Here is a 288,358-nt window from a genome sequence, read left to right as displayed (position 1 = left end):
TATTTATTTGATATGCTTAATATATTTTTCAGTTCAAAGTGATGAATGATATTAGATACAACAGAAAAAATACATTGAAACATTCAAGACGGGATGGACGCATGGGGGATATAAACTAAACTGACCCCTCAATCCTAACGGACCTCAGGAGGGGGACAAGGACCACATTCACATAATCCATTTTAAAGCACTATGATACTACATTAATCAGTCATGGCTTCCACCAAAGATGTTTGGGAGCTTTAGTTTATTACAGTTGCTGTAGCACTCACAGAGAAACAATTCCCTGAGAGGAGGGATTGATTGTTAACCCACTCTGGGAACTACAGTTCTTCTGGGTTAGAGGGGACTCCTACCAAATTTTAGCACCCTTAAACTACAGCTCCCAGGATTCTTTGGGGGAAGGCATAACTGTTTAAAGTGGTATCATATGGTTTGGTGTGAATATGGCCAAGGAGCTAGTAACAGAAATGAGATTCATGGCAAAATGCGGAGGGAGACACTGGTTGCCTAAAAAGGCATATTTGTGCTTGAAAATCCTCCATCCCTGAATTCTTCCTTCAGTGGAACTGTTGTTCTTTGGAGCTTTGATGTGTTCTCAAAAAAGCTGGCGCTTTTGGTAAAGTGTAACTTTCAGTTAGCACAACAGTCACTGCTTTGGAAACATTCCCTCTGAATTATATCAAAAAGAATTCCAGTTTCTTTAATCTAACTCATCCGTATCATCAGCACCAATAAACTAAGCTACTTCAGACTCCAGACTCCTGTCTTGCCAAGAGCTGGCATTATGCTTGGCGCCAAGTAACTTATTATAAACAATGAGTAGTTCAGGCCTACATGTGTGCATATTCTTAGGAAGGCAGCATGTGAATGCGTGGAGTTGGCACTGGCATTTTAGATCCTGCTGTTACATTTTGCATGAGGAACTAAGAAAGATGCCCTATGAAATAACATAATAATGTGTTTATTAGTACCTTGGCAAGGCATGAATTATTGGAGAAAGTTCTAAATTGGTTTCTGAACTTCAAGGATATGGAAAGCTCGACTTGCCTCAGTACAACTTGTGGCACCAGCGTGGAGCTTTAGAGAACCATCCTCACTTCATTGCACTTCTAACAATCCCCGTTTAAGAATAATGGTGTGAAGATCTTAGTTGTGGCTTGGAGTCATTTTAGAATCTTGGAAGGCTGCCATGTGGCGAGAAGCCAAAGGTTATGCACACAAGGCCTATAAATTCTACCTGCGTATAGGGTAGTTTATAATAAGCACTAGTTAGTTTATTCAATATTTTCCATAACAGAAGCTTACCCTTATTGATGGGCGAGACCCCCTGGCTCACTTTGGATTGGTTCAATCTTTCTCAGCTTTCTTGGCAAAACCTCAGGTTTTCCCCCAGGGGCTCTTGTCTGGCTTCCAATGCAAATCTGGGGGAGTTCCCCACCAGTTCGTCATTTGGCTAAAGCTTTGGAGCAGCACCAACTGCCACAAAAACAAAAGCAAAACCCCCACACCGTGGGGAAGCTCTTGGATAATTTTATCTCTCACTGGAAAATATTTGAAGACTAGGGGGCTTTGCCCCTGCTACTTTTGCTCCCATCCCCAGCCTCCTAGAGCATACCTTCCAACATTTCTGTGATGAAAATAGGGACATCTCATTCCATAATGATATTTTATTTATTTATTCCACACATATCTTACTGGGTTGCCCCAGTCACTCTGGGTGGCTTCCAACATATATAAAAACATAATAAAACATTAAACATTAAAAAAACAACCCTCCCCTATACAGAATTGCCTTCAGATGACTCGGGGGTTGGATAACTCCATACCCTCCAACATTTCTCCAATGAAAATAGGGACATCCTAAGGAAAAGTGGGACATTCTGGGGTCAAATCAGAAACTGGGACAGCTTCTTTAAATCAAGGATGTCCCTGGAAAATAGGGACACTTGGAGGGTCTGCTAGAGCTTCTCCTTCCTACACCATGCAACTACTCAGCTTGCTTTTGACCCTCCCACCCCCACTTCTGAAGCTACTTCCATCTTCTGTTAGTCTTCAGTTGCTTTCAAGCTCCTGCTTTCGTCCTCAACCCCATTTCCATGACTCTCTCCCGTTTTGCATCCCACTTCGCACTCCTAGTTTCATCTGGACTCCCTTTTCCCCTCCCTCTTCTCCTTATTTTTCTCAACTCTGCTTTTCACATGGATCACCATTTCCATGCCTTGCTCTCTCTCTCTCCTGTTGTGCAGCCCACTCTGCACCCACCCACCCCATTATCACCTCCACTCCCCTTTTCCTACCTCCTCCTTCCTACTTTTTAGAACTTTTCCTTGCAGATAGGAAGATGTCTAAGTTCACTCAGCCAAGGATGCTGAAATGCCCTTTGCACTTTTGCACTGAGCTCACAGCGAGAAGGCAGCTTTCGTCCTCCCACATTTAAGCCCGTTTGCTTTTGCTTGAATACCCAAATGCATGGGTATGGCATGTCCCATTTCACTGCTGGAAGTTAAACAGGAAGTGCTGCCCTGTCCCACCCTGCCATTGTATCACCCCTTAGCTAAGTGGTGCGGCAAGAAGTGGCAAACATTTGCAAGATAGGCAAGTTCTGGCGAGATCTCGCCAAAATCTCATATCTTGCGTGCTCTGCGAGATCTTGCTGGCACAGATGCAGTTGCCACTTCCCTGCCAGTAGCAGAGGCAGAAAGTTTGCATGGATGATAGTGAGATATGGATCATATAGACACTGGAATAAATCTGTATTGGTTGGATGTGAGTGTGTATTAGGGCTTGTTGCCATGAAACCATGCAGATGATCATCTGGCAATGCTGTAGACACTCCTGACGTTGATGCCTTTGATGGCTGTTGGGTGAAGCAGTTTTTTTTTATTTAAAAAATACAGTGTATGGGTTATGCCCGGAATACTGCTATTCCCTCCTCACAGGTTCTTGCTTGTATAGTATTACTTAAAGGAAATTCTTTCAAAAATGTGTTCATTTCCTTTACTTAAGCCCAGGGACCTCCTGGGAAGTCACTATAGGCATTACAAGCAGACTCCAGAATAGTTCTGCAGTAAAATCTGAGCCTTTAGCGCACTAGTCTGATTGATTGAGGATAGATTAATCTAACTTTAATAAACATGTTGTTAAGGAAACCTGAACAGCCTGCAGCTTAATGTGGAACAATAGCTTACAGAACTGCTCCATAGAGATAGGAACTGTTAGGATGGGTACAATGTTAACCTATTTGCTAACTGTAACCTAATTGCATTTGTTTAGATCCGGAGAGACGACTCAAAAAAATAAAATCTATGGGACACCTCTCGGTATCTAAACAAATCAATAATTCAATCCTTTTTGGCCTTCTCATTGGTTTGAGTCCAGTGATTGAAACACATAGTATCAAAATAAATAAATTTTAACAGTGCTTCACTTTCCTGGCCAGATCACGTCCATAGTGTTTTTATCTTGTCTGTTTCCTTTCCTTCTTACAAAGTTGAAATAGTTTACTGGCTTGCTTTAAGTGATTTAATTGAACCCACAACTGTTCATAACAGCATGCATTAGACAAATGTTTTGTTGCTTAGAAAACCATAATTCTGAACTTTATTCCACTGTGTTTAGGAGTAGGAAGAAAGGAAAGGATTTTCGTCCAAGCTTGGGATAGTGACAGTCTCATTTCCTGCCTGATTTTAAGCTTCTGTGTCCCATTATCTGAAAGCAAAATCTCCTGCCCATTATTGCAGTATGTCCATCTGAAACATGTGTCAGGAAGAAGCGAGATTCTGTACAATGACCGACATTTTCCCCCACACCCCCCAGTTTCAGGCAAGACAAATTTCAAAGTAAATGGGAGGCAAAAAGAACCAAAACAAAAACTGCTTTCAATGAAATGAATGACGTATTATTCTACTATGACTGTAGAAACCAGGAAACATTTGGATTTAATTCTCATTTGGATGCAGTCCACTAAAGTTCAGCTGAATGCAAGTCCTCAAGCAAATGAAACTCATTTCCTATCCACTGGCCTGGCAAAATGGACTGCAGGTTTTCAAAAGTTCTTCAGTTTTGCATCTTCTACAGACATGTTTAGCTTTCCCTTTCAGAGGATTTTTATACTTTGCAGTTTCAATGTGCGGATGTAAATTAAATTACAAATTATACCTTATTTGGGTATCACTATGATGAATGAAGCATGAATGAGTGACTCTTCCAAGATACTCCTTAACGTCAAATTGAACCCAAGTTCCTGAGCCAAGCTGAGAGCTTGTAAGTTGCTACCTCTGCCCCATCCGACCCCCAAAATAATTATTGCCACCTCACCTTTCAAACATACCCCTTCCTTTTATAGAGGAGCAGCATCAGAGCAACAACATGGCAACTGCAAAAGCGACCCCCCGTCTCTTCTATCATCACCCAGAGTGCAGTGGGCTTTTGGGGGGGGGGGGATAGTTTGTTTAAGGGTTCCTCTTAAGGGTCATTCATTCAAAAGCTTCCCTGGAGTGGGAAGAGTAGGCAAGACAAGTGCTCATTTCTATGCAGCACCTAAAAGACAAGCACCAATATGTTCTTTCTTCTGGAGACAACTTTGTCTCATCCTCCCCTTTGCTGAATCTACATGCTGAATCTACGCACCTCTTTATCCTGACTTTTGACACTTGGGAGGCAGATTTCCAGGACCCACTTTATTTCTTTGATAGTAAATTGTTTTAAACTCTTTTTTAATAGTTGTAACTGACCATGGGAGCTTAGGGTATTCTTACGTCACTACTTAGTACTCTGTATACTGTCCATGTCACGAAATTAAAAGACTCCTGCTTCTTGGGAGAAAAGCAATGACAAACCTAGACAACATCTTAAAAAGCAGAGACATCACCTTGCCGACCAAGGTCCATATAGTTAAAGCTATGGTTTTCCCCGTAGTGATGTATGGAAGTGAGAGCTGGACCATAAAGAAGGCTGATCGCCGAAGAATTGATGCTTTTGAATTATGGTGCTGGAGGAGACTCTTGAGTGTCCCATGGACTGCAAGAAGATAAAACCTATCCATTCTAAAGGAAATCAGCCCTGAGTGCTCACTGGAAGGACAGATCCTGAAGCTGTGGCTCCAATACTTTGGCAACCTCGTGAGAAGAGAAGACTCCCTGGAAAAGACCCTGATGTTGGGAAAGATTGAGGGCACTAGGAGAAGGGGACGACAGAGGACAAGATGGTTGGACAGTGTTCTCGAAGCTACGAACATGAGTTTGACCAAACTGCGGGAGGCAGTGGAAGATAGGAGTGCCTGGCGTGCTATGGTCCATGGGGTCACGAAGAGTCGGACACGACTAAACGACTAAACACCATCAGGCCAAACAACATATGTTAAATCCATGAATGAAACTTGCATGTCCCCCCAATATATTGGATCCGGAGTGGTGTTCTCCAGTCAGAACCATGACTTGGATGTTATGCTGATCTAGAGAGGTAAGGCTACAGTTGTTTGGCATGCAAAATTAGCAGTGTGAGTGTTCCTCCAAAAATAAAGTGTGTGAGTAATTTCAGGAGAAGCAAGGAGAGTTTCAGGAAGACTGTATGAAGGGGGTTTCACACATTCCTAATTCCTATAATGTACTTTACTGTGCTCACTTCTGGTTAGTTGACATACTTGTCTGCTTTTCATTCCCTTTGCCCTCACTGTTATATGCTCTTAATGCATGCTTGAAAAGTTTGCTCGTTCTTACCTTATATACATGCTACTAAAAACTAACTTTTCCTAGCCAACTTCTATTTCTAGATTTCATTACGATGGGAAAGTGCAAAGATAGATGCACCAGAGTATATTTATGCATGAATATGGTCTTCTTAGCTAAATAGAGGGTCTTTTCATGCAAAAAAAAAAATTAGATTGCAGACTTTTGGATCGACGTTTACAAAGTTTTCCAAAAACACATTATTAGCTCAATGTGCTACAAAGCAACATTGTTATACTCTATGGTGAACTGACTTTCAATTTCTGAAGAAGTGTGCATGCACACGAAAGCTTATATCCAGAACAAACTTAGTTGGTCTCTAAGGTGCTACTGGACAATGTATATGTATGTATGTATATATATATATATATATATGTATATATATATGTGTATATATATATATATATATATATATATATATATATATATATACACACACACATATACATATATATATATATAGAGAGAGAGAGAGACTTTCAATATGTTTATAAAATGTATGATTGTTGACACATCTTGCAAATGTTAGGTTATATCAGTGAGTTTTAATTATTTCCCTTTTATCTACCTGTATGTTCCCAGAAACTACACCTTTGTACTAGAAGGGGGTCCAGAAACTTTTTGGACCCAAAGACACCTTTGCAAATCTATCAGGATACCTGTACAATCACACCTCATGTTACATTTCTTCAGGATGCGTCTTTTCAGGATATGGATGCGCCAAACCCGGAAGTCCCGTAACGGGTTATTTCCAGGTCCAGCATGTCTGTGACCTGCGCACATGCGCAGAAACGCTAAATTGCGCTTTGTGCATGCACAGAAGCGACGAATTACGTCACGCGCCTGTGCAGACGCGACGCTCAGGATGCGACCTTTTCAGGGTGTGAACTGGCCTCCGGAACGGATCCCGTTTGCAACCAAAGGTACCACTGTATAAGATACTGGCCTAGATATATCCTTGATCAGGACCACCAAGCTACACCTGATATTCATAGGTATTTCTATTAATGTGATAAATATTTTAGAAAAGCAAACATTTCAGACTATTTCAGGCTTCCCCAACCCGTTCTGCCCGGGGCTGATGGGAATTGTAGTCCAAAGGATCTGTAAGGCACCAAGGTTGCAGAAGGCTGGTCTATTTCACTGAATGTACTAAAAGAAAATCTACCAGGCTGTTAGTGTGTCTTCTGGAATACTTTCAAATTCCATATATATGTTCTGAGCCCACATTACAGACAAGTGCAATATCATTTAAAAATATGTTTTTCAGCAACAGGAGAAGAAAATATATATTTTCCAGTCCCAGAACTTGTTTGCCAAGTTTCAGCCCAGAGCAAATTTTTATGGTTGAGTTACAAACCTCTGAAAATAGGGGTTTATAATGGAAACACTGAGACGACATTAACTATAGTGGCACAAGCAGGGCAGCTATAATATACACTAGGAATAGAAAATAAGATTAGATATGACATTTTGGACACGGGGCCTTCTCCAGGGTGTGGGAAAAATAGCTTGTGTTCTATCCCCCCCCCCAAAGCCTGAACAAGGCCCTCTGGACCAAGTGTCACCTCTAATCTCATTTTCCATTTCTACCATGTATTTAATTATCCTCTTTTTATTATTTAGTTTTTAAAAATTACTTTTAGGGACAACCTTATAGCTTCCCCTATTTGAGGCCTTTGAAACTGGGGGAGTCATATCCAAAGGAAAGTTCACCCTCATTGGTAAAGGCTGTGTAAAGCAGTGATGGGGATGCTGCGGTTATCAAGATCTCGTGGGATTCCCAGTCCCATCAGCCCCACCCAGCATGGCCAATGAAGACCAGGGATCAAGAAAGCGGTAGTCCAACAATATCTGAAGTTCAGCACATCAGGAGGTTCACCATGTGCTGTGCTGCTTTATTGTCTTCAATGCTTTTGCCATGTTTCTGCTTCATACTCTTTCACAAGCCATTCTTGAGCATGCAGAACAGTTTCCCTTTACCTCATACCTTTCATAAATGAATAAAAGAAAGAAATGGATACAATCTGTTTCCTGCCCCCCCTCCACCCTTAGAGCTCATATTTGGTTGCCCAAATAGGGCGGTTGTTTATGCATTACCAGAAGAGGAAACACATCACCAGGAACAGAAAACAAAAGAGGACAGTAATTTGTCTAAAATTTAAATATGCTAATTTATATGTATAAATGCAAATTTGGAGCTAATTACTTTAATTTAAATAGAAATATATTTTGGAGGAGACTGGCCTCTGTGCCTGTTCTCTCAGAGTGCTTTAGGCTCTCCTCCTTCTCATGGCCATCCCTAAACTGGACCTGAAACAGAGAAGAAGAAGAAGAGGAGGAGGAGGAGGAGGAGGAGGAGGAGTTTGGATTTGATATCCCGCTTTATCACTACCCTAAGGAGTCTCAAAGCGGCTAACAATTTCCTTTTCCCTTTCTCCCCCACAACAAACACTCTGTGAGGTGAGTGGGGCTGAGAGACTTCAGAGAAGTGTGACTAGCCCAAGGTCACCCAGCAGCTGCATGTGGAGGAGGGGGGACACGAACCCGGTTCACCAGATTAAGAGTCCACCACTCTTAACCACTACACCACACTGGTTCTCCAATCAAACAAAAAGACTCCAATTAAACAGAAAGAAGACTGTCCTCTTCAGTATGCTGATGACAACGTAGTGTGCGCACGCTCAGAGGATGACCTCCTAACCACCCTAAATATCTTTGCAGAAGCTCACGAAAAGCTTGGCCTATCACTCAACATCCAAAAAAAAACAAAGTGCTGCACCAACAAGTACAAAATAACCCCTCTGCAGCACCACAAATCCAACTCAGTGGTGTAACGTTGGAAAATGTTGATCACTTCTCCTACCTAGGCAGTTACCTTTCCACAAGGACCAACATTGATGCCGAAATCCAGCATCTCCTGAGCTCTGCAAGTGCAGCTTTCTCCCAATTGAAATGCAGAGGACCGGGACATTTGCAGGAAAACCAAAGTGCTTGTTTACAAAGCTATTGTACTACCAACCTTACTATATGTTTGTGAAACATGGAACACTTATAAACGCCATCTCCAATTCCTCGAAAGATTCCATCAATGGTGTCTCCGAAAATTTTTACACATCACTTGGGAAGACAGGCGAACTAATATCAGTGTACTGGAAGAAGCAAAGATCACCAGTGTTGAAGCAATGATTCTTCAACATCAACTTTGTTGGACTGGTCATGTTGTGCGGATGCCTGATGATCATAGCTGCCAAGTTCTCCCCTTTTTTAAGGGAAATTCCATTATGCTGAATAGGCTTTCTCACGAGAAAAGGGAAAACTTGGCAGCTATGCTGATGATCGTCTTCAAAGCAACAACTCTATTCCGAACTTAAAAATGGAAAGCGTAATGCTGGTGGTCAACAAAAGAGGTTTAAAGACTCTCAAGGCAAATCTCTAAAAAAAATGTAGTATAAACACTGACAACTGGGAAACACTGGCCTGCGAGTGCTCCAGTTGGAGAACAGCCTTTACCCAAGGTGTCATGGGCTTTGAAGAAACTCGAACTCAGGACGCAAGGGAGAAATGTGCTAAGAGGAAGGCATGCTTGGCAAATCCATACCGTGATCAACTCCCGCCTGGAAACCAATGTCCCCACTGTGGAAGGACGTGTGGATCCAGAATTGGCCTCCACAGTCACTTATGGACCCATTGTTAAAACCGTGTTTATGGAAGACAATCTTACTCAGCTATGAGTGATCGCCAAAGAAGAAGAATGTGCTCACAGTGTGTCTTGGGTGCTGGAACTAAACATTCCAATGCAGTTCAAGCTTCCAAATTGATGTGCATTTTGGTTTTTTTTTACTAGTACAATTGCCCTTTCATTCAGTTGTCATTTAAGTGTTTGACAAATAATGAAATATATTGTGAATCTGAAAGAGGGGGAAATAATTTCCTTCTCTCTTTAGTTGATACCCAGTGGTACTTGCATAACAAGCTCTTGAGAATTTTTTCCCCTTTTGTTTATTCTGAACTTGGGGTACTGTGGCAGCTACCCTGACTTTGTGTTGGGATATTGCTTTTGTCAGTGAAGAGGAGATTAAATAGCAGCTCTCCAGAGACAAGAGAAACTACTTAGACCTATTTGCAGTACAGCGATGCAGTACTGAGATTTTAAGTTGTTTGGACTGGTCATTAATTATAATGGGATAAAATGTACTATGAAGAGGACACTTGAGCTAACTAATGTATGACCTTTCATTAATAGAGTGCTATAATAACTGAACATACAAAATCAGAAAGCATAAAAATGCACAGGAAATATTTCTGGGTATTTACACAGCAAGGGCAGGGAAATCCGATGCCAAAAGAGAGGGATGGTGCTAACAAATCCAAAATACCTTCAAACCATTTCTTCATTTTTAATTGTACTGGTCAGAAACAACTGGTGGATTTTTAATCAGAAAACAGCACTGATATATCAGAAATCTGAACACATGATATACATATGCGGCGAGAAAGGGTCACGTTAACTTTATAACGTGCCATGTATGTAACTTAAAAAGCAAATGATGTAGTTAAACGTAATATGTAAAACTTTGATAACTGCAAGCAAAGCAGGGTCAAAAGAATTATTTGATTGTGCAAACTAGGTTGTCTCTGAAGATCATTTTACTTATTGGGTTTTTATCTAATGCTGAAAAAGGTTCGGAAAAGTGTAACCAGAATTATTGATGGGATGGAGCAACTCCCCAATGAAGAAAGTATGCAGCGCTTAGAGAAAAGGAGAGTAAGAGTATATACTTGATAGACGTATATATAATTATGTATCGCATTGAGAAAGTGGATAGAGAATTTTCTCTCTCTAATAACACTAGACCTTCTGGATAGCCAGTGAAGCCAAATCTTGGAAGATTCAGTACAGATAAAAGAACTTCTTCATACAATGTGTAGTTAAACTATGGAACTCACTCCCACATGAGTCTGTGATGTCCACCAACCTAGATGGCTTTAAAAGATGATTAGACAAGTTCATGGAGGAGAGGGCTATTGATGGCTACTAGGCATGATGGCTATACTCTGCCTCCACAGACAAGGGCAGCAATTCTTCTGAATACCTGTTGCTGGAAACCACAAGGGGAGAAAGTCCTCTTGTGCTTGATTCCTGCTTGCAGGTTTCCTACACATATCTGAATGGCCACTGTGGGCACAGGATGCTGGGCTAGCTGGGCCTAATCCAGCAGCCTCTTCTTGTGTTCTTTTGGCTAGCAGAGCCTTGGAACCACTACATGAAAAGTACCCTGGCTATAGTTGCATATGTTATACTGCAAACCTCTGCGAATGTCTGACATTGTATATAAATGTTTTTGCATTATAAAAATTACTTTGGGGAAGAGGGGAAAAAAGAGGATTACACAGCTGGTCGCTGTAAAAGTTGCCCAGTTTCATGAGACCTCTTCACAGCATGCCTTTTAGGAAGGTCAGAGTTATAGCAATTGCACATTTCCTGCATTATGTGAAGATCAAGTTGCAGTTGTTAACAAGTTTTTAAAGAATTCAGTCAGGAGGAATGTGGGCAGACAAGGGTGTGTTGTTTTGCATGTGAGCACATTCACTGTAGAATTGTTTCCTTGTTTTGGGGGATTAGGAGCTGTGGTTAAATGAAGCTTCTTACAGCAATATCCCCAAATCATTTTTGAATGTTTTAAAAGGTCTGTGCATCTGACATGTGATGGTGTTCTGCTATCGCATCAATAGCCTTTGAAAATGGAATACAGGAACTGAGCGCAGTTAAAAAAACAAAAACAGAAAAACCCCGGACAATTTGTGTAGGGCTTGTTCCAGGTTCAAAGGGGCCCTCAGTTATGTTTCCTCTATGAATGTTCTCCTAGGCTGGTGCCCTCCTTTCTGCTGGCAGCCCGACAGCAGTGCCAAATAACTATGAGTCATCACATTAAATTCCCCACATTGCCCTGGAGAGCCTGATGTAACATTGCTGCAAAGCATTGTGGGAAGTGTGTAAAATGACAGCCCACAGGGCAGGCGGCAAAAGTTGCCCATGCCAGGGCATTGGGGGGGGGGGAATCAGTAAGTATAATAAGTCAATATGCCCCATACATGAACTGTATTATTTATTCATTTCAGAGATTTCTACACATGTAGAATGTGTAGGCAATGCTGAATCTGACTTGGAGCAAGACACGTTCTTCTGTTCCTGATGCATTGCTGTTGCCATAGCTTGTATAATATGAGATACTGAAGTGCTTCCTTCTTCCTGTTTTTATTTTTGCATTGAATGTTTTTGATGAATGAGAGGAGTTTAACATTGTTTTGTGAGGTGCCTGTCCTAAAAAGTGGTATAGAAATCTTTTAAATGAATATATTTTCCACTGCCATTCTGCAAAAGTACAGGCAGCCACACTGCCTCACAAAAAGGCACAGCAATAGTTACCCTGCCATATATTATCTCGAACATCCCCTGAAGCTTTCCAGGGACCCTAGTCCTATTCTCTTAGTGGTACAGGACTTTCTGTGTTGCCCATTATAATCAGAAAGTACAATCATATTCTGATGAGCAAATCACACAGTGGAAAGTGAATCATACAAACATGAAGAGCTGCTCAACATTATACCGGTAGCAAAACTTTGAATGAAGATGTGTTTTGACATCTAGAGAACTGGGACACTGATAGAAACTGATAGAGCCAATATCAGGAAGTCGCTAGCTGCAGGAGGACACCCAGCAAATTAATGAGCTGTTTGTAACAGACCCACTTCCCCTAAAGGCAAAAGCCATAAACTAAAGACTGGTGCAAAGATATATAAAAAAACTTTTTATTTTTTCATAATGACAACAGTTTAACAGCTTTGAAAAAACAAGAACCCTTCTTTTTAAATAAGATGCAAAGAGAGGCTCTGCAGGCAGATGTTGCCTATAGAGGCATTTATTTTCAGATTGCAGGATTATTATCCAGTGTCGATCATAAGATATTTTTTGCCCAGACAGGTTATCTCCCATTTATGTATCAAAACAAAGCCCCAAATGTAAAACAATGAAGTAAAACATGACGTGAGCAACAAAAGCTTGTGGTATTTTCCGAGCACTTCTGGTGAGATGGTTTTAAAGATGAGATCAGCTGTGGCTGTTCTATCACCATTCCATTTATTCCCAATATTCAGATACATGGGGCCTCTAGGGAATTGATCATAGAGATACCCCACTGTCATGGAAATTCCTGTCCTTGGAAATTTGCCAAAGGCTTAAGGACCAGTGTAATATTGCAGCCCCATGTGGAGGGATCCGAGCAACATATCCTCACACTTCTAGTGACTAGTGATGGAGCAGAACTGCTAAACCTAAGTGTTTCTTTCGTAACATTACACTCAGCAGGTGAAGCACCACTGCTACAGAGCATGACAAACTTCCTAAATGTGAAGGAACGATATCCATGGAGGGAATTCATCCATGTCCCAACTGGCTGCCACAAAATCTCACCTCTATTTATCTTAAGGAGCCTTTGTAAGACATTCTTATAAGATCTGAAAGTACCTGTCTCACAGAGAAACACATTATTTTGTGTTTTAATTTAATTTTTTTTACGAGGATTTAATCCCCCCTGGTTTCCCAGCATTTTTTATATCTGCATAAAGAAAACCCTTTCCCACCACAATCTGAATCATAGTACTGATTATGACTGGAATATATATTTTTTAATTATACAACCAACTCTGATTATTAACTCAGTAATCTTAAAGACTAACACCTTTATATTGGCATAAGCTTTCGTATACTTCATCAGATGCACAAAGGATTATGATTTTCATGCATTCGTTCATTATCAAGGATTGCCCAAGTCTCTCTCTCTCTCTCTCTCTCTCTCTCTCTCTCTCTCTCTCTCTCTCACACACACACACACACACACACACACACACACACACACATTCTTTAGGTTAGTTAGGTTAGAGGGAAGTGAATTGCAGTGATAATGATGTCACTCACAAAACAGTTGTCAGCACAGACATCCTGGCGATGGTAAGCCAATCATCAGATAGTTACTAAAATCTTTTCTCTCAGTTCAGCCGGATGAATGAAAGCACTTAACATCTTGGATGAATTGCAATGCGGGTTCACCATCATGGTGAGCACGATTGCGGTGGGGGCTTAAAAAACCACTCATGAGTCCAAAGGTGGGGGCATGAGTGGTCACTCCTCTGTTGCTGGGCAAATTTCGATGTTGTGATTTTGAGGGTCAGCCCCCTGGGTTTAAAAGCCAAGGAAAGAGGTTTCTCTTTCTCTTTGGCTGCGTTTCGGATCCCCACCCTCCCTCCGCTGTTTTTAGGCCTCTGTGTTGACATTTCTGTGCCTCTTAAGGGGTTGCCTGTATTCAGGGGCCTGGTAGGAATTTTTCCATTTGGCTGATTGGCTGGTGCCATCTGGTTTTTGCCTACTGCATAGCAAATAAGTCACAACTTGTAAGGTTGGCGGTTAGGCATTGGTTATTGGTTGTATATGGGGTCTGTTGACTGTGTTGGCCCCTTGTGTTAATGCCTGAGTTAGGGGAAATTCCGGTCAGGAATACAGGGGCTCTATGCAGTGTCCATATCCCCGGTAGGGGACCAGCAACACGCATGAGCCCCTGGGAGCCTGAGGGGAGAGCCTATTGGACCCGACTCCCTGTCTCTCCCTGTAGGGTTTCCCCTTGTTGACGAGGCGAGTTTATTTGTGTCCTTAGGTGACAGTTGGAGAACCAATGCCAATACAACCACTCACTGGTTTGATTTGTATTCAGTAAAGTTGTGGCCAAATTCATGCCAAAAACCATTAAACAAAAATTCTGTCTCTGGTGTGAGTTATTTGAGGGGTGGTTTTGGGGACCTCCACACGCAATTTGGTGGTTTTATACTGCAATCCCCATTTGATGTTCCTTTACTCTAATATGGCCACCTGTAAGTCATGATACCATTTCATGTGTCTGATGAACTGGACCATAATCTGCAAACGCTTATGTCATATTAAATGTGCTAGTGTTTGAAGTGCCACATGGCGCTTTGTTGTTGTTGTTGTTTTTCTGCAACAGACTCTGAGAGCAACCCTTCTGGAAATCTCTTTGTGGTCTATGTCAGTTCAGGGCTAAACAAATGTTCTCCATTCAGTTTGATTCCTTCTTGTTACATAAGCTTTCTCTGCCCTGTGTTCTGGTGCTCCTGAAAGCTCTCTTAAATAAGTCCCAGACTAAATACAATGAGTGGGAGCTCCCCTCATATGCAAATGGCAGGTGTGGATAGAAGCTCCAAGTTGAACTTGGAGTCTACCTAACACCCCACCTTGCCTAGCTATTTTTTGAAAGGAAATAAAATATTGCACTCCAGGGAAAACCACATGGCCCTAAGAGAATTTCTAAATGATTTCTGGAATGAAAGCATGCCCAATTTGCTGAAAAAGTCTGGATGTGCATGTATGCATGTGTGGGGTAGCGAGCGGGATGTGACGAATGAACTGAAAAACTGCTACAGCCAAACTGCACTCAAGTTTTGATTTTGATTTTTAAAAATGAAATGTCCTGATTGAGGATGTGTCTGGGCAGTTCAGAACTCCAACTTCCAGAGAGAAAAATGAATGAAAAATGTCAGACGCGTCTTTTGTTTTAAAGTGCAATTCACAAAGCTGTTCTGATGCAACCAGCTGTGACCCAACATTGGTGCAGAGTCAAGCCTGTGAACTGGGTACTAAGCCAAGCCTTTCTGTCTGGGTTTATTTTTGCAATTGGTTTTGCAATCTTGAAAGCTCCCAGCCAGAAATGAGACAACTCCCATTAAGGATTGCACCCTTTGCCTTCTTATTTACTACAATTTAATTTTTTTTACATAGTGGAACAGTAGGGCTAGATACTGTGGTATGTTAATTATTCATTAAATGTGTTTTAATTATCTACATGTGCCCAGAGGCCCTTGGTTACAGGGTGCCTTTTAAAAAACATAAATAATCAGATCGCTATCAAATTAGCAGGGCTTCTGAAAAAGTAACTAGGAGATATTTCTCAAATGCAATTGGGGGGATGAGTTCTGGCACCGTGTTGCTATAAAATCCACACAATGGCTCAAAGCACTGCATAAGGATGGGTGGTCCTGAGCATCAAACTTTATACCTTTTTGCTTCTTTTATAATACAGCCGTACCTTGGTTTTTGAACAGCTAAGTTCTTGAATGTTTTGGCTCCCGAACGCCACAAACCGGAAGTGACTGTTCCAGTTTCTGAACTAATTTTGGAAGCTGAATGTCCAGCAGGGCTTCTGCAGCTTTCGATTGGCTGCAGGAGCTTCCTGCAGTCAATCAGAAGCCGCACTTTGGTTTCCGAATGTTTTGGAAGTCGAACAGACTTCCGGAATAGATTCCGTCCGACTTCCAAGGTATAGGAGAAACGAAACCCACAGCCTTGCATATTTGTGGAGAAATTGCAGGTGGGGGTAAGAAGGTAAAGGTAAAGGACCCCTGACAGTTAAGTCCAGTCACGAACGACTCTGGGGTTGCGGCACTCATCTCGCTTTACTGGCCGAGGGAGCTGGCGTTTGTCCGCAGACAGTTTTTCCGGGTCATGTGGCCAGCATGACAGCCGCTTCTGGAGAAACCAGAGCAACGCACGGAAACGCCGTTTACCTCCCCGCCGGAGCAGTACCTATTTATCTACTTGCATTTTGACGTGCTTTCGAACTGCTAGGCTGGCAGGAGCTGGGACTGAGCAATGGGAGCTCATCCCATCGCGGGGATTCGAACCGCCAACTTTCCAATCGGCAAGCCCTAGGCTCAGTGGTTTAGACCACAGCACCACCCTATAGAATAATAATATAGGAGTCCCCTATCAGGGCTGCTGAGAAATGCCACTGAGGACTGGCAAGGAGAGTACTCCAGAAGGTTGATTTATTAATTAAATGGATATACCAATCTTTCTCCCAAAGGAGCCCAGGGCAGGAAACACACAAACCTTAAAACATCTAAAAACATTTCCAATACAGATGCAGGCTGGGAAAGTTTTATCTTAGTATTCCTGCTGTAATGATTTGTTGCCTTCTCTCAAATCCTTCTGCAGCTTTCTTTCTTCCCCTTTCCCCTGGCACACTTGCAATGTGTGCATATAACAGGCCTTTCATGAAAGTGTAGGTAGGTGTTTAGGTAGAATGCAGGGATTCCTTCATGCCTCACAAGATGCACAATCCTTCACAGTGATTGCGTTACAATCTGCCCTCATCAGTTTGGAGCCTGCCAGACTTTCCGGACTGCAGCTCACATCCCATCAGCCCCAGCCAGCAGGGCCAATGGTAGAGGCTGGTGGGAGTTGTAGTCCAGCAACTTCTACAGGGCACCAGGTTGCAGAAGGTTGCCTTACACTGGTATCAGTTAGAACTTTAGGAAGAGGAAATATCCTAAATTAGCCAGTCCAGAGCACAAATAAATGCTGGGGAGTAGGGGGAGGGAGTCAAACTCTTTTCTCATCTATCTGTCTATCTAATCTACCATCCATCTATTTGAGATATATGTGTGATACACACCCACACCCACACAGTGACACTTTAAAATCACACTACAGATTCTGAATTCTGTAGAGCACTGGAAATCGAAGCTCTTTGGGCACCACTATCACATTCACTGTGAATTTCTCATTTGTGCAGTGCAACATTATTCATGTTCTTATGGAGCCTTTCACTGAGTGACAGGATTTAATAGGTAAGCAGTTGGTAATAGGGCCATGGCTTCAGGCTGATCATAGCTTTTCTAAATAATGGTGCCCTGGCACTGACTTTATTAAGGTTCAGATGCTTTTCTCCACCAAGAGAATTGTAGAATTTACTTTTCTCCCTCGAGGACTTCTGAATTACAGCCGGACTGAAACTGGTTGAAATCCCCAATACTTACAAATGGGTTATTTTAACAACTTATAATGGAAAAACAACAACACACAAAACGTTATTGGTGCGATTCAGCAGGTGCGATGCTTACAAAGGGGCTCCATTGAGCAAACAGAATCCCTTGCATGTAAACTGGCTTATCAGTTCCACAAACTGCGTGCAATGCAGTAGCCACCAGTGGGGTGGGGCGGAGCCGCGATGCCTGAGAATTCTAACAAAACCAGAAACAGGAGTGGAAAATGCCTGTTTTCACTAATTCGTCCCATATCCAGAATAGAAATCAATCAAGCCAACACTATCAGTTTGGGCTGTTGCTGCTACTTTCAGTCCACAAACGACACATGATTGATTACTCCCCCCCCCCAATAAATTCCATTGCTTTTCCTTTTCCTTTGCATTGGAATATATGGCTGAAATAATGAATGACAACCTAATATGATTTATGTGACTTACATAATTTTTTAATGTAAATTACTCAAATTACATAATTTCAGCACAGTGGACAGCGAGACAAATCACATAGGTTTTGGCGGAAGAAGAACTGCAGTGGAACAGAAACAGCGCCGCATGCTGCAAATACAGGGTGGGATGGGAAAAGATGCCTTCTTACATCCATTGGAGCTGCTCACCTGACACCAGCATCACTGCTGCTTAACTAGATGGGGCTGGGTGGCAGTGAGGTCAGGGCCATGTGGTTGCACTGGTGGGAGTGCTGGCACCAGGTTGTGCCAGCACATGTCCCTACCCTCACCACAGATGTACCCAGTTCCAGCCTTACCCAGGTAAGCAGCACCCATGCCTCTGTCTGATATGTGGCTCCATGGCTCTGTCCCATCATGTCCACTGCTAACGGTGCAATGTGTGCTCCTAGTTGTGCATGCTGAGCATTTTCTGACATAGAAAAATAGGACAGGACCTGTGTATGCTGAGATCCAGCTTTAGATTGAGCTCATGATTTGTCCCCTGTTTAGAAAAATAAATATACATATATTCTGCTTCTCTGAATATTTTCCTTTCCCTACCCTAAATCTGCCACTACTGGCATCTTTCCAGGAATATCAGGTTGATAAGTGCATTCTCTGAACATAAACAATTGATTGTGATCAACATTAATGCATCTGCCTCCTTGAACATTGCTGATGATTACATAATGGGACTCATTTCCTCCCTGTAATGATTCCAAATATCAGCAGTATGGTTTTTTTTTTTTATTTGTCCGTTACTATTTTGTGTCTTTGCAACTTCCTCTTAAAACAGCATGCTCTGCTCTTATGGAGTTTTATGCTTCTCTGAGCACCCACTTCACCAATGAAGAGGAGATTGATATAGGAACAATATGTCCACTTTTAATCTGCAACACCATTTCTTACTGAGCAAGTCAATCAGGGATTTGTTTGTAAAAAGTATAGGATTTTACTTTAAAAAGCCAAAAAACCCACCCTTTACTCGGTTATTTTAATTAGCAATCAAAACTTCCTGGCTCTTTGCTTCTACTTCATTAATAATTAGAGCAGCCAGCTGATTAAATAATCTTAGTTCATTAGCCACCTGCATTTAGAGTCAGACTGCATTTTTTTGCACATTTGCTCAGCAGTGACAGAGCAATCCTGACTGTGGAAAGGCAGGGTAAGTTACGCCAACTTACGTCAAGCCGGTGTAAAGTGTGCTGGATCCAAACCCCATTCTAGAGGAACTGGGAGGGGGTCCCATCCTGGCAGAGAGAAAAGAAGCCACCAAAACAGAGAGAGCCAGCTCTGCTGGTGTCGTAGCAGGAAATCTGAGCACCTGTTGAAACACAGGAGAGCATTCACATGTGCCCTTACCAGGTGTGTACAAACTGCAAGACCACTCAGAGGTAGCTCATGGGAAGTGGCTTGAAAATGGCAGCACAGGGTTGCAGGTGAATGGGAGAGAGGAGTGCACACAGCCAGACTCAGTGCATGCCATATGCCCCAGGCATGCCCACAACGCCACCATCTTTGAGGTGGTGACCCTCTGCCAGAAACACCCTGCTTCATGGTGTCCATCCGTTACTTGAGTTCACAGCCCTGCCACACTCCAGGGGAGGGACCGAGGAGGGAGGGACCCCGGGCATGTGGTCAGATGAGCTTCCTGTTATCCAAATTTGCCTCAAATGTCATCTTCATTGCCCTATTCATTGCCATCATATTTTCACCTATACCTCTGAGTAAAAATGTTTGAGATTGTGCTGCATGGCTGCTCCTAGAATAGCCACACTTGACTGGGAGCAAGATTGATGGAGCACAGTGGGACTTACTTCTGGGTAAACAATGTAGCGTATAGGATTGTGCTGCAATTTAGATCAAAGTTCCATTAATGTGTTTGAAACACACACACACACACACACACACACACACTAAATATAGGTGCCTTTTGGAGACGTTGGTGGAAGTAAAAGATAACATGAGCCTTTGATGGTTGGTATGATCCACTGAAGATCTGTTTCTCTATGCACTGCTAATGCATATGTAGTCCACCTTCCCCAAATTATATTTATCTCATCCCTGAACAAATGGCTATATTTCTTGAAAGATCTTCATTGGCTCCCAGTACGTTTCTGAGCACAATTCAAAGTGTTGGTGCTTACCTTTAAGGCCCTAAATGGCCTCGGTCCAGTATACCTGAAGGAGCGTCTCCACCTCCATCATTCTGGCCGGACACTGAGGTCCAGCACCGAGGGCCTTCTGGCGGTTCCCTCGTTGCAAGAAGCCAAGTTGCAGGGAACTAGGCAGAGGGCCTTCTCGGTGGTGGCGCCTGCCCTGTGGAACGCCCGCCCAACAGATGTCAAAGAGGAAAACAACTACCAGACTTTTAGAAGACATCTGAAGGCAGCCCTGTTCAGGGAGGCTTTTAATGTTTAATAGATTATTGTGTTTTATTTTTCTGTTGGAAGCCGCCCAGAGTGGCTGGGGAAACCCAGCCAGATGGGCGGGGTATAAATAATAAATTATTATTATTATATTATTATATATAAATATAAGGAGTTTTTGGTGGTACACACAGCTAAACTGTACTGATCAAAGAGCTATGCAGAGGACGCCAGATTCCCACCCTCACCCCCATTCCACGGACTAAGATGCAATAAATGTAAGGAATAGGCAGTGTTGAGCATTTCATCTCAATGGCCCCTTACAATTCTGTGGCAGAGTCCTCTCCTACACACCACATTATCATCAAGTGTTGGGAAAGGTATCACTTGTGCAGTGATCTGGAAGCTTGGAATCTAGGTTAGTAGCAGACATTTTCCATTCATCTGCACAGGCAGTAGAACTGGGAGCATGAGGAGAAGAAGCTAATCGTTTTCTTACTATAATCTCCAGGTTGCTAGCGATGCCTTCATTCATTCATTCATTCATTCATTCATTCATTCATTCATTCATTTAAGAGAATGCTCACAGATTGCTTTACATTTAATACCGCATTCCATCAAAATCAAATAACAAAAATGTGAGACAATTTACTTCCTTCCTGTTCTACTTCTGCTTTGTTCCATTCTGGAATTTCCTGGGGGAGAGGGGTTCTAATAAGGGGGGAATTTGAAACCCGAGGAAAGCCACAAGGGAGTTTTGTTTTTGGAGGAACACCTCTAATGAGCATGTAGGCAGCATCCCTTGTAATGATGGCTGGAAAATTCTGCACAGGCAATAAACATAAAAAGCACAATAAATTTGTTTCCCTAGTTCTACTATATTTCTGAATCTTGTTGCATTTTCCTGCTGTGTACTTGCAACCCCAGATCCATTAATGCTGCTTTATATCCAAACTGTGCTTTAGACCATGAAACCTGGAATACGTTGCTTTTGTTTTTGCTGGAAGAGAATTAAAAAAAGAGAGATATGACCTTCCACCTGTCACGGCATGAAGGGCATTCCTCTATCTTTTTGTTCATCAGCGGCAGGGATGGAGAAAACCCTCCCTTTCTGCTGCACTAAGCGAGCTCAGGTGGAGAGATGCTAACGAAAACTTAGACCAGGGAGTGGCTAAGGAACAAGGATTCCCCAGCAACCACAGGCTGATGGGGATGCTGCATAATCACCAAACATTTGAATTCTGGAGCGTACTCCATCTCTCTGCTTCTATGCATGCAAAGCTGCTACTGCTATTACTGCTGCAGCTGCAGTGAGAGGATTTTGCTGAAGTAAGCAGGGAGACCTACTGATTAAAAAAAGAAGGGGAAAAAAAGAACCTTGCTTCCAAGAAAGAAAGAAAGAAAGAAAGAAAGAAAGAAAGAAAGAAAGAAAGAAAGAAAGAAAGAAAGAAAGAAAGAAAGAGAGAGAGAGAGGCAATTATATGTCTGAAGGCAAAGAACTGGTCTTGTTTGTTCTGCTTGGAACTACAGGATGAAGGAATGCCCTATGCAAGTTGAACTCCTGAGGAAGGAAGGCTGTATGTGCCCCAACATAAAGTAACAAAAGCAGAGGGCTTTTTAAAATAATAATAATAATAATCTTTGCAGGTCTCTGGAAAATTCACAGTGGTGCACAATAGCCTAATTCTGGCCAAGTGATTTTATATATTTACAACTTTTTAACACAGTGGTATTTAAAAGCATGTATGCCCATTTGTCTCACATTTAGATAAATTTAAATTATGTATGTTGTTAAGAGTGATTGCTATTTGTCTCCTCTTCTTACAGCCTATAGTAAGTGATGCCTTGTTCATCTAGTGTTTCAAGGAATTCCTGTTTGAAATGGATATTTTCTTTCCATAACAGGGAGGCTAAAGTGATTTCTGTGGCATGTGTAAGATTAGAATGTAAGAGGATGAGAACAGCCTTCTGGATCAGGCCAGTGGCCCATCTGGTCCAGCGTCCTGTTCTCACAGTAGCCAGTCAGATGCCTGTGAGAAGCCTGCAAGCAGAACATTCTTCAGGAAGCCGGGGGGGGGGGGAATAGGGAGAGACATGGTCTAAGCAAAGTACGGTTTTGTTACAACAACATTGGCATCAAATGGAGTTTTGTATGAATGTTCACTTAAGATTCCCAACCCTATTTGTGGACAGAGAAGTGGTTGTGTGTGTGTGTGTGTGTGTGTGTAAGAGAGAATTTCAATCAGGGCTTTTTTCAGCCGGAACTCACCAGAACTCAGTTCCAGCACATTTCAGGTGGGCACCATTGCCATTATAAGAGAACAAGGAAGGCGTTTATGGCAAGTTCCGGCACCTCTTTTTCTAGGAAAACAGCACTGATTTCAATGAATTTCTCAGTGGGGAGAAAAAGAGAAAAATCTCCAGCCATTTCTTTGGGGTTTGGGCTCACAACCAGCACTAGTAACCAGCAGTTTCCTTCTTTTTGTTACCTGAGTTTTTGCAAGCGGATTGCAGAATGAAAGACACAGACTCCCCTCAGTGAAAGTAAGGGAAGCACATCAAGAACAGTGCACCCCACCCATGAGAGTTGAAGTGAATTTTTCTTCTGCCTTTGAATGCAGTTCCTTGTCTTATTAACTGGTTGTTGTTTTTTTAAAAAAGAGCAGGAGCCGCTCAGCACAGGACTTGCACAGCTACTGCCACTGTACAAAACTGGGCTCAGTAGAGCAGTAGACTCACTTGGTACAAATGGCACAGCCCTAATCCTCATGGATGACAAATTTCATCTTATGCCCAGTGTGCTGTAAATGGTTACATTGGCACCATACACTATGATACCACTTTAACAGTAATGGAGAACCCTGGGAACTGTAGTTTCCTAAGGTGCCAACCTCACAGAGCTACAATGCCCAGGACCCTTAACAAACTCTCATAACATGCAATGAAGCTGAATGTTGGAACGTTCAGGACAGATAATTCCGCTCCACTTAACCGTGGGGATCCTGGCCATGTCACTGGCTAGCCAGCCAATCGGCTGGCTGGGGGGCGTGGCCAGGACACATTTAAGCAGAGGCACGAGCCGGAGGACTTCCTCTTGGCTCTCTTCCTGTGAAGTATTGGTTGCAGTTGTGAGGGTAGTTGGAGGAGAGCCTTTGGCTCTTGTGGTGGTTAGGCATTGGGTGACCTCATGATGGGGGAGGGGAGGCCAAAATTTGCCCCAAAACATTAACCTTATATTCTGTGTCCTGGTGTTTTATTTCCTTGAGGGGGTGGTGCCGGGGTCTCGACATGCAACTGAGAAACAGAGAAGCATAGAATGGTAGATTTGGAGGGGACTGTGGGGGGGTCATCTAGTCGAAGCCCCTGCAATGCAGGAACCTTTTTGGCCCAGCGTGGGGCTCGAACCCACAATGAACCCACAATCCCGAGATCTCATGCTCTACCGACTGCGATAAAAGAAAGGACTTCTTCATGCAGCACAAAGTTAAACTGTCTAACTCGCTCCCATGGGAGCGTGTGGTGGGCAACAACTAGGATGTCTTTAAAAGAGGACGGGACGAATTCAGGGAGGATAAAGTTACTAGGCATGATGGCTATGCTCTGCCTCCATGATTGGTGGGAGCAGTTGCTGGACACCACAGAAGGGGAGAGTGTTCTTGTGCTCAGGTCCAGCTTGCGGTTTCCCAACAGGCATCTGGCTGGCCACTGTGAAAATAGGATGCTGGATTAGATGGGCCCTTGGCCTCATCCAAACAGTGTCTTCCAACATGTTTCTTCATCTTTCAGTTCCCAGGAATCTTCATGCCTGTCAAAGTGGTGTAATAATGTGCTGGTGGGATCATGCCTTTCCCATGCTCCAGCTTGGGTGCCCCAGAGACCCAGAAAAACACACACATGGAAGGAACACGGCTGCCTGGTTTTGCACATAAGGAGAAAACTGCAAGGGTGCTATTTCTGATTTGCCTTTCACAGGGCGAAAATAATATGAGACTTCTGCTTTAATCGGTCGCAATGCTATGCAATCTGGAAATCCTTTAAAGCCAAAAACTAAAAGAAGAAAAGGACCGCCAGCCCCTCCCTAACTCCTAAGTTTTAGTGTATAGCTGCCTGCCTGAAATATTTCCTTAGGGAAGCATTCAATTCAGACAATGTCCTGGAGGGTTAAACAAACAGGAACCCAGAGTTTTATTGGGTTGTTGTTATGTGTGTTGCCAAGGGAACCAATAGCTGGAATGTTGAAATGTGTTCTTTCTCCCCAAACCCATAGGAAGGCAGCTTGAGTGCCCTAGTGTGCTTTAATCTTTGCAATTAGATGCTGTTTGGTGGGGCTCATGTGAGGCTGCATTGGACTAGATGCCTCTCAATGGTGCTGGGTAACATTCTCAACGTTCTGGTCCAGTTTATTTCATGTAGCGCAGTACAGGTGTTCTGAAAATGTTGCGTTTCTGTCAAAAGGGATTCTCTGACACTACATTTATAAGGAAAGCAATGAAAGGACCTTTGGATATTGTCAGATAAGTCTGAAACTGGCTCCTTAAAAGAGGCTGTTAATTACAATTTCATGCATGGTGAAGTAATTTCTTATTTATTTATTTTTTAAAAAGAATACTTCGATGATCACGTTTAGGCAATCATAACCCAAAAACCTACACTGTTTGGCAAAGAGCAACTGTATTGGAATGGCAAAAATTAGCCCAGATGAGGGATGATGTGCTACAATGGGCTATGGGTGATCTGTTTATTCCAGTTCCATACTGGTCTGTGTTCACAGGTCCTGTAAGCTTTCTTCCACTGATCTTCCCAACACAAGACATGAGCTGTCTCTCTCTCACACACAGATTTACACACATGTTGTAATGTGTGACATCGAATCTGTGCATGGATAACATGGACTGGACACATTTATCTAATATTTCTCTGCCTTACTGTTATTTTTTAAAGGATTGCCGATATTTTGTATGCCACTTTGAGTATGTTAACAGAAATGTGGCTTAAAATTTATTTGCTTATTATGACATACATGTGTAAGCTCAGTTCTCACGAGGTTTACACCCCCCCTCCCCCAAAGTGGACAGGTTGTCAGAATCGAACCTTTATGTGAGCACTGAATTGCTGAGTCCTTACTTTGCACATCACCTTGCCGACAAAGGTCCGTATAGTTAAAGCTATGGTTTTCCCAGTAGTGATGTATGGAAGTGAGAGCTGGACCGTAAAGAAGGCTGATCGCCGAAGAATTGATGCTTTTGACGAAGAGTCGGACATGACTAAACGACTAAACAACAACACTTTGCACATGAAAGGTTTCAGATTCAATGCTTGGCATTTGCAGGGGCTGGGTTGGGAAAGACATCTGAAGGCACTTCAGGCTAGTAGTAAACAGTAGTATACATCAGGCAGCTTCCTTTGTTCCTCAGTTTGAACAGGAGCAGTTTCAGAATACAGTAATTTGGCACACACTTCCTATCTGTCCTTTACTGTTAATCACACACACACACACACAATGTTGTGCTTGATATCAGTTTGGTACAGATTTTGGGTTTTGCAGCTATTGCGTCTCGTCAAATTTGGGATTTTGCAAGACATAATAATAATAATAATAATAATAATAATAATACATTATTTATACCCCGCCCATCTGGCTGCGTTTCCCCTGCCACTCTGGGCGGCTTACAATAGAAAAATGAAATAAAATAATCGATTAAACATTAAAAGCCTCCCTAAACAGGGCTGCCTTCAGATGTCTTCTGAAAATCTGGTAGCTGTTTTTCTCTTTGACATCTGATGGGAGGGCGTTCCACAGGGCGGGCGCCACTACCGAGAAGGCCCTCTGCCTAGTTCCTTGCAACTTGGCTTCTCGCAACGAGGGAACCGCCAGAAGGCCCTCGGCACTGGACCTCAGTGTCCGGGCAGAACGATGGGGGTGGAAGGTTTGATTACCATCAAAGTGCTCCTTGCAATAATGTTACCTTGGTTATTTCTGTTTCTTCCAGCTGCCTTGCTTAAGAGACAGCAAATATTCACATGATGTAAGTGGGGTAGGGAGAATTTCTACCCCACCAAAATTGCATGTTTGTATCTTAAAACCAAAGCTGGAGAATATTTTATGCAGTTCATCTGTACCAGATGAATTTTGTTTACACTTTGCTGTACTGCAGTTTTCCTTTGTTTCCTATCAGTTTTCCCAAACTGATAATCGGTATTTTTAAAAAAGAAAAGAATTAATACATTTTGTGTTTAAGATGCTGAATTGATAATATCAACCTTTTTTGAAGTTTAGTTACTCTCTCTATGTTTGTTGACATTGTCAAGGGTCCCCTCAAAGCAAGAGAAGGGCTACTCATGAAGACTGCCAAAATAAGTTAGCATGGCTTCGTCTGAATGCCCATTTCTATGGATCATAAAATTATTGCACAATTTGGTTTGACTGGCAGTTTCAGCTTGTGAGCAGCCAAGTCCCAGAAAACCCAGAGTTTGCTTGTATGATAAAACTGAGTTGTTTTCTCAAGGGTTGAATGCAACTGCTCACAGTGCAGCTAGCTTAGACCAACCCTTCATCATTGAAATTATTTGTTAAAAAAAAAGTTTGAGAGAATCACAGTTTTGTCTGGGGATTGCCTGGTGGGTGGATAATTTGCTACCTAAACTGATGACTTCAATTGGAACGGTGGGTGGACTGAGTTCAAACTGAGGTCCTGAACGGAACTTGCTTAACCTTCCAGGTGTCACATTCGAATGGTGCGTAGGCCAAAAAGGTGGGGTAAAATAGGGCTTTTTTTGGGGGGGGGAAATGCTATCCCTCCATTGTCACAAACACACATGCACTGGTGGACAACAGTCCTTGCAGTTGAAATTACATTGTGCAAGGGAATGTATCCAAAGTGGACTTGTAAAGGTGTTCTACGTGTCAGGAAAAGAGATTCCTGCAGAGCTGTTGTCAAAAGTTGTTAACAGGGAACAATGATGCATATGTACAGAGGTTGCAGTTGTGCTGAAAATTGCAGCAGCGGCGTATATGGAATGGGGGAGGATGTTGGGATTCCAATCCCCCGCTGTGCAGATGTGTAGGATTGTATCATCAGATGTCTGTGTTTACATTCCAACATCGTTGGAGTCATGGGAGCGGAAGTTATTTTACACTGTTCCGTTCTGCTGTGATTTGTATTCTCTTCTCTCCGAGGAAGAAGAGAGAGAGGAGACATGTTTTTCTTTGTCCTGTTATGTATATAATAAAGTAGCTTAGTACTCACACCTTGAGTCTGGCTTTCGCTGTTGTATAGACTCTGCTAAGTCAATGTGTGCTCATGTCTTCGGACATGAGTCGCAAGAGCACATCGGGGCAGAAGATTGGTGGATCTCCGAAGCGTCGCTCAAAAGGGAGTAACGGGCCGTGGCACATATGCAGTATGTGTAGCCCCACTCCCGACACATAGCACTGCCAAATACACATGTGTAGGTGCGCGCGCACACACACACATGCATGCAATCAACATTTTCAGTTGTCTCCACTCCAGCGCTGGGGTGGGAGTGGCTGAAAGATCTCTGCCTGCTCTTTAGAAAGGAACTCTAAAGGGCAGGCACAGGGATTCTATCTTCCCGTTTTAGTGCAAAGCTCCATACTGCTAAGACTGAAGATAAACCCTCTGGCTGCTCCATAGTAGATGTGAATGACAGCATTCCACACACCCTAGAGCTGGAGTGGAGGTGAGAAATAGATGCTGCCTTTTGCTGTCAAAGAGGCTTATCTCTCCTCTTAGTGCTGTGGTGATCTGGGCATTCACAACCTCTGGATCATATAGACCAAATCAGCAAGTCAACATTAATTGCCCTTCAAGTTATCAAACAGGAATGGATAAATGTATATTCCTGCGTATAAGACTACTTTTTAACGCAGGAAAATCTTCTCAAAAGTTGGGGGTCGTCTTATATGCCGGGTCATATTTCTTATATGGTGAGTATATCCTAAACTCTATATTTTAATTGGAAAAGTTGGGGGTCGTCTTATACGCCCAGTCGTCTTATACGCCAGAATATACGGTATGTCAGTTTTTCATCTTTCCAGTTCAGAAACTTACACACCAGTTTTTGATTTTTGTGTGTGAAAATTCTTCCTGAGAATGTGGTGTGCATTTCTCCTAATTTTTGGCAGTGTTCCTTAATATAATGCATTTCATGATGCTTTTACAAAATACCCTATTTTATTATATATTTAGATGTAATTTAATTATTTTGTGTGTGTGTGTGTGTGTGTGTGTGTGTGTGTGTGTGTGTAATTTATATACCACTTTTCTCCCAGGTTGGGATTGATGCTGTTTCCTCTGACATATTTAATTTTGTACATGTTTAGTGGTTGGGGACCGGCACCATAAAATTTGAGAACATGCACATTTCAAAGGCTATTTGATTTTTCAGCTTGCGTATTGTTTTGGGACTTGTGATTTAGGTAGGAATCGAACTGAATTTCCCTCCCATCCCTATTATCAAATACCTCAAATCACTTTAACACCCACCCTTAAAATAAGAGTAATTTGCATATGTCCTATCACTACACATAAGTATCAGGTACTAAAACGTTATTGAAAAATTGTGATGTGAGAGGAAGGGTGTGGATTTTTTATGGATTTTAAATATATTTCTTTGAAGGAGAAGAAAAACCCTCATACCCAGATTTTAACCTTCACAAATGAGCTTCTCAGAGAAACATACAAATATAAAGCAAAGCTAACAACAGTAATCCAATGATTAAAATACAAGTTATCAACCTGAAACCCTTAGCAAAGGAATAACAGCAGGAAGAGCAGCATTCACAATCAATATATTTTCAGCAGCAACGGAACCCAAAGCGTGTTCAAAAAAGCAATGTTTTCAATTGCCAGCAAAGCACTAATAAAGAGGGAGGCCAGATTCTTTGCTTTTAGTGATCACCATGGACAATATTTCATAAACAGTCTGTATGGAGAAGCCCTTCTTTCTCCTGTTTAAAGATGCACACACACGTTTTTAACTTTTAATTTGTCATTCTAAAAATTAGTGCATGAACACATGAGAAAATTGCCATAGAATCTATACTCTCTGAAGATGTGCAGATGTTCCTTTAGGTCTTCCAACAAATAGTTCCAGGAAAGAAATAATGACATGCATATGGACATCTAATGTTAGTTCTCGTGTTTCTGCCCCCCCCCCAAAGTATATGTGATAAGTGATGAACCAGAAGTTCAATGCTCACAAACCTGCTCTCAAAATTGTAAAGTTAAGTTAATCTTTGCTTACATTCTATTTATTTATTTATTTGCTTATATTACAAATTGCTTCCCATAAAGTATCTTAATGTGATTTCACAGTTTTAGGAAATCAGCAATAACAACAACAGCAACAACAATAAATTACACAATTTCATGTATAAATGCAGTTATGAGTACTACAAACACTTTCATATATAAAAACAATTACAAATACTTTCATTTGTAAAAACAGTTTCTAATCCAATACACATGCAGGCTGGGACAAATATCTCCACTTAAAAGGACTTGTTCAAAAAGGAAGTTCTTCAAGTTTAGGTGCCACTATGCTAAAGACCTGGTTCCTGTATCATATGGAATGGTCCTCTAGATGTTCAGAAGGCCCTCTCCCACAGAGCACATTGATCAGTTGGGTATGTAAGGGGAAGAGATGATTTCTAGGTATCCTAAATAAAACCTATAAACAAAACATGATCAGAACTTGAAGTAGAATATTAACATTAAGACTAATACAAGGTGTGACTGGAAAGTTCGATGAATGGTCACAGAAATCGGACAGCGAGAAATATTTGAACATACATACCTTAAAGGTAAAGGTACCCCTGACCATTAGATGCAGATGACTCTAGGGTTGCAGCGCTCATCTCACTCTATAGGCTGAGGAGCTAGCATTTGTCCACAGACAGCTTCTGGGTCATGTGGCCAGCATTGATTAAGCCACTTCTGGCAAACTAGAGCAGTGCACGGAAACACCGTTTACCTTCCCTCCGGAGCGGTACCTATTTATCTACTTGCACTTTGACATGCTTTCGAACTGCTAGGTTGGCAGGAGCAAGGACCGAACAACGGGAGCTCACCCCATCAGGGGGATTTGAACCGCCGACCTTCTGATCAGCAAGCCCTAGGCTCTGTGGTTTAGACCATAGCACCACCCGAGTACATACCTTTCAGGCCTTCAAAGTAGGCCTCCTCTGATACAATGCACCATTGACAAAGTTTGTAGAACTGTTGGAAACTTCTGGAGAAGTTCTCTTTTCGTACTGCTTTCAGTTCCCTCGCCACAGCAGCTTGGACGTGTGAAATGTTGTAAAATCTGTGCCCTTTTAGTGCAGATTTCAGTTCTGGGAAAACTGGTGGAGCCAGATCAGAAGAATATGGAGGGTGGGACAACTCAGTAACCTCAGTAATGATTTCATGCGGAATATGCAATTCTTCCACCATCTTCCACCATCATTCAAACGGACAAACGCCGACCCCACATCAATAAGTCATGAACATGTCGACATTTGCCACTGCTCTGCCAGACCAAGCGTCATCTCTGATGGTTTGCCGCCCTTCACGGAAATGCTTAAACCACTCATACACTGTCTTTTGAGTTACAGCTTCATTTCCATTCACAGTTATGAACATTTCATGGGTTTCAAATGCCGATTTACCCAATTTGAAACAGAATTTCATATTGAGTCGCTGCTCCATTTTCAACCACAATGCACTGCATTATTAACAGCTAGTAAATGCTACTGCATGAACGTAGGCCTGTCAACAAATGCTGAGCCATGTGCGCATGGTAGCTGAGATACGGACGAACGCCTCCCATGTGTCTCCGCGAATCCAGCAGTTCCCATTATTGCACACAGGGGTGATTCACCTTACTTTCTGGTCACACCTTGTAGATTCATAGAACTGAAAGGACCTCAAAACATCACCTATTCCAATTCTCCTGGATCACCAGTACTGGTGGCCTCCCAGCCTCTGCTTAACAACGACTAATGAAGGAGAGACAACCTTTTTCCAAAGCCATCAGTCCCACTGTCAAACAGCATGTGCGATCAGGAAGTCCTTCTTAATGTTATGTCTAAAGCCATTTTCTTGCAATTTGAGGTCAATAGCTTGGTCCTACTCTCTGGAGAGACAGAAAATCAATGTAACCCTTATCAGTATGAATAATAGTCCTTATTAGTTCTTTATATCTGCCAACCCTTTCCAAGATTTGAAAACGGCCTCTGTCACATCACCTCTTAGGGAGTAATCCCGTACATAGGAAGGTGGTATAAAGCAGTGTTTCTCAACCAGTGTGCCTCCAGATGTTTTGGGACTACAACTCCCATCATCCCTAGCTAGCAAGACCAGTGGTCAGGAATGATGGGAGTTGTAGTCCCAAAACATCTGGAGGCACACTGGTTGAGAAACACTGGTATAAAGCAAGCCAATGTAAATTAAGCCGGCTTTAAGTTACACCGGATCTAAACTCCGTTCAGCAGCACCCTTTTTGCTGGCTTAACTTATGTAGAGTTGCTAGGTGACATGGACAAGTTGAACGGATTTAGGATCCAGCCTAAGTGTCATCTCTCTGGCCCCACCCTTAGAACACTGACTTACATTGCGCTTACATTGCCTTAAGATCCACTAGACTCAACTCAGATGGCTCTGTACCAGCTTAGCTGGGATGGGGGAAGCTATACTGGTATATCACCCACTGAGCTGCAGTGAGGATAAGAGAGTTAAGCTGGACCCTAACCCTAGCCCAGTTGCGTCAGGAACCTTCCGGCCCAGCCAGAGAGCCACTGGATCCTAACCTGTTCATCCCAGTGGATCTTGCTGGGCTGGAGAATCATCTAACGATGCAGTATTTATATAGTTGTCAGAACCTGTTAATACTGACAAGTTTGCAGCAACCTAAATCTCTTGATGCAGCTTGCAATGCTACATGGCGAAGCATATTCAGAAAAATATTCGAGAACTGTTGAAACCCCTTACTGTTGCAAAGATACATGACTTTTTTTTTAGCTGCTTTAAAAATTCCTATGCCTAAATGAAAACCATCATATCCACCCATCTCAATGACTTAGGAAATACTTCTGAAGCAGCAGGTCTCCCACATAAATAGTATTTCACTATATGCACAATTAATAACATTCCCCCCCCTCCCTGCCACCTCAATTTTGCTCCATCCTTTTTTTATATATAAAGCAATTATAAGCCTTGAATGACGATGCCTTTGCCATCCCTACAATTAATAACATTCCCCCCTGCTAGATTCAATTCAATGGAAATATGCCCTGACAGCCATCAGCGGAGTGAATGAAACCAGATCGCAAATTCTATAGGGGGGGCGTACACTTTTTCCCTTTTCTTTTTTGGTACCAAGGTTGAGGCTATGTAGAAAGATGGTGACAACAGAAACAAAACCCCGTAGCCTTTGATTAGTTTAGCCGACATCAAATGGCAAATCGGGTATTCAGAGTCAACACTATAGGAGGCCTCGCACAGGGAGAGCGGGGAGGGCTGATCCTTCAAACCACTTGCACACACAGCCCGCCGACGAGTTTCAGACAATGCCATTTAAACTACCTTTAGAAGACCCCTTGTCCATTTTTACGCACAGCCTGCCCACCCCCAAACAACACTTTGCAAGGTTTTCCTCCTCCATGTACCTCAGAAGCCTTTCAAATGGGAAATTTTGCTCTCTGCTGAAATAGTTGGTGTTGCAAGGAAACAGCGAGGTCTGGTATTCAGACTGCCATTAAACCTGAACACTGTGCCCTCCCTCCAAGGCAAGGGTGTTGTTTTTATCACGGCCCTCTCTCTTGGCCTCTCCTTGACTGTTATTAGGTGCTGGGCTTTCCCCCTCCCCTTGCGCAATGACCATCGACAGGGCATGGTTAAAGAGTGGAGCTGGCAAACCCATTATATACCGTATTGGCCTGAATATAAGCCTCAACCCCCCCCCCAATTCCAACCGTGAGAAGTGTGGCTTATATTCACGACCTAACTGTATGCAGCCTGGAGCGCAGGGCAAACAGCGCCAGGAGCGTGGCAAAGCCGCCCCCGCCCCACATGTGGTTCCCCGTCCTCTCCCCCAAGGTAGAGAGTGAGGAAGGGGAAAGGCTGTCGGCAACGCAGCGTGGCTCTCCCCTCCCTGGCCAGTAGGCAGCCAGGAGTAGCGAGGAAGGGAGCGGCTTGTTGTTGTTGTTTAGTCGTTTAGTCGTGTCCGACTCTTCGTGACCCCATGGACCAGAGCACGCCAGGCACTCCTGTCTTGCACTGCCTCCCGCAGTTTGGTCAAACTCATGTTCGTAGCTTCGAGAACACTGTCCAACCATCTCGTCCTCTGTCATCCCCTTCTCCTAGTGCCCTCAATCTTTCCCAACATCAGGGTCTTTTCCAAGGATTGTTCTCTTCTCATGAGGTGGCCAAAGTATTGGAGCCTCAGCTTCACGATCTGTCCTTCCAGTGAGCACTCAGGGCTGATTTCCTTAAGAATGGATAGGTTTGATCTTCTTGCAGTCCATGGGACTCTCAAGATCAATGGATCAATGCCTTGTCATGGCGAAGGGGCTTGAATAACTCAGAGAAGCTATGAGCTATGCCATGCAGGGCCACCCAAGATGGACAGGTCATAGTGGAGAGTTTTGACTAAACGTGATCCACCTGGAGAAGGAACTGGCAAGCCACTCCAGTATCCCTGCCAAGAAAACTCCATGGGAGCGGCTTATATTCGGGTATTTTTCCTCTCCCCCCCCCTCCAATTTTAAAGGTGCGGCTTATATTCGGGTGCAGCTTATATTTAGGCCAATACGGTAACATGGAGCTGTGGTTATTGTTTTGGTTGCAAGGCACTGTGTTGGCCGAAGTGGCCCCTTTGGCTTAAGTTCCTTGAGTTCAGTGAGGTCATTTTTCTCATCTTCTCCTGTTTTCTGTATTTTCCACAGGCATGCAAGCCTCAAACAACACCCTCTTTCTTCATATTAGAAATGGAAACACGTCCTCTGCAGGAATTTTCCACTTAATAGCTTGTGCTTTCCTACCGGGGGCCTCAGTGCACCACCACTGCAATGCTGTATTTCTTTCCCCTGCAGTTTGACATTTTGCAGCCAGCACAATAAGCTCTATTCACTCATTGCAGATTTTTTTTTAAAACAACAACAACAACAACCACACACACACACACCCCACACACATCTATTGCCACATCGACGCGGAAGATGTAACGGCAAGCACTGTCTCTGCCATCGCAGATATTTGAGCAAGATTTTGTGGATGGCATTGTCAAATAGTAATGTTTTTCAATAGCACTTTCCCGAGCTCCTATGCTTTCAGAGGCACAAATACGGAAGCAAGCCCTCTGTTTTGCGGCTTGCATTCCTCGGCGTGCTTTTAAAAAAAGGCAATCCGGGTGTTTGTTCCGTAGCCGGTGATAATTGTTTCCCTTTGTAAATTATACCCTTTGCGTAGCATGTGCAAACTGTACGTCAGTGTCCTGACACTGTGATAAGAGGGGACACAGATTGCTTACAATCTCAGCAGTAAACAAGAAGCCCTCTTGAAAATGTGCTGAGCGACCTGCCTGGGTTTGCCAGGCTGTTGTCTCTCTCTTGCAACATCACCACCCAAAATGAAATCTAAAAGGACCGGCGCAGCGGAAGCTCGACATTGTTATATGGCGAGGAGTGCTGGAAATGCAATGGTAATAACAATGTAAATAAAAGAGCAGCATTGACATTAATTCCCCCCCCATGTCATTAAAGCCTCATTTATATCAGGCACATTCTCCTGAATTCGGCGAAGATCGCCTCTGCCATTCCGCAAAGCCAGACCAGAGAGTCGCAGTGATTGCTGCTGTGTTTATTGAGGGACCAGTGGGTTCCCCTGTCTGCCCACAGTGGTAAAGGCTTCAGACAGCACCAGGTGGCAGTAGGTCAAACTTCCTTGCATGTTGAATTTGTGTGTTATCAAATGGAATCAGGGTTTAGAGAGATAGGTGGGGGGAAGGAGGGAGAAGGAGAGAGAGGTAGTGCTAGCGAACAGGCAGGGAGGGTGGGCCAGCTGGGGGAGAAAAAGTGATTGATGGTTTGCAGGACACCTAGGGTATTTCTTTCAGGGGGTATTACTTCCACTGTTAGCCAGGAACAAGAGCAGGGAGGAGGGGGAAGCGACAGGAGCTGACAGCCTGGTGTTGATCAAAGGGACATAGCACTGAATGCCTTCCTAGCTATTTATTAGAAAGACCAGGGAGGGGGGCGCTTTGCCATTCTAAGAGGGAAAGAGGGATTAAAGATTTTTTAAAAAGAGGGGAAGGGGCCTGTGTGGCTCTTTTGTTTATAAAATATACTTTAAAAAGAGAGAGAGAGAGAGCGCTTCCACTAAAAGAAGAAGGGGAAAGCAACACCCTAACCCTTTCTCCCACCTGAAGTCCTTCCCTTCTATATCCAGTGGTCAGAATTTATGATTATGAACCACCATGCCAGCATTTTCTTTTTGTCTTTAAATGCAGAGATTTTGTCCCCCCTGGGAAAACCCAGCTATTTGGGAAACTGTCTTTTAGCTTGATTAACCTAGGAAATAAAGTTTTAAAAGCACTGCTGGGATTCTATTAGGATCATCCATTCACACACTCAACAAGGAGGAGTGTTCAAAATGCTTTTGGCCAGATCTCCTACTGTCAGAATGATGGGCTGATGCAGGAAAGGGGAAGGGTCATCCCGCCAGCTCGGTTTTGGCATCTCTTGGGCAAGCTACATATTACACTGCGGTCATGTGGCACAACCTCAATGGCCCTGTCGTCTCTCTTGCAAAATGTCTGTGAGAGGGGGTGCTCTAAAGCAAGAAGGAACAGAAGAGAAGGAAGAAGGTTACTGATCATTCCCTTGCCAACTCATTTCCCCCAGAAACCCCCAAAGATGAGCTACCTTTTCCATCAAAAGCTGCATTACCTCAGGGGATAACCTGTCACAGGCTGCATGCTGGCTGTGTTTGGGATAGCTCGGTTGGTAGAGTTTCAGACTCTTAATCTCAGGGTTGTGGGTTCAAGATTCCTGCCTTGCAGAGGGTTGGACTAGATGACCCTCGATGTTCCATTCCAACTTTACAGTTCTATGATTCTAAATTGTGCCAGAGATAATGATGAGTGAAGCCAGAGGCATAAAAAGATAAGAAGAGTGTGCTGAATGACCCATCTAGTCCAGAATCCTGTTCTTACAGCGGCCAACCAGATCCATGTTGGAAGGGATTCAAACACACAAGAACTGCTCCTGTCATCTCACCTTGAATGAATATACATGGATTACAAACAACTCAGCAGGGCTCTCATCACCTGCTAAAAATTGGTTGCGTATTAGACCACTGTCAGAGGCACAGTTACGATGGCTAGAGAAAAAGATGACAGCACTTCTAACGAAGATGTGCGGGGGGGGGGGGGAGTTAGACAATTACAAAAACCACACACAACAGAGAGCAAATGATAGACAACGAAGCAAGACGGTAACAAGACCCCTGGATCTCAAAGTGACTCCATTATGACAAATGGTCAAGAATGTTCCACTACCTTGCATTTGTCCACCCATCGCTGAGCAGGCCTTAAGTACATTTCATTGCTTTGGAGTCAGATTTCATGGCAAAGTATCTGTGCTGCTCATTTCGTAGATGCTACAACTAATTGAAACTGCTTAGGGTTACAGACCTGGAGTAAGGCAGTCAGGGCATCCTGGCTGAAATCCTTACCAGTAGGGGGAAAAGAACGCCCAAAGTCTTCCTTTGTTCCCTCTTCAAATGAACGAACTTGAGAAAAGTGCTAGCTAACTATGTCTCCCTATGTATGCCACATTCTTGCTTCCCTCGCTTCCCTTTTTTGTTCTAATTTCCTTGTTTAGAAATCAAAGGAGATTCCCGTAGACTGCATAATTAGCGGTAATATGCAGCCTTGCCTTGTTGAGGTGTATACACTTTCTGCATGAGCAGAAGTTTCCCATTGAATATCTAGCAATCACCTGTGGATAGGCTGGTTAATTAACAGAGTTAGAACCCCATTTCATCCCATTTCATACCACAGTAATTTGGACAAAGGTAATCATCCGCTGCAGTACGCATTCATTTAGGACCCCTTTTCAAGGTTATTTTAGGAATTATAATGCCAGAGAACATGTTGGTGAGCACTTTTGCTATTTCCTACCCTGCTTGATTTTCCTGAACTTTCCCAGCCTGTGGCTCATCTTATAATTAAACTATCACTACTTAGGCCTTCCTTGAGCACCACACAGGGCTGCAAAAATAGTGGAGCATCACCATTCTCAACCTGCAAACAACACATGATTGTAGCAGACTCATGTGCTACTCAAGGGCTCAGTCTTGCTGCTATATTAAACCTAATAAAATAGAATGAAAGGTAAAGGACCCCTGGATGGTTCAGACCAGTCAAAAGCGACTATGAAGCGACTCATCTCGCTTTCAGGCTGAGGGAGCCGGCGTTTGTCCATCAACAGCTTTCCGGGTCATGTGGCCAGCATAACTAAACCGCTTCTGGCACAATGGAACACCAAGACAGAAGGCAGAGTGCATGGATACGCCATTTACCTTCCCGCCACAGCAGTACCTACTTATCTACTTGCACTGGCGTGCTTTTGAACTGCTAGGTGTTGGGATTTTTGTACACGGCGAGCTACTCAGGCAGCAAGGCTGGTGTGGTGTGTGTCTGTGTTCCCAGGAAAAAGGAATGTATCTTATCAACCTTTCTCCCCATGTGATGTTTTTCACTGTACTTTATTTTCTGTTCTGGCTCAAGCAATGCCGGACCATAGCTGCCAAGTTCCTCTCTGAAAAATAAGGGACCGGACCGGAAGTAGCATACCGGAAGTAGCGCTGCCGTCATTTTGGAACTGGGCAGAGCAGCATCAAAAGTCGCTTCTGAGCATGCTCCTCCCAGTTCCAAAATGGCCGCCACACCAGAATAAACCGGGGGAAAACAAAAAAATCCATTTTTTTCGACTGAGGACAGCTGGAAAAATGGGGGTTTCCCAGGGAATACGGGAGACTTGGCAGCTATGTGCCGGACGCATTTTACATGCAGCTCTAGTTGTCTGAGCTGTGCAAGCAAAGACACACTCTGCATCTTGCCACAATAAAGTAGTTTAGCTCTACTTTATGGTTTTGTGTGTGTTGTTCTTTTAGGCTGGGAACAATCACATATCTCCCATGCCACCGGGACTCATCTTGTAGCCGGGAATGAGCACACAGGCTTTGTCCTAGCCTCGGGGCTTGTCTCACAACTGGCCCCGGGCCCTCTGGCCCTCAACAGCTTTCCGGGTCATGTGGCCAGCATAACTAAACCACTTCTGGCACAACGGAACACCATGACAGAAGGCAGAACGCATGGATACACCATTTACCTTCCCGCCACAGCAGTACCTACTTATCTACTTGCACTGGCATGCTTTCAAACTGCTAGGTTGGCAGGAATTGGGACAGAGCAATGGGAGCTGACTCCCTCGCAGGGATTCAAACCACCTACCTTCCAATCAGCAAGCCCAAGAGGCTTAGTGGTTTAGACCACAGCGCCACCCATGTCCCATTAAACCTAATGCTAGTACCTTGACTCTAAGAAACCCCATTAAGTCTGGGAAAGTGAGTTGAGACTAAGGGTGTGTTCACATTACTACCTTATTGCTCGGGGAAGTTGTGTGGGGCTTCTTGTCTCTGTGTTTCACAGCTCTTTCCTTCCTAGCTGTTCACAACACCATAGCTTCAATTCATTTCTGTTTGTGGACTCACCAAGAGGTGCACACACCGAGAGGTGTGCAAAGGTGTTCACATCTTTGCTAGAGATGCAGCCTGTACTACACAGGATGCTTCACCTGAGATGTAGCAATTTGGCAATGACCTGTTCCATTGTTAGCAGCGGCAGGAACAAGTGAGCGGTAATCTCATAGGTGTGGATCTTCCATAGTCTACAAGGGGTTTGCAGCCATTGATTACATTGAAGCTGGGTGGACCTCAAGCATGTGGGATCTGCTGTGTTTTCTTCTGGGAGCTCTGAAGTCCACCAACGGGATCCAGATGCAAAATAGTGGCTCAGAAAGAAACAGGAGCTGTGCAAATGTTCAAAAGTAGGGTGGTTTGTTTGTTTTTCTGAAGAGGGTTCAGAAAAAAAGGCAACTAAAATTATCCACTTGATATGGTAGAAGTGTATAAAATTATTCATGGCACAGGGAAATTGGATAGAGAAAAGCCCCCCCCCCCCGCAATAACACTAGGACTTGTGTGACACGGAATCAGAATAGACAAAATAAGGCATTTCTTCACACAGCACGTAGTTGAAAATATGGAATTTGCTCCCACAGGAAAGCAGTGATGGCCACCAGCCTGGATGGCTTTAAAAAAGGATTATAGCCAAATTCCTCCAGATTTTGGAGGATAAGGTTGTCCATGAGTTCTAGCTCTGATGGCTGTTTCCATGGCCAAAGGCTGTATGTTTCTGAATTCCACATGCTGGAAACCACAGGAGGGGAAGAATACACTTGTTTGTTGTTGTTTTTTTAAAAAGAATTTATTGAGATTTTCAGAAAAGGGAAATACATTAAAACACTAACAAAAAAAAGGAAAAAAGGACAAAAAACAAAAAGAAAAAAGCAAAATATACAAAAAAAGAGAAAAAAGGACAACAATCTTATTCATATTTACTTGATTATAACTTCCCGACTTCCCCGTCCCACCCTTTCCGAATCTACTCTAAACCCCATTCAGACAGCTTTCATAATATGCAAAAAAGAAACAGGCCTCATCTAATATTACAAATCTATATCTTAAATTCTATAATATCACATTACAATCTTTTTTTAAAAAAATCATGCATGCACATATCTAGCTCTAATTAATCCCCTTTTAGCCTCTAAATTTTCCCCAAAAGTACCCCACTGTATTCCACCTCTAACACTCTAAAAAAATTAAAATAAAATACAATCCCATCTAGGTCCCCCCTCCCTCCCCCGGAAAACATTTCCCTAGGTGTCCCGACCAGCCGCTTAATACAATCCAGTTCAGACCTTTTTAATCCATCCATCAATTAAAAAAATCAATACATCTTTCATCCTACACCACCTCTTGTCCACTCCAACCCATGCTGCTCTCCCACCCTCCCATTCTGTTGTACAAAGTCTTTAACGCATTCCCCGCGCCAATTCTCATTTTTTGCACTTTCCAATCCCACAACTTGTCCACTGCATGGATTGCGCTCCCCTTCTCCCACTAGAGGAGCACATCTCCATACCCCTTCTACCTCTTTTGCCCAAGCACCATGGTCTCTGTTTGGGACATGCTCTCCCTCGGGAAGAATACACTTGTCTTGCTTGTGGACTTCCCAGAGGCATATGGTTGACCACTGTGACAACGGGATGATGGACTAGTTGAGCCATGGCTTGATCCACCAGGCTCTTCTTCTGCAGGTGCATATCAGCATAGGAATTTGTTTTCTGTACCAAAATTGAGGCCACAGTCATTTCATGAAAAAAATCCATTCCTAGTTTCCCTTCAGGCTCTCTTTGTTTTAGCAACTTAATGTGGGTGGGTACAGTGGGTGGGTGGGGGGCAATGAGTTGTGGCTATCAGAGATCTTGGCAATCTCCTGTAACTCTACTGGTGCTGTACCAGTGGATTCTGATCTACCTTCTGCCCGACTCGGGTTTACATATTGAATCGCCATATACACTGTTTATCATTGTGTTACTTACTCTGCAACTCACTGAGAAAATGCTTCATAAGAGCCACTCCCAGTAAGTGTTTGGCCACGACAAGCAACCAAGCCTAGCTTAGTATTTATCAATGCATTGCAAACATATTACGTAATAGAGGCTTCATTAAATAATCCCGAACACATTGGCTCATTCATTGCATCATTTGGAACAATCTGCAGTAGAGAGATGCTTGATCCAAGGATGGGTTCGCCTAGAATAATTTATACACAAGTTATCCCTGCGGGCCTTACAAAGTAATGAGTCCTGTCAAATGCTGGCAAGCTTGCTTACTTTGTAAGTGAAAACAAAGAAAAGAAAACAGAAAATTGTGAGCAGTGCCTTTTAATTCTTTTGTGGAAGAGAGAATCATAAAAAAGAGCCTAGCTGGATCAGAGTGGAGGCCCATCTAGTCCAGATTCCTGGTCTTAATGTTTCCAACCAAGATGCCTGTTGGAAGCCAGTAAGCAGGATCCAAGCATAACAGCACTCCTCTCATTTGTGGTTCCTGCTAACTGATATTCAGACTTTTCAGAGGTGCACTTTTATTATTTCCCAGGAAAACAACATCAACCCGCCCATCGTCCCTAAAGGATCAAATGCTTGCCCCCAAACACCCATCCCTTAGCATAACTCATCATAGCTGTGATGGGTGTGGGAGAAATTCCGTTTAATTTACATTTTTTATGTGAACCTAGCTAATTCATACTTCCTGAGACAATGCACAAACTGAAGCACTGTTGACCTTCAGAACTTTCGTTTCTCAGAATTTTGCTATTGAGTCTTGCAACCAAAGAGTGTGTACAAAACTGCGTATATTGGGGGGAAAGTGTCCATGAAAATGCATACGTTTGTGAAAACAACATACCCAAATTTGTAAAATGGCATACAAAAATGTGTCCCCCAAAACTTGTAAGGGCTTTTCTTTCTTTCTTTCTTTCTTTCTTTCTTTCTTTCTTTCTTTCTTTCTTTCTTTCTTTCTTTCTTTCTTTCTCTCTCTCTCTCTCTCTCTCTCTCTCTCTCTCTCTCTCTCTTTTTAAAAAATGTAAACATGGGGATGTGAGAAACTGAATGAAGACCTGAAATGTCAGATTTATCCATCCCTGGCGAAAGGTGCAGAACTAATTCACTAAAAGAAAGAGAGAAAGGTAGTGTGACATAGTGGTTAGAGTGTTGGGCTACGACAGAGGGGACCCAGGATCGAATTATCCCCTCAGCTGTGAAGATCCCTGAGTCGTTGTAGCTCATTCACTTTCTTACAGCTTAAAGGATAAAGTTGGAGGCAGGGAAGAACAATGTACTGTGCATTGTTTTGAGTTACTTGGGGGGGGGGAGGCGGGATAGAGTGGTAACAAAACAATCAATTTAGTGGCACTTTTTGAACGTCAGATTTGCCTTGGCTCCTTACCATCACTTGTATGAATTCCTGTTGGTACTGACTATGGAAACAAACAAAGCTATTTACTCAGATTTAGATCCTGCCCACTTGGCTTCCCAAAGCCCTCTGGGTGGAGTAAATAATCCTGTGCATGCCAGCAAGTTAGCCAGCTTTGCCACAGGCTGGAAACAATTAAGATTCAATACAGGTAAGCTTTTCCCTGAAGCCAACATGCAGTGAGGTGACTGTGAGACTAAAGCATGAATGCCAGAAATACACTCAAGTGCTGCTAAGCCTCTGTTTGCAGACCAATCTCCAGTGTAGATATGGTGTACTATAGTGGTTAGAGTGTCAGATCTGAACCTGGGAGACCAGGGTTCAAATCCCCACTTGGCCATGAAATTCACTGGGTGACCATGGGCCAGTCACTGAGGAAGAGGCAAAAGTGATAGGCAGAATTAAGAATCCCCTCACATACCCTCCAACATTTCTCTGATGACAATAGGGACATCCTGTATAACAACAACAATTTTATAACAATTGTTGTTATAACAATTCCTGTATAACAACAACAATCTTACTATTTATACCCCACCCATCAGACTGGGCTGCCCCAGTCACTCTGGTCAGCTTCCAACATTTATAAAAACATAGAACAGGCATCCCCAAACTTTGGCCCTCCAGATGTTTTGGACTACAATTCCCATCATCCCTGACCACTGGTCCTGTTAGCTAGGGATCATGGGAGTTGTAGGCCAAAACATCTGGAGGGCCGCAGTTTGGGGATGCCTGACATAGAAGAACAATAAATTATTATTTTTAAAAGAAACCTTCCCTTCAGATGGCTCTGGGGTCGGATAACCAATATTACTCTGATGAAAATAGGGACATCCTACCATATACCCTTCGATATTTCTCCAATGAAAATAGGGGCGTCCTAAGGAAAAGTGGGACATTCCAGGATCTAATCAGAAACTGGGATGGCTTCTGTAAATCTGGACTGCCCCTGGGAAATAGGAACACTTGGAGGGTCTGCCTTTCCTCATCTCTTGCCTTGTCTCCAGTAGGGCTATGGGTGCTTCTCTGTGAAATATCTCTCAGATTCTTGTCCATCTCTCTCTCTCTCTCTCTCTCTCTCTCTCTCTCTCTCACACACACACACACACACACACACACACACACACACACACAGAGAGAGAGAGAGAGAGAGAGAGAGAGAGAGAGAGAGAGAGAGAGAGACTTGCTCTGCAAGGGTTTCTGCAACACTAATGGTAAGAGACAAATACGCATCCATGCTATTCACATTCTCTTGTGAATGCATGAGTAGCTCATCTCTGATGACTGAGGCAGGAAATGAGACCCAGTTGCCTGTCTGAAACAACAGCAAGAAGAAGAACCACCACCCTGGAATCTCTTTGGGCTTCTCCTCCCCGTTTTTTCCTACCCTGGGTGACTTCATTATGTGCAATCCCACCCTTCTCACATGCTCAATTAGCACATGCTTTTACAATAATAAAAAGAGAGCCCCCTTCCTCCACCTTCCCCAGCTGCAGATTCCCACCCAGGCTTACATGGTGAGTCATGGCAAATACATTCATTTAAAATAATACAAGTATCTCTTTCTCCTCTCCTTCACCTTGCTACACATTCCCACCCATAACTTCCTCCTCAGCCTGACTGCAGTGAAAATATTCTCTCATGCTCCCCCCCCCCAGCATTGTACATCTCTCTTTCGCAGCAAATCTCTCCCGCTGCTTCCAGAGCAGGACATGACCATAGAGACCTCCACACAGCAATGTCAGGGATTGCTGCCACACTCATTTAAAGTAATCAGGCAAAACAGACACAAAAGGGCAAGGCAAGCTGCATGCAGGCTTTGTGGGCGAACAGAGGAGCAAAGTCCAGGCTTGCTGCTTCTTGGCGAGTTTACAGGGCTTTGCGTGCCAGAGGTTAAATCTCTTACGGACACCTCATTGCAAAGAGATCTCGCTGTGAAGGTTAGATTTGTCAGGAAACAGCAATGCATAAACAAAAAGAAACGACAAACTTGCATATATATCACAGGTTATTTCAGTCTCAACTTTTCCAGATAAGACTAAACTCTGCCCTGTGGTTGAGTCCATGCGAGATTTGAATTAAAAATGACAGCCTTTCGATAGGTTTACTGAAGCATTTAATGGCCACTAAAGGAAAACAGTAGCTTTTTAAAAAAAATAAAAACACACACACCAACAAACCAAAAAAACCCCCCCAACCCTCTGAGAGTTAAAGTTATTCAAAAGAATGCATTTGCAATTGTAAAGCAATCTCCTGATTTCAAGTTATGGGATCTTATTAGTTTGGTTGTTGAGTTAGAAGACTTGGAGATAGCCAAGGGCATTTTCTGGAGGTAGGGGCTGGTAGTGCTCTCTGTTTTTAAATGTACCTGTCATGCTAAATCCTTATCCCAGGATTTCTTTAATGCCCAATTTCACAAGCCTGGGTGACAAGCTTGGTTGTTACTTGGAAAAAGAAATGCTATCGCACCCACATGTTGCCTTTTTGGTGCCAAACGGGAAAGCTTTTCCGTGTTCACCTTTGACAGGATGATTCACAGCTTTCTCTTCAGGATTCATTAAGAATCTCCGTAAATTTGCAAAGTGATGTGCAGGCTCGGTCCCTTTATTTGATAAGTCATCATCCTAATTGTTAAAATCCAGAGCTCCAAATATGCATGTGGTATACTGGCAGGGCCACCTTTAGCAATAATAATAATAATAATAATAATAATAATAATAATAATAATAATAATATTTATACTCCGCCCATCTGGCTGGGTTTCCCCAGCCACTCTGGGCGGCTTCCAGCAGAATATTAAAATACAAGAATCTATTAAACATTAAAAGCATCCCTAAACATGCGCCGCCGGGGTGCTAAGATCCACCCAGCACCCCCATTTAGTTTAGCCCCCAAATTAACTTTTATAATGCTTATGTCAGACACCACGCTTACACCTTATCTCTTGTTTACGAAAGGAGAAAAAAGAAACAAACTTTTTTATTGGCTCCCAGTACGTTTCTGAGGACAATTGTGTTGGTGCTGACCTTTAAAGCCCTAAATGGCCTCGGTCCTGTATACCTGAAGGTGCGTCTCCACCCCCATCGTTCAGCTCGGACACTGAGATCCAGCGCCGAGGGCCTTCTGGTGGTTCCCTCACTGCGAGAAGCAAAGCTGCAGGGAACCAGGCAGAGGACCTTTTCAGTAGTGGCACCCGCCCTGTGGAACACTCTCCCATCAGAGGTCAGAGAGATAAACAACTACTTGACATTTAGAAAACACCTAAAAGCAGCCCGGTTTAGGGAAGTTTTTAGTCTGTGATATTTTAATGTATTTTGATGTGTGTTGGAAGCTGCCCAGAGTGGCGGGGGAGACCCGGCCAGATGGGCGGGGTATAAATAATAAATTATTATTATTATTTGCTCATTTATTTATAATACAGTTATACTCACCGCTGCTGGCGCAGCGCGTCTTTGGTAAATGTCACAGTGGCCGGAGTGGACTACTTCAGAGTAACGACGCTACGCAGCTCTGCATTTTATTCTTTTATTGGTGCTGCGTATTTACAGTGCTAAAGTCATTGCTATTTACACGGAGTGATGTGATCAGTCGGTTTCAGAACCTCCTAATGGCTTTTGGCGCGTCTTTCTCCAACACAAAAGCTTTGGCAGACCCATCCTCTTTCCCCTCCTCTTTCTGCGTAATTCCGGAGTTGGGGGGATGGGTCTCCCCCCCTTATTCGCCCCTTCCTGTCCCACCTGGGACCCTGGCTCCTCTACCTTGCCTGAGCCTCGGCCCCGACTTCCTGCTTCCCCACTGGCATCGGAACTCTCTCTGCTTTCCCCTGTGCTCGGGGATGGGCTTGAACTCAGGAGGGGAGGGACTTCGCGATATCCCCTGTCCCTCACATCCACCCCCCTCCCAAGCTCTCCCTCACCCCTCCCCAGGTCCCCCCCAGGTGTCGGTGACGACTGGAAGCCTAAGAACTCAGTACCTTCCGAGCCCGTTGGTGTGAACACCTCCCCCCAGTCCTGCAAGCCCCCCCCCTTCCGCCTGGGAGGATGGGAATCCCAAAAAGTCCGCGGCGTCAGAGCTGGTGGGGGTAAAAATGTTCTGCCAATCTGCTCCTTCCTCTGACTGGGTGGATCTCGGTGACACCCATACCTCATCCTCTGGTTCCTCAAACTCCGCTTCCCAGCGCCATGGTGAACTGCTCTCCCGTGCTTCCTCCCCCTCCCCCTCCCTTTCCATGTGCCAGGGTTTGGGTCTATGGGGAAAGAGGGCGTGAAATTCTTCTACCAGGAATTCCTCCTGTATCTGAGTGGCTGGGACCCATTCATTCTGGGACGGTGGAGCATCCTCCCATGCCATGAGGTACTCCAGTCCCCCCACCCCCCACCTTGAATCCAGGATGGCCGTGGCCTCATTGAGTTGCTCCCTGCCTTCCCTCTCCCCCCCTCCCTCAGGGGTTTGTTCGCTGTCTCGGAGCCTGCTGCTTTCCCTGTACGGCGACAGCAGCGATCTATGAAACACAGGGTGCACCCTCATGTCCTCTGGCAGTGCCAGCCTGTATGCCACCGGGTTGACCTGTTGCGTGACCGTGAAGGGGCCCAACCTTCTGGGCGCCAGCTTTTTGCATCGCCCTCTGATGGGAAGGCCCTCCGAGGACAACCAAACTTTGTCCCCCACCCTAATGACCTCCCCCGGTCGCCTGTGGCGATCTGCCCCCTTCTTGTACGCTTCCTTGGCTCTCTCCAAGTGTTCTCTGAGCTGCTGGTGCACCGTCTCCAGTTCCTCTGCCCAATCCTCAGCCTGTGGGCCCTCCTCCTCCTCCTCCCCCTCCCTCTCTGGGAAAGATCTGAGGTCACACCCGTAATTGGCCTTAAAGGGCGACACCCCTGTGGAGACGTGCACCGCATTGTTGTAGGCAAATTCTGCCAGTGGCAGGCGATCCACCCAGTCCGTTTGCCGCTGGCTGACGTAGCATCTCAGGTACTGCTGCAGAATGGCGTTGACCCTCTCCGCCTGTCCATTGGTCTGCGGGTGTCTAGCCGTCGACAAGCTGACCTCCACCTGCAGGAGGTTCATGAGCCGCCGCCAGAACCTGGAAACAAATTGGCGGCCACGATCCGAAATAACCCTTAAAGGTAATCCATGCAGTCTGAATACGTGATCCACAAACAGTTTGGCTGTCTCTTCTGCAGAGACCGCCCTGGCACACGGTATAAAGTGGCACATTTTGGACATGAGGTCCACCACCACCAACACTGCGGTCTTGCCCCTGGACGACGGCAGGTCTGTGATGAAGTCCATGGACACTACTTCCCACGGCCTGTGCGGTGTGGCTAAGGGCTCCAGCAAACCTGCTGGTGGCGCTCTGACCACCTTTGCCCGCTGGCAGGTGTCACAGCCCCTTACATAATCCCTCACATCCTCCCGCACCCCTGGCCACCAGAAGTGTCTCATGACTAGGTGAGCGGTTTTGTCCCTCCCAAAATGACCCGCCGTTGGGTTGTCGTGCATCTGCTTGAGGACCGTACGTCTAAGCTGGGTGGTGGGCAGGTACAGTGCACCCTTGTAGAAAAGCAGCCCCCTGCGTTCTGCAAAGTCTTTTGCCTGCTCCCCCCCCTTCTCAGTTCTCTGAAGATGCGGTTGGCAAATTCATCCGCTGCCGTCAGTGCTGTGAGTTCCGCCTCGCTCACCACTGCTGCTCCGCAGGACCATGCTGACGGGGGGGAAATGTGCCTGGGTGCCGGTGGCGCCTCCTCCTCCATGTACTCTGGCTTGCGGGAGAGGGCATCCGCCCTGACATTCTGCTCTCCCGGGATGTAGTGTATGGAGAAGTTGAAGTTCGAGAAGAACTCTGCCCACCGTATCTGCCGCTGGTTGAGCACCCTGGCAGTTCTCCAGAACTCCAGGTTCTTGTGGTCTGTGCACACCTGGATGGGGTGCTTGGCGCCCACCAGGAAGTGTCTCCAGTGCTGGAACGCAGCGTGGATCGCAAGAAGTTCCCGATCAAACACCGTGTAGTTTCGCTCTGGCTGGGTCAACTTCCTGGAGAAGAAGGCACAGGGTCTCCACTCTCTGTTGGCGTCCAGTTGCAACAAAATGGCGCCCACAGCTTTATCAGAAGCATCTGTCTCCACGCGTAGGGGCGCGTCCTGAACCACGTGGAACAGGTTCTGGTCTGAGGCGAACACCCTCTTGAGGCTTTCAAACGCCGCTTGCGCCTCTGGTGTCCACCTGAACTTCTGCTTGCCTCTCAGGCAGTCAGTGATGGGAGCCGTAACGCGAGAGAAGTTCTTGATGAACTTCCTGTAGAAGTTGGCGAAGCCTAGTAGGCGTTGGGCATCTTTGCGCGTCCTGGGGCTGTGCCAGTCCAGGATGGCCTGCACCTTGTCCTTGTCCATCGCCAGCCCCTTGTCTGACAGCTTGTAGCCTAGGAAGTCCACCTCCTTGGTGTGAAACTTGCACTTCTCCAGCTTCACATACAGGTGGTTCTCCTTCAGGCGCTGCAACACCTTCCTGACATCTTTCACATGCTGCACTGGGTCATCGGAATAGATAAGGATGTCATCCAGGAAGACCAAGCATTTCCTGAAGAGGAGGGACCCCAGGACGTGGTGCATGAAGGCCTGGAAGCATGCTGAGCCCCCTTGCAACCCGAAGGGCATCACCAGATATTCAAAAGAGCCCAGAGGCGTGAACATCGTGGTTTTCCATTCATCGCCTTCCCGGATCCTGATCAAGTTGTACGCCCCCCTCAGGTCTAGCTTGGTGAAAATCTTGCCCCTGCGTGCCGCTGTCAGGAGATCATCCACTCTGGGCATGGGGAAAGCCACTGGCTCTGTTACTGAATTCAGCCGTCTAAAATCCACCACAAGACGGCGCTGTTGCGTGTCTTTCTTGTCCACCCAGAAGACTGGGCTGCCCCCTGCTGCCTTGCTTTCTCTGATGAACCCGCGCTTGAGGTTCTTGTCGATGAAAGCGCGCAGATCCTCCAGTTCCTGGTCTGACATGGCGTACAGCTTGGCTGGGGGTATAGTTGCCCCTGGCACCAGGTTGATCTGGCAGTCAAAAGGCCTGTGTGGGGGTAGGTGGTCGGACTCCGCTTCGCTGAAGACCTCCTGCAGGTCCCAGTACGGCTTGGGTATCGCCTCACCCCCTTTGACGTGCATGGTGGCCACCGTGGCTATCGGAGGCCCCTCCCCTGGTTGGTGCTGCATGCAATGTTCCAGGCAAAAGTCCGATCCAAAAGTGATGCATCTCTGGTGCCAACTGATGGAGGGGTCGTGGCGCGCCAGCCAGCTCATGCCCAAGACGATGGGGGGGTCTGAGATGGTTGTGACGTTGAATGCCAGTGTCTCTGAGTGCCTTCCCACCGTCATTCTCATGGGGGGGGGTTTGATGAGTGATGGCCCCTCCCAGCAGCTCTCTGCCGTCAATGGTTGCCACGTGCAGGGGAAAATCCAGCTGCAGAAGCTGGATCTGGTGCTCTTCTGCAAAGTTTCTCGAGAAGAAGTTGGCTGAGGCACCACTGTCAATTAGGGCGAGGACCGTCAGGGGATAGCCATTTGGGAGCGTGAGCGTCACTTCTAGAACCACTCCTGCTCTGGGAGGGGTGGGCTGGCTCTGCTCCTCTCTGTGCGGGTGGGCGGGCTGGGGCTGTTGTCTGCTGACTGTGCCTGGCTGCTGCCCCTTGTCTCCTGCAGCCAGGCTTTCCCGTTTCCCTGCTGTGGTGCTGCGTCAGTGGGGGAGGGCACAACCGTTCCCGCCTTTCCTTGCCACTCCCTGCGATGTGGGCAGTCTCTGACGAGATGCTGGGGGGAGTTGCAGAGAAAGCAATTCCACCCCTTCCCTCCTTGCGTCTTGGCGCCGCTGGGGTTTGAAAAGCCCCCGCGCGCGCGCTATCAATCTGCATGGGTTCCTGGTCCTGACTGGCCCCAGGCGTGGCTTGAAAGGGTTGTTGGGGGAGTGGCTTCTCCTGCGACCGTGGGAACCAAGCCCGCTTTGCGCGCGTTGCTTGCTTGTCGCTCCACCGGGATTCCTGTCTCACCCCCACCGCCAGAGCCGCTTTGCTCAGCTGATCCATATTACTGGGCTTTGGACCTCTCGAGAGCTCATCCTTCACCTCCTCATGCAACCCCAAGTAGAACGCCACTTGCATTGGGGGTGACTCTAGTTCCCACCCCAATCTGTGCACCAGCATGGTGAATTTCGCCCAATACGCGCGAACTGTCATATTTCCTTGGCGTAAATTATGAAGTTCCTCCTTAGTCTGGTCCATATGACTATCGGACGAATACATCGTTTTCAAACCTTCTAGAAATAGTTTGACATTCTTCATGCAAGGATTCTTTGTTGCGATTAACGGTCTTAGCCACTCCCTGGCTGCCCCGGTAAGGTGCTCCACAATAAACGCTACCCTGTGCTCATCATCAGGGAACTCAGCATGGTGCAGCTCAAGAGCATACACAATCTCAGTCTCAAAGCCCTGATATTCCCTCGGGTCTCCATTGAACTTGCTTACTAGCGTCCCGGCTCTCCTTCCTGGCAGCACTTGGACTTGGGGTGCCCCTCCCGCCTTGTTTTTCTCTGCATCCAGCTTGTTTTGGAGGTCTACCGCCACCGCCCTTAATTCCTGCTCTCTTTCCTGTAGCGCTCTCACCTGTTCCGCAAGTTGTAGCCGGTCGTCCTGGACCTTCTTAGTCTCTTCTTTAGCTGCCTTCAATTCCCCCTGCGCCTGCAGCGACAGCTGCTGCAGTTCTTGCTGGGCTTGCTCCGCGATCTGCCGCCATCTCTCCGCCTCTGACACGCTCATCCCGGCAACTCCAAAGTAGCCCAAAAAGGATTAGGAGGTTGCTGTCACAGTGGCCGGAGTGGACTACTTCAGAGTAACGACGCTACGCAGCTCTGCATTTTATTCTTTTATTGGTGCTGCGTATTTACAGTGCTAAAGTCATTGCTATTTACACGGAGTGATGTGATCAGTCGGTTTCAGAACCTCCTAATGGCTTTTGGCGCGTCTTTCTCCAACACAAAAGCTTTGGCAGACCCATCCTCTTTCCCCTCCTCTTTCTGCGTAATTCCGGAGTTGGGGGGATGGGTCTCCCCCCCTTATTCGCCCCTTCCTGTCCCACCTGGGACCCTGGCTCCTCTACCTTGCCTGAGCCTCGGCCCCGACTTCCTGCTTCCCCACTGGCATCGGAACTCTCTCTGCTTTCCCCTGTGCTCGGGGATGGGCTTGAACTCAGGAGGGGAGGGACTTCGCGATATCCCCTGTCCCTCACAGTAAATGAGCACACAAAGTCAAAAGACCTTTAGTGAAACAGTAGGTATTCAGTAATACCTAGGTATATATGTATTTTTGTTTTTCTAGCTTGATTAAAATTCTTTTTTATTTCATAACAGGTAGATAGTTAAGAGCTTAGGCGGCTTCAGCGGTGGGTACCTAGCACCGCCCAGAATTTGGCGCCTGGGTGCCCCACACCCCTTACACCCCCGGGTAAAGACGGCCTTGTATGTTGGCAATGACCCATAACTGGCAAAGAGGAAGCTTTGCAAGAAAATTTAGGAAATCACCAGATTCAGCCTGTTCTGTCATGGTGACTGCAATCCTATGCATACTTCTCTTGGAGTAAAATTCCACTCTTGTGTTACTTGTGTATAGCACATAAATATGCACACTGTGCCTGTGCTTTGAGCCCTTCCCCCCAACATGGCATATTCTACTTTTAAAAAATGCATAGGGACCGGGGGGGGGGGGATTCAGTTCAGTTTGCACTTAATATATGAGCCTTCACAATGTGAACTCTGAATTTTGCACCTGGTCCTCCAGACAAGTAAAGTGTACAAAAATGCATCTCTTAGTGAAAATAGCACACCAAGGATGCATTATATTAGGGGAAATTCCATTGTGAAAAATTGTAAATTAGGAGAAAATCCATATGGATGTATACATTAAGAGAAATTTGCATTAAAATTCTGATGAACTTTTATGAGGAGTTATTTTGTTTTGTTTTGCAAACTGATGTGGAAATGTGGAGAACTGAACTTAATGCTGAAATAAAAAGAGTGAAACTGTGAGAAGTATTTACTCCTCAACCCTGGTAGTGCACCAACAAAACCATCTCGTGCCTGAAAGATAATACCAAATGCTTTCGCAGTTTCCTGAAAATCCCTGCAGCGTATTGATAGGACACAGATCTGAAGGGAGAGAATTCCAAAGCCTGTTTCCTTGTGGTCACCCACATCACCAGCCTAGGAGATGGATGTACACCAAAGATAGTCTCTGTCGTGATCTCAGTGCGCAGACAGGTAGAGAGGTAAGAAAGCAACAATTTCCATTCTAACTTGCCTTTGTCACAATCAGCCTTGTTTCCATTCTCCTGCAGTGCAATTTCCACTATGTTATTTTTCCTCAATACCTGCTATTTAAGGTAATTTACATAATTAGTTATGCAATTAGTTATGCACCATTCATTTCAGTGTAAAGGAATGGTGAAACAATGTAAAAGAAGGAAGTCATCAGCTGATTGCAGGCTAAAAAAACCCCCAACAACCAAGAATGTTGTGTGTAAACACCTATGGTATTTGCTGAACTGATATCAATTGTATTTGTATTTTTGATTTCTGTTCCAGAGCTGCGGGGAAAACACAAACAGTGGCAATTTCCCTTTTTGCTTCGGTTTCAACAGATTCTCCAGCACCCCAACAGACAGGAGTATATGGCTGCAGGTGGTCCAGTAGATAACTCAGTCCGAAACCACTGAACGCTTTAAAGGATGAAAAACTCACATGATAAATTGGGCCCAGATTGTTCCTAATGGGACTCTGGCAGAACCAATGGAAGTCTCCAAACTATCTTCAAAGACAGCCCCATATAGACCGTATTATGCTAGTCTAATTTGGACGTGACCAGGGCATGGATCCATGTGGCAAGGTCAGACCTTTCCACATAGGGCTGAAGATAGAAATAAATCATCGTCCTAAATAATACTCTTACTCCCTCCCCCTGCGAAAGCTAACATTCTCCGTAGGCCCCTCTAATATTTGGAGCAACTTTCCACAGATTACCTCAGCTCCCACACATGCAATATGTAGTCAACAAGACATGAACGCCAGTCTATGGCTTTATTTAATGAATCTCGTTTCTGAGTTCTTTTTCTGTGGTAGCTATAAGCAAACATATAAACAAAAGGCTCCGAGCTATACACTGGTTCTGAGGCTAGTTGCAAGCAGCACTTACAACAGCTGCCTCAGCAAGCTACTTTGGGCTTGTGATATGTGCCAACAATAAAAAGGTCAGGCTGGAGACATAGAAAGCAAAGGTCACTCGCAGTGCCCAATGCAAACAGGTTGCAATATTAGTCCTTTGGCTCCCCTAGCAGTTTGAATCCTGGGATTTCTGCCTAGGTCAAAAAGAGCAGCAATGCAGCATTTAGTCATTACCACTGAACTGGATCTCGTTGCTGTTTATACATATACATTTTTCTGAGGCCACGTTCACCCAATTCTTAAAGCACTATGATGCCACTTAAACCAGGCATGGCTTCCCCCGAGATAATTCTGGCAGCTGTTGTTTGTTGAGGTATTGAGAGTTGTTAGGGGCTCCCTATCCCCCTCCCCAAAAAATAATCTCCAGAGTGGTTCAACCATTGCTCTCTCTTCACGGGGAACTCTGGAAATTGTAGTTCCTAACAACTCTCAGCACCTTTCATAAATGACAACTCCCAGAATTCCTTGGCTCCAGGATCACCCAGTTATGGCTTTCCCCAATGGAATCATTCTTTGGATATATCCTGTGTTATATTCCTTAGTAACAACTCTCAGGATACAAGGATCTCATTAGTGTTATTTACATAATTACAAAGTAATTATTAGAAGGGAGGAACCTTGGTTTGGTGCTAGTTCAGTTAGAATATTTCCTACTGAGAGTTCTCTTCTGCGGCAGGGATGGGAAGTCTGTTGTCTTCTAGATGATGCTGGAAAACAACTCTTCATCTCTGACAAACGGCCATATTGGCTGGGAGTTGGAATCCTACAATAATATTGGAAAGGCCACAGATTCCCCACTCCTGCTATATGAATGATAGTCCTGATATATCTTACAGATATATTCAACCTGTACCACCTAGCTGGACTCTTCCCAGCCTTTAAAGGGAACTCCAACATTGTGAAAGTGTATCCGATTCTGGGCTAACGTTTCAAAGATTTCATCACTTGACATCTCAAGGGCCTCCTAGATTGGTATGCCAAATACACCCTTTCCTGGACTGGGACCACTTGGCCATTGTGATTCATGTGTTGGTGACCTCACAACTGGACTACTGTAACATGCAGTTTGTGGGGCTTCCCTTGAGACTGGTTCACTGTGCCCAGGTTGTTGAGCAGAGCACCTTGGTGCACACATATTACACACCTATGCTGAGGGAACTGCATTAGCTACTGATTAGCTGCTGGGCTGTATTCAAAGTCATGTCACTAACAAATAAAGCCCCAAACAACTCAGGACCAGGTTACCTGAATGACCACCTGTCCCTGTACAGACCTGTAGCCTAATATCACTTGGATCATTGGTGGGAATTTTTCTCATGACACCCTACACCAGGGGTGCCAAACTTTTTTCAAAGAGGGCCAGATTTGATGACGTGAACATGCATTGCTGAGCTTTCTTTAGGATTGAAGTTGCTGAGCTTTTTTTAAAGGATTTTACCCCAGGACATATACTGCCACGGGGCCTGGATTAAATCAACCAGTGGGCCGGATTAGGCCCCCGAAACATGCCTGGCCTACACCATGTTGTTGTTTAGTCATTTAGCTCTTCGTGACCCTACACCATAGGGTGCTGAAACTAAAAGATGAATTTTCTGCTGTTTTCCCTACTTCTCTGGAATGCCCTTCCTTCTGCTATCCAAGAAGTATCTTCCATCAGTTGTTTCAGGTGCCTTCTAACATGGGTAGGCAACCTAAGGCCCGTGGGCCGGATGCGGCCCAATCGCCTTCTAAATCCAGCCCGCAGACGGTACTGGAATCAGCATGTTTTTACATGAGTAGAATGTGTGCTTTTATTTAAAATGCATCTCTGCGTTATTTGTGGGCCATAGGAATTCGTTCATCCCCCCCCCCCAAAAAAATAGTCTGGCCCACCACATGCTCTGAGGGACAGTGGACCAGCCCACGGCTGAAAAAGTTTGCTGACCCCTGCCTTGTAAGGACGCATCATTATGTCTAGGCGTTTCCTGACCTACAAGACTGGGTTGTTTTTTTTAATCTCTGCTTTTATGACATTTTCCTAAGCTGACTTTCTGTTCATTTGTTCTGTTTGCACACCAGTAAGAAGCTCCCAAATAGTAAGTAATTTTGAGCTACTTTTAAGGAAATAAATCCTTGTCATGTGTATGTAGACCACCCCCATTTGGGACTTCCTAAGCTTCCTGTGTTAGCTTTTTCTGACTTCCTGGGACTGCAGAAGGGGAGCAGAAGTCAATCACCCAACCAGTCATGAAACATAGTGGGTGAGCTGCATTTACATGTTGCACAAATGTGAATTAGGTGTCACCCCTCCTCCTTGAACATTAATATTTCCACTGCTGCTTCTGTTTCTTTTTCTTTGAACATTATTTCCCAACCTCTTCACATCACATGTGCTTCACTGGCACAATATCAAATACGAAGTGGTGCTTAATGTTTGAGCTTTAGAAGCTAGATTAGTAGCATGTTACAACGTACTACCTTTCTCGCCCCCTTTATTCTGAGATGCAGGAAGTTTACTAATGCAATGCTAGTAAACCCAGGAAAGCATGCTGGGTTAATCCTAATGTCTTGGTATAATAGCTTTATGTATTGAGAAGCCTACATCTCTTAAATCTGAAATGCAGTAATCCACATATCTACTTTTATAGTGGGTTTACTTATGAATTTTCCAGAATGTGGTTTGCATTTCCGGGCACTTTATATTGCGGTACTCAGAGCCAAATTAGAACATGCATTAAATGCACAAGTGGTTTTAATAGGTCTGGGTTTTGTTTTGTTTTTTTAAAAAAGCTAGAAGGTACCCAGTCAGGACCAGGACCTTGGTGTGTGGCTGCTTTCTCCCTCTTCCCCATCTGATGTGGTCCTGATCCTGACACCATGCCTGCTTTAAAAAAAAAGACATATTAAATGAATTCACTTACTGACCTGATTGCTATATTGTTTTTACTGTCTTATTGTCATTGAGTTATATCCAATGTTAATAATTCTCAAAGTAGACTTATTGAAATCAATCAACTTAAGTCCATTGGTTGCTATAGGTCTACTCTGAGTATGACTTAGCTAAATAATTATTATATTTAATGCCCTTTTTATTACTGTATGTGTTTTATCGTTAGCCACCTTGGGAGTTTTATAAGGAACTAGAGCAGGGGTCCCCCAACTTAGGCCCAATTGCCTTCTCAATGTGGCCCGCAGACAGTCCGGGAATCAGCATGTTTTTACATGAGTAGAATGTGTCCTTTTGTTTAAAATGCATCTCTGGGTTATTTGTGGGGCATAGGAATTTGTTCATTTCCCCCCCTTCAAAATATAGTCCGGCCCCCCACAGGGTCTGAGGGACAGTGGACTGGCCCCCTGCTGAAAAAGTTTGCTGACCCCTGAACTAGGTAAAGGTAAAGGGACCCCTGACCATTAGGTCCAGTCGTGACCGACTCTGGGGTTGCGCGCTCATCTCGCATTATTGGCCGAGGGAGCCGGCGTATAGCTTCCAGGTCATGTGGCCAGCATGACAAAGCCACTTCTGGCAAACCAGAGCAGCACATAGAAACGCCGTTTACCTTCCCACTGTAGCGGTTCCTATTTATCTACTTGCATTTTGACGTGCTTTCGAACTGCTAGGTTGGCAGGAGCTGGGACCGAGCAACGGGAGCTCACCCCGTCACAGGGATTCGAACCGCTGACCTTCTGATCAGCAAGCCCTAGGCTCAGTGGTTTAACCACAGCGCCACCTGGGTCCCTTGACCCCTGAACTAGAGTGTATAAATTGAACAAAGTAACACACAGGACTCATCCACGTTTGACTTTTGCCCTGCATTTTCTACACACAGGTAGGCGCTTTAAAGCACCGTGAAAAACCCAATTTGCCATTTGTTCCAATCAAGGCTCCCCCCCCAGCTGGAACTCACCAGAACTCAGTTCCGGCACCTCTCAGGTGGGCGCCATTGCCATTATAAGAGAACAAGGGAGGCGTTCATGGTGAGTTCTGGCACCTCTTTTTCTAGATAAATAGAATGGTTCCAATTCAGCGGGTTTCTGTGGGGAAAGTGCCAGGGCAAAAACCACTTGGACATGACGCTTTAAAGTGCAGACCTATGTCTAGAAATGTAGCATAAAAGGAAGTCTGGATGAGACCACACACATACACACACTATATCATTGGGGTCCCTACCAACTCTACAATTCTGTGAGTCTATGATTTAGCTTGGACCTTGGTATGCGAAGGCTTTTGAATAGCTGCTTCAGCCTTAAAAAAGATCCAGCCATTGTTAAGCATCAATCTGATTCACAATCTGGTTAAACTAAGTACTAGGATTTAAGATGAGTGAATTAGCTTTGTTCCAAGTACATAGATTTAGCTGGGTCTGGGCTAAGGCTGCATTCTTACTTTGTGATGAACTAGTCTGCTGCTTGACAGTAGAATCCATCACAGATGTATGCGTTTTAAAAGGTAACACCGGAATAATTTGTATTTACAGCAGCGTGCTTTTAAAGCGCTGTTATTTAAATGTGCTTGTCCTCCCTTAGCTATATGTAAATAAGCCCCAGGAGAATATACAAGCAGGCAAATAGGTACTTTATTTTGTGGAACTGCTGCATCATATGCTGTGGCTAACGCCTCTTTGCTTCAGTTTGTGAACACTCCTGCCAGCTCACTTCATGCATCCTCTCCACAGCTTCCGACTGACAAGGAGAATATTTGCAATTATGGAAACAATTCAGCAACAAGCCCTGCTGGGGGAAAAAAAGTGTTCACTTGGTTCACTACTGATAGGGTATTTGGATTTTACAAAAAAACATTGAGTGCCGTGTTTCGAGCCGAAAAACAAACTAGGCCACTGACCTTTCCCATGACCTTGACACAAATTCCGACTCACATTGACCAGCAGAAGGTAAACATGAATGGGACCTGTCCTTTCCTTTTTTTCACCATGCCTCACTCATTTCAAAGTGACAGAAGCAGAACAGAAAACCATAAGTTAGGACTGAAAGGCCTTTTCTTAATGACAAAATCCCCTCAGGGCCTCACGTTCCTTTCTTTCTGATTTAAGGAAGCTGAGTCATTTTGTTCAAATGCTGATTTTTAACACTGAGTGTTGGTGGTGGTTTTAATAAATGGTGCAACCCACAAACAATACACTTAAGCAGGATCAATTTAAGGAATAAATGGTCTTTAAAAAAAACTTTTAAAGATATAAAGAATGCAAACAGTTGGTTTCATAAAACAATTTTTTTGCTGGCGTGTAAGATTTCCTTGTATTACAGCAATGAGCTGTTTGGGATTTTGCAGGTTTTTGCTGTCACAAAAGAGGTTTGTTGCCTTACATACCACACACCTGAAGGTGTTTCCAGATGAGTGTTTATTGTGGGGTTTGTGCTCCTCATTAGGAGAATATGCTAATTTCAGTTTCTCTCAGGTTCTCATTTTTCCAGTCTTGAATTCAGTTCTCCACATTTCCTCATCACTTAATACCTTATTTACTTTTTAAATAAGTCTTCAGGAAGATTCATCAGCATTTTGTACAAATTTGTAGTGGAAGACAAATTTTTCGTTTGCAATTTTGCCTAATATGTGGCGGGAAGGTAAACAGAATTTCTATGTGCTCTGGCTTCCATCACAGTGTTCTGTTGTGCCACAAGCTGTTTAGTCATGTTGGCCAAATGACTTTGGAAATCTGTCTGTGGACAAACGCCGGCTACCTCAGCCTGAAAGCAAGATGAGCGCCGCAACCCCAGAGTCACCTTTGACTGGACTTAACAGTCCAGGGGTCCTTAACCTTTACCTTTTATTATTTTGGAAAGTGAAAGTTAGAAAAGTTTGCATGCAAGCTACCAACAGCAGCCATGTGATAAGAATGCAGAACATACCACCCCTGCCTCCAATACAGTGGGACCTTGGTTTGCAGCACCACGTCAAACCCGGAAGTGCAGCTTTTTTTTTGGATTACAACACATTTTTTTGGGGGGGGGAAGACTCCATTAGCGAAAGTGCGCCTTGGGTTACGACCTGTTTTGGTTTACAACCAGACCTCCAGAACGGATTATGGTTGTAAACCAAGGTACCGCTGTAATCTGGAATTACCCTTTTCTGTGAAAACCAGAGAAATTAAAAATACTTTGTTGCTGGCAACCCATTTGAAATATCTTAACGACTCATTTGCAATATCAAGGCCCTGGTGTGGAAGCACCCAGGAGACTGCTTCTACTTCTGTGTCTTGTTACGGTCTCTGAAGATTCACTGAACTGCAAAATACTGCATGCTTCTGTACTCAGGGCAAGTGTGTCTAGGATTGTAGCCTAAGAGCAAGATGGGAGAAATGAAGTATGGTTCCAACTGTAGGGAAATGTCTGCTGCTGTTGTATGGAAGTGGCATATTTTGCAGCCAGTGCCGGATTTATGTATAAGCTAAACAAGCTATAGCTTAGGGCCCCATTCTCTTGGGGCCCGCAAAAAAATTTAAAGGAAAAAACAACCTGGATGTGCATTTCCAAAATAAGATAAGTTCAACAATTACTTTGATAAAATACATATTGTTATGTGCAAATGGCTTCAGATACCTATTAGGTCCATAAATTACCATATAGCATATATTCAACACAAAAAAACAGTGACAATTTGTTGTTGACAAAGGACCGCTGGACATATAAAGGGCCCCATTACCTTCAGTAGCTTAGGGCCTCATCAAACCGAAATCCGGCCCTGTTTACAGCCTCTGTCTGACTGCATGTATGCGCCAGCTCATGCATGTTAGGGTTGGGAGAGGGACACAAGTAGCTTAATTGCTCAGGGACTCTGAAAGGAACCCCAAAGTCTATTTTTAATGCATTACCTGTTTGTGATTCTTTTTTAAAAATATTTTTATTAGGTTTTAAATAATTTTATACAAATAAAGCATAACCTTTTCAAACATTCAAATACAAGGTTCTTTTGAACCTTTAGACCTCCTTCCCTCCCTCCATGGATTCCATATTAAAATTTAAGTTTGCTGCATCTTTTACCATTATCTATCTACGCGGGTGGCGCTGTGGGTTAAACCACAGAGCCTAGGGCTTGCCAATCAGAAGGTCAGCAGTTCGAATCCCCACAATGGGGTGAGCTCCCGTTGCTCGGTCCCAGCTCCTGCCAACCTAGCAGTTTGAAAGCACGTCAAAGTGCAAGTAGATAAATAGGTACCGCTACAGCGGGAAGGTAAACGGCATTTCTGTGTGCTGTTCTGGTTCGCCAGAAGCGGCTTTGTCATGCTGGCCACATGACGTGGAAGCTGTACGCCGGCTCCCTCGGCCAATAGAGCAAGCTGAGTGCCGTAACCCCAGAGTCGGTCATGACTGGACCTAATGGTCAGGGGTCCCTTTACCTTTACCTTTACCTATTAATTAACCTATTAATTTACCTTTACCTATTAATTAACCATAATTATCACAAACTATAATTATCACAGATCGTGAAGCTGAGGCTCCAATACTTTGGCCACCTCATGAGAAGAGAAGACTCCCTGGAAAAGACCCTGATGTTGGGAAAGATGGAGGGCACTAGGAAAAGGGGACGACAGAAGACGAGATGGTTGGACAGTGTTCTCGAAGCTATGAACATGAGTTTGACCAAACTGCAGGAGGCAGTGGAAGACAGGAGTGCCTGGCGTGCTCTCATCCATGGGGTCACGAAGAGTCGGACACGACTAAACGACTAAACAACAACAACAACAACATCAATCACAAACAATTCCACATTACAAGTGTCCTTACATCCCTGCCAAAGATTTTAACTGTTTACAGTGGTCTTTTAAGTAAACTACAAATTTACTCCAATCTTTAGCAAATACTTGATCTTCTTGGTTTCGGATCTTCTCCGTCAATTTCGCCATTTCTGCATACTCCATCAGATTCATCTGCCATTCTTCTTTTTTTAGTACTTCTCCTTCCTTCCATCTTTGGGCTAGTAGCATTCTCGCTGCCGTTGTTGCGTACATAAAATTGTTTTATCTTCTCTTGGTAACTCTTCACCTGTTATATCTGGTTTTTTAACAAATGTATTTTTAAACATTTCCTTTATTTCATTATATATCATTTCCCAGAAAGCCTTTACCAATGTACATGTCCACCACATATGGTAAAAAGTACCCTCCTTCTCTTTACATTTCCAACACAATTTTGAACTTGTTTTGTACATTTTAGCAATTTCACTCTGTGTTAGATACCAATGGCACATCACTTTATACAATTTTCTTTCAACAAACAGCATGCGGTAAACTCCATTTCTTCTTTCCAAAACTTTTCCCAAGATAAGAGTTGGATATTATACCCAAAATCTCTAGCCAAATGTATCACCACTGCCTTAACTTCTTCATCTTTTGTATGCCATTCTAAAAGTAGTTTGTACATTTTTGATAACACATGTTATTCTCCAACAGATCTATTTCAAACCTCAATCTCATTGTATCAAAACTTTTTTTTACTAATCTTAAATACCGGTACATTATTTAATTGGTGATACAGTACTGAAGCCAACCCGTTAACAGTTCTCTAATGTCTTCAATTTTTTTCTAGTTATAATTAGTCTCCTGCCTCTTTTAATAAATCTTTATAGGTGTCCCACTCACCTCTCATATTTACTTTTAACTGAAATTGCTTCCAATGGAGAGAGCCACCATGGTGTTCTCCATTCTAATAGATTCTTATACCAATCCCATACCTCATATATTGATTTTATTATCAAATGGTTCAGGAATCCTTTATGTACTTTTGTTTCTGTTGCTTCAGGTGCGTATCCTAATCTTCTGGTATAAATGCATTAGTCATCTGTAGTGCTACCCAAGTTAATTGCACCACATTACTATTGCACTTGTTCGAGCAAGAAATTCCTAAGTTTGGTGTCTCCAAGTTCACATTTGTCAAAACAAATGTCAGCGACTTGCTTATAGAGTTCACTGACTGGTCTGCTTCAACTGTTTCCAGCCCACTATATCATACTTGCTTGGTAAACATTTTCAATCATCTCTAAAGTCATAAAAACCTGAAGCTTTCTAGTAACAAAATACTTGTTTGTCTCCTTAAGTGCTTGTCTGTAATTCAGTTTAATGATGCCACACTTCCTCATGGTCTCTCCTGGCCTAGAGGGTAGTTTGTATTGATTTAGTCATTGTGTTAGTCTCAGTAACAAAGTACCACATAAAACAGAGACTGGGGAAAGTGGAAAGTTTCCTCAGATGGAAAAAGCACATTTGTCAGTGAAAGAAACTTTGTATTCAATGGACTTTTTTCTTTTCTTTTTGGGAAAGGGGGGGCGGAATCTTAACACTTCATGAGGGAATATACACCAGTATATATTTACTTACAGGACCTCCCTACACACCCAAAATGAACACATTTTTTAAAACTAAAAACATAAGAAATAGCTGAAATTAAGTTTCACCTCATGCATTCAAATTGCTTATTTCTTAATTGAACCCAGAATTTCTTCACAGATCATGCCTCAGATGCAATACCTCATGATATCTCTTTAGGGTAATGTGCCATAGAAAGAGATTCTGTTATAAGTGGCTGTTTCTTAGCATTGTTTCTCTCACTATATTTTTTGTTTGGTACAAAGATAACTCAAATTTAAGTGCATGCACACTTCTTCAGATACCAAGTGTGCATGCACACAAAAGCGCATACCAATGACAAACTTAGTTGGTCTCTAAGGTGCTACTGGAAGGACTTTTTTTATTTTGTTTCGACTATGGCAGACCAACCTGTAATCAGATTTTAGTAGTGTGTGAATTGCCAGTTCCCCCTTTAAAATGCTTGGAAACATCTACCTAGCACAGAACCTAATTCCATGTATTTTAAAGGACAAAGACTCAATTTATACATGAGGGAATCCTTCAAGGCACGACTGAATTCCCATCAACACCACCTCTAACCATTGGATATGCTGGCTGGGATGATGGGAGTTGAAGTCCAGTAACATCTGGAAGGCCACTGGCTTCTCAAGCCAGTTGTAAAGGTAAAGGTAAAGGTACTCCTGACCCACCAGTTGTAGCCAGCACAATTGACAACAAAATGTGCCTGACACAAAATTGCTCAGGTAGAGATATTGTGACCAGAAAAGGAAATTGTGTCATGGGAAACTTCCCCAGACCCCTTTTTAGGATAGCCAACCTCCCCCCTCCTTTCTTCGTAAAAGTCAGTGGGTGATATCTGGAAATCTGAAATCAATGCAGCTATCTTAAATCCATTCATTTCAATGGGCTTTTTCCGAATATGTCACCAGAACACCACCCAGCATCTTTCAAAATAACTAAGATACAAGAAACCACCTCAGTTTTCAGATACAGAATATTGCAATACTCTGCCTGTCTGTCTGTCTCTATCTGTACTGTGGCCAAAATAATAGTAAAGAATTCCGGTTTGAATGCTAGTATTTTCTTACATGGAGTGAGTTGATAAACTGGTGGTTGTTGTTTTTTTTTAAAAAAATGTGCTTTTACGTTGGTGCATATAAAAAAATACAACATTAGCGTCAACAAAGGATTATCTATGATGCTTTCCTTTTAAAAAAGAAATATAAAATCCTGATGTACCTTACTGTAGTAGATGGTTGCATGTTTTCATAATAAATCATATTGTAAACATACTGTGGCCCCTTTTCACACAGCCCCTGAACAATTTGCAGGGTGGGGAGTGAGAGCACCATGCCTGTTGTCTGTGCTGCCTGACTTTCATGCATTCAGGTGAAGGTGTGAATAGAGCCTCTTTCAACAGGTTATATGCACACAGGCTCTCTCCACATGGTCAGAAACTGGGCATTCAGTTTTGTCTACCCATGCAAGTGTACATGCAGTGGAGTGTGTGTGTGTGTGTGTGTGTGTGTGTGTGTTGGGGGGGGTACTAACCCTTCAGGATTTTGGCTGAACACATGGATGTTGTGGGCAGAGACTGTAGAAAGAATCCTGCTGTCCTCCTTGATACATCCAGAGAATGTGAATATGTCATCTGAATAGGCTATGGTGATGTTGCTTGAGAATAAGATAAAACTTACATATGGAAGTAGCAGGAACAACTGAAGTGAGGTGGCTCTGGCAGTGAGTGAGGCACTTCTATTTGCTGCTGCAGCAACAGACTTAGCAACAGCCACTATCGTAATGGTGTCTTGCTGAGTGACACTCATGCCCAACAAGACATTTGGTGGTCATTTTCACATTTGTTTGAGAATACAGGCCTGTCTTATTTGAAGGGTTACGTGATATTGGTTGGACTGTAGCTGTTCAACTTCCCTGTAAAACCTCTGCCACATTCAACGGATTCTAAAAGTTCACTGCAGGAACCCTGCACAGTCCGCCATAGAGCAGAAAGTCAGCATATTGCTTCTTCACACTTTCCAGCAAGTTAATTGTTCCTGTAGCAGAGATAACTTTATGGTAACAATTTGTGCTAAACACCGATGAACAGCAATGATTCTTATTGTAAAACAATATATGTAGGGTTCGATGAATTTAATGCACTGAGATTATGGCTTTGTTTTCAGGACCAAATCCTTGTTAAGTTTTTTTTATTCTGATTATCAATATAAATTCTTAAAATTTATGTTGAAACAGTCTAGTTACTCTACAGCGTCCAGCGCATGGCTATCACTGTCTCATTCATCTTCACCAATTTTAGGAATGTTATTGTGCAGCTTGACATTTAACACAAGCAAAAAGTACAGGAGAGACCTGCTGTTCTGCAAGAACTTTATTGTGTTTCCCATTTCATTTTGCAGTTTCAATGGATTGCTTTCAGAAGATTCTCTGGTGCTGGAAATCACAGTCATTAGTTCACAAGCTCTCTCTTTAAGCTTCCAGCCCATTCATCTGGTAGCAAAGTGCATATTTAAAGTCCAATTATCTGCAAAAAGCACTTTTCAAGCTATGAAACTGAAGAGCTGCTGGAATCCATAGGAAACTCTCTGACTAAGCAAATGAAGCTGCAGTTGCTAGTTTGATCCTGAAATCCCGTCGCAAGAATTCTTATTGTAGAATTTCAAAAGGGGCTGGAAAACATCATTAGAGCTGTGTTGTTGGGTTTTTTAAAAAAACTTTAGACAGTGATGCACAGTGCTTTCTTTGGAATTATATACCATTCTTCCCTGCATAGGAAACGCTTAAAGCAGTGATGGGAAACCTGTAGCCCCCTAGATATTATAGGACTACAATTCCCATCACCCTTGACCTATGCTGTCTGGAACTGAGAGATTTGGAGTTCTACAACATCTAGAGAGCTACAGATTCCACATCCCTGGCTTAATGCCTGGGACTGCTTAGAAAGGGAACCTCTTAAGTCTAACTCTTCAACTCGTATAACCTAGTGTGAATGATTTATTTGATTTCTACTCCAGCCTTTCCAAAGCTCACATTTTCATTAGCATCACCCTGTGTTCTGCTCTTGCAAATGGCTGAACATATAATCAGCGGAACTCTTCAAAATCTCCTGCCACATTTTATGACCTGCGGGGAGGAAAATCGTTGTGTGAATGTACTCCGAGACCAAAAAAATCCCATAGATTCAAAGCATTTCGAAGACTAATCGAGCTTGTGGACAATAATGCAAGTGATAATGCACTGTAACCAAAATAGAGGACAGAAAGCAGACAGAGACATACAGTGGTACCTGTAGTTACAAACGCAATCCATTTTGGGGTGCCATTTGCACCCCGAAAAGTCCGTAAGTAGAGAGCTGCTACTGTGCGTGCACAAAGTGTGATAGAGAGCTTCTGCGTGTGTGCATGCGGCAAACCCAGAAGTAAACACTTCTGGGTTTGCCGCGTCCATAACTTGAAAAGCTGCAACGTGAAGCCAACATATCACTGTATCTTTGATAAAGGTGGGCTCCCCCGGTCCACCTACACTTAAAATGTTAAAAATATGTGTGAAAACTGCTGAAATTCTGTTAAAACAGTTAGGGCTTGTCCACACTTCCATGCCCAGAAAGCATGGGTCTGAGCAGTTTCCCCCTTGCCTCTCTCATTTCCTATAGAAAACTTGCTCTTTAGCTTTAAATTGTAACAAACAGCAGTCCACAGAAAACCTAACTGCTGTTTGTTCCGACTGAGCGCTAAAGATTAGTTCCCCCTGGAGGCAGGGAGAAACAATGGCAGTAGAGGTGGCAGGGAGAAACAGTGGCAGAAGCCCTTAGTTTCTCTAGTTCAGTCTTTCCCAACTTGGCACCACAACTTTCATCAGTCCAGCCATCATGCATAGCCATGCAGGTTGGGGTTGATGGAAGTTTTAGTTCAAAGCATCTGGAGGGAACCATGTTGGGGAAAATTGAGCTAGTTTTCCTCCACCCACCCAGAAATAAAAAGCTTTACAAGGCAGTCCTATGCATGTCTTTTTAAAAGTACCGTAAGCTCCGTTGAATCCAGTGGGGCCCTACCCAGAGGAATGTAGGCTTAGGATTGCAGCCTTAAAGGCTTTAAAATAAAGATCAAAGTTTGTTACATTTTACTAATTTTAGATGAATTTTACTAATGGCCAAATTCTGCAAGAAATGTGTTATTGGATTTCCTGATGCCTATTTTCTTCCAACAATGGTGCAGGGGAAGAGAGTTAGATTTTTTTTCAGATTCTGGTCCAGATCAAAGCCAGATCTCTGCCCCCCACCCTGCCCACCAGTTGCTGTTAGCTTTGCAGATAACTAAGATAAAATAAAATACTTGGGGGAAAGGCTGGGTAAATGGTGTGTGTCAGAAAGGGTTAATATTCCTTCTCCCTAGCACCAGAAACTGGCAACCCCCATACAGTTGATTTTTTTTTAAAAAAAGAGTTTCAATCACAAATTTCAGCAAAATATGAAGATTGGCCCTAAGCCCAGGCACTTGGATTTAAACTGATATCGCCCCTTTGGCTTTAATGAAACTAAACTGGCTTTAATCCATTTGACTCTAGTTTAACTAATTTGTGGATCGGGTGGCTTGTATTCTTGTAATTCATTTATGGATGCTTGCATTAATATTTAACAAACAAACAAAAAATGTATCAAGCCTTCACTTAGAATAAATCATGGCAAAATAAAAAGCTGCTTTCCTCAAAAGTCCAAATTCTCAGAATTATTGCTTCCATTTCAACTCCCAGGCATAAATAAAATATTTATATAAAATTACATGCAACATTAAAAGCAGAGCGCTAGTAAAAAGTACTTGAAATAATTTATGGTAGATAAACAGCGCTGCCGGCATTTTCTTTGGCAATTTATAATCGGCCATATTAGAGAAGACGTACAAAAATCCCTTTCATTGTAAAATATTCAAGGCTCTGCTGAGTTAGGAAGACACACTTTGTCATTTGTCAGCTCCAATCCCAGGGCACCTCTTGATGTTTCCATGAATCAAATTCATGGAGGATTGGGCTGTTGATGGCTACTGTCCATGATCGTTGTGCTCTGCCTTCACAGTCGGAGGCAGCCATGCTTCTGAATACCAGTTGCCAGAAGCCACAGGAGGGCAGAGGCATCTTTTGCTTGGGTCCTGCCAGCCGATTTCCCACAGGCTTCTGGTTGGATTAGAATCATAGAATTGTAGAGTTGTAAAGAGTCGTCTAGTCCAACCGCCTGCAATGGAGGCATCTCAGCAATAGCATCCATGACAGATGGCTACCCAACCAACCTCTGCTTAAAAACATGCAAGGAGGGTCTACTTACCTAGGAGTAAGTTCAGTTGAACTCAGTAGGACTTCTGAGTAGTCACTGATAGGATTTTACTTTAACATCTTGAATATTAAATAGTATTAGTAGTTGTTGTTGTTTTTTAAATCTACCAAAATACTTATTTCAAAAAAGCTGCTATTTTGTTTGCTTGTTTATGGCAGTGTAATGGCTGACTACCAAATTATTTTATTGAGGAGAATGCTTGCAAACAGCCCTGAATGGTAAATGGGTGTCTCTTTATGGGAGCCAATATTAGCAGATTGTTTCTGGAAACTTCTCTGTAGTGTTTTGAGTGAGAGAGGCATCGGAGCGTGGAGAAGATTAGGTGACTTCCTTCTCCTTGAGGGAACAGCTTGAATGTTGCGGGAGACCTGGCACCAGTGGTTAGGGTTATAAAATTTATATATCACTTTGCACACATGCACATATACAGTCCTGAAGCAAATTACAAAAGATTTTCTCTTCTCCAGATATCTCCATTACGTTATGGGCATGAGTCAGGTGCAAAGTTCCCAGCTGCTTGGGGGCACACCCCCACACACTTTCTTCTTATTGCCATCATCAGAGCTGGATCAGAAGCAAAATAAGCAAGAGAAGCAGGATAGTAGCAGGAGGGGTGTTAGGGACTTGTGAGTCAATAGCTCCAGTGCTTTTTTCTGGGGGTACTTAGGGGTACGCATACCCCTAAACATTTTGTGAATCTAACGGGAGAAGAAACTATTTTTTATTTTTTATTAGTTTCTTCTCTAGCACAGTGAACTGTCAGTTTTGTTGAATAGCATGGTGAATCATCAGTTCCATTGCTACCTCATTTCCTCATTTCCTGTCACGGTGTTTGCTGGGTCTCAGACGGAAGCGAGCGTTTAATGTGTGAAGCAGTGTGGAATGTGGATGTGTGGTGTTTTACTGATGAAATTTTGGTTTCATTGAGGGGCAGTATTGGAATATGAGAATTGTGTGTTCTTTGTACTTTTGTCCATTTGCTGTATTTATTTTTCCTGATTTGAATTATAAAATGGTGATTTTCTTGAGTCAAAATGAGAGTACCCCTAGACCCCTAGTGCTTTTTTAAAAAGAAAAAAGCACTGGATAGCTTAGTAGTTGGGTGAAGTGGCATCGAGAGCCTGTTGCAGGTGGGTATGTGCACATTTACAAGCAAAAGGAGGTGCATATGCTAATCTGTGTGGTGTGTAATGCTTTTCTCCCAATGGAGGTGGGCATTACGAACCATCAAAAATCACAAACTAGGTCTGGGCCATACAAATTTTGGCAGCTGCTCCTTCTAAATTTCCCAAGTGTTTTCATCAGGCTTAGGATTCAAGTTAAATCATGGTGAAACCTTTTCTGAATTTGCAATTCCTCTACAATGTGCAGTTGCACAGAAGCATTTAGGAAATTGCTTCTCATCACCCACAGAATTATTGCACTTGGAGAAAATGAAACCATTCGTCAATTACCAGATTGGCTGTATTTTCCCCTAGATGCAGTAAACTGTGTTCTCTAGCATCCTTTCTTCAATGCTGGATAATATCGTTATGCCACCAGGGTAAGGATGTTTGCAAACCCTGCTGTTTCAGCAATCTCTCTTTCCCATTTTTATGTGTCATGATTATTGGCAACTTTGTTTGCATTTGAGCAGATGTTGGGGTAGAGACATGATTCAAATAAGGCCTAAAAATAGTTGTGTACAGGTTAGCTACTGTTAAAGCACTTAATACTAAGGTGGTACTGAAAACTCTGTAAGCGACAAATTTCTAACAACATAATCAAGGGATTTTTTACAGTACACACTAGATAATATTTTTATCTTATTACTTCATTATGGGAGGAATAAGCTACAGCTAAATTTGTGACACTGCATCTGTATAACTTAAATAATCAAATCACCCTCTACTAAGTGACCCAGCTCCTATCAGACATGGGCTGAGTTACTTACTTAGTAATGAATTTAGTCTCACTTCATTTTCAGCCAAGATTTCAAGCTATGATTGGCCGAGTGCAAAGTTAGACCCGAACTAAACACAATTCCTCACAAACATTTTTTATCTCTGCCTGACAGGATATTACTTTTCAACATTTTTTTTTGACATTTTGTGTGTGGAAACGTCCACCCATTTATTTGCTTTCTGCATTGCATCTTTCGGTAATATCATACAGCCAGGTCTGATTTGCTCTGCAGTAGGAGTGTGTGCAGATCCCAAAATTCACCTTATATCTGTGCATTTTCAAAAATTCAAATTTGCTTCTGAGTCACTCTGTGCACTCCCCACTTCAATCTGCAATTTGTTTCCTTGAGCCACTCTTATTCACTATGCTGGGGTCAATAAAAATGGCTATAACTTTGTTCCACTTTGGCAAAGTAGAAACAGAAAGACACTTCCTGCTGCTACATGAAGTCACACTGAGATTAAGCTCAATTAAAAGAGAGAGGAAAAACAGAAGAGAGAACTTAATCTCTCCTGCCTCTCACCTTGATCAATAACTGATAGCTCATCTTCAGAACCATTCTGCTGATTTCAGCAGATGCTTTAAAATATGAACTTCTGGCCTCCACCAGAGACTCTAATTTGGCTGGAAAGGATTAATTTATTTATAGCATACATCTCTTTGAACTGGTCACACAGAGTGCAGCCTCCTTGCAGAGCCAGAGCTCCTATTTTAAGCCATGATGATAAAGGGTCCTGAGGTTCCTTAGAGGCATGAGTTTTCAGTAAGCTGCTCTAGGACACCCTTGGCTGCAGTCCTGAACATGTTTAGGTTGCAGGGTTTTTGTTTTTGTTTTGCATTGCTCAGTATATAAAGCCTCCGGTTCAGTCTCCAGCACCTCCAGTTAAAACAGAGGTGGGGAACCTGTGCCTCTTTGCACGGTGTTGGACAAGAACTCCAATCATCCCTGACAACTGGCCATGGGATCTCCATCCCAGGTAGCAGGGGTTATAAAGACCTCTGCCTGAGACTCTGGAGGGTAACTGCCAGTTAAATACAGTACCGTACTAGGCTGCTATGCCAACAGTCTTTATAAGTATAAAGCAGTTCCACACACAATACTGCATTGTAGTAAATAGCACACAGGTGGAGGTGCTTTGGGGTTTATAAACACGTATTGAGTTGGTGCATGACGGGGGGGGGGGAGCTTGTGGTCCTCCATATATTGCTGGACCACAACTCCCATTATTCCTGAACACTGGACATGCCACCTGGGGATGATGGAGACCAAACAACATCTGTAAACCCTTGGACTCTTCTTCCATGGAGGTTTTCCATGGAGCAGAGATTGGATGGCCATCTGCCATAGATGCTTTAGTTGAGTTTCCTACATTGCAGGTGGTTGGACTAGTTGGACCCCTCAGGGTCCCTTATACATCTACAATTCTATGATTAGCACTTATTTCATTATTTCCCCCTCTTCTTGGTTTCTGACTCTTGTTTTCCCCTTCATTGCCTCACAGTTCCCATCCCCCAAATCTGAATTTCCCAAAGCACATTTATTCAAAATAACACACTTTGGACAGTCTAGTAGTTTAAACACTGTGTGTTTCCCCATGGACGTGGTCAAGATGAAATGTTTCTGTGACTTAGGTTCGTATAACATCTTTAAAGATTATCAACCTCCTTCTCAAGGTGCTGCATTTGTGCAGCTGGACCATTTGAATTAAAATGGTTTACACTAGTGAAATAGAAGGGGCCGCTTTCTTTCATAAAAGGGAATCCAGGGAAACCACTGCCATTTTTTTACTTTAAAAAACCACCAGGATGTTTTCCACATTGAACATTAGGCGGAAATTACATTATTTTCTTCCATTTCACAGTCCTTTTTTGGGGATAGTGATTTATTCTTTTTCTTTTCTTAAAGAGGCAAGTAAACAAATAAATGCTGTTCAGCATTTGTACGAAACTCTTGATGGAGGACCTATTGTTACAAACAAGTTAATAAGATAATTATAGAAGTTCAGATTGGTTTCCTTAGATACATAACAGTACCCAAACATTTTGGTTGCAATTCTGTGGCAGTGGCCTCAGAGTTATATTTGATTAAAATGCAGGGCTGCTTCAAGCTGGGAGTGCCTGATATCACTGAAAACTCCTTAGAAGTGCTTCAATGTACAATTACAACATACCCTATTTAAAGGTATATTTTTAGTCTTTGGTGCCAAATATAAACATAGTTCCATACATCACTTGTAATGTCTCTGATGAGCTGGTCAGAAAAAAATCCCTCACCCAGCATCAATCAAAGGTCAGCAATTTGGTGTCTGAAGCAAGCAAGCAAAGCAAAGCATTAAGTTCTTTATGTGAATTCTCTGCTGGAATTACACTGGCTGATGGCCTTTAGGATTTGGGGGAAGCCAACCACAGAGTCTAGGGCTTGCCAATCAGAAGGTCGGCGGTTCGAATCCCCGCGACAGGGTGAGCTCCCGTTGCTCGGTCCTAGCTCCTGCCCACCTAGCAGTTCGAAAGCACGTCAAAGTGCAAGTAGATAAATAGGTACCACTACAACGGGAAGGTAAACGACATTTCTGTGTGCTGCTCTGGTTTGCCAGAAGCAGCTTTGTCATGCTGGCCACATGACCTGGAAGCTGGAAGCTGGACGCTGGCTCCCTCGGCCAATAACGCAAGATGAGCGTCGCAACCCCAGTCGGTCACGACTGGACCTAATGGTCAGGGGTCCCTTTACTTTTACCTTACACAACAGCCAGCCGTGGTGTGTAAGCAGGGGAACAACAGGAATGGTACAATTTACAGTAGTGTAGTGGCAAAATTCAGACGTGCAAGGTCTCTTCATGATAGTCACAGCCATGCACCCTCACAGCCATGGCCTCTTCTAAGATTGTGGAATAATATTATAATTGAACAATAATAATACTCGGGGACAGTGCTTTTTTCTGGGGCTACTGGCACCTTTTTTCTTCTAGAAGAAAAGCACTGCTTAGGGATGCATTGCAATGATCAGTGCAGATCTCCATGTGTTTCTTTTTCAGTGAGTTCTGCTATTTTCTGTGCACATACATGAGCAAATGATTTGGAGTGCTGCATATCTTCTTTCGGAGTGGCTTAAGTTGTGCTTTCCTTGATGTTCCATTGTATGTAACAGAACTTGCACACCATTCTCTTGAAGCGGAAGCTCTTTGCATTTTCAGTATTCCGAAATAATTCGCTTTGGAGCATACAGAATAACTGCCGCTTTGTGTTCGTCCCATGCATCTTCTCCAGAGTGACCCTAGGAGCCGATTCCCAGTGCCTGACTCACCACTTTCCACTCTGATTGGCTCTAATCAGCACAAAGGGTGAGGAGGCTTATTCTCAGTGGATGAAATCTCCCCTTTCATGCAAATAGGATGCTGGTGATAGAGACTCTGCTGAAGAAATAGCAGGCCTACTGTCTACCCCCGCAACCCTGAACCACTACTTCTCTGCCTTTCTGGTAGCTGTGATATGGGGGGTGGGGTTCTCTCTCATTTCCTGCCATTTTTGTAATTTCTAGTAGTATGTTTTCCCCAACCTCACTGGGCAGTCTTTGAATCCTACAATTCTATTATTCCTCTGGCATGGCAGTAGCATATCTATGATCTTAGCATAATGTCTGTATAGAATTGCTTGCTTAGAATCATAGAATCATATAATTGTAGTGTTGGAAAGGACACCAGTGGTCATTTATTCCAACCCCATGCAATGCAGGAATCTAAACTAGATCATACATGATAGATGGCCATCCAACCTCTGCTTAAAAACTTCCAAGGAAGGAGAATCCACTACCTCTTGTGGGAGTCTGTCCCACTGTCGAACAACTCTTACTGTCAGAAAGTTACAGGTAGGTAGCCGTGTTGGTCTGGGTCGAAGTAAAATAAAAAAATTCCTTCAGAAGCACCTTAAAGACCAACTAAGTTTTTATTTTGGTATGAGCTTTCGTGTGCATGCACACTTCTTCAGATACAGTGAAATAGAAGTCCCCAGGCACTTATGTAGAGAAGGGGTGGGGAGGGGTGGGGATGGGGAGGGGAGGGGGGATCACTCAGAAGGGTGGTGGAAGTGGGTGATTGACTGGGTGATTGTCAGAAAGTTCTTCCTTATGTTTAGTCGAAGTCTCATTTCTTGTAACTTGAAGCCATTCGGAGCAAGAACAAACAAGCTTGCTCAATCCTCCATGTGCCAGTCCTTTAGAAACTTGAAGTTGCCTATCATATCTCCTTTTTTCCAGGTTAAACATTCCCAGCTCCCTCAAGCCACCAAAATTCCCCAGTTACTCTTTAAAAAACAAAGCTTGTGAAGTTGAAATGTGACACTCTCCAAAACCAACTAGGTTTCAAATTAAAGAATCTTGCCGACGCCCTTTCAAATTATGTTTTTAGAATTTGTTTGGCCTTTTGCAGTTCCCATTTCATTGATGCCTGATGGATTTTGCCATATTTCATAAATCCCTGATACGATGAATGATGATACTATGATACTATGAATGATGAAAATGATCAGAAAGCAATAACAGCTTGATGTCTTCCCCTGGCCTTCACAAATCTGCAGAAAACCATTTTGTTTAGTAGGAAGGAATGGGATTTGCATAGCTACCGGTATTTCCCAAGTGGCCTTTTGTGTGCATGAGAACATATGTATTTAATTCATCATGGGATATAACCCAGCTTTTTAAAAACTGCATTATTAGTTTAACAGTAGTTCATCCTATGCTCCAGACAAAAGTTCCATCTATTATTTAGAGGTGAAAAATCTATTGGCAGATGACTGGAAACTTATCATCAAATATATCACCTACCCCACAGCAAAGACAGCACCTGGAAAGTGTTCATTAAAGCCTGCCTCCATAAGATATTTTGGGATGTGACTCACAATAATTACTAATAGAAAATGACATTATTGCTCAATCTGCTTTGGCACTGATGCACATTTTATCATTGGTTCTACAAAAAGCAGAACAATTTAGCAACATGTTCACATACAGATCCCGTTCACATGATTGGTTCTATAGCTGTTGAAAATGTAGACCATTGTGATATTTTGATAATACGTTTCAGGATGTTTTCTTCTTTTTTGAGGCATTTCTTGCAATGGGAATTCCAGGTGAGCCATCTAGAGGCCAAAGCAGAGTTATTATTATTATTATTTAAAAAATAAGGTCACAGTAATCACAAATGCATTAATGTTGAAGCAAATCCCATTAGTTTTAGTGGAATGTCCTCCTAAATACCCAATCTGACCGCAATGAAGAATATAACTTTTCTGAAATAAATCCTCCTAAAATATTTTTAGCACATGTGGGTACCAAGGCCATTCATAAAGCTCCTCAATACTTCACATTTTCTTTATACTTCTTTATACTTCTACCTTTCATGTGAATTGCAAGCAGGTTTCAGGCTGCTTTCATTTTAGAATGGAGAAGAAGAATTTTGGCTGTGTATCTCCGGGTTGGGAAAACCTCCAGCCCATGAGGCAAGTTAGGCCCACCAGCATGGCCCACAGTTTCAATTCTGTTTGGTTTTTGTTTTTGTTAAAAAGGTGTGCTTAATATAACATGTAATCTGGCCCTAAACAATTTCAAGATAAGAGGTGCCTTGATAAAATACTACAAGCAATGAAAATGATGGCAACAGCCAAAGCCTGTTAACAGAGCATCTGCTTTTCATGCAGGAAGTTCCAGAATCCATCACTGGACTCTGCAGGTAGGCTTGGGAGAGACTCCTGTCTGAAGCCTTGGAGAGCCTCTACCAGTCACTGTAGGACATACTGAGCTAGATGGATCAGTAATATTGCTCTGCATAAGGCAGATTTCCAGTGCTAACTTTGTCACAACAAAGAGACTATGAGAGAAGGAAGCAGGCTATTATTATTATACTGGTGAAATTTCTAAGGGACTTCTGCACACCCATAAGCTTTCACCAATTTTTCTTAAAGTGACATTATGAAACAAATGTGGAAGTTCCTGTTTGGGGGAAATGTCTACTTTGAGGAAGGAAGGAAGGAAGGAAAGAAAGAGGAATTCTGACTAATATGTATCTCACCAAACAGCAAGGAAAATTTTTATAATGGGAACTACATAGTAAACACATTCATAACTGTGACGAATTTTTTTTTAATGTGGAACTCAAACCCATTTTGCAAGCTGCTCATTGGCATAGATATACCACAGCTGAATAATGGCCAGGATTCAGAGCTCTTCTTCCACATGCTCTTCTTCCACAGAAACAATATCCTACACCATGCAGAGCAGCCATTTTTTTCTGTTTCATGAAGCTCAGGTAAAACAAAACAAAATGCACACTATTTTTGTGTGAAGGTAATCATACTTGTCCTCACCCATGGTTGTTTCTCTGACTGAGAAGAAGGGATGCAGCTTAGTGGTAGAGCACAGGAGGCCCCAGGTTCAATCCAGGCAGGACTAAGAAAGCATGTATCCTGTCTGAAACCCTGGACAGCAGCTGCTAATCAGTATAGACAATACTGAGGAATATCTGAGTGGTTTACACTGAGTTGCCTAACTCATTATAAGGCAGCTTCCTATGTTAGAGGAGAACGAAAGGTGGTTTCCAATGGACAAACAGCTTCAGAGAATGAGAAAGACCCTCAGCCAGAGAAAGCATCCAGTTCTGCATCCCAAATAGCCTGTTTTACACAGCTAACTGTGCTCATATCTAGAAATTGCTTACACATCTGTGTATGGAACGGGCTGGGAAGCATTTCTACCCCCCCCCCCCCCGTACTGCTCATAGTCCTCTGGATCACAGCCAATTCCCAATACAGTACATAGAAAGTTCACCATTTCCTTCTAGCGGGGAATCAGTACTGCTTTCATTTTTATATGGGTCTTTGCTGGTGGTCAAAAGTGAAAGGCAGAAATATTTATTTCCCCTGCTCATTCCATGTGAAACACACCTGCTTGTGCTGGGACCAGCAAACCAAATGCAGCCCACCACCTGTGCATTGTGGGCTTTCAGGTGCTTGAGAACTGTTCTTGTAGGCAGGCAGCAAAATCATTCAGTTGTGGACGCCTCCCATTCCCGGTGTAGTGCCTATGTACACCTAGTTGCATGTCCCCTGCTGTTGGAGGATAGCCAGACCATCTGAAATGGAACGGTGTGCAATTCCACCGCCATATTTCTCGGCAGACAAATGGAGGGGCCATTCCAGTTATTTTTCTCCCAGAGGAAAATAAGTTGTCCATCAGTTTCTCAGGGCTGGGCTTCACCGTTAACATTGGGGCTGCATTAAGTTTATTCTGTTTCTCTGAGATTTCCCGAACTGTTAATTTCTGAGTAACATTTGAGTTTTCACCCATCTTGCAAATTAGGTGTTTGAAAGAATATCATCCTAGTGGGTGACAGTCTAAACTGGTCATACTTTGCTTGCTCCCTGCCTTAAATTATGTCATCATTATCTTATCAGATGTTGAGCAGACTTTCCTTGGCAACTTGATTTACAAGGTGTGAGGAATTAGAATATTTCCTGAATGCCTTCCAGGAGATGATGCTGGAATCAGACTTGTACCAAGGTCACTAGAGTTCATAATGAGGTTTCTATTGCCATATTAAGGTAATACCAACCTTTTATGTATGCCATGATCTACATTAATAAACCATATACAGTAATAAATTCAGATTGACACACACACACACACACACACACACACACACACACGCACACACACCTATTCATAACAGCAGCCCCTAAATTGAGGTTCTTCCTGCCCATAGAAATGTGTCAAGGATCTACATAGTACAGGTTTTGCCATACACTGAAGCGGCAGCTCTTTACCTTGACAGGTAAGGTATTTTGTTTCAAAGAACCCACCTCTTTCGCTGAATATATATTGTTCTGTTCCTTGTGAAATGGTTTTGCATGTTTTATAATTGTAATTGTTTCAGCTGTTTTTATTAGTGTGTATTCTAATGTTGTTACCAGGGGCGTAGCCAGGATCAAAACTAGGGGGGGGGGGGCAAGCCATGGTTGTTCAGGGGCGGGGCCAAGGCACAGAAGGGGAGGGGCCACAAAGTGGGCGGGGCTAAAGGGCCAACGGGCCTGATGACATCGTGGCGGTGGCAGCAGCGGCCACCTTGTGCTTCTGGGGCTGGTAGCGTTGGCGGCTACCCTGCTTGGCTGGAGAGGACGGGAGGGTCGGGCAGGCGAGAGGGGGTGGCAGGGCGGGCGAGGGCGAGGCAAGACACGGCCGCAGCCACGACGGCTCCGAGGCGTTGCTGCATATCAGCATAATATTTCAACCATGGTTCAAGCCCCACCTTAGGAAAAAAATCCTGCATTGCAGGGGGTTGGACTAGATGACCCTTGTGGTCCCTTCCGACTACAATTCTACGATTCTATTGATATATTACCATACCATATGCATCGTTCTGCTTTCTTGAATTGTCCTACTCCTAGGCATAGCAGCCAACTCCTAGAGGTCTAGGTGCCTCCGCCCCCCAATTACTGGTAAATACCGTATTTGAAAGAGTCATCCGCCTATGTTGATGGGCTTTCTATGTGGGGCTTATCTGCCCCCCCCGTATTTTATTAAGGATGGAAGAGGGAGGGAAGGAAGGAAGAAATAGAGAGAGGGATAACTCATATTTGTGGGTGCCTCTGGGTGACGCTGTGATGCTGGAACTCTGCATGTACAGGAGCCTTGTAAGCAGCTTTCTCTCTGCTTGATTTACAGCAGGCACGTCCAACAGGTAGATTGTGATCTACCAGTAGATCACTGGATGTCTGTGGTAGATCACTGGTAGGTCACTGACACCCCTAAAAAAAGCTCACCCAAAATTTTCCTCCTCCCTCAAAAAAATTGAACTATGACCTGAAGCCCTAAACAAAAATGGGCCTCCCACCCTCCTAAAAGAAGCTCAACAAGTTTGACCTAAACCCCAAAAAACAGGGCTTCCCTTCCTTTAAAAAAAACTCAACAGCTTTGACCTGAACCCCCCAAAAGGGGGTAGATCACCCCCAGTTTTAAACTCTGAGTAGATCAGAGTCTCTTGGGAGGTGGCCACCCCTGATTTACAGTATACAGATGCAGGAGGAGGGGCAGACTGGAACACCAATGCTTTTTATAAACATCACTGTGTCTGTCAAAGCTACAGCCCCCCCTTTCTTATTCACTTCCTTTTAGCCTTGCAGAGCCACCTTAGTCAAATTGAATCCTCCGAGTCTGCACCCTCATTAAATCGCCAATAGAACTCTTAATGCTCCTGAATGCTCATTAACAAGTCCCACTTAAGAACAATAGGGTGAAATGGTCAGCTATCAAATCTTGCCTGGGGATATATGCTCCATTGTCTTAACTGCTTAACTACTGGTAGCCACTTTGCTTTATTTATTTGATGTGTTTTTGTTACTGCTGTGCCCCCCCCCCAGCAAGCGGAGACTTAGCTGCTCTTGCTAAAGCAAAGCCTTTTCCACTTCAGTTTTTGGAGGGGAAAAGTGCTGGTTATGGTCTGTAAAATACATTAATTTTTTTGCTTCTGGGGGGGGGGCAGCTGCCCCCTCCTGCCCCCCCTGCCTACGCCCATGGTTGTTACCCACCCTGGGACCTCGTGCTGGAGGGCAGGTAAGAAATCTTATACCGGTAAATATATGCTCATAATAATTTGAAATGCAAGGATTTGGAAATGAGTTGACCTGGCTGCTCTCGTGTCATGATTCCTGGCAGAATTTCTTGCACTCAATCAACACCACACTAAACTTCAGCTGCAATAGAGGCGGGGCAAACCAAACCATGTTCTACCCAGAAGTAAATCCTATTGAATTCAACAAGACTTACTGCCAGGTAAGTGGGGTGCTAGTTTACAGCCTTATAAGTCTGGAAATAGGCCTCACGGAAATCAACGTGTCTTTTTGTTGAGTAGACATATTAGCCACTTGCTATGTTGTTGTTGTTGTTGTTGTTTAGTCGTTTAGTCGTGTCCGACTCTTCGTGACCCCATGGACCATAGCATGCCAGGCACTCCTGTCCTCCACCGCCTCCCGCAGTTTGGTCAAACTCATGCTCGTAGCTTCGAGAACACTGTCCAACCATCTCGTCCTCTGTCGTCCCCTTCTCCTAGTGCCCTCCATCTTTCCCAACATCAAGGTCTTTTCCAAGGATTCTTCTCTTCTCATGAGGTGGCCAAAGTATTGGAGCCTCAGCTTCACGATCTGTCCTTCCAGTGAGCACTCAGGGCTGATTTCCTTAAGAATGGATAGGTTTGATCTTCTTGCAGTCCATGGGACTCTCAAGAGTCTCCTCCAGCACCATAATTCAAAAGCATCAATTCTTCGACGATCAGCCTTCTTTATGGTCCAGCTCTCACTTCCATACATCACTACTGCGAAAACCATAGCTTTAACTATACGGACCTTTGTAGGCAAGGTGATGTCTCTGCTTTTTAAGATTTTTAAGGTTTGTCATTGCTTTTCTCCCAAGAAGCAGGCGTCTTTTAATTTCGTGACTGCTGTCACCATCTGCAGTGATCAAGGAGCCCAAGAAAGTAAAATCTCTCACTTGCTATGTTAGACTCTTTAAAAATACACCTGGACTGTTGGAAATACATTGTGCTTACACATGGATGGGGCTAGTTCATTGCTGTGCTGTATTATCACCAACATAGAAACAGCAATGTGCTAACAACTGGCAACACAGTAAAGAAACCAGCTCTCTGATCATGAAAACAAGCTTTGAAATTGGCACTTTGCTGCCTTTGGTCACATTCCAGGCATCTAAAACTGGGCAATAACATCCCTTTCGCTTTAGGACCATCTGTGATCATGCTGGCAGGTAAAATGAAGATGGAAATAGCTGGAGTTACCACCACAGAGGGACAGGGATAGAAAGTCAATCAATATATTTACTTGCCTATTATTGCAGAGTTGGCTACAGCTGAACAGTTGGCCTGGTCTAGCCCCGAGGAAACATAACAGGTATCCTAAACTTAAAGGCTGTCCAAGCATTAAAAAGACTAGATTATGAACAGCTCATTTCCCTTTGCCATTTGAATATAGAGGACTATAATTTAGCATCCTTATACTTTCAAGGCACCTTTTCTTCTTGTGGGGGGGGGGGGGTAGGGGGATGTTTGGCAACGTGCTATGATGACATTTCTGGCTCCACTAACATGGCTTAATATCACTGTTATTTCCAGCTCTCGACAATATTAGCACAACGTGGATCATTCATTTGAAACAGGTTTGATGATACGGCTCTTGTGTTTCACGGCTTGCCTCATCGTTCATTATGAGGAGCTAATACCCATATTCCTATACCTTCAGAACACTTGGGCAGCCTGAGAGTATGATTCATCAGGACAACAAATAAGCACCACATTGCTCAAACACGTACAATACCACAATATCTTGGAGGGACTGTTGAAAAGACACCAGAGTCAGACAGCCCAGCATTTATATCTTTAGCCAAACACTTCTGGAAGCTCACAAGCAGGTCCATATCCTGTTGTTTACATCAAATGTCCAATGACCAAAGATCAGGGCTGTCTCAAGACATATTTTTGCTTGAGGTGGAGAAGCCAAAGTTTCCTCAGTCAAGGTGCTCATTACCCTAGGGTAGTCAAAATATTTTTGCTCCTGAGGCAGTCTGGGAGTAAACAACTAACAATTTGTTGCCTTTTCCGTGTCACTGAAAATCAGCTGCCTGAGGTGCAACCTCAGTTAGCCAAATGATAAGCACCAGTCATGAGAAAGAGATACTCAGCCAGACCAAAACACTGCATAAAAAAGTAGAAATGTATCTCCCCACCCCACTGGAAATGTCAGGGGTTGAATTTGGGACCTTCTGCATGCCAAGCATATGCTCTGGCACTGAGCTATAACCTTTTTCAAAGGAAGATAACTAAAATTATGCTAATTATGAGACAAGGGGCATGGGAGGAAGGAGTTGGGTAGGGTCCTGATAGCTACGCAACTGATATGGTTACCAAGACCAAAATGTGGCCAAAATGTGTAGACCTCTGATTTTAAACATACTTTCATGATGCTTGAAGTGAAATAGGTGATGAATAAATGTCTAGATCAGGGGTCAGTAACCTTTTTCAGCCATGGGCCGGTCCACTGTCCCTCAGACCATGTGGGGGACCGGATTATATTTTGAAGGAAAAAAAATGAACAAATTCCTATGCCCCACAAATAACCCAGAGATGCATTTTAAATAACAGCACACATTCTACTCATGTAAAAACACCAGGGAGGCCCCACAAATAACCCAGAGATGCATTTTAAATAAAAGGACACATTCTACTCATGTAAAAACACGCTGATTCCTGGACCGTCCGTAGGCCGGATTTAGAATGCGATTGGGCCGAATCCGGCCCCTGGGCCTTAGGTTGTCTACCCCTGGTCCAGATATTGTAAAGGATTTTCCCCCAGCTGCAGTAGATACCAAATTTTGTAATATTGAACTAAAAGGAATGATAAAGTTGAGATTCGATAGGTATAGGACTATGCAGCATGACTGCAACCCACAAAGTAAAGTGAAAACATTTTATGAATGTATAATAATTGATCAGAGGGGGATGTGTATTCGGGGAGGCATCAAGGAAGTTTGGCTGTTTTAAAATTGTAACCTGCCTCAGGTGCCTTGGTAGCAATCCATCCACTCAATCTGTCCTTGTCATCACCTCCATAATTAAAGCTACAATGGAAACATCACATTTCTTAACATTAAATTGCTCTTCAACCAACCTTCTGTTGGATCTTGGATTTGGGCTTTACGGAAACGTTTGTCAAGAATGTCATAACCACAAAACAACGGTTGTAGCTGTATGCTGTATTCTAAAGACCTTTTGGCATTGCAATTAAGCATAGTGTGTGTTATGTACTAAGCTTGGATCCTAGAACAATAGGCAAGTAGGATCATAGAATGCAACAACTGATTGGCTTGCAGGAGAAGACCAATCAGGCTCCAGGAAGAAGTTAATCAGCCTATTAGGCTGGTAGGATCGTAGAATGCAACAACTGAGTGGCCTGCAGGAAAATACCAATCAGGCTCTAGGAGCGAAGCAGAATCGGCCAATCAGACGGGACTCATTGTATATAATAGCCTGAGGTTTGGGGAGCATTTCATTCACTGTTTTACAAGATGCAATAAAGAGCATGAAGTCACTACAGGACTCCCAGTATATTTCAGTGTGACTCTGGCATGAGTAGCACTGGGATTAATCTCTTCAACCAGGGGGGGACCCATTAAATGTAAAGACAAACATATGCAGCTGAAGAAAATCATCAGCCGCAAGTTCTCCTTCTGTCATCACCAGAACCAACAATGGTATGTGCTTTGTCTTACTTTTTATTTTAATAAAAAATGAACTTGGTAATACAGTCAAAGATCTGCAAGTCAAAGTATTAATGGCCATGTTAATTAAATTAAATTAAATTAAATTTCTGTTCTCTAGCTGTCTCCCCTCTTGACCACATTCTTGGAGGCCATAAATATATGAAGGTTTAAGAAGTCCAGATGTGCCTCTCTGAATGTTATCTGGGCTGGGAAGTTTATTCATTTAAGGACTCAAACACCACTTTACATTAAGAGAATACCCAAGCCGTGTACAGAAATGTTGGCACCCATCTGTCTCAAAAGACAACAGAGTGTGCCTCTGGGGGTGAAGTCAAATTGCTAGAGAACCACTGCATCCACTGTGGAGACTGGTAACTCATAACTGCTGCCTCCTGCATTGTTTTTGCTCAAGTCTGGGCAGTGTGTACAGAAATAGACTCCAAGTATAGTCTGATCATAAAAAGATCAAACAGCATTAAAACATGAACGCCAGCAAGAATTAAAAACTGCACAATACAGTTGCTTGGAGATGGCACATACAGTGGACGCTCGGGTTGCGAACATGATCCGTGCGGGAGGCACGTTCTCAACCTGCAGCGTCCGTAACCCGCAGTGCTGTGTCTGCGCACGCACGGATTGTGATTTGGTGTTTCTGTGCATAGCACGCGAGTGCTGAAACCCAGAAGCAACCCGTTTTGGTACTTCCAGGTTCGGTACGGTGCGCAACCTGAAAATGCGCAACCTGAAGCATTTGCTGCTCCAGAGAAGCGGAAAAGGTAGCAATGGATTCAAACTACAAGAAAGAATATTCCACCTAAACATTAGGAAGAACTTCCTGACAGTAAGAGCTGTTCAGCAGTGGAATTTGCTATCAAGGAGTGTGGTGGAGTCTCCTTCTTTGGAGGTCTTTAAGCAGAGGCTTGACAGGCATATGTCAAGAATGCTTTGATGGTGTTTCCTGCTCGGCAGGGGGTTGGACTGGATGGCCCTTGTGGTCTCTTCCAACTCTATGATTCTATGTAACCCGAGGTATGACTGTATCTATATCTATAAATTAGCTGACTGAAGTATGTTCAAGCATCCAGGGCTAGCCTATTATGCAGAGATCACATCTCAGACCATCTGGCTGAGCACGATTATGGCAAATCTCTATTCAAGAGTGCAAATTCTCATAAAACCAGGGACGGACTTGGGTAATATGGCAGCCTGAGTGAGGACCAAATTTGGTATACCCCGCCCCCAAATATTTCTTACTTTCACAAGAATTCCTTTTGGAACAGAATTTGTTAAACACCCTTCCCCCCCTTCTGTTCTGCACATGTTCTCAAGCGCATAATTTTGTGCCCCCTTGGCTTGACGCCCTGTGCAGGGGAACCACCCACACTTAAAGCTGGTGCTGATAAAACCACAGGGAATGTGTAGAAATAGATATCAATGGGCAATTCGGTTCATGTAAGGTGATCATAGGGAGACGGAGCACAATAAGCCATCAATAGTTGTGGCTGGTGCCTACTAAGATCTGGTGGAACTGCTAGGAGGTCCCAGGGTTGTGGCTAATGAGCAGTCACAGAGGTGTAGCTAAGTTGTTCTGGATTTCTCTCCATCCTCCTCTCTTGCAAAGCTGCTGTGGATTGCCTGAATGTCTTTTGAAGCCTTCAAGATGGTGGCCGTCACTACAATGTGTGATAAGCATCACAATATTACAAATAGTTGGAACCTAGCTAAACTGAAAACTGGCTAACTTTAGTTCAGAAGGAGTCCCTGTGGTCACAATTTCCAGTATGTATTTATGAAATGAATTACCATTAATTGTCCTTTTGAATTGCCACTCTTTTATATGATCAAATTCCTTTTTGTATTTTTTAAAAATGCCCCAATCTGTTTCTCTTCCAGGCATTTGGTAGCCCGAGAAAACAGTTCCAGCTCCTTCTAGAATCACCTGCATTGCTTTGTTCTCAAGGCAATCACAAGTGAACCCTTAAGTACTTTGCTCATAAGGTATTCATTGTCAGATGGTATGCTCTGTGCAAGTCAGAGAAAGTTAATTTCCTTGGGGAAAAGACACATCCAGTGAGTAGGTACCAGAGGGCTTGGCTGCTTCAAGGGCTTCAAGCAGAAATCTGATTCCCAAGTCGCTTTAGCATATGTTTTCTTTCTTGCAAATTCTGCCGTCAGCTCAATTTCCACAACTTTAGAGTGAGCGTATTCATTTGAACTCTAAAGTGTGCATGCAGGCATGATTTACCGTATATCTATCCTCCTAAGCATTCCCCCACAGTATTCTTTCGACGTTTGCTCCACTCAAGCCAATGTACAAACAAACAAGGGGGAACTGATATGAAGTGAAGTCTCTGCCACAAGGCGATTCAACTTCACTTAAGATTTTGCTTATAAGTGGTTTAAATCTATCAAGTGTGGCCTTAAAAAAAAACTTAATCCATATAGCAGTAATCTTTTTTAAAAATAAAAAAAATCTGGAAAAAATGATTGAAATACAAACAAACAAACAAACAAACAAACAAACAGAAAAGATATCTGTTTTTTGTTTCATTTGATAAATTAGAATAGTCTATTGACAAAAATTAGGGACCCAGGTGGCGCTGTGGGTTAAACCACTGAGCCTAGGGCTTGCTGATCAGAAGGTCAGCGGTTCGAATCCCTGTGACGGGGTGAGCTCCCGTTGCTCGGTCCCAGCTCCTGCCAACCTAGCAGTTCAAAAGCACGTCAAAATGTAAGTAGATAAATAGGAACCACTACAGCGGGAAGGTAAACGGCATTTCCGTGTGCTGCTCTGGTTCGCCAGAAGTGGCTTTGTCATGGTGGCCACATGACCTGGAAGCTATACACCGGCTCCCTCGGCCAATAATGTGAGATGAGCGCGCAACCCCAGAGTCGGTCACGACTGGACCTAATGGTCAGGGGTCCCTTTACCTTTATTGACAAGATTACATAGTGAAAAATGTTGTTAATATTTATTTTGCACTCATTTTTTTAAAAAAATGAGAACATGTTATAAAAGGAACAGTCTATGTTTCTTAAAGATAATAATTTCATTTCAACTATAGAGAAAAAGGGTAACTTATTTTGTTTCTGTAGTGGTTGTTTACAAAGGTACAGACTGATCAGGTAACAAGTTCATAGCAAAAAAAAAAAAAGTCCAAAAGCAATAGCAACACCCTTGAGGCTTTAAGTGCCCGTCATATCTAAATGTAGAGCTTGCCAAATAAAGACATACCTCACTGGGATAAGTGGGTTCATATGTTGTTTGCTCATTTGCATCACAAAAGCCCTACCAGCAGCAGCAAAACCCATGGCTTTAGCTGACCCTTTAAGATGATGGGGTGATTTTTCTGAGACAATGGTCAAGGGGGATGGAGGGGTGTTGTCCAGCAACATCTGGAGGGCCACAGGTTCCCCAGCCCTGGGTTAAAGGTAGAATCCAAAGGAGGGTGGAGCCCAATCAAGAAGGAACTATCTCCTTGAGGAGACACACTTCAGCATCTGTTTCACACAGGGCTTAGCTAAACAATGGAATATGCTATCACACATTGTAGTGATGGCCACCATCTTGAAGGCTTCAAAAGACATTCAGGCAATTTCATGAAGGACAAGGCTGGCAGTGGCTGCCAGCCATGATGACCATGTTCTACCTCCAAAGTTGGGGTCAGTAAGCCTCTGAGGATCAATTGCTAGGGCTCACAAGAGTGCTGTTGAACTCACATTCTGCTTGTGGGCTTCACATAGACAGCTGGTTGGCCACTGCAAGAACAGGATGCTGGATTAGATGGGGCCTTTGGTCTGATCCAGTTCTTAATGGACCATTGTGGGCATTGAATGGGGGCAAAGCACAGATCCATGTTCTCCATAATGGCCATCAGATTTCACTCCTATTTGTGGGACTAAAAGACGAAAAAGGAAGGGCTTTATTGTGTCCATATTGGGATCTGCTCCCTCAACATGCACATATGGATGCAAGAGTGAATTGATCATGCCCTGTGTTTTCAGCATCAGAACATTAGCAGCCAGGTTCTCAAAAAGAGTAAAATTATTGAAAATAAACCCAAGAACTCTAAGTTAACTTGGTTGTGGGTCAGTTTGCCTGTGTGATAGAATTAGATAACTCACGCTGAAAATAAGAGGAAGGGAAAAAATCACTTCTTGCTTTATAAGGAGTTTCAGAGTTTTCAAAATAGAACACAGCAGATTTTCAGTGGGAACGAGTGAATTTAAAACTATTTTAGATGTTTTTACCATAAAGACAGCTCAACCTCTCTCGAGCCTAAGATAACATCTTCAAGGGGCATTATGTACCTAACTGACATAAATAAAATATTTTAATTACAGCTAATAAGGATTGGATTTTTGTTTCTGAGCTCCATAATGTCAAATTTGGCAAGCTGCTGGAAGGAATCTGCACAATAGGTTTTTCTATAACTCACTCAGACTGCTATGTTCATGTCAGTTTGACCTTGTAAAGAACACATTGTGCTTAGAGTCTAAAAAGCACATTCTAAGCAAATGTTCTTGCCTACAGACTTTTCCCAAAACTTTTAAAGTGCAATTTGTTAGTCCTGCAGGAGAATGAAAGCAAAAGAGAGAATCATAAGTCTGGTTTGTACTTCTAACTTTGTCTAATGTAATGCAAGGAGAGAGCTCATTTGCATTTGCTTATGGGTGGAAATTGTTCCGATTTTGCATTTGCTACATGATCACTCCAACCCAAAGCTTTTTTTCGTGCTGCAGCGTATAAGATTATAAGGTTCCCATACTGCATATATTTACATATGCAGCGAATGTCCCATTAAAGTCAACGTAACTCACAGAACTGCAACTATTTGTAGCCTTCCAACAGCCTTCCAACAGTATGACTTGATTACTCCCAACCTTTTGCCTGCAGGCGAGTTTGTTCCACCCCAATGAAGGAGGAAGACTCTCAATACTTCCTCCCAAAGGGAGAGAGGGGAGAACTTTTTCATATGGCCTTTATTAGGCCTCAGGGAAGGGTTACCTATAAAAGATGGCCTCTCCCTGAGTTCTTCCTGTTTCTTAGTTGTGGCACTTCACCCTTTGAATAGCTTGGGTTTTGCCAGTTGCCATTTGGGGCTTACTAGGAATTTTCCAGTGCATGGACTGCATACCCCACAAGTTTCCCAGGAAAAATGGACACCCTGTTTTTTTTCACATGATAGCACAGTAACCGTTTTGGGTGCTGTGGGGTTGCATGATTTCAGACCAAGATCTCTCCTCCCCAAAGTGCTTTTTTCTGGGCTGCAATCTCACAAGCACCCCAAAATGTGTGTTTTGGGGTACTGTGCAAACAGGAATGGAGGAATGGAGGCAGTCCTGAAACCCTATAAGTATTTCTTTTTATCTGTCTATATGTTTGTTCCCTTTATGGGGCATTTATGAAGTCCTCATTCTGATTGTTGCCCAATATATCTCCACTTCACTTTAGTTAAGTATTTTCGCCTTCCACTTGTACTTCTGTTTTAGCTTTGTTGCTTGTTTATACTTTTTTATTGTAAGAAAGTACAGTGTAAGGAATATACAGTAATGTCAAGGACATAATTTAGTAATCTAGATGCCTGCAGAACAGCATGTGTCAAGAAGACTAGATTAATTCACGTGGGTTGCACGCCTCGCTCCTTTCAGGAGGACCCGCCCGGGCTGTGCGCTCCCACCAGCGAGCCACGCGGCGGGCGGGTGAGCGGGGGTGGGGGGGACCCCGTGGGGGTGGGGGGTGCCTGAGGGATCCCTGCACCACGGCACCACATAAGCTTAAGACGGCCCTGATTCAGATATGCAACAACCCACATTACTATTTTTTTTACACAGTTGAATGTCTGAATGAAATGGTTCATGAGGATGGTGAGGGATGAATGATATGAGTATATATCTGAATGGTAGAAACTGAACAGAAGCAAATACTTGGCTGCTATCCTTCTTGGAATATACTGCATAGTATATATTTATCTCCTTATCCTTGATACATAATTTATCAGAGGAAACTTTAAATGTCTTTCAAGTTTTTAATTTTAAACCAGATCCTCACATTCCTTTGTCAAGCAGCCATATCCAAGAGTCTCAGGAACCACAAGAAAGCACTTGGTTCCCTTGTTCTGACGCTTGGCTGGACAAGCTGGTGAAACCACTGTCAGAATTATGTAAAGTTGTAAATAACTAAGTTTTTAGCTCACAGACTAACTCTTCATCCAGATGTGATGCAGAAACCACCAAAAGTTGTCTTCAGATATAGATCTCTATTGAGGCCCCAATGAAAGGAACTCTGGAGTAACCACAAAGCTGTGAGATCATTTATGATATAAACAACCGTGACAAGAATGATTTACTTAAACGCCATCAGTTAGCCAGAGAACCATATTATATGCACACAGAGTAGCTTAATTCTATAAGATGAAGTATTAAATATGTTGTTCCCTCCTGACATCTAGTGCTTTTGAGAGAGATTAGTGGCACAAAACTATATGTTCTACATGCACTAGGTTAGTTGTGCCAGATTCATTTTCACTAAATTTGTGCCCAAACTCTTTGTTGGTGATTCCCAAAATTGAAAAATGGAGAGACTGTGTATTGAGACACAAAGGCTTCACTTTATGAACTGTGGAGTGGTATTAAAGAAAGATTTAGCAATTGTAATTCATTCCAGGTTTTTGCTAGAATAAAAGAGCATATTTTCTTAGATATTTAGCAAGTGGGGATGGAAGCTGACTTAACTTTGTCAAACTCTGAATGACTTTGGTATTCAAATGTAACAGTTTACTTCACCTTCATGTGTAATTTACCATTTGCTACATCCATCCTGCAGGTTTAAACAAAGATGTGACCTTAGTTAGGAGAACATCTTTCACCTTACCTCTAAGGGTCCAGTGTTCAACAAATGCTTGAACAGGTACAAACTCCACTTCCTGTAAGTTTGCAGTCCTCCCAGTGCTACTTTTCCTAGAAAAAGAGGTGTCTGAACCAGTGCTCTTTTTCTAGGGATACTCAAGGCTATGTAGTACCGGACTGCCCCCCCCCCCCAACAAGGAATCTTTTGAAGACCTTCCTGTGAAATCCAGAGATAGCTAAAATGCCCATTAAAGTTCCTGGGAAAGTTCTGGTTTGCCAGCTAGGAGATCACAACCATCAAACCAAAAGTCTCAGGTCTGATAGGTAATCCTAAAACTCCGAGAATGGTGACAAATCTACATAATATTAGGGAAAGCCTTTATGGGGCAGATTTCATGAGGCCAGAGCATCATAAACAGAGACCCGTTGTGTGTTTCCTTTGCATTAAGTATAGAACTGTTCCCCCTTCCAGCTTTCAATCCCCCTCTTCAGTATTGCAATATATTAGCCAGCTGATCCTTTAATCTCAATGTGCCAAACTGGAATCTTTGTTCTCGAGCAATGCATCTTTTCCTAAAGCCTGCATGCTGTCTCAGAGGCTTATTGCAATCTCTGTTGTGACTCCTAAGGTATTTAATATAATGATTTACCCGGAACCAAGATATGCCCAACTTCTCACAATTTTAAATTTGCACTTGAAACAAATTCAGACTTGTTGGGTTGACTGAATTTTTTTCCCTGACATTCCACAGCAACAGCTATTTATTATTTAATACTACGGAATCCCTAAAACTGGCTCTTTTGGTTTTGTACATCTGTCAGCATCCACAATAGTTGGCATTTAACCACCAGAGAAAGCTGGATTCGGCTTTATCATGTTATCAGAGCTACTTGCTTCTGTCTAAGGGAGTTTAACCTATTTTAGAGCTTATTCCGTCATACTCAGCCACAGGGATTAATTTGGGTCTCAGAACCTGTTTTCTGCATTCTAATTCAACAAAAGAACATATAAAATGATATCAATTGATGGAGCACCTTAGAGCATGTTATGGTGCCTTTCTGGGAAACCTGTGGCAGAGAGAGGCATTGGAGCCAGTCAGGAAAATGTGGCATTTTTAGTTTTAAACACTGGTTTTTTTTTTGACTGGTTGTTTATTGATTGTTGCGTAAGCCACGTTGTGATCAGGTTATAAATATTAAAAAGAAATGACTAAAATGAGCCAAAGGAATCTCACCCATCGCTATCTATGGTCCCTATAGTGTTTTATCTAAAAGTAAGACTATCATCAACAGAATTCTCACCCTTGAACCCTAGATTATTTCCACACATACATGAGTTTCTAGGTAGATCAGGGTAATTGTAATAAATGTTCCATATTTCTTTAAGTTTTTGGTGGACCACACTGTTTGTGCTTCTGCTGTTTGTGATTTTGTAATGCTGAATGGCAATAATTACAGGATTCTGAAAATTGCATATTCCAGACAGTCAAAGAGGTATAGATGTACAACATGTACAAAGATGAAAAGAGCTAAATTAAGATCTCATGAAGTAACGTTGCCATTGTCATAAAGGCTGAAGAGCTACAAGCCAATATTTCCCCTAAATAATAAAGGACATTCCAAAAATGGTTTTGGGGATATCAAAAGCATGTTTAAGCCACTTTGTGGAACTTTAAAATAATAAAAGCAAAACAGATTGAAATAAATCAAATGCAATTGAAGTCTAAACAAAGAAGGGCTGAAACCATTAGACATATGTGCCATTAATTTGACACAGACTATTATTTTAAAGTCAGGACATAGTTTCTCTTGGAATAGTTAGCATAAGGTATTATTAACACCAGACACCCAAAGGGGTATTTATTCCAATCATGTAGAGATTTATTTTATTATCCGTTAGTTCATTTACAATCTGTACGTAGGAACACATAGAAAGTAGGAAACTTGCACATGAGGAAATAGTCATAGCATATACAAAAAGAAATATATTGAATGTTAGAAAATAGTCACCTAGTATATATTGCCTAATATGTGTTCAAACAAAGGAAAATCCATCAGAAGAAGCAAAGGGCAGCGGCACAGATTTGTGTTTTTGATGTGTCCCCCCCCCCCAAAAAAATGTTTATTTTTCACATGAAAAGTTTGACACATTCGGAGCAGGTGTGAATATTTTCCACTCAGTTGTAAAACTCTTTTTTGTCCTTGAAAAAAATGTAATGTATTGGGGAGGTGGGGGGGGGAGGGATGCAAGCACTAGTAACCTTTAGGAATTAAGCTGTCAATAAAGGGTTTTGATTTTAATTAAAATATGTACTCTTTTTATTTTTAAAAAACATTGTAGAACTGTTTGTGAGTCCATAATTGTTTAATTTTCAGGTTCCTTATTTTTCTTCTGCAAGGAAGTATTCTACTATGCCTCTTAATACCTTTTTCATTGTTTGGAATATTAATTGGCATGTTGATAAGTGCCCCCCCGCACAGTGTTTTAAAAATTTCCATTACACGCATTTAAAGGAACTTTTACATCTAGGTTCAGACCCAACATGTCTGCTATGTCAGATGAAGGGACATTGAAAAGCAAAACATTGAGTCAGCTGTAAATAAAAATCCCTCCCCCAAGTTTTATTGTTTAAATCCAATAGATAACAGGGTCCCCAGAAATGCTAGACATTGCAGATGTTTTTTTTTTGTGAATATGCTGGACACAGTAGAACATATTATTTACTACTGCCCACTGTACAACCAGCTGAATCATAGAATCATAGAATCATAGAGTTGGAAGAGACCACGAGGGCCATACAGTCCAACCCCCTGCCAAGCAGGAAACACCATCAAACATTCTTGACATATGGGTGTCAAGCCTCTGCTTAAAGACCTCCAAAGAAGGAGACTCCACCACACTCCTTGGTAGCAAATTCCACTGCCGAACAGCTCTTACTGTCAGGAAGTTCTTCCTAATGTTTAGGAAGAACTTCCTGACATGGCAGAATGAAAATATCAGATTCTATCTCTCTGACATTAACCTGGAGGTAACTGCAAAGGTGGCTGAGTTTTTATCAATAGTATCTCTTACAGTGGTGAATGGCACTATTTAGCTGGAAGAAACTCCAATGAAAACCCTCGTTATTACATATTTTTACATGGCTGTTTATTTGCATATGTTTTGAAATTTTATATATGGATATTTTATGATGGTCCATGTTTGTAAAGCCTAATAAAGGTTTGGCGAAGTAGGAGTAGTACGTCTGCTATAACACACAGTGTCAGATTGAATGCTAGGAGGAATATATAGCCACCATATACTCACAGAATATTCACCATATACTTCCACAAGAATGTGGAAGAGCCTTCAGTATTTCTTCTCACCAGTGTTGAAGCAATGATTCTTCAACATCAACTTCGTTGGACTGGTCATGTTGTGCATTTGCCTAATGATCGTCTTCCAAAGCAACTACTCTATTCCAATCTTAAAAATGGAAAGCGTAATGCTGGTGGTCAACAAAAGAGGTTTAAAGACTGTCTCAAGGCAAATCTAAAAAAAGTAGTATAAACACCAACAATTGGGAAACATATGGCTGCGAGTGCTCCAACTGGAGAACAGCCTTTACCAAAGGTGTCATGGGTTTTGAAGACACTCGAACTTAGGACACAAGGGAGAAACATACTAAGAGGAAGGCACGCTTGGCAAATCCACACCATGATCAACTCCCACCCGGAAACCAATGTCTCCACTGTGGAAGATGTGTGGATCCAGAATTGGCCTCTACAGTCACTTACGGACTCATTGTTAAAACTGTGTTTATGGAAGACAATCTTACTCGGCTACAAGTGATCGCCAAAGAAGAAGATGATTTCCTCTCACAGCAGCAATGGGGTCATCTGGAAGAAAGGTATGATCTGGTACGGCAAGAAAAGAAGAAGAAGAAGAAGAAGAAGAAGAAGAAGAAGAAGAAGAAGAAGAAGAAGAAGAAGAAGAAGAAGAAGAAGAAGAAGTCATCCAGTAAATATTATGGCTGTGAATCCAGGTCTCATCAACCAAAGTCCAACATACAGGCTGCCACACAACCCTCTGCCATTTCTTGCATTTTTCAACTTTCCTTGGGGATGTGGCTCTGTAGTGTCTTTGGGAGTGTAGGCTTTGAAATGAGCCCCTGCATTTCAAAATTTACTATTGCACCAATGTTTACTCAGATCTCCTCCCAATAAGGTTTAGTTTACCATAGCAAGGGAAATTAAGGGACAAAAGAGAAACCTATCCTGTCTTCCTACAGAGAAGGATTTTAATATTTCTTGTGAACCATTTCATATCGTTTTCATCACCTGTTTTTATTGAGTTATATTGATGACCCTGTTTGTTTCCACCAACATACAACTATAGCAATGTAATATTAATGTTGGAAGGAATGCACTGACTGGGTTGCCACCCACCCACCCAGGTTCTTGTTTATCATAATGTACAAACATTCATGTTTCCGGTCCATAATGGCATTATCTATAAACTACGGAGAAAAATGGTCAAGGGTATGGGGAGCAAGCATTATGTGACATTAAAACCTAAACACAAACCAACTCAAGAATGGGCCAAGCTGTAATCAAAATAGACCTAACTATATCAGGAGAGTTACTGGTACCCTAGCCAGATATTTTCCTTCATTGACTTAGTTTCATTCAAGGGAGTGCATTTTTTTTCTTTTGGGTTTTATTTTTAGTTGAGGAAAGAAAGTTCAACAAGGAAATTGCATGTTGTTCCATGTTAAAGAGTTTTTAAAAATACTGCCCTGGAAAGTTGAATAATGGTTGTCCATAATGCAGGCAAAGGATGGAAAGTGGCAATTATGATGCAGAAAGAAGATATTATCGAAGGCCAAGACCTCTGATATTTCTGAATTGTTGGTAAAATATGGGGGGGCTGGCTGCTATTGAACTTTTATTAAAGCCGAGATTTATCTCTGGCAATTTGAGCCAGCCAACCCAGGCTCATCCAAAGATAAATCAACCCTTTGTATAATATTCTCTGCCTAAGGTAAATCTGAAGAGGGAGTTCTTCAGAGCTTAGTGGCACAGTGAATGCACCATTAATTATTCTTCCCTTTCACATTATCCAGTGCTCTTAACTTGAGGTATGATGTGTTTGAGGACAGAAGACATCCTGTCAAAATCAAAGTTCTGTGTCAGCATTCTGTCTGGGTTCTTCACACCACTTTTCTCCCCCCCCCCCAAAGTTAAGTGTTGAAAGACAAATGCACTTCGGAAGAAGGACCTTGAGGATGGAAGTGGAAAGAAATTTTGGAGGGGATCAACCTTCCAAGGCAGGAACTCACTTTCTCCACCTGTTGCCATTGAAAGCTGTACAGTGGGCTAGCAGATACAAAGGAAAATCACAGGGAAAGTGTGTAAAGAAAAAGTTCTAGCATATTGGCAGGTTCAAATGTTGAGTAGTAACAGCAGTAGTACTCAAGGTTTAGGTAATATTAACAGTAGCAATAAAGACATTATTGAATTTTTTTTAGTAACTTTATATTTCCTGTGGCAGCCCAAAGTGCTGCAGAATAAAATGGACAGGCAGACTGAAAACTACACATAGATACTTTAGAAGCAAGTGGAAAAAAGAAATACATTTTAAAACATCCTGGTTACTTTTAAAAGGCAACAGATATGGTACTTAAGGCAAAATGCCTGGTTATAAAGGAAAGTTTTTGCCTAGCACCTAAAGAGATCTAATTATGTTGCCAGGTCAGCCTCTCTGGGGAGAGCATTCAACAAACAGGGAGCCACTGTAGAAAAGGCCTGTTCTCGTGTTCCCACACTCTAGAACTCTCATAGAGGAGGCACATGAAGAACAGCTTCGGATGGTGATCGCTGGTTCTGGGTCAGTTCATATGGGGAGAGGCCCTTGAGGTGTTGTGGTTAAAACCAGCACTTTGAATTGAACCCGAAAACTAATTGGCAGCTGGTGCAGTCGGGCCAGGATTGGTGGTATATGCTCAAACCATCTTGCCCTGGAGAGCAAGTTATAGCAATAACAGTAGTAAGTTAAGTTGAAATCAGCTGGTTGCTGAGCATTCAGGGAGCTCCGCACAAAGGACTTTGCAAGCTCTGTGCTTCTCAAATGCCAAGTATATGTCTCACACAGCATTTCCTAATTGCCCAGCGATCAGATGGTATGTTTGCATGAAGTTAAACGACTTGCTATCTCAACCGCCCTGGAAAGGCACTTCTGACAAGTACTGGGGAGAGATACAATTCTCCATGAACATCACTGAAGCCAGTTGCCATTAGAAGGGACTGTATTTGCTCTCTCAGTGGGCACAAGTGTCAGTCTGCCTATTGCCCATGCGTTTTCTGTCCTCTGGTCTCAGCAAGTGCATGTTCTTGTTTTCAAACAAATATTCACCTTGTGGAATACTTGCACTTTAAACCATTGTGAAACCATTGTGTGTGTGTGCTGTGCTGCAGAAGACAAAACTCTTGGGGAACAGGACATATACATTTTTTTAAAAAAAATCCTTCCAGTAGCACTCGGTGTATCTGAAGAAGTGTGCATGCACACGAAAGCTCATACCAATGACAAACTTAGTTGGTCTCTAAGGTGCTACTGGAAGGAAATTTTTTAATTTTTTGTTTCAACTACATCAGCCCAACACGGTTGCCTACCTGTAACTAGGTCATATACATTCTCTTTAAACCACCCTTCCTCAACCTGATGCCCTCCAGATAATTAATATTGATATGAATCTTTTGGGGGTGGTCTTCTGGGGCTTGGTGTCATCAACATGTTGAAGACATCCCACTCCACCTCTATACTAACTAAACCAGATGGAGCTGTCTTGGTGCTTGACTGGTTCCTGCATGCAGTTATGGGTTGGATGAGGACCAATAAACTAGAGCTAAATCCTAACAAGATGGAGACAGTGTTTGTATGTAGTTCATGGGTTTGAGAACTGGGTGATCAACCTGTTCTAGATGAAGTTGCTCTTCCCTTGAGAGAGCAGGTTTGTAGCCTGGAGGTAACCATGGATCCAGTGCTGTCACTTCAGCCTGTACTGTATACACTGTAGTTTAAGAGTGCTGAGAGTAGCATTAGGAGAAATGGGATTAGGAGAACCCTGTTTCCCTCAAACAGCAGCTACAATTTCCAGTTCCCTGGGAAAGGGGATTGTTGAACCACAAAAATAAATATTGCATCTGAATATGTGTAAAAAAGGCTCAAGGTTTTATTTATCCTCTTATTTTGCTCCTTCCAGACAAACCAGCTTGAATCCTGGCATAATTAATTGGAGATAAAAGGCTGAATATTTAAACTATTGCTTTTATTATAATTACACTGGCGTACAAATAAATAAGCACTAAGTTATTGTAAAATATTGTCAATGCACGAAAGGAAACAGAACTGATTTTCAAACAACATCTTATTACTTCAGAAGTATCAAAGTACATATAATTACATTTTACTTAAAAAAAGAATCAAGTACAAAAATGAAAAGAAATAAATATGTATTCATACTGTGTATATAGAAATGGCTAATATATGATTACAGTTATCATCTAGCTACTCCGTACACATTTCAGGCACATACCTGACATTTCTAATGAAATATGAAAAAGCAATATGACATTCAGTTTTAAAATATTGGTAAACATATTACATTGGAATGGACATGTTACGGTTTCATTTCCTTTAAAAACCCTGTTGCTTAAAAATGTAGGGCCATTGGCCGCTTAAAAAAACCCAACATACTATTTAATACCATCAGCTATAAATGAAGGAGGGGAGCAATAAAGGAAACATACATTTGCTAATATACGTAAACACATTTTTAGTGCAATAATTAACAAGACCTGTGACCTTACTGTGCTTTCTTGAAATCACAGTGCACTTGACACAAATTGCTACACTAGAATGTTGAACTTTAGAAATTTAAAGCAAAGTTAAGTGCATACCAAACATTTTCGTATATACAGTCAGTATAAGTGTGTGGGTATATATGTGTGACCTGGATGTTAGAGATTGCATATTTAAACACAGCTTTTTATGAGCTCACCATGCTAATCCTTGGCATTCTCCCTGTACAGAAATAGAAGAGAATCAAGAAAATGCTTAAATAGGATTTGGTAGTAGTGGAGGCATGCTATTTCTTTATGACCAACCACCATCTCCTATATCAGGGACACCCACTTTTGTGTTTTCAGGAATGATGTGTGATTTGGAAGAGTGATGGCTTCATCCCCAAACCATGTATGTTTTCCCAACGTTTTCCTGTCAAACGCTTCAAGGGATTTTTGGAGCATTGAAAAGGAATGCTTGCAAAGTCCAAATGGGTAATATGTGCCTGCCCAATAGTGGATTTATTTATTGTTTAAATGGTCTGGAAAGTGTGCGATAGCACTTGCTTTGATACAACATCATCTAATCACCCTGTAATCAAATCTGGATGACTGCTCATTAAATACCCAATGTTGTCTAATCTCCCTGCAAACAAATCAAGACGAATCTTCCATAAACAGGTCATCGGGGAGCAACCCCAGAATAAGGCCATGTCCTATGTTGCTAAGCATGCCCCCAAAATGTTCAGAGAATTTCTTTCCCTCACCTCCACCAAAAACCAGCAGAAAATCTGCCTGTGTTTTTATAGGGGGATAACGTTTCATGAACCTTAAGGGTGGGGAAGAGGTTTTGACAAAGCTCTACTATATATATAATCACAGATGTGCTAGTGATAGGGCAAGTTACTCCTATGTATGAAACTGCATGCTGAGTCAACATAACTTCAGAAATGACAACACCACACACAGGGCAGTTTACCATGAGTTAGAGGACCTGGCTGGTGGGATCTTTTTACAAATAGCTGTGGGTACTATCACTTCACATTATATTTGTGTGATTTTACATTTTAGGGCTGAAGAGAGGTTTAAAAACTAGTCTAAGACTTGCTTGGTGGTATACAGGAATGTCCAATTGTGCTGATTTGTGTTGCAAATCATTAAAATGGCACATCGTTTCTGGAATGGCCCACATGGGGACGCAGTGCCTTTCTCAGACTGACTTCTACAAGCCAAGTAACTGATCCCAGCAAACTGGAATTTGGATTTTCCTGAGCCAAATGCATGTTACATATGACCACATCAAGCTTCCATTGGGAGCTCAATGACTTTCAATCATTCCCCTAGCTTCACCCATGTGAACCTCCAAAACTGTTTCCCATTCATCTATTTCCCTTGTGGCCACTCATGCCCTTATGGCTGAGGAGAAGGAGCACTCTCTCTCTCTCTCTCTCTCTCTCTCTCTCTCTCTCTCTCTCTCTCTCTCTCTCTCTCTCCACCCAGTGCCCCCATCCAGTACCTGGTGTTGATGCTGGCATAGTAGCAAATCAGGAACATTTGAAACACACCTTTTGCAGCACTCCTGATACTGTACATATTAGGGACACTGGAGAAAGCCCATTTCCCAGCATCCCTCATACTCGGCTCCTCAGTTTTGCCAGCATCAGCACCAAGTATGCATAAAGATCCCCAACAAGAGGGAAATTCCTCCCTTGTGTCACCAGAACTTAAACAGCCTCAAGATAAGCAAGTGGGGATGGATTTCTGGAGACCTCCTTGCCCTTCTCCCATCGCTGGAGCAAATGGAAAGGCGGGTGTCGCAAAGGATTAAAGCTGGAGACCCTTGCATATGTGGAGGGAGGAGGTGGAAACAAGTAGGTGAGTCAGAGGGACTTGGTGGCAAGTTGTGAAAGGGCTGTGGCTCAGTGGTAGAGCATGAGTTTTTCATGCAAAAGGTCCCAGATGCAACTCCTGGCACCTCCAGGTAGGGCTGAAAATGTCCCCCTTCTGAAATCCTGGAGAACTGCTGCCAGTTAATGTGGGCAGCACTTGTCCAGATGGATCAGTGGTCTGACTCGTCGTAAGGCAGACCCCCAGGTTTCTAACCAAGTGAGTTGCTTGATGGGTAGGGTAGTGGATGGAAGGAAGGATTAGTGAATTGGAGACAAGTTCTTCTCCAAATGCAATTCAAACCCAAGAAAGAATTCAGGAGTCATAGCGCTTGCTGTGCCTTGGAGGTGAGGGTTATGGGCCTTCAGGAGTCTCTATCCCCGTCCAAGGAATTTCAAAGCTAAATGCCATCTCTGTGCAGAAGGAGAAGCAGGATGACTCTTAGGAGGACAAATTCTTGGACCGCTCCTGCTTATCTTAAGAAGCGAAGTCCTGTACACTTCAAAAGAAATGACAATTTTGCAGTATTTCCAAGTATCTATTTCAACATTTTCTTTGCTAAGAATGTAACGGTACTTTCTTTTGCATATAATATTTTCTTTTAACAAATTAAGGATTGCTTCCAACATGCTTGCACTTGGTTTTCTGACTAGGGGCACGTGAGCAGGTGTAAACTAGCAACTGAATCACATACCCATTTTTGCTGCTGCATATGCACAGAGTGGCAGTGTGTGTGTGTGTGTGTGTGTGTGTGTGTGTGTGTGTCCCCTTATGTTGTGGATAAAACATAAATAATGATGCTTGAATAACTACTATATACACTTATAGACCCCCACACTACTTCTTCTTTTAAATCTGATACAGTAATTGTCAATTTGGACATCAAAATATACATTAGTTATAAAATATTTAAAAACTTTATTTTTTTTTATTTGTCTGGAAAGAAACTACTATTGGTAAAGTAATAATCAATTTTATCAATATAGATTACAAAATAACCTACTAAAATTTTGTTTCATTTTTGGTCTTATTGATCAGCAGTTGCGCATGTGGCATTACTGTCAATATCATTTTAAAAGAAAAAAGAAAAAGCCAATATGACAATAAATTCAAATGACACATTTTTTCCCTTCTTCTCAGAGAATATATTATTCTTAAAATGATTGTTAAAAGAGGAACCCTTTCATGCTGCCAAACCTTTAGAAGCATCGATAAAAATTTAAATATATAAAATATATGTGATCACATCAACTCTACGGCAATATGGATTTTTAAAAATCTTATCCTACACAGTGCCTTCTAGAAGATACTTTAATGCACAGATCTCACCCTCATGTACAGCATATAAACCATCTCTTTCTCCTGCTAAAACCAAGAGGTCATAATTCTTTGGTCATGACATTATAGTCTAGTAAGATGGGTGTGATGTCACAGAGGACTATGACCCAATTACAGGATCAACCAGGAATACGACAATGGTTACTTGAGAGAAATGTGCTCTACAGACCCAATCCAAAGGGTCAGACTTTCCAAGATGAAGTCAACCTTTCTCATTGACTTTAGTGAGATTTCACACTAACTCATTCTATAACTGGACACAAGATACAATATATTAGAAAAGTAACGTGAACATTGTGAACAGAATTTTTTTTTTTTGTTACCTTTATTTTCAGGGACCCAAGACAAATGAGGATGGGAATTAGAGCTGCATTATCACCATTTCAACCTGCTAAATGAATAGAGGATAACTGAATCATGTGATGTATACAATTCCTTAATCACAGTGAACCCTGGTCTCCACAAATCATCTGAATAGAAGAAGGAAGAGTTCTCAGTTGAAGATAACCTTTCTGCAGCAAAGCTAACTCACAACTAATTGATGCATTTTGCTCAAGACATTCACCCTGATCCAAACGGTTGATCCATGTGAAGTAGCCTATTTCTTTGTGCAGATCCTCCTTGCATTATTGTTTACTCAAAGTTATGTGGTCAAGGCTTAACCCTTGCCCACCACATCAACATGCAATATCCCTGCATCTGCTACACAAACATCTCACTGAGCTGAGTTAACTCTGATAACCTATCTGGAAGGATGGGGTTCGAGTACGGGGCTGATTTTAGACACCCTCTCCCTACCACCAATTCCCTCTAATGGACTGAATGCTGTTTGTCAGGAAAAATCCTGGCACAGCTTCTGCGCAGACAGGTCTCTGGATCATGGCCCTATGGTACAAGCCATTAGACAGTCTCCAGCCACGTTAGCGAGGCTGATGCAGGAGGTTGCAAAGCAGTCGCGCTTGGTAAATTGCATTCATTTCAATTTTACAATAGCAAATATACTTTTTTTATATAAAAAAATGACACATTGTTAACATAATTCCAACATCTGAATGAATACTGGTTTACCTGCCTTGCTTGCAGTTCTATCCATCTTCCTGCCAAACGGTATACAGAAAATGAAATCAAATTAGTTCTTTTAAAATTATTATTTAATTTCACTTCTACATCCCTAGCACCGGTTTGTTACTGTTAAATCAAATATGTACAGCCACATGCTTATGTCAAGATAGAGAATGTAGGCTTATGGGATAATTTTAAATTAGTTTTCTTTTTTTAAAAAAGAACAAAAACAAACCCCAAAACATAAAGGTAACACATAGAAAACAGTTAGAACAGTTTATGAGTAAAATTCTTCATACATGTTTGCATTATATTTTAAATAGTGTATTGTCTCAGGTTTTTTTTTAAGAGATTGGCAAAATATTTACATCTTTCTTTCTTTTTTTCTGGATCCCAAAGAATCCTCAAAATTGTGCATGCCTTCATTTAGTGGGAGACATAGATTTTTCTTTTGATTGACAGGTGGGTACCGCTTTAGCAAGCTTTATCCCTAGGTAGTTCTTCACCTGAAAATTAAGTCCCAGCCACCACCTTATTAGGAAGATAGGCTGACAGTGCATGTTTGTAGCAATGTGCGGAAGATAGCCCCTCACGCTCCTATCATATTGCAGTGTCCCAGAAAACGGTTTGTTGCTTGGAATACGGAGGGGGGCTGTACTTCTTGGACCCTGTGTTCTTCTTCCAACTCGGCAAGATAGGCATGCTGTCCTGTTTGCAAAGTCCTTTCTCGGATTTCTGCCGTGCCTTGATTTCTTTGCACAGGCAACGCTTTTTCTCAATCATTTCCAGCATTGTATGGTCTCCGTGCAACCACTGCATACATGTCACCTATTAAAAAAGGCACAAGAGTTTAACTGCAGGCAAAGTGGTAGTGCTGGTTCTCAGAAAGCATTTTCAAAATACTTACGGCAATCACTGGAGGAGAAAGAAAGAAAGAAAACCAGAAACTACGCAATGGGGCACCTTTAGCTTTCATCCATCCCCAAGACCAACAAATGGGCACAAGTTCTGTGTTAAATATACATAAGAAATTCTGGACTGATAGCTAGAACAGTAAAGCTAGACAGTTCAGTATCTACTTAGCATGCAGAATGTCCCATGTTCAAAACCCAGGCATCTCCCAGTAGCACTGGAAATGTCCCCTGCCTAAAACAGTGGAAAGCCGCCAGCCGCCAGTGTAGACAATACTGAACCAGATGGATCAATAATCTGGCTTCGTTTAAGGCAGACTTCCTATGTTCCTTTACACAACAGTTCTTGGATGGAACCAGGTAAGGCTGCAGGTGGTTTTCTTGTTTGAACTTTTCTCATTGGAAAGAAAATCCTTACACAAGGGAAAACTAACATGCCAAAGAGAAGGGTAAGGTCTTCTTTTTTATTATTTATTAAAAAAAAACCAAAACTCTTCTTTGTGTTTTCTTTCTTTGTACATCCGCTGAGTTTTAAAATGAGAGAATTCGGTCATGCAGTTTCCGCACTTGTTGACTCAAGTGATACAGGAAATTTTGTGCATGTAATGAGCCATTTTCTTTAGACCAAACAAAAGATTGTGAGTGAATTCATGTATGCAGAAACCATCTTCGTCATTCTTCATTTGAGTTAACTAAACACACATGAGGGGCAGTGGGAACGAGTGTGCTAGATCCATCTCCATTGTTATTCCAGTCACCCTCCTTAAGTTGGAGGGTGAACTTGTGAAGTGGGGAGCCTTCTGTGCTTGTGGAGAAACCCTGCATGTTTTGCAACTCTGAAAAAATCAGGATTCTCATAGTGGCACATTTCCTGGAAAAGGCAGTGATCAAGGCAGTGTTATTTTTCTAGAAAAAGAGGTGCCAGAACTCACCACGAACACCTCCCTACTTCTCTTATAATGGCAACGGTGCCCACCTGAGAGGTGCTGGAACTGAGTTCCGGCAAGTTCTGGCTGAGAAAAAAGCCCTGGATCAAGATCACATCACATCACTGTGTGCTGTTCTCTAAACATGCTGGGGGACTGTGGACAATGAGAGTGGAAGAAGACTCTCTTCAGAGTTTCCCACTGGCTGCACTTCCATGTGATATTCAATATGGTAAGCAACAATCATCTCCCCATAATTTTGGAGAAATATCTCCTCCTGCCTCCCCTCAGTTTTGCAGGGGAGAATATTTTCTGGAAACAGGAGGAGCTGATATAGACCTAGCCTATGTTCTGTCCCCTAGACTTCTCTTCTTATTCAAAGAGTCCCTGTGCCAGAGCAGCAATGTTCTTCTCTCAAGGAGAAAAAATGGTGAAGCTCAGCTTCCCCCCATTCAGTACTGATCTTTCAGTTTTCCCCTGGAGCAATGCTTTGTTTCCATTTGTATGGCAAATTTCCCTTTATTTTTATGACTTCCAGCATGTATGTATGTGTGTGTGTGTGTGTGTGTGTGTGTGTGAGAGAGAGAGAGAGAGAGAGAGAGAGAGAGAGAGAGAGTACATGTGTGTGTTCAGCACCAAATGAGAAGATCACAATAAGGTACAGACTTAACCCCAACGGTTAACCATCTGACAGCTTCTTCAAATGTTTAAGTACAGGGCGAAATTCAGTTGGGTGCCGAATCACAGCAGAAGAAAACGATAGATGCACACCAAAGAGTAAAGATGATTCTGAAGGCCTCACTAAAGGTAACATAATATTGTTCAGGTAGCAGATGGTCACCTTGGCAACCATGCCTATTCCCCCTCAGCTCTGTAGTCAACGATGACTGAGGGCACATTCGGGTGCCATGAAACTGATCACTGGGTGGCCCTGCAAGGTGAGCACATTAATTGCACCATCCCTCCATCATTATCATTATCATCGCACTCCATGGGTTGGAGGGTGGCTATATGCCCATAGTCACAACCCTAGAAAATCAGGGTTAAAAAAAATGTGTGGAGACCCTTTATTGGTGCAGGAGACTCCAGCTTCACACAGTTGCCCCCAAATTCGTGGAGGGCACTGAGACTGCTGATGAGGTAAGGCAGAGGTAGTGCACATATCCCTTTAACCCCCTCTCCCCCCAAATGGCTATAGTGTTACAGCATTGCAACAATGGAAGAGGGCTCAGGGTGCCTTGCATCTGCCTTGGGATTTTGGTAAACAGTGGTTTTGGTGAATAGAAACCACAAAAATGGCCATAGCTTCCATAGCATTAAGACTGTTCTCATGATGTTTGAAAGCTGGGGAAATAGGTAGGGATGTGGGAGGGAGCTGTTTTAAATTGATTTACATAGGCAGTTCCAACCAGTGGCATGCGGTCAGTGGACTAGAGGGCTAGGCTAGTCCTTTAAATATTTCTGGTAAATTAGAGTCTTAAAGCCCAGCGCCTCCTTCCCAAAGCCCGGGAAGCTTCTGCCCAGCTTAGGGAGGGAGGGTTGATGTTCTACAGGGTCCAAGAGCCCTCCCACCACCTTCCTAAAGCCTGCCTGGATTTGGGAAGGAGGCTGCAGGGCTCCAGCATCCATCCAGGGATTTTCTGCTTGGCTGAGGGAGGGAGGTGTGATGTTCACGCACATGACATCAGGATGTTCCCTGCACCACCACACCCGCAATCATGCTCACTATCTGGTGCCTCTGGCCCTAACTGTTCCCCTATGGAAATTTTCACCACACGCCACTGGTTCCAACCCAATCATTCTTTGCTCACATTGAACCAGGTCTTGCATCGAGCACCCAGTTATGTCCGAGCCTAACATACTCAGCCGCAATGTCAATCAGTCAGAAGATGAGGAATACAACAAGCCTGTGTTCTTTCTTATTATTGGGTAGTAACATTGCATTCTGAAGAAGGGTTACACAATTCAATCGTTTCCTGAAGAGGAAATAGGAACGCCGTTAATGCTTGGAAGACAATTTTTTAAAATATTTCTCTGAATTAGTACGAGCTTTTAAAAATGTCTGGCACTGCAATATCAACTAATTAAGGGTTTTTAGATCAATTAATTTTATTGCCTCTGAGCAAATTAACCGACTCATTCATCAATTAAAGTATCACATAGTATGTAAGAACTGACAAACCTTTGTATGACTAAATAATAAATATATTTTGTCTGTTAAATGAAAACTAGATAAAATGAATTTCTTCAATCAAGGGATGTGCTAAGCTTGTCTACCACAATGCTATCAGTGCTCAGTATTCTTTCAGAGGGCACATCTCAAATGTAATTTCATCTTTTTAATCTGCAATTAATCAAATTAGGTCCACTGATTAGCTGATTAAATTGTTCGTTCCTACTCAGACATTTATGGCTAGTTAGTTTCAATAAAATGTGACTCTCAATGGAGGCAAGAATACCAGCATTTCAATATGCAGTTCTTTTTAGTGCCTCTCAGCACTGAAAGCACCAAACAAGAAAGCACCACAAGAAACAAACGGCGTCAACACTGTACACAAAGTCAATAAGTCAATACACAAAACACGAGTGAGAAAAAAAATATGGAAACACCTATAAGAAAACACCTTTTTTTTCTGCAAATGAAAAAGTGACCAAAAATATAGAGAGATTATGGAGGTGGGGAAAAAATGATAATATTAATAAAAATAAAAGAAGACAAAAGCCTTATCATTATATGAATGTGATTCTGCTTCAGCACCTGATTCTCTCTTGTAATAATAAACTTATTACATGCACCATGCCTTATTGAACAAAAAGCCCCACTGAAATAAATGGAAGCATTTGCTGTGTTTCAGTGGCCGTTCTCGTTCACTTCAATGGAAGCTTGAGAAGGGGAACTTCCAGTTAGAGTGTACCTAAATATGAATTGGATCTGTTATGTTATGGTATAGCATTAGCTATCTTTAGAACTTCCCACACCACATACTTCAAGCACGCAAGGGGAAGGAAAAGGCTGCGGGTTCAAGCGTTCTAGCCCCTTCTCCTCACTGTCACTCTCATCATCTCCAAGAGTTGTAGGGGATGACCAGAATGATGATGGGGGAGGCAGAGCTGGCTGACTTGACTCCTCAGCCTTACCTTGCGTGATTCCAGGGCACAGTGCTGGAACTCCTAAAGATGGGTAGGAGAATGTTCCCCTCTCATCTACCCCCCCCACCCGCCGCTCCACAGCACCTTCATCCTGCTTCGCCTTGTGGATGGGCAAGATACTATGGTTTTTCCCTAGCTGCAGAGCTATTTTCAAGTAAATAAACAAATAAACAAATGCATTGCTGTTCACAGCAGAAATGGGGCAAATTGTATTCCATTTTCTCTCTCTCCATGTAGAACTTTTTAAAAACCGTGCTGAGCCATTGTGCTGCAAAAACCCTTCCAACTGCAGCTCCCTGGGACAAGGTGGTTGACATCATAGCAAAAATAGAATAAAAAATCCTTTTTAGTTTCCCTCAGAAGAAAAGGCTTTCCCACCTCTTTGTGCACATGGCAGCATTTGAAGCTCTGGTCACTGAGACATGCCCACACTTCAGTAGGTGTTTCCATACTTTCCCCCAGTATTGCATTATCACACTTACTTTACTGTAATTGTTTACGCTACTAGGCTGTGGAAGTGGTTGTTCTCTCCTGGTTCTGGTGGGTTTCTTCCCTCTCCTATTGGGTGTGCAGTGGGGTTGATTCTACATTTAGAGTAGGTACGGGGGAGAACCAAATAAAATGATATCGGTGTGATCATGGAGCTCATTACGTATCAAAACAAAGTTCTTTTCCACAATTGCTGCACAGGAACAAAATGGACAAACCAATGTGAGATGAAAGGATGCACAGAGGTGATGGTTGAATTTAATTAAAATGTTGTCGTTTCAAAATGGCCAGAGTGTCCAAAAATAAAGGAACCCATAAAGCGGTTCCCTGAAAAGTGCAACGCTTTTCACTTTTTGTAGAGCTGTCATCAGGCAAACAAAAAGGAGAGGCTCGTTGAAGGAATCACTTACCGTTTGCTTCAAAGAGGGGAAAGTGAGGGCACTACTTGCCAACTCTGACTGAACAATTAAGGCACATGATTCTTCAAATTCCTGGATTCAGTATGTCTGGTGAATGCATTTTTTCTGTTATATTGATTAGATAACCAAATTCTGGTACAAATCTATCTATACAAATATGGGATGTCTCTGTTATTTACCTGCAGATTTTGAAGCAAGACAGCTGGCATGTTAGATTATGAACCCTGGGATCTAATAATAGAATCATAGCATCATAGATTGTAGAATTGGAAGGGACCCGAAGGGCCCTCTAGTGCAACCCCCTGCAATGCCGGAATCTCAACTAAAATATCCATGACAGATGGCCGCTTTAAAACCTCAAAGGAAGGAGAGTCCACCACCACCTCCCAAGGGAGTCAGTTCCACTGCTGAACAGCTCACCATCAGAAAGTTCTTTCTGATGTTTAGTCGGAATCTCCTTTCTTGTAACTTGAAGCTATTGGTTTGGGTCCTACCCTCCAGAGCAGAAGAAAACATGTTTGCTTTATCCTCTATGTGACAGCCCTTTAGATATTTGAAAATGGCTGTCAGTCTTTTCTTTTCCAGGCTAAATATGCCCAACTCCCTCAACCGTTCCTCATAAGGCTTAAGTAGTAGTTTTCAGACCTGCTTGTCAGTACCTGTATGCTTCTTAAATTGTGGCAGACAGAAATACACACAGTACTCTAGGTGTGGTCTGACCAAGGTAGAATAGATCAAGATCAAGGCTTCCTTCATTTGAGACAGTATTCTTCTGTTGATACAGCCTAGAATAGCATTACCCCCCCCCCCACTTTTTTGTTTTGTTTGCAGTTTCATCACACTGTTGACTCATGTTCAGCTTGTGGTCTACTAAGACCCCTAAATCATTTTCACATAGTTGAACAACAATGTGCCTAGGACAGAACCCTGCGACATCTGCTTGTAACTTCTTTCAAGTTGATGAGAAACTATTAGTGAGCCCTCTTTGGGTTTGGTCAATTAACCAGCTACAGATCTAACTAACAGTTACCTTGTACAACCCACATTTTACAGCTTCTCCACAAAAATATGAAGCTTTGCTGAAATTAAGATACATTACATCCACAGCATTCCCCTGATCCACCAAGCTTGTAACTCTATCAGAAAAAGAAATGAGATTCGTCTGGCATGACTTGTTTTTGAGAAACCCATGCTGGGTCTTTGTAATCACACTAGAACATTATCTGTTCTAGGACCTTTCCTGGAGGACCACAGGATCTCCATCCCTTGAGCAGAGCTAGAAAACAGGCTGTAGAAGGGAAGAGTCACAGTACAATTATTATTAAGAAGCACATGCGAGATAATGTCAAAACACTGAAGTCATTTGAATGACACAGGAACAGATTGTTTTATGTCTGAGGCCTAAAGGCCTCATCACTGTTCTGTCATCTGAGAATGTTTAGGCTTATTAAATTGATGCATCCCACATCTGAAAAGGATGCAGGATTAAGCAAAAAGGAAAGATTCTCCCCACTCCTCAGGTGACAAATCCTTAACATCGAAGTGAGTCACAGAGCAGCAGGCAGCATGACTCAAGGTAAGTCACTGCCAGTAAATTCAGTTCCCTCCTGCACAATGAAGTAAATGGGAGTATTTTCATCTTCTGTCAGAACAAAATAAGAGGAGATAATTCTTGGCATTTGGAGTTCCGCAAGTTATGCTGTGAAGCGACTCATGGAACAGGGGAGGACCAGACAATGGATCTGGAAGTTATCTTCACAGGTCAGCTGTATTTTCCAACATGGAACTAATGTTCTGTTGGCATAGTGCTTATTTCTTGCGCTAAAAAGAACAGCAGTGGAATTTTTTAACATTCATTTTTTTATTAAAACATACAGTCATTGGGAAGAGTCAACATGTATTCAGTAGGCTGCCCTGCTGCAATATGCCCTCAACCCATTGATAGCCCTTGGGTGGGCTGTGATGGTGGGGGCAGGACAAGTACACACAACCCTGCTCTTCTCCCCCAAGCAATTATCAGTGCTTTGTTGTGACCACCTGAGCAGGGCAGGATTCTGAAGCACTTTGTGAACTTGAGCACACACAGTAGTCCAAGCACTGTCCAGTGTAGAATTTCCTACCCTAGTGACTGTGTCCTTCAACACTTAAGGCTTGATTAAAATTCCTTTTAAGTCACTAGAATGTATCTCGTTAACCTGAGAGAGATTTGGATCAGATTGGACTCCCAAGAACTTCTAGTGGAACATACCCTCAACTCATTTTGTTGTTGTTGGTTTCCAGAATCCACCCTTCTAAGCTACTTCCTTCCTAACCCCATAAACTACAGGCTACAACTGAGTTTCTGAAGATGAAGAATAAAAAGTTAATCTGCAGAGGGAAGGTCTTGCACAAAAGAGGGATTTTGAGTTTGGCAATCAAAAATTACTATTGTAGAACAACCATCCACCGCCTCTTTTTGTGAAAATGTGTTGTCCTTCCAGAAAGAAGGTACACGAGGCTGCCGTAATTTATTGTTCAGTTAGAGCAATCCAGCTGGACCAAGTCCCCAAAGATAAATAACAAAATTAACACTAATTGAATGGAAGTTATTACCCTTAAAAAGTAAATATGCCTTATGTTAGCACAGACAGTTCCTAATAGAGGATGTAATCCAGCAAAGCACTTATGTGCCCAATGTAAAGTCTGGTGTTACTGATCATCTGTATGTCCAGTAAGAACAGGAGGGAGGCTGGCCAAGATTTCATCTGGAGCCTCTTTGTGGCAGGTGTCCAGTGTGGGGAATAGGATGTTAAAGTGGGGCTGTGGAGTGGTACTCAGAGCCAAACATCACTATGGAAACATATTATGAGCTGGAGGGCAACAGCTAGTTTCCATGTATTATTTACCTAACCAGGGACTGTGAAAACGATCGTGTTGAGAACTGTGATAGATTCCATCACCTTAAATACATTTTTACTCGGTGAATATGATCAACAATCTTAGCACAATCCACCCAATTTCTTTCTTTTTTTCATGACAGGCATGCTAAAATGAAGTCGGAAATATTGACTTTGAGATGATGAGATTTTTGACACCTAGTACGTCTGGGATTCTTTTCATTGAGACTTTGGGCTACTCACTGCTGCCATGTTTTCAATTTGGGTGGGGTTACAGTGGGACATGGTTACAGACATAGATAAAATTATTGAGAGTTGGGGGTCGTAGACCAACTTGGCCTCATCTGCACAAAAATCTCTAATTACCCCAGTTGCAAGAAGAAGAAAAGAGGCACATATCATATTCTAACAGAATGAAGGAAATCCAAAGAGGCCAAGGTAAATATTACAAACCACACGCCTTTGTACATTAAGCCAAATTTAACAATGTGTGATTTACCAACATCAGCCCTATGAAACAGAAAATATCTCAGGGTGAACTTTAATTTAGCAAAGATCAGGGTTAGAAATGTTTCATTTGTTTACAATTTTGATTTTAACAAGAATGCCTAACCCTAGGAAGCCTAACTCAATGCTATTAATACTATTTAATGCCCATTCTTATTGGCTGCAAGAAGTCACACCGTGATATAGCTTATTGAGTCTGCTTTTAATTATCTGAAACACATATCAGTGCCTATAGCCCATGGTAACTAGCATGTAATTATGAACCTTGCAAAAGAAATGAATGTAAAACTAAGAATATAACTACAAGGCTGGGACCTTCATTATTTGTTAGAAGAGAACTTAAGAGTAACACCCCTCGCTGCTTAACTAAACAACCAAAACTAGTTGAGCAAAGACCGAAATACCCAGGTGTGGGAATGGTGTTTAGGCTCCCCTCTGTGGTGCCTAAGGATAGGAGAAGGAAATGATGGCTAAATGCAATACCCTGTGGAGAAGCCCTATGCTTTATGAGTTCCCCTCTTGTATCTGAGTTTTCCATCTTTGTCCATGTATGGGCAATGATATAATGAGACAGCTAGTGATAGACTGAGATTCCCCCAGTGAGGGACTAAAGTTAGGCACCTCTAATGTTTCTATGCCAGTTCTCTACAGATGGTACAGCTTCCCCCCCCCCCCCTTCAGTCTAATTATCACAGCACTGATTCTTGTTTTTCTGCTGCTCCGCCTTGCCCCCTTCAAGGATTCCTGGCTTGTTCGCCATTGGGAAGCCACTTTCTCAAACCCAGACAGTTGCTCTCCACTTCCTGAACATAAACACGAGAGCATTAGCAGTGCCCTGCTGGATTGGGCCAATAGCAGATATAGTCTAATATGCTGATCTCACAGTGGCCAACCAGAGGCCTGTGAGAAGCCCACAAACAGGACCCAAGCACAAGAGCACTTTCTTCTCCCGCTTTTCCCAGCAAACGTTGGTGGCAATCACTGCCTCTGGGGTGAGAGAATACCATAGTTTAAATATGTGCTGTGCCAAGAAATGCTTTCTTGGTTGGTCCTGAATTTCCCAACCTTCAAATGCACTAGATGTCCATGTTCATGCCATGCATAATATGATACGCCGAGACCTTTTGCTCTTAAGAGGGAATCATTCCAGCTGTCCACCCTACACCTGAAACAAGAATCCCCACACAGGCTGCTAAAACAAATGACCCCACCCGACCCCAAGGGGCCACGCTTGAAAGTAAAAGAAAAGTAACCACTGTTTTAAAATTCTCATTTAAAATACACAAAGTTTTTATTTCCATTGTTTAACAAGACAAAATGAAGGTTATAAGTTATCAAAAGTGAGTGCTGGCATCCATACTTCATCATAACTTGCAGACATATAATGTTTGTGAGGAAGTCAAACATTTCAGAGACAGACTATGAAGAGACACACGTACATATACAGATATATAAACAAACTATACATACATACATACATGGGTGAATAAATATACATATTTATGGGCATACAGTATACAGACAAGATACTATACAGTTGCAGTAAGTGCAATATACTGTATAAGGCTATACAAACATTTGAGGGGGAATCTGATGAAATTATGGTCACCATGGCAACAAGGCTAGAGCGGTCTGTGATGTAACAAAAGAGATGGTGGTAAAGAAAATGGTACTTTTGTTCACAGTGTCCTGTGTGGTGTCTCCCTCTCTCACACACACACACAGTTTAAACAGAAGACGCATGGGTGAAACCCAGCAAATTCACATATCAGAAAGGCAAAAAAAGCTGTGTTTGTGGATAAAAGAGAAATGTGTGCTAGATGAAAGTGGCGGCATTCTATTTATAGCACATTATAAATAGGCTCTCTATTTTCCTTTCACAAGGGAATGGCGAAACTATAGGCAGTCTGCCATGCTGCCATAAACTTTTGTTCCATGCCACTTTTAATCATTGTTTTCTTTCTTTTTCATTTATGAGTAAATACCCTATAAAATTGTTGCCCTGAGTCAAACGTAAATGTGCACCAAAGGAGAAAAGAAAGGCACAAGAATTTCAACAGGTGCAGGTGCAGAAGAACCACAGGAAAGCAACTGGGCAATCAGTTGCTGATTGGCCACATTTATTTTCTCAACTTGATTAAAATGATAATTTCGGTTCCAGATCTTAGAAAGCGAATTTCCTCCCCTCCCCCTCCATTACATGAAAAGGTGAGCCTCGAAGCAATTCTTATGAAGGATCTTGGACAATAAAGTTACAACCAACCTATAGATACACATAGGCTGACAAGTAATATTAATATCTGTTATTATCATAAGCTTCATTTCATTCAACTGTCATGTAGTCCCTCTAAAGTTCACTGTGATGTTTGAATGGTATCACATGAAAGGCAGTTATAAAAAGGGAACGAAGCACTTACATTTTTATTTGCTAAGTAGACAAAAGCAAAACATGGTTCAAAAGCCATAATAAATTCAGGAAGCAGTCCTACGCACAAGAAACTAGCACGAAGCAGGCCAATATAAGTTAAGCCAGTGTAAAGTTACACTAGTTGAAATGAGGAAGCCTCTCTGGAATATCTTCCACTGAACAGGGGCTGGGGACTTAACACTGCTTGAGTCAGGAACATCCTGCATCCTAAACTAATCACCCTGGAGGATCCTGTCATGGGATAGCCCCTGTGGACCAATGAAGCCATAAGGATAAAATGTCTGTCTACCAATAACCACGTTTGGTTGGTCGCTGTACAACTGCCTCACAGCTGCTTCTGTGCTGTTGTGACTGTGAGGTCTTTTTGGTGGAAATAATATATTTTATTGCACACATTTACATCTGCATAAATTTTTATAGTATACTAGTATAAAAACTAACACCCTGATCCTAAACACATCTACTTAAAGAACTGTTTTACTTTCATTTAATAGCAGGTACTTCCAAAGAAGTGAGCTTAGAACTGCAGTTTTCAGCTGCACTCCTCAAAGCTCTTACCTGCACCACATGTTCAAACGCTACCTATGGCTACAATCCTCTACATGCTTACATGGGAATAAGCCTCACTTAACCCTGTAGAGCTTCCTTCTGAATAGACACATCTGGGATTGCATGGGAAATGACTGTGGATGAGAGACTTAACAGACGTCTCTGTGCACCATCCTTATCCCTATTTGTTTTGCCTTTGTTCTGTTGCAGTCTACAGGTCTGCCCTACTGTAGCCTAGCCTTAACCTGTCATTATCAAATTGCCTTTCTGGATTCTGGCTCTTATCCTCTGGCTTCTGATTCCTGATCCTTGATTTGGCTTGATTTGGTTCTCTGTTTTCCATCACCTCCATCTTTCAACCTTTCTTCATTCCTGAATACATACCTAATCTAAGCTCAAGTACGGCACCCTCAGATCATTTGATCATTTGGACTGATTTGCTTCCAGCTTTTTCTCAGTGTATAAGCCAGGGCATCACTGGTTTATAGGAGACCCTGGGAGAGTTCTTAACATTTCTCCAATGAGCACCACTTATTCCCTTGCTCTGATGCCTGCCTTTCCTTCCATGAATTTCCCATTCTTATTACAGCACTCTTATACCACTTTAACAGCCATGGCCTTCCCCGAGGAAGTCTAGGAGCTGTAGTTGGTTAATGGTGATTAGTCCACAGAACTACAATTCCCTGCACCCTTAACAAACTACAGTAACCAGGATTCTCCGTGGCTGTTCAAAGTGGCATAAGAATGATTTAAATGTTTGATGTGGACCAAAACGTGACACCGGGTATCTAACTAATACTCAGGGAAGGTTCAGTTTCCCTGTTAGCTTTCTATATTAACAGGGCAGATGGCAACTCCATATGAAGCTCAGGACTTTGTAATATGGATGTAGCAATGTTGCATGGTTAGGTTTCAGTGGCCCAGCTTATGGATAATACCAAGCTTATGAAACCCTCCATAGATTAGTGTTCTGATGGGGTATTGTATCCAATGGTAGTTTTGCACTAGTGGAAAGCACTTCCACTCGTGAAGGGTTGGTTACCAGGTTTTTGCTAATCCTCCTCTATCCACTGCAGCCCCCACCCCATACCTCCTGAAAACTGCTCCTAAGTGTTGGGGAACCCTCTCTAGCAGTATGCGAGGGCTGCAATAGTAAAAAGAGTGACCGGTGGAAAATGGATGTGCTACCTTGCATGGGCATAAGCAAAACCACCATTAAAGTGCCTTTAAAATGTGGGTCCCAGTGTCCAGTCTAAGGGCACATGAGGCCACCACCCTGCTAAAGCTAAGCAGGTCTTGGTTCGGTTAGTCCCTGGATGGGTGACCATCCAGTACAATGCTTTGGATTCCATGTTGGGTTATTAAAAAGTAAGCATGCAAGAAAAGTGAGATGATGCCCTGCCTGTGAAAACTCTGGCAATGTAGTTGGTATGAGATGCTACTCGTGCGTTGTGAGAGCACGATCCATAAGAGGAAAAATACTGAGATACCCTGGATGCAACAGTTTGCCTGCAAAGTGTACAGTATCAATCCCAATATCAATAATAGTGCTGGATTAATTTAGGATGAATGTTAATAAATGAAAAACCTGTCAATTCAGTATGTGAAGGAAATGGGAGGATGGATGGAGGCTGATGAAATCTGTGCTGACATGCTTACCCTTATGAGAAATGTGTTTTATTTTAGACCAGTTGTCTGACTACATAAACCCCAATGAAACATGCTACCTAGTGTAAATGAGTAAAATAGTTGTCACTGTGTTTCACCAGTTCATTTTCAGAAAATTTAGAAATTCTAGGCTCCATCAGACCACTTGATTGTGGTGGCTAAAACTTTCATCCTTCACAAAAACTAAACACTCTAAAACAAAGTAGATCAATACCTCCCTCTTGTGGGCACCCAAAAAAGAGAAACACAAATCTCAGTTAATAACCACCTACACAGCAAACAGTACAAAAACAAGTCCACATAAGTTTGTGAACATCAAAACCAATAGGGTTTGGGGAACATTTTGTACATCTTTCAAAGAAAGATGAGGCTAAATTTTAGAGGTAGATTTTGCTAGGCTAGGTTCCATCAATTAAGCAGTTCTTAAGCTTTGAAAGAGGGACGCAGGTGGCATTGTGGGTTAAACCACAGAGCCTAGGGCTTGCTGATAAGAAGGTCAGCGGTTTGAATCCCCACGATGGGGTTCGGTCCCTACTCCTGCCAACCTAGCAGTTCGAAAGCACGCCAAAGTGCAAGTAAATAGATACCGCTCTGGCGGGAAGGTAAACAGTGTTTCCATGCGCTGCTCTGGTTTGCCAGAAGTGGCTTTGTCATGAGCTGGCCACATAACCCGGAAGCTGTACGCCGGCTCCCTTGGCCAGTAAAGCAAGATGAGCGGCGCAACCCCAGAGTCGTCCGTGACTGGACCAATGGTCAGGGGTCCCTTTATCTTTACCTTTAATCTTTGAAAGGTTTTTACACGAGGCAAATAACAACTTTAAGACTGCAGAGTCACAAACTAAGTGTCTATATCATCTATGTGTCTTGTATATGTTCTTGCCCATTAAAGACATCAAACTTCACATATTTAACCCCTACCTTCCATACAAGAACCAACAATTCTTCCTCCACCTCTTATTTTTTTTGTCCAGTTGCTGTCCTGTGTCACATTTTCTACCCTGGGATCCACTAATCCTGCTGTAGAGCTCTTCTCCTGCAGAAACATCCCTGCAAAAGCTGGCTATAATGACCACCCAACAGACCCCTCTTCCTTTTTTCTTTTTTTCTTTACACTTTCCTGGAGTAGCAAAGGGAGACTAAGGATCTTTCAGAATTGTGGCAACTCATAGATTAAGGGGAATAGTGATGAGCCATGCAATGGGCTGTATCTAACACTCTGTCCGCTAGCACAAGAACTCTTGCACTAGCAGACAGGTGAGTTTTAATGCCGCACAACGGAGGAATCCAACACAACAGTTGTCCTAGTGGAAACTCGTTGCGCAACTGGTTGTGCAATCTATTTTGCAACAGAGTTAACAGCAGGGGTCAGCAAACTTTTTCAGCAGGGGGCCAGTCCACTGTCCCTCAGACCTTGTGGGGGGCCAGACTATATTTTTTGGGGGGAAATGAACAAATTCCTATGCCCCACAAATAACCCAGAGATGCATCTTAAATAAAAGGACACATTCTACTCATGTAAAAACATGCTGATTCCCAGACCGTCCACGGGCCGGATTTAGAAGGCGATTGGGCCGCATCCGGCCTCTGGGCCTTAGTTTGGGGAACCCCTGGTTGACAGCAACCCGCTTATGCATTCTCTTGTGTGGTAATAGTCCGCTGGTGAAAAGCAATTTGCCAGTTGAACAAGTATACCTCTAAATGATTTAAACTTAGCAATGCATTGGATACAACCCCATATTTGCAAATAAAAATAAATATTAGGCCTCGGGGTGGGAGTAGTGAAATGCATACTCAGAAGCACAATTCACTTCAAGGAAACATCATAGCAGTAGTTTTGATTCAACTCATTTCCTTCCACCTTCCTCCACAACAGGACAACTGTTACTTTTCATGATGCTTCTGTACTTTCCCCTTTGCTGGAATTGCTTTGACTTGATCTAATATTGATGTCGTTCAGTGAATCACCTGACCGTCTTTCTGAGCTGTTCTGATTGCACTAGCAAATATACCAATGGCAGTCAGAAAATAGCAGGGAAAATGGAACTTCCCTCCATTTCCCTTTCATAAAAATAAAGCAAGATATTCACTTAAATAATAGTGTGGATTCCAGCTCCATCTAGTGGCTGTTACAGTGCACAGAGCAATGGAAGAGTATAAACATCCAAGCAATTTCATTTCCAGAGTAAAAACTGGAAATTATGGATAGACAAGGAACAAAACTGCAAGGGCAGATTTCATAGTCACAAACATAATCTGGACTTTGATGCTGTCAAGGAAAAATACATGTAGTTGGTTTGCTGTGCTCATTATAAAGCATTACCAAAATGCACCAGCTTAATTTTAAGACTCTGAGAAGCAAAGAACAAATTTCACAAGCTGACTATTCTCACAGTCAATGCAAGATCAGCTTTTTTGGACCCCTCCCTAGAGATCTTCTTAAAATTAAAACCTATAGCTAGGGAAGAGGGAGAAATTCGATTCACTTCATATGCAAAGTCAGATTTAATAAATTTGCCATTTCTGAAACAACACAAGAGCTGAAAAACAGCAATCGTTCAAAATTCACACTTATCTGAATTTTGCAATGCAGTTCTCCAACCAAAAAATCTGAAATGTGCATAAAAATGAACATAATACTTAAAATAATACACAAATGCATTACAGTATATTAAGAGAAATTGCTTGCAAAAATTAGTTGAAGCTGCATACAGTACAAAAATGTGTTTATCACGAGAAATTTGTACAAAAGTACTGATAAATTTTCATGAGGGTTTTATAGAAGAAAAATCCACAAATTGTGGAGAGCTGATTTTAAGATTGGAAAAATGAGAAACCAAGAAAACAAAAATTGACAGATCCTCCTACTCCCTAGCTGCTACTTATACATGTTCTTTCAGACCTACAAATAGAACTATGAAGGACTGGTGTAGGAAAGTACCGTAGTAATAGTCATTGAGGCAGGGTGAGAAGGAGTGGTGCAGCTTAGCTGGCTGGGGTTACTTCCAGATGCCAAAATGGGGAGGGGTTAAGCAATAGGGAAGATGGCACGGGTTGGGTGCAGTGGCTGTCAATCTGATACTCCTTGCCACCTTGCCTGGGTGGTCCCTCTTGGGAATCAAGGGCAACCTTGGCATTGGGAAGTCAGGCTACCAGAACCACCCGACTCCATCCTGCGCCACCAACCACTGATGGGAATAAACCAGACAACTTGGCGAAAATAAGAAAAGAAAGAAACCCACCAGCACCTCACATCTAAAAGAAGAAGTGAGATTTGTTGCCTCAAGTGCCCATCTGACTTGATGAACCTTGATTTAAGGCGATGTGCCATTTGTTGGTCTGCCTCATGCTAAAAAATATGTAGGTCTGTGGGGCTGCTTGTGGGTCGAATCTATCTCAAGATCCTAGTTGCTGGGGTTAGGGATTATTATACCCCCACACTGTGGTTCAACGCTCTGTGCCTGAACTCTGCATTGGGGGGAAAGTCCCATTCATGCCGATGAGAGTTTCCCCCATGTGCACCCTGTGCCATCCCCAAAATTTCCCTGGAGGGATGGGGGAACACCTAGAACAGATTCAGGGGGTATTGGGTGGGAGGAGGGGCGAGTTCCATTGCACAAGCAGAAGTCCTTGAGCTAATGGAACATGTTAGTTGGATGCTGCCCAAGCATTTAGTCAACACACAGAGCTGGTCTTTAGAGGTCAGGCTAGTGCATATCTCCCACTTACATGAAGGCATGCACATGGAGCCTTATAGTCACTATTCCTCAAAGTTAAATGGCATCTGCACAGAGAAAACTGCATTGCCCCACCCATCCACAGGCATTACTCACAGCACCAGGCTTCACTGCTCTGTAATCTTACCAAGTGGCCTGAAAATTCAGAAGTACAAACAAACAGTAGGATACCATCAAATGGCTAGAGCTTTGTGTTCCTTTGACTCCCTTCCATCCAGGTAAGATTTTGCTAGAATCCGGCCAGAATGTGGCCTTTCTTTAGAGTTCCTGCAACATTCTAGCGTCACGGAAGCAAAACAAAAGAGACACGGGGAAGGATTCAAATATTGCCTTCATACTTTGGGTCTGAGAAAAGACGCTAATAACACTTAAGTGAAGTCCCTGTTCCTCCAGTTCCTCAACCCTAAACATGCTGCATGTTTTGGATTGCTGCGCGAGTCATTCTATATTTTAAATCTTGCACTTATGTAAAACACTACTTGATAGGATCTCGACATTCATCTAATAAAGCTAAATATTCATATCTTCTTATCTTTCTTCAAGTTATATACATAGAATGGTTATTCTACTGACTTCTCTGCTGCCTCTGCAGTTGTGAAATCTTTGTAATATATTGTAAGTAGTAATATTTAAACTGGGTGGTTTTTAAACACGATTTATCTATCTATTGACCTACCTACCTACCTACTTTCTCAACATTGCATCCTATTCTCTAATGTGTAAACATGCAGCAAAATAGGTGGCGGAATGCTAAGGTGGTATAATTAGTGCTAAGCTGAAAGTTCAATGGGATGAACTTTCAGCTCAATCTAAATATATATATTTAGTGCATTATTGCCTAATGCACTAGCTTTCTGTTTTAAGCACAATGGAGCATCCAAATGGGAGATGCCCTGTGAAGCAGTGCCAATCACTCGGACATCTCAGCACCTGAGCACCTTTTACTGCTGCATTTGTAAGCTAAGTTTCCAGGGTGGAGCTATGTAGATATGCTTAAGGAGAGAAAACCCTGTCTGCTAACCCAGAAAAAGAGATATCCTTTACTTACTCTAACACAGGCATCCCCAAACTTCGGCCCTCCAGATGTTTTGGACTACAATTCCCATCATCCATGACCACTGGTCCTGTTAGCTACGGATCATGGGAGTTGTAGGCCAAAACATCTGGAGGGCCGCAGTTTGGGGATGCCTGCTCTAACAGTTAGAGCCCAACTGAATTGACTTATTTGCTGACAGAAAGAAGGTTCATTTTCGAGACAATATTGTAGTGAGGGTAAAACCTGCACCAATACCACAGAGAGGATTACAAAACAGCTATGGGGGGAGAGGGAAATCCAAGAACTTAAGTGTCAGCAGCACAGACTGATGTAGTTCCCAACATGTTTTGAGAAAGGAAGAAACAATACATGTTTTTGTTTGTTTGTTTTTATAAAAACTGCTTTGGACAACTTTCCTCTTCCAGTTCACCTAAAGTCTGCTTTGGAACCATCTCTATTTGTGCAGCTGTCTGAGATGTTCTTGTTCTTGGCAGCCAAACATGCGCAGCCCCCCTAGGTGACTTGCCTGTGTGATTGTGGTGGCTCAGGGTCTTGGCGGGACCTTAAGCAGGATACCCTCAGCAGACCCACCTCCTCCTTGGTTCTGTTCCTACGGCCCATTCCGTCACCATTTCCCCCAGGGCCCAACCACCCAAAGGCAGCGTACACAGCAAGCAAAGGATGCTAATTTATCTCCTCCTCCTGGTCCAGCAAACAGGCAGTAAAAACCAGGAGAAGGAGCAGTGGGGCCAGGAGGCTTCTGGGATTAGCAATGGGCCTCCAACAGTAGTGTGGGCCTTGGCTGGTGCCCAATAACACCTAGCGGACAGGAAAACCCATTAGTGAGGGGGTTTGCAGAGAGCACATTGCATTCCCCCCCCCCGTTATTCACAATATATGGGACTTCCTTCCATGTATACCAGGCTTCCTCAACCTCGGCCCCCCAGATGTTTTTGGCCTACAACTCCCATGATCCCTAGCTAGCAGGACCAGTGGTAAGGGATGATGGGTATTGTAGTCCCAAACATCTGGAGGGCCGAGGTTGAGGAAGCCTGATGTATATACCCAGCTCATTGCAATGTTTTTGCCAGTTTATAAAAATGCAAGGTATTACTTTATAGTCCCACTACTATTATATAGAAGCAAGAGCTGATGAAGAATGAGCTGCCCCATGCAGAAAACAAAATATTTTGCAGCTTCGCTAAAATGTATGTATATAGACAGAACAATGTATGTGTTTAGACAGACAGATAAATCTATATGACTGCTAATCATGCACCAAGCTCAAAACAGATGCACACATAATTACAATACAAGAAGTCAAAGTTCAAATGGTATATACAAAGTTGGTGAGAAATAAAGTAAAAAAAAAGTTGTACATGAAATATTTAAAAGAAATATATGTTATAAACAGCATCAATTAAATTGATAAATTGTTGATAAAAAAATACACCACAGGACCATTTTTTCCCTAAAAAAAAGAAGACGCTCACAGCATTCAGCTAGTATATAGAGCATGAAAGGTCAGCACATTTATATTACAGAATGAAGCGGAGACAAACAGAGATTTTAAATGAATTAACAGCAAAGAAAGTCTTGACATGATACTGGAGAGGGTAGAATTTCTTTGCTTATAAGAGAGAGAGAGAGAGAGAGAGAGAGAGAGAGAGAGAGAGAGAGAGAGAGAGAGAGAGAGAGAGACGCACATATACAGGCATACAAACAGAAATCAAACCAAATCACAGAAGAACAATTTACAGCAACAGATGGCAGACACACAGAGAGGTGAGAAAATTTGGCATGTTGCATCACAGGAAGTCATTCACGATTGGCTAACGATGGTACCTGGCTCGGTTGCAGATCGCTGGCTTGCCTGAGAGGAGTAACGGAGGGAGGAGGCACACCGGATGTGGATGCAGATCGTCCTAATCTGCAGCTTGCTTTCGGCTCTGGAAAGGAAAGGAAACAGGTCAGAGATCAAGTTCTGGAGTCCTTTGTCCAAATCCAGACAGCCATGAAAAAGCATAGTTGTAAAAGCCAGCGGTTTATGATGTTCTCGTTTCTCTTTTGCTCTCTATATTCTGGCAGCGTGGTCTAGCTTGCTGCCCTCCAACGGTTCCCAACTTGTTTTTGTTTTTGAGATTTGCCGCAAAGAAGCCCTTGATTCTCCACCACCAGGGCCTATGGAACAGAACCCACTGTCAACAAAGCACAGCTCAGACATGTGCTTAGCCGGGAGTGGATTTGATCTCCCTCATGTGACTCTGGAAATAGGGATCATGTGCAGGGGGGAGCACACTTGCAAAACAACATCAAACCTATGGTTACGTAAAATACACTCAACAAACACACAAGCATGGACCAAGTTTGTTTCACTTCTGGTGGGTCATATGGGTCACTTTAAGAAAGAAAATTTTGTATCTGTGGATTGCCAACAACCTGTAACTATAATCAATACTGTGTCTGTCCATATAACCCCACATTGCAACAGTTGCTGTTTACTGCAGCTACAACCATACCATAAGATCCATAATCTTGTTACATCAGATATGGTATGTGCAGTTGTTTATAGTATTTATATTATTCTTCCTGTTAAAATGTGTGAAACTACGACATTTTATTTATTTGCATTACTTAGAACTTGTACAACTGATGAAGCCCAGGACGGCGAAACAAGGCCAATATTCTGGAAATCCTTGTCTAGACTCTGTGAAAGGATTCTGTGGAGCTGTAGCAAGCTCCCATGTGGATTTTTTGGATTTTATGAACATACAAAGACACAGGTGGAATAGATACTAGTAAATGTGTGGACCTCGTGAATGAACTGATCGGTGAATGAACTGATCTACTGGGTCTTCTGCTTACTCCATTGAACTTTATGAGTCATTTCCATTGAACTCTATGAGTTATTTGATCAGTATGGCAGCCCACCTGCCTGCTCTAGGCTGAGAGTCAGCTTTGACTAGCTGCTTCTTTGGAGCTCTGAGTAGTCTGCCCCCCCCCCATTTTGCGATTGGCCATGTGGTTCCCTCTTTTCCCACACAGTCCATCTCTGGATGTGATTGGGCAGATTGCCTTTCGTCATGGCTGGCAGGAAGTACAAGCAGGAAATTGCAGGTAAGGTGAATTATTGGCCAGCACTTGAGGCCCTTGTGAGGTGCCACCAGAACACCTCTTTGCTGTCTGGCTTGAGCTGGGATACAACTGAATGGTTCTTGGGTCCATTGGCGAAGGATTGACCACAGTGCCTCCTCAGCTCCTCTTTGGGAGTAGGCATTGAAGATCTGGGCCAAGCCAATCAAATAGTTTTGAGCATGTTGTATCATTGTAAAGTGACTGAGGGTGAACTCAATCATCATTTCTCCAGCACTGTGCAGCCTCCCTGGTTGCTCTCACTTCCTGATTTGAAAAAAGCCCTGTGGGAGCAGTTACCACGTGACTTCTCCCCATGGGCTATCATTGATGCTTAGGCATCCAGGAAGGCTGCAGACAGCACACTGCTGGAGAGATTATTTGTAGAATGAACGAAAGGACACTCGCAAATGCTCCCCAACCGCCTCAAAAATAAGGCAAGTGGATAATAAACCCTACACCTCATCCAATAAAATTTCACCCATGTTTTCTTTCCCCTTTGATAATTTTTGAACACAATTCCCTTTCTCATTAATCAACGGAGAATCATTAGGGTAGGGGTGTTTGGCACATCTCTGCTTCTTGTAGGCAACGTGGCCGCCTTTAGTTTTGTTGATGTGAAAAACTGCAAGGTCTTGTCTACCACAGCTTCTGAATTGTTTGTTTCCAGAAAATGGAAATGCTAGCTTTCTCAGTTGGGCACATACATCATCATGGAAGATTATCACATCTTCAGTAGCAAAAAAACACTTTCATCTGGCATCAAAGGAATGGAATGTATCATACTCAGAGAGAATGGTTGTTCCTTTTAAAGAACCTACCTTGCCTTATATTTCTAGCATGGTGTGCCTGTTGCAGCTTTCAGGCTACAATTCAATACACACTCACCTGAGAATAAATCTCATTGCCTGGGTAGTAAGTAGATATGTATTAGATAAGGATTTGATTGCCAGTTTTCTAGTACTAATAATTTCCTGGTAATGCTCCAGCACCTTCCTATGTCCATTATTCTAAGACTCAAAACAAAAAGTGATTGTTATTTATAACCTTTTAAAAACTATTTTCTTTTTAAAAAATTCAAGTAAGAAAATAAAAACAAAATTAAAATAATTCAAATTATTTACTGGCACCTTAGTTAGGAAATAGCCTATTTCCTTTCATGTGAACAATGCCTCTGTATTTATTCCCATTCAAGATCCAAATGCTGCATCTTAAATTGTTTTATGCAATAATGTCATATAGAATTGGAGAATTGGAAGGGACCCTGAGGATCATCTAGTCCAAGAATATGTAGCTCTCCCATACAGTGACTGAACCTGCAACCTTGGCGTTATCAGAATGATAATAATAATAATAATAATAATAATAATAATAATAATAATAATATTTGTATGCTGCCTATCTGACTGGGTTGTCCAAGGCACTCTGGGCGGCTCCCAACAGAATAATAAAACACGATAAAACACCATGCTCTAACCAACTGAGCTATGTGTGTGTGTTTCAATGAGTAGGTATAGTTATTAACAAATGCAAAACACTACAGTATAGTTATTAACAAATGCAAAACACTACAGCAAGCGTTTCTGTTCCCTCGGGGTCCCTTCCAACTTTACAGTTCTATGACTATATAGCTTGGTCTCTTCTATATCTCTATCTATCATCTATCTATCTATGTATGTACGTACGTACGTACGTATGTATCTATCTATATCTATCTATCTATCTATCTATCTATCTATCTATCTATCTATCTATCTATCTATCTATCACAACCCTGAGAGGTAGGTTAGGCTGAGAGACCGTGAATGAGACACAGTCATCCAGTGAGCTTCATGGCTGATCAGGGATTTGAACCCTGGTCTCCCAGGTCCTACTCCAGTACTCTAGCCACTACACCACACTGGCTTTCTCTAAAAGAAGGCACAGAGTATTATTACTTTTTAAAATTGAATTTATATACTGCCCTTACCTGGGGGGTCTCAGGGCAGTTCTTAGAATAAAATCAAGATATAAAACCACAAAATACCTAATAAAAACAAAAACAACAACCCAATATCGCCCCTAGTAATAATTTTACTACTTTGCACTTGTTCCCAGTAGAACATCTAATCTCTGTCCAAGTAGGAACAGGGCTGGCCCACCTATGAGGCAGACTGACGCAACTGCCTCAAGCGGCAGAATCCCCTGAGGAAGCGAGAAGCAGTGGCAGCGGCTTCTAGCAGGTTCTTGTGAGAGTTGCATGAAATCTCACCAGAAACCACTTCCCCGTGACTCTGGTGAGCATGCCTTTGATGGAAGGGCAGCAGCGGGAGGGAGTAGCCGCCCCTGGTTAGGAGTGCCACCTGGCAACTAAAGAGACAACTCTTCAATGCCTTGCATTCTTCCCCTCACTGTCACAGGGCACCCAGAAAGTTTGGGGCACCCCCTCCTCCATGCTTAGGATCACCTGAGGCTTATCGGATGATGGAAGGTGGCAGTGCTGTGAGCAGCACCACAAGCAGGGATGGAGGAAGCGAGTTCGGTGGGGGCCGGTTGCCCTCTCTGTCTTTGCTGGGGGGGGTGAGATTTGGTGTGCACCTGCCCACAACTCCCAAGCCTACCCTGAGCTGATGGGGAAAGGTGGATCTGTGTTGCTTTTATTCCCCCCCTTCCCTTTTTATTTTGACAGCTGGGGGAGGCTTGGAAGTCGGGGTGGGCAGTGCGCCAAATGTCAGCCATCGGTGGCCCGCTCCACCCTGGCTTCAGGGTGTGCACACCACTCTGTGCACCAGAGCGGCTATCCCACACCTGGGAGGGCACCCTCTGTGCCCCGCCCCCCCTTGGGAGTGCGCCCCCCCTTGGGCAGCACGGGCATATGCTCTGCTGCTGAACACCAGCAGCCCCAGGCGACTTGAGCTCAGCCACCATTTTAATTTCCCACAATGCCTCAAGGATGCTGTGTTCGGTCCATTGTGGGGGATTACTACAGGGGCTAGACTCAGCCACACAGCTCTATTCAGACTGCTGCACCAGATTCTTTCTTTTTTTAAATGGAGGGCCCAAGGTAGGCACTGGCGGTTGGCCCTCCTGGAAACCTGGCAGCTACCCAAGGATTCCAGGTGCTAATTTCAGCCCTGTACATTGGGGTGGGGGTGGGGTGGGAGGAAGAGGATTTCAACCCAGATTCTTGTCCAATAAGCCCTAAAGTCTAGGCCAGGAGTATCAGCCATAAAATCTGCAGAAGATGACATGATGACTTTAATTGTATACTCATCACACATTTCTGGGTAGACTCTTTCAGGAAAGGCAGCAGACCCTGGTTAATTTGCTGGCAAAATGGCAAAGGAAGTTAGTAAAGTGGTTTTCCTCCTGCTGAATCAAAAGAAGAAGACTACAGAATTTGCTATTCCCCTTGCATTAGATGGAGGTGAACGAAGGCAAATGTCTCGAGCATCCTTTTTGTCAACATTTAGACCTTAATATCTAAGATTAATAATGTATTAGCATCATTCCTCTCTAATCCTAAGCACCTTCACTAAGCGCACAACTGTTTTACTTGCAAATCGTTTTCGCCTGACTTCTAAATGATCTGGCCAAGTGCCAACTTTGCAATGTTTAAGAAATGAAAAATAAAACTGCAAGTAAACAGTACAGTGTGGGACAGCATCTTAAAATGGAGCGCAGTGCATCTTAGCAGCAGTAGGTGGCAGTGCAAAATGCCTTATATCCCAAGCAGGCAGCAAGCTTCTGGAAAATGCTGTTTGAAGCATCCACAATTGAGTTCCTTGAAGCCTCCCATTTTGCCGACCCCCTGTGGTTTTCCACTGAAACAGCAATGGCATGTTTTTGTGGCTGCAGTGTTTCTTTCTCGTCGTTTTTTTTTTTTTTAAAAAAAATCACTGACAGCTATTCCTCTAAAAAGCCTCCTGATAGCAGAGACCTGAAATGAAACGTCCCTGAGAAACTATCTAAGAGACGAGGTGATGACACATAGCAATGAAACACAGCAGCGAACGCAGCGCCCAAGGTCACCTTAATATTTACAAACTCAGAGGGGAAATAGCCTAGTTTCAAAGGTACAGCATCCCAGCACATGGGCTATAATGACACAGGCTGGGAGCAATTGAAACTAATTGAATGGCGCCACGCAGTATCAGAAGTGGAAGTCGGCAAGAGGGGGGATCAGGTGAACCAGATCTGATGCTGCGGGAATGCACAGCTGTGCCTCCACATGAAAGGGGACTTGGAAGGGAGGATGGCCGCCTGCCCTCCGCTTTCACGCTGAAGATAACAAGAGGACCAGTGTGAAGGCTCTACGTCCCGCTGTGCAACACCAGAACCAGCTGGGTCCTGCTGAGCTGTTAGGCGGCTCAGCTGCACGGATCCTGCTGTCTGCCGATGCAGCAGGCAAGGGGAGCTGCACAGAGCCAGAATTGCTGCTTGCACTTCAGCTCAAGTAAGAGTGAGGAAGCTGAGGCCTTCAGGCCTCTCTGTCCAGGCCTTGGGAATCTCCCCAGTCCACATACTCTCACCAACGCTGCTCCACATCCTCCTTGAGCGTTTTTGCCCGGTTGGGGCATGTGCTGTGATCATGCCTCCTGCTGGCCTGGATGGAAGATGGTGTATAGAGCCATCTTCCTTTTGTGGGGTTGCTCTTCATACTTTTTCCTAGGGCCACATCCACCTTTGGGAATGTGAGGCTGAACAGTGTTTCCATCCCTGAGCCACAGCTCCGAGCTACCCCTCATATATATTATGGGTAGGTATTTTCTCCTACACAGGAAATCAGCCCTGTGTGCTCACTGGAAGGACAGATCATGAAGCTGAGGCTCCAATACTTTGGCCATCTCATGAGAAGAGAAGACTCCCTGGAAAAGACCCTGATGTTGGGAAAGATTGAGGGCCCACAAGGAGAAGGGGACGACAGAGGACGAGATGGTTGGACAGTGTTCTCGAAGCTACGAACATGAGTCTGACCAAACTGTGGGAGGCAGTGGAAGACAGGAGTGCCTGGCATGCTCTGGTCCATGGGGCCACGAAGAGTCGGACACGACTAAACGACTAAAAAACAACAATTTTCTCCTACTTTTTTAAATTGCAGAGTCATCCGATCCTCAAAACTAATATTACACAACACATATCCTTCTATGCTTAGTAGAGATAAGCCATCCAGCCTTCCTTGTTGCATAGTTCTGTTGGGATTTTAAAATATATATATGTACTTCAACTGAGAAAATGAACACTCAGCTGAGCAACTGGAGACCATTAATGTTAAAAATCTAGGAATGGAAAATTTCTGTGGTGCCCCACTTCCCTCGATGCCCTTGGCATGTACTTGTTTTGCTTAATGGGTAAACCAGCCCTGCCTGACAGTCACTCCGACCATGCCCCTAAACTCCTACTACAGCTTTGCTCCACATGCAACTGTGCCAAGCTAGCACTTGGGCCAGCATCACTGTAGTGTCCCATAGGTTTGAGAAGGATACTGACCATGTGAAGATACCTTACATTGAGTCTGCCCTAATACCAGGAAGCCAGCAGGAGTTGTTCGACAGTGGAATTTCTCTCCTTCTTTGGAGGTCTTTAAGCAGAGGCTTTACAACCATCTGTCAGGAATGCTTTGATGGTGTTTCCTGCTTGGCAGGGGGTTGGACTGGGTGGCCCTTGTGCTCTCTTCCAACTCTATGATTCTATTATTCTAAGATAACTTCAAAAGTTGCCTTTATTGGTCAGCAACGGAGCAACAGCTCAGCAGAGCAACTAAGACTTGTTAGCAGGTAAGACTAAGATTCCAGCTACTGTACCGTAGTTTCCAATTAATTATGGAAGGAACCACCCCCAGGGAGGAGTGCAGTCACACTACAGTGACCAAAGAAGGAAACCCTAGTATGCATTAACTACACACTCTAATAGGAAGTCGGGACCCAGGTGGCGCTGTGGTTAAACCACTGAGTCTAGGGCTTGCTGATCAGAAGGTCGGCGGTTCGAATCCCTGTGACGGGGTGAGCTCCTGTTGCTTGGTCCCAGCTCCTGCCAACCTAGCAGTTCGAAAGCACGTCAAAATGCAAGTAGATAAATAGGAACCGCTACAGCGGGAAGGTAAACGGCGTTTCCATGTGCTGCTCTGGTTCACCAGAAGCGGCTTTGTCATGCTGGCCACATGACCTGGAAGCTGTACGCCGGCTCCCTCGGCCAATAATGCGAGATGAGCGCGCAACTCCAGAGTCGGTCACGACTGGACCTAATGGTCAGGGGTCCCCTTTACCCTTTACTAATAGGAAGTAAACTTTGCACTCGTTGTATGTAAGGAGCAGGGGCTCTGGAGAGATGCAAATGTATTACTTTACACCGGATCCCCTCAACAACGAGCCACAATTTATTTCCTCCCTGTAACTCGTGGACAGGACAATGTCTCCATAGCACACTGCAAACTGCTACCCAAGATCTTGAAAAGTGCGGCTTCTTCGGCGACACATGTACACTTGAGGACACATTTTAACAATCTGATTCTGAGAACAGTCTCGAAAGCTGGTCTACATGGGATTACACCCCCCCCCCTGAATCCACGCACATAAAAAAAAGATTGTTATAAAACAGAAACGTTTTCTGGAAGTGTTGCAAAATATTGTGATTTGATTGGCTTTTGACATCTGGGGTTAGCTAAATAAGGGGCAATTTTAATACTGATCCCAACCCACTATGATCAGCTGTGCTATGGGTTTATTTGCAAAATTAAGGATGCAAATTTCATTTCAGGTGTGCTGTCTAAATGCCTACAGAAATTCCACCGTGTTTCAGCTTTATATCATTTTGTTCACCATCTCAAGTCATTAACAGATCACTTTGCCTGCTTGAGTTTCAAAACTCCAGCCATTTGTGATAACTGTAGATAATACAGCTATGTTACTTTTCTCTTGATCACTTCTCCATACTTTAGAGGCATGTGTTGCAAAATGCGTCCACTGTATTTTCCTTTCTTTGGATAACAGCACCACACTCTGTACCTGAAACAGATAAGACTGCAAGCAATTCTAAATTCTAATCTCTGTGCTTTATAATTATAACACATTCTAGCCCAGAGTTAGGTACGCTTTACTCTGGGCTGGAATATGCCAGAACTATAAAACAGAGAGATTAGAATTTAAAATTGCTTCCACATGGAAAGCAATCTGCTTCATTCTTAGTTGGATTTAGCATGTCCACTTACACAACACCAACAAAGAGGAAATTCACCAACAAAATAGAGGACAAGGAAGGACATTGATATAATAATAATAATAATAATAATAATAATAATAATAATAATAATAATTTCATATACTGATTTATGTGTATATGTATACGTGCAAAGTTAGAAAGAAGTTTTAGAATTCAAATAGAAATGCAATACATCTCGCCATTGTGGGGAAGACTATGACCAGGTGAGCTGTGTGCTTGTTCATTCTGCTGTCTTGGTTCTAACTGCTGAAGCAGATTGGCAGGGTGGGGTGGTCCAGCTGCTAAACTAGTTAGGTCACTGTTGTTTACTGGGAGGGAAACGGGGCAAGGTGCCAGGGAGCGTTGCGTGGATTTGTCTGGTCTACTTTAAAAAGAAAGAACCATGAGAAGGGACAGCAGCAGTGACCCACCTGCAGAGAAGATAGCATGCTGGCTTTATCCCAGCCAGTTAGCTGCTTCTGACTAACTCTCGATGGGCAACTTCAAGGCTGCTACTGTCCCTTCTTGTGGTTCTTTTTTTTTTTAAAAAAGCAGACCAGACAAATCCCTGGAGGGTAAGGCTATCAATGGTTAGCTAACCCTGACGGATATGTTCTGTCTCCAGTCTGATTCTGAATACCACCTGCTGGAAAGAGCAGGAAGCGAGAGTGAAGTTGTGCTCAGATCTCCCGGGCAGTTTCCCCATAGGTATCTGGTTGGTTACTGTGAGAACAGGATGCTGGACTAGATGGGCCACTGGCCTGATCCTGAAGGCTCGTCCTTTGTTCTTCCATTCTTGCTTCGGAGTACAGTCCTCTGTAAAGTATGACACATGACCACCCTATCTGGAATGTAACTGACTGACTTTAAAACTTCAGCACACTTGCAACTTCCTAAAGTCATTTGGTTTGCATTCTGCTATTGCAACTGTCTTGTGTGAGGAGGGCTTACAACGGTGGTGGGCTGGGAGGAAAGCTTAGACACACTCAGCAATAGAACTGATACACAATGTAAGAAACACGCTTACCTGTTGCTGGACCAGTTTCCATTATTGAGTGTGTGTAAGCTTTCAGTCTTCTAATTTAGGTAGAAGTCACTTTAGCAAGATGCATCACCTTACCTATTTTGTCTCTGGTGTTCTGGGACCAGCACAGGAGTAGCACTATATAACAAACAAAAGAAGTTGTTCAACACAGCAGGAATAGCCTTACCTATTTTGCTTCTCTTTCTATGGGACCAAACCACTGTCGCATTCTCACGCCCTGATGTAGGAGAGTCCTGATAAGCCAGAAAAGCTCGCTGATCTTGGATCAATGAAGCTAATAGCATGCCACCTTGGATTCTCACATAAGAACAATGTGAAACGTCCAAGGCGAGAGCTCAAACTCCCCCCCCCCTTCAAAAGCCTGGCTTCCTTTGGCATGGGAGAAAACAAGAAGTCCCATGATCCCCAGTAGGAAATAGTGCTTCTTGCATCATATCCACTTAAGGAGAGTCCTTGCAGGGATTCTCACCCTCTCCACTGGACCCCTTTTGCATTCCTACAAAATGCTCAAAAGATCTGATTGTTTTTTGGGGGATCCTGGAGGGGCTCACATGTCATTAATCTCTCATTAACTAGTACTTTCCAAAGAGCTAGGTATTGTGCTAGGCCAGGCATCCCCAAACTGCGGCCCTCCAGATGTTTTGGCCTACAACTTCCATGATCCCTGGCTAAGAGGACCAGTGGTCAGGGATGATGGGAATTGTAGTCCAAAACATCTGGAGGGCCGAAGTTTGGGGATGCCTGTGCTAGGCAGCGCAAAGCTTCTGATCTAGAAACTCAGCCCTTGCATATTTATTAATTTTCTTCTGTACTCACACTTACCTGAGCTATTATTTCCTGCCAACATGGTTGGACTAACAGAAGACCTTCCGAGTCTGCTAGACACAAGCGGGGGTCCTGGTGTGCCATCCCATTCCTGAGCTTTGATTGGCTCTCTGGAGGAAGATGCCCCATGGTGACCTCCTCTCTCTTTGTTTTCCAGCTTTGGTAGTGGCTCAGTGCTGTGGCTCCTGATCTTCAGCTCATCTAATGGTTCTGCAGAAGAGGGAAAGGTCACAATCCATTATACCATGCAAATTGATTCCACCCATACGCCGATGCTCTTTTCCCCCCAGTTTAGTAATCAGCTAATTGAGCTCCACTGTAAATGCATGCCATAATCAATAGAGGACCACAATAAACGGACTTTATTAAAATTATAGCGGTAATTGAAGTTTGCATCAGGATAGCAGGGAACATTCAGAATACAGACAGAAATGCTACATGCAGGATTAGAAGGTTGCATTAAATGTATTTCCTGAAATCTTAGATAATATAAAAGCTTTTGTGTGTTTTGTTACTGATGCTTATTCCATAGGGAGAACTCCTGTTTTCGTTTTCTTGAAAGTATGGTCAAAATTCAGCTTGGATGTGCTTAACCAATGGGCCTAGTACTACCTAATCATGCCGGATTGTGACTAATCTTGTCTGCTTAATGCAAGAGTTGCCCGTGCAATTCCAGTGGGTATTATTGTGCTTGTCAGTACCTCTTATAAAAGTATATATCTCCCCAAAAATCCCCATTCCACGAGAGACAGTTCCTGCTCACTCCCTGTTTGCACTGGTTTAGCCTCTCCTGCCTTATCACACTGGAGACACTAGGACTGGACACACACCTTCCCTTGCATTCTAAAGTTAGGAAAGGTGAAAAGAGCTTTTCTCTGTGAGTGTGGACAGTGGTGGATGATGTAGGTGAATTCTTTCCATGGGGGTGGGGGATGATGAGGGCATGCAAATGCCACCTTCATGCTCTCCAACATCTCGCCGATCAAAATTGGAACACTCATTTTTCGGTCCCTGAGCTCTTGTGAGAACCAGCTGACTCGTGCAAGAGCAGGAGACCAAAAAATGAGCATCTTTTGGTCCAGCGCTCTGGCGCAAGCAAGCTGACTCGCACCAGAGCTAAAGACAGGACATTCAAGGATCCAATCAGAAGTTGGGGTGGCTTCTGTAATTCCGGGGTGTCCCACTCAAATTGGGACTGTTGAGCAGTATGTGTCTTGTGCTCCTGGTCTCTTTTTGTGCTTTTTGTGTAGAAGCCGTTTTGCATCAAGCTACCCCCCACAGCAGCCATTATCTGATTGGCATCCATGGGACTTCCTCAAAATTCCAAATGTGCCCACTGGCCTCCAAAGGTTGGCCACTCCTGGCTTAGTATTATTCCTTTCAGAGCTTTCCATGCGAGAACATGGTCTTAGTCAAGGGTCATCAATGTGGTGTCCTTCAGCTGTTGTTGAACTACAATTCCCATCATCACTAACTGTTTTAATCTGGTTTTAATCTAGTGTTGTTGGGGTGTTTTTTTTTGGGGGGGGGGAGATTTCTCTGAAGGCCAGTGTTGTATTTTAATGTAAGTGCTCAAGAGATTTCGGTTATTTAAAACAATTTATAGCACTTAATATAAATAAACAACCCAATTCTACTCCTTGTCCAGTTCCTTTTAAGCTTAAAATATTAGTATTTGCATAAACATTATGCATTTTTGTTTCACCCGTCCTCCCATAGGAAACCAGGGCAGTTATGCAACATCAGAAAAAAATATTTACAATAATTAAAATCTAAAATTGCATCTCTAAAAGATGAAAACATAACAAATAACAACAGTTGGCTGAAAAACATTAGCCAATATCACTATCTCTATTTAGTGGCAAAATGTGTGGAACATTGTGCTTTAGGGGAGGAAATCACTTGGCACATGAGATTCTTGGCTGGAAAAGCTAAACTGGACTGACTTAGATATTATGTGGATAAACCACAGAGAAATATAGAATCAGAAAATTGTGGAGTTGGAAGGGACCATGAGGGTCATCTAGTCCAACCCCCTGCAATCTTCTGCCCAATTCAAGATTCAAACCCACGACCCTGAGATTAAGAGTTTCATGCTTTACCAATTGAGCTATCTTGTGGGTTCTTTTCCCACTGTATGTTGGGGCTTCATCTTGCATGTCAGTAATGAACAATCGCACCAGTCTCTTACGTCAACCTTACCATACATATGGAAAATATAATTTTTGAGCTGCATGCCTTTTCAACTCCTTTTTGATTTTGCTACAAAAATATTGTGATTAATTTATGTAATCTATGGTATACCTGATATGTTTTTTTTCCTGTGGGGTGCTTCATCCTGATCCTATCTGATTTGACCTTTTAAAAATCTTTTTTTTTTGGTACTGTTTTGCATTATTTTCATAAAAATCACAATTAAAAGTATTACACCAAAAGCAGGAATTCCCTGGCAGTCCATGTCCTCGGAGCCATGGCCTCCTCTAATGAATGATGTACCGTACCACTTTAAATGGTCATAGCTTCCCCCCAAGAATCCTGGGAGCTGTCATTTGTTAAGGGTCCTGAGAGTTGTTTGGAGAATCCTATCCAACCTCGTAAGGCTACAATAACCACAGTGGTTTAACAGCCAGTCTCTCTCCCCAGGAAACTCTGAACATTGTAGCTCCATGAGAAGCACAGGGCTTTCTTAAGCTACTAAGAACACTCAGCACCCTTAACAAACTATACTTCCCAGGATGTGGGTGTGAGGAGTAACAAGTAACCAAAGGGTTAACTGTGTACTGTCCACCTGACCACTGAGGAAGATATCATGTTACAGAATGTACTGGAAGTGTTTCTTTGTGTAACAGTTGGTTTCGATTCTGCCTGGGAGACGGTCGCAAAATGTCTGCGAGCTCACCAGGTCGTTTGTTGTTTTCTCTGTAAAATAAACTTCAGTAGTTATTAGAACACCTTGGACTCTGTGTGTTCTTGAGAGGCTTTTTATCCAACGGCTATACAAGCTACCGCTGTGCGTGAGAAGGGAAAAGGAGAACTCTGCTATATTTTACTGCCAAGCCCGGGTCCACGGAGCAGAGACGCTAGAGAAAGCGTGCCAGGCGGCATTTAGTGGCTCCTAATTGAGTCATAAATAACTCAAAGGAGTCCTATATTTGTCACAGTGGGAAACCACAACTGACTAAAGGGTAGGGCGGTTCATCAAAAATATTTTTTTGAAAATGCCTGCTCCAAAGGTCTTATCTTACTACACTAGGGATTATATAGCTATATCTGAAATTTCATGCATATCAGTTAATATCTTGACCCTCCTCCATGAAAAAAGCTGTTTTGCAATTGGTACCTGACATTTGGAGACATGGTAGCCCCTCAAGGGGGGGGGGGGTTAATCCTACAAATCTTCATATTTGCTGAGACCCTACCTGCCCGCGGACTGTCTCGCCAGAGTGGTGAATGCTCTAGTTATCTCTCACTTGGACTACTGCAATGCGCTCTACATGGGGCTATCTTTGAAGCTGACCTGGAAACTACTACTAATCCAGAATGCGGCAGCTAGACTGGTGACTGGGAGTGGCTGCCGAGACCACATAACACCGGTCTTGAAGGACCTACATTGGCTCCCAGTAGGTTTCTGAGCACAATTGAAAGTGTTGGTGCTGACCTTTAAAGCCCTAAACGGCCTCGGTCCAGTATACCTGAAGGAGCGTCTCCACCCCATTGTTCTGCCCGGACACTGAGGTCCAGCACCGAGGGCTTTCTGGTGGCTCCCTCATTGTGAGAAGCCAAGTTACAGGGAACCAGGCAGAGGGCCTTCTCGGTAGTGGCACCCACCCTGTGGAACACCCTCCCATCAGATGTCAAAGAGAAAAACAACTACCAGATTTTTAGAAGACATCTGAAATCAGCTTAATGTTTAATAGATTATTGTATTTTATTTTTCTGTTGGAAACCACCCAGAGTGGCTGGGGAAACCCAGCCAGATGGGTGGGGTACTGTATAAGTAATAAATTAATATTAATTAATTAATAATATAGGTAGGCCCAGCAGTATTTTCCCCCCACTAGCCACTATCTCATGATCTCTTGCTTCCTGGTTGATCACCTAAGCCTCTTGAGGATTGGAAACTGAGAGCTAGCTGGGGTGTTCCAAGAGCTAGCTGAACTTCCCAAGGTCCCTGGCCAACACTGTAACCACTACACCATAGTGGCTTTCAACAGGAACTATTGGAAGGGACAGCATGGGTGGGAGTAGAAGGAACAGCATGGCATGTGGGTAGAAAGAGGGCAAGGGAGTGAGATCTGCGGTGCAAAATAAGAGGCAATGCAAAACTGGCCCTTATCCAGGTGACAAGTAATTTCTGCTTTCCATTACAAGCCATTTGGCCTGCTATCCAGAGCACTTCTCCAATACTCCATCAGAACCCTTTCATTAAAATGTTGCATGTCGAAAACACATCCTCGGTAGTGTTAACCAATTCTGTTAATCAATTCTTGAGACCATTCTTGTACACAAAAATCTGTTTGCAGTTGACAGGTCAGTTAATATATTTACATGGCAAGCTTCATTTTTGTGGTTATCTAAAAACTAATAAAGCTAAAAGAAATGAAACAGTCTGGATCAGTCTGCCATCTCACACGGTCCATTCTTTGCCTAAAGAACATTGTTATTGGATGATATTTATCAGCAACACAAAAGCACAACTTTTAAAACATTGCTATTTTCCAAACCCTGTAAGGAGGAGGGGGGAAACATAAACCAAGGGAAATTACATTTTCAGAGAGCATCATTCAGGAGACCTTTCCATTGTCTGGACATGCAGTGGTGAACTTTTCCCCCGAATTTAATATTCTTTGATGAATATGAAAACATAATTTGGTGTACCCGCTCTATGAAATCTCCCACAACATCTGAAGCAAAGGTTGCCTTCTTTTCTGTGGTCCAATTCATCACACCTCTGCAAACAAATTGGGGCTGTGCTTGCCACACATATCAGCACAGATAAAGTTTTGTGAGTAATAATAAAGTTTCAGCTCAGCTGAAGCAACTAGAGCAGTACAAATTATATCACATCAGAGCAAATTCCACCATTGCAGCTCTTCTGGTGCAAAGCACTTTGATGCATGTAATGGCACTTCCTCTACAACAACAACAACAACAACAATAATAATAATAATTTATTATTTATACCCCGCCCATCTGGCCGGGTTCCCCCAGCCACTCTGGGCGGCTTCCAACAAAATATTGAAATACAGAAATCCATCAAACATTAAAAGCTTCCCTAAACAGGGCTGCCTTGAGATGCTTTCTAAAGGTCTGGTAATTGTTATTCTCTTTGACCTCTGGTGGGAGGGCATTCCACAGGGCGGGTGCCACTACCGAGAAGGCCCTCTGCCTGGTTCCCTGTAACTTGGCTTCTTGTAGCGAGGGAACCACCAGAAGGCCCTCGGTGCTGGACCTCAGTGTCTGGGCAGAGTGATGGAGGTGGAGACGCTCCTTCAGGTATACTGGACCGAGGCCGTTTAGGGCTTTAAAGGTCAGCACCAACACTTTGAACTGTGCTCAGAAACCTACTGGGAGCCAATGTAGGTCTTTCAGGACCGGTGTTATGTGGTCTCGGCGGCCGCTCCCAGTCACCAGTCTAGCTGCCGCATTCTGGGTTAGTTGTAGTTTCCGGGTCACCTTCAAAGGTAGCCCCACATAGAGCGCATTGCAGTAGTCCAAGCGGGAGATAATGCTGTCCCTGCCACCCACCCCAGCACCCTCAAAATAAGCTGTGGAGCAAATTTGTGGGTTGAGGGGCAGGAGCAGGGGAGGGAATGGAAGTCCTGTTGCATAGCATTGGATACCAACATGTATTTTAGGGTGTATTGCATCACAAAATGCATATTTTATATGTATTTTATATATGCAGATCTTGAAATGTATTTTATAATTGAATTTATATCTCATAAAACATTGGGGTACCTTTTCCGAGCCAAGATCTATGTCACAAATTTTGGAGAAATGCGAAATCTGAATAATAAGTACATTCCAACTGACACGAGCAGGTCAGATCACTTCCCACTGGAATTCATAGGAAAGGAATTCCTCAGGCACCTCAAGCTGTTGCATCCCTCGTTGGTTACTAGGCTTTTAAATGGGAGAGGCAGCGTTTGGCGGAAGAGGGCAATGTAGGCTCTGTACAAACTGTGAATTCCATTTAATAAGCTACAGCTTAAAACAAAAGCAAGCTGATAAATCAAAGCTGCGGAATTGCTTAATCTAAAAACTCTCTCATTGAAATGAATGTACTCTACCTAGTCAGTCTCACACGCCCCCTAAGCATTAATTCTGGAGTCTGGCTGTTATAATGCTGAGTGACAAACAGTAAAAATCTCTTTTTAGGCGTCGGAAAAGTGCAATCGAAGGAACTGCAAATGAGGGCAAATCTCAGCTAGTCTTCTATAAGTAATCCAAAATGTATCAGATAACAATGCATGTATTATTCATTCATCTCTGTCCCCTGTCTGTTATAAATCTAAATAAATCATAAATCACCTTTGCAGAAAGCAATTTTTATTAATTTATTTATTTAGAGAGATAATGAGAGCCAGTTTTGCCAAACTAGATTACTAATATGAAAGGTACTTTTGAGCAGCACTGCAAAACAAGGTCACACTGACCCATGGTGAAATTTCGCATACTGAATGGCTCTGAACCCATTCCCTGAATGGTTTCTGAGTTGTCCTCCTGGGAGCTGATTTATACAACTACCCAGTACCTGGGAAATCACCATATTTTCCTGTTGATTGGTTTTGGAATGCTAAAGCAGTCTGATAAATACTGGCCTTTTTGTCAGTATCATGGTTCATGATGTCCTGGCTGTAGCACCTTGAAATATAGCAAATTATTCTTTTTTTTATTTTTAGGTAATATAGGCTTTGTGGAAAGATTGCCCCATGGACATCAGTTCAGCACCAAATGTTGGGTGCATCCAGCAACTATTAAAAACATGCTTTGAAACATCCTCTTTTTCATGGGTAGAGCCATCAAAGGGACCCATAGCTAAAAGTAGAAGTTGACAGATGTGTCCCTCTTTTTTGCTCTTTAGAATATGGCACCCCAATTTCCTGACTATTAATACTAGCTCCTGACATTGATTGTTACTGCAACTGATACAGATGTTTTATTGACATGGTATGTATTGCTAAAGGGACACAGGTTGTGCTGTGGGTTAAACCACAGAGCCTAGGGCTTGCAGATCAGAAGGTTGGTCGTTCGAATCCCCACGGCGGGGTGAGCTCCAGTTGCTCGGTCCCAGCTCCTGCCAACCTAGCAGTTCGAAAGTGCAAGTAAATAAATAGGTACCGCTACAGCAGGAAGGTAATCGGCGTTTCCGTGTGCTGCTCTGGTTCGCCAGAAGCGGCTTTGTCATGCTGGCCACATGACCTGGAAGCTGTACACCGGCTCCCTCGGCCAATAATGCGAGATGAGCGCCGCAACCCCAGAGTTGGTCACGACTGGTACCTAATGGTCCTTTTACCTTTACCTATGTATTGCTATACATTGTTATGTGCCATTTGTTTATTTGCACTGCAATTCTTTTAAATGAAAGCTGGTTTACAAATTTTTCTTTTTCTTTTTAAAAAATGCATCAATACGATGACTTTTCCAGGCACACTACGCTTATGAGAATCAGCCCCAAGTTTCTTAAGGGTCAGTTTTCAAAAGCAAAAAAGAAAGGTTTTTGTTTGTTTGTTTGTTTGTTTGTTTCTCAGTGTGGAACTCTGCTTGGGAACCATATTTGAGAACCACTTGGGGGGCTCAAATGGATGACACCCACATCTGACTATGCACCTGAATGCAGATGATGTTCATCCACATGCCTTTACTTTTAAAGGGATGCATATCTAAAGGCACACCTCCATTCTGCCCCAACTTACTCATTTTATACAAATGGGCTGGATCAAGGAGCATCACTTTGGTTTCCTTGACAATAGAGACATGGTCTTTCTCCCTGCAAATAGTTTCTTACCCATTCCAAAAGCTCCTATTTTGCACCCTGCATTTCACACTAATCTACATGCACTGCACATACAGATTCAGTTAAGACCTGAATGAGTCCTAATCAAGTTGATTTGATTCTGGGAACCAACCTTTGAATAGATCCTTTGATTTCCCACCCTGTAGCCACTGCCAGCTGCCACCGCCATCTTTTCACTTGTCCTTTGCTGCTGCTGCCACCATCTTACCATTATTTAGATCATATGGGCCACACTCCAAAAAAATAGTTGAGTCAAAGGACATAAGTGCACTTAACTCTCTGGTGGATTGCCTTGGCACATATGTGCACAATACGTTTTAAATGGCCATTGTAAGGGAACATCTATAGGAGCTCTTTCATATGTAATGCACTGTGATTGTAATATTGAAAAATCACTGCATTCATTAGCAAATTGGCAGGGATTGGCATGCCAGCTGCAAATCAAATACATTATTCTGTAACATTTAGATGCATATCATAGTTTAAAAAATGCTACATATTAAAATCTGCAGCTACAAATATAAAGTATTATTTAGTTTTGAAATCAGAGAGAGCAGACCTCTGTTCTATGAATGGATATAATTCCTTCAGGAAATGTATAGAGATATATGGCTACATTTATTGTAACTAAAATAAATATATTATGAACCTTTTTGTCCAAGACCAGACATTTTAGGGCTATTTATTTATTTTATTAATATTATTCTTAGAGATAAATCTGATATTCAATAGGCATGAAATGGAATCTTAAACTCACATTTCCCAATGCATCTCTTGCAATTTTGTATAAAGGTATTCTGCAACTGCTGTGACAGATTTGTATCTTACAGGGTAAATGCTCAGTCAATGAAACCTGATGTTGACTGGAGTAGAAATATATGCAGTAGGTTGGGATTCAAAACATAGCTTGAAGATTGTCCAAAGGCTTGACTATGCCTGCTGCCCAGTGAAACTATTGACTTTCTTCCCACCAATGGATGCCATGCCTTTTCACAAACTACAGTGGTACCCAAACTACAGTGCTACCTGAGTTTTCGAACTCAGCCCATTCTGGAAGTCCATTCAACTTCCAAAATGTTTGAAAACCAAGGCACACCTTCTAATTGGCTGATTGGCCCTGGGCCAGCAGCTGAAATGGATGTTTGGCTTCCAAAAAATATTTGCAAACTGGAACACTTACTTCCAGGTTTGCGGCATTCGGGAGCTGATTTGTTCGTCAACTAAGCTGTTCAGGAACCAAGGTACCACTGTACTTCGAAAATCCCCCTCCATATCAGAAGAGGTTTCCCATGAGGGATAGGTAGCTAATCCTAGACAAACACAAGTTTCAAACCTCTTTTTGTACATAGAATTCATCACACAATTCTGTAGATTGTATTGTAAACCACCCTTTGATCCTCAGATGAAAGGGCATTCTAGAAATTCAACAAACAAACAAATAATAAATAGATTCAGGCCATATATATGAACCAATTTATGTGATCAGAACTGGCAAAAGGAACTGGATGATAAGTTTTTATCCCATCTACTGTATCCTTCTGGACCAGAACAGATTACATTACCAGACTCATATCACATTCAAAGGACTCCCTCCTTGTCACCCCCTCACTGTAAGAGCCAAACTTAAGGGCAACAGCCCTTTTGTCATGAACCTGGACTCAGATTCTCATTCTTTAGGAGAGGCTGAGGACTCTGAACTTGAAGGGGAAAGGAATGCTGGCCAACCTTTGAAGGGTTTCCATCCCCAGAAGCACTTTCACTGGACAAGCCTGTGTGGTTAGTACCCCTCCAGCCCCACAATGTGACACCACTGTTCTTGGACTCGGAGGACTCCATTGTAGAAATCCCAGTGATAGCAGAGCTCAGCCACACAGTTACAATTGGAGACAACTGAAGCAAGCTGGGCCCCTTTAAATGAAGAAGCACCGTCCCTTGCAGTTAGGGCACTCTGGGTGGCTCCCAACCAAATATTAAAACCACAATACAGCATTAAACATCAAAACATCCCTAAACAGTGCTGCCTTCAGTTGTCTTTTAAAAGTAAGATAATTGCTTATTTCCTTGACATCTTACGGGAGGGCGTTCCACAGGGCAGGCGCCACTACCAAGAAGGCCCTCTGCCTGGTTCCCTATAGTGCTCTATATGGATCAGTTTGTTGCTTCAGCAATGCCAGAGCCTTGTGTCCCATAGCAGAGCCTGAGCACTCCATTTAGCCTGACCCCTAGCTTGCCTCATGCCTGAGCCTTGCCTACGATCTCAGAAAGTGTTTGCTCCCTGCTGAAACAACTCCTCTTGCTACAGATGAGCAGCTTCAGCCTGTGATCTGTCCATGGTACTGATAAACTCTGCCTAGTTTATATGATTCTCCTTAACCAGCAGAGTCTTGGCCTTGCTGGCTTTGACATTTGCTTTGTTCAAGTTTACCTTCACTTTACCTATTGAAACCTAACCTTGATTAACGCGACCTAAGCGACCATGCTTCATTGGCCACTATGCTGCCTGATTAAGAAGTGACACAATAGTATTTCATTTCCCTAGAGCTCAGAGCCTAGCCAGAGCAAGACAGGACAAGCCCCTTACCCTGTTTCAATGTTGCTGCCTATTCAGTCACCTACTTTCACCTTCTGAACACTTCTGTAGATAAGGCAACTGAATAAGCAATGGTGATGATTTCAAGGGAGTGGACCCATTCCAGAAAAGTCTTCTTCTTCTTTGGCGATCACCCGTAGCCGAGTAAGATTGTCTTCCATAAACACAGTTTTAACAGTGGGTCCGTAAGTGACTGCTTTGCAGAAGCTTATGAAAAGCTTGGTCTATCACTCAACATTCAAAAAACCAAAGTGCTGCACCAACAAGTACAAAATAACTCCTCTACAGTGCCACAAATCCAACTCAGTGATGTAACATTGGAAAATGTTGATCACTTCTCCTACCAAGGTAGTTACCTTTCCACAAGGGCCAACATTGATGCTGAAATCCAACATCACCTGAGCTCTGCGAGTGTGGCTTTCTCCCGATTGAAGTGCAGAGTGTTTGAGGACCGGGACATTCACAGGGAAACCAAAATGCTTGTTTACAAAGCTATTGTACTACCAACCTTACTATATGCTTGTAAAACATGGACCACTTATAAACGCCATCTCCAGCTCCTCGAAAGATTCCATCAACGGTGTCTCCGAAAAATTTTACACGTCACTTGGGAAGACAGGCAAACTAATATCAGTGTACTGGAAGAAGCAAAGATCACCAGTGTTGAAGGGTCCCAGTAACAACACATTGACTAGAGCTTCCCATGCCCCAGTTCTGGAGCTGATGCTTAATGTGGATGGTCAAGAACTTCTCATTCTCACTATGTCTGAGAAACAAACTGGTTGGGTGAGATAGAACATGAAGCTGCCTCATACCAAGCAGATTATTTGGTCCATCCAGCTGAGCATTGCTGATTAGAAGTCTCCCTGGAAGGGATCTTGCTCCCAATATCTGTTTTTGTTCAGAGATGCCAGGGATTGAACTTGGGACCTTCTGGATGCAAACCATGTGCTATGTCACTCAGTTACAGTCCTTCCTACAAAGTGTTTGGAGCCCCCCCCCCACGGGGTGTGTATGTGTGTGTGCTGGAACATAGGAAAGATTTAGTAAGGGAGAAAATCAATGATACAACTCCCTCCCTCTGAACATCATCTGTATCATACAATCCACATCAATAAGTGCCTTGCACTTCCAAGCTTTAGATGCTAGTACCATTTGCTTAGTATGTTATTTCCTCCTTAAAAAAATTGTTTGCCATGGCCCTGAATGTGTCCCTCTTCTATTTGTAGCTCTCACAAACAGAGCAAAGCCGATCAGCCGTGCAACATGTTCACACTGGCACACTGCAGACATTTGTTGTCTTTTCAGTCATTCCTTGCTGAGACTGTAACTTCTGGAAATCTGTTGGATAAATCGCAACTCAAGCTTGAGCAGTTGAATAAACAAAGAGGAAAAATAAATAAGTCTGTGTGCATCAGTGTCAAACAGCAGCTGCCTTGAACAACAATAAATAAAGAGAAACCCAAAATTACATTTGTTACATAATTAGGTTCCCTTCACTGATTCTATGTCCTCTTGCATGAAGGCAAATTGATCTTTTTTTATGATGACCCTAAATTCATCAAAGAGAAGCAAACACAAAATCAGACTCCCAATGAGGAAGCCTTTCCAAAACAGATTATTCTTGTATCCATTACTGAAGGCGCCACAGACCTCATGTGCATCCACTTTGTGTGTGGCTGAAAGATTGAATGACTGTACGGTCATACCTTGGGTTACAGTCACTTCAGGTTGCGTCTTTTCGGGTTGCACTTTGTGCTGAACCCGGAAGTTCTTTGCGCTTGCACAGAAGTGCAGATGCGGATTGCGAATGCTGTGGGTTGTGAACGTGCCTCCTTCATGGATTACGTTCACAACCTGAGCATCCACTGTGCCCATGTTCATACCCAAAGCATAGATAGTGGAACTTGAACAAACTGGTGGTTGAAGTCACTTGTACATACATTCAGTTGTGTGAACTACTAGACATGTAGCAACTATTTATCTGTGCACAGCTTTATTTTCCAAATTACAGCAACAGCAATTTAAACGTCGTGCAATCTGCCTACCCAGCATGTGGTGTTGATCATTAGCATTTTGTAGTATTTCCCACTTGACTATTTGTGACTCATTCCCACTGTAAAGCAGACTGGGATTTCTGCTGGGAACTTGCTTAAATCGGAATGCTTAATTAAACGGGCTGAAGGTATGAACAAAGAAAATGAACGTGTATACAATGATCAATCTGCATTTGGGTAAACCCAGGTGTATATGCTGATTGTATGTGCATTCCCATTCCTTCGTCTATCCCCACTTTGTGGATGGGATGGGGGGACACTCAAGAATTACAAGAAGGACAAAGAAGGAGGCAGGAAGCATGGTGGTTGGAAGGTCTCTGTTTCATGTCGAACAACCAATAAGAGGCAGATCAGATCAGCAACCAAGTCACTCAGCTCTCTTCCCCTTTCCCCACTAAAGTGGTCTTGTTAGAGGCATGACACTCCAACCTAGTAAGCTGAAGATTTTTACAATAAGTTACAAAGCAGAGCGAGCTAGTTCAGTGCTGTACAAGCACAACAGGAGACTTAGGGCTTTGTTCAACGTAGCGCTAATACAAATGTTCCATCAGTCAACAGAATGTTCTCCACCTGTGCACACCCTAAATCTATCCTGGGTTTCCTCTCAACCTTCTGGAGCAGGTTTAGGTTTAGCGGGGGATGGGGGAAGGAGGTGTGTATGTCCTGTTGTGCTCTTGGCAGTTCTTGCATGTGCACGAATACCACCTTAAATAGCCAGGGAGCCCCCAACTTCAACTCTTGTCGTTGGGGAGTTGAACACATTCTCCCCACAGTGATGATGTGTTTGGCTGAGAGGTCTACAAACACATCTGTGGCTGAACAAATTGCATCACACATATATCAATTTCAATAGTAATCAATATTAATCAGTTGATATTAATCAGGTTGGGCTGATGCAATCTGATGAATTGTTCAACCTCAGGAAACTCTGGCTTGATGTTCTCTTTTTAGCAGTCTCCATATTGACAGACGTTTCATCGAGAGCCAATGTATAGGTGCTCTTAGTTTGCACCTAGCATGGTCTGTGTATCATGCAGTTGCACATGCCATGTTGTTGTTTAGTCATGTCCAGCTCTTCGTGACCCCATGGACCAGAGCACGCCAGACACTCCTGTCTTCCACTGCCTCCCGCAGTTTGGTCAAACTCATGTAGTACAGTTCAAATAGGTGACACCTAGCCATAGGTATGTCCTGCCAACCTAGCAGTTCGAAAGCACGTCAAAATGCAAGTAGATAAATAGGAACCGCTACAGCGGGAAGGTAAACGGCGTTTCCATGTGCTGCTCTGGTTCGCCACAAGCGGCTGTGTCATGCTGGCCACATGACCTGGAAGCTATACGCCGGCTCCCTTGGCCAATAACGCGAGATGAGCGCGCAACCCCAGAGTCGGTCATGACTGGACCTAATGGTCAGGGGTCCCTTTACCCTTACCTTTACCTTAGCCATAGGTATGAGGGATAGCTTGAGATTCAAATTCTAGTTCATTTATATTTCTCTCTCTCTCTCTCTCTCTCTCTCTCTCTCTCTCTCTCACACACACACACACACACACACACACCTTTGCGCATCATCTCATTTCCTAGGACATTTGCAGATCATCCCTTCTATGCAAATACTACTGTTACCAGAATATTTTTTTAAACGGACTTTACCGTAAAACCCATTAGAATGATTAGTGTGCTGTGCTGTGTCAGTTCTTGAACAATCCCTAAGATCCTAATTTGCGATGAGTAATAATTGTAATGCAACTCTCTTTAATTTCCCTGCAGGGGTCTCTCAAAGCCTGCAACCCTTCCCTGTGCAAAAATTCATGTCATTATCCTCAACTATGGATGGGAAGTGGGGGGGGGGAGAGGATTATTATGCACTCACATTTTCAAAAGATTTGAGGACTTAGTTAGGCATCTGAAGATTTCAATAACTTCAATGTTTCAGATTTTTTGCTGGATGAAAAGTGAATCTTGGGTGTTACAGAATTTAATTATCTGTCAAGTGACATATATGGAAAGTTGAAAGTGACTAATCATATTAAAAATTGATGCATTTGCATATCAGGGTACTGCCAGCAACTCAGGGATATTCCAGGTACAAAAACAAAACAACTGGCTCCAGAATCCTGCTCAATGGATTCAAACCACAGCTGCAAATGGTCTTCAAAGGAACTCACTATAATTGCCAGTCAGATGACTCTTGTGCACGTATAGATTAGCAATGGATTTCTGTTTGTTTACTAACAAATACTGGTTTGGGGAATATTTCCTGCCAGCTCTACTCCATTTCTTCCCCTTTCCTTTTAATTATTCCTAAATATTGCAATATACTTTAAACACACACACACGACACAGCCTTGGTCTCTTATTACAAGAACCGCCTGGGATTTAATATCTAGATTTGCTTGCATCCAATCAAACAAAAATCTGATTATATTTTGTATTTATTGCTGTAAAAACTTTTATTGTCAAAAAACCAAATGAACTGTGGAATGCTGATTTCACATTATGGGCTGTAAGATGCCAAGCCATAGCTGCCAAGTTATCCCTTTTTTAAAGGGATTTTCCCTTATGCTGAATAGGCTTCCTCGCGAGAAAAGGGGAAACTTGGCAGCTATGTGCCAAGCTGCTGCAAAGCCAATATTTGCACTGACACTCTCTTAGCTTGCATCTCCTCTCTTTCTCATACCTACGAATAAATTGATTAATTCCCATGGTGCTGCCACTAAAACCTTATTAACATAGTGGACAGCATCCTTTTCTGCCATGGGAGTGACCAAGGGGTTTGATTCCCCAATGGGGAGGTCAAATACTTTGATAGTGAACGACAAGAGTTTAGTAGTAGAGATTATGCTTTGCATTCAGAATATCCCGAGTTCAATCCCTGGCATCTCCAGATGAAGAAAATCTGGTAGTAGATTGTGGCATAGGTCTCTGTTTGAAAGCCTGGACAACGCTGCTGATCAGAATAGGCAATACTGGAGTCCATAGTCAAACAGTTTGCCCTGGTATAAGGCAATCCTGGATTCCTAAACTCTCCCAAAGTTCCATATAAGTGAAGCAAATTCTAGTCAATGACCAGAGAAGTGCTGTCTATAACGGAGATGAAAGTGAATGCACACAATTCACACACATCTGCAATCTGGCTCTTTTCTTTCTGCAAGTAACACCATAAATGCAGTTATCAAGTACATTTGACCAGGGTGTTTTCAGTGTTGCTCTTCCACCCCAAAGGTGTAATTTATTGCCACTTGCTACATAAACCCCAGGACTAGAAAATAAAACCCTCCTCAAATAAAAGCACCTCGGCTATACAGGCTTCAAGGTACCTCAGACTCACTCATAAAGTGGTTTTATAGGACCTGCAGGGGAAAGTATATCATGCTCACTTACTTCGTTAAACTACTAAAGGCTGAGAATACAATCCCTGCCTGCGCCTGATTCATTTTCCCAAGGACTTGAATCAAAAGCATTTCGACATGCTGAAGGCAAAGCAGAGACAACATAATGTGAGTGGCGAGAAGGACAGAAGTCAATTGTGCCCCCTGCTTCTTCCGACAAAAATTAAGCTCTTCCTGGCTAATCTGAGCACGAGGATAAAGAACCACAGGGCAGTAACCAGCAAAGAGCAATTTTGGGACCTGAGCATTTTCTTTTACTTGGTAATAATATTTTTTTAAAAAATATATACAGCTGTCTAGCCTTCATGGCTTTCATTAAAGGTTTTGATTGCATTAAACATCTCAGAATCGCAAGGGAGACTTTCGAGAGAGGAAAACTGTGATGTTCATTCAGTGGTGGTGATGGTTATTGTTTTGTTTGTTAACATGTTATGTATTTATGTGTTTTTGTATTGCAAACCACCCTGTGATCCTTGGATGAAGGGAGGCATAGAAATCCAATCAATCAATTATAAATAAATAAATAAATACAAACTCAGATATGAAAAGGGCCTTACAGTGGAACCTCGTGTTACGTACCAACCTCCTTACGAATGCTTCGTGTTATGAGCTCCACTAACCCTGAAGTAGATGCCCCTTGTTACGAACTTTGCCCCAGGATGCGAGCGGAAGTTGCGTGCTGGCGGCACAGCAGCAGCGGGAGGCGCCATTAGCAAAAGCGTGCCTCATGCTAAGAACGGTTTTGGATTATAAACGGACCTCCGGAACGGATTAAGTTCGTAACCGGAGGTACCACTGTATATGAATAGTCCTAAACTAACCCTGGAAACTCATAAAGCAAATGAGTAAGTTGCATGGTGCCAAGTACACCAAACTGAAATCCCCAACAGTAGGATAGTTTATCAATGGAGGTACTCCACAGTTAGAAATTGATCGTCGGCATGACACTGATTTCAGCGATCATCAGTAAAGAGTAAAATAAGTAAATACATTATTTGAAGCACTTACTCTCTGCAGGCTCTTTAGATCTTCTTCCGCTGGAGGATTTCCTCAGTAAGCTTCGTCCTGAGGTAAAAAGGCTGGTTAATTCCTCTAGAGGACTGGTAGGTGTTCTAGAACGGGAACTACTTTGCGATGATGACCCGTAGGTATTGACAGAGGTGTTTACCATTTTCCCTCCTTCTTGCAATATGCTCCTGGCTGTAGAATGAGGCACTGATGGAGAACTTCTTGAGAGACTTCCTGAATGTACAGAATCGTAAGGAGGAGGTCTTTTGAGACTTAAGGGGGTAAGTGACCGACCCATATTCACAGGAGAGGGGGAGGCAGAGTGGCTTTTGGGATAGCCATGCGGAGACTGTGTTCTGTATAAGGTGGAAGGATGTGGAGGGGAAGAAGAATGTCCTGGAGTACTAGTTCCATGAGATGCTGTCTGGTCTTTCTCCAGTTTTTGATGACTTGGCGTGTGAGGTGGCAGTGATGATGGAGAAGCTCCAGCTTGCTGCTTGATATAAGACACGTTTTCTAGCACAGGAAGCTTTGTGACTTCCAGTGGTGTTAAAGGAGATTCATCAGAATTTGGGGAGCATTGCACTGGTGCAGGTGGAAATACCAGGAGTGGAGGTCTATGAGAAAGCAAATTTGGAAATGGTGGGGGTATATCACAAAGCACACCCTTGGGAGTGGATGGCACTGAGGACTTGGTGAAATCAAGGTCAGGCACTGTGGGAGTAGCACACTGAGAAGAACAGCTGTGATGGTCATACTCACATGGACATTTTGAATCTTGGCCCCCATCGTCAAAGATGGGGTATTTCATTTCCTCATATACTGCCTCACTTTGATCCTCCTCATCTTTTTTAAAGTCTCTAAGTATATTTCCGACCATTTCGATATAAACCGGTTCGTCTTCCTCAGTATCTGGAGCAGGACTGCTGACCTGTGATAAGGAGGTATCCCTGCTTAGTGTTGACTTTGTGCGGCCATGTTTTTTTATGTACGTCTCATCAAAAGATGCACTTAGCTGAGTGTTTGGGTTCCGTTTCGGCTTAGGGGGAGGAACCTTCTTTGTGTATTCATCGCTGTGAGGCCTTGGTTTGGCCGACACTGCAAAGGAACCAAAATACACATCAATCAGATGTTTAGTTAAAACATTGTCCACCTTTCAAACACCTATAGTTTAGATGCTCTGTTTTTACACCTGATTTGTTTCATCATTTCTCCTGAACTACATGCAATGGAAGCAAACATTTCACAAAACACCATTCAGACTTCATGAAGCTCACTGGTATTTTAGATTTAATCACCAGTGTTTAAAAATGATACTGTTTCAGGATAACTAATGTAAATGTGGCTCATGTTGTGCTGATCACCTAAGTATCACCTAAGTATTTTTTGATGAACTTGAGAGATCTAATCTTTTAACATCCTAAGGCTGCAATCCTATATCTACTTATATGACAGTACACATCCATTAAACTGAATGGGGAAATGAGCAGACATGCTTATTGGGCATAGCTTATTAAAACAACTTCTTTCTGCTTGCTTTAGGAAGTACAGAGCTTTAGAATGACAATTAGATAAATGGCAATTAGATTGGGAGGAGCTGAATTTAACCAAGTTTCTTAAAAAAACTGAAACAAATTGAGATAACCATAGAAATTTACATAAACTGTTTTCTTGATTATTCTGTAGAGATTAATTTGTATGAAATCTTTGACCTTTCAATTCAAATGATCCCAAAGCAATGTTTTTATTTGCAGTTTCAAAGACAGTCCAATATGTTGTTCCTGGGTTTATATTGTAAAAAAACAACACGTAAAATCCTGGGGCACACTGAGCCTTCTAGACTTCCACTGAAGCCTTTACTATACATTCCTATCCATAGAGTCGTAGAATGATAGAGCTGGAAGAGACCTAACATCGAGTACAACCCCCTGCGATGTAAGAATCTTTAGCTGTGATGAGAGATAGCATGCATTTGAAACAGGCAGACACTGGTTAATTTTTAGATGCCAAGTCTATTTCTGCTATATGTGGTAGTAGTATTTTTTCTCTCTCTACACTGTTTGTCATCTGTAAATGCCATGTGAAAAAGAAGACATGAATCAATCATGGCTTCCCCATGTGTATCTGAAGCATGTTCCACAGTTTATGCTCACCTCAGGGAGTCAACTATGTGGACCATGATGATCCTGCGCCAATCCCTGCCACGTGAGTAGACTGGTGCTGGCAACCAAGGTGGATTCAAGTGCCAATCAGTCTGGATTTCAGGAACTGGAAATAGTGCCTCCAATTCCATAAATTCGAGTTCTCTGGATGTACTTTGTCAGGTGCCTATAGCACAATATGCTTCAGGTCCATGCTGCTTTCCATTACACAATGAGCAGCATGAATTAAGCTGTTAGCTTTCATTAGATGTGGCAACTCCTGAGCCGGGACAGGAGATTGTATGAAGTGACCTTCGGGTTCCTTCCAAGTCTTCCCTTTTTTTCATTCAGTGAAAAGGTCCTCCCACCCCCCCCCGGTTACTCCAATTCCCCAGCAATAATTCAGGCATTATCTGTGTTTTCTATTTTGCATTGTGCTGTGCAGTCAAGAAAAGGAAGATAACATGGTTTGAAGTGCACCGTGGAAGCGTCTGGCATTTTCTCATCTGGTGTATGAATGCCATGTTATATCATATACAGAAAACAAAATACAATTAGTGGCATAAAGGTCGGCTGACTTCGCCCTCGTGCATAATATGGAAGATAGATGTCTACAAGAGGGCCTGCCTCTCTTATCCCTTTACAAGACTCTTATATCTCTCATGTTTGCATGAAGCAGTTTTCACAACGGAGAAAAGAAAAAATATATATCTTAGCCTCTACCTCCCCGCCACCCCACACAAAGTCTGGGCTGTAAATATTTTATAACACAATTTATTTAAAAGGATCTATGGTGTACTTTCCTGTTATTTCAAGCCCTGCCTGAATAATCACTTATCTTCTCAGAATATTAAGAGCAAAGAAATAGTGGGAAAATGAAATTCTGCTTACAGTAATCACAGAACACAAAAAAGTGCAATGGTAAGTAGGCAATTGCTGCACATTTACGTGCAACTAATTATTGGCATGGATTGTGTGTGTTTGTGTGTTTGTGTGTGTGTGTGTCTCACAGTCAATGAAAAGGAATTATATGGCAATCTACATGCAAGAGAAAAAGGCACAACATTCCATTAGCACTGTGACATTTAGCAGACAAGGAAAACATTCCACGCATGCTGAGAACACAAACTCTCCTGAATGGCTCATTCTGGCCAATTGCCATACTTAATTAATGATATCCACACCATCCACTGTTGTCTTTTTATAGATACTAAAACCTATCCAAGAAGAAACCTGCTGGTTTAGACCACGTACTCCAGGGCAAAAACAAATAAACCAACGTCTACTCTCCCCAGACCATTCACGGGACTGAATCCAGGCTCACTGATTTCAACTTGGCTCCCAACTAAATCAATTGCACCTAAGTCATGATTAACTTGTCATACTAATTTCAGGTGGATCTAAGTTCCACTAACCTAATCTAGAACCAAGCCATATTTTCTCCCTAAATTTCTGTTACCTGCCATACCCACTTTTCATTTTTATTGATAAATTAAAAAGCGCGTTAGCACATGTATGTTGTTGTATGCATGCATCCCCACACCATTAAGCACAAATTAATGTTGTTGCATATTACACATACACACACACGCCCTAAATAAAAGCAAAACCGAGTTCACCCTGGTTTTTGGGGCACATTTGTGTGTGTGTTTTATACACTTTCCGGTCTCCGAAGTGAAACACATACATTAAAATCACCCAGGACCTTAACAATAACCCAACCTACTACCAACATGTGTTTCCATTATTGCATTGCTCCCACGGGATCATTAGAAATTTGTTGAAGTATTTTTATGTTGATGTTTTGATGGATGTACCCCAACCTGAGATCATCTGATGGAGTCCAGGCTTTGAAATGTTTTAAATCACAATTTTTATTCAGGTATTTATGGAATAGAACGCTGTTGTTCTGCAGATAGTTTCACAGAATCCAATTCCACATTCCATCTTTCACATCATACTCCTGACACCCGTATTTGGTAGGTTCATTGATATGCAACCCCAGTTTTCTTACCTGCAAATCCTTTTTGTGGGTGGGTGGAATGAAGTCCTGTATACCAGGACTGTAAAACACCATATGCAGGGTGATCTTTACCCACCTTTCCTGATGGGATGTGGGTGGGGAGCGATAATGACTGCATAACTCCCTACAGTCTTAGTTCACAGGCTTCCTAGTGTTAGCATCTTCATCCTGTCTACATTAAGCTTCAGATTACTGATCCTTATCCAGGGGCATACCCAGGATCAAAACCGGGGTGGGGGGTGGGGCAAGCTATGGTCATTCAGGTTGTGACATTTCAGCACGGAAAAGGCGAATGAAACCATTTTTTTTTAAAAAAATTATATATAATTATAGCAGTGTTTTATTACGGTAGTTATTACAATTATTTGCTTGGAAAAATTTAAATTTTTATTCTAGTTGCATGTCTTATACTAATATCATTTTTCTTGGGTTCGAAGAAAACTTGTTCAAAACTTTTGTTTCAATCCAGTCCTGATTTTCCTTGAAGAATTTACGATGGACGCTCATCAAACACAACCCAGTCAGTCTGTCCTCTCCCATTGTACTTTTGAGCCAGGTCTTTACCCTTTAAAATTTAATTTTCTACAGAAATTACTTAACTTACCCTTTTGGAACCAGTTTCTTAGGCAGCCTCGATGTCTTCTTAATGTAAATAAGAAGGTAAACTAATAGCGGGCGGCTCAGTTTAACGGCGGGAGGCTCAGTTTAGTGACGCGGAACTCACTAGACCACTCTAGAAGATTCCCTCTTCTCTCTGCTAGAGCCCGCTAGAGACCTCTCCCTCCCTTGAATCCCAATGGCTGGCTGACATAGATTCCTCTACCAGTCGCTAGATGGCTCTAGACACTTCTTGGTTTTTACACCATTTCAGTGTGGTAAACAGCTGATTATTCGCCATCGCCCTACCAATTTTGTTTCATTTCATCACTTTATAACCATTTAAATTATTATTTTTTTGCTTATGGGGGGCAGCTGCCCCCTGCCCCCCGCTGGGTACGCCCATGTCCTTATCCATGAGAATGATACACTACAGTCTGCTGCCATACCTGAAGCTTTCCAGTAACCAGCTAAAGGAGCTCTAAACAAACAAACAAACAAACAAACAAAATGACACATGGAGATCTCCGCTATAGTATAGGAAGAGAGAGAGCCTATTATTTTAATAATTATTTTATTACTTTATATGGAAATTTAGGGAAAGGGAGAAGAACATTAATTAAGAGATTTATATATTTGTTGGTGGTAAATATACAAGTCTGCTCCAAAACCTAGAACTGGAATAGGAAACATGTTGTCCTTCAGATCTTTTTGGTCCCATCATCTCTAACTGTTGATCATGCTAGTCAGGGTTGATGGGAGCTGGTGACCAAGGCTATTTGGAGGTCAGTATGTTCCCTGTTCCTAACCTAGAGAGCTCAGTTCTTGAAACAGATCTGATGGCATCCCAACTGAAGAAGCAGACTGATAATGCAGGGCCATCTCAAGCATGTTGGGCACCCTGGCGCCGTGGTGCGGAGATCACTCCGGCGCCCCCGTCCTGGTAGGCACAGCAGCACAGCGCACGGCACCCCCCTGCTGGCCTGGCGCCCTGGCACCCCGCGCCACCCAGCCTACATCGAGAGCCAGCCCTGTGATAATGTATAACATTTTTTAAAGGAGGTATTTTTGCAGAGCAAAAGATGGGCAGAGCTTTCAGACATGCTTGCAACATGCTGCACTTAATTCTAGAAGTTCTGCTCTTTGTCCTCGCAACCGTTATGGCTCCCCCTCCTTTCCTGCATAAGAATAGATTGAAATACGAAATTATGTTGTGACATTTCTTTTCATGATTGCTCAGAGTGTGAGGGGAAAGGGCAATTAAAACAACAACAGCAACTAGTTTGTCATTTTCTATTGTGCCTCACCTGTTTACCAGCTTTTGAGACCTCCATATGGAGTTAATTTACTGTGCAATTCAGCCCACTTAGAAGAATGACATTAAGTGCATGGGAAAATTAAACTCCTGCCTCCTCATTTATAAAGACACTATGCCAATAGGTATTTTAAACCTGAACCACCTTTCTCTCTGCTTCCCCTTAAAAAACAACAACACAAAAAAAACCTGAAATGAAAAAGCTATTCTCTGGAGATGTCACCTGCACACATAGCACATAGAATTAGGCTGTGGTACCACACTTACTACAGGGTGAGTCCCATTAAATTAATCAGGACCCATGTCTGCATAAACATGCTAGGATTGCACAGTTCATCAGGCTATGCTTGGACAGATGTTGCATAGCCTATTACAGTGTGCATATGGGAGTGAATGGCTAATTTGCTCTGCATTGAACTCCTGATTTGCATTACAGTCAAAGCTGAAAATATACAAATAACTAGGAACTGAGGAGGAATATGTTTTAAATGGGTTCATACAAGGAATCTGGCAGTTCCAACCTGATAAAGCTTTGCCCACATTGGACCTCCTCTTGCATTGATCCGCTTTTATGCAAAAAGGAACAATATATTATACGTATAGTACATATAGTGCTGTATTTCTGCAACACAATTTTATAAGTACAGTCGTACCTTGGATCCCGAACGCCTTGGTACTCGGACGTTTTGGCTCCCAAACACCGCAAACCCAGAAGTCATTGTTCCGGTTTGCAAACGTTCTTTTGGAAGCCAATCGTCTGATGGGGCTTCCACGCCTTCCAATTGGCAGCAGGAGCTTCCTGCTAGCCAATCAGAAGCTGCGCTTTGCTTTCCGAACATTTGGGAAGTCAAATGGACTTCCAGAACGGATTCCGTTCGACTTCCCAGGTACAACTGTAATAATATATAAGAATTTTAATATAGTGGCATGCCTTCTTGTGTGTGTCTGTATATTGCCTGGCTTTTCTTTAGAAAATCTGGAGCATATGTCTGTACAATGATGCAAACAATAACACACATAATAGAATTGTGTGGATTTTTTTTTTGTGTGCAAAATTGGTAAAAAGTAACTTGGTTCTTGTCAAGATCAAGGAGAGTGATTGGAATTAGGAAAAATTTCCTGTGTTGTCCAATGTTTCCAGTCTTCTCCTCTCCCTTCCTCTCCCCTCTGCTGCAGTTGCACACCCTGAAAAGCAGCTTCAGGGAGCTAGGGGTCCCTTCAGAGAAGATTTGGGGGCCACACAGAGGAAACAGAGACAGCACTGTGCTCTGGATACAACCATGTGTGGATAAACTCAACACAGATTTCCAGAAAATTCCATCCCTAAAAATAACTCATTTCCTCTACTACTTTTCAGTTAGTTATAGTTAGAGATGTATCAGTGGTATATTCCTGCAATTTAAAAACATAGCTTAACTACCATGATAAATGCTGAAGACAGATTAGCAGCACAATTCTGTGGATGTTGGTTTGAAATTCAATCCCACCGTGCTCAATGAAGTTTATCCCTTGTGAATAGAATTGCAGGCAGTATAAATCAGCTGATATAGATACCATAGTACGAAATCAAAGTCACAAATGTCAAGGTTTTGTTTTTTGTTTTTTTTCAAAATTGAAAAGGGCTTTATTTTGAAACTAAAACTGGGGTTGTTTTATGATTTTGAGGATTGTTTCAGAAGTAGTTTTAGCACTGTATACAGCATGGATGAAGACGTCTGCCAGTCTTGAATGGTGATATACTGGATGGATCCAGACTTAATCTGTTTGAATCAATGGAACTTAGCTTAGTCATGACTAACTTGTCCCGCAGATCTTGCAAGCAATGTGAAATAAAGGGGAGCAAACACAAAGGGTAATCGCTGTTATTCTGCCCTTAATCTGAGAACTCCAGACTGTCTGATCTTCTTCATGAAACCAGGGACTCATCTAGACTGGTAAAGAAAAAGCAATTTACAGTATATGCATTATATGTGCAATATAGCATTGTGCCATCAGATGGCGACGTGGAGTCCTGTTTTTCTCTACCTGTTTTCCCTGCTTAAATTTACAACGCTTTAAACTGAAATGCTTCTTTGATGTGTCTAGATCTGGCCCAGCTTTCTGCTTCTCTGCTTATACCAAACTGAATTAGTTAACCTTTCCCACAATGAAGTATCCATCCACAGAGTGAATTACAAAATGACTGATCACTCTCTCCACTTAGGGTCCTTTGCCTCTGGACTTTACACTTTAGCACCATATTTTTCATCAGGACTGTGTAACTGAACAACCTTGAACAACCACAAGAATATAATAAAAATTCATCAAAAAGGACACTGCGGCTCCAAGTTTTGTTTTCAACCAAATGGTTTGGAAAGAAGTTGTTTTAAGCCTTTCTTTAAAAACACAGAGGTTTCTTTCTTTTTGGTGAGGGGGAACCCACATGTAGGGAAACTGTAAAGAGCTTAGTAGTTGGATTTTAGATTTCTTTGAGAGTTTATTTCAGAGAGAGAGAAAATATCAGTACTTTCTGATCAAAATGTTTTCACAAAATATGGTTTGTAACTGGAAAAATATTAACATTATTTACAGTTAAACACTTCCTTTCCTTCCATCCCCAATAACTGATGGGAATTGTTTGTGTTTCTTGGTAAACCCAAAAAGCTAATTTGGAAATTTGTTCAAATATATAAAAGGATGTCATCTAGAGGAGGGAGAAAGGTTGTTTTCTGCTGCTCCAGAGAAGCGGACACGAAGCAATGGATTCAAACTACAAGAAAGAAGATTCCACCTAAACATTAGGAAGAATTTCCTGACAGTAAGAGAATTTCCTGACAGTAAGAGCTGTTCGGCAGTGGAATTTGCTACCAAGGAGTGTGGTGGAGTCTCCTTCTTTGGAGGTGGAGTCTCCTTCTTTGGAGGTCTTTAAGCGGAGGCTTGAAAGGCATATGTCAAGAATGCTTTGATTGTTTCGGCAGGGGGTTGGACTGGATGGCCCTTGTGGTCTCTTCCAACTCTATGATTCTATGAAACAGGACAATAGATGAAGCCTAATGAAATTGGGTAGGCACAAAGCTGGTGCCAGGCTCTTTGCTGTCTGTGATAAAGAGGGTGTCCCCTTTCAGTTCCACATAGAGAAGTCAGCTGGACTGGCAAGTGAATCTCAGGGCAGTCCTCCAATACTTCGCTACCACTTCCTGTCCCCCAGTATCTGCCACCTGAGGCAGCTTTTTCACTCTGACAGCACCAGCCATGCAGGGTCAAAATGCGGAAAGAGTAGATCTGCAATGCAGAAGTGCTTATAATCACAGGGCTGATTTTGATCTGAATCCCCAAGTCAGTTCTCCAACAGATTTGGGTATTCTGATACTCTTCAGTTTCCTCTGGGCCAGCAGGGGCTACCCCTCCCCAATGTCCAAAAAGCATGGAGGTGAAACATGGAGTCAACCACAGCTTGCACAACATCTGGCTTCTTCTCCTCCTCCTCCTCCTCCTCCTCCTCCTCCGTGGTGGAGGTGATGGAGGAGGAGCCCGTCATTGAAGTCCCATGGCCGCCGTGTTTGGCTCCGTCCCGTCTCCTCCCAATGTATGTGGTGTCAGGTGTTACATGTGTGGCATCAGCACATCACATGCACAACCTTGGCCCCCCACAATCGGCCTCACAAGCTGGCGTCTCTGCTCTGTGCTGACCTTCTTACCATGGGAAAACATCTGCCATACGAGCAAGCTCAAAAATGGCAGATGCTGTTGCTTTGACCAAAGAGAACTATGCAAAGTTTAAACTCTGCAAAGAATTGCCCCATAAGCAAATCTGCAGTGGCATTAGGTGAGAAAGTATCCAATGAATCAAATAAGTATTAAGAGCAAAGCAATATGCATTTGCAGTCTCCCTGGAGATTAATCTGTGCATCCACAGATCAGCTGTAATTAAACTGATATCACTATGTACTCTCACTGTTTCCAATCAAGTGACAGGATTTCAAACTGAAAATTAGCAAGCTGCTAAAGATTACTTGTGAAAAACAGGATTTTTCCTGCAGGGACAGAGTGTACCAATATTCTCATGATGACCATTTTAAATATTAAAAGTCCTCCTGCTGTTATCTCCCTAATTTGTTTATCAATGTGTTATCTCATCACCACCTTATGCAGTTTGGAAAAGAAAAGAAAAACATTAACAGGACATACAGTTTTGTTGAAGGGTGACCAGAGAAGAAGAAGAAGAAGAAGAAGAAGAAGAAGAAGAAGAAGAAGAAGAAGAAGAAGAAGAAGAAGAAGAAGAGAAGTAGAGTTTGGATTTGATATCCCACTTTATCACTACCCTAAGGAGTCTCAAAATGGCTAACATTCTCCTTTCCCTTCCTCTGCACAACAAACACTCTGTGAGGTGAGTGAGGCTGAGAGACTTCAGAGAAGTATGACTAGCCCAAGGTCACCCAGCAGTTGCATGTGGAGGAGCAGGGAAGCAAACCCGGTTCACCAGAGTCCACTGCTCTTAACCACCATTTGAGCATTTCAAGCCTGAGGCCTGAGGGCCTTCACTGAAGTTTTTCTTGATTGAATGCAGGGATGGGGAAGAAACTCAATTCAATTTGCATTGAAAGGTGAACCTGCCAAATCCACAATTTTTTAAAAAACAATCTGTGAATGAAAGCATGACCATCCTTTGAAAAAAATCACACATTCCTGAATTTTGCAATGCAGTTCTCCAGCTGAGCAAAGTGTACAAGGATGCATAGATTAAGGCAAAGTGTGCATACAAATGCTTAAGTCAGTGACAACAACATAATGCATTGTATTAAGGAACGTTGTCTGCAAAACTGTGCCTTTTTTCAAAACTGCATGTGTTTATTATGAGAAGTTTGCAGTAAAATGCTGAATAATTTTTATAAGGATAAAAAAAGCACAAATTGCTGCAGAAACGTGCAGAACTGAATTTAAGATTGTAAAAATGAGAAACTGAGTTAACCCATGAATTGGCAGATTTGTTTCCCCCTCGTTGTGTGAAGAACATTTGCATGGAGAAAGAAGGATCCTATGGGAGATTCTGGCACCATCCTAAGGTGAGGTAGTGGAGCTGGAACACGGGAGCATTTAGCTCCAGAATTTAGCTCATATCATTGAGGTTTGGGTGAAAACTTGTCTGTTTGCCCAATATGATATTGCTGTGGTGGTTGCTTTGTATTCTAATTTTCTCCAAGGAGCTCATGGTGGCATGCCCAATTCTTCAACTCTCCGTTTTATGTAGAAAACAACCCTGTGAGGTAGGTTGGCGTTAGTGACTGGCCCAAGGTCACCCAGTCAGCTTCATGGCTGAGTGGGGATTAGAACCTTTACCTCTCAGGTCCTAGTCCATCATTCTAACCACAACACCACACTAAGGAGTCACCAGCATTATGCCACTGCTGCAGTTGAAGTGTCTGTGGTATGGCTCCTGGGGGTATATTTCAAAGATATGCTGTGCTGCTATTTGTTCTTATACAGCAGCGGAGCCGTATCGCTTTATATTGTGAGTGCAGACGGTGCTTTGGCTGAGCAGCAGATATTACATGATACAGCCGTACCTTGGAATTCGAACGGAATCTATTCCAGAAGTCCATTGGACTTCCAAAACGTTCGTAAACCAAAGCACGGCTTCTGATTGGCTGCAGGAGCTTCCAATCGGAAACTGCAGAAGCCCAGAAGTTCAGCTTCTAAAAATAGCTGGCAAACCAGAACAGTCACTTCTGGGTTTGCGGTGTTTGGGAGCCAAAACCTTCGAGAACTAAGCTACTCGAAAACCAAGGTACAACTGTATACAGGCCCGGCTCTAGGTGTAGTCCCGGTGGCGCAGGGCCGGCAGGGGGGGGGCCGCTCGCGGCAAAGCCGCATGGAAGCCGTGCTGCGCGCTGCGAGGGCGGGGTGCCGGAGCGATCTCTGTGCCTCAGCGCCAAGGCGCCCGACCTGCTGGAGACGGCTCTGACTGTATAAGGGGTTTTTCAAGAGTGACACCAATAATGCCTCCTTAGACTGTGCTGCAGCACTTGTGAACAAGCAGAGGAGACCCATTTTCAAATTAAAAGGGCATCCTAGCAGCAGTGTACATTTTCCTACTTCAGCTAAAGACACCAGAATTGCAAAAGCTCATTGAAACCCCCCTTGTGAATATGGCCAGGTCACAGAAAGGAAAGGAAAACATGAATAATTTTGAGGAAGTGTTCTCTTTTTAATGTATCGTTCTGGATGTTTTTTCCACAGCAATTGCGTAGCTGACAAACTTCTCTGTACTTTATTATACCCATTAGTCAAGTATTCCCCAAACTGAGCACACCTAGCAGTTTTGCACTGATCTGCACTCTCCATTCCGAGCATCTTACCCACAGTATTTAAAGGAGAGCATCCCATGGATACTTCAAAGAGGTTGTGCTACACCCCGGTTAGGAAGCTTGAATGGTAGTGACCTAGAGGCACTGTATCCCACATTTGGAGACATTGGTGTTATCCTTCTCACCCATCACAGCTTTTGTATGAACTTAAGCTCCCTTAAGCTCCACAAATACCGGTTTGCCACTGCAGAGTTGATGGAGGACATGGGGTTAGGCAAAGGTCAAATAGCTTTGGATGTCATTTTGATGTCAAACAGCAAATATCTGCCAAACATTCCCTGCATGTCCACAACTGGATGAAAATAAATATTTGGCAAATAGTGGACAAGAATGTAGAGGAATTTCTGGAAATAATAATAAGTGAAGAAAATCATAATTGGGAGGGAGGGAAAGAGAGAGAGCACACACTGGGAATTAATGAGTGAATAGGCTGGTCCAGAACCCATATATATATATATACCAATCTGCATAAATGAGCAAAGATTACATACAGAGCAGAGGATGTTTAAAGTGAGTTTTTATCCACACAATCCGCAGACAGGTTAGCGTATCTTGACTACGAGTGCTTGCAATCAGTTTCTCAGCACAACATAATTCCCAAGCTGCTAAGTACGTGTCATATATTTTAACACCCAACAGACAATGCTTTGCAGTGTTTGCAACTTTCTTGAATGCTAATGTGTATATAGGTCTCAAAGGATGTGATTCCTATACAGCTTCAGTTAATGCAGTATATGAAGTGTTTGCGTTAAATGTTGGCTTTTAAGGAAATCAAAATACAAAATGGTAAAAGACAATAATATGTAGCAGAAAGTACAATCTCTCTGATTGCAATGTGTGCTATTGAAATCCTGAATGAAAACTCTAACATGCCTGAAGTTGTTACTTCAATAATGACTCCAGGATCTAGTATTCAGCTTGCTATTGATATGTAGATCAAAACACACTAAATTCCAAAATGTTCAGAGTTAGCAGCACAAATAAATTTGAGGCATTTGTTTAATCGGAGTCAAGTGCTTCCTTTGCTTATTCTGGCACCTCAGAAAACATTATTTTTTAAATGATCAATAGCAGGTATAATGAAGTGGAAACTTTACAAAAATAATCAGGACCCAAAAAATGGGCTGTCTGCAAAATGCAGTACTCTGTTTCTATTATAAAGATGGGAAAGGCAGCTGTTATACAAGGTGGAAAATATTAGCCAGTTCAGAATATTGTCCTTATTCTAGTTTGCATTTGTGGTGACATCACATAGCTGAATGAAAATCTGGCACAACCCAACTTCCGCTATGCCTATTGCTAGGAAATAAACTGCTGATAAGCAAGAAGAATACTGGGTTCTACTAAATCTTAAGTCCTTCAAACACTAGCTGGTCATAAACCCCCCCCCCCAAAAAAAAAACCCGTGACAGCTCCAACTCTTTTCTGATCTAACTCATATTTCTCTGCTGTGGCAAGAGTGCACTATGGGTGTTTGGCATCCTGGATGGGTTTGTAGCAGTGATTTGATAGGAAATGGTGTTGCTTTGGTGTGTGGGGGGCAGCAATTACTGGTATAGTAATTGCCTCTCCTAAAAGGTAAATGCCCTTAATAAGTCAACCACTTTGAGAGATTACAGTGCAGGAGAAACACTTTTGTCTGAGAGAGAATTATAGAGCAGCAAGAGGTACCTTTTCCATGCAGGGAGCTCACTTGAGATTGCACAAAGAGTAAAAATTGCCAGGAAAATGTTCAGCCTAAGCCCCATTGAAACAAAACAGAGTTGATCGAGAGTTGTGCTCTTGTTCAAATCCCATCCATGTTGATGAGCTGCCCAGAGGAGGAGATGTGACTGGCCAATTGTGCCATTACAAAAATAGTGTAAAGCATTGTTAAAAGCCTACATGGGTCTATATCTGTTCCAAGTGAAAGACACAACGGCATCTATTGGAATCAGAATCCAGTAAGCACAAATCATTTTTCCCTGCTGTTTTGAATGCAAATGGTCCTTATCTTTTCCTATACAGTGGTCCCTCGGTTTAAGTACACAACTGGTTCCGGAAGTCTGTACTTAACCTGAAGCAAACTTTCCCTTTGAAAGTAATGGAAAGTGGATTAATCCGTTCCAGATGGGTCCGCAGAGTACTTAAACTGAAAGTACTCAAACTGAAGCGTACTTAAACCGAGGTATGACTGTATCACCTTGCACTTCCTCCAAGTAGCCCTTCACATTTTATCCTAACAGCCCTCTGTGGTAGACTAGGTTGACAGATAGTGATGGGTCCAAAGTGACCCAGCAAAGCTACATGGTGATGAGGGATTTTTGAATCTGGGGTCTCCATACCTTAGTCCAGTGTTTCCCAACCTTGTGCCTCCAGATGTTTTGGGACTACAACTCCCATCATCCCTAGCTAGCAAGACCAGTGGTCAGGAATGATGGGAGTTGTAGTCCCAAAACATCTGGAGGCACAAGGTTGGGAAACACTGCCTTAGTCCATAATGGCACCATACCCTTCTCTTGCTGGGCAGCAGTTGCGACCCCTCACAGACACCCCTCCATTCACAAGGTGCAAGGAGTCACGTCCCAGTGGCCAACCTTCTAAATTTCCTGGCCAGCTCCATTGCAAGGCAGGATAGCCCACCAAAACAAAAGTTAAACTGCTGAATCATAGGCAGCCAATGAGCAGAGCCTGCTCCTACAAATAATAATAATAATAATAATAATAATAATAATAATAATAATAATACTTTATTATTATTATTTATACCCCACTCATCTGGCTGGGTTTCCCCAGCCACACTGGGCAGCTCCCAACAGAATATTAAAAACACAATGAAACATCAAACATTAAAATCTTCCCTAAACAGGGCTGCCTTCAGATGTCTTCTAAAACTCAGATAGTTGTTTATTTCCTTGACATCTGATGGGAGGGCATTCCACAGGGCGGGCACCACTACTGAGAAGGCTCTCTGCCTGGATCCCTGTAGCTTCACTTCTCGCAGGGAGGGAACCGCCAGAAGGCCCCTGGAGCTGGACCTCAGTGTCTGGGCTGAACGATGGGGGTGGAGATGCTCCTTCAGGTATACTGGGTATTTATACAATATTTTAGAGTTTCAAGTCTTACTATAATGCTATTTACAGCACATCTCCTATCAAGTTACCACGGAGGCCATTTGGAATGGAGTTTGGTGTTAGCAAAGCGATGCAAGCATAAGCCATTTACACAATTAGGAAATGGAAGTAATATTTCAATTTATTTATTCTGTGTTTATTTTAGTTCTCAATCACTGTCAATAAAGTCAATGTGTACTGAACTAAGTGCAAACTCAGATTTGCATTTAGAAACTTGCTTTTACATTCAGAAATTTAAACTTTAATGTACAGTTATAAAAGGAGAATTTAGCTTTGGCTGGGAATGGATGAGGAATACGAACACTTGCATTTTTGGTGACAGAACCTGAAGAATACCCAAGTGCAGAACCTCCTCAAAGTTTGAGGAATACACTATTAACAAGTGACTGTTTAATAGTACCTTCAAAAGTAATCAGAAGCTGAGCATTTACCTTCAGTTCGGTCTGGAAACTTTCCACCCTTACTTGTTGTTCCAGCATTTACAGTTTCAGAGGATGTGCTTAGTTTGGTATTGGGATCTCGTTTCGGTTTCGGTGGGGGTTGTTTGCGGGAGCAGCCACTGCTTTCGTCATCGGTACCTCCAACAGAATGAAGCGACTGGGATCGCACGGAAAAGCCACTCGAACAAGGATGAGGCAGTCTGTCCTGAGGGGCGGGCATTGTCATAAATCCCATGCGGAAATGCTTGCCAATGTAGCTTCCTTCATTTCCTCTCACCACTTCACCACCTAAGCTGTAAGGAAAGTAAAACACACATGGATATACATGAAACTGATAAAGCCATTTGGACGCCCAACAAAATAATAATAATAATTCTCCTGTTAAGCAATTTACCCCTTAATTACAGGAAATGCTTTGAACTTATTTGAATACAACGGCTATAATAGTACACACACACACACACTGCAACTAGTTATACTTTAGTTAAAATACAACTTGCTTACACAAGGCATAGATTCAGATTTGTTTTGCTATTGCCACTCCGCCCATGCACCCACCCAGCCTAAACACCCATGAAATACATTTTCCAGCTTTACTCACAATAGAAATTTGCTCTCACCACACTAGTTTGTTTTATTGATAAGAAATACATTGGAAAGAAAATAGAAGAAAACAGTGCTGAGTTTATAATGTAGAACCCCACTAATTGATGATATGATAATGCACATTCAGAAATCATAAAACAATGCTGCTATATAAGAACATGGATCATTCCCAAAATATAATATTGATTGTGCTTGAATTTTGCTGCCACACTTGCCTATGTCTCCTGCCACACCAGTTTGCACCACACCATTTGAGAACCACTCAATTCTAGACTGATTCTAGATGCATTTGGATCCAGGGCCGTCTTACCCATAGGGACTAGGGGTGTGGGGCACCCTGGTGCCAGGCTCTCAGGGGCGCCAGGCCAAGAGTCTGGGGCCCGAGAGTTGAGTCCGGGGAAGAGCCTGTCTGTCGGATGGAGCGCCCAGTGGGCTCTTCTGCTGCGGGCAGCTCTGTGGCGCGAGTTTGGGGGCGGCCGAGCCAACGAGGCAATGAGGCGGCCGGCCAACTCCGCCCTCCTGCATGCCTTGGACTGGGAAACATGGAGGGGACGGACGCCGAGTGGATCTTTGTACCCCGGCACTGCTTATGCTTAAGACAGCCCTGTTTGGACCCCACACTTTCTGATGAGGTTATCCTGCCTTTCCCTCCCTAAACATGCCTCAGACAAATGAAGAAGGAAGTGGTGGTTGTGATCTTGCTATAAGCCCGCCCACAACATTACCAGGAAAGTGCTGGGATGGCTTAAATCTGTTTTCAAATGGGCATTGTGGTGTAATGCAGAATCAATCTGCAATGAGCTTTTACTTTCAGAATGAAACCAGTTTCTCAAAAAGTGCTTTTCAGGGGCAAGCAAAATATGCATTAGATCTTGACTGTATGTACAAGTACTCAGCCTCCATCGATTTGAAAATAAAATACTGTGTGCATGCAGCCTTACTTAATGAATTAAAGTTTTCTTGAGTATGACAAACTGCCATCACTAGAGAGCAGTAGTGTCCAAATACACAAACCAGGACATGTTTATGACACCAAACCATTTCTAGATCATAGTTGGTGTCACTTCCCCAGGGATGTCAAGCCCAAAAAGGTAAAAAGCAGCATTCATTAAATGCTCCTTCACAGTCTGAAACTTAAAATAATAAAATAATCTATGACTAATTTGAAGGTTAATTATGCCTCAGTTAATCTTTCTAAAAATTGTTCTGCAAATAAAGTGTGATCCCAAACTTCTATATAGCAAAAAAAAAAAAGTTTTTATGTCACATTTTTAAAAAGAGGATTGCCATTGAAATATTATACATTGGATGGTGTTATTCTCTGTAGGATTTCGGCTAATCTATTTGAAACTAAGGGGCATAAAACTGATATTGAATGTCTATATTCTGCACAGTTGAATCTGCTCTCTGCATATGGCACATTGGTTTGGTGGATTGATGTAGGGCTTGTAAAAAAATAAAATAATAATAATAATAATAATAATAATAATTAAATTTATTACCTGACCTTCACCAGCAGGTCCCAGGGCAGGTTAAAACAATTTAAAATTCAATATTTATTTATTTATTTAGTAAAAAAATACAGCCACAGGAATAATCAAAATCTCAGGGTTTATTTAAAATGTATTTGGAGATATATATATATATATATATATATATATATATATATATATATATAGCAACTCACTAAATTTTCGCTGCTTCTATTTTTATCTGGCATCTAGTAAATCCCACACTATTACCTACAGATTATCACCAAAAGTCAAACACAAGTCCCCCAAAGTTCCCTGTGCTTTGCTTTTTTTGTCGCAGCCTTCGTTTTGCCCTGCCCAGTGATGTAAAGAGTTCATCTGATCTTCCCGACTGTAAATAGCAGGGCTGACTGGCCGGAGCCTGCTTTGTAGCAAGAGGAGGAGAGTGAGATTTATGTGGCACTTTCCTGTAAAGGAAAATGAAGACAGCTAGTAGAAATGATTGCGTAGATGATCTCATTCCATTACTTTTGACAGAAAGGAGACTGTGCTCTTACTGTTCAGATGATAAGCTCGAGCTCGTTTCGAAATTATATTATATGAGTTGCTGAAAAAAATGCGGCACGGCTTATTAATATATATGGAAATGCATATTTGGATTCTTCCCCTGAGAGCTTTTCATTTGGGCTTGGTCAGGTTCAAACTGCTTTTATGACAAGGAAAAATGATTGGCTGAAGTACAGCATGGGAAATGTTACTTTAAAAAGAGGAGGTGGGAAAAAAACATTTGTCAGGAAAGAAAAGTAAGAGGACAGTTTTCAGACCATTTACCCCAGAGTAATCTTACTGAGTGTTACTATTGAACACAAGCATCATGGTTTGATGAATGATATTCTAATCAGAGTAGACCTAGTGAAACTGATGTGCTTAAGTTCAGTAAACTCTGCATATGACTAACACTGGATTCCAACCTTTGTTTGGCACTGCTGGAATTCTGCCATCCTAGATAACTTATTGGATTGAACTACCCATGCTACAAAGTTATTCAACCATGGATCCCAATATGGTCTCTCAGCCTCACTCACCTCAGAGTGTTTGTTGTGGGAGAGGAAGGGAAAGGAGAATGTTAGCTGCTTCGAGATTCCTTAGGGTAGTGATAAAGCGGGATATCAAATCCAAACTCTTCTTCTACAACTCCCGGCATCCATGACCATTGACAGCTGGTCTATTAGTTTTCGCTGGCCCTGATATCAGATCCATATAGCTGAGAGTGGTTCCCCTAGCAACAAGGAACTTTCCACATCTGACCTACGAAGCCTTAAGCGGCTTAGGACTGAAATATCTCATGGCTGCCACTTCCCACATGAACCAATTTGGATCCTACATCCATCATCTGAGGTTCTTCTCTGTATGATGCTTCTGAGGGAGGTGCAGAGTGGCACAACACAAGAATCGGACTTTTCAGTGGTGGCTCCCTGGTTATGGGACAGGAGGGCACGACCAATGACATCACTATTCCATTTGCCAGGCAATTTTTTTTCTTTGCTGCTAGGCCAGGCCTTTGGCCTTTATTTGGAGGGTTTTGATATTCATGGCCTTCTTTAGTGCCTCTCATAAATATGCTTTTTATATTTAAATATGAATGTATTTTCGGTTTTTAATCTGTTTTAGTGTTATGTTGGCTTTCATTTCACTACCTGTCAGATACTTTTTTTTGCAGGGGGAAAGTGACTTGTAAGTGCAATATGTTGTTGTTGTTGTAGTTGTGGTTGTAGTTGTAGTAGTAGTTGTTGTTTCTGTTGTTTAAAAACTGATACTACCAGGGCACTCATACCAACTCCAGGTACATTAGAAGCACAAAGCCCAGTTTAAGCGGAGTGTGTGTTTGTGTGGAGGCTAAATCAAAATGCCAACCACCTCAATGCCATATTCTGTCACACACCATAATACCTAGACTAACACATACACCAGCACCCCACTTAACAATACCTCTAAATACTGTTTGCGATTGAGGGGGATAGTTTGTGCATTTTCCCTTTTCTCTTCTTTGAGCCCAAGTGTTTCATTATTTCATTCTCCCTTTTCCCATATTATGGCATTGCTAAATTTTGACAGCAACCTCATTAGGCAGCTGTAAACCAAATGTGATACGATTATGCAATTTTCACCCTTTGAAATTTCAAGATGTCTTGGAAATTTCATTTCTTTAAATGTTAAAGAACCGATGCAGGATATGATAGAACCATGAAACCAGAATGTTACAGACCCAATTTGTTTTCTAAACTGACCACCAGTTACTACCTTCTATATTGCCCTGGAGCTTTTTCTTATTAATTCAGATCTATAATATGATGGTTTCTTGCCTCAGGCTTTACCATCATTCTGTGTTTCATGTCCTTTTGTCTAAAATTTATTTTCTCCTTCTGTGAACCCATGCCTGATATTTAAGTGCCACATACATTTCATTCGAGACACCAATTTCCTATCTAGCTAGTGGATACCTTCTGGATATTTTGATCCATGATCCATCATGTGCAGAAGCATATTTCATTGTTGCGCAGGAACTAATTCATTCATACTTACATGCTTCTTGATCCTTCAAGTTGCTTTACACTTCAAAGTAGAGCTGCACAATTTGTGACTGCTTTTTAACAAGATCTTTTAAAGGCATGGAATGACTCCTGCAAGTCGCTCCAGTTCCTGCACAGATGTGCTAATACGCTGTCTGAATAATGCATGCAGGAGTGTGTTGTGGTTCATTTTATGTTCAAAAATGTTAGAAAAAAATGGGTGAATTGGGTCTTGGCGAGTTGTGAACGTAACTCAAGCTGGGGCATTCACCATGTTAAAAATCTACTACAAAGATTGATGCAATATAATTTCAGGATGTAAAAAAAAAAGTATCGGTGAATTGCAGCCATATTTCATCCTCAATGGCTCAATTGTGAATTGACACTGGGAGCCACTCAACCCATTCGGAGGCAGAAAGTTACTGCCTTCAAATTTTCTATACTGTATTGTTAACAACCTTTATTGTAAGATGTTGCAACCAGCAGTGCTGGTTGTAGAAGATAGAAGGGGCATCACCTTGCCCAATATTTTTGGGCAGGGGGCAGCACACCCCAATATTTAGGTGGCCAAACCAACATCACTACCAGGTGCCCACTGCGCACCCCAGTTTCATAGCTAACCCCTCGGGTGCCTGTTGGGGGGCATGTCCTGCAGCCGGGGGGGTGGAGTGATCTGTGCCCGTGGGGGCGGGGCGAGTTGCCCATGGGAGCGGGGTGATCTGCCCATGGGGGCAGGGTGAGCCTCTCTGACACTTGGAGCCTCTCTGCCGCCTCCCCCTCATCTGTCGGGTGGCTGAGGGAGAGGAAGTAGGCAGACGCAAGTCTCATGCTGCCATTTCAGGCAGCACAGAACCTGCAGGCACCTAAGCCACCACGTCACTCCTGAAAAGTTTTGTGAGCCCTTAAAAACAACAACTCATTTTGCCGCCCCCCCCTCGGTGATGACACAAGGGGAGGACCGCACCCCACCCCCTTCCTCTGCTACTGGCGCATCCCAGCCTCTGCACAGCAGGCCAGGGGCCAGGCAATGGCTGGGACAAACACGGGAGATCTTTGCTTCATTCGTTCCAGCAGCAGCAGCCTGGCAGCCTAGGAGATGGGCTGTGGCTGGGTCAAGTAAAGCAAAGATTGCCCACACTCATCCCAGCCTCCACTCAGGAGCCGGGCGGCAGCAGGGATGAGCAAGCCCGGGGATCGCCCTCTGCGCACCCCACATGACATGTCACATGGCCATGCCCCCTCAATGTGGGGGGCAAGTTGGCACTCCTGGTTGCAACTATGTGAGATGTCACAGCTGTGGTTAGCTCTTTATAGCTATGGTGAAAGCTGGGTTGTGAAAACAGATGTGAACTGAGCCCACACAGACACCAAGAATTAGGCCACCAGAAGATGTTTAATCATAAAAAAAAAAATATCTTCAACTTCGGAGACAGAGTGAGAGCAAAGGTAAACCTCTGCATGTTTGTTTTGGGACTCAAGTAAACACTGGCAGATTTCAACCGTAACTCATATTGTATTTGGACAAATGATAAGATTGCACTGAAATGTTATATTGTTATTTGTTGTAGTTTGAGAAATAAATAAACACTTTAAAATAAAATAGTTCATAGGAAACAATCTTATCTAGTCCATCAGTGCTCCATCACATTTTATTGCTGGAATATTGCCAACAACTGCTTCTCAAATTCAACCTGTTATCCAACCATCCCTGAAAGAAGTTGCTACTTTCTCGCTGGGTTATGGCACTCTTTAGGAGCTTCTTCCTAAAGTTTATGCTGGCAATCTTATATCCTGATGGTTAAAATTTTACTGTTCCATGCTCAATTCACAACGGAGACTATTAAAGAGATCAAGTTATCCAGCATATAAAAGGATGCCTTGCTTAAGAAGAATCAGCACAGATTCTTGGCTTGTCTTTTAAAATGTATCATATTTATATATCTCTCCTGCACGCTTCTCATCTTGCACCATCTGTTTGGCATAAACACAATGCAGGAGAAGAGGTTCTCATATGTGCTGAGCAGAGTGGGACTAGTACTCTCCAGATCTTGGAAATGATTTTCTTGACAGTGTATCCTAGAATGGCCTTCGCTTCAGCACCACCGCAGTGACTCATGTTCACTTTGAAACAATTAAGCTCTAAATCATTAAAAGTGGAGGTGCCTATAAATATATGCCTATAGAAGCCTTGCAAAGAGTCATTTTAAAAAAATTCATTTAATTTTGCTTACCTAATGCACTACGCATTTTCTAGCAAAAGAAAGAAAATAAGCAGCAGGCTGATGTTTTTCTCCACACCAAATAACACATTCACACTTCAGAAAATGCAGGCACAATCCACTAGAAAGTTCTCCTGCGTAAGCCCCATTGACAGTAGTACAAGGAAAGAGAACCTGTTGGTGGATTGGGTCCTGTTTATTCATTGTAGAGTTGTTGGTGTTTTTTGTCTCTTGTGGCTGCTTATGCCATCTAATTACCACATCCCCTCCCTACTTGTGTCTAATTTTCTGAGATAGAGGACTAGGGTGCCTTTGAAATTTCTGCTTCCCCTAAGAATAAATAGAATAAATTATAGAGTTTGTGTGTGTGTGAGAGAGAGAGAGAGGGAGAGGGAGAGAGAGAGAGAGAGAGAGACTCTTCTTTATTTCTGAAAAGTGCTTTCAAGATTAGCATAAATTGGATTTGTAAATCGGAACTTGCCTAAAAATTGAAGCTGCACTATTTTTATCCACTCAAACAAGATTTCCACAGTCCATGAAGAAGTCTAATAAAGGAAGGAGGAAGCAGAAAATAAAGATGCCCTACATTCTGACAGCTGCACATAAGCCACTACTGTAAAATATAACTGTTGTAAATTGGCCCAGATCTTTCATCAGGCAAACACAAGCAATGGGATAGGTCTCTGGTTCCAGAGACATACAATACTGTTCAGTTCAGCATCTATGAATAGGTGTCGGGATGATGGTGGTTTTGTCTCAGCATCACTTTTCTGCACAGCGCCATGATTAAACCCTGTCAATCCTGCTCCTGTACTTACTGAAATGTGATGGAAAGAAACACTTTCTCCCTCATCCAATCCTTAAAGGAATGGAGTTGAAGGCAAGGTGGGTGGGTGGGCTGAGATTGTGATGGACTTTGGTTTTGTGTGACCTAGCCAACGACACAGCATCGCCAGATTTATGTAAAGTGCCATGTCCCTCCCTGGGCAGCCCAGAATTGACAGCTAGTTGCCCAGCTAGTTGTGGGAGCGGGGGAAACAAGATTATTTGGGCCTTTCTTTTTCTGATTGACTTTGGGTGGCTTGCTTTTGCTTTTGTTGGGTCAATGGAGACTTCCCCCCCCCCTTGGTTTATCTGCTATGCCCTACCAACCAGATTTATTAGGCAGAGACCAGATACCATCTTGACTGTGAGACCTGGAAGAGTGGCTCCCTGCCTTGCAGGACTTTTCCTATATGGTCTAGAACAGTGTTTCCCAACCTTTGGTCTCCAGCTGTTTTTGAACTACAACTCCCATCATCACTAGATAGCAAGACCAGTTGTCAAGGATGATGGGAATTGTAGTCTGAAACAGCTGGAGACCAAAGGTTGGGAAACACTGGTCTAGAAGAGCAGGGCCCTGACCGACTCTAGCTACAAAATCTGTTGAAGAGGCCAGAGACCATGGCTGTTTCTTAGTGCCCAGGTCATTGAGCCTGAGCTTCCACAGTCAACGCCTGCCATTAACCACCATTGGCAGGATTGGCAGCAACAGATATGTTCTATGCTTAAGATATTCTCTTGCTAATTATGCTGTTTTAAATATACATTTTATATTTGACATCTTTAAGTGTATTTTTTTGGAAATGTTAAGATAATTCATTTAACTTTGCTGCATTAAATGTGCCTTCTGTAGCTGACCCCCTTTGTAATGTTGTTGTTGTTGTTGTTGATGATGATTTTTTAAAAAAATCTTACGGTAATAATTTAGTTTCTTGTTAATTAAAAGTTGCTTTGATTGCATACTTTATATTTGCCTTTCTTCAGTAATGTTTTGTTCTGCATTGTTTTATTTAATGTTTTAAATAAAACAACACAACAACAACAACAACAACAACAACAACAACAACAACAACAACATACCTTGGCAAAGTTCTCCTGACTGGGTTTTAAAACCAAAATTCAGAGGCTCATAAAAACCCACCTCGGACAGCTTTATAAAATCCGATATTATTAGGCTACTCAGTCACACACCTGCCTGGCAGTTACTTTAACATTTTCCATGGGGAAGTACCCTCACAGGACCTAAGAGCAACAGGCTAGTTTTTGGAAACATTGCCCCTCTGCCTAATGGTAGGGCCAGCCCTGTTCCAAGCTGCCAAAGCCTATTAGATGCTTTTTAAAGCTCCTTTGGTCCACTTGCATGTACTCCAAACTCTGGCTACAAAAGACATCTGTCTGTAATGAATCTCCCTTATAATGTGTGACCCTGGCTGCCTAGCCATGCAAAGTTATTGAACAGCAGAGTGGCTATTATACCACAGGAACTTCTAGACAGTCCAGCTCACCATAGAAAACTTCCTGCACAGGGGACCATCTGAACCCTGGCTGCAATGGCTCCCAAGAACTCTTATCACCCACCTTTCCTGGTTTCAAAGGAAAGCTCTGAACCTGGGATGGCTGCCTTTTACAGTCAAATATTGAGCAGCCTCAACTGAACAGGTTGTCCCAGGGCACACAGTTATTGATTCCATAATGCAGCCTCTCATACATGCCCAATTTAGACTCCAAAGAAAGCCTAGAGGATGTTCTTTGCAGCCAAACACGGTGTGCTTTGTCAGGGGACCCAATTCTCTGTTTGGTAAATGGAACAAATGTATAGTCATTGTTTTCCCCTGAGAGGAAACTCCCTCCCCCTCTTTTATGAACCATGCAAGCACATTTTGCTGCACCGTTTAACACACACACCAATCTGCCTAATGTACAGTTTAATTTAAGCCCCAAATAAAGTCTGCAGGACTCCAGCTAAGTGCCTTCACATCACATCCACCCATCTAGCTCTTGAAGTTTAGAAACAGGAAATAGATTGCACTCCCTAATATCTCTGGACTGCTAAAAACTAGACTTGGCAATGCTGAAAATAATTATTCATTTCACCTTCTTCTTCTTTTTGCTCCAGAAGAAAACAAACTGCTTTTGTTCTCACACCCAGTGGGATACCGTACTAAGAATCTATCATATAACACTGCCAACACATGCAGTCCCAACATACCACAATATTTCATATGCACTACCCAGTCTTTTTCATTTCTACAAAATCAATGCATTTGAAAGCTGGTCATATATTACACAGGTACGTATATTCACAAGTACACATAATGCAAAGCACCAGGAAATCTCTCTTAAGGCTTTGAAACTGTAGCAACTAATGTTTGCCACCTTCATTCTCTCCCCCCCTCCCTCCCTCCCTCTCTCTGTGACTGGTTTCAATATGATAAAACAAGTGCGTCAAATATTGTACATCAATATTGGCAGCTTTCAGGCCTGCTTTTCATCCAGGCCTAAAAGGCTGCAGGGTCTTGTTCACTAACATTCAAATTTCCCTTTGAACGGCTGGCTAGAGTTCTTTTTATAGAACATCTTTATTCATAACAAAATGATAGTTATTGCCACAATGGAATATTTAAACGCTTTATTCCTAAATCTAGAAGCAGAGAGCCTATTTCTTGATGGATGCAAATCATTGCGCTGTTGAATGGATAGTTACAATAAACTAAAAATCTAAATTTAAAGAAATAAATAAAAAATAGATGCTTAAAAGAAATGAAATAAGGCTATCATATGATCAGTAAGGAATTTGGGAGAAGTATGATCTTGATTGGGACCCAGGTGGCGCTGTGGGCTAAACCACTGAGCCTAGGGCTTGCTGATCAGAAGGTCGGCAGTTCAAGTCCCTGTGACGGGGTGAGCTCCCGTTGCTTCGTCCCAGCTCCTGCCAACCTAGCAGTTCGAAAGCACATCAAAATGCAAGTAGATAAATAGGAACCGCTACAGCGGGAAGGTAAACGGCGTTTCCATGTGCTGCTCTGGTTTGCCAGAAGCGGCTTTGTCATGCTGGCCACATGAACAAGAAGCTATACGCCGGCTCCCTCGGCCAATAATGTGAGATGAGCGCGCAACCCCAGAGTCGGTCACAAACTGGACCTAATGGTCAGGGGTCCCTTTACCTTTACCTTATGATCTTGATTGTGTCTGAAATAAGCAGTTTCATTCCAAAACATGGAAAGGCAAAGTTGTGACATCTGTTGGAAATTACTGAATCTAAGCAAGTCTAACATTTGAATTCTACTGCACCTATGCCCACTTACCCGGGAGTAAGCCCCAGTGTTGTCAGTGAGACCTACTTATGAGAAGGCGTGTATATTATAGTGATGCAATCCTAAACATATCTATTCAGAAGTAAGTCCCCATGAATTCCATGGGGCTACTCCCAGGTAGGTAAATATAGGGTTTTAACCATCAGGATTTAATACAAAGTGGCCCTAACAATGTGAACCTGTGCACATGGTTGGTTTAAACAAGTGGCTTCACACACACACACACACACACACACACACACACACACACACACACACCCCTTGCCAAACATTGATCTGTTGCAGATGATTCTGATGCTCTTGCTGCATTTTGCATGTCAGTATCAATTTATGTCCAGAGCTCAGCCAAAGTAGTCAGGTAGACTCCAGCGTAAAGTGATATATTTCGTGGAACCCTTCTTAGGACACTCAAATACAGCTGGATAAGAAACTGGAAAATGAACTTCATGTCCAGTTACTCCGCTGTGGGAATTTAGAAGGTCAGGACATTTTTAATCTCCCAAAGCATCTACAAGGTAGGATGGAGGTAGAATGTGTTCTTGATTGGACCAGTTTACTAGGGATAGGTGAATGAATTCCTCTCAGTTCAATTTGGAAATGGGTCAGACATTTAATACACTGTTGGAGAACACTAAGAACGCCCTTTCTTAGTATCCTAAATTAATGTGTTCTAAATCTGAAACGATGCTGGAAAAGGACCTAATTTACATTTGACCCTGAGCCTTAGGGGATGAAGAAGATTGGCCTCGCCACACACACACATGCCATACCAAGAAAATAGAGGCTGGGGGGCTGGGGGGGGAGAGAGAGAACAAAAGTAGCATGGATAAATAGCATTTGTGTAAGCTGAGAGGTGCCGGAACTGAGTTTCAGCAAATTCCAGCTGATAAAAAGCCCTGGCTATAAGTTTCTTGAGTTTGAAGGGAATGCATGTTCCAATATTTTGACAATGGTAATTCCTTCTTCATCCACACAGTAACCCCATCACTGAATCTGCATGAAGGCAACCAGTTCATGAAGAACATAGGTGCTTTCCCCCCGCTTCAGGAATACAGGAATCTGCTTCATGGCAAGTCAGACGATTGGTTCATCTAGCTCAGTATTGTATACATCAACTGGCCACAACTTCTGGTGGGGCCACCAATAACTACTTTTGTGGCCCTGTTATTCACAGTCCAAGAAGTAGACTCAAGGTTCAAAAGTAGTCTATCCGTAGCCACCAGAAGCCAGGGAAGAAGAAGAAGAAGAAGAAGAAGAAGAAGAAGAAGAAGAAGAAGAAGAAGAAGAAGAAATTTCCATCAGATAGTGAATTCCCAAAAATAATGTGCTGCAGAATTTTGCAATGCACTTATCCAGTGAAGTAATAGGTATAAAACTGCATATACTAAAATGTGCATAAAAATGCATGTGTTAGTGAAAATAACATAGGAAAATGCATTATAGTAGGGGAAATTACTTTTAAAAAATGTGGGTATTAAGAGTAACTAGCACTAAAATCCAGATTAATTTTCATGAAGATTTGTTTCTATGGTAATTTATATTTAAAAAATCAAACCAATGTAGAACTGCAGGGAACTGAACTTTAGGTTGGGAAACTGAGGAACTGAAATTGACAGATTTGGCCATGCATACCAATGACAGGAAGGAGCCCGTGGCAGGCAAGCCAGACAAGGTTTCTTTTGCACAAAATTCAAAACCGGGACAAATTCAGAGTTTGCTTGCGTTTTATCCGCTCCTGCACCTTTGACCTACTTGGAAATCTCTGCACTAACTTCTGTTTTAGCGCCTATCTCGATCAATGCGGATCTGATTTAAGTATGGACTCATAAAGCTGAAATGAACCTTACACTGAAGCAAAGCTATTGCTCTCCTCCTCGTTCCTGCCAATTAATAAAAGGGAACTTTGTAGTTCTTTAATTCCTGAGCAATATATGTTGCCTTTGATTAAAGGTAACAAAAATAATGCACAGACGATTCTCTCTTGTTTTTTTCTTTCACTGCAATTCATTGCTTTTGACACCTAAAACAATTTCTTATTATATACCTGTCACATCTCATACATTTCTTACTTATAGAAGTTAAGTTTGAGCTGTCACTTAATGATATTTGCTGCATATAAGTATGAATTTCTAATAACAGGCTCCAGCATCTGTGTCTGATTCTCTCCCTCTCTTTCTCTCTTCCTTTTGTGCACTGCATGACTCCATTGATGTAGGTTCCCCCCCCCACCCATTTTTTTTCTTTCCTGGAGTAATCATTAAGCTCATCTTACTTGCTTTTATATGTTTAAATATGTCTGCCTTGCACATGAATGTTAGGTTTTTCTGACATTCCAACTGTATGAGGAGCACAACCTTGCTTACATCTGGAAAAAACGATAGTCCAAAACAGCTTGCCCGAGTTTGGGGGGGGGGAGGAGTGGCTGACGTGGGTTTTCTCTGACATTAATTGATTGCCTGTCACATATGCTGCAAGCAAAAATAATAATAAATAAAAGTATGTGTCCATGTTCTGCAGTACTGCTTCCCAAAAATAAAAGTTCAACTATTGTTGCAAGCGGAAAGACAATAAGTGGATGCTAATAAACATAGGCTATTTGAAACCTTAAAATTTACAAATCACACCCCCCCCCCCCGCGCAATTTTTGCAGCTACTGTGAGAGTAGCCCATTAAGCTGAACCTTCTCCCTTCCTTCAGAGGAGCAGCATTTCTCTCCGACTGAAATGCATGGTTCTGTTTTGTATTTCCAGCCCCCCCCCCCCCCGCAACACCACAATTCAGTCAACGCTGGTCCAGTTGTTTCAACCGAGTTTAAGGCAAGAGTATCTGAGACTGAGAGTAATAAATTACCTGTCACCATCTTTTCATGCTTTTATGTGAGGCCAGGCAACATGACAAAAAAATCATTATATTTCCTTCTTTGTAATTAGCTGCACATGGGGTGGGTGGTGGTGAGTTTAGGAAAACCTAAGGATGCTCCAGACATGCTACTTGAATGAATCCTGCTTCTGTGTGGTCCTTCTCTCTCTCATTGTCTTCTCCTCTTGTATTGCAATCTTCCGTCTTCATTTTATCAATTATCAAACCACAGTCGGGTGTTATACCTGAACTGGGAAAACTACGGTTACCTCTGAGCAAACTAAAATTTTGAATTGCAAATCCAGTTCAGTTCAAATTATGTTTTACAAACCTATCATCATTTTGCTTTGATGCTCTATACCTGGGGTTGTCCACCTGGTCCCTACCGCCCACTAGTGGGCATTTCTGGATTCTAGGTGGGCGATAGGGGGTTCTACGGCACAAGCTGAATCTCCCTTCCATCGAGCACTGGTTGGGCGGTAAGGAATTTTACCATCAAGAAAGATGCATTAGTGGGCGGTCGGTATAAAAAGGTTGACTAGCCCTGCTCTATACAAAATAGGCCTATCATAGTGAGGGAAAGGGGTGCTTTTCACAGATTAAAAAAGGTAAAGGGACCCCTGACCATTAGGTCCAGTCATGACCGACTCTGGGGTTGCACGCTCAACTCGCATTATTGGCCGAGGGAGCCAGCGTATAGCTTCCAGGTCATGTGGCCAGCATGACTAAGCCGCTTCTGGCAAACCAGAGCAGCACATGGAAACGCCGTTTACCTTCCCGCTATAGCGGTTCCTATTTATCTACTTGCATTTTGACGTGCTTTCGAACTGCTAGGTTGGCAGGAGCTGGGACCAAGCAACGGGAGCTCACCCCATCACAGGGATTCAAACCGCCGACCTTCTGATCAGCAAGCCCTAGGCTCAGTGGTTTAACCACAGCGCCACCTGGGTCCATACCCTATAACATGCTGAGACCGAAAACCAGAATGTGTGTCTTTTCGGCCATGCTCCTGCGAGAGTCATGTGACCTGTAGGGGGGAATCACAGAGCCAAAAAGCATGTTTTGGGGATCAGTGATGCATTTTGGGGCGAGGTGCTGAGAGCAATTTATTCAGGGAAGTCAAGGTGTATGAGATTAGAACAACCTAATGTGAGGTCAGCCAGGCATAGAGTTGCCCTTGTGTGGACATGCACCCAACACACAAATATATACCAGGCTCCAAGCCAGTGGTATATTTGACTCAGCTAAAAACACTGGGCAGAAAAATATGTTGTTGTTGTTGTTGCTGCTGCTGCTCCTGCTGCTACCGCCGCTGTCATTGCAATCCTGTTGGGACTTAAGCCTACAGTCCCATTTTTGAATTTGACTTAGGCAGCCCTCATGTTTCTGAATTGTAGCCGCCAAAAATAAATGTATTGGTTTGGGAGGGGAATATGAAGAATTATGAAGATCAGCGCAAAACAGAAGCACATATGGTGGTAGTTGAGCAAGATATACTTTGAAACTAGTATCCAAAAAGAGCCAGCTGTCAGTTGCAAAAGCTGCAGAAACTACTAACATAGAAGGAAGGAAGAGTGTTTATATTTTCTTCCTTTATGCTCATAGCACTGACAATCATTTTTCAGTACAGTATGCTACAAAATATTTAAGCTACAGAGGCAACACTGAAAATGAGTCTCTATTTCCAATGACCAGTCATGCAAAGTGACCTTGGGCCTGTCACTGGCTTTCAGCCCAACCTACCTCACAGGGTTGTTTTGCAGGATGATATAGAGAGCAGAGGAACTATGCCCACGGCCTTCAGCTACTTGGAGCAGATGTAGTATATGAATGTAGTTGAGAAAGTAAATTCAAAAATTAAGTAATCTCTGACAGAGTTCTGGGTAAAGGCCATTATCTCATGATTTCTGGTTCTGTGCTTTAGCCATTATCTGATCCTTAAAATCTAGAAGTATCAAACCATAATAGAAGCATAGAACAAACTATAGTAGAATTTTGGACTGCAGTTCAGAAAAGGTTTAATTGACAGTTGCTGTATTTTATAAACACTATACTCAGCCAGTTTACAGGAATCTGCTGTTTGTTTACCAACTTTACACTAATAGCTGTTGCCATTTGTTTAGTATAGAAATGAAATAATTACAGTCAACAGGCATCCTAAATAGCATATCTTTGATCAGGTGGAAGTCTGAACGACGTTGGTTAGCCATTCATGCAATCAGGCTTCGATTTGACCATCTGAACATTAAGTGTGTGGCCTCCACCATTTTCTTGCCATTTAAATCATGGAAATAAGGGGAAAGTAAAATAAAGGAGGCTGCCTTGAAACTTACAGAAGGGGTGGGGACGAAAGAAAAAAAGAAAGGAAAGGGTTAATTCCATTAATTTGCTTTAATACCTTGCTCCATCACCACTCTCATGTGGTTTCTTAGTTCATTATCTCTGTGACTCAGAAATGTAAAAAGAGAAAAAGTGAACTTAAATGCTTCAAAAACTCCATTCAGGATTATGCTATTTGGCAGCATGATTCTAACAGTTTCCCCAGGCAAGGCAGCGACACACATTGCTGAAGGCTTCCAGTTTGGGCCCTGGCAGTTCCTGGCAAAGATGCTGCCCAGAGAGTTATAAAACCATATTTTGAGGAAGGGCCTTAGCTCAGTGGCAGAGCATGTGATCACGGCCGTCTTACCCATAGGCGCTAGGGGTGTGGGGCACCTGGGCGCCTGGCTCTCAGGAGAACCAGGAGGAGAGTTCGGGGACCAAGAGTTGAGTCCGGGGAAGAGCCTACCCGTTGCAGTCTGCGCCGCAAGTTTGGGGGCGACCGAGCCAGGCAACCTGGGGGGGGGGGGGGTTGCCAGGCAGATCTTTGCACCCCGGTGCCACATATGCTTAAGACAGCCCTGCATGTCATTTGTATGCAGAAGGTCCCATGGTCAGTTTCCTCCATCTGCAGGTAGAGCTGGGAAAGACTCTTGCCTGAAATGCTAAGGAGGCCCCACTAGTCAACGTAGACAGTCCTGCGTTAGATGGATCAATGGTCTGACTCTGCATAAGGCAGCTTCCTACACTCCTATGATAATGTATAAATCCAATGCTCTGAACTGGATAGGTGGGAGTCAAGGGAGAAAAATAACTAGGCCATTTCAAAAGGATACATAAGTACCACTATGCAAGAAATACCTCCTGTGTTAGAGAAAGCCTTACTCTTCAATGACTCAGTTGGGAATAGAAAATGCCGTTCTTACTGCATGGGGGAAGGCCTTAGAAACCAAACTATAAATCCTTTCATGCTGCTGGCGTTACCACATCAAAAAAGTAACATGCAACTCCGAGTTCAGAAAAATGGTAAATCTCCTGGAAAGTTCATAGGATGTTGCCAGAGCTGGAAGATGAATTGGCAGTGCAAGAGCAGAAGCTGAGGTTAGTCAACAGTGCTCCCTTTTCTTGGCAGCATCATCTTGTGTTGGAAAACACAAAAAAACAAATGAAGGTAGAAACATCAGAAGCAAAGAGTAAAGAGATATTAAAGATTACGAAGCACTTCACGGATGGGAGACTATTTGCTGCACTACAGAAGAATTGAAATAGGATCCATTTGGTAGATTAATGGTGCTAAATATTTACACCATACACTAACTGATCCGGAAAAGCTAGCATGATATTTTTCAAACCCATTAAAACCTGGATCTTTGACGCAAATCAGTCTCAATATACTGTTATAGCATCACTGCTGGTACACTACATTTTAATGGGGAGCAGCCTGGGTCATTTTTGCCTGATAAAATTCAGATTTTGCTTTATTACTAAGCTTTGCTCTTTCTATCTAGCTCAGGGTTTCAAACAGAAGATATGCCCAGACCAGACCTGCTGTTGGGCTATGGCCTTTCCACCATGGCCTTTCCACCATAGCTGGTGTCATGTGCATACACATTCTTGTACCTCTTTGGAAATTCACATGCTTTGATAATGTCAGCCATGGGGAAAAGCCGCGGGGAAATTCTACCTTCCCTCCACCGTATCTGGAGACAAGAGAAGGCTTTAGACTTGGAATGTGGACAGCAGCCTTATAAAACTTTTGAAGTCAAACAGAATTGATCAGCCTCAATAGAAGATGCTCACCAACAAGAGAATGCTTGGCCAGAGATCTAGTCACATAATTAAGAGCAATTTATGAGAGTTTCATTTAGAGCAGGAAGATCACAATAAGGAAGATGTACATTAGCAATGCTGTTGGCTTTTTAGCTCACATCACAGGCAGCTCCAGGTTTTTGTGGGCCCTTATAAGTATTACAACGGGACAAATTCATAGACAGTACAAACCAGCTAATTAAGAATTTTGATGACTTTACTAATTACGATTGACTGACTCTCTCTTGAGTCACCATTTTGCAATTGGTTCCAGCTGGCGAACTCAAATAAATGGTGCAAAAGTGACATCTACCCACCACTATTCCTAGGAATGCAATTAGTTTTAACTGTTTTTAATTTTGATTTTTACATTGTTGTAACCTGCCCTGGGACCTGCTGGTGAAGGGTGGCAATAAATTTGATAACAGCAGCGGCAACAGCACACAACAACAACAACAACAACAACAACAACAACAACAACAACAACACTCTTCCTTCTATGTTAGTAGTTTCTGCAGCTTTTGCAACTGACAGCTGGCTCTTTTTGGATACTAGTTTCAAAGTATATTTTGCTCAACTACCGCCATATCTCAATCTGTTGGCTTGGAAGGACTTGCTGGTGCCATCTTTTCTCATTCAGACTTTCAAGATGATCTCATAAACAACATGGATCTCTGTCCTTTGAAGAGGCTGCAAGTGGGTGATCTTGTCCCTTGAATCTCACAGTGCCTATTGAGATACAGGTTGTGTGCATGCTCCCATTTACTTTGCATCTAGTGGCACTCTCACCACTGTACACACAGCATTAGTCACTATCCATATTTATTCTGCATCAATATTGCATTTTTACCCAAACCAGCTTCGATATGTATTGAGAAAAATAACAACCTAGCTACAACACTGTCTAAACTACTGCTCTGACTGCTTTGAAAAGTTAGCAATGTGGGATATAAACATGGTAAAACAACAAGATAGTGTGCATGACTATTGGTTCTTATCAGGATTGCAACATAGGTCCCCAAAAAACCAGAGTCCTTTTGGTTGCGGATAACTCAGACTGAAATTCCCAGGTGTCAAAAAAGGTTATTTATGTATGGCTACGGTACTACTGTGGCCTATGTTTCGTTAGCCCAAAAATGGAAAACGAACGAGGTCCCAGCTAAAGAAGAATGGCAACTTAAGTTGACAGAATGTGCACAACTTACAGACTTAACATAAGAGAACAAGAAGAACATATGTTTAGAGAAGACTGGAAAACGTTTATTGAATATATGGGAAATAATTGTGTACAGCTGTAAATGCTGGCAGCATTAAGATAAATTCAACATTGTGAATAATTTTTGATGGATGCAGTAATGGAATACTGAATGGTTTAGTTTTTGTAAAATATGCAGGGATTTTTGATATGTAAAATGAACCATGGAAAGAGAAGAAGGGAAGTCATATCTTAAGGATGCAAAATGAGTATCTTAAACTGTAAAACAGAAAACTTAATAAAAACACTCTCCCCCCCCCGAATTGCAAGATTTGTGAGAAAGCCTGTCCATCCCAACTGTGTCCTGTGAACAGAGGTCAAACTGGGTGCTTCACAACTGGGAGTGAATCATGGCATCCAGATGGGTGCTCATGTTCCATTGCGCTCTCTCTCTCTCTCTCTCTCTCTCTCTCTCTCTCTCTCTCTCTCTCTCTCTCTGTGTGTGTGTGTGTGTGTGTGTGGTACCCAACACACCATGGAAATTTGTGCATGGAAGCATATTTCAGTGTGTAGCTTGACTTTGCCAGATCATGACTCATATCCCAAAGTCTGAACAATGTCTCCTTATCATCATCATATCCTTCAAACCCCATTTTGCAGCTCTTGTTTATTCTTGAGGCTGGGCCTCAGAACTTGAATCCATTCTCAGATCCAATCATTTGTGGTTACTTTGAGCACCGACAAACTGTAAATGTCACTGTACATATAAATCAATACAGACGTGTCTTTGCTTTGCCTGATTCCAATACACCAGGATGTTTACAAGATGGGCAAAGTCAGAAAAATTATTGTTACAAGAAGAGGGAGAATAGTAGAAGATGGATATGCAGTATATATCCTTATAAATATGGGGTGGGAAATAGTCCTAAGAAGAAAAATGTGCAGTGCGAACCTATACATAATCTATGGCTAGAAGAAAATGTACTAGATAAATATGCATAGCAGCTTTCACCAAATTGGTGCCTTCTAGATGTCACACAAGCTTTGAAAGGGAAGAGGATGGGAAGGAAACCAGAACATAGTATTGCATGTTCCCCGCAAACCTGTAGCTGGCCCTGGCCAGCCTTTCTACTTGAAACTCTGTGAGGAGGCAAAAGTGCGGTTTTTAATTTGCCCCAGTGGTGTTCCTATTTGATCACTGCCCTCCTGCCCACTGGGGCAAACGAAGCACCCCCTTTCCAGCAGATTCTTCCTTTGTAGCACTGTGCAACCTTGTTCAAGTGCACCTCATATACTGTTTTCGATGTGCAGCCCATGCTGTCATGATCTCCTGTTTTCTTTTCCTGCATATCTCCTTCCTGTCATGGGTATACAGGAGTAGCTTGTCAGGTCGGGTGGCGCCACTATGTTAGCTTCCCAACAGGTGAGATGCTGTTGCTTACCAGGAAGAGAAAAGGTAAGGCAGCTCAGAGGTCAGTTTTGTGCAAACACATTGGTGGAGCCAATCCAGCACTCCCGCCAGTGTGTTTGCCCCGCACCAGCCTCCCCACTGCCTCACCCCTCCCTCTCCCGCTTCCCATAACCAATAGCAACCCACCTGCTTGGTAGCTTGCCTAGCAACTCCACTGCTTCTGCAGCTATATATCTTAAATTGTACATGAGATTGGGGGGAAAGCTCTTCCAAGAATACTTTAATATTCATGTTTGTGACTACTAATTAAACTTTAAAATTACTCTATAACTCTTGAAGGCATATGCCTTAATGCAGTGTGCAGGGATTTAACTATGTGGGTCAAACTATGTTCCAGTCAAAAGCATATCATCAGTATCCCCACCCCCTGGGCCTGGGGTTCCTTCACCACTAGGAAGTTCAAACTGGGAACAAAATAGAATGAGAGGATCTGCTGGAATATAAAGAACAGCAAGAGTGTGACAGCCAACACTCTTTTCTTGACTCAGAGTGTTTTTTAAAAAATCTAATTCAAGAGAAACTAATGGTACATGTTTTGGGAGAAGTGCCAGCATCAATTTTACAGTTTTAGCAGCTGAAGATTTAGGCACCATTCTGTAATAAAAAATTCAACGCAAACTACTCTACACTTTTCACATGAAATCTTTCCTGGAAAGTTACAATTGTGTGTTAAATATTTATTAGTTACTTGAGAGGCTGGACTAAATCCATGGCAGCGCTTTTAATTATTGAATGAACATCCAGGGCAGAAATAGGAATGACTTCAGCGGTAAACACTGGCGTCCCCATAGGTACGCAGGAGGCATGCACTACGCTCCAAACTCTTTATGAGGTCAATAGAAGATTGCCAAGCCTGTGTTTTCTTCATAATGCTCACACCAGGCCTGGCATTAGAATAAGCAAATGGGAAAGACTTAACCCTTTCCCTACCTGTTGATGCCTACAAATGCCCCTACTTCACCCAGCAGTGACTCTTTCCTGCAAGTAGACTCTGACCTAGAATTAAACCTGGCTGGGTGGGATGGGGTGCATTTGAACAAGGTTGCACAGTGCTACAAAGGAAGAAGATATCCACTACCAGGTCCTTCAGACCCATGCGGTGCCAATAGATCTGCAGTTTTACACACAATCTGCTGGAAAGGGGCTGCTTCATTTGCCCCAGTGGGCAGGAGGGCAGTGATCAAATAGGAACACCACTGGGGCAAATTAAAAACCGCACTTTTGTCTCCTCACAGAGTTTCAAGTAGAAAGGCTGGCCAGGGCCAACTATAGGTTTGTGGGGAGTAATGGGCAACAGAGTTCCCTTCATCTATCTATAGGCCCTGGCGGGTTTATCTAGGTGTGGTGGTAATAGAGAAATGGGTCAATGGGTCAATTTTGGTTTCTCTCAGTTTCTCATTTTTTGAATTTTCATATCTCATTTCTCCACATTTTCACATAAGTCTGCAATTTTTATTGCAGGCCCAATGAAAATTCATCAGCAGTTTTTACTGCAAAGTTATCCTAATCTTTTTTTATGTACACATTTCTGGAAGCAACTTTCACTAAGATAATACATTTTAAATGATATTGTCATTAATATAGCCATTTAAATGCACATTTTATGCCATTATGTGCATTTCTGTCCAAGTAACATGACTGGTGAACTGCACTGCAAAATTCAGAGGTGTGTGAATATAAAAGGATGGCTGTATTTTTGGTCTGCATGTTGTTTGGGGAATGCAAATTAGGCAGGCTCACCTTTAACTTTGAACTTAACCAAATTTATCCCCCATTCCTAGCACTTAGCTACCCTTTAATTTTTTTTTACAAATCCCCAGAATTATACTACAGAGATCCAGTTGTTTGGTGCTACTTAGAGGGCCAGTGCAATAATGAAGCTAAGGGGCCCAGGGTAAGCATCAACTGCGGGCCCTGCCTAGAAGCTGACACCAGTTTCATCCCAATTCCATAGCACCATAGGAGAAGGATTTCCCTAATGACCCTGATTAGACTTTCCATGTTTTCAGCACTTACCATTTGCTTCTTTTTAGGTATATCTGGCTGCAGTATACTTTAAGGTTTCATAACAGAGACGGAAACAATGAGATTGTTTTGTTTCAGTGGGTCTGTGACTACATAAAACCACTTCCGCATCTCACGGAGGTGGTGTTGTGGGCTTGGCCCGACTGAAATCTCATGATGGGGGCTGAGTTCTCAGCCCCCTCGCGAGGGGGGAGTTCCCACCTCCGTCATAACCGGGCTGGCCAATCGGGTCAGCCGGGAGGCGGGGCTTCCCCTCCTTTAAACTAACCCAGAGGCGGGAACCCAACCTCTTTTGCCCCGGCTCCCACAGCGATCGGTTCACCCACCCACCCGCCCTTTAAGCTAGGCAGGTCAGGCAGGTTAGGCCGACGCTGCTATGGACTTTGGTTGGTCGCCCCGGTTGGCCGGGAGGCCTGGTAGGACTTTTTCCACTTGGACTAGCCAATCTGTTTTTTTCGCCTACCTCATAGCAATTCGTCACAACTTGGTTTGGCGGTTAGGCATTGGAAATTTGCATAAATGAAGAAGGGGGCAGATTACGTCATGCTCTGCCCAAAATTGGAGATTTAATCCCGTTAAAGGGGTTCCGGGGGCGGTAGCTTTGTCCTGGGCCTACAGAGGTCAGGGCCTGATTGCACCCCCCAACGGTGGCCACAGGAGGTGTCTCAGTAGATGTACATCATTGGGCTCCTTTCTGGTGGTTAATTTCTCCCAGACTGTAACACATGGGTTACAGTCGGATATAGCCGGTTAGGTTCCAATGCCTAAGCCAATACCGCTCAACATCCGAAACCAATAAAGTTGTGGCCTTTTCACCCACTTAAATCTATTCACTGTGTCCTGAGTCTTATTTCCTGGGGAGGGAGGGACATTGCCGCACAATAAATGACTGATGATCGATTTAGGTTGTTTTGTATTGTTTCTGAAGAAAGCAGCTCCACTATTTTTTGAGGCAGGTGCAAAAGTGAGAGAGATGTTAGTAATTTTGCAGTTGCATCTCATGTCTGCTTGCTCTACTTTGTCGTGATTCTGTTGATAGATTGGCTCCTCATCTGCATATAAGAAAGAAGTCAAGCCACAACAAACTGGAAGAGTAAATTAGGGATCCTAATTCCTAATTAGGATCAAGTGTTTTGATGTTTATTTCCAGGTAATTAGAGCTGATGTCTTTGTCCTTGTTTAGAATTTCACACTATAGCTACCTCCATCTCTCAATGCAAATAAATAATACAACAAAGAGGAAATTGGGGTATGTGATCGAATGGCTTGTTCCTCATCTTGCTAAGCAATACAATTATAAAGAAAGGAAATTAACTGTGCTGGATTTTAATTAGAACAGAACAGCAATAAATAAATAACATACAGGAACTCCAGACTGCCATGCCATAGAACCAAGACTTCCAGCTTGAATCTTTGTGTTGGTGCATGCTACCTGTCCCCAGGTGACTAAGGTGCACACCACATGGGACTTATATAGGCCTCAGGTTCTCCGAACCATACTAAGGACCTTTTCATCTTGAAGAGCCCTTGAACTTCTTAGAAACTGTGTGTGAGAGAAGTGGGGATATCCAGCAAAAATGATCTGCTGGCGCAATAACTTTTGACTGAGTAAAGGTACTTGTCCCTTCCCTCTCTCTGTTCACCTCATACCCCCACCCAGGGCTTCCCTCAAGCTTTCAGAGCAGATTGGGGGAGGGGGCAGAGGGGCAAGGAGAGGGAAGGGAGGGTAACTCCCACTGTGACACAGGCAATCCTTGTACTAGTGGATCTAGTTCATTCGATACTGCCTGGTACCTTGCCAGAACATAAAGCAGTGACACAAGAAGCAAGGAGTGTCTATGACAGCTCTTAGGTGCCAGTGCAAGGAAATAACCTCTCTCCCTCTCACCTTGCATGCCACATTTGTGAGAGGAAGAGCCTTCCCTATTCTACTGCAGGAGGCGGGCCTAATAAGATAGCCATTTTCAAATATATAAAAGGGCCATCACTTGGAAGATGGAGCAAGCTTGTTTTCTCCTACTCTAGAAGCTAGGACCCAAACCAGTGGCTTCAAGTTACAAGAAAGGAGCTTCTGATGAAACATCAGAGAGAACTTTTGGAAGGTGGTGGACTCTGCTTCCTTGGAGGTTTTTAAGCAGAGGTTGAGTGGTCATCTGTCATGTATGATTTATTTGAGATTCCTACTTTTCAGGGGGTTGGAGTAGATAACCATCTCCACAATTCAACAACAACAACAACAACAACAACAACAACAACAACAACAACAACAACAATTTATTTATAGCCTGACCATCTGGCTGGGTTTCCCCAGCCACTCTGGATGACTTCCAACAAAATATTAAACAGAATAAGACTTCAAACATTAAAAACTTTCCTAAACAGGGCTACCTTCAGATGTCTTCTAAAAGTCAGGTAGTTGTTTATTTCCTTGACATCTGGTGGAAGGGTGTTCTACAGGGCGGGTGCCACCACCGAGAAGGCCCTCTGCCTATGATTCTATAAGCACCCCATATGCAAAAGTCTATGTTCTATTGCAGTACAGTATTGAATTTTAAATTCAGCTGCATCCAAATTGGACTGAAATTGCAAGCAAACCTTCCTGTTCCTTCCACAGTCCCCAAGTTGACATGGTTTATAGCAATAAGGTGCAACCCTAGCACCAATTTTTTAGATAAGATGGATACAGAAGACTTCGCTTTAGTTGTCTTATATTTCTGCTTAAAGATCAAGGATAACCTACATCAAAATCTTTTTGTTTAATTATACAATAGCTGAGGGGATGTGACTCAGACTCTTTGAAGTGCCACAATTGCTGTGCTACTTGCACAAGTGAAAGGATTCATCACTTTGAATTCTACCAGCTTAGATCTGTAACTTAATGGGTGCCATATTTCATCGGATAGATTTTTAAACTGGTAAATATAATGTCAACAAGCCGTTGAATTAACTAGCAAGTTAATGGCTTGAAAATATAGGTTGTCAGGCATTATTCACATGCTTCTGTCCTACATTCAGATAATTAAGATGCCAGTAACACAGCTACCCTTGTGTATAGCAGAGATAGTAGGGATTCTTTTTTCACATATTTTGTAATATTGTTATTATCATTATTTCACTTTTTAGCCCAAAGGGATGAACACAATAGTGAAGTTTGAATTAAAAAATATACAGGAGCAGTATAGATCTAGTAGAAGAAAACAAAAAAGTACAGAATGAAAAGACACGAATAAAAGAAATCTAAGGTGGAAGATTAAAGAGCACTCCCACTACCATTCTGCCCCATATCTTTAGGGGCTAAAAACTCAAACAGATACCTATGCAAATTAGAGGAATTAAGGGGTGCTTGCAGCACTGTTTTAAGCATATGCAGCTCCAGGGTGCAAAGATGCGCCCAGCCCCCCCCCCCAGGTTTCCCAGTGCCAGGTACACAGGAGGGTGGAGCTGGTTGGCTGCCTCAGTGTCTCGCTGGCTCGGTCGCCCCCAAACTCACAGCGCAGAGCCATCTGCAGCAGAAGAGCCCATCATGGCGCTCTGACCAATGGGCGGTCTCTTCCCCAGATTTGACTCTTGGGCCCCGAACTCTCGGCCTGCTGCCCCTGAGAGCCCGGCCCCCGGGTGCCCCGCACTCCTACTGCCTATGGTTAAGATGGCCCTGCGTGCTTGCATCATCATCATCCCGTCCCAAATATTCAGTAGCTCAGGATGAATGAGCGATCTGTATAAAGAACTGTTCAGCCTTTTTAAAAAACGTGGAAGCACTTCCAATATTAATAGTTACCACCACAATGGGATAGAGTCCAACACATGATCCTATACTATTGCAGAAGGTAGGCTTAAAGGGCCTGAATGGATGACCTAAAGTGCAACGATTCCTTTGAAGTTGTTCCCTTTGACAGCAACACACTGGTGGTGACAACAGCAACCTGTCAAAGTTAGCCCAAACCTATCTGGGATGAGAGGCCTGCAGCTGCAGCTGCAAAAAAAAAAAGTTCATAGGGAGCAGAACTAACTTCTGGACTCTGGTACCTGTCTACTACTCCCATTTTGCACTCACAGCAGGCATGAACATTGGGGTCAGAGATACCAATTGATGCTTCTTTCACTGTGGGATAAAAAGTCTTGTTTTTGTTCCTTTGTTCTAGCCTTGCCTAGCTTGGTATCTTCCAGGTGCCTTGGACTACAGCAGGCATGTCAAACCTGTGGCCCTCCAGATGTTTTGGACTACAATTCCCATCTTCCCCAACCACTGGTCCTGCTAGCTAGGGATCATGGGAGTTGTAGGCCAAAACATCTGGAGGGCCGCAGGTTTGACATGCCTGGACTACAGATTCCATCAGCTCCAGGGCATGACCATGCTGCCTGGGGGTGATGGAAGTTGCATTCCAAAACATTTGGAGGGCATCAGGTTGGCAAAGAATCCTTTGTGCAGTAGACAGTATGACGAACAGGTGCTTGCCACTAGCAGCCTGCCTGTTTTCTAGGTTCTGGAAATGGCTTTAGAATATCGATGCTCGGTTATTTATTTCTATTTTATTTTAACATATATATTTTTCTCAGAACACTTCAAGTCAAGCATGCCTGCATCTTTCACACATGGTCGAGAGCTTGTTACTAAATCATATACCTATTAAAGGTGGAGAGCAGCAGCCAAGTTAGTGTTTCATGAGGTTTGTTTTCTTAATAATAAAAAATAAACAAACAAAGAGTCAATGACAGCAGTACAATGACAAAGTACAAGCACACTTTGGGATTCTAGACCTCCAACACCTGCCATTGCATTAGTAACTTTATGACTGAAAATCAAACGGAGCAATTATTCATACAAATAACCATCTGCACAATTAAAACCAGTTGCCCCAAAGCTTAGCCACAATATTAGTGTTTAGCTCATTTATAGAATGTGCAAAAAAGAAAAGTCTTCCCTTTCTATGTTTGTTGAGATAATGTTGATCCCACATACAACACTCCCTCTCTCTCATACACACATAAGCAGTGCCGATAACTGAACAGAAAATTGTGCTACAAGAGCACACACCTCTTGGCTCTTAGCTTCACACTCTATAGCTCCCCAACGCTCATACTGACAGCATGCTAAGAGCATGGTAAATACGAGGAACAGGTGCTGGATGCTCAATTATAGCCACTGTTGACTTATTTCTACAGTCTTCTCTAACCTATATTGCTGTATTTAAGTAAACACAGTTGACTTTCTAGAGCTGTTAAAACGTATTCTTGGATTTTACCCCAAGAAAACCTACACTTTAAAACATTTCTGATATCAGTGATCTCTGAAAGATTGTTGTTATTAGGGCTTCTGCTGCCAAAATCTGGAAAAGTAAAAAAAATCTGATATCAGGAGCATAATCGGGCATCCGAAAAGGATGACCCACTGGTGATAATTTGTTTTATTTTCTTGACTATATTACAGGGTTTCTCTTGTTCCAGATTGCCTCTCTGTCCAGTGCTTGGATACCTCTGTGTATTATGTTGCAGGTCATAGAGCATCAAAGGGAATTTCAGTATTGCTCTAGCCCACAAAATGACTCCACTGAGGTAGTCTGAGGTGGTTAGTGTGGAAGAGTCAATACAAGCTTTGGATGCTACAGGTTGCACAAAGTTCTCTGGGGTGGAGTATGACCAGTGTTGTCATCAGTATACCCTAAAGCAGGCATCCCCAAACTTCGGCCCTCCAGATGTTTTGAACTACAATTCCCATCATCCCTGACCACTGGTCCTCTTAGCTAGGGATCATGGGAGTTGTAGGCCAAAACATCTGGAGGGCCGCAGTTTGGGGATGCCTGCCCGAGAGGATTAGATGCTGGATAAGAATTTTACAGGATCCCTTTAGGATCCCTTCCAACTCCACAATGCTATGATTCAATGTCTTATTTTAGAATCCTAATCTATGGTGTTCCTTTTTGTTGTTGTTGTTGTTTAGTCGTTTAGTCGTGTCTGACTCTTCGTGACCCCATGGATCATAGCACGCCAGGCACTCCTGTCTTGCACTGCCTCCCGCAGTTTGGTCAAACTCATGTTCGTAGCTTCGTTCCTTATCGCCATCCTATAAGCTCTCTCTCACCAGGAGTGAGAATTTACTAAAAGATATTGAGTGATTGATTTATCAATGAAAATCTTGCCAATTCAATTACACAGTTGATTAATAATCAGAATAGCAGAGGGAAAGGCGGGCATTATCACTTAGACAATACATTATAAGACACAAAAGCTGGTATTTTCCTACAGGTCCTGAAAAAAATAATATTTTATGACACTTGCCCCTATTCCAATCTAAGTATTTTTTATAAAGAAACCAAGAACAGAACTTTTCCCAGCAATCATAATTTTGCTTCATTAACCAAAGGAAAGATGTTATGCAATTATATATTATTTATACCTGACATGTGGCATGGAAGACGTGGTTAAGATTAAATGACACTTATCACTGCCTACTTACAAAAGCTCCCTGGAGAGCCATGAAAGGGCATCTTGCATAATGGAGTCATCTGTTGAATTGCAGCCATTATTAATGGTGTACATTAAATGTACTGAAGGTGAAAACCAGGTCTCTTAAAGTACTGGGCTCTGATAGCTTAGGTGTGCCTGAGGAAATTTTGCTTTCTTCTGGTTTAATTATGTTTTTATGTTCAAGTACTGAAAAAAGAAAGATGTGTTCTCGACAATGAGTGGAGTCTTTGATCCATAGAAGGAGGAGGAGAAAGAAACCCACAGCAGGATTCAACACCCTTTTTCCTGTAAGAACAAAACATCACTGCTCTTTGTGAGAGGAAAAGGTGTTTACCATGACAACTGACAGCCACTGCAATCCTAGGCATTTTTACTTGGGAGTAAATCCTACTGAACTCAATGGCTTACTTCAGAGTAGACATATACAGGACTGCAGTTTTAGAGACTCCAATCATAATGAAGGTTTGAAGATACACCCAAAAGATAAGGACTGGCCTGCAAACTCTGGATATTAAAAAAAGAAACAAATACAGTCGTACCTTGGATCCCAAATGCCTTGTGAGTCAAATGTTTTGGCTCCCGAATGGCACAGACCCAGAAGTGAGCGTTCTGGTCTGCGAACGTTCTTTGGAACCTGAATGTCCGTTTCGGTTTCTGTGGCTTCCCATTGGCTGCAGGAGCTTCCTGCAGCCAATCAGAAGCCGTGCCTTGGTTTCCGAACGTTTTGGAAGTCAGACGGACTTCCGGAATGGATTCCATTTGACTTCCGAGGTGCCACTGTAAAGGTGATTTTGTATAAAGAAAACCCAAAACAACTGGAAGACTGGATGGAAAGAACTGTTAGATCATAGGAATGTTAGATCATAGGAAGCTGCCTGATAGTGAGTCAGACTTTTGTTCATCTAACTCAGTTTTATTGCCTTTGCTGATTGGAAGCTGCTCTCAAGGATCTCAAACAGGTGTCATTTCCAGACCCCCTTTGAGATGTCGGGGGATTGAACCTGGGACTTTTCATATGCAGAGCAGATGCACTGCCACAGAGTTTTGGCTCATGGCCTTTCAACCCCATGACCTCCTTAGGATTAGGATCATATGTTAGGTAACACTTTCTGTCCATCTAGCTCAGCTTTCCCCACCCTGGAGCTATCCAGATACGTTGAACTATGAGCTGCAACATCTCTGGCCACTGGCCTTTCTTGTTGGGGCTGATGGGAGCTGCAGTCCAGAGGAAAGTCTGGAGGGCACCAGGCTGGAGAAGGCTGGTCTGTCCCATTACTGCCTACATCAACAGGCTCCAGTTCGGCTCCAGGGACTCAGTCAGAGGACTTTCACATCACTTGCTGTCTGGTCCTTTTAGTTGGCTGGTATAAGGGACGCAGGTGGCGCTGTGGGTTTAACCACAGAGCCTAGGGCTTGCCAATCAGAAGGTCAGCGGTTCAAATCCCCACAATGGGGTGAGCTCTTGTTGCTCGGTCCCAGCTCCTGCCAACCTAGCAGTTCGAAAGCACCTCAAAGTGCAAGTAGATAAATAGGTACTGCTACAACGGGAAGGGAAACGGTGTTTCCGTGTGCTGCTCTGGTTCGCCAGAAGCGGCTTTGTCATGTTGGCCACATGACCTGGAAGCTGTACGCCGGCTCCCTCGGCCAATAACGCGAGATGAGCAACCCCAGAGTCGGTCACGACTGGACCTAATGGTCAGGGGTCCCTTTACCTTTACCTTTATGAGGGATTAACCAGATAGGAACGTCTTGCATAGAAAGCACTTGCTGTCCCCCTGTGCTGTAGCCTCTCTCTCTCTCGAAATGCCAGGTAATACAACTGTAGCACAGGGTTGCATTTAGATTTTTAGAGGCCCTGAGCCCTGAATAGATTATGGTAAAGGTAAAGGTACCCCTAACCATTAGGTCCAATCGCGGATGACTCTGGGGTTGCGGCGCTCATCTCGCTCTATAGGCTGAGGGATTATGGTACCCCATATATACCGGTAATTCAAAATAGAAACAATATTAACCCCCCCTTTTTTACCAATCTACTTTAACAGGATGCCCACTGGTTTAGGTGGGGGATAAAAAGAGAACAGGAAAAAATAGCTTTGTTTGCCTTCATGATGTCTGCACATAGCCAGATTTGACTGGATAGTTAGTGTTGTAACGTCTTCATGTTCATTACAGGTTTCCTGATAGTCCAGGAAAATAGAGTGGGGGTTGGTGCCAAATCAGCTGCCGGGAGGCAGAAGAGGGGCAGGTGCAAAAAATGAAAAGTGAACATTGCCATCATTAGGGTGCTTTGGAGAAATATTTCAGGCTAACTTGATGTACTACTTAATTCCTGAATATTGAAACGGGCCAACATTTGGCACAGCCCACCACTCAGGCCTGTACATAGAGAATGCTGCAGCTCCTTCAGTGTTGCGTTTTACTGTTGTAGTTGCAAGAGTTCACGTAGACTAGGACTTCTGTCATATGGCAAGCTTTGCACATTGCTTTAATTCGACGTCCACGATTTCCTGACTCAACACAACAATGCATAAATCATGCTGGCTATCGCACGCAATGTCAACAGTCCCTGTGGTTGTTCTTTTATAGCCTGTCACATGCAGAGGGAGATGAAATGCAGAGCAGCTGGTGCCTACATCAGATCAGGCAGGAGGTATTCTCTAGGTATAATTTCACCTTGACTCTTCGCTGTAGAAAAGCCATTAGTAATTCTACCTTGCTGGAGGATCTGTTAGGAGAAAGAGACGAGAGGCATTTCTTCCCCTTATAGCATGAGCTAATGAAGTCTTGAGAAAGTCCAAGATTTGCTTGAATGTGGCCTGAAGTATTTGTGACTTTTTTAAAAGTTTTCCTTCCCATTTTTCTTTTCTCTTAAAGCAGATGGCAGAATATGGATTTTATAACAGGCTGCTTGCTTAAAAAAAGGCATGACATCCAAGGATGTCTACCTGATTGTGCAATGCATTTCTGTTTAGTCAGTGGTCTTCCACTCACTCTTCTTCTTCCTCCATACTGTAGTCTCTCATAATCTGTCTGCAGGATTGGGTCAACCTCCAGAACAAATTTGGGGGTGTACAAAGAGCTACAGGGCAGCTGTTTATCAGCTCCATCTGATACGCAGGCTGAGACCCTACCTGCCCGTGGACTGTCTCGCCAGAGTGGTGAATGCTCTAGTTATCTCTCGCTTGGACTACTGCAATGCGCTCTATATGGGGCTACCTTTGAAGGTGACCCGGAAACTACAACTAAACCAGAATGCGGCAGCTAGACTGGTGACTGGGAACAGCCGCCCAGACCATATAACACCGGTCCCGAAAGACCTACATTGGCTCCCAGTACGTTTCCGAGCACAATTCAAAGTGTTGGTGCTGACTTTTAAAGCCCTAAATGGCCTCGGTCCAGTATACCTAAAGGAGCGTCTCCATCTCCATCACTCTGCCCGAGCACTGAGGTCCAGCACCGAGGGCCTTCTGGCGGTTCCCTCGCTACGAGAAGCCAAGTTACAGGGAACCAGGCAGAGGGCCTTCTCGGTAGTGGCACCCACCCTGTGGAATGCCCTCCCACCAGAGATCAAAAAGAACAACAATTACTAGACCTTTAGAAGGCATCTCAAGGCAGCCCTGTTTAGGGAAGCTTTTAATGTTTGATGGATTTCTGTATTTTAATATTTTGTTGGAAGCCGCCCAGAGTGGCTGGGGGAACCCAGACAGATGGGTGGGGTATAAATAATAAATTATTATTATTATTATTATTATTATTATTATTATTATTATTACTACTACTACAGGCGAGAAGAACCTGGTGTGGTCTTCCCTGGTATTATTGCTAATGCTATGATGGTATAGAAATGCTTCAAATGAATAAGTAAATAAAAATCTAGCTATTGGGTGGGTGGGGGGAATGAATTCTAATTTAAATCCCATCCTTATTCAAAGCAGTTCACCCTATAGGGCATTCTATTACAGAACATACTACTACTAATTAAAAACATAATTATTTCAGAAGAGGTTTGTGTATTGGAGTGTGGGTATATGTTGACTCCTTTAAGATGAAAAGGAGTGAAGAAAGTGACAACAGTTTAAGATCTGAATCAAATGGTACCTAACAGTGCAGTCCTAACTACGGCTACTCTGAAACAAGTCCTAACAAATTCAATGGGGCTTCAATCGAGCATAATTAGCAAAATCAACTAAAAGCAATGAAATACAACCACTAAGATACCTGCAATAAAATCAGAAGCATAATTTTTTAAAATAAAAACTTTAAAAATAAGAAGCAGAATAACAACAGCAACAACAACTTTAAAAATAAGTTAAGTATCAGAAATTTAATGTTGGATGTGTTTTGATGAGAAACTACCTGATTTGCCCTTCTCAAACCAAAGCATGGACCCCAACACAGTTATCCTTTTATATTTTAATTTCTCTGAATTTTGTGATGCATTTCTTCAAGCAGTGTGTCAAAAAAGAAAATGCACATAATAGTCGAAATACAGCAACATACAAAAATGCATTAGAGAAAGTTTGTTGCAATAAATTGTACATTGGTCAAAACTGCATATAAAAGTGTGTCTATTAGGAGATACTTGCACTAAATGCCTCCCCGGCCCCAGAAATTAACATTTTAGTTTTGGGTACTATATAACGTAACTCCACCCAACCAAAACTGCTCTGGCTGCTTAAGGCATGATTCTCAAAAGTTTTGCTTTTGACACTAAATCGCTGATGAATTTTCACAGGGATTTAAAAAAAATTAAAATAAAACTAAAAATCGCAAAATGCTGATGCAGGTTCACCCACCCCTAGATACAATGAACACAGTAGAACTTAGGACCATTGTGCACGATTGCGCAGTTAGCCTCCCTAACTGCAAAATGTTTTGGTAATAAATAAATAAATAAATACAGCTTTTTCAAAGCATATGAGTGCTACACAATAAACATAACAGTTAGTTATGCTTGCAGTGTTTGATGACCCCGAGTACTCTATTCAGGGGGGGGAAGTGTAGTCAATGAACTTTTGCACCATGAAGGCTGCAAATGCTTTGGAAATCCATATTGGCAGGGGCTTCATATTAAGCTTAATGCCTCTCTCTGATGAGAACAGGTCAGACAGTCAGCACCAAGAATTGGATTAGAAATTCTGGCTTAAAATTTGCAGAGTTCCACTTAAATCCTAGCTGAGCATACATACAAGATAATATAAATCACTCTCCAGGTACTGTAATTCAATACAGAATGTGGCTATTTAATCCTACGATTTTAACTTTGGGGCACCCCTGCCGCAAGCAAGCAAAGCTGCCTATTGTGCTATCATGGCCTCACAAGCTAATAGCAAATTTTCCATTACCTTTTATCTGTTGAGGTGGCTTTTACATAGAGACCTAACAGAAAATAGGATGTGCAGTCTGGGCCTTGCTATGGCCTCTTACACAGTGTAGAGAGAGAATTATGCTATCACTCCAGATTGCATGTGGCACAACTCCTCATAAGCTTCCCTTTACTGAATAAAGTAAACATACTAACTAGGGGTAGAAGCTTTGATTGTCAGATTAGCTGGATGTAGCTTTAGTTGCTTCATCACTGATTGACAAAATCTATTCTGAGAGTCAAAGACAATTTGCAAGGGGTTATTTTTTAGTTTCAGTGTACTATTGAAAAAGAAATATATTGCAGATGGTCTTTTTAACTACGACTGCTTACATAAATTACATAATTCCCACACTTGCTCCAATATCTCTAAGAGTCGCTTATGTTACTTTTTTATTATATAACTTCAGATTGACTAATTCAACTGAAACAAAGGCAGATAGCTAATATATTCTTCAATAAGTTGATAGTGAAACACCTCAGATTACTAATGTGTGGTTAAGTCTTGTAATCATGTGGGGGGGCCTGTCTTTCCTTCCTTTTGCTTCTGTTTCTGTGCAAAGTGACATGCACAGTGGTGGCTCTAAAATAAAATCCAATTAGCCAAAAACCTCGGTACTTAACACATTGTGTGAGAAGGGGCTTTCCAGGTCCACTCAATATCCACAATGCTGGGGAATCACAGCTGTTAAGGACCAGTGGACATAATTCATTCTGATTAAAACTGAGGCCTTTTCATTCAAATTAAAGATCCCTTCGCCACCCATTCAAGCTCAGGGCATTTGTCAGCTTGGTTTCATTTTAAAATCATGCAGCAGTTGCTTTAGAATTGCACTGTTTTCTGAGCACCTGAGTCCACAGATCAACTCAGGATTTCAGGGAGCCCTTGATTTCATTCCAGGTGTCTTGCTAATAGCACAGTCCAACTTAGGAATGTGTAAATCTCACCTGAATCATCTCTATTCACCTAATAGTTAACGAAGTGCTGTTTATGTGCACCTTACACAGGGTTCCAGGGAGTTGCACATAAAGCTGAAATCATGTATTGTCCAAACAACCCCCTGGAACCACCTCTACATCAGCAATCCTATCTTCTGGAGCTGATGCACTGAATGGGTCTTACTGCCCACCCCCACCCCCCATGCAAAGCTCTCTGCCTTGCTTACCTGGCTCTGGGAGACTGTTGCACAGACTCTGGAGTCTCTCCACCTTAAAGGTAAAGGTAAAGGGACCCCTGACCATTAGGTCCAGTCGTGACCAACTCTGGGGTTGCATGCTCATCTCACATTATTGGCCGAGGGAGCCAGCGTACAGCTTCCAGGTCATGTGGCCAGCATGACAAAGCCGATTCTGGCAAACCAGAGCAGCACATGGAAACACCGTTTACCTTCCCGCTGTAGCGGTTCCTATTTATCTACTTGCATTTTGATGTGCTTCCGAACTGCCAGGTTGGCAGGAGCTGGGACCAAGCAACGGGAGCTCACCCCGTCACAGGGATTTGAACCGCCAACCTTCTGATCAGCAAGCCCTAGGCTCAGTGGTTTAACCCACAGCGCCACCTGGGTCCCCCTCTCCACCTTAAGAGTATGTAATTTGTGCAATTCCAACTGGTCAGCTGCTAAGTGTGTAAAGTTGAAATTGTGCAAGTTAAATGCATGCAAGTTGTGAGTTGACTACACAGAGCTGGTGAACACCCCTCCAGCTGAGGTCTAAACTTTGTGCAATCGAAGGAGTGGACCATAAACGTTTATGTCACAATAAATTTGCTAACCTTTAAGGTGCAACAATACTCGTCCTTGTTTCTACTGCAACAGAGACTAACATGGGGAACTTTCTGGAAACTTGAAGATCAGACCATCTGAAAGATGTCCCTTGAACCTATATGTAGACTCAGCAATTTAAAATCTAATATCCATCCCAAAGGTCCTGGCCTAACACATGTTGAATGCATTTTAATAACTCTGACTGATAGCATTGTCTGCATCACGAGCAATTAGAGATTTCTCCTAGTCCCACAGTGAACCATGCCAGTAAGAGCATTGCTTCTATGGCTTTTGTATATAGCGTCCATGCTGGCAGTGCAGTTGTTATGACAATACATATGGAACTGGCACTGCTGTGAGAACTTCATGGGCTTTTGCCATAATTCACCAGCCTTTTTTTTTTTTATTGACGTTCTACTGCAGTTACCTTAAGCAGGCAGGCTGTATGAGATACCTTGCTATGGAAGTCTTCGGTCACCGTATTCGGGACCAGGGAGGATTTCGCCTTCAGACAAATTCTGTCTTGGCGTTTTTGCCTGCCTCAATGCAATTATTACAACTTGCTGGCAGGTAAGGCATTGCGATGGATCCTTATGCTTGTGGGGCAGACAAGTCACAACAGTTCCTAGAGTGTCCACCATAGCTGCCAAGTTATCCCTTTTTTAAAGGGATTTTCCCTTATGCTGAATAGGCTTCCTCGCGAGAAAAGGGAAAACTTGGCAGCTATGGTGTCCACTAACAGGAACTCACCTGGGGAACAGCTGACTAAGTTCCTGTTCCCCCAGACATGCAAATGAGATGGATCAGCTGGGACAAAAGCCCCTAGCCAGCAGCCATTCTCTCTCTTAGCCTTTTCTTCTCCGATGGGAACACATCTCCAGAGAATCTACAATTAGGATGGTTCTCCCTCTTGGCCTGCTGCCAAGAGTGAGACCAGATGGAGTCTTACCTTACTAAGTAGTCTCCACATGTATATACTTGTAACTTTTATAAGCAAGCCTGCCTTTCTGAGATTATGCTGTTAACTCAGGATGAAACTGTAAGTAAACTCTATCTTATTTTATAAACACTGTGTTGTGTATTTCTTTTAAGAGGGACAAAGGGGACTTTGCCAGGAAGTGTAATATTGAAGTATAAAGTATAATATTATTGTACAGGTTTTAGCAAACCTAAACGCACTCACTTTGCTGCGCACAAAAGGGGAATGTCACTCTGCTGATATTGGAAGCTTGCTAACACAAGCTTGGATAGGATCTATCTAATAATATATCCTAATTCACATCCCTAACATTCCCACAATGCTAAGTAGACAGGGAGTTGTCCACCCCCTGTGTCAAAGGATCAGAGTACCCCCTTAAAGGGATCCGGGGAGGTGGTTCTGGCTGGATTCCAGGGTGGGGAGCTGATGGGCCATAGAACTCGCAAAATGGCAGTCTTGTGGTGGTCACCCCAATTTGATGTATGTCATAGGGAGATCCTTAACCTTGGATAACCCTGCCAAATAATCAACTAGCAGATAGGTTTGCTGATTCAGGTTACACACCTGATGCCTCCGCCAAAGCCTGTTAACAGCTGTAATCAATAAAGCTGTGGCCTGTTTAAATCCCAACTGGTTGTGCTGTGGTTACTGCATCTTTATCATGCCTTTGCCCCACCACCCATGACCCCAGTGAGCCTGGACCTGCAACACATGTATTTTAATATATTACAAGCCATGCTTAATTGAGGAAGTTCTGCATGTTAGGCTACAACGAAAAGTAAATCGGGAGTGAATATTAATGCTTTAAAAATGTAATAGTTTTCAGTTGATATCAAATGTTTATTTTCATAGGCTCTGTAAATATACGCAGGAAGTGACATAAGTATTATTCCAGCAAGTTTAAAATTTCATACATCAATACTTGCAGCAAATTCTACTACCTTGTAGCTTTAGGACCATATTCAATTACATTATCTCTTTTAATAACACTAAGTGCCTTTGCTCCTTCAGATGACACAGTGCATTCCAGTAAAACCAAATGAAGCATTTTACTCTTCCTATTACAGGCATGTAAGAGCAAAAGACCCTTTTGACTTACAAAGACAAAGATTTTTCTGATAAGGTGATATTTCTTGTTTCCTATTTCCCCCCTAGATCATTGATTGCTTATCTGACATTTCTCTCAATTTCATACTCTGGAAGAGGAGGGAGTTATTTCTGCCATTAATAGACTACTGAAAAAAGATACCATATTTCCGGTTACAAGGCCCTTCAAACATTTATTCCCCCTTCAAACATTTATTTCAGTGAGCCAACCTGACAGTGATGTGGGATTGAGGACTGCCGTGATCATTCTGTGATATTATGGCAGTGGACAAAGCTGTATTGCAGGGGTCCCCAGACTACGGCCCGGGGGCCGGATATGGCCCAAAGGCCTCATTTATCCGGCCCCACAGCCCACTGCCGCCGCCCACTTTTACCGGTGTGGCGTGGCACAGCTGCCCACTTCCAGGCTGAAGGAGCACCGGAAATAGCTTGCATGCATGCACAAGCGTCATTTCTGGCGCACTTTCGGGTTGGAGGAGGCCTGTGCGCATGTGCACAAGCTATTTCCGGTGCTCCTGCGACCCTGAAGTGTGCCAGAAATAGCGTGTGCACAGCCCAAAGCGCTGTACGTTTGGGGACCCCTGCTGTATTGTAACTTTTGAATAAAGTTTAAATAACCACATTTATTTCCTCACCAGGCAACTACAGCATCAAGCGGCAACCTTCCTGTTTGAATGGTGAGGTCTTTCATATCGCCTCACATCACCTCAGATACAATGGTTTTCAGCGGGGTCAATTGAGTAATCAGGTCCTAAGAAACCAGGTGATAGGTGTGTTATGAGTAAAGCAGCCCTACATCGGATTGATTAGATTGCTCTGGGAATCCTTGCCTGGAAATAAAAGTATAATTGGAATAATCTCTTCAGGCTGAACATTCTAATGAAAAAGTGAAAGAATAGCATTAAGAAGTGGAGGGAAAGTAACTGCACTAATTACTCCAGAGTTATGAGTTTATCCATAGTTAAATATCTTCTCTCCAAGCATTTATTTGGCATTCCACATCCACTGAGCATGTTCTGCCTTCATTGTTGGACTCCCCCTGCCTAATACATTCAATTTAGGCCCACCCCACCAAATATTATTTGTATTTCTGCAAATGTTGTGTGCTGATCTCTCTTGTGTGTGGTGCTATGATAAAGCAAAGGTAAAGGACCCCTGGATGATTAAGTCCAGTCAAATGGCGACTATGGGGTGCGTCACTCATCTCGCTTCAGGCCGAGGGAGCTGGTGTTTGTTCATAGACAGCTTTCCAGGTCATGTGGCCAGCATGACTAAACCTCTTCTGGCACAACGGAACACCCTGACGGAAGCCAGAGCACACAGAAACACTGTTTACCTTCCCGCCGCAGTGGTACCTATTTATCTACTTGCACTGGCATGCTTTCGAACTGCTAGGCGGGCAGGAGCTGGGACAGAGCAACGGGAGCTCACCCCGTTGGGGGATTCGAACCACCAACCTTCCAATCAGGAAGCCCAAGAGGCTCGGTGGTTTAGATCACAGCGCCACCACAATATGAGGTGCCATTTGGCTACATATGGAGTGTCACTCAGAGAATGGAGACTGCTAATAGCACATGACACATCCAGATAGCTTTGAAGTCATATGGGTTTTGAAGAAGCAGGAGAATACCTAAGAAAAGGAAGCATTTCACCAAAGGCCATTCCCACCTGCTCCATTTAATGCAGATTATGGGCATACTTAGGAACAATGCCATTCCAATTTAACTAAATCTATAGCCCCTTTGCACCAGCTTTTTAAAAGCATGAAATATTTATAGCTTACTGTAACCAAGGCTGCATTTCCTAGCTAACAAAGAGGTTTTTTTCTCTCCTGGTATCTCCTGGTATTTTCATCTGTATTTTTGCACTAAGGTGCTTAGAAATGTATGGCTCAATGAGAAAATATAAACAATAATGGAACAGTACTGGACTCTATCTCTCGCTCTGAGAGAGAACTTTTCATTTCTGAATTCGTTATATTTTGGAAGGGATTAATTTAATTCTATATAAAAACCTTACAAACAAGTTCCTGAGTAAATCTGGGGGGGGGGGGGAAGGACTTTTATTTGAACACAAGTGGTTGACTAAGGCATGTTTCTCACACATTTTTCACATGAACGGCATATGCAGAATAATTTTAACAAAGTTGAGGATTAAAAGCTCTGGTGATTTCCTACTGCCTTTGACCTAGTTGGACATTTCTAGCTTGAATGATGCGAAGACTACATGATTTGCCTTGAAGCTTCTTTTTTTAAAAAGTAAAAAGTAAAAGAAAAACCACCTTTTCTTTATATAAATAAACCCGAGGAAGAGGAGATAATGGTGGGAAATGATGTTCATTTCAGAACTTCAGGAACATATGTTCTGGGGGGGGGTCTACTGGGTTCAATTTCCAGTTGTGCCAACACTCCAACACTTATCCCAATTTTTCCTATGTTCGATTTACTTTTCATCAGGGCAAAATAATCTGTGGATATTTGTGCAGCTAAGCAACCTGGACAAACATCCGTGGGGGTGGGGAAAAGTGTCATCATATAATTTAGTCACTAGGTGACACTGGTATTAGTTGTAACCAGGTGGAATCAGTAACTTCCTGTTGCTGTTATGTTCTGGAAGAGGCAATAGTGTATTATATAGCTTCCTGGTTGTGTTTTCCTCCAAGCTTTCCATGATGGAAGGAGCATAAATGTAAGAGAGAGGGCTTGCAGAGAGCAGCCCACTCTGCTTACTTCCATCAGATGGGAGAGCAGCAGCAAGAACATCAAGGCAGGAAGGAGGTTCCAGGGCTCTAGCAGCATACCAGAGCCTCCACTGCAGTTGGGAAGCAGAGAAGAAGGGGTGGAGCCAGCTGCATCAGAGGGTGGAAAGGAGAGGGAAGAATCAACGGCAGCTGAGGAAAAAGGTTTGACACAATGGGGATCCCGTAGCGCCAGTAGGAGGGGCATTTTGGGGACCAGTCTTAAAGGCTGGGTCAGAGCCCGCCAGAGGCTATTGCGGGCTTCTGCCCCATGCAGAGCAGACATGATTTGAGAAATATCACCACTGTATATAGCATGCACAATAAAACTCTGAAAAGCCAGACGATGTGTAGAGTGCTTACTCAGGAGTAGCCAACACCCATCTGTGACAATAAATATTGAATATGCTCAGGGTTGTTGATGCACATCCAAATATGGATGTTCGTTGGCACAGAATTACTCTCAATAGGATATACATTCCAATGTTTATTACTCCCATCCACAGCTAGTCAACAACACACAAAGACTGGCCTGCTGCTACTATATTTAGGTTGTTGGTTTTTTTCCGAGGAAAAAAAAAATCCAAATAAATATTTCACCTGTGCTGAAGTTGTTGGGGAAACCAAGGATGTAGGGGACACTCTAACTCTATTTGGGCATTTTTCTACTTGTGTATTCAATGCACAAAGGGGGAGAGAGCAAGTACAAGCCTGCTAATTCCCATCCCACAGCCATTCGTCTCCAGGAGCTGGAGGAATAACCTCTGCTACAGAGAACCTACCCGACTTATATAAACTCCAGGTGTAATTGAGGACCCTGGAAAATTAGGATAACCTATCATGACAGGACTCAACAAAAAAACTCTGCTGCTGTAGAAGGATTGCAGCAGGGACAGTGACAATATTAAAGGGGTGAGCAGAATGAAATCAACAATTAAAAACGATATTCCAAATACAAAATACCACAAGTCAGTAGATTAATGCACCAAATGTATGCCTGAGTAGGAATCTTGTGGATTTTCTGAGACTGTGGGCAGGTAAGGGAGAACACCTTGAAGGAATAATGCTGGAGATTTCATAAATCCACAAGCCTAGGTTAATTTAAAGAAAAAAATAATTTTATCTTCATAGGCTTGCCTGTCTTATTGTCTGCCTGCCTCTGCCTCTCAATATTATGCACATTAGTGACCCAACTGGTGTAACTTTTCCCTTCAGCTTCCTTTAGGTGAAATCTTGTTTTTTCTTTCCTCCATATACCACAGTAGGCAATTTTGTCTGTGTGCCTGCTCAGGCAGATGAGTGAGCAAAAGAACCCAACTAGGTCCCAGGGAGAGAAGTGTAACCAGCCTCTGTTAAATCCCTTCTGAGCGCTTGTGGTCTAGGAGACAATTTGCTACAACAGAGTTAGTTGGTGGGCATCAACTGTAATAGGCCAACTGGGACCAAATCCTTCAGCTATTTAGGTTTAAGTCTACCCTGGGGCTTCTATCAGTGCAAGTTAGAAAGATGATTATTCGCAGAATGGGCCAGTGTGGTTGCAGCTTTGTTGCTTCTGATGGACCCATCAAAAAGATGGGTTTAATTAGAATTTCAGCTAACTTCCTTCTGCAGTAAAGTTTTTTTCTTCCCCAACCTAACTTAAATGGAAAAGGGGAAATGAGGGCACAGCATCTTTTGCACTCTTTGGTTTTTTTAACCTCAAACTACAGCAGACTTTATTTGCTCATTATGGGAGCAGACAGACTCTCCACCACCGCGGGATGAGAAGCTGGCTTAACTACAGTGCAAGGTGTGGGCGACTTGTGAAACTGTGATTAATCTAAAATGGAAGCAGATGCTTCTAATCTCTTCCTCACAAACAAGCAGGAAGAGAGAGGAGCTCAGAAGGTGCAAGCCCAGGGCTCGCTGCAACTTATACTCATCATGCTATATCCTAGGCTTTCTCAATCTCCATGATCCTTAGTTAGCAGGACCAGTGGTCAGGGATGATGGGAATTGTAGTCTCAAAACATCTGGAGGGCCGAGGTTGAGGAAGCCTGCTATATCCTGTTCTAGCGCTCCATCAAAATGAGGCCAGGATTTGTTTATTTATTATTTTATATTTATTGGTCACCTCATCATATAGTGACGTACAGTAAATTTATCACAGCAATTTTTCAAACAATGTCAGAATATACAAATCCATGCCAAACCAGCCTAAATGAATCAAGGAAAGCTAAACACAGCTCCTTTTAAAAGGTAAGCCCAAACCATCCTGAAGAATTAACCAATCATCATCGAGCAGCAGCATAGACCGTACTAAAAATGATGATAAAATATAATAAAAGGCGGTCATGTTAAAGTTATCAAAGGGTCTGGGAGAATAAAAGAATTTGCCTTGTGCTCAGCGGGCATTAATGTGTGGCACTAGGGAATCCTTTCCCTCTGTCAGGAGTGCCCAGGTTCCATGTATCTGATCCTCTGGAGATAAGGAGGAGGAAAGAGGGAGGAGGAGGAAACCATCCATTCATAGTGTTCATGATATAACCAACAAGTATATCTCAAATATGAACATCTAAAATATGGAAACGTAAACAGAACATTAGGGTGTTGTGCTGGACTAGGATCAAGGTTCAAATCCCTATTCAGTCATGAAGATCAGCGGGTGGAATCAGAGTCTCTCTCTCTCTCTCTTTCTCTGCCTAACCTACCGGTACCTCATGGCCTGGTTGAGGTAGAAGTGGGCATGTGGCCACCGTGAACTCCTCATAGGAAAAGTGGGATATTAGCATAAAAATAAGTGAAATGAAATGAAAAAGACACTTATCAAGGAGCCAGGATTGGCGCCCTCAGTGGCAGATTCAGGCCTGTTCTGCCTTACATTCAAGGTGTGACCCAAGAACATGAATGTGAATATGTAACTAAAACACCGGGTGGGAGCTGCCTAGAACACCTCAAGGTTGTTGATTTAGGATAGGCATTTTACAATCTCTGGAATAAGGCAGGGTCTCATGGTAGTGTAAACAAACCATAAACCTTTCATGAGGAAAATACACCCCCCCCCTGTCATAAATCCACTCATGAATAAGTGCCGTTTTATCCTTTAAAGGCCCGCGCATGTGATACAAGCTTGAACATTTACAATGCACTTTAAATCAACAAGGTGATTCATTTTACCTGTGCCTTCCCCTAAAGTAAAAGCTAAGTACTATGCCATGGCGCTCATTAAGATGCTGATAAATGCTAGCACTTAAATGCATTTCTAAATACACATGGCGAGACACAGAGTATGGTTATATCAGCACTACAAGACAATTTTGAAAGAAAAGTCCTCAAAGTGGGTGGGGGGCAGTTTCCTGGAAGATACAGGGAGGGCACAAGCGGGGTACCAACAGTGGCATGGGAAGTGGTGAGGACTGTGGCAATGCCACTGGGAAGTGGGATGATCTTTTTTTATAGTGGCCAATCCTCTATAAGCCTTCCCAAGAGCTGTCAAGTGTGGTTTATGGACAGTGAGTGGAATCCTGTGTAGTGGTAAGGCAATCGTTCAGTCAGCACAAAGTTTTGTGATTGAGTAGTGGGACTTTCCCTCCCTCCTCCTCCCTGCACCCTCTCCTAAATCTGTTCTAGGGGCTCTATCAACCCTGCGGAGAAGATTTGGGGAGGGTGCTTGGGCAGTAGAGAAAGGAAAGTCCCATCATGGCAAGTGGAAATCCTTGTGCTGATGGGAACGTCTTAGTGGGTGGGGTATTGGCCAAAGAACCCTAAGAAGGAAGAGAAGGAGCTCTGAAGTTGCCCACCAGCCGTTAGCTCCTGGACAACAGACTAAACAAGCACACAGACCACAGTCTTCCCCATTATGGGGAGATGTACTGTATTTCTATTTAAACTATAGCAATTAATTCTATATTTTGCATCTGCCTATCATAAATCAACATACACAAATTTCATGCAACTTCATGCCCTCTGCCATTTACCTTTTGGGTGATGCACTTCTAACTTTTTTACTATCTTAGCAGGAAGGCGTTTGAGAAGGTGTGTCTTGACTAAAAGATAATAATTTCAAGTGCAAATGAAAAGTCCTATTCAATAAGAGCAAAGGTCCAGCCAGTTATTTTGAAAGAAGCCCACCAATGGAGCCCTTCTCTTAAGGTTCCTCCTTAGGAACTGATACTCAAGAGCTTTACTGTCCCTGAACATGTCATCTCCATTCAGCAAATGGCCATTGATAAGCCCACCCTCCATGAATCTGTCCAATCTCTTTTTGAAGCCCATTTGATATGCTTTTAAAACAGGCACTTTGTCCTGTTTCTTACAGCAAACTTAACACTGACTGTTATGTGATGCAATCCACAGAAAGCTAGGAACACCAAATCCCTTGAGCTAACAGCCTTAGGTCTCAGGCCTGCCTCGGCATGTGTGCATGCGTTAGCTTTCCGGCAAAATTGTGGAAAGGGAATGCTGGCACTTTCAAACAAGCACATGTATTCTGCAGAGGTACAGTGCCAATGAGAGCATTGTGCTGGCAATCCTGGCTTGGCCAGGGGTTCAAGCTTCAGTGGAATCATCAGGACGTATGTGCCTGGGTTGGCCCTACTGTGAGGCAGAGTGAGGCAGCTGCCTCAGGCAGCAAATTCTGAGGGGTGGAAAGTGGCTAGAAATGTGAGCCATGTGGTCTGCCCTGCAGCCCATAGGCTGGCTTGCTGCCCTGGCATGGCCAGCGCACCAATGACATATCCTGAGGTGACCTGCTTCAGGCAGCATGTTCCACAGCGGGCGGGAGATCCCAAGGCAGCCATGGTGGCAGCTGCTTTCAACTCAGGGAAACTGAAGATGCAGCCAAAAGTTGAGGAGAGCCTCATGCAATGCCCTCTTTTTCACCTCTATTCTTGGTGAAAAGGAGTTGCTCCCATAGAGAATCTGTGTTGCTGCTGGTCTCCTCTTACCCTGCTAGGGCATGGGCCCAGATCTATGGGGCTGTGTTGGTGGCATGTCTTGCCTCAGATGCCAGAAGGTTTCGGGCTGGCCCTGATAAGTATTAAGTGGTTATTCTGCTTTCAGACAGATGTAGGCATGCCAACTATCTTCTGGATCATGGCCACAGGTTGTGTGTGTGTGTGATCATTCCTCTGTTGAAAGATGGCGGCTAATATAGCTGAGAAACAATTGTGTTCTCACAGTGGAAACTGTCTCTACTGCATCATCAACAGCCTGATGATTTGCAGGATGTTTTAAAGCAACACCTCAACAAATCACTGGTTGTAATTTATACATATACATTAGCTCATTTCATTTTGTCCTACAAAATAAGAGACAGCAATTCCTGATTTCTGTTTTGAGATCTACCCCGGTATCCTAAGGATGCCATTTCTCTTTAAATGACCTTGTGGGTACCAAAGCTCACCTACAACCTCATTTATGAAGCATGCAAGTGCTCTTTTTTCTCTTTGGATCCTTAACAAACACACACACACACACACACGTTTCAAACCGATAACTTTATATTCAATGACATTTGCAAGTAAATGTGATTGCTAGAGAAATAGAGATGAAAGTCTCATTGATTTGAATTGAAAATCGAAAGGAAGCTTTTCCTGAAGTTCAAATGCTGCATCGCAAATCACAGGAGTCATTAATTCCAGCATGCAAGCACTTTTCAAAATGGGCTCTCTTGATGTAACAGGGGAGCTTAAGCTGTGGCACGGGAACTGACAAGAAAGGCCAAATAATTGATTGTGCTTCATTCATTAAACCAGCATGGTCTTCACACCTTTTTGGTTCTGTGCCAGCTCTGCTGCCCTGCCTCTTTTTGTTGATGCAGCACATTTTTCTACATAATTTCTTGTCTGTAACTTAGGAGGTCAAGTATAGCTGCTGTAAATTAAAAACAAAGTCCAAATGCTTCCCTTTTCTGTATATATAATTGAATTAACAGAAATAAAGCTGAACTTCCACTCAGTCCAATATTGCACTGAAACCTCTTCCCTTTGTAAGTGTATGCATGCTCAGTTGTATGCATACTTAATAAGTAACTGTATAACCTTTGGAAGACATCTGAAGGCAACCCAGAATAGGGACATTTTTAATGTCTGATGTTATATTATGGTTCTGTATATGCTGGAAGCCACCCTGAGCGGCTGGGGCGACCCAGTCAGATGGGCAGGGTACAAATATATAATTATTATTGTAAGTAGAGCTATGTGTCATCAGCGTATTGCTGACGAGGTACCCCAAAGCTCCAGATGACCCCCAATCATCAGTTTCATGTAGATTTTAAACAGCATGGGGGGGGGATAAAATCAAACCCTGAGGAACCCCACAGAGAAGGTCCCATGGGACCAAAGAGCACTCCCCAAGCATCTCCTTCTGGGAAAAAAACCTCTTCTAAGTAGGACTGGATCCACCACAAAGTGGTGCCACCCACCCCCAATTCAGATAGCCACTCCAGAAGGATACGACGGCTGATGGTAGTGAAAGCCACTGAGAGGTCAAGGAGAATTAACAGGGACACATTTCCCCATCACTCTCCTGATGGAGGTCATCATACTGGACAATCAAAGCAGTTTCAAAACTGGGCCTAAACCCCAATTGAAATGGATCTAGAAAATCATCTTCCTCTAGAGTGCCTGGATCTGTAAACCAATAAGAGAGAGATACAAAACAGGACTCCTGATGTTGACTGGATTCCATGGGAGGGAAGTCAAGTTCAGGAAGTAGAGTCTTAACTCATTTAGTTTGCTTTTCTATAATATCCCATATATACAAATCAAGGATGGCCAACCTGTGGGGTTCCAGATGTTGTGTGACTCCTGTCAGGCTCAGCTGATGGGATAATAACATCTGAAGGACCACAGGTTCCGCATCCTTGCTATAAAACCTATAATATGGATTTATAGCCTTCCTCTTTTTAAGGACAGCAACAACTTAAGAGCAGGTAGGTAGCCGTGTTGGTCTGACATAGTTGAAACAAAATAAAAAAAAATTCCTTCCAGCAGCACCTTAGAGACCAACTAAGTTTGTCATTGGTATGAGCTTTCGTGTGCATGCACATGAAAGCTCATACCAATGACAAACTTAGTTGGTCTCTAAGGTGCTGCTGGAAGGAATTTTTTAAACTTAAGAGCAATCATCAGTGTTGATGTTGTCCTTACTGGGCTACCTGGTGAATAAGGCTAAATATAGGAAAGGAATTACTCCAGAGCCATAGTTTCTGCCATTAGCATTTGAACGCAGTGCTCCTATTCTGGAATAGCATTTGGATGAAGAAAACAACATTTGCATCAAATAGTGCAATAGGTTTGCTCCCTTTAAAGCACTCTATTTTTGAACAACCCACTGCAATGCTCAATATACATCCCCTGATATTCAATTAAAAGCATGTTTCAGAAATTAAATTACAATGTGGTTTTAGCAGAAGGTATGAAATACTGCATTTGCCCTGGCATTCAAGGAAAGGCTGTACTTAGCAATTTGCTTAATGGCTCCAAGCATGTGATCTCAACTTAATAAATGAAAGTGCCCTCAGCTAGCACAGAATCTACTGGGGAGAGATGTCCTATATAAGGAAAGGATTAAATGATATTAATTTGCTGCACACCATGTAACTGTCAATATTTTTAAATGGAGGGTTGCCATCATCTCATTTCTGCCAAAGGTCACATGTGTCTTCCAATGCCATCTGTGTTTTACACAGCTGCAATTTCAAAGATACCTGAAGATTCATGAAGCTTCAGGGCCACCTCAATGGTACATTGTAGTGAATCACCTTCCACATGTAGCAAGATTTTTTTAAAAAACTAACAAAGGACTTGCATTGCCCTTCCCCAAATGCACGGAATACGTATATTTCAAAAACGAGAGTGACTCTGTTTATGAAATTGTAGCATCAGAGTTGCCTTCTACATCCCTGCTTGTCTGATTCTGTGTGCAAATGTCTGCTTCCACACTTTCAAAGATTTAGGCCCTGCCAGCTTGCAAAGTCAGAGAGTGAGTCTATAGTGTTTTTTGATCCTTCTGTACAACCTGGTTTTGTTGAATTGTCAGAATTCAGCCAGCACTGAAACAGACCCCATGGCTTATATCCCAAGGGGTTTTGTGCAAGCAGAGCTCCCACAATTGTCACCAATCCTCCCTATTGGACTACAGCCTCCATGCTGCTCAAGAGCAGGCTTCCTCAACCTCGGCCCTCCAGATGTTTTTGGCCTACAACTCCCATGATCCCTAGCTAGCAAGACCAGTGGTCAGGGAGGTTGGGAATTGTAGTCTCAAAACATCTGGAGGGCCAAGGTTGAGGAAGCCTGCTCAAGAGGTTTAGGGAAGCTTTTAATGTTTGATTCTATTTTAAATATTCTGTTGGGAGCCGCCCAGAGTGGCTGGGGAAACCCAGCCAGATGGGCAGGGTATAAATAATATATCATCATCATCATCATCATCATCATCATCAAGGTTACCCCCACACTCAGTTTTTTTTGGGGGGGGGAGTACTGCAGTGAGTGGCGAGAACAGCAAAACCCACAGTCACTACCCTGTACAAGTGGAAGTTCTTTCCACTCATATGCTACAGAACCTTTGGATGCTACATATTAGCTTTGTTTTGTTCATTAAATGTATTTCTAGATTGCTATTATCAAGATTTCAGCTTGAATGAGAATTGTAATATTTGGAGGAGTGGAAGCTTTTTCATTCATTACCAGTCCAAATGTTTCGGCAAATTAAGCTGCAGCTCAGAACTATGAACATGGGGTGGGGGTGGGGGTGGCCTTGGCTCAAAGCCCTGGACTGTGGCACCCTGAGTTCACCTTCCCTGCTGCTGTCCTTAATCAGCTTCTGGGGGGTCATCCTTTGGGCCAAGGCCAACTCCCTCCAATGTTGGCCAGAGTAGTTGAGCCCAGTGAAAATGCTCCATCCCACTAGGCAGCCAAAAAGTTCAGAATCATTACAGGGAAAATCTTCAGAGCAAGGGACACTTTTGGGAGAAGACCTGCAGCTTTTACTTTGGGCCAGTCACCAATGTATTGCAGGAGGTTGGTCTAGATGACAGTTGGGGTCCCTTCCAACTCTACAAATCTATGATTCTATGGTGAAGCAGCATGAAAAAAAAGCTGCATGTCACCTTCCCAGCTGCACAATTCCTCTGCAACGGGTAGATGATTCATTGGAGGGAGGGTGCCCTATCCTCTAGCTGCTAAGAAAGCACTAAAGGTAAAGGTAAAGGGACCCCTGACCATTAGGTCCAGTCGTGACCGACTCTGGGGTTGCGCGCTCATCTCGCATTATTGGCCAAGGGAGCCGGCGTATAGCTTCCAGGTCATGTGGCCAGCATGACAAAGCCGCTTCTGGCAAACCAGAGCAGCACATGGAAATGCCGTTTACCTTCCCGCTGTAGCGGTTCCTATTTATCTACTTGCACTTTGACATGCTTTCGAACTGCTAGGTTGGCAGGAGCTGGGACCAAGCAACGGGAGCTCACCCCGTTACAGGGATTCGAACCGCCAACCTTCTGATCAGCAAGCCCTAGGCTCTGTGGTTTAACCACAGCGCCACCTGGGTCCTACTCACTACTCACTACTCACGAGCAATTAGCACCTTCCCTGACTCAATATGCCTTACTCATGTGTGTGACACAAATGATCCTGCCTTTGTTAATAGATTCAGCGGAGAAAATCACTCTCGACACTAAATTTTAAAATTAGATTATTTTTAATCTGAGGGTAACTTTCCAGAGGGAATTGCGTTGACACTTTCAAATTACTTCACTTGGGATCTCAAGTCAAATTAGAACAGAAAAGCATTTGATGGAAAAGGCCACTTTGTGAAGTAATACATTTTACAGTTATTTTTTACGCCACTTTTACAATCTATGGTTTGCCAGTCCAATCATACGGAAAGGTAATCCAGTAAAAAAAAAAAAAAATTGGGGGTGGGGAGCAACATTAATATTTTCATATCATTTCATACATCTACTTGACTGGCGACAGGTAAATACCCCTTGGCAGATGTTGTATTTCAGTAAAAAGATGAACTTTAGGACAGAATTTTTATCTGAGGCATTTGCAATAAGATATATATCTATATATGGATAGGCAAGTATAATCTCAGTTAGATGATAGCTTGTTTGATTGGATTACCAGGATACTGAAATATTTCTACAAACTATTGGAAATATTCATATTAAAACTCTGTAATCTGATATGGCCGGGCACTGCTGATAGTTTGAGATAGGTCAGCTTAGTTCATGGGTAGCAAACATGGTCCCTTCAAAACATTGATGGGCTCCAACTTCCAGCATCCCTAACACTGACCCTGATGGCTGAGCTGATGAGAGTTGTAGTCCAATAGCTGGAGAGCAGTATGTTGACTAGCCCTGGTTCAGTTACTAGCAGAGTTATTTGTCAGCTTTGGTGTGGATGGGAAGGAAATAATCCCTCTATAATCAGAAAGTCCAATACGCCAAAAGAGGAAGGGCAACATATAATGTTTCTATATACGGTATGCATTTACCACTTAAGTTTTATTTGTGAGCCAAATTTTCACAAGGTTCAGCTTTTGTATTGAAATTTGCAATTTCAACCCACAAGAATGTTTCATCCAGCTACACTGCACCTTACATGAAGTTTCCCTGATAATTTAAGTTGTGCCAAAATGAAAATTAAACTAAACAGGTGGATCTGCCTCCATTCTGCAAGTGCTTTTTAAGAATGTGTGAACTGACTGCTGAATCAGAGCAAAGTCCCTCTAGTCCAGGAGTAGATCTCTTAAGCCACCAAAGTTTGACTGTTTTTTTAATCTGTGCAACCAGTCACTCCCATTTTCAGCCATTTCGCATGGGGGCTATGTTCCTGGCCCCCGCACATGTTGGCTGAGTGCGTATAAGCATGCCCCACCCTGTTCCAGCCCACCCTGGCATCATTACACCATAGCTGCCAAGTCTCCCGTATACTCCGGGAAATCCCCGTTTTTCCAGCTGTTCTTAGCTGAAAAAAACGGATTTTTTTGTTTTTCCCTGGTTTATTCTGGCGAGGCGGCCATTTTGGAACTGGGCAAAGCAGCATCAAAAGTCACTTCTGAGCATGCTCCGCCCAGTTCCAAAATGGCAGCAGCGCTACTTCCGGTCTGCTACTTCCGACCCGGTCCCTTATTTCTCAGACAGCAACTTGGCAGGTATGCATTACACCCCATTTTGCCCTCCTCCCATTCTTCCTTCTTCCGGGTCAATAGCACACCATTTGGACATGCCTAAAATGGTCACTGTCTGTACAAACTTCCACTTCCTGTTTGCAGATTTCAGCTTTGTAAACACAAAGCATTTACTATGTGAACAACTCACAGTTCACTGTATTGTGAGTCCCTGTGAGGCAGCTTCCAATGGAGGCTCTAGCAGTTGAACTAGGGCCAAGGATTCAGACAGCAAGGGGACAGGTCTGATTACTCATCTTACCCTAAGCCTAGCCAACCCTACTTAATTGCTGGTAATCAGTAACATTGTTGTTGTTGTTGTTGTTGTTGTTGTTGTTTAGTCGTTTAGTCGTGTCCGACTCTTCGTGATCCCACAAAGAGTAATAATCAGTAACATTATGGCCTCTTTTTATCCATTCTCTGCTGCCAGAGGCCAGACATCTGCACATCTCACATGGGCAAAAGCAGACTCTTGCTTTGTCCCTCCCTATTCCTGCTTTGCTCTTTAGACTTTGCGCCCCTTCTGCCGGCTCCTCATGCCTTTGAGCCTTGCTACATGCATCTCTCCTTGCAGTTTCCACCTCATCTGCTTCTAGAATTGACCTCATCTTGGCTCTCCAGTCCACAACTTCACCTTGTTCCCGAGACAGATGCTTTCATCAGCTTACCTATAACTGGAATAAGATAGCTCTGCAAAAAATCCAAGTCTTTTTTTCTACCTCCTAGTTTGCCCATACCATCTAGCATACCCTCCAAAATTTCTCCAATGAAAACAGGGATATCCTAAGGAAAGGTGGGACATTCAGTGATCAAATCAGAAGCTGAGACAGCTTCTCTAAGTCAGGGACAACCCTGGAAAATAGGGACACTTGGAGGGTCTGCTCTAGAGAGACAGCAGGACAAACACAGGACTCTCCTGTGTAATTCAAGTAATCTTGGCCATATGCTGTTAAACATGGAAGCTCCATTTAGCTATTGGGCAAAGATTTACACACAGCAGAACTTTCTCCTCTCTTTCCCATGTGTGCACCCCACACCCTCCCCACATTCAGAGCATGGGGGGGGGGGGCAGAACAGATTTTGAAGGTATGTGGAGGTGCAATTTCCATTGCACAAGGGTGATCCTTTCGCTGATGGAATAAGCTACTTAACACTACTTCGGATACAACCCATTAGATGTTGAATTTATTCAACCTCTTTGAGGCACTTAGAATTAAGACCGTATTTCATATAAGAAAATCAACACTGCCTTTTCTGTAAAGTTATGAACACCAAACCCTGGAACTAAAGTGTTCCATAAAATAAATATATGCATCAGGTTGGGCAACTTTTTCTAGCCTGTGGTCCACATTCCCTCCTGGGTGACTTTTTTTTTTTTAAAGCAAACTTTTTAATGAATTTTTGTTAAATATAAAAACATGTACACATCAGGTGGAAACAGATAAGTAACAAAGCGGCTTTCCAGGGGCCACAGTCTAATAGTGGATGGGGCTAGAGCAGAAAAGTGGATAGAGCAATGAGATTCTTACCTTTGTTTTGTAGGCTACATTCCAGACATACAAAAATCAGAAGGTCGCCCACCCACCCAGCTCCATCCATGCAAGCAAAAGGCATTATATCCAACCAGGCAAAAGCATTTGAAGAAGGGCTAGTGAGGGATGTGGTCTTGCCAAGGGAATGGTGCCTGGAAAGGAAGCATGGCTTGGGGAGAGTCCCAAAGTTCAGATACAAAGACCTGGATAATTTCTGGTCTGTGACCGTAATAAATTGATTGATTGATTGATTGATTGATTCATTTGTTCATTCAAAGATCCAGATAGCCAAATTTGGGCCCTGTGCCTGAGGTTCCACATCCCTGGTTTACGTTTTGCTAAAAACAAACACAAATCTAACAACACCTCAATATTGAACTATTCCCCGAATTTGCATGTGTGTGTATGAAATATGTTCTGCCAGCTATAGAAAATATTAGCAACCAATTTCATTGTTGTTGTGAAGTATATTCATGGACTGGTGTCACTGCAGGCAGATGCTGAGGACTGTGGAAGTTCATAGTCCTTTGCACCTGTCCTTTTCATTAATATCATTCCCTTGGGTAATGCCACCCTTTCCCCTAACCTTTACAATACAAGTCACGAATAATGAAAGTGTTTGTCGAGAACCACTATGGCATTTCTGAAGGCAGAAGATCAACATTCAGCACAGAAAACTAACCAGAGCAGGCTTTGCTGATGCACGCAACAAATGGATGGTGCCATTTTGCTCAGAGTATTCCTTTATTAATGAGATTCAACCCCTTTAGTGAACTCAGAATGTAATTGGTCAGCAGTCAAGATTCTTTCTTCAGTCTGAGTCTGTCAATAAAATTTAATTCCTTCTGGGAATGTACTTAATTTAATAGATAATAAAGCTTCTCTGGTATATGTATATAGTAGCTTTTCTGTTTTAGAAAGATCTTGAAACATTATAAATTACAATAGTCCATTAAAGTGCAGGCATAATTTCTAATAATGTGTATGTTTCAGAAAGGGCTGTGTCCATTAAATTTCATCTAAGTGTTTCAGAAGGGGTGGGGGAACTACTTTGGTAAAATATTTGTGTAGGATTAGGAAATGTTTGCTATCCTTTAAAAAGGTTTTTAAGAACAAATGACCCCAAATCCCTCAGTTCACATTATCCTGCACACCCTTGAACCTAGATGTTTTGCAACACTAAAATGTTTGATGTCTGTTTTTGATTCCCTCTTTCAAAAACCCTCCTTCCTGGTTTAAGCCCTGTCACTGGGGGGCAATATTTGTACATTAAATTCATTACACGTGACAGCTGGATTCAAGGTCGATTGGTTATCTGAATAATATTCTCTCCTATAGCAACTAAGGATAATTTGGCCACATGATGGAGCAATCAGATGGTTACTTTGCTTGTGAAATTTACAAGATTCACCACCAGGGTTGCCATATTTCAAAAGGTAAAAACCAGGATACCCCAAAAATTGTTGAGCAATTTTTAAAATTGACTTGTCTAAGATCCAGGACTGTTGCCTGCCAGAACCCCCCCCCCCCCGATGTCATTTTTTCCCTCTGAAATCCCAGTAATGTATGGGAAAATCCAGATGTATGACAGCCCTATTCATCACAGATAGAAAGCTGATTTTAGACCCTGCTCCTTTCAGCAGGCTTTTATGGTGATTTAGTTATCTGAGGGACCCAGGTGGCACTGTGGGTTAAACCACAGAGTCTAGGGCTTGCTGATCAGAAGGTCGGCGGTTCGAATCCCTGCAACGGGGTGAGCTCCCGTTGCTCGGTCCCAGCTCCTGCCCACCTAGCAGTTCGAAAGCACATCAAAGTGCAAGTAGATAAATAGGGACCGCTCTGGCGGGAAGGTAAACGGCATTTCCGTGTGCTGCTCTGGTTCGCTAGAAGCAGCTTTGTCATGCTGGCCACATGACCCGGAAGCTGTCTGCAGACAAACGCCGGCTCCCTCGGCCTATAGAGCGAGATGAGCGCCGCAACCCGAGTCGGACACGACTGGACCTGATGGTCAGGGGCCCCTTTACCTTTAGTTATCTTATCACTTTTTTTGGTTTCTTAGTTTCCTTTCATCTGTTGCCTGTATTTTTTGTTTTGTATTTGAAGATATATTTTAATGTTCTTTCTTGAAAATATGCACTTCTGTCACATTTTATCCTCAATGCATATTTTTATATGCATTCTGGTACATTGTTTCCCCCTTTGAGAACTGCATCACATTATTTGAGAAGGATAACTGCATCCTACTCCTCCACACATTTGTCTGGGTGGTAAGAACCAAGTCAGTTCTTATCAGAATTTGCAAAGGTCAACTCCCTGAAGCTAGAATGCGAGGCGATACTTTGATCAGAACCCCACTTGATTGAGTTCTGTCCATATATGCCCCTCCTTTTTTTGTACATCTGCTCAGCAAAGTTCTATCTACCCTGCTCAACCTCTTCAATCTCCTAAGAAGCTTAGCCAGGCTGCATGTAGTAATGTCAGCATCAACCCACTGAAGGACTGGACTATGGCCAAAAAGTGATTCATAACAGGTAGCAATAACATCTATTGACCCTGGAACTATGGTGTATTTTTAGACACTGACTGATAGATGAAGAACATTTTGCAATGCCCATGTCTCCGTGTTAATTGCATTGCTCTATACAAAGGTACTAGGACAGCAGCAAAGTTTCTACCAGGTCATTTCTGCTTTAGGAGTATTAAAGGAAAATATCGGGCTACCAGCTTTCTGGATTAGATGAAGTAAAATGCATGGCTGGGAAGATCACAGGATGAATTTGTTTTGGGGCTGTCCTTCAGATAGGAGGTGCAAGGGCAGAATATATGATTGTTGCTCCATACTGAAAACAAAAACAAAACACAGCACATACAAAACTGGTACATCAGACTCAGTCAGAACCCTCCTCCCGATCATGCTATCCTCCTTGGTCATCTAGGTTACTCTTTCAATAGATATATTGATATAGATTGGGGTGGGGAGCTTAAACTTTAGAAATTAATAAATGGTAGGATTTTGATTATTGGGAGTACTGAAGGGAAGATTGCAGGCCTGTAGAAAAATACAGGCTAGGATAGTGTCTCACCTGGGATAGAGGCATTAACATGACAAAAGGTGTTGATGGTCCATCTAAGAGGAATCTTGGGCCTGGGCACACAGAGGTTGCCATGGTGATGGGGTGTGTGTTTGAAGTGACAGGAAAAGAGAGTCTTTAGAGCAAGGTGTGCTGGGAAAATGAAGGGGGGAAGAAAGGCTGAGATCCATCTTTGACTCCAGTACTGTACTGCTGTGGGGAACAAGCCCCACTTGAAATCACCATGCTGTAAGATCCAGACTCCCTCCAGGCAGACTGAAGGTGGACACATGTGAAGAAATAATCTTTCTTAAAGCCATGACAGTCTCCATAGCATCTTCTATTCTCCAAAAGAGCACAAACTCCAGGTGACTGCCTGGAACCCCCTGGTATCATACTACCATTCAGCAGAGTGGGGATGGCACCCAGCTTTTGTAACAGTATAAAACAGATGTTTCAAAATTGTAAGGAATAACACAAGAGTCAGGCTTCTGAATGGTCCATCTAAATGGGTTTTTGTGTGTGATCCCTTCTTATGTTCAAAAATGATAATTGGGACGAAATTTCTGTTGCCGTTACCATTCTCTTTGCCTTGCATATGGGGAGCCATATGGATAGCAAGCTTTTGGAAAGGCGGATTTGTTATCTAGTTCACCTCAATTATTTATAAATATGCCGTAATGCATTTGGAGGGCATCTCTATTGAAACCATTTCATTGACAATGGGTAGCAAAGCTGTAGATGGCACTTTCTCCACATTAACCTGTCTATAGCAAGGTCATGAGATAATGGCATGTACATTACAGTATTTACTGTGCACGCAGTGGAGTCACTATGTCAACTATCCAGAAAGATCATGGGGGGAAAAGCAATTCTATTTGCGTCATGATTCCATCCTTCCATAGGCACAAATCCTTTGATTAGAGCTGGCTATTATTCAGTCCTGGAAAATTGGCATCACATTCCATGTGAAGCATATGTTTATTAATGCAACAACTAAATAAGACATTGACCCACATAATCTTGACCCAGATATATATCTGCCTTTGTCAGTGATACCCAGCTTTTTTACTATCGTAGTGTTTAGATTACCTTAGCACCTTGAAACTTTGGCTACTCATAACTGGGTGCATCTACCTTGCACTAATAAGAAGCAGGAAATCAGTTTGTTCTACTCTGATGCTTGCTGTCTCCAAGTCCACAATCAAAGCTTACCATCAACTAATATTGGAGATGAGCACATTGGAGATGTTGAGTAATCAAACAACCAAATCATCCCTGGTCCTTGCATCATCATCACCACCACCACCATACCTCCTTTCTTTTATATGCTACACATTTGATTTGACCTGGTCACTGGTGCACAATAGCACCAATGCCAGCTTCATATCTAGCCTTCGTTTGCAGCACCAGTTGAAAGCCACAGGTTATGACATTGCACTCTTGCAGCAGTCATTGCAAGCCATCCAAACACATTTTCCACTGTGGCAGATCACAGGGTTGGATAGTTTTCCTGGAGGACTGACCTACAGCATGTTGTCATCGACAAAGCATGAATCCCATAGCATATTTGAAGCATGAAGTTCACTGAGCACAATCTTAGCCAGTAGCAATTTCAAAAATATAAAAGTGGTCTGTGCCTTTCTATTTTGTTTTATTGGCCTATGGCAGGGGTAGCCAACATCGTGCTGTCTTCTCGACACTACCACAATATTATTGGAATCAAATTATCTTTGATGAGTTAATAATCATCAAACCCTTCAATGTGCCCATTTGTAGAATTCTGGGCTTTGTGTCAATGGAAGACTTCCTTGAAGTCAATGACACACATTTCCAAGCAGATACATTTAGGAGAGAGCTGCTAATCCAATATTGCATTGTGTTTTGTCAGCTAAGACAAAATTTGTATGAGCAATAAATCAAGTCTTGCTGCACATGCAGCCGTGAAAGATGTCAAAGGTACTCAGCCCACGCTGGGGCTGAAAGCCTATTTACACTTCTCCTTGAGTAAGCCCCATTGAACACAATTGGACTTACTTCAAAGTAAACAAGCATTGGATGGCACTGCAAGATCCTTCTTATGTCTGTCTGTCTGTCCCTTTCACACACTCTCTCCCCCTCCCACATCCCTTTTTCTGCTTTAGATCCAGCTCTCTAGCTAAGCTAAACATACACATAAATGCATACATAAAAGAATATGAAAGAGAGTTGTTTTCTTAAAGGAAAGAAAAAAGAAAAAATGTGCTTACATTTGCTGAAGGGTTAGTCTTCAGTGTGTGGCTTGCCATAGATCATGAGGGGTTGAGATGACAGCTGTTCATTACAATTACTTGTTCTTTACAAGAGCTTAGCTCTGCTCTTGCCTGGCTGGCCCATTTCTGTTAGCTCTGGCACAGAATGCAAACAGCAGACATGCTCCTCCTCCTTTGCAACATCTGTCTACTTATTCCCAGGAATGAGCAAAACAAAGCCGCATGCAGTGGCACTTCAGTGCTCAGAATGGGACTAAGGCTGGAGCTGCATCTAAATGACGACGTGCAAGACTTTCACCATTAAGTGCACTGGAATTGGAAGGTGCTCAGTGGAAGTGATATAAAGGAATAGCAGTTGCTGGGAATCAGAGGTCCTACTTGTGGGCATCTGGTTGTCCACTGTGAGAACAGAATGCTGGATTGGAGGGCTCTTTGGTCTGGTCAGCAGGACTCTTTCTGTATTCTTATCATGGCCATGGAGGTACCTCTGGCTGCAACTAGGAGACCTCCATGAGCAGACCTCCTGCTCTACCTGTTCAAAATCCACACCACCCAAGGGTGCTGTCCCAAGACCATAGGATTCTACCCTAAGCCTCTTGCCCTTTTCTCTATGGAGATACAAAAAAGCACCTCACCTTCTGATGCAATAAATAAATAAATAAATAAATAAATAAGTGTGCATTGGAGCGGGCTTGAATTATGTCAATCTTGCCAAAAACAATGTTGGCCACCGTAGCCATACAACACATTCATTCTCAAGAAGCTCATTCAGATTTCGTTGTTATTGCCAATAACAGTATTAAATGATCCTAATATATAAGCTATTTTAGAGTGGGGGTATTTTTCAGAAGGGATGGGGAACCCTTTTCAGCCTGTGTACTACATTCACTTCTGGCTAACCTTCTGGTGACCTCATGTCAGTGGTGGGCGAGGCAAAAGTAGGCAGAGCAATGGATGTAAATGTTATGTTTGTACAGTAGAGTAGTTTCCACACACAACTCTTTCTATCCTCCATTCAGACAAGAATGGGGCATTATCAGAGGTCAAGGACATATATGCCAGCCGGGCAAAAAACATTTGGGGCACAAGGCAGGAGCAGTGAGGGGTGTGGCCTGTGGAGAGTACTGAGGGCTACACAGAGGCACCTAGAAGGTGGTATGTGGTCCCTGAGCCTGAGTTTCCCCATCACTGTTTTACTACCATGCATTTAAAAAAGTATTTCATGAGATGATGATGCTAGGAGAGCATAAACATGGAAACATTAAATTCAAAGCAACGTGAATTATCGGAATGTCTGCTTCAACTATGAAAGGGCTGGCAGGCAAAGGTCTAAAACCACGAGTGCCTACAGGTAAACCAAAAATATCCACCCCTCCTACATTTGTATCTAGAAGTAAACCCTCCAGCAATTGGTGTACTGTGATCTCTTAACAGTGGGCAATAGACATCTAGAGGAATGCACAGACCACCCATGATAAGGAAAGTAGGTCCATGCTTCCTAGGAAATGTGATGAGCAGTCTTGCACTTTAACAATATCCATGATCACAGATCACAGAATCGTAAAGTTGGATGAATAATGCTGTGTTATATTTTAAAATAACATTGTTTTTTGAAATGATTTCTTCTTTTAAAAAAGGCTAATAATAAAATGGTCACAAAACAGTCACAGTCATACTAAACGTTTGTGTCATCATTTCATCTCATTCTCTTAATCACCACATTAACCTGGTATTCTTTGCACAATCGCTGACTGCTATACTAAAATTAGGTCAGAAATTCATCAGCTGACTCCATCCAGTAAGAGACAAAGACTTTATCAGTACACTCAGAAGGAATACGGTAGCTTAAGACTCACTTATTAGGAAAGATATATGAGGTATGAGTTTTGTTTTGTTGCTATTAACTATCCTGCCAAAATCATTCTTAATGCCACTGCTATTCATGAAAGCGTCATTCTCACTTCCATTTTACTCCAGGGGAAGAATGTGCAATACAATGGATGTGAATGGGGTTTTTTGGGGGTCTTTTTTCTTTTTACACAAGAGGTATGTAATACTTCTTATTGCCTTAGAATTTTTTTGCAACCGTTTTTAACAGTTATTTTTTTAACAACTGTTTAAGATACAAGACATTTATTGTATGGTTCAGCACATAAAACACACACATATCTATCAGAAGCCCTGAAGCATAGCAATTTGTCTGGCATTAAATGATGTATTGTTGAAAATATTTCCTACCATCTTATTCATAGACCACCCTGTAATACATATCACTCTCCAGAACTACAGCTACTGATATCAGCCTTCCTGTGTTTCTACTTTAAAAATCAGTATTTCTCCCCCTACATACACACAAGAAGACACATTAGAGCAGGGTTCAGCAAACTTTTTCAGCAGGGGGCTAGTCCACTGTCCCTCAGACCTTGTTGGGGGGGGGGGCGGAGTATATTTTGGGAAAGTGTCAGAGGTTATTACGGCTACTCCTGAGTAACGACTCTACACAACCTTGCCTTTCAGAGTCTTTATTGGTACACATTATTTACAGTGTGATGAGCTGTCGGTTTCATGTCCTCTCATTCCGTGTCAGAATCCGGCACTGCCCCTTTTCGCCCCTTGGACCAACATAAGAGCCTGGGGACAGCGAATTTCCTCCCTTTTCTCCTCCTTCTTAATTCCACTGCCGGGGGAAAGGGTCTACGCTCCGTCTTTTCCCTCTCCCCCCTTTCCGTCTCTCTCTCTTCCCGCCTGTGGAGCAGGGGCTCTTCCCTGCTGCCGGAGCCCTGGCTCTCCCTCTCCGCTTCCTGACTCACCCCTTCAGACCCTGCGCTTCCATGGCTGCTTGGGGAGGAGCTGCTCCTGATGTTAGGGGGAGGTTCTCTATACTCCTTCCCCCTTACAGAAAGAAAGAAAAAAGAACAATTTCCTATGCCCCACAAATAACCCATAGATGCATTTTAAAGAAAAGGACACATTCTACTCATGTAAAAACACACTGATTCCCGGACCCTCCGTGGGCCGGATTTAGAAGGGGATTGGGCCGGATCTGGCCCCCGGGCCTTAGTTTGCCTACCAATGCATTAGAGGAGCCAGTCTGTGAAAAAATACCAAGTCCTATATTATCCTTCTAAAACTCCATATAAAAGAGCAATATTGTCTCCATATTTTTGGAGTGGTTTTTTTGCTGGCTGCAGCAGAGCTCAAAAGGTGTCCGGCCAGCACTTTCAAATGCCTTGCTGCTTCAGATGTGATGACGCTCCAGACCTATCCAAGGCACTCCGCTCAACCACGCTATAAACAAGCACCATCTCAGTATCATACTCCAGTTGGAAAACAGACAGAGATAAATCTAGCAAATCAGTGGCATTCATCTGCGCTTGGAACTTGGAGGCCATCATATTATTTTCCCCACCCTACTTGGCCTTCATCAGGTCAACATGGGCTCGGATCCAACTCACAAATAATCACTTGTATCTCTCTAAGCTCACCAACCAGTTGCAAGCCCATCTGTGGAAACCACACGCTTCAATTCACCAACTGAAGGCTAATTCATATATGCATGGACATCGCTCGGTAAATGCCGGCACCGACAGTGTGTGAGCGTTAATTACCCCATTGAAACACTGCACTTCAAGTGAAGTGAGGTGACAGGACACCCATGCACATGTGGAGGTGCGATGTCTGTTTCACAGTTGCAGATCTTTATTGATGCTGTAGTCCTCAAGTGATGAGCATGCATATGTAAATATAGAAGTCCATCAAGCATGTGAAGGGGAAGATACCTTTTGCTTTTCCTAAGTGGAATGCTACTAAATGCTACTGAAACCTTCTCTAAGATTCTTCCTCTTCTCTTCGACCAAAGAATAGGTTTCTAATTTTCTCTCACACGGCTGCTGGATAAGAAACAATGATACTGGGGCACCAGACAGCACTGTCTGGAGATTAATAGATAGTCTGTTTCACTGTTTTGTTTCTAATCTATCAAGCACTCAAAAACATGTCCTCAGTATAATTAAAACAAGTGAGTGAATCTCTCCAATGTGCTTGTAAAGAATAGATTTCTTCCTGGGCTGGAGTCCCAGTAAATGTGAGAACTGGAATATTATATATATATATATAATGGGCAAAGTCTTCAGCACTAAAGACCATTTTGGAAATATGTCACAAGCCTGAAGGATGTGGATGATTTAAGTGTAAAATTAGCATGATCTGCATATCATCTCCATGTTTCTGATACAATGAGTTACAGCCTGGGGATATAATTGCATCTATGAAAACAATTTCGGAATAAAATTATTGTATAGCTTGGATATGAAAAATCTGGGTTGATCTTTGAAAGAAGATTCTTGATCAGTGGGCTTGGATATCATGGCTTCAGAACTCTCAACCAGTGATATCTATGGCAAATCTAGACAAGATGTAAGTACTAGTGGTAGAAGGGAAAGCCAAACTGGGAAGAGATGTCCAGCCTATTCAAGATGGGGATCACATTCCCTCTGAAGAAACACTTTGGGGAAACATCTCCTGGGTCCAGTTTTTGCTCCTGGATAGACAGGAGCAATGACATTTTCAACCACGTTCTACTGTTTGTCATTCTGAGAATATTCACTACCTGACTACGACCACATACGTAGGAAAAACATCACATAATACAAGGGCCACATAAAAGTCACTTGAAACCACATGGACCATGTTGCCAGTAGGTGCCAATTTATCATGGATAGGAAGGAGGGGTGCTGTGGGGCTGACTCCACCAGCTCCACTTTTGTTTTCACTGTTCTCATGGCTCTTCTGAAGCGTGTAGTCCCTGTGCTCATGGGAGCTCCTTGCACATTTTAGAATCCTGAGAAATCAGGGTTCTAGAGCAAGGCTAGAGAACTTTTTCCAGCCCAGGTGCTGCATTTATTTTCTGGTCAACTTTTCTGGGCACCCCCACATACTGGGGGTGGGTGGGGCCAGAGGCAAACGTGGGCATTACAATTAATTCAAACTTTGCCTTTGTAGAGTAGGCTAGTTTCTACACCCACTCACACATCCCTCTCTGTTCTGCATTCAAGCAAGGAAAAAACACTATCAAAATTCAAGAGCACATTCCAGTCCGGGGGGGGGGGGAGGATGTGTGAAGTAGGACTAGTGAAGAGTGTGGCTGCAAATGGGGTACTGTCTGGGGATAATCTTGAGTGCCAGACAGGCTTGGAGGACTGAATTTGGCTCCTGGGCCTGCAGTTCTCCACTCTGGTTCTCAAACATGCAGGAAGCCTCTGTGGGTATAGGAAGTTTCCCACTTCCCAAGGTCACCCTCCATGAATCAGAGGACAGCAAGCATGGTCATCAGAGGGCAGAGCTGGCATTGTCATTCCTGCTGTTCCCCTTCATATGCTAACACATAATGAATGCTTTAGTGGCTACACAGTGTAGCGAGCTGTTTCTTGGATCCTGGCATGCTACATGGATGTCCTTCAGTGAAAACTTCCCTAGAATATTGCTAGGATTGAGAAGACTAGGGTGGCAATTTAGTAAACAACTAACAGTCAAAGATCTATTTCAATGGTCATGATATGTTTTTCCTGGACACTTTTAACAATGCATGATTACCTCATAGAATCAAAGAAAGGAACCACTGGTGTTTTGTTATTAACATATTCCATTAGCACAACTCTCTCCAACTCTCTCTCTCTCTCTCATCTATCTATCACTTGTTATATAAATGCTACCTTCTCCCCACCTCTCTTCCAAGAAATATACATTCAGTGTAATCCAATATTCATTTGATTAGTTTTTTAAAAGATATATAGATATAGATGATACATAGACATTGATATAGATATATGGTATGGAGAAGCTGAGGCCTTTTCTGTTGTGTTCCCCATTGCAGCTCATGAGGCAAGCCATGGTTTACCTCTTAAAGTGGCATGCTTCATGCAGCTGTGAAAGCAGTAGAATGGGAAGCTACAGGGGAAATCCATGGCTGTACTTGTGGTTCTCGTATCCACATTCAAACAGCCGAACTCTGAAATCCAGAATGCAAACCAGTGCTTGAAATCCAGGTTCTCCTTCTGTCATTTCTGGCTAGAACAAGTGACCCTTGTCTTTGCAAACTCCCTCAGACATAGCCATCCAAAGGATCCCCTCTTTTTTATACATGCAGCTGAAAGCCTTGTCAGGTAGGTCCTGTTTTAAGCCATGGTGTATGTGCAAGTTCTCATCTGCCACTCTCCTGAAGGCAGTGCAGTGAGGGACAGGATCCCCTCTTCCTTTCTCCCATGTCATGCAATGGGACGGGTAACACAGCTTGGACAATCTGCCGGGAAGTGGACTATATATTATCTTCAACAACATAACATTATATCGTAACAGAGCTATCGCTGTTCCATTAGGCTACCAGTCTCATCGACCTCCAAAACCAACATCACTTCCTTGAAATAGCCATGTCAACCCTCAACAAGTGGAGACAATCTTTTAATCTGTAACCAACATTTCAGGTTTTGAAGGGACCTGTTTACTCTTTCTCAATCAACCCTGATTTTTAACAAAAACCATATAGTTACCGTTTTATTGCTTCTTCTTGTTTCCGACGTTTTTCATTCTTTTCTTTCAAGTAAGCCAGGTTCGTTTCATTCCTCATCCGATCGTTCTCTCGAGCAATGTCAGATGCATTCTGTATAACCAAACCATCATAGGCCTTCATGCCCATATCTTCAATATACTGGAGGAAAGTGCCCAAAGTGACTTCCTCCTGATTAGAACTCATCATCTTGTTGGAGACAATAAATGGAGGAAAATACTTCCTGTAGGTTGACAAAGAGGGAAAAGAAGTCCATACAGATAAATCATTTTTTGCTTTCTAGCTATTTTTAAGATCAACTTTCTCCAATGTCATTTTACTTAAACCTGAAGAAAGATCTGGGTGACTGCTGAATTTTATATTTTTTAAAAAAACGGGTGATCAGCCACTGTGTTTCTTTTCATCCCGGGAGTCCTAGTTGAAATACGAAACCTTCCTAGCAACTAGGTGAACATAGCCTACTTCAGTCTGCTATCTCCTCCAATGCTTCATCTTAAGACCAGGAACAAATTACTTTGTTTAACATTCAGCCTGATGAAGAGTAATGACAACCTCAAAGACCTGCTCACTTTTTTGCACTGCCCTACTTTGGATTTCAAAATTTGCTTTTCAGATATTTTTGAAGTAGACCTAAATTTAGAGCAAGCATGGCTTTTTTGTTGTCACCTTAGGCACATTAATTTTGCCTGACACTGTTTTTCATGGTTTTGCAGGAGGATTAATGCATGGATCTTGGCTGCCAGGGATGTGTTTGCACTAGATCCATACGTGCATTCAGATTCATTGGATCATCTTTACTCCAGTGGTTTCCCATGTGATATGCACAAGGCTCTAAATACTCTTCAGGGCAGGAAAAAAAGCAAGCTGGGGCTTCAGAAGGAAGAACAGAAAGCCGACCTAATAATCCCCAAAGGCTCTTAACAATGACATTGGCACGTGAAGATTATTTGCAGTTCTCATTACATTCATTTATTATCGTATTTGATTTTAAACACTGGGAAAACATTGTGCAACCTCTGTATGAATGAATTTCAAGCAAGTGCAACAGACATGAGGTCTGGATATGGTGGAAATAGCCTGCTCACATCTTTCAGTCATTTACTTGATTCACACCCCTTGAAAAATTCTTGCCGATGCTCATGACTGTCTTAGACCCAAATTTTCTTATGAGTTAATATCAGCATCATTCTCAGAATTTGCAACGGCAAAGACTTGGATCCAAATAATACACTGAACAAGTGGAAGGCAAGTCTACTCATACAAAGAGTGTTTTGTTTATTCCAGTTTTCTCCCGTCTTCAGTACCCTGCACTACCTTTGAAAAACTGATTCCACAAGCCTCTTGGATGACATAGGGGACTACAGATAGGGTGACTATGCCTACTCCTCCACACTAAGGAAGTACCTTCCACTCCTGCAGAGAGATCTCTAAATTGCCTTTAAACTGGTGATATAGTCTAACCATGTAACGGGGGTCTATTTTCCTACTTGGTCATCTTCCCCACCCCCTTCTGAAATGATGAAATTCATTGTGACACCTCAACATGAAAAATGAAAATTCTGCCACGATACAGAATTTCACAGGAACTTTCTCTGGCCTTGCAGTGGGGATGAAAATGGGGAAACACTGGATCTATACGTGCAGATGTTAATAGGGACCAAATCAGCTAAAATCCAGGAACATCAGTTTGAGTTGGGCTGTTTGATCTCTTAGAAGGAGAGTTTGAGGAAAATATGGTAGTATTGGATCAAGGGGGTCAACCATAACAAAACCAATAATATTGTGTTTAGAAATGAGGCTGCAAATCAACTGGTTATAAATACCAGGTGCCCCTCGGATCTTCATGATCATCATTCAATTTTTAATGTATTTTTTCTCAAGTTGTGTCTATACCTATAATGAATCAATCAACCATGCAGAACCTTCATATATCACTTTTTCATGAAATTTGAACCAGGGTTCATACCTTGCTTTCTTAGGTTACCCAGCTGCCATATAGGCTGCATTTATTGGATGTTTCTGAATTTTATATGTTAGATGTGTTGTTGTTGTTGTTGTTGTTGTTGTTGTTGTTGTTGTTGTGTGTGCTGTTGTATTTGGTCTTATGTAGGCTTTGTACTATTGTATGCAAGTGGAACCTGCAACAAAATGTTGTCATTATAAAAAACAATGTTCCTGTTCAGGGTTCCAGCTGCCTAGTCTCTCCACCCCACACCCCACCATGCTACTCTCCTGGCTGTCACTCTACATTCTGAGATTGCTGAGCTATTCCAATCCTTATTGGGCTGTTGGAGGGAGGGTTCTGCATACTTAGTTTTGTTTTTTTTAAAAATTGATACCCCTCTTGTTTCTGAATAGTTCTGTTTCAGCTACAATTTTGGTGGCACCTCTCACCCGAATCTGATTGCTGCCTGATCATCTCATCGGCACAGAACATGTGGGAATGGGATATAAGGAATAAGCACACTGCTTAGACAACTTCCCTGGGGTTTGATCATTTGGGGGGAAAGTCTGGAGCATTTATGACAGTGACAGCCAACAGTGTCTATAGACTAGGAAGGTCATCACCGTCTATAAAGCACAGCATGGTTTAAAATTTCCACTACTTTATCTTCCTCTCACAGCTAGAGTCAAGAATCAGTTGCAGGATAGTAGGAGATACCTTCACCCCTGCAATCAGTTATCAGCAGGGAAGAAGTGAAGTGCACCAGAGAATACATGTATTTTTAAAAGTTTACTGTTCCTGCCCGTTTGTTCAGTTTATGGCAAGGTGAATCAGCTCAGTGAATAACATTCCGCCCAAGAACTCTCATGACTAACTGAAATATCGTTATAATCATTCTCATGCAATTTCTGTAAATGAGCATAAATTATTAATTGAGTTTGCAATTCAGGAATGAGGGAATCAAGTATCTGTGACTTTTTTTTACGGCAGAGGTAAGGTTCATCTAGCAAAGTAAAAACAACAGCAGAATACATCATAATGTTCGAGCAACTAAAGTCACATGTCCCCATCGAGCTAGGGCTACATTAAGAGGCTCTGCGTGCACCGTCCCTGATCTTGTCCTCCAGTGGGCTGCAGTATGGATGAGATTTTGTCCAGATAATCAGCAATACCTGGCTTGAACTGCTCGTTGGAAAAGAGGGAAAGCAAGAGGATGGATTTTGTCTTCCCATCCCTTATTTCCTCATATAGATAATTGGGATTTTAGCAGATCATCTGATCAGGTGGATGTTAAGAAGCCTGATGTTGCATGTGCACACAGTTAGATCATAGCTGCCAAGTTCTCCCTTTTTTTAAGGGAAATTCCCTTATGCTGAATAGGCTTCCTCGTGAGAAATGGGAAAACTTGGCAGCTATGAGTTAGATAAGTGAGCTGGACTTTGACCCCGCATGAATATGAAGTTCTAACATGCGAAGGCTTCCCCATTCATTTCAGTGGCATGGAAAATTCTACATATCCATAGGAATGGAAACCCAGAGATTTCCCACCTACTGAACTGCACAAGGAAGCCCTTTCAAGAATGTGAAAGTAGTGTGTGCAACAGCGCTCCTGTGTGTGAAAGGATCCCCCAAGTTTGGCTGCGTTCTGAAGAGACTACAGTGCCAGGGGGGTGGTACTGAATATCTGAATTGACCCTAAAACTCAATGAACACATGCACATTGCAGTATGCAACTCATTTGTGCAAAGCAGGTCCCTACACAAGGTCTGGCAATTTTCACCGCACTACTGCAAACATTCACTTCTGGTGTTTCTGAAGCCTCGCTCTTCTACAATGAAACCTAACAATGAATACTGCTTGCCACATGAAGCTGCTACTGCATTGCTTGCATTTCAAGTGTTTCTCACTCTGCAATTTGCATGTGTGATTTGAGCCGTAAAAAAAAAAAATGCTGTGCTGTAGGAGAAATAAAATGTGGACCATCAAATGGAACAAGTTGTTAAAATAAAGATAATGAGTGCCTTCCATAGTTCATTGATATATATATAAAAAAGAAACCCACAACCATTTTCTATCAGTTTAATAGCTACATATCACATTTTTAAGTGCCAATTGATTTCTTTTCAGATAGGCAGAAGAATTAAAAAAGAGTTGGGCACATACCCCACTGGTATACCATCCCTCTCCTTGAATGTTCACTTGCATTTTGCAACATAACAATTAGCTCATCTGAAGTACACTCTTCTCACCACAGATGTTATATGGAGTACCACTTGTAGTGTTTGGGCTCTGCTTTCATTCTGCGCTTCTTGAATTGCTTACAAGACAGTAAGTGCAAAGAAGCTAGGCCACATTCAATATCTAGCAGACTGCTGACTACAGCACCACTGTTAAAGAGCTAATGGCACTGGTATGCTATACACTGGGTTCCCACCCCCACTTCTTCAGAGTTGCTGTCTTTTATGAAATGGCTTCCAGAAGACAAATTATTTCTTTGCTAGGCACATTGTCAATGAAGCTCTCATATACATGTCTGGCTGCTGCCTTGTCAATTTTTAAGCAGACTTGATTTTTTTATTCATTTAAAGGAAATGTTTTCCAATTCCACATGGCCCACATACAGGGAATAAAGCATTTGTTGTTGTTCTTGCTTAGTCGTTTAGTCGTATCCGACTCTTCGTGACCCCATGGACCAGGCACTCCTGGCATTAGGCTTCTTCAAAAGCACAAAGGCAGATTGCAGTGCTACTCATAGTGCAAAGTTTGCAAGAATCAACTCTTCTGACATACTCAACCAGGTTTATCCAGAAACTTTCTATTCTGTCGCTGGCTACCCTTGTTGTAAATGGGAATTATGCCAACTGCAAAAGGATCTCTCTTTTAATAACACAAATGGTTAAAAGGAGCTCCTTCAAAAGAATGAGGAAAAAATGCATTGCATACCTGAAATAAAACAATGCTTCCAAGAAGGTGTGTTTATATTATGTCTCTTTGTCAGAAATAAAGAGCTTTACAAACCCAATAAATGTGCACAAAGGATAGATCTCCCCTTCCTTGTGATTGCACTCCTCAAAGCCTCTAGAATGTGGAGTACTACTGTTGTTGTTTACTTGTCAACCAGAAGTCCTTCACATATGTGTTGTGATCCCAAAATGTACAATTTCCTAAAAAGCAAGTAGCATGTAACTGGATAGCCAACAGCCAGCACTACCTATAATTAGGAGATTAAGATTATCCCAACACTACCAGGACAATAGGTCTTTTAATTTAGGAGAAATACTTATTTGCTTTCTGCTTAACTAAATTGTTTTCCATGTTCTTCAAGGCGTGTATTGTGGGGAGGGCAAAATAAAGTGAAGATCTTTTGGCTAAGGGAAACATATTTGAAATGTTGTGAAATATTAATGGTGTGGCGTGCCTAATAAGTAACTAACACAGCTGTTAGGTATTATATCAATTAATACGTCAGAAAAATAGCTAGCAACCTTTTAATAATTTAATACTGCCTTTACAAATGAAAACTCCAGACACCAAATGTTCTTATTATCAGGCACCTAATGTGTAGAAGAACAATAAATAATCCCAAATACATTACACATTATTTGGTTTTGCTGTGGTTTGATTAATGTCTCCCCAAACAGACAAAGTTCTTGCTTAGATATTTCAGGGTTGTAAATCATTCCATTTCTGCCAATATGCCTCTCTGATAAGTGATATAGTGATATATAAATATAGATAAGCACTGTATTTCATTAGCATGCTTAGATATTCTTTTTTAAAAAAAACAAAACAAACCATGTACATACCAAGATTAAAGTCCTCGGGGGACTGCTAAGTGCAATAATTAAAGGTGACTTTTGTCTGTAAAAGCCCTTTCCTGTGGTTTATCTCAGTGCAGTCTGAAGGGATATTTCAGCACCATAAAAACAGATTTTGCAGATTGGCTCAGTTTTTCTTCAATTAAAGTGCTTGAGATCTTCTTGGCAAACATTTCCAGATTGTAGCATTCTGCATCTCTAGAAGTCAGCGTGTTGCATTAAAAATAAAAGAGCGATCTTCTCGGCATGGGATTAAAATAGCCTTTTTAAAGTTTGACTTTCAAAAATGCAGTGGGGCTGGGGGGAAAGAGGGGATCTGGCATCTTAAATCCACATTGAGAGAAATAACAGCAAAGGTTTCAGGGGGGCATCAACGGCACCCTGCTTTGAAGTCCAGCAGGAAAGAAATGGGAGGATTTTTTTTGCCCACTTCACCACACAGAAGATTACAACACCAGCATATGCAGTGGCAGAGAGGTGGCTAAGGTGCCTCATTGGAGTGGATGCTGTGGAGACCAAAAGAAAAGACAAGGAGGGATAGAAAACATCCTATCCAAATGGCTTCTTGCAACAGAAAAAGATGCTCTCTCCTTTCTCTCATTGCCACCGAGACAGCGAAGGTTTGAAACAGTCTCTCTCACGCTCGCCCGGTGACTACAGGCAGGCTCTCTCGCTCGCTCGCTCTCCCTCTCTGTTGATGCTGTTGCTGATTAATCAGGGATTCTCAAACAAAGAGCAAGCCTACCTTCGGCAATGAGCAGTAATCTGGAGCTCCTCTTTTTCTGCAATCCGCTTGCGTTCAGCATCAAAGCAGCCAGCATTCTAGCACCCTGGACAGTTCCCGTTTGCTTAGGCCCATTGGAGAAAAAGGAGGCGAAGGAGCAAGTGAAGAAATGACAAGAGACCGGAAAGCAGCCGCCTTCGACTTCAGCTTGCCGTCCCCAGGGGCGCAGCTGCTCATTAAAGCTTCCTATCTAGGCAACAGATTCTCCCCCTTTTATCTTCGCTGCACTGAAGTCTGATTAGCAAAATAATCCAGTTTTTTTTTGGGGGGGGCGGGAGTGTAGGAGGGATCTGCACAAATTCAGGCTCTCTAGGTAGGACACGGCACGGCACAGCACTGCTCCATTCTTCTCCCCCTCCTACTCAAAAAAAGAAAGAAATATTTTTTTTCCAAAAAAAAAAAGTCCCTCCACAGAGAATGGGCAAGTTAACCTTTAGCCCATGTTATGGCTCCAGGAAATGAGCAACCACTTAGAGGGAACATCTAAGTCTCAGTTTGATACCTCATATTGATGAATCGCTTGCACTCACCCTCACTGTAAAAAGCCGTGCAAGGCTCACAATTACTGCTGACGCAGATTAGGCTGCTGCTTGGGGGGAAAGGTAGGAGGAGCTTTTTAACCTCATCAAAACAACCTCCCACCACCTGCTCCCACTGCATGAGTGAATAGACCTCCCCCTATTTGGAATGCATATCTGTATAATGTGCGATTTGGCAGCAGGGATATTTGAAACACAGCAGGGCGGTTTTATGCCCTCCTGCAAAGTTCATCTCTCTCTCTCTAAAGAAATATTTAGTTTCTGTTCACTGATTCAGAGTCCTGGGGACCAACCACCTAATCCAAATCCCTGCTATTCAAGGCAGAGTTCTCTGGCTATCACTAAGGTTCTATAATTCAGCCTGTGCTATCCACAAAACAATGCACTGTGACTCAGGCAAGCAAGTCAAGACATAGCATTGCAGAGAATAAAAAAAAGGCTTCTTCACATGTTACAATGAACACAGGTACGAGCTATCTCTGCACATGTAGAAATGTTTGTGTGGAAGAGTATACGCTTGTTAATTTCTACTGCTCACCTATTTTGTAGACAGGTACACAGATTTTAAACTTTTTAAATGTTACATGTGAATAATGGTATGAGGGTACACCTCAATTGTTAGTGTACATGGATGGTACCCTCATTGGATGTAATGTGTGAATGCCCCTAAAAAGAACCCAGATCTGGGGAATTCATCCAACCCAGTGAATCCAAACTGGAGGAAAATCTTCAGCGTCAAATATGGCAATTAATAAGAAAGCAAGGAAGACCTGACCATTGATTGACACTTCTCAAAATAAATGGTTGTGGTGGGCAAATTTAATTGTATAAAACTCAGCGCTGTTATTCTAGCTGTGATGGTACCCAATGACACAGAAGTAAGGCCTGGCACCTCAAGGACTATAGCGTGGTGCAGCCAGGATTAGTTCAAATGAAGAATTAAACTTCCATTCTGGACTAGATGTAAACAGTTGCTTGGTACTCAAATCTGCAGCCTGATTTCACAATTCATTCAACAAAGCAAAACTTTGTATGACCTGTGGTTTAAGATGAAGTGCTGTTGGCATCCATCTGTCTTAAGAGACACTGGAATGCACCTCTGGGGGTTTAGTCATGTCCACCTTTGGTCCCCACTCTGCACTCAGCTCTCACCTGTGGTTCCTAAAAGCTGTCAGCAGGTGACAGTGGCCAGAAACCAGGAAATGGTTTTTATTGCCCAGCTAAACCAGGTGAGGGTAACCGATGGTTCCCAAACCCCCAGTGAGTTAGGGACTTCCCCTGCAGACAGGCTCCAGAAGATTGAGCAGACAAGATCAATAGTGGGCCCGACAATCAAGAAGACGGTTTCTGCACGTCCTGTGGAGGGAAATGAGGGGCAGATGGGGCTCATCAGCCTGGGAAGGTAGCTCCTCTAGGACAAGGAAAACTCTGGTCCTAAACCTCCACTGCCAAATGGCTATACGTACTTATTTGTGAAATAGGCTTTGGGAGGATGAGATGGTTTAGATTTAGTACATTCTCTCCTTCTCGCCCCTCCAGACAGCTGATATGTGTTACTCAGATCATCTGAATGGTTTTCATATACTTTGTCGTGTTGGGGTATTTCTTTTCTGACTCCAGTGAATTGCGGATATATCATGGTAGAAAAACACAAAACATTAATCATGACCCTGAACTGGTTTTTCCCCGGAGTAGGAGTGCTTTCCCCTTTTATTTATTTACATTGTCCCCCTGTCCTTTTCATCTGTAATTATATACTCCAGATATATGAAAGACTGGTCAGTGATCGTTGGACATACATTCCACCAAAGCTGGAGCAGCTCAAGGCTAAAAACAGTGATTATACACTCAACCACAGTTTAAAGTCATCTTAAAGATAGCATAATACTACCCCTTGATAGTGGACCTCACTTTGCTCCCCCCCTTTCATTTCCACACAAATACTATAATTTTAATCTAACCTTTAAGAGAATTCAAGGCATTCTTAGGAACATAGTCCAATTCTTATTTCATATAACCATAAGTCTAAAACAGAGGCAAGTAGCATGCACTCACATTCAACTATATGCCCTATCACAAATGGCAAGTGGGCTGCCCAATTCTGCAGCAGTTAGAGATGTCCTGGTGCCTTCAAAATCATTCATATAGTCACTGCATTGGGCTAATTGGTCACTGAGGTTACTGGACTGATCCATGGGAATTGTGCGTGCATCAGCTCTATATAGAATGGTGGCAATGGTTTTCCTATGGAGTCCACAACACAGGAAAAGGGGACTGACAGGCCCTGGAAATTAATATGGGCTTCAAATATATCGGCCGTCATGCATTCCATTTTAGCAATCCCTGAGAGGCCTATGATAGAGGAAACAGACCCTGAACATCGTAATCTATTTATTATTACATTTATGCCCCATGTCCCATGCCTCCCATGTCCAAGGAGCTCAGGGAAGCCTGCAGTGTTCTCCCGCTCCTCATTTTATCTTCAAAACAACCCTGTGACGCAGATTAGGCTGAAAGACTGTGATTGGCCCAAGGTCACCCAGTGAACTTTATAGCTGAGTGACAATTTAAACCTTGCTCTCCCAGGTCCTAGTTCAGAACTCTAACTATACCATATTGATACCATATTTTGCTCTTACAGAGTTTGGGAGGTGGGAAGGGCATTTATATTTTGCTTAAAATAGAATGAGTCACAAATGTGTCCTTCACTTAACTGATACTGAGACATCCAAGAACTATTTTTAAAAAATAAAATATTGCATTCTTGCTAGTCTTTTTAACTATATCACATTCATTAGTCTTGTTGAGTTTTCCTCTCGAAAGTATCTCCTAATGAAGATCTGAGCACTGAGCTTTTCCTCGCCCCTTTTGCATTGAAAAAAGTTGTGTATTCTTTCTGATTTACAGAACCATTTAATCACGTTTAACCTCACCCTGTGTTAATGCATATTTGAGACCCCCAGCATGGCTTATTGTAGGTCAGCAAGCAGGCAACAAACGAAAGCTGCAATCTATATCATATATACCTATATCATGTACCACTGCATTCTATTACATCACTTTTCCTTTTGTTTAAGTGGGCTCTTAGCTAGTGGTGAGGCACAGACACCAATTGCCCACCAATTGATTGTAGCCTCTTTTAGATGCTTGTTTCATACCCACATCATCATTTGTTGCGGTTGTAGTTGAATGATCCACACATGAGTATAAGCCCATTAATGGGCCACCTAGAATTGCAGACGATAGGAATCCAATCCAATCCGCATAGTCTACCTTCTCACAGGCAACAATTTCTCCACTTTTCTACTGAAATATTCATTGCACAAAATACTTGGGCATAATAGCTTGCCTTGCTTGTTCCTGCTGTCTACTTGCTGCACATTGCGAGTATGTGTGTGAGAGAGACAGAAATCCTACTTTACGTGCTATTTCCTTCTGTTTTAGTCCTATGATTGTACTGAAGTCAGAGGCTTTAATTAATTAATTAATTAGAATAATTACGTTTACTTGATATAAGGGTGCATGGTAGTCATTCAACAAATTTAATATTAGTGTGCTTATTTATTTATCATTATAATGGCTAATATAAGGAAGGCACTTGTATCTGCAGCATCCGAATTTAAAAGACAGTCTATTTATTGTTTTCCTTATGCAGTTGACATCAGTATCCCATTCATAATGCTAACCCAATGATATAATTCGGTGAAAATCTAACAATAATGCCATTTTGTGGTGAATAACAACACACAATGCCCTGGAATTGTAAAAGGAAGCATCTACAACAACAGGGGAGGAAATCTCTTCACTATAAGGTAAGACTGAAGGAGGCCTCCTATCATCTGAAAATGGCATCTCCTCTGCTGTTTAAGTTTTAAGCATATCAGTGCTAAATTATTATTTCAGTCCTCATTTCTCTTTGTTGTGATGAGATGATAAAGAAGCTTATTGAGATATTATGGCTTAAACTGTGTTACAATAGATTTTATTATCCACTTTTAATTGCATTCCACTAAATACAATTAGAATGGAACCAAAGCTTGCAGAAGGGTAGAGGATATCGGCTCGCGAAACCTACTTCTTATGACCTATTAGTACCTGATCTAGTAGTTAATATATGCTTGAGTTATGGATGTATCAATAAATGATGACAAAAATCAGCAATCTTATTCATGCTTTTTTAAAGGAGTTGGGTTTTTTTTGGTTTTTTTGTTTGCAATATATATTAAATATAAAACCAGTGTTTCTTTTGTAATGGTACTCACTGTCTTTTTTCTTCCCTGGACACCTATCTTGCACATTTATCAATAAATGAGCATCAGCGCCTATGACAGGGGGAAGGTCTCCATTCAGCAATAACTTTGGGGTATATCAAGATTAGCCAAAATTATATCCACTCTTCACAAATATGTAGTCTAGCAATCTATTGTTTTCACTGAAGATGAACTAGAGCTATTACTTGACTCAGACCATGGCTCTCTGGATTTTGCAAAGCAGATCTTCAACCAAATGATGTGTATATTAGTGAAATGTACAAACAATAATGCATATAAAAGTGAAAATAATATGCAAAAATTGATTATGATAGGGGAGAATTGCTTGAAAGAATGCAAAATTGCACACAGAAATATGTATACAGTTTTTAATGTGGACTTTTTGTTTTAAAAATTAACAAACATATGTACAATCGGGGTACATCAAACTTAAGACTGGGGGAAATGAGAAACTGGGAGAAACCAGAATGGATAGTGTCAGGGGGACTCCCTACAGAGAGCCTCCTCCTGTCATCCTGACCAGCACTTCGCCCAGCGACAGCACAAGTAGCGAGTCGGGAGGAGGGAATGAGGAATGGAGCGGTTTGGAGAGAGGGCTAAGAGAAGAGTCAGAGCCCTGGCACTGACCTGGTCGAAGGTCAGCAGATGAGGGACTCAGTGAGACGTCGGAGCACAGGCGCCGCCCCAGCCAGCAAGAGGGGAAACCTCTCCTTCCGGCGCCCAAATTGAGGCGCGCGCCCACACATAGGGTGAAGGGGCGGCGTTTTAGGATGCCCAGGCTTTTATGCTGGCTGAAAAGCAAGAAGCAGCCATTGCCGGGTTCTGAATCAGACTAGGCAGTCATGTTTTCTGCCCTGTAAATAGAATACACAATAAAATTAAAGACAGTGCGGACTGGAGTGTCTTTACTCGAGAGTAGCCGCAACAACCCCCTGACAGATAGATTCCTCTATTTCTAGAATTGCAGACTTAAGATGTTATTTAAAATGTTAATCAATGCACACACCTCCCATTCATTTCAATTATCATTTTTAAAGAATTTATACCTTCCTATAAAAGTACGTAGGTCGGCTAGTGTACAGTTTTACGAAGGGTTTCTCCACTGAGGAACTCAACATACACAAGAGAGTCAGATTCATAGCAGTGGCAGACCTTGACATCTCAAATTTCAGTGCTGCCCTGTGCAATGCAAAAATCCAGCCCCACCCATTGTCTCTCACCCTCTTTTCTATGTCTTTGCTGTGGCACCCCCTGCGACACCCTCTTGGCTGGTCACACTCCCTTAAATCACTGTCTAGCTATAAACGTATGATGTATATGTTGCCTAACTCTGCCACTCTCACAGCCAAACCTTGGAGGAGAGTGATAGCCCATGTGGAGAACAACTCTATTTACTTCAGCATCCCTCCCCCAAATCACGGTGACTGGCGTGGCCTCAGAAAAGGGTTCACTGTGTTAAAAGCTAGACCTGTCTGTCAAAAGTCAACCTCTCTCCACTGCCTCCCCTCTTGAGCTCTGGAGATTTCACCAGTCAGGTTAGTTTCTTTTCTCAAAATGGAAAAAAAGTGCTACACATTTAACTTTTTGGGAAAATGAAAAGTAGGCCATGGGGTGACTCAGAAGCCTGAGCCACTGCTAGGTGACATCTTTAACAGTGTGATCCAACCCAAAAATAGTAGGGTCATGACCTAAATCACCTTGATTCACCTTGTTCAGGATAGACACAGTGCACTGTTTAGAAATGGGGGGAAAGCTGCTCACAAAAAAGAAATTATTTTTAAGAAAGGAATTCTTTGTGAAAAGAGAAAAAAAGTACTTCAGCTTTTTTCTTTAAATGAAATACTATGCAGGGTCATACAAATGGTTGTATTTACAGATAAATTCAAAGAAAATGCTGTGATAAAGCCACCTGTCCTTGTTCAGTTTGCACAATAGTGACTTAAAAATAAAATGAATTTATATAATTCCTCAAATGACTACTCTATTAGCTAAAACAATATGATTCAAACTCTTGGATCCCTGCTTTATTCAAATTTCTGCTGTTTTAAACCATCACTATTCCTTTCTCAGGACTCGGCTATATAGCTGCAAATAAAATGTTTTGAGTGTGTTGTTGCAAAGTGCATTATACAAATGTGACACTAGATGGTGATGGTGAGCTACGGCAAATTCAATATATTTTTCAAAACATTAAAATAAGCATTTTCACGGCTTTTTTTACATATATATTTGTCTAGATTCCACAACAGTGTCCCTCCCTTTTCGTTTCCATGCCATGGCCACGACTATTGTGCAACCTGCCTTCACTTTTCTAACTCTACTCCTTCAATAGGGGCTGCACTCCAACTTCATGCAAATCCAGAATTGTAATGTGGCCCTACAAATCCCCCAGTGGGGCTGCATGATGACATTTACTACATGGTTAGTATATGTAGGAATTGCATGTGGCGACAATGGATTCTGACATAAATAATATTATGTAAAAACAGGGTTGCCATATGTCTTCTTTTTCCAGGACACACCCTCTTTTTCATGGGTAGAGTTATCAAAACAATTCATAGTTAAAAGTAGAAGTCGGCAAATTTGTCCTCTGTTTTGCTCTTCAGAATATGGCAACCCTGAATGTTTAACCTGAATTTGCTATTTTAATTCTTCAGGACATGCCATTTGATTGTCTCTTTGAAGGAGATTAGATTAAATGATTTTGGCAGTTTTCCAACCTCTTTAATTACTGGATAGCATATTCTAGATGAAAATGTTCTGCTTTACCTAAGTGCTTCTAGAGCCTGTCAACTCCTGCTTCTAATCAACTACCGGTAATATCTGTAAAATCTACAACTCTCCACAAAGTGCTGAATCTCAATTCAAATATAATGATATTGCATTTTGTTGACTTTTAACCAAGGTGACACCCCTAAATCTTTCTAACCATATTTAGGGGGGAAATAAATCCCACACAAATAAATGGAACCCTCTTCTACGTACATACATTGTTGACACAATGATGAGTCTTTGGAAGTTCTTTTCTCTGTCAGCACAGTCTCCTGATGATGATGATGATGATGATGATGATGATGATGATGATGATAGGAGAATTGCTTTTGGGACTTTTTCATGAAAAGGAAAAAAAATGAATTTGAGACATATGGGTCTGGAAATTGGGGAAATATTGCTCAACGGAAAGTAGAACAATGGGATGCCATACTAGAATGAATGTTTTGAATGGATTCCTTTATGTAACTGACAGGTGGAAAATCTGAAGGCCTTCTTATTTTTCACTCTCTCTTCCTTTTTCTTTCTTTCTCTTCTTATATAAATTCCTTCTTTTTATCTAGTTTCTTCTCTTTCTCTTTCTTTCCCTTTGGTGTGCACTGCTCTGGAGTCCAAGGATTATACAAACATGAAGGTGGTAGATGAATGGAAAAACCCTGGGTAAGACACATGGAAGGGAATATCTCCCAGGGTGAGAGCTGAGAGGGTCCACTACTTTCTGTGTGATCCAAGAGTTAAGAGCTACCTTAGAGAGAGGACTCTGAATTTTCTTTCCTCTTTCTGTCTTTGTTTTTATTTTATCTAAATTATCTTTTATCTTTTTGTATTACAAAAAACCACACAAAACTTTAGGCTAATCTTATAAGAAAGAAGCATAGAATTTTAAGTCTTAAAATCTGCCTTATTATTTACTTAATCAAGAATGTAATTAAATGAATAAGGAATAAAGAAAAACAATACATTTAAGCAAAATAATAATTAACATAGAAACATGATTTCTGGCCATTTCATTTACAATCCCTGGGGAAAAAAATTATTATTAGTGTGTGGGGGAGATAGTAACTTTTTAAATCTCCCTTATTAAAAAATAGATATCAGGATATTGTCCTTCAAGTCTTGTTATATTCTCACATGAAGCTGAAAAGTTAATAAGAATTCCGAACAGTAGCATATTTCACAGGTGGTATTTAAACATTGTAGGAATATAGAGCTGGAAGGGAACTTTGAGGTCACCTAGGACTATGTGGTGCTCAAAGATCTGCAAACCAGTGTACAACCGAAGCATCCCTCACAGATGCTTTTTATATAAAATGACAATACAGTGCGGGATGCGGGTGGCACTGTGAGTTAAACCACAGAGCCTAGGGCTTGCCGATCAGAAGGTCGGTGGTTCGAATCCCCGCGACGTGGGTGAGCTCCCGTTGCTCGGTCCCAGCTCCTGCCAACCTAGCAGTTTGAAAGCACATCAAAGTGCAAGTAGATAAATAGGTACCACTACAGCGGGAAGGTAAGCGTCGTTTCTGTGTGCTGCTCTGGTTCACCAGAAGCGACTTTGTCATGCTGGCCACATGACCTGGAAGCTGTATGCCGGCTCCCTTGGCCAATAACGTGAGATGACCGCCGCAACCCCAGAGTCGGTCATGGCGGGACCTAATGGTCAGGGGTCCCTTTACCTTTACCTTACAATACAGTGCACTTGCAAATGAACCTGCACAATCATATATGGCCAGATGGGGAAATGAACTTTCAATAACCAAACTTTGGCCTTCACAGGCAACTATCAACAGCTCCCTGCTTATTGTGGAGTTCCTATTGTGACTGTTATCTGTGACAGGTGAGATGTTTTCTGCAGTAGCAGTCTGGCTGATCCAGCTACACTGCAGCCTGGGCTCCATCGCAGGAGCCAATCAGCTGTGCCAGTTTGTCTTGGGAGGTGGGGCTTGGGAGAGAACCAGAGGGAGAGCCTCCCCTCTCTGACCTGCTAGGCATTAACCCTCAGATTTGCCTAAGCAAAAATGGGCTGCAGGCTCAAATCAAAGAAAGCTGCAGCCAGAAACAAACCTACATCTTACTATGTTATTGACACAATGGCACATCTGAATTTATTTTGCAACAACTGTGGGGTCTGATAGATCTGTGGGTGTTCACTTCCTTTCAGTCAGTTGCCTAGTCCAATGGTGATCCAGCTGGCGGCATGGCTGAGAGATTATTTTTTGCTCACGTTTTGTAGAAAATAATAGCAACCAAGGAGAGCTTTTACATTATTTATCACTGTGCTCCATATTCCACACACACACACACACACACACACACACACACTGCTTAAAAGAAGGTGTTTAAATGTAAATTGTTGCTGCTGGCTAAATCCCCTCATCATTTCTTTGTTTTTCAACGGGCACTTAGTTTTATTTTGAAATTTAAAACAAAGGCTATTCATTTGCTCAGGTCCTGTAATTCATATGTTGCCTTTTAATCAAAAACCCTGATGGATATTGGCAGTGTTACTAATCCAACCCCAAACTTCCAAAGAATTTAAACATCAGTAAAAAAAGCATTTGAAGCAGCTTTTTCGGTTTAAAGCAGCTTTTGTCAAGTGCTTGTTCACAACACATTTCAACCTGCATTCATTTCAGCAGTAGTGGGTGGCACGATGGGGCAGAGGCACTTACTTGACCACCTGGCAGGTGCATTGCTGCTGCTAACCTAATAGGAAGGGTAACAGTGAGGGTGGTGTGGGGTAAATGCACCAGCAGGAATGCCATATTGGCTCTGCTGGCGCATTTGCACCCCACCGGCACCTCACCCCTCCATCTCCTTCTCCTAAGTAGTAGCAACAACTTACCTGCTGGAAGATAAAGGTCATGATTCACATCAGAATACTAATATTTACCATGGCAAATACTCACATCCACTTAGTCACAACCATTGATGGGAATATTTGGAGCAATGGTGTATTGGAAGGGAAATGAAGAGCAGCGCAGCTCTGGGACTTTTTTTTCAGAGCAGGAGCCTCTTATGCCAGACACCAGGGTAAGAGACAAACCCTCCTTTCTCTGAGGTGATAATGAGTCTTTCAAGAGTGTGTGTGACTGATTAGCATAGAGGAAGTCAGAGGAGGAAGGAAATTATCCATCAGAGGTGTTTGTCATAACTATACTTAGGAAGTATAGCCCTAAATGGCCTCGGTCCAGTATACCTGAAGGAGCGTCTCCACCTCCAACATTCTGCCCGGACACTGAGGTCCAGCGCCGAGGGCCTTCTGGCAGTTCCCTCGTTGCGAGAAGCCAAGTTGCAGGGAACTAGGCAGAGGGCCTTCTCGGTGGTGGCGCCTACCCTGTGGAACGCCCTCCCAACAGATGTCAAAAAGGAAAACAACTACCAGACTTTTAGGAGACATCTGAAGGCAGCCATGTTCAGGGAGGCTTTTAATGTTTAGTAGATTATTGTGTTTTATTCTTCTGTTGGAAGCCGCCCAGAGTGGCTGGGGAGACCCGGCCAGATGGGCGGGGTATAAATAATAAATTATTATTATTATTATTATTATTAGGAGATCGCTTTTATTTGATAGGATTCCTCGTTCACACTAGCAGCTTAAATGATAACGCAATGCACGGTTGCATTTTTAATGATAAGCTAAAGGTGGCATTTCAGCTGGCTGGAGGTCTTTTGTTAAATTTTGCAGGTTGAATTTATGAGGTACCTTAAGTAGCACTACAACCCATAGAGCTTAATCCCCGAATGTTGATGGTGGGTGGTGATATTAATTCTGTGCCCTTCACCAGCAGGTTCCAGGGTGGGGGGTTATAGCCATTTAAAATTCAGAATTAAAAATGATTAAAACAAATTACAGTCACAGGGGCCTTGAAAACACCAATAAGATTGCAATCATGCTGGAACCTGATGAATTCCATATTATACTATGTAGAACTATTTTGGGGGAGTGGGGTATGCCATAAAGGATGGATGCAGCTGCTTGTATTTTTTGCCTCTTTTCAGGGGTATGGCTATAGAAGCTTTCAGGATGAGGTCATCACATCAGCATTTACCAGTCCACCATTACATAGGAGTTGAGAACCACGTTGATAGTATCATTCTCTAGTACTAGGTTGTTGTTGTTGTTGTTGTTTTTATGAGATTCCTAGATTGCCCTTGGTGTTGTATAATTCCTGCATAAAAGCAGGGAAATGAAAAATTCACACCAATCTGATTTTGCCATTCAAAGTGTGATTTGTAATATACCCTCACCTTTTCCCTTTGTAGATAAATGCATTCTAATATTTAAGAGTCTGTGCTCTTTTTATTTTACCTGCTCTATTTTATTTTTGGTATTAAATTAAAAATATTAATAAAAATGGTATGATCAATGTCCTCTGTAGTAGGGTGGCCATACTCAAAAGAGCTAGATTTAGTGAGAGAAGTCTCCTCACAGTGCCTGAGTAGCAGGAAAGCCTCTATTGTTCAGTGTGTCATTAATGAACAAACAAAACAGGGCACACACTCGGAGTTCATACAAAAAACCCTCGCCAAACGTTTAACGTATTTCCTAGCATATGACTTTTGTGACTCATGCCCTTTTCCAATACCCTGCAAATCAGCTAGTTTTGTTTTGTTTTGTTTTTTGGAGGAACAGTGTATGGTAATAATAGCAACCACAGAATACGGAACAGAAATAGAAGCTGCTTTTCCCTGGTTGTTGTCAAAATAAGGCTATAGGAAAGCCTGCTCCCTTCTTGAATAGGCCTCATTAATAGTATAGTGTTTCACTTGTTTTCTTTAGGAGAATGTTATGATCTTCCAAATCCTCTTAAGATAATAGCCATTCCTATCAATGGATGTGCTGAAAGCGCCACCACTAAAGAAGGAAAGAATGTAAATGCGGTGTCCCAATTAACCTTCTTACAATTAAAAAACATCTCTATCTATTAGTGTGCCCATTAGTGATATTCTAGTTAATGGTCTGTCAACATTTCTATTAGACCTTTCCTCCCCCACCCTACCCCGCTGCACCCTTTCAAAAGTCTCCGCTAATCACCTTGGAAATACATCCCTGTGGATTTACAAGACACTTCATACATGCTTTAAAAGACTTAAATGTGGCTTCGCGCTATTACAATTCATTGCCAACGCATTTGTACGGCGCAATCAGAATGTACCGAGCAATTTACTGGATAGATTTATCTTTTAATTTCCCTGCACTGCACATCAGAGTAAAAGCACATTAAAATGCCTACCTTAAATTAATTTATTTGTGTATTATTTATTTGTAGAATTGTTTTTTTCCTTTATCCAGTTCTTTCTCTTCAGAGCTGTTTTTTTCAAGAGGGAGCAACAAAAAGCACCTATTGCCACTTTTTTCCATAACAACCACATGAAGCAAATTGGGCTGAGAGATGTTACGGGGTGAACTTCATGGCAGACCAAGTCTCCCCAGAAATGCACTGCAGTCCTAGGCGTGTTTACTTAGAAGAAAGCCGCATTGAGCTCAATGAGATTTTCTCCTTAGAAAGGGCCTAACTACATATTAACATTGACTGCATGGGTTTAGAAAATTTAATTCTAGGCACAGAGAGCCTGGTTCCCATTAGGATTGCAGTTCACAGGGAAGAGGGGCTTAAACCTTCCTTCTTAAGTCATGAACTCCTTGGCAATTCCCACTGCACTCCAACTAGGGCTTAAAAATGCTCCTATTGGCACCAAGGGGAGCCCCACCCCCAACAGTAGTTGCAACAACACAGAGGGATTTCCATCAATAGCATGACTGGGGAAGGAAGGGATAAACCTCCCCTCTGCACACTTTGGTCCTATTGGAAATTAGGGGTCCCCATTGTCTTTTTAAGCCACCTAACTATTTAACTTGCAGTTAAGCCCTCTGAGAATTTACGATTCCTGCCTTGGTCCAACATTTTCCAGTGGACCACCTCTGATAGATGAGCTGCATTTTTCATAACTGATGTCTGCCAAGCAACAGACTGATACAGACAGAAGCTTATATCTGATGATATGATCCTTTATTAGGAGATTTGGGACAGTAGGTTATGTTTTGCGCTCTAATGCCTAGACAACATGGGGTGAAGCAAGGACAAGGTTTCATCGTTAATAGCGTGCAATCCCATGACATCTTGACGGCTAAGCCACACTCCCCACATTATTGTCATGCAGATTCTTTGTGTGTCAGATGCATTACAAATTTAACATGCTCATGTATATTGCATTTGCTACTCCTTTAAACTTTAAAAACATATTTAAACATTTTATAGTGCCCTAGAAAAAAAAAGATATTCTAGAGGCTTGGGAAACAGAGCAGAAAAGAGGTATTCAGGGGGTGGGGGCTACAGAGACGGACTGAAAAATATTTTCAGTGCAGGTTATAAAATGCCATTTAAACACATGTTTTCAACCCACATTTTATGTTCCTACTGAAACCCTACATAAAAGCAGAACCACTAGTTGTAAAGGCTGCTCACCTATGGTTTTTGCACCCAAAGGCAGTAAATTCTTTCACATGCCCAGCTGAGTTTACTTTGGGCAGTCTGAGATGACTTGCATCAAAACATCGCCTGCACAGTTTGGTATGCAATTGAACTTCAACCCAGTTGCTGTTCTCTGCCTCCTATTTCTTTACTGTAGATTTTTATACTTTTGGTCTGCATGACTCATCAGAGCCTGGAAAAATTTCCAAAATGATGGAAGATGGTTCCTCATTAGCCAAGATTAATCCATTCAAGCCCCAAGAGATTATTCTTATTCTGTTTAATTGGATGCAAGCCTTGCTCATTTTCTTTAGGTATTATCACCAGGACTACGCATGTGTGAAGATATATTCACAGACTCTGAAACCCTGTCAAGGTTGCCTTTGTCATTATTATAGTTCTCCAGTAATATGACTTTCATACCTGCCAAGTTCCTCTCTGAAAAAAAGGGACCGGACCGAAAGTAGCATACCGAAAGTAGCACGGCGGCCATTTTGGGACTGGTCGGAGCATGCTCAGAAGTGACTTTTGATGCTGCTGTGCCCAGTTCCAAAATGGCTGCCGCACCAGAAGTCACGCTGCAGCCATTTTGGAACTGGGCAGAGCAGCATCAAAAGACGCTTCTGAGCATGCTCCACCCAGTTCCAAAATGGCTGCCGCGCCAGAATAAACCAGGGGGAAACAAAAAAATCCATTTTTCGGCTGGGGACAGCTGGAAAAACGGGGGTTTCCCGGGGAAAACGGGAGACTTGGCAGCTATGATGACTTTGGAGATTTCGATTCAGAGCTCATCACAAGCAATTCAGCCATACAACTCTCTCTCACACCCATTCTAATTGGACACAAGTATAATTATCTGCTGACCCTCATGAACTGGCAGGACAAAGGGGAGGAAGGAGATTCCAGTGAGGGGTCTAGCTAGGACTGGGACACACTGGGGCAAGCAGGCGGTGGGGAAGGAAGTACTCACAAGGTGATGGAGGATGGCGAGGGGATGGCAGTCAATGCACAGGAACCAGAGCAGCAGGACCCATCGCCAGAGCCAAAGGGGCCCCTGTGCCCACAAACACAGTGGGCTCTGAGGTGTAAGAGAGCAGCAGGACCAGTGCTGTAGGAGGCTGGGGCAGGCAAGGGCCCACAGCCCAGCTCTCTGGCTGGCCAGGTGAGGCTCGCTAGCTCATTCAGGAAGTGTGTGATTTCTCAGCTGGAGTAGGCTTGGAATAGGCGAGGGTCACATGCCTTATCAAACACAGATGCTGCAATGAGCATGAAAAGTGCAAGAGGGAAGCAGAGGTGAGGTGCTGTGTCTGCTCATCTGCCCATGTTGATGGACCTTTGCTTGGATGTTCCTGGACCTCTCTACAAGACTACTTTGGGATTGACTCTGGACTGTGACCTGACTGCTGGACTTCAGAGCTGGATACTGTGTTTCCTGACCTTCCTGAACTTTGGACTTGACATATTTATTTGCTGCCGGATAGGCCACGGGTTTAGGACACTCTATTGTCTAGCTTAAATCTCCTTTGTATACCTTCAGTGTGTTGCTGCCTTTGATGGCCCTACGCTGGGGATGAGAAACCTTAGGCAAGGGGACTAAATGTTGCCCTGCAAACCACTCTTATCTGGCCTGCAGGACTGTCCCCATGCCACACTCCCTCCCCAGCCACACCCCTGTTCCTCCTCTTGAATGTTTTAGCCTGGCTGCTGTGTGTCCTTGGGCTCAGATCATGACACTTGCTTGTCTGCATAGGAGTGTGTGTGTGTGTTGTGAGTGTACAAAGCTAAAATCCACACTCATTGCTCTGTCCACCATTGGCATGTGGACCCCAGAAATCTGCCCAGAAGGGAATGTGGCCCTCAGATGGAAAAAAGGTTTCCTACCGCTGTTCTACATGGATGTCGCGGTGTGTCTGAGATACTCCTGCAAGTGTCAGCTACATTTCCTTAGGGCCTCCATAGCATCAAAGGGTCTGATTCAGGATGCAAGCATTACAACCCTTCAGGCTGCCATTGGCTAAGCCCCCTCCCTGTAATAAAGCCTATGCAAATGTCATTGCAAACTCTTCCCTGCGGTTTTCTAGGTTGTAAGCCCATTGGGGAAAGGACCTGTCTTCTCAGTCTTTGTGTGCCAAGCACACAGATGCTGCAACAACATTGGACTCAATTGGACTGAACAGAACTGCTCTCCACTTGCTGCTTATGTAGGTATAACAGCGACCCAAATTCCAGGGTGCTTATGAGGACAGGTCAGGAATGAAAATGTTCTTTACAGATGGTGAGGCTACACACATCCACACACAAATATATATATTTTTCTATTTTGACTGAAGGAAAAGTTTGAAACCCAAAATGGAAGCCAATTTTTTTTATTCAATCAAATGAGATTTAAGCCATTCTTGGGGGTTTATGCAGTGGGCGGGCAGGCGTTGGATGAGGGTTTTTGACACTTTTGGACAGTTGGGACTAGCAACATTTCAAATATGCCTAGCCTACTTTTTCTGCGGTTCTATTATTCTTTTACCATGCCTGCATTCAGACAGCAGGAATAAGTTCTTATCAGGGGTCCACAACAGGCTGCTATTAAGCTTTGTGCAGAGAATGTTCAATGCATGGCCACAACATCTCTGAAGAAATAATTTATGTGTGGCGAAGGCAGATTAAAAATACAGGCACTTTAGTGCAAGACCCCATAAAGCAAAGATGTTTTGAATTTCCTGAATGGATTTTTGGCTGCAGATCAAGCGCAGACTGGTAGTTAGATTCAGCTTTTCCATTTCTAAAAATAAACACAAAAACCTCCATACCTATCAGGCACATGAGTTTAGTGGTAAGGGACGATTTGAGCTTTAGGGCATCTTGTACCGAGCATATGGTGAAATTATATCTAAATGGTTTTTGAAAATGATGGTATAAGGCAAATGGTAAAACAACCAGCGATTTCAGTTAAAAGGAGCAATAGAAAAGCTAAACAATTTTTAAACGTCTTTGCTTGTTTGCTTATTAAATTGTGAGTTCATTACCCAGGAAGGTAATATAAATAAGGGTGTTTCTACATCTTTTAATAAGACCTTATAGATCAGCTAATTATAGTGCTGAGAAAAACTGATATACACACAAGAAAATTTGCTACCCTATTTGCAGTGATGTTTTTCCAGAGAATTTTTCAGCATGGAGGCATGATTCGTGTTCCTACTGAAAGTGCAAATATATAAGTTTAACAAACAAAATGACGCTGTCTGTGCATATTAAGGTCACCTGTAGCAATAATTTCTATTCCAGTGTTGCAACATACATAGCATTATGTTATATATTGTTGTTGTTATTCAGGGGGCAATCCTAAAGGAAGATCTGCCAGGCTGAGTGATGTCAGGATCCAGATGATCTCCAGCTGAGTCAGTAGGTTTCCAGCTCAGCTGGATTTTGCTACCTGGACTCCTTCATCCTGGCTGAGTCTGAGGTCTGCCAGCATTTTCTCCACATCGTGGCTTAGCCACAGCCCAGCCAGCTGAGCCAATTCCAAGGGCTTTTAAGCTCCTGTAAATCATGAAAAGGCCTCCTGGAAGTAAGGGAGGGAGGGAGGGAGACATAGACAGTATCCTAACCCTGTTCAGCATGATCACATGACCCAGCAATCCAACATAAGTTAAGCTAAGAAAAGCGTTTTCAGGACAGAGGGAAAAAAGGTGTGTGCAACAACACATAATTAACATGGAATTTGCTGTTACAAAATATGATAATGGCCTCCAGTTTAGCTGGCTTTAAAGGAGGATTAGACAGATTCCTATGGGATAAGGCTATCAGCCATGTTAGTCTTGATGGCTGTATGGATTCTCCTGTTTAGCAGCAGCATGCCTCAGAACAAACTTTCTGTGGGCAGATGAATGGTGGCTGCTCACAAACATTTGCTGGAAACATGACACTGGACTAGGCATTCTTTTAGACCAGGCACCCCCAGACTCGGCCCTCCAGATGTTTTGGGACTACAATTCCCATCATCCCTGACCACTGGTCCTGTTAGCTAGGGATGATGGGGTTGTAGTCCCAAAATCTGATCTAGACCAGGCACCCCAAACTTCGGCCCTCCAGATGTTTTGGACTACAATTCCCATCATCCCTGACCACTGGTCCTATTAGCTAGGGATCATGGGAGTTGTAGGCCAAAACTTCTGGAGGGCCGAAGTTTGGGGATGCCTGGTCTAGACTGATCTAGCAGGGCTCTACTTGTGTACTGTGTTCTCCATGATACAGGGAATTGGGTTGAGACATTAAAGCAGCCATGAGTGGTGAACAAGTCTAAAAAATGGACACCATCTGAAGTAGAAGGTTATGTAAGAATTATGTCCCACCAGCTCTACTTTTATTCTCTAAATCTATATGGTTGAAAACTAGATAAAGCCTTAGAAATTAGTGCCACCTCCCAAATATTACAGGGCTACAACTCCCACAATTTCTGACTGCTGACCATTCTGGCTGAGGTTGATGGGTCTTGGGAGTGTAAGAATGTCTTGAGGTTCACCACTCTTGGTCACCCCTGCTCTGGATCCCTGCTTTAGAAGAGTGAGGGGTACAGGCTAAGTGTCAGCGACTGCAGCACACATTTCAGCTCCCTATCACAATCCTTCTTCACATTCTAGCAGCAACATGAATGACATACACTATAGAAACATATGAAGACAAAACCACTGTTGTTACTTACTAGTGGCTGCAAATGCAGCAGGTGTGTGTTTGTAGCAATAATTTTGCATCAGCATGTTTAAAAATCTTTAAACAATATTGTTGCTTATTCCATTTCTTGCTCATGTTCTCTTTTTGTTAAGTTATTGTTACTGATGATAAGTTGTCAGAGGTTCTTGCGTCTAGTAATGACTCTCCACACCTTCTTGTCTTTAAGGTGTTTTTATTGTGCATTCTATTTACAGTGGAAAGAGTCTGGACAACATGTCTGCTTAGTCCGAGTCAGAACCTCACAGTGGCTTCTTTCTGTTTTGTGCCCAACATAACAGCTTGGGAACCCCAAAGCGCGTCCCTCTTGTCCTACGGGGTGCCGTGCACCTCAATTCAGGCGTCTGGGAGAAGGGCCGTCCTTCTGACTGCTCTCCCATCATTTCCTCCCCAGCTGCCTCCTTCTCTACTCGGTGTTGAAGCTCTCTCATGCTGCTAGAGCATCTTCCCTCCCTCTCTACTTCCTGACTCCTGGACTCCTGTAATCTGATCCGCTGCTGGACTTACTGCTCTGAGAGGAACTCGACCTGATTGGGGGGGGGGGCTGTTCCCTATAAGCCATCCCCCTTACATAAGTCATTGGGAGATGTGAGATGAGAAATAAACAAACATTCCAACAGCGTGTAATTATGAAGTGGGAAGCTTGAAGATGCCATTAGCATGCATTTACTCATATATATTTAAAATTTGTTCTTGTTTTTCACTGCCAGTCGAAGGAATCAGAAAATCAAAAGCTAGATTTGCATCACTCCATAACAACAAAAGATTCTGCCTACATGAAGGAATGCTCCTGTTACATTTTAGAGAAGTGATATGGTGAATCATAATTCCATGGCAGTTGTGTGATATTCTATCAATGCATAATGGATATGGGGTTAGCATTGCTGTGTGGAGACGATATCCACTGACAATATCAATGACTGCACTTGGTGAACTCTTGCACAAAAGAAGAAGAGCGCTTAACCTGAAAGGAAGGGTCATGCTGAAACCGACTGGTCTCAGGGTACATTTGTTGTCAGTTTCATTTCAGCTACAAATCCCACCAAAGTCTCAAGGCAATGTCTAAAGATTGACTCCAGACATTAAGATATGGGGGTGATATAGCTGAAACCGACAAGTGCCTTCTCCACACTGACTTGAAATTAGTCCATTTCAGTGCCCATCTTTGTCCCATCATTTCTGGCAAAGTGCTGATATTAGGATCAAAAATTCTTGGACCATTTTGTGGGCACAATGATGTATTGGGTGGGGGATAAGAAACTGAGGCTGGATCTGGACAAATGATGGTTTTGGTCAGTAAGAGAGTTGACCTGGGGTTGCAGTCTCCCATGAAGGATCAGGTCCACAATTTCAAAATGATCCTGGATGTGTCCTTGTTCTTGGAGGACCAGGTGGCAGGAGTGATCAGGGTGCCTTCCATCGGCTATGGCTTGTGTGCTCTTTCCTAGATCGTGTGGATCATATCACAGTCATTCATGCCTTGATCCTATCAGAGTGGGATCTTGCCGTGCACTCTGCATGAGGCTGTGCTTGCAGAGTGTTTGGAAACTCCAAGTGATGCACAATGCAGAACATATTGCACTAGTTCTGTTTTGTTTTCACTGGTTTCATTGCCAGGGACACTATTCAAAGAACTTGTTATAACCTATAAAGCCTTAAACAGCTTGGGAACAAGTTATCTGAAAGGTCACCTCCTCTTGTATGAACCCAGCTTGTGCAACTTGCTCCCAAAAGAAGCTCGGCTGGCCTCCATCCTTTTTTAATTTTAGGGCAGCAAATGGTTGTTTTTAATTCAACTGTGTCTTGGATTCGTTTTAACCACTGCTGTATCAATGTATTTTCAATGTATATTGCTTTCATGTCCTCCTCCTGGGCTTCCCAGACTCGCTTTGCTGGATTCTGTTGGAAATAAGACTTGATAGAATCTAGATCAGGCATCCCCAAACTGCGGCCCTCCAGATATTTTGGCCTACAACTCCCATGATCCCTAGCTAACAGGACCAGTGGTCAGGGATGATGGGAATTGTAGTCAAAAACATCTGGAGGGCCGAAGTCTGGGGATGCCTGATTTAGATCAAAACCAGTAGAGCTGTGTGCGAGATGGAGTAACAGTGCTTCACACCATTGATGCCGCAGACATTGCCTAGTAGTTGCCCCAAATAGGAAAAAAAAGCCCAATGAGTTACTTCCCCCCTAACAACATAGTATAATTTTTGCAAAATGGAAAAAGGTGCTATCACCCCAAACAAAAGTGTTTCCTGGATAATATGTATGGTCCCCACACAGCAAATGATCAACAACTGTGTGCTTGTGGCACTCTGCATTGACCACCCTGGAAGGCCCATAAAACAACTTGCTGATGGCATCTGTTTGTCTCAGGAGACAATGGAAGAGTGTGCTGTTGGGGGTGAGGTGAAGCTGTTGGCAGGCTGTAGAGACTGATAAGGGAGAGACATGTTTTGTTGCAGCTAGGGTAGATGAAAGTGTCCAGTTGTGCTGCTGGAGAAGCACCATGGTGTTTCTTCTCTGCACTCCTCCCCAGTGGTTATTTCTCCTTTGGTCATAGCACATTACTGGTAGTTGAAATAGGGTAGAATATTTTGGTTGCATGCAGATTTGCCTTCCTTCAGCACACATCAATGAGGACTCTCTTAAGAGCAGCTCATAGTCTTTGGCAGAGGATTAGCTTTTCCCTAAGCAAGATCATATAATCAGTCCGACTTAAAGAAACCTAAAAAAATTCCTTCAGTAGCACCTTAAAGACCAACTAAGTTTATATTTTGGTATGAGCTTTCGTGTGCATGCACACTTCTTCAGATACACACGAAAGCTCATACCAAAATATAAACTTAGTTGGTCTTTAAGGTGCTACTGAAGGAATTTTTTTATTTTGCTTCGACTCAGACCAACACGGCTACCTACCTGTTAAAGAAACCTGATTGTTTGCATTCAAATGCAAATTCTGCAAGGTTTTGCAGAATTCTGCTCAGGCACTAAAGCTGACACTTCATCCCTAGTGTAAACATTTCATTCATACTCTCCTTGTCAGGTAAACCAGGCAGAGAAGGAAAACACTTGTTTATCTCCAAGATCACCCTGAAGCGGCATGTATTTATTTATTTATTAGTTCACAATCCTCTTCAGGTTCTTCTGGCAAATCCTTCTACCTCTAAAGAACTTGGAAAAAGTCTCCGAGTAGATGATATCATTGTGTAGATAAAATTATGCCTCCAGGCTGTCTGAAACTTAGCAATTTAGATTGGTTGCAACAGATCTCCTTGGGCTCCTGGCTTAAATTGAGCTATACAAGACTATAAGCATTCCTATCTCTTGGTTAAAAGATGCACTGTGTCAGGTACTTTATTAAACCCAAAGAACAGAAGACAATCTGCACCTGAAGTGTAACAAAGGGGAAGGAGTAGTGGAAATCACTTATTTCCTCCATACAGGGAATCGATCCATGCAAACCTTGCACAATGAGGGCAATAAAATCCGTTAATTATGAATGTTCATTACAGTCATACCTTGGTTTAACTACGCTTCGGTTTGAGTATTTTCAATTTAAGTACTCCGTGGACCCGTCTGGAACGGATTAATCCACTTTCCTTTACTTTCAATGGGAAAGTTCAGTTCAGGTTAAGTACAGACTTCCAGAACCAATTGTGTACTTAAACCGAAGTACCACTGTATTATGTTTCCCCCCCTGTATTATTAAAATATTAGTGCTCTCCCTCCTCCTCTGTGTGCATGGAACATGTCCACCAGTTTGTGGTGTAGGCATTTCTGGAAGGAAAAGGATCTTTTGCCCTTCTTTTGAGATATCTGTCACACAACATTTCTTGCATAAAAACTCAGATCCTAGAACAATGTTATTTCTCTCACATCTTATCGCCACCATTTTCAATGCATGCCCTGCTCTTCAGAAGTATGGTGACATTATGACATCCTGCATATCTTAGTTCTGCTGAGACTGACATTCCTTTGCTCCAATTTAAGGCCTCCAAGGTCATAGAGCTGAGGGTGGAGAGTACCTTGCTTTGCATTGCAATAACATGCATCTAGTGAGTGAGGAAGAAGTCAAAAGGAAAAGAAACTTTATAACTTTTATTTAAAGTGGAAAATTTAGATTAGCATATATCTAACATGCTCACAGATGGAACCTAATGTCCCTGGGGAGGTTTAAAGAATGAAAGTGAAGAGCAGTTATTGCTTAAGGCATTGTTGCATACAAGACTACTAATGCTATTTTTATAAACGGCTTCACTTGGATGAAATTTGTGTGCAACCTTACCATTGTTTTCCTCTCTGAAGGCAACCTATCATTCTAGTTAACTATGTCATAGTGTGTGTGTGTGTGTGTGTGTGTGTGTGTGTGTGTGTGTTATCTTCAATTGCTTTAGAAGCTGTGGAATGTGGCTTATCAGCAACATTGGTAAGAAAATTGATCAGTGGATCACACTCATTGGCATTTAGTAATCAGTTCATCTCTAATCAGCTGAGTCGGTCATCTAGAATTTAATTGTGGATACAGAGACTGACCTGGCGTATGTAACCAAGACTTGGGTGGGGGAGCAGGGAGGAGTTAATCTCTCCCAATTGTACTCCCCTGAGTACTTGGTTCAGCATTAGGAAGAGGTGTGGGGTGAGGGATTCATGGTCTATCAGAATTCTCTCCCCAGTCAGTGCCAATCTGGTGTGCTTGTATTTTGTGCTGGGAGGGCAGGACAGATTGGGGATTTTGCTGGAGCACCACTCACCCTGTTGTCCAGCAGGTTCCCTATATGAGCTGACAGAATTGGCCATGGATGCAGTACTAATGACTCCAAGACGGATGGCCTTGGAACAGCTTGGGAATTAATGGCTCCCATGACAATCATGGGACCATCTCATCATTTCATCAGCCCAATACATACAGCAGAACACACACACAGAGGGGAAGGTTAAGGAAGAAGGCTCTCTGAAAGTGGGGAATATTACATCTATTCCAAATGGATTCTGGGGTCTTGAGGGACATGACTGGTGCTTCTCTTCCAAACCCTGCTGAATCCTTGGAAAGCAGAGATAACCCTTTCTCACTTGACAGATCCCAAATTGGAAGAAGATGAGAGGGGGATGAGAATTTGCCTTCAAAAGGAACAAAATTAAAGCAAGCATACATGGGTTCCCATCACTTGTACTTAAATATCTTCCTCACTTCCTTTCCCAATTGCTTGTTTTAGTGGATAAAAGCCCTAAACAGTTTAGGACCAAAATATCTAAAGGATCACTTTCACCCACATAAAACTTTCACCCACTTTCACCCACCAGCTGAGATCCTGATTAGAAGACCATGTTTCTCTGCCTTTGCCTTCAAGGGTGAAGCAGATAATACCACAGATAAAGACATTTTGGTAGTGGTGTCACTGGTATGGATCCCTCATAGAATAAAAAAATCATAGAACTGAAGAGTTGGAAGGGACCTTCCAAAATACATGCAACTAATGTAACTGTGGTTTTATTTCAGATGCTCAGATACAGCTGTCTGGTTTGCCTGAGCCTTTAAGATCTATCCAGTGGCGCCCTCCCATCAGATGTTAAGGAAATAAACAACTATCTGACTTTTAGAAGACATCTGAAGGCAGCCCCGTTTAGGGAAGTTTTTAATGTTCGATGTTTTATTGTATTTTTAATATTTTGTTGGAAGCCGCCCAGAGTGGCTGGGGAGGGTATAAATAAATAAATTACTGTATTGCTTTTGTTATTGTTATCCATCTGTGGGGAGGGAGGTCCGAAGAGGGTTTTAGAGCATGTTTAATTGAAAACACACTCAGATTTCTCCTTGTGAAAAAGAACCCTGATTGCTCATCTGAATACACTGCAAAGACTTCCCCTGACTTTCCCACACAAGATGGAAAGTTTGGGGTTGAAGTGGGTGTGGATCTGCTCAGCTTGTATGAGAGAGAACATTATGGCAATGCGTGCTCTCTCGCTCTCGCTCTCTTTCCCTCTCTCCCTCTCTCCCTCCCTCCTGCACGCACCTCTTTTTGACCACCTGAAGATAACTTCTACAGGTGAAACTTAGAAAATTAGAATATTGTCAAAAAGTGCATTTATTTCAGTAATGCAAGTTGATAGATAGATGCATGACATGCAAAGCAAGATATGCCAAGCCTTTATTTGTTGTAATTTATTTGACGTTAGGCGGGTCAATTATAAATGGAATGTAATTAATGAAATGTAATAGCGATGTGTGTGTTTTTTGTAGTATTGTAACTATTTGTTTTATTACTGTGGAATTTCCAAACGAAAGCATTTGTAAAAACAAAACAAAAACCAACAACAATAAGTTGCATTACTGAAATAAATGCACTTTTCGACAATATTCTAATTTTCCGAGTTTCACCTGTATTAGAACATTCACATCTCACACTTAACAATAAAATCAAACTCAAGGTGAGTTATAATCAAAAGATACATTTCAGCAAAATTAAAAAGAAAACTAGCAGCAAAACAAAGCAGCAAAACAGTCTCATAAAAACCACATCAACAGCAGTATGCTGATATTTGCTTAGCTGCTGCATATTGAATTATCTGTTGATTAGGGTGCTTCCTGATACCCTGTTTGTTGAGCATTTGTCCTGGTTTGCTTGCAGGAAGATTAGACATTGTTGGCTCTTCAATGAGCATTTGCTCTGATTAGTTTGCAGGAAGGGTAGAAGATGGTTGCATCAAAGGCGGTGTCACCCCACACTTTCCACACAGCATTTCCCTGTCATTCTCCTGATCACACACAAAAATAGAATCTTATGGGAAAGAAAGTTTGCGCTCCAATCAGCTTTAATTACACTATCTGAATCTGCTCATCCTGGTGGATCTTGCTACAGGATTGCACCACGACTGGCAGAGTCAGAATCCAGTGGACCTCTGGATGGTCTGGGAGGTTCCTGGCACAGCAGCCACTATGCTGGTGTAACTCCCCATCCTCAGCTCAGCCAGAGATACGCAGGTGTATCTCCCCCATCCCAGCTTAGCTGAGCCCTGTGGATCTTGAGTAAGCCTTGAAAAAGGAGTGTGATAGGGGGTGCAGCCAGAGAGAAGACCCGCTCAGCTAGGTTATGTGACCTGGCAACCTGGTATAAATTAAACTGACAAAAGGGGTGATATAACTCAAACACTATTCAGTGTTCTTTTTCTGCCTGCCATGATTTGGCCATCTCAGCCAGCAGTAGCCCTGCTCCAGAATGGAGTTTGGAATGGGCATACTTAGCCACAGCTTAACATCAGCTTCCTGCGTATAGGATTGCCTTGCCCTTGCTTGAAGCCCACTTGAAAATAGCGAGCCTGGAAGTGCCCTTCAACTAGTTGCTGTGTTAAATCATGTCTGTGAGGCTCCTTTAGACTGTTTTGCTCAAAGCATGTATGTTGGGGGTGAGTGCATTGAATGTGCATGTTCCTATCCTCTTTCCCAGTCTTGGAGCCATAAGAGTGTGTGTGTGAGAGAGAGGGGGGGGGAGGCTAACATTTGAAATGAATGACCTGATTGTGCCAGTCCACAAGCTTTCCAATTTCATCCTTTAAACAGAAATCAAAGCCCAAAGTACTCCAAACAAACCTTTCTCACAGCCATGGCACACACAGGATATGAAAGAGGGAAAGTGACAAGCATTTTCTGCCCACATATAGGACTCCAGAAAGGAAGTGGCATTATTACTTCTGTTATCTCCACCTTCACATTCTTCACCTGTCTCGGGCCATTTCAGTGCCGACATTAAGCTTTTTCATTTCTGATGTTAGATATCATGTTGTGTTCGGTTACAAATATCAGCATACCTTTGAAACTATGGCAATAGAGCCAAATATGTTAGGCAAGATTGTTATCTAATTGTGAAGAAATAAAATACTGTATTACTGGCAGATTTTAGAATGGAATATAATAATAATAATAATAATAATAATAATAATAATAATAATAATAATAATATAGTAAGCCATACTAGCTTTTATTAATTAACATAAGTTTCATGCTTCCAGTCTGTGATAATCCATGATTATGGAACCAATTCTAAATAAACTTCCTAGGAAGTAAGGTGGTTGTTGTTATTGTTGTTTTGCTGACATTTGCTTCTAACTATAGATGGGTGTATCTGCCAATTTTGCTATATCTTCGCTTTTCCAGTCTCTCAGTTCTCCACATTTCCACATTGGTTTGCAAACTTAAAAAAAAAAAAGACCTCATGAAAATCCAACAACATTTTTGCAATAATTCCTCCTAATATACATGTTTTTCTATGCAATTTTGCCTAATTTACACCTTTCTTCAAACCAGTTTTGCACAGTAAAATTTCACTTTCACTAATATCCATATGGCTATTTATGTACACTTTGTCCTAGTAGGTGCATTTTTGTATGTATTACTTTGTTGGAGAACTGGATCACAAAATTCAGAGAAGTGTGAATCTTGGAAGGGTAGCTGTGAATTATGACATTTTAAATTATTCCAGCATAAATTGCCCCATTTCCAAACTTGGGAGCCTCTGAGAAATAGATTGTGGTGAATGTGGATCTCAGTTTTGAAGTATGAGTCTTTGGTCACATGACTGAGATGAGCAGGGTTTAGAGTAGCTTGCCTTGTCTCATCCTGACTCCATCGCACACCTCTTTTGAGGGGACTTATGTAAGTGACTTATGTTCTTATGCATATTGATACACTCAAAGAACTCTGAAAAGTTAATGAGTTCGTTACCTTTTGAGAAGCCATGTTCTTCAGCAAGACTTGTTCTTCTTTGTTCTTGATGATTAATATCTTTGATAATGCTTTTGACCAATTTATGAAGACCTGCACCATAGCACTCTCCAGACATCTCCATTTAATTAGTTATGGTAATGTGATCATTGCTAATATTGAGAGGACAAACACTATTACAGAAACAAAATTCCCACTGGACGTATCTCAACTAGGCTTTAACAATTGCTCTAAATATTGTTTCCCAATAGCAGATGGCTAGAAACTATGTCAAGATGCTAATCCACTGAATGTGCACTTAATAAAGTGACAAAGGAAAACCCCTGGGTGAAGCCCAAGAACAGAAGGCTGGAAAATGGAGATGGGCAAGAAGAAAGGAACCAGTCAGGCATGTAGGAGAAAATAACTCACTCAATGGAAAAGGAAGAATCTTCATTAAAAGGGTCGGTTTGTGAGAATGTTGAGCCAAGGATGTTCCTTTATGCCCTTAAAATGATTTGGCTCAGAAACACCATGTCCACTGTCTTCTTCCCCAAACCAAGAGCTAAATGAATCTATTCAGGTGCTAGCCCGGACCTGGGGCCAGATACTGAGTCCTTGGAAGATGAACCAGACACCCCACGGGTCAATAACCTTGTGGAGCAGGCAGGATATTATGGAACTAGAGTTAAGAATCATCTTGAGGAACTCTCCAGTAGGAGACCTGCTGGCTCTCTTGGAGAAGGAGGTGGAGAATTCTGGTGCCAAAAGGTTGAGGTCAACTTTTGAGACAGCAACTCTTTTTTAACTCCTTTTTTTAACTTTTGCATATTAATTTTTAAGCTCCAGCACTGACTTTTTCCATGTGTTCCTTAACGCATTCCCACTCTTTATTAGTTTTTGATTAGAGCAGCTTCTGATTGATGCTGTTAATTTTGCCATCTCCACGAATTCAAAAAGTTTGGTTCTCCATTCTAATAATTCTGGTGTTTTGTCAGTTTTCCCATTTTTCGCTACACTGCCGCGGTTGCGTAAAGGAATACCTACCTTCCTTTTATCCTTGGGGATATCATTCGATACTAAACCCAGAAAAAATGCCTCTGGTTTTTTAGAGATTGAATTCCTAAGTATTTTTTTAAGCTCTTCATGTATCATAATGCAAAATTGTTTCACCACTTTGCGCCCCCACCACATATGATACATCGTCCTGGTGATATTGTAGCCATTGGAGGATTGGAGACGCAAACCCGGTTCACCAGATTACGAGTCTACCGCTCTTAACCACTACACCACACTGGCTCTCAAGTTCCAGGTTCAATATTTGACATCTCCAGGTAGAACTGGGAGAGACCCCTGTTTGAAAACCTGAAGAACCATGGCAAAGCAATGTAGACAATACTAAGCTAGATCAAGTTGGATTTGAAACAAGACAGCTTGTTGTGTTCCTATAGCCAACACAGTGCAAGGCTTGTTCCCCATCTGAAAACAACCAGGCTAGCCTGATAGGTTCAAGTGCGGCAATTCCTGTTCTCTGATGAGTACTGGGCTGATTGTAAGGTAAAGGTAAAGGATCCCTGGACTGTTCAGTCCAGTCAAAGGCGACTATGGGGTGCAGTGCTCATGTCGCTTTCAGGCTGAGGGAGTCGGCGTTTGTCCACAGACAGCTTTCTGGATCATGTGACCAGCATGACTAAACTGCTACTGGCACATGGAGAACTGTGATGAGTGCGTTCTTATAGAAATGCACCCTTTGCTCATCCTTTGCAAGGCTGCAGGTAAGATCATTCTGCAGTCATTCTAATGCATCGGTGAGAACCAGCATCAGCATGACAATCTTCAAAATGAGAATGCCCATATTCTTCAAACTTTGAGGATAAGTGAATTTGAAAAATGCTTGGATACCATGACGTGGCCATAGTAACCTAATACGTGGAGCTGCGTGTTATCTTCCACCTCTCTCAAAGAAGTTCAGTTCTGTTATTGTGAAACAGCTACATTCAGGTTTTCCATAAATACATTTTTACCTTCTATGTAATATTGGAACAGGAGACTGAACAACAAGATTTGTGCAACGTTTTGCATGCTGAAATCTACATGCAGAGCTGGCCCTGAATCCTGGTTGTTCAGAGCACACAAATCAAACAATTTGTGAAGCTAATGTTTTAGGGACGCGGGTGGTGCTGTGGTCTAAACCACTGAGCCTCTTGGGCTTGCTGATCAGAAGGTCGGTGGTTCAAATTCCTGTGGTGGGGTGAGCTCTCGTTGCTCGGTCCCAGCTCCTGCCAACCTAGCAGTTCGAAAGCACGCCCAAAAGTGCAAGTAGATAAATAGTTAAGGTTTCCGTGCGCCGCTCTGGTTTCGGTGTTCTGTTGCACCAGAAGCGGCTTAGTCATGCTGGCCACATGATCCATAAAAACTGTCTGTGGACAAACACCGGCTCCCTCAGCCTGTAAAGTGAGATGAGCATCGCAACCCCAGAGTCGTCTGCGACTGGACCTAACTGTCAGGGGTCCTTTACCTTTACCTTTAATGTTACATTTGGAATCGCTGTGTTTCAGACAAGCCTATACATTTTCTAAGAACTAGCAAAAGAATAACAGTGTCTTGCTATTGACAGAAGTATACAAACACATTCATATACCACTAGACAAATGTAATGTGATCCTAATGCAAATGAAAGTCTGTGCACTTTTTAAAATGGAAATTTGGACTATGGGTTTTCAATCAAGCTGATTGGGGTGCAAATTAAGTACTGATTAAATTAATTTGCGGAATTGTTATTAATGCAGCAGCATCGGACTAGGCAGGCCCAGACTGGAGAAATGCACTTTGTACAATTCCCACCCTCTCATTAACCTAATGGGAATTTTCATTTTCTACAGTATAACACTTGCGGAACCAGGAAAGTGTGGCTGAATGCCATACCAAGGCACAAAGTTGAACAGGAAAGTTCAAATTATGGCTCCTCATCTTAATGGCAACTGACACCATGGAATGCTTAAGGAGCCTAGGACTTTCTAGCAGCCAGTGAGCACACAGCAGTAGCAGCAAAGCTTCAGGAGCAGTTTGGCAGCCATCCACATCCTAAGAGCCAGAGAGAAAACTGTAAATTCTCATTCATTTAGCAATGACACACTGCAGAGGGAGAGAATAAGACTGGGACCAAAACCACTCATCACATTTTATGAACACTTTTAGCAGTGTTGAAAAAATGCTTCACTTTTTTATTGGAAAGAAAAACATTTCTAAATCACTTTTCATTTTAAAAATCCCAGTGTAGTTTACAGCCGTGGAGTATATTTCTACAATAAAACAACAGGACAGCCATGATAAGACACAGCAATACAGTAAAGCATCAGCCAAACAGTACAGGAGGCATTTCAAATCTGGCATGAATGGTCATGAACCACTTGGGTCAAAAGGTTAGGTTTCCATAAATGACAGAAACACTTAACTGTTGGAGCCTGTTGTGCTGCAGGGGTGGGGGGTGGGGAGATTGTTCCACAAAAAAGGCACCACCATAGAGAATACCCATCTCCATGTTTCCCCAAGATGGAATTCAACAGGTTGCCTGATGGCCAACATAATTGCAATGGAGGAATCTCTTGCCCAATGTGGGACTCGAACCCATGACCCTCAGGTTAAGAGTCATAAGCTCTGCCAGCAAAGCAATCTCTGAATATTCAAAGAATATTGTCTTGGTAATTTTGACAAATTTCCTGAACCCCTTGCAATGAAGTTTGTCAGGTTTGTTTCACCTCCCTCATTTGTCTTTTTCCCTAAGTTGCTCTCAGTTGACATTATCATCTAGTCACATGTTCTGTTATTTTCTTTGATGCCATCTTTTGCGCTATTAGTTGATAGAATGGGGATAGCCATAGCAATAATTCAGGAGGAGAAAGAAGATAACAGAGAGAAGTCATGCTGAGGAAACAGGCATCTTACACACAGCCTCACGGGATCATTTTGGTGGTAACTAGGTCCATTGCCAGATATTAGTGCTTTGTAAAAATAAAATAAAAAATCATCTGCTTTTTAAAAAACTATTCTTCTTCTTCATCAATTAATGAGAAATTAAACATGGGAAGAGAAAACTTTTGTGAAATTCTCATGGATGGGAATGCTATGGTACACTAAGTGGGTGGAGGAATTGTACTGAGCTTACGTACATTTGAGGTGGCTGAGAGCTTAATGTGAGTATCTTTGTTTTCACTCTACAAGTCATCTCTCCAGATGTTCAATGGAAAGAAGACACACACAAAACACAAACACCACCTTCTGCCATCTTGCAATAATAAGGTAAGCTCAGCTCCACACCCATTTGAAGTTATAAAGAAATTTATTAGCTCCTTTAGTGGGGAAAGAACATATTTTGGGAATTGGAGGACAGATTCTGGCATGGTACTAGTCCCTATTACTCCTGACCCCATCAGATGCTGCTCCCAAGGTATACACACCACTGGGAAAGGGAAACAGCCTCTCATTTGCTGGTACAGCAAATTTATTGGGACTATAATAGGACAAGCTCTATTACCACACATAGAAATTGATTGGCAGGAGATTCAGGGCAAACAAAGGAAAGTACTTATTCACACAACATGTAATGAATTTATGGGATTTGCTGCCACAAGACATGGTGACAGCCACTAACACAGACAGCTTTGCAAAGAGATTAGACAAAGTGATGGGCGATAGGTCTATTGATAGCTTTTATCCCTGGCAGTTATATGGAAGCTACACATTCAGAGGTAGGAAGCCCTTGAAATTCTGTTGCTGGAGAATCGCTTCATCATGAGAGGGCTACTCTTCTCAGGCTTTGCTTTAGGTATACGGTGTGCTTTTGTTGTTGTTTGTTGTCGTTTAGTCGTGTCCGACTCTTCGTGACCCCATGGACCAGAGCACGCCAGGCACTCCTGTCTTGCACTGCCTCCCGCAGTTTGGTCAAACTCATGTTCGTAGCTTCGAGAACACTGTCCAACCATCTTGTCCTCTGTCGTCCCCTTCTCCTTGTGCCCTCCATCTTTCCCAGCATCAAGGTCTTTTCCAAGGATTCTTCTCTTCTCATGAGGTGGCCAAAGTATTGGAGCCTCAGCTTCACGATCTGTCCTTCCAGGGAGCACTCAGGGCTGATTTCCTTAAGAATGGATAGGTTTGATCTTCTAGCAGTCCATGGGACTCTCAAGAGTCTCCTCCAGCACCATAATTCAAAAGCATCAATTCTTCGGCGATCAGCCTTCTTTATGGTCCAGCTCTCACTTCCATATATCACTACTGGGAAAACCATAGCTTTAACTATACGGACCTTTGTCGGCAAGGTGATGTCTCTGCTTTTTAAGATGCTGTCTAGGTTTGTCATTGCTTTTCTCCCAAGAAGCAGGCGTCTTTTAATTTCGTGACTGCTGTCACCATCTGCAGTGATCAAGGAGCCCAAGAAAGTAAAATCTCTCACGGTGTGCTTTAGGTATACAATAGAAAAGTATTGATACTTTAAGAATGAACTTAATTTGAGTACTCCTAGAGGTATTATGAACATGCATGAGATATTGCTGTGTATAATTTTCTTGTCTGGAAAGCCTGAGAGAATTAGTTCATGATTACATGCAGAAAGTGACAATGAGCTTTTGAAAATCAACAACAACAACAAATAGCCAATATAGATTTTCTTTTTTTTAAAGGTCCTTTCCACCCATCTATTGCAAAGACAGATAATAAAATATTGTATGTGACAGAAAACCTGCATAAAATATCCAGACACTCATAAATTTTAATATAGCAACTTCAATATTCTTTTTGTAGTCATTCATGAGTTTATTACATATTCTGTTTTCAAGATATGAACGATTGTAAACAGGGTTGTCAAAAATGGATTTTTCCAACATCTAACATTTTCTGGCTGCCTTGATGTCTTAAAGTGACCAGAAACATAAAGAGATTCTGACTAACATTAGGAAGAACTTTCTGGTGGTAAGAGCTGTTCAACACTGGAACTGACTACCTTGGAAGGTGGAATGTGATCCTTTGTTGGAGGTTAGATGGCCATTGAGGTCTAGTGCCGAGGGCCTTCTTGCAGTTCCCTTACTGCGAGAAGTGAGGTTACAGGGAACCAGGCAGAAGGCCTTCTCGGTGGTGGCGCCCGCCCTGTGGAACGCCCTCCCATCAGTTGTCAAGGAAATAAACAACTATCTGACTTTTAGAAGACATCTGAAGGCAGCCTTGTTTAGGGAAGTTTTTAACGTTTGATGTTTTATCCTGTTTTAATATTCTGTTGGAAGCTGCCCAGAGTGACTGGGGAGGCCCGGCCAGATGGGCAGGGTATTATTATTATTATTAATATTATTATTCGTCTTGGATTTTTAAGCTCTGATTCCTGCATTGCAGGATGTTGGAATTGATGGCCCTTGAGGTCCCTCCCAACTCTATATACTCCCAGTTCTGCAATATGTACAGAACTGTGATGTAGGCACTTCAATCTCCTCCATGTGATCGGATCAGATGCTTGCTCTTTGTGTGTCAATCCCTTTCACATGCTAATGAAATGTGTACATGGCAGGGGGTATACTGCTGTGTACATGAGAGGCAAGGGTAGGCCTAACCTATGTGAACCTCTTCTTTCTCTCTCTGTGTGGAGGGGGTCTAACAACTCTTCAACATCCAGCTGCCATCTTACCTTCCAAATACCTTCTATCCATCCGTCTATCTGTCCGTCCATCCATCCATTACATCCTGCTGTTTCCTTGTGGAGCTCAAGGCCCCCCTCCATTTTATCCTCACAACAACCTTGTGAGGCAGGCTACATTAAGATGTGGTGACCAAGGTCACCCAACTGAGCTTCATGGCTGAGAGGGGATTTGAACCGGGCTTGCCCCGATCCTAGTCCGATACTCTAGTCCAGTGGTTCTGCACCACTGTTCTTCTCTTATCTGGGCTAAACATAGACATTTCCCTCTGTAGCTCTTGTTTTCCTTTCCAGTGTTTTGTCAGTTAGAACCACAAGAGAATGTTTAAAAGGTGACAATTGTTTTGGTGGAAAAAATAACCACTTGTGTTTCAAAAGTAAAGATATTGTGCTAGCATGTTTACTAAGGAATCCTTCATTATTTCTCTTAAATATTTTGTTCCAACTGTTCCAGCCAGGTGACAGGGCATTTATAATTAATAGAATTTGCTACAAACAATACAACACTTTGAATTGTTGAATAGCTGCAATTTCAGAAAGGGTATGCATTATAGATAAAACAAATGAATATCATGTCTCTGTGTGAGGTGTATATTTGAAATTAATAACAGTAGATCAGAAATGGGGAACAGCCATAGAACACCTGCTTTTCAGGCAGAAGGTCCAAGTTTCAATGCTTAGCATCTCCAGGAGGAGGTGGGGATGTCTCATGTCATGTCAGAAACACTGTAGAGTCACTGTCAAGTAGAGACTATCTTGGCTGTGAGTCCTGCCAGACCTACTCCTTGCCTTGCAGGCCTTTTTCCACCTAACCAGTGAGGGTAGGGCCTTGACTGACTCCAGTTACAAAAGCTGAGGCTGCTGAACAGACTCTTGGGCTGGGGTATTGTGTAGCGGGGTTGTTGCTATGGCCGATGCTAATTTTTTGTGTCTTTGTTTTTGCACCTTATTATGATTTATGTGGAAATTTGGTTGTGTGCTTTTTGATCTCTTATTTATTGTTTACGGCTACTTTTGTTATGGTCTACTTTGAGTAAACTTTAATTGAATACTACCCTTTGGTTGCGGGTGGCACTGTGGGTTAAACCACAGGGCCTAGGGCTTGCCGATCAGAAGGTTGGTGGTTCAAATCCCCACGACAGGGTGAGCTCCTGTTGCTCAGTCCTAGTTCCTGCCAACCCAGCAGTTCGAAAGCACGAAGTGCAAGTAGATAAATAGGTACTGCTCTGGCAGGAAGGTAAACAGCATTTCTGTGTGCTGTTCTGGTTCATCAGAAGCAGCTTAGTCATGCAGGCCACATGACCTGGAAGCTGTACGCCGGCTCCCTCGGCCAATAACGCGAGATGAGTGCCACACCCCCAGAGTCGTCCACGACTGGACCTAATGGTCAGGGGTCCCTTTACCTTTACCCTGTGTATTGTGTGTGTGTGTGTGTGTGTGTGTGTTTCAGGGGGTAATATTTCAGCAGTTTGGGACAATCATAGAAAAAGAAGCCTATTTTATTTTATTAGTTTGTCCTAGTGCTGAGCACTGGCTTATACTTTCATTTGTATCTGGAGAGCATCAGTCAGTTCCTCAAAGTAAGACGAACACATCTTCCCTGTCAAGTTGAGATGGTATGCGTTCCCTATAGCCCCATTGTCATTACGAGTAGGTTAAGCATTAAAGGCTTCATTTATCAAGCATTCCAGATGTTACTAATGATCTTGCTTGACTTTATTACACTGTCACTGACTGGCGCTCTCTTAGAAGACCGATCATTACTTGCCTCTCAGAATATGAATCCCAAGATGAAGTCATGCTTCTTTCTTCATAATTCTGTTATCTTGATAGGATAATCCTGAAACCAAGGGTATCTTCGGTGTGTGACAGTTGTAGAACCCTACATGGAATGGCTTCCTGCATTGTAATAATGAGTAGTGATAAAGTCATTATGATTAGTTAGGTTTGGGCACCCAACTGTCCATACATGAAGAGGTGTAAAAATCCAATCCAGGCTAAATCATTTGTGAACTTGCAGAATTCAGGAAGAAGAAAAAAATCCCAAAACACTTCCTTTCATTGGCTTGGCTAGAACTGAGCATAAAGAGTAGGGTTTCTGTTATGTATTATGTACTGTATTTAGTTTGACTGCAGTACTCATTCTGGCCACCGTGGCTGCAGTTCTTGCCCTGCCCACAGTGGCTGCAGTTCTCACTCAGGTCCACAACATGCAAATGAAGCATTTAGATTGCTGTTCACGGATTGGGTAACTAGGGGAAGTTTGTTACTGTTGCAAGTTACTGAGTACTATATAAGCCAGCCGGCTAAGCTATTGTGCAGTCCTTATTTCAGAGCTGAAATAAAGAGCTGGTTGTTTTAAGAGCTGTGTCTTCATCCGTCTTCCCCACGACTCAACAGTTTCCTCCAGTTACAAAATGGCTGTGTTGAGGAGGACCATTTCAATGAACACAGAATCCGCTTTAGGCCTGTTCACATGCTGTGCATGACAACCTCTCATCAGCTTCTCAGGTTTGGTGAGCCCTTGTATTGCAACAACCATCCCAGCACCAGGGTAACACAACAGGACTGGGAATGAATGTTTAGAACTACTGTACTTCCATACTTCATGTTAACATCTAATCTGAATTGCAGAATTGTCAGAGCACTGACAGGCAATGAAAGGCCCAAGGGCTTTATCCAGTTTCTCATAGATGGAAGCAGAGGTGAAGGAGGGCATAGAGATGGTACCCCAGAAGGCTTTAAAAAAATGCAGATTACTGAATGTATGTCCTTCTGTATCAAGGTTAATGGTTTCACATTCACCAGCCCACAGCCTACCCAAAACAGGGCTCTGCCAAAGAGTTGCTACAGGTTCTTTTTCATGTACTTTAGCTTTAATTAAGATCAGCTTGTGAACATACCATCCTCAGGGAAATGTCTCACAGGTTTCCCCATCTTTTATTTGTAATTGTTGTCATAGGAATTAGATTAAGCATCTATAGAGGGAAACAACATTTATTGGTTTTCATGGGTAAATATATGAATGCTAGCTTGAAAAATATTTGAAGATTAAGTTGCTGGGTTTAGTGGTTCGATAGCGCCTCTGCATTTTGAAGACTACATTGTTAAACAGTGTCACATGTGCAAAACAGCTTGTCATCACACTGCAACCCACTATGCTTTCAATACGTCAGTTTTTAGGCTGAAATCCTCTCCTCACCTGGGAGGAAATCTCACTGAATTCAGGAGAGACTGCATTGGTTATTGTTATTGTTTTATTTGCCACATATTGCACAAAATGTTGCAAAGCAATAAATCAATAAATGAAACAGTTAAAGAAACTGAAAATATCAGCAAAATAACAGAATCCTTAACACACAAGGCTTGCACATAGCTGCTGTAGATGTAATATCATAATTGACCTCTGTATTTTATGTTTTGTTTTTTGTGGGTGTTTTTTTTTTTTTAAAAAAAGCATTTTTGCCAACAGCAAGGAGGACAGTGTAACTCTGGTTCACAAGTCATTCCAGAGTCAAGGACCTACCTTCTTGTGGGAGGAAGAGAAGGCCCTTTCATGTGCTTCTAAAGACTGAGAGTAGTGTACCACCTGAAGCAAATGATATGTATTAAAGGAGAGGAAGGGATGCGGGGAGAAATTTGGTTCAATTCCCATTTCAAGGTGAATCAACCTAATTTGCACTTCCTGAAACAATATGTGAACCAAAAGAGAGCAAGCCTTTGAAACAGATGTAAAAATGTGTAGAACTTAACAGAAGAATGGAGAAACAGAGAGGACCTTTGTATCTAGAAATGCAGCCTAAAGCTAGAACTAAAACATTTTCAAAGTTTGGGAAGGCAGGAAAGGGGACAGGAAAGCATGAAGGCAACAGTCTATGCTCCCCTTTACTCTAGTAGGTATCATCTGCAATCAACATGGCAGGGTGTTTTCCTTAGATACTGCTCCAGCACTAAGATCACGTTGTCAATGATAGAGCCTCAAGCAGGTGACTGAATCACATAGTCATCCTCATTGCTGATGCTCAACACCACAGACAGCTCTAGCAGGATGTCTGGGTGCAGTTTTAGATGCCTAATGATTTCTTTCCATTTGAATGAATGGCCTAAACTAAATAATGAGAAAACTGCATACAGTACTTGTAATACTGACCACATCATCGGTCCCTCATTTCAAGGCATCAGATGTTCCAGAATGTTTAGGGAACTTCTGAATGATGGTGCCACAATTGTTTTTAAGACGTTCTATAACATTCTGACTTCCACTTCTAATATTGTGTAAGTTAGCTTCTTCTCTCTTTTCTCTTTTTTTTGCAAAGAGCTTTATGGAACAAACAGGTCACTTTAATATCAAAAGTCAATGATCCATACAATCAAGTAAACAATAATTTGCTTCTGCCAAAATGGCTTTATTTCTAATTCATTCCCGCCTTGGTAATGACTTTTCTCTGTTGTGTCTATTCTGCTGATATTAACCACAAATTGCTTTTCATCATCATCATCGTCATCCTAGCGCTAAACAAACTGCAGCCAAAAAACCCCCCCAAATATAATATGAATTAGCTATGTATCTACCATTGTAATTGTAAGCTGCATAAAACAAAAAAGGAGAGACTGTTCTTTGTTTTTCATCATTTTCTTTAGCAGTATTTTACCCACATCTCTATTTACAGCATTAGTGCAGAATCTCTAAATTGTTTATAAAAACCAGTGTAATTAAGTGGGGATGTTAATGAAGTGGAACTTTTTAAAGACCTTTTAGAGTCCCCTTGGTTTTTTATCTGGGAATCACTGGTTGGTTTTTTTCTGCCATTACCAGAAGCCTACTTTATATACTGTTGCTTGGGAAATTAGGGGAGTACACAGTGGTCTTGTAATTTCACACAGTCCTCAGAGCTGGCTGTTCATAGCTAGGCTGCCTCCAGCCAGCTCCCTTGTATGGCCCAGCACTATAACACATGCCAGGCAAACAAATGGATTCTGATCAAATTGTCCAATCTCAAAAACTGATCTTTCTCTTATTATACATGATATTGTGAAAGGTGTGAAAGGGAAGAAGCAGATTTCCAGGAGGAAAAGAAAAGTATAGGTTCTAAATGTAGTTCTGGATTATTTCAGACTCTATTCAAGAGGGATATGTAAGCCCCTACCATATTTTTGTGGGAATGGAGTGGGGAAGGGATATTGCAGGAAACCAGTAGCCATGGATATGTCCGTTACCTGAATGCTTTTCTATAGAGCTCCCCGATAACCAGGAAGGACATTCCTAGGCCCATGAAGGAAGGCACTTTCTATATTTCAAGGATGGGTCTAAATTGTGACCAAAACAATTGCAAAACCACAGAGCCTAGGGCTTGTCGATCAGAAGGTCAGTGGTTCGAATCCCTGTAACGGGGTGAGCTCCCGTTGTTCGGTCCCTGTTCCTGCCAACCTACCGTAGCAGTTTGAAAGCATGTCAAAGTGTAAGTAGATAAATAGGTACCACTCCGGTGGGAAGGTAAACGGCGTTTCTGTGTGCTGTTCTGGTTCGCCAGAAGCGGCTTTGTCATGCTGGCCACATGACCTGGAAGCTCCCCGGCCAATAATGCAAGATGAGCGCTGCAACCCCAGTCGGTCACGACTGGACCTAATGGTCAGGGGCCCCTTTACCTTTACAGAAGGTCAATACCTAGAATACATCGTGCTTACTGGGCATTTCCGATACTGATATTTCCTATAGGCCAGGAAATATTCAGCGGCCAAGTTTCTCACTGGAGCAAGACTGTTGGAGCATATTACTCTGATCCTAGTCTGACCACTGACTAGCAATTAGTTTCTGGGCCCAAATCAAAGTGCTGGTTTTGACCTATAAAACCTTAAACGTCCCAAGATTTCAATACCTCAGGGTATGAACCTACCCAGATCATCTTCTGAGGCCCTTCTTCATGTGCCTCCTCCTTGAGAGTTCCGAAGGGTGGCAACATGAGAATGGGACTTCTCTGCAGTGGCTCCGCATCTGTGGAATGCTCTCCCCAGGGAAGTTTGCCTGGCGCCTTCATTATACACCTTTAGGTGCCAGGCAGAAACATTCCTTTTAAACCAAATCTTTGGTTGATTTGATTGATGTCCTATGCCCTTTTAAAATTGTGGGAGGGGTATTTATTGGGTTGTTGTTTTTATTTTGATTACAGTATATATTTTTTGGTTTTGTATTTTGATTTTGTCCTGAGACCTCTGGGTATGGGGTGGCATATAAATTCAATAAATAATACTAATATAATAATGATGATAATGATAAATATCAATGCCCCCACCATTTCACTGCCAGTATCAATGACTGCCAGTATCAATGACTGGATACATATAGCATTTTTTCTGCAGTTATCTGCAGCTTCCCTAATGCTGGTTGGTCTCCATATCTAGGATAGTACTGTCATAGAATCATAGAATCATAGAGTTGGAAGAGACCACAAGGGCCATCCAGTCCAATCCCCTGCCAAGCAGGAAACACCATCAAAGCATTATTGACATATGGCTGTCAAGCCTCCTTTAGATACAATTCTGGAATCCATTAGATACAATTCCATTTTCATTGTTCTTTTCAAAATCTGACCACCAAATTGACCCATGAAAACATTGTGTTTGGTAATGGCTATAAGAACTGATTAGATTTCCCGAGGATAAAACTTCTGATGACAGAAGCTCCACTTCTATGTAGTGGCTGTAATGGCAAATCTGTTGTTGTTGTTATTATTATTATTATTCCAACATACATATATTTGGTTCTAATTTTCTATGGTGAGGTTAATATAGTCTTTAAATTTCAAGCTTTTCAATAAGCTAGCTAGCATTTAAACCCACCATTTTAAGATCCTCTCTCTTAGAAATTGCAAGTTTTCCTTAATTAAGGCATTTCTATTTCTGAAGAAGAGAAACGGCTGACCCAGAGGTTGCTATGAACCTTAAGGAGGAGAGGTAATTTACAACAGTTTGCCCTCTGCAAATTCTCCTTAATGTGTTTAGCTCTAAATTCTTCTTTTGATCATTATACTTGAACGAGGCTTCCTCAAAATAGTGAGAACATATAAATGCTACTTAAATATATCACCACAAATTTGTACTATCTGGTGGGGGAATGAGTAGCTTTCTATTAGCCTCTTGATTACCTCATCATTCCTCTTTGCCAATTCTGGGCAGTTAGAATGAAGCCGCACATTTTATTTTAAAGAAAAAAAATTGCAGAACACAGGCCTTTAAAAAAAAAAAACAACAAACACACAATTCACCAGACTTTGCAATATCATCACAATTATTATTACTGCTGCCTGTGAAAAAATGAAAAGAGCCAATTGCATCACATGGTAGGCTAGGGATATAAAAAGGCATCATTTTCCATTTTGCTCTTCAGTGCCATTTCCATTCTGCTGCAGTTTGGCTTCTGCAAAAGAAAAAGGTTATTTGTTTTCCTGTGGCAAAATTTAATAATGAAATCAATTCTACAAGGCAGGCTTAAGCAGTATGTGGATCGAGAACTCCCAGAAGTGCAAGCTGGATTTCGAAGGGGCAGAGGAACCAGAGACCAAATTGCAAACATGCACTGGATTATGGAGAAAGCTAGAGAGTTCCAGAAAAACATCTACTTCTGCTTCATTGACTACGCAAAAGCCTTTGACTGTGTCGACCACAGCAAATTATGGCAAGTTCTTAAAGAAATGGGAGTGCCGGATCACCTCATCTGTCTCCAGAGAAATCTCTATGTGGGACAAAAAGCTACAGTTAGAACTGGATATGGAATAACTGATTGGTTCAAAATTGGGAAAGGAGTATGACAAGGCTGTATATTGTCTCCCTGCTTATTTAACTTATATGCAGAATTCATCATGCAGAAGGCTGGACTGGATGAATCCCAAGCCAGAATTAAGATTGCCGGAAGGAATATGAACAACCTCAGATATGCTGATGACACAACCTTGATGGCAGAAAGTGAGGAGGAATTAAAGAATCTTTTAATGAGGGTGAAAGAGGGGGGCGCAAAATATGATCTGAAGCTCAACATCAAAAAAACTAAGATCATGGCCACTGGTCCCATCACCTCCTGGCAAATAGAAGGGGAAGAAATGGAGGCAGTGAGAGATTTTACTTTCTTGGGCTCCTTGATCACTGCAGATGGTGAAAGCAGTCATGAAATTAAAAGACGCCTGCTTCTTGGGAGAAAAGCAATGACAAACCTAGACAGCATCTTAAAAAGCAGAGACATCACCTTGCCGACAAAGGTCCGTATAGTTAAAACTATGGTTTTCCCAATAGTGATGTATGGAAGTGAGAGCTGGACCATAAAGAAGGCTGATCGCCGAAGAATTGATGCTTTTGAATTATGGTGCTGGAAGAGACTCTTGAGAGTCCCATGGACTGCAAGAAGATCAAACTTATTCATTCTGAAGGAAATCAGCCCTGAGTGTTCACTGGAAGGACAGGTCCTGAAGCTGAGGCTCCAGTACTTTGGCCACCTCATGAGAAGAGAAGACTCCCTGGAAAAGACCCTGATGTTGGGAAAGATGGAGGGCACAAGGAGAAGGGGGCGACAGAGGACGAGATGGTTGGACAGTGTTCTCGAAGCTATGAACATGAGTCTGACCAAACTGCAGGAAGCAGTAGAAGACAGGAGTGCCTGGCGTGCTCTGGTCCATGGTCTCACAAAGAGTCAGATACTACTAAATGACTAAACAACAACAACAACAATCAGTTGTGTTGTCATATGATTCCACATTATTCACTGTAAGTGGGGGGAAGGTAATCAATAATGTACTGGGGGGAAATAACAACAATGAATGGTGAACTGTGATTCCTTCATGGCAAGGGATTGGACCAGATGACCCGTGGAATCCCTTCAAACTCCACAATTCTATGAGTCTAGGATTTGAAGATGACAGCAAATGCCAATTATACTTGCCTGCCTGATTTGTGTTCCTGTTTGCAGATGGACACAGAGACACAATTTCTGATACAATTTCCCATTTCAGTCGAGTTCTCTGACACCCCTGCCAAAAGCACCCAGTTTCCCACAGTAACCAAACAGATACCTGCAGGAAGCCGATAAGCATGGGGGAAGGAAAGCATCTTTGGGGGGCACCTACACAAAAAAGGTAAAAAGGTAAAGGACCCCTGGATGGTTAAGTCTGGGGTTGCGACGCTCAGCTCGCTTACAGGCCGAGGAAGCCGGCGTTTGTCCACAGACAGCTTTCCAGGTCATGTGGCCAGCATGACTAAACCACTTCTGGCACAACGGAACACCGTAATGGAAACCAGAGTGCACAGAAACGCCATTACCTTCCCGCCTCAGTGGTACCTATTTATCTACTTGCACTGGCATGCTTTTGAACTGCTAGGTTGGCAGGAGCTGGGACAGAGCAATGGAAGCTCACCCCATCGCGGGAATTTGAACCGCCAACCTTCTGATCGGCAAGCCCAAGAGGCTCAGTGGTTGTAATGCCCCTCCACACACACACACACACACACACATGGGTGTTTGCGCTCACTGCAGTAGGGGCTATTGTCTGATTTCTGGCTGAGTGGATACAGCTGGGGGATGGGGTGGCATCCAGGGCTTGCCCTGCTATAAGAACAGACTCTGCCATGGGCAGCAAGGTCAACTCCCCCTCCCTCTTCTCTACCTTGGTATGCAGCAGTGTGGCAACAGGAGGAATGTCAGGTAAGCATCAAGCTCCACCATGCTGCACACACTACAAACATTGCCCTTTCTTTGTTGACATTCAGCCTTGCAGTGCCATTTTATATAAGCTAAGTCAGACGTAAAACCCCCTGTGTTCCATTGGGCTTACTCTCCTGCAAGTAAGAGTAGGATTGCATCCTTAAAGAGTGGTTTTTTAAAATTATTCCATACCCCATTGTATGGTGCTGTGCTTTACCCATTGTTTCACCTGCTGTTGATGCCTCCCGATATCATTTTAGTGTTATTTTAATAATTTGAACTTTTAGTGCATTGCAATTTGCTGTTTGTCAAACAATTATGTTGAGCCACTTTGCAAGGGTAGATGCCCTGAAAGGTGGATTAATATATTTGTTATAAAACAACAACACCCCTATTGAATAAATATGCTTGCCTTTTTCAATATCCTTGCAGTAGTTCTTAATGTGAATATTTCTTGTATCAAGATACCTAGCTTGAGATTAACTTAGAGCGAGGTGACTGGGGAACTGGAATTGGAAGCTGAGCATCAGCTTGAATTGCTGGCGAGAAGCAAAATGTACTCCTCCACAGAGCACCAAATGGGAAGCACCATGGTGAGCCTGGGGGAAGCCTTCACAGTTTGCCTCACACATTCACACATGTTGGAATCAAGAATCAAAGAAATTGCTCTGCCATCCTGGGAAACTGAATTAAACCCGACAAAGTTCCAAGCAGTTATCTTGCTGGCAAGGCTATTAGAACATATAAAGAGCATTTAAAAGGACATTATGGAATATAAAAGGAACCTTTTTTTAAAAAAAAAAGGAGTCAGATGCTTATTATGGCACAGTGTTTTGCTCTCTAGATCTGTAGTCGTGCATTTAGACAAGCAAGGTAGGGATCTATATATCTATTTACAGAAAATTGCTTGTTTGAACTCTGAAAATCAAACGTCTAATTTTCCAGTGAAAAATATGCTGCCCTCTCCAGTAAAAATAAGCATGCAATATATATTGTTCAGTCAGAATGCTACGCTAATTTTTCTTTCAGTGATTTATGACCCATAAAATAATCTAATTAGCCATTTGAAATGGAAGGCACTCTTACAATACAATGTTATGTTGGGTACGGGAGACATCCTGTCCTCCGTTTCATCTTATGGATATAAAAAACTATCAATCTTGTACCTTTGGTATATTGTAATGCTTGGAGTAGATTCATTGAAATTAAAACATGACTAAAGTCCTTCCATGTCAGCTTAGTTAGATACAACCCTCCATGTACTGTATTTCAAGTGCTGAGCTTCATGATCTTGGTGATCAGTGACAGAATATTAGTAGGGGGAAGGCAGATGTTATTACAGAATAACATGCTTCTTAATTCAGTTTTGCGCTGTACTGGCAAAATATAATTATTTTGAATTCCAAAATCAGCTATTCAAACTTCCTCTGCCAAATCAAGTGATATCAAGGCAGTCAAGCTCCCATTTCCTTGGCCCCTTTTAAATTGGTTAACAGCTGGCCGGCTAAAAGGGTTATAACCCTGTAATTATGTGTATGTGGCAGGGGAAAGGGTTAAGTTCCTGAGACCAAGTTTCTTGCAAACATATTATATCAAATTGCTGGAACAGACAAATAAAACCCTTATCTGCCTTCTTATCCGCCAGGTTGGGTTAATACCTTTTTGGGTGTTATGACCTTTCTGCATGGGTGTAGACAGGGGGGGCAGGGGGGGCAGTTGCCCCCCCTAGAAGCAAAAAATTAATGTATTTTACAGACCATAACCAGCACTTTTCCCCTCCAAAAACTGAAGTGGAAAGGGCTTTGCTTTAGCAAGAGTAGCTAAGTCTCCGCTTGCTGGGGGGGGGGGGGAACAGCTGTAACAAAAACACATCAAATAAATAAAGCAAAGTGGCTACCAGTAGTTAAGCAGTTAAGACAATGGAGCAGATATCTCCAGGCAAGTTTCGATAGCTGACCACTTCACCCTATTGTTCTTCAGTGGAAGTTGTTAATGAGCATTCAGGAATCACATTAATAGTTCTATTGACAATTTAATGAGGGTGCAGAGGATTCAATTTGACTAAGGTGGCCCTGCAAGGCTAAAAGGAAGTGAATAAGAAGGGGGGGGGCTGTAGCTTTGATAGACACAGTGATGTTTATAAAAAGCATTGGTGTTCCAGTCTGCCCCTCCTCCTGCATCTGTATACTGTAAATCAGGGGTGGCCACCTCCCAAGAGACTCTGATCTACTCACAGAGTTTAAAACTGGGAGTGATCTACCCCCTTTTGGGGGGTTCAGGTCAAAGCTGTTGAGTTTTTTTAAGGAAGGGAAGCCCTGTTTTGGGGGGTTTAGGTCAAACTTGTTGAGCTTCTTTTAGGAGGGAGGGAGGCCCATTTTTGTTTAGGGCTTCAGGTCATAGTTCAACTTTTTTTAGGGAGGAGGAAAATTTTGGGTGAGCTTTTTTTAGGGGTGCCAGTGACCTACCAGTGATCTACCACAGACATCCAGTGATCTACTGGTAGATCACAATCTACCTGTTGGACGTGCCTGCTGTAAATCAAGCAGAGAGAAAGCTGCTTACAAGGCTCCTGTACAGGCAGAGTTCCAGCATCACAGCGTCACCCAGAGGCACCCACAAATATGAGTTATCCCTCTCTCTATTTCTTCCTTCCTTCCTTCCCTCCCTCTTCCATCCTTAATAAAATACTGGGGGGGGGGCAGATAAGTCCCACATAGAAAGCCCATCAACATGGGGGGATGATTCTTTCAAATATGGTATTTACCAGTAATTGGGGGTGGGGGTGGGAGAGGCACCTAGGCCTCTAGGAGTTGGCTGCTATGTCTAGGAGTAGGACAATTCAAGAAAGCAGAATGATGCATATGCTATGGTAATATATCAATAGAATCATAGAATTGTAGTCGGAAGGGACCACAAGGGTCATCTAGTCCAACCCCCTGCAATGCAGGAATTTTTTCCTAAGGTGGGGCTTGAACCCACGACATGGTTGAAATATTATGCTGATATGCAGCAATGCCTCGGAGCTGTCGTGACTGCAGCCGTGCCTTGCCTCGCCCTCGCCCGCCCTGCCACCCCCTCTCGCCTGCCCGACCCTCCCGTCCTCTTGCTGCAGAGTTCCAGCATCACAGCGTCACCCAGAGACACCCACAAATATGAGTTATCCCTCTCTCTATTTCTTCCTTCCTTCCCTCCCTCTTCCATCCTTAATAAAATACGGGGGAGGGAGATAAGCCCCACATAGAAAGCCCATCAACATGGGGGGTGACTCTTTCAAATACGGTATTTACCAGTAATTGGGGGGGGGAGGCACCTAGGCCTCTAGGAGTTGGCTGCTATGTCTAGGACAATTAAAGAAAGCAGAATGATGCATATGCTATGGCAATATATCAATAGAATCATAGAATTGTAGTCGGAAGGGACCACAAGGGTCATCTAGTCCAACCCCCTGCAATGCAGGAATTTTTTCCTAAGGTGGGGCTTGAACCCACGACATGGTTGAAATATTATGCTGATATGCAGCAACGCCTCGGAGCCGCCGTGGCTGCGGCCGTGCCTTGCCTCGCCCTCGCCTGCCCTGCCACCCCCTCTCGCCTGCCCAACCCTCCCATCCTCTCCAGCCAAGCAGGGTAGCCACCCCCTCTCGCCAGCCCCAGAAGCACAAGGTGGCCGCTGCTGCCGCCGCCGCCACAATGTCATCGGGCCTGCTGGCCCTGTAGCCCCGCCCACATTCCCACTTCGTGGCCCCTCCCCTCCTGTGCCTTGGCCCCGCCCCTGAACGACCATGGCTTGCCCCCCCCCCCTAGTTTTGATCCTGGCTACGCCCCTGCCTTTCTGTATGTTTTCTAGTCAGTTACGGTATCTTAAAGGAGAGCTAAAGGTATTTTAATTTGCTTTTCTATAATTATCCCTAGGCCTGGGTTTATCTTGAGCATTTCTTCATGGATAATCCCTTTGATTTCTGGAAGATAGATTGCTAGCAGGGTAGGAGTTGGGGGGATTTAACCTGGGCACATTTCTTCCAATGCTTGCATTTGTGCCTATATAATGAATCTTCCTTTCTTGTCTATTGGAGCACATCTGGGTATTATTAGTATAGGTGACAGAGGCAGGAGTCATATGACTTGAGAACCTCCTGCTCCATCCTCTCAAGTTGCCTTTTCCAGACTGCAATTCCTTTCATCTAGTAAGTACAGGGAATGGATTTCTAACTTGCCATTGGGTGCGGGGCAGGAACATATGAATCAATAACCAAAATTTATCCTGTACATCTGTATCCTGAAAAGTTTGTTTGATACTGCCTCTCTGGTCACAATTAGACTGGTATTTAAAATGTAAACCATTTCCTAAACCCAGGGGAGCCCCTACAATGCCTTGAATTCCTGCTTGCAGCTCAGATTCTGCTTTCATTATTCCACTGGATTTCATTACTGAATGACCACCTGTAGAAAATCTGGATACCTCTTTCTAGAAGAGTCACCATTGGAATTTGGACTTTCCAGGTGTGTTTATTAATCCATCGTTCACTGCCTTTTATTCCCATCTGCACTGTGGGGCAGGAAACATGGAGTGTCGACCTGTAGCCTCCAGAGTTCTGTCAAAAGACGCCAGATTGCGGCTTGAACAAAATAGGTTAGGTGACAGACCAAGATCATTTCCTTGGAAGGTAGCAAGTGGGTTTTCAGCATACTCATCCACTATAAATAGCCTTGGATCTGAAGGGCTTAGATCAAGAATAGAAAACAACTCCAACTCCATCTCCTGAGCATTCATATTGTAAAAGCAGGCCTCTGAGTTCAAGTTCCAATCTTGATAGATGCCATTTAATTGTTTTGCTACTGAATCTGATAGGGACGTAGAAAGCTCAGACCTATCCCCATTTTGATGTACAGTGGTGCCTCGACTTACAAATTTAATCCGTTCCGAAGGTTGAAAAATTCGTAAGTCGAAAAGCGCCATTGGAAACGTGATTTCCCATAGGAATGCATTGGAAACGGAAAAATTAGTAAGTCAAAGCAACCCCATCTAAAAATTCATAAGTCGAAAAAACCCTATCTAAAACCGCCGTGGTTTTCGTACGGATGTCGAGAAATTCATAAGCGTGCGGCCATTTGCCCCACTCGTAAGTCGAAAAATTTGGTTGTCGAGTCGTTCGTAAGTCAAGGTACCACTGTCCCTCCAAATGATCACCAACTTCAGTTTCTTTGCTGGTAGGTCCCGTCTGTGGGTCTACAATAAGAATTCCTGCCTGCATTAACCCAAACAGTGTACCAATTATGGCACTGAAACAAAAAACTGGGTTTTCTAATGCTTTGATTCTGCTAAAGACTACCCCCTTTTGCTGTTTGATTTGTCAAGAGACATTGGTTGTGTAAAAGTTCCCACAGAGAAGACTTTCAGTCTGCTCTCATGGCAAAATTGTTATTACACATTGTTGTGGTTTTCTTATCTGTCAGAAGCTGAGGTTGCCTAGGAGCTCCCAACACTCTTGCTGGGGCCAAAGGGGCCTCTTCTGAACTGTTTTTGCTTAGGAGTAAGGGGTTTGTGGACATTTTTCTTACAATGTCTCCAGATGCCTAACTAAGTAAGAAGTGTGGCGGCTGTTCTACCATTAGAAGTTTAGCCGCCACCAGCAATCAATGTATCCTCCTGGGCTGCTAATTGAGAAAGAGCAGCCACCCCCA

General features: G+C 42.7%; 1 protein-coding gene across 1 annotated transcript; it reads right to left on the bottom strand.

Moving 5' to 3' along the window:
- Positions 1-103,316: 103,316 nt before the first annotated feature.
- On the bottom strand, positions 103,317-232,483 carry NYAP2 (neuronal tyrosine-phosphorylated phosphoinositide-3-kinase adaptor 2). Its single transcript, XM_088669903.1, has 6 exons — positions 232,278-232,483; positions 166,618-166,919; positions 150,654-151,751; positions 133,585-133,797; positions 123,255-123,358; positions 103,317-103,544 (listed from the first exon to the last, which is right to left on the bottom strand). Exons 1-6 carry the CDS (start codon positions 232,481-232,483, stop codon positions 103,317-103,319), a joined length of 2,151 nt encoding a protein of 716 aa, XP_088526029.1.
- Positions 232,484-288,358: the final 55,875 nt, after the last annotated feature.

This window comes from Zootoca vivipara, chromosome 5 (assembly GCF_965207765.1).
Source record: "Zootoca vivipara chromosome 5, rZooViv2.hap1.1, whole genome shotgun sequence".
NCBI classification, from domain to species: domain Eukaryota; kingdom Metazoa; phylum Chordata; class Lepidosauria; order Squamata; family Lacertidae; genus Zootoca; species Zootoca vivipara.
This window is presented reverse-complemented; position numbering and strand designations above follow the sequence as displayed.

Coding starts and splice junctions, on each gene's coding strand:
- NYAP2 (XM_088669903.1), bottom strand. CDS start 232,483: ATGATGAGTTCTAATCAGGAGGAAGTCACTTTGGGCACTTTCCTCCAG. Junction 151,752..166,617: donor GTTTCCAGACCGAACTGAAG/GTAAATGCTCAG, acceptor GTTCCTTTGCAG/TGTCGGCCAAACCAAGGCCT. Junction 103,545..123,254: donor GCGATCTGCAACCGAGCCAG/GTACCATCGTTA, acceptor CTTTTTTAATAG/GTGACATGTATGCAGTGGTT.